We start from the raw sequence: 246,346 nt of genomic DNA, 5'->3' as shown, positions 1-246,346 counted from the left end.
ACTAGAGAGGCTCCAAGAGTCTGGACAGACTCTCTAACCCCCCACCTCAACAGCCCCGCACTGTTTTTAATATTCCACCCGCCAAGCAGCAGCAGCCACTCCCAGAAACTCAGCATTGCCCCGAGTGAGGGATCAGGGCTAGTAGGAGGAGAGGAGAGGGGTTTGGGTGTAAGAATGGGTGAGTAGGTGTTAGCAAGAATATAGAAAAACAGCAGACTGATGGTAATGTGGGAAAGGATAGGAAAGGGGAGAAAACTGGGAGCAGTAGACAGAAGAGAACAGCAGCTTTGACTCTTCCAAAAGTTTCAGCACTTTGACATTTGCAAAAGTTTGCAAAGTGTAAGTAAATGACTGTAATGTAATTTGCATGTTGACTGATAGAGGTTAGGGCAAGACACACCTGAGGCAAGGGGAAGCTGCAGAGGACAATATGATGATTGCATTGCTCAATACGAATGCATTTCTTTGAGCACTGCTCCAGTGAATTTGTCAGCAAATGAGCTGACAAAGTAGCTACAAGGGGATTTTACAGGGAAACACAATAAAGATCGCAGTTCCTGCAATTTCATCAAATGAGCACAATATCGTAAAACACAAATGCATGCCTCATGCATGAAGAGTAGAACATTTTTACATGGTCAAATTAAGCTTAGCCAAAATCAGAGTTAGAGAAACTTAAAAAAAAAACCTTAACAGAAGTTGTTTACTTGCTTTAAATAAGCTTAGCTTGTAATGTCACATGTGCAAAGGCATAGTCAGTTTGCACTTTTTGAGAAAAAAAAGATGTTTGCTTTTTAAGACACATTATGAGAATTTGTCCACAGAATATTTATGAAGCTTGACATTTTGATCTTCTGTCTGAAATACCTCTGTGCAATGGCAAACATTTTAGCCTCCGAGAAATTATTTGAATTCTCACCAAGGACGCTGTAGAGTTCAATAGAGTGACTCAGGTGGAATAAATGTAAAGTTCAGATGTATAAGGTCTTTTGAAGAGTTCTTCTTAAAAACTAAATTCTCTATTACTTCTGCATCAAAACCTGTTATCCTTTCAAACTATGGTGTTTTTTCTACAGTAAGTTTGGCATGTAGGCCCAATCCAAACACACCGAGGTAGGACCGTTTGTTTAAGATAGTGGAAAGTCTGTTGGTGTTTGTAGTCTGTCATTCCTCTTTCATTTCTGTCTCAAACTGCGCTTTTGTTTTTTAGAGGATTGCTATGAAAACAACTGAAAGAAACGGTAAAATAACAGCCACTGGAGAATTACATACTACCAGCAAGTATGCAAACTTTCTCTCATTGACAATATAGATATGAAAGTCTCCAAGCATACACACATGCACAGCTACAGACACGTACACAAACTAAAGTGGTAGACAGTCTGTCACACAAGACACACTAATCAGAGGGAAAGATCCACCAAGGAAATCATCAAGAGGATTGGCGAGATTTAAGGAAATTTAATGGATTTAGTATTGAAACTGGCAACATCTGATATTTGAATAGGTAAACAGAAATATTAGAGCTGTGTTGGATTGTTTACATTTTGAATGAAGACTGCAGTAGGTTGACATGTGAGCTCCATCATCAGAATTTGGAAGTAAAATGCTGCAAACACACACACAAACACACACACTTCTTGGTGTTTAGGCCACTGACTGTGGTCCCACCCAAACAGAGAGCAGGTATTGGGCTCATCTCCATATCAGGTTTCATTCTGGACCCCTCAGGCCAGAGGTAGATACAACTGCACTTCATAGCCTCTGGATGACACTCTTATCTGCAGCAACTAACAACTAAAAAGAAATGTGCATAATTGCACTCTGAAGGCAACATTCCCAAGTAATAGCGTACTTTACTGTAGACATATATTACCTTACTGTGTAGTAGTTCTAAATCTAGGGCAGCTCAGAAAGTTGCTCTCTTTTCATTTAAAAAGCTTTACCAAGGGTTCTAAAAATGTTGGCCGATTAAATTAATAGTCCAAGATATTTAAAAAAATATGTTTAACCGCTTTCTTGCTGAAAATATTGATACCACTTGTTAAATATGAAGCTACAGCCAGCTTTAGGTTAGCTTAGCTTAGCTTAGCAAAAAGACTTGGAACAGGGGGAAACACCTCTAAAGCTCACTTATTAACATGTTATATCTCATTTGTTTAAGTCATACAAAAACAAAAGTGTATAAACAACAACTCTTGGTTTCACAGTGAGTTATGTGTCAGACAATTTCTTTTGTGGACTATTAAAACCGTCAGAGACTACACCCTGCCATTAAGCAGTGTAGGATATAAACCACAACTTGACATTTTTACATTAAGTACAAATTAAACAATCGGTCTAAATATGAATTGGTAAGCTCTGGAGGTGCTGGTTTGGTACATGGTCAGGCTAACCTTTTCCAGTCTTTTTGCTAAGGTAAGCTAACTGGCTGCTCCCTATAGCTTCATATTTACCATATAGATATGAGCGTGGTATTGGTCGTCTCATCTTACTCTTTGCAAGTAATAAGCTTTCCCAAAATATCAAAATAACTCCAAAATGGGGTAAAACATTTCAAACAACTGGTTTATATAGAAAGGGTTATATTCAGCCATTTCATGCAATTCAAAAATCTATTAAAAAAAAGGCTATTCTTTGATCAGCGAACAATCAAACACCATATCATGAGTAAATCAAATGCTAAATGAATATCTGCCAGGTGAGCTCACACAGCCTCAGGCCATCGACGCCCTGGAGAAAAGTGGAGCCGGATATTTTGGTGAAAATCTCCTGCAGGCAGTAATACTAGATGCAGGCAGTGTGGGTTCACAGCAGATACAGTACGGCTCATATTCTCCACAAAGAGACGTGTTATTGGCCCCAACAATCTGCTCTTTATCTTCCACAGAATGGGACGCTGTTGCATCTAAAAGACAAAACGTTCCTCAGTGTTTCAATTGTTTGTATGAGTCAAATGTGGGTGCATGATTTTTTTGGGTGTGTGCCTGTAGCGTTATGTGTACATATGATCTGTTACATGTCAGCAGGCCGTGTTGGTGTGTGGATGTTCACTCGGGGGTCAAAGTCAAGTGGAAACTGTAGAAGATGAGGGCACCAGTGAGAATATTTCTCTGGGAAATGGCACTCAATCAGGCATGTGTGCAGGTTCAATCAATTATCACTCAAAAATGGAGCAGGAAACACCTCCCTAGACATCTTTTCCTTTCCCCAACGATAAACATCTCTCTTCCACCCTCTCATTACCCCTTCTCTTCGCCCCTCCTCATTCTTTTCCTCATTTACCCATCAACCTTCTCTGTCCCTCTTCCTCTATGGATGAGTGGTGATATTCCCGTGGGATAGTGGAGGAGGAGAGCTTTCCAGGGCCTGTTGCTTCATCATCTCAAATAAAGTAGGGAACATGTTCAGACCACCTCACCCTGGGTTCAGTGATGAAACCCTCAGACAGAAACTCATTTTTTGCAGACATGCCCTCCTTGTACACACACTGTCTCTTTTTGTTTATGTAATGCTGTTCTACACTTGTTCACCATCTCTCTCCTGGTACAATTACCTTCTTTCATGCTGTATGTTGTTTTTAGGTCTGTTTTTTTTATTCTGTCTTTCTCCTTACTGGGCAATCTGTTAATGCTGTTATTTGCAATCCAAACTAAATATGTGGTTGTAAATATCAACTTTCATGTACATTGCTTACATAAGTTTTATTCTACACATTTCTTCTACATCCATCCATATAAGAAAAAGAAGTTGTTAAACATCCAACTTTCCGAATAAAGTTTACATTGACTTTCGCCCAGAGAAGTCCTCCTCTTATTAGAGCGAACAAAAAACTTTCCATGTTCTCCTGTGATACTTCCCCATAATCTATTTCTCTATCTCTCCCTCCCTTTTCCTTTCTTCGTCTCGCGCCCAGTTTCAGTCTACATGTCTCAGCTCGTCTGAGTTTTAGAGGAACCACGCACTTCTTTCTCCTCAATCCTCTGGAACAATCACAGCATGCCCTGCTCAAGGGCTACAGCAGGGTGCGCCCCATTGCAGAACAGGGAACAAGGAAGATTGACGTATTCTAGTACAATGCCTGTGACCTCTGCTTAGTCCACAAGTCTGTTGCCATGGAGATAAATTGATCTGTTTCTCCTGCAATAACCTAGTTGATTTTCTCTTGTGTTTGTTCAATATAGGAATGAGTTCTAAAACCGGAAATGAGTTAATATTTTTGCAATTCAGGTTCCCTTGTATCGAAGACAAAGCTTAAGGCATCTCAGCGTCTTTTTCTACAATATTTAACATGTCTGTAAATACTCTAGTCGTTAATCTGGAAGCTTTTACTTGTCTTTAAAAACAAAACATCAGTTGTGTAATTATGGCACAATTCAAATGGGATCAAAAAATGATTTGTCTCTTGCTGTTGACTACTGTATACATTTTTCCTAAATAAGGTTCCATGAAGGGCCACCAGAAGGGGCGGGACTTTGTCTCTCTATATTCGCGCTCATGTGTCCTTTTGGTAGTTTGTTTATAGTCTAATGTTAACATTTTACTTCTGGCGATTGCATTATGCTTCAAAAATAATAAAAGGGGTGTTCATTTGTGAAAATGACCTTGCTTAACATACCATATAAGTATCAAAAACTTGTGTTTGCAACACACCTTATTTTCTTCAATAGTCCATATATTCAATGAGGGGTTGCTGCTAACTTGCAGGGTTGGCCTACAAAAATACTGCAACCCGGCAGCCTTACTGTGACTTAATAGCTATTGCTATTGCTGCTAAATATTTAAAAGAGGGATTAAGATAACAAAATATCATGGAAAGTGAAAAGTTTAGAGTTCCATTTAGTAGTTAGGGTTAGGTTAGTTAGCCTTTTACAAGTCTTTATTTGAGCCTCACATTAATCACAGTTATGTTATATGTAATCAGAAATCAAAACTCACCTCTTCAAAACTGCTTTTAATGTCTGACTAATGCTGTATGTTTTAAGTTTTAAGTTTTAGTGTGTAGCTTTTAATGCTGATTTTAAATGTCTGTAAAGCGTCTTTGAGAACTCTGAAAAGCGCTCTATAAATAAAATGTATTATTATTAAAATGTATTATGTTGTATGTTGCATTACTTTTCCTAGTTATCGTATGAAATTACAGATTTTACAGAAGAAAGTCATACGTGCCGTGTCATGGTAATAAGTCTTTTCCACAGCTATAGTCTTACTTACTGAAACTTGCTGAAAGTAATATCTTTCACAATTCCTCAACAACAGACTCTGTGATTGTATTGCTGCTTACTTCTCCTTACATATAAGACTAGTAAAAAGCATCTTATGAAGGTTAACTTAAATGTACAAGCTTAACTGGTTGGCAGAGGTCCATAAGTATGGAATGAAAGTGATAACACTATTGAGATGTACTTTTTCTGTGTCCATTATGTCTAGGGTTTTCCTTATAAACTGTATTTTAACTGTGTGGTGAATGAACTGAAACTGAACTAAACTAAGCAGTAAGGTAGTAGTGTACGCATCAAACACTGAACTAATTACTGTACTGAAAAAAGTTCATCAACAGTCTTTTTGAGTCGTATCCGGCAGACATGCACCTGCTATTGTATAACTTAAGCCTCTCCTGAGAGAGAATTCACCTGTTAGTGCAAAGGGGGGGAGGAGAGAGGGGAAGGAGGGAGAAAAGGAAAGGGCAGAATGAATAGAGGAGGCCGGGAGAGACAGTCATGCCTTTGAGACAAATGCGGCATCCGTTTTAAAAGAAAACGCAAATCAAAGCAGAGGTGTGAATGGAAGACTGGAGAAGATGTGAGGAGGTGACGAGGGGATGAGGAGGGTGGAGGAGACACAAAAAGGGGGAGGAAGGAGGGAGGGAGGGTGGGAGGGAGTTGTCGTCTCCTGCAACAAGTTTAACCTGAATCTAAAGCTAACAAGATGCCGTGATTGCAAGGCGCTGAAAATATGAAGAACCAAAGACAACAGAAAAAAAAAGAGAAAATTAAACACAGGCTTTTGTTGGCTCTGCTCTCCTCTCCCGCCTCAGGTTTCAGACAGACGACAGCTCTCTCTCTCTCTCTCTCTCTCTCTCTCTCTCTCTCTATTTCCCTCTCTCATACAGACAAACACTCACTCACAAAAAAGGAAGGAAAGGAGATGTGGCAGACGGGATAAAGTCGTGCACAGTCGCCTGTTTCTGATGTGACGCTGCAATGACAAGCAGGCAGGAAGCATGCAGGCAGCATCTGTCCAGTCAATCTTCATGAGCAGTCCGACAAACTCAAACACACACACAGACCTGCACATCTTCACTCCACGTCATAGCACTTCTCATGCATTTCTACAGTACTCACTCATTAGTAAACAGACAAAGACGGTTGCAGAAACTCCCGGTGGAATGGTGGAGGAGGTATTTAGACAATCACAATTACGGAGTGAAAAAACAGCATTCAAAATCTTCCTAAAGGGAGATTAAAGTGGAAGTATACATATGCAGTTCTTACTATTACTGATGCATAAATGTACAAGCAGCATTTTAATTTGAATCTCTACTAAGAATGCACACATACCAGAAAAATAGCCTAAAACAAAAAAGTGTAATTGCACACTAAACTGTGGCACATGAGGTAGAGCGCTTGACCCGCAACCACAAGGTTCGAACCCCTCTACAGGCAACATGACGAGGTGTCTTTGAGCGAGACACCTAACCCCAAAATTGCTCCCCGGGCGCTTCATCACAGCCCACTGCTCCTCCGGGATGGGTTAAATGCAGAGAACAGAATTTCCCCATTGTGGGACTAATAAAGGCTTAATTATTATAGACTTAATAATGTACACTCAGTGAGCGTAATAGAATTAAACTGTTTTCTGAAAATATTACTAGAAATTGTACAGCCAAGAACCGTTGAGGGAATAAAAGAACTCTGACCCACATCTTTTACTCACCCACGCACACACACAAAGTAATTCCCTGCGCCACTCTGAGATGTGTAACGTATACAGTGCATCAGGGTCAACAGTTCAGCCAAAGTGTTATCTTACTCTTCTCATAACTGGGGGTGAGAAAGGGAAAAGGCTGCAAACCATGAGCTCTGCTGAATGTGGGTTCTCACAACAAATCTATGGCAGTGTTTTAAAGCTCGGGATCCAGGGTTTGGGTCAATTGCATGAAAAGTCACACTGTGATCTAATTGTTTTCAGCTGCAAATCTGTGTGTGTGAGTGTCATCATGGTTAAATGTGTGTCTGTGGATGATCTCTAGTTACTATTAAATCTTTAATAATTTTTATATTTGTGTTCATTATGTGTTGCGAATCAAAACACAGAAGGCTAAAATGTCAGTTTAAATGTGACTCATATGTCACTGAACGGCCATCAGAAACCAAGCAGAATTGCGTTGTCATAATGCATCATGAAGAATTAAGACAAAGTCTTGACAAATATATTTTTGTCAGCTCTCTGGAATTCTTACTTTGTCAGAAACAATAAATACATAATCACTTAACTTGAAATTCCTTTGTACAACTTATAATCGTATTTCATTTTATTTCCTAAAGATGGTGTATATGCAAAAATGATATTCTGTCATTCAATTGTATTTATCCAGCCCCAAATCAAAAATACAAAGTTGCTCTTGAGGGCTTTAAAGAGGGATAAGGACAACTACACACCACAATAGACAGAAATAACAAATGTTATTACGGAAAAATGAAATTACATTACAATAGGTGAAAGTTTGCAAAAATATATAAAAAATGTATGGAATCAGAAAAAAGCTCGAGAAACTTCCAGGTGCTTCAATGGAAATAATACATTTTAAAATGGTGATAAATTCACTATGGGGGATTAATCACCTTCTTCTATTACGTCTGAAATAAAACATTATAATCTAAAAATTTACTTAAAGGAGGAAAAAATGCGTGTGTATTTATTCAATTATGACATTTACTTTTCATTATACAATCCCATTTTCTTGTTTCATTTTGGATTATGGCTTTGTATTATATGACATCTGAAAGCCACATAATATAAATAGCTGTATAAAGCGACACAAACTAAAGGAACATATATGATCAAATTTGTATCCATATTATTCATGAATTCCACTCCATCAGACATGCTGTTTAATGAAATCAAGGCAGAATTGTTATTCAGACCATTTGTGACCTTTTAAGCAGCAGTCCCTAATAACAGGCATTAGCATATTGTAATTCTCGTCACATTATAGCCAGGTATGACACAGAGAACAAAAGACGACTGAGCTGGGATGCAGAGGGACACTGGGAGGTAAAATGGACACAGTTTTGTTGTTTAGATTATTATTTTAATAGTCAGGTTTTTGGGGGCAGGCTTTCGTCATGAAGAGTTTGGGCTGATTCAGTTAGCTAAAATGGATTTTATACAAAACTGGGAAAATATTTTTCTCATGAAAAGGGCAGAGGAAAAAAAATGTTACTGGGTAAATTAAAGTGTGCACTGGTTTTAAAGCAGACATAAGAAACTGTGTTTAAGATGCTCCTAATCAAGGAATTAATGTGTCACTAAAAAATGTAAATTTGCTTCCAAGCTTTCAACGCCAATTGAGATTCCAGATACTCATCAAAGCAAACAGGAATAATGTGATATCCGTGTTATTACTCTGAATAAAAACAGATTCTGAGCTTGTTTTTTGCCATTCATGTGTCTTCATCCTGTCTGGCTGATGGGCAAATGCACACACAATGTCATCGAAACCAGAGTCCTGGAGGGATGCCCAAAAATCACAATAGTAAGTTGACTTGTTAATGCAATAAGCATTACACCCACAGTCACAAGCTTTGCTCAATTATTGTCAAATATTTAATCCAGCCTTTATTTATAATCTTGTCATTGTCACCATGGAGTCATTGCTAGAAATGTTCCCGACAGGCCTGGACCTGCAGAGCATTTAGGAAAAGCCTGCTCTTCCACCCTCACTTTATAACGTGTTAACATTCCTTCACGTTGGAGTTTCAACTCACGGAGAAATGACTTCCTGTTGCATGGTGCCATAGAGTAATGAATACATCCCCTTCATTCCCTGTTCCTATCTAACGTACGAGCATTCCTCAGTCATTACAAATGGATGCTGGTCTGTTTGGTTTTTAAAACAGGCCTGGCAGTTATTAAATACACACTGCCATGGCTGTCACTAACGTTCGTGCATTCCTCTGGAGATGGCGGACGGCACCCACGCATAAAAAAGTAACTGCATGGTAGAAGAGACAGAAACCAAAGATATTTTGTTGATAGCAAACAGAAAGTAGTTATAAAATATATCATCTCTTACAGTAGGTTGTCAAGAATAACGTTCCTTTTTGTGGGTCGACAAAAGGTGTTGAAGGTGAGAAATGTAAATTATGGGACGCATTTGCTGGGAAAACTCCTTGACTGTTGTAAATTACAGTATACAAAAGCACTTCAGCTTGGCGCCAGAGGTGTAAAAGCTCAAGAAATTTAAAAGATGTCAATGGAAACTTCTTTGAAACTTGAAGTGAAAAGCCTGTGACTCATTTTTCTCCCTGACCTTCACCTTGCAACAGGTACAGAGGGAAGGTGGGTTGTATTGGAACTAAAACAGTAAGTCAATTAAATGAATGTTTCAAGAGAGCTAAAATTTGGATAGTTGATGAATTGCTGACATCATTCTTGTAAGGCAGAATAAATGGCAGAAAATGAGTAGTTGCAGTTTATGAAATATTTATATAATGTCTTCTTCCCTAATAATTTATGTTAGTAAATAGAAATAATCACGGGCTCTGGGAAACTGTGTTGGACGTTTTCTGAGACTTTGTAAACTAAATCATTATTTCAATATAAGATAATAATAGGTGGATTAATTGATAATGAAAAAAATGAAATAATAGCTGATTTATCACTAAGCTGATTTAAAAAGAAGGAAAGCTACTGTTCTGAAAGACAGTAATTTATATTATAATAACACGATTGGGATTTGGACTGTTGGTCAGACAAGACAAGTGTTTGTGTGGCAGGGGTGGGAAGAAAAAGGACAACAGCCTGGAAGAGGTGGGTTGCAGAATGTTTCCTATCATGTAGTCACTGCATCACGTTTTCTCCACTAGAAGCGCCACCTAGAAGTGCACAAACTCATGTTTTCTTGCACATTGGGCCACCGTAGAGGAAACACCCTTTATTCCACTTCCACTTTTTCATCCAGGCATCCATCCACACATCAGCCTGTTAATCCATTCATTCATCCTCAGGGCCTTTCAAAGCCCTCTCACAGGGACACACACAGGTGGCAGTGAACAGGTCTGTCCACTATGCAGGGTGACCTGATGCCCTGAGGAGGGGACACACCTTTACTTGCCAAGACTTCTGACCCAGCAGGAACTTAAGACCGTAATAAAACTCCTGCAACATATAATTAAATATTTAACAAGATTCAACTGTTTGTATCAGATGTATGATACATAATTGTGTAGTAGAAACAGTGTGAGTGTATGATGATTAATCAAAATAAACTCTTTGTGGAGCATTTGCATATTTAATTACATAAAAGCACATTAGATGTCATTTCATGATGATATTTGTCTCTGAATTGTATCAGAAGAAAACATGGGAGAGGCTTTCTTATTGGCTTTTCTTGATTCTAATTGTAATGCAAGGCATTGAATTGTTGCATTGTATAATGTTGAATCTACCATAAACAAGTCTAATTGATAATAAACAATACATTTATACTGAAAATTACAGGATATAAGTATGCGGATGATGCTTTACGTGTGTGTGTGTGTGTGTGTGTGTGTGTGTGTGTGTGTGTGTGTGTGTGTGTGTGTGCGTGTGTGCGTGTGTGTGTGTGTGTGTGTGTGTGTACAGTGCGTTTGGCCTGACTGCAGGCTGAACATGTTGCATCAGTTCACCGGGAAATGTGTTTTTCTTTTTTCAACTTTTTTATTTCCTATGTTATTTTCCTCATCTTCTAGTTTCATTTTCTTTAATATATATTGATATCCTTACAGATTTACCTATCCCATCATTGCATTTGTCTATTTTGAATTGAACTATCCCTGCTATCACATCATTGTAAGTAAAAGCTCGTGATTAAACTGAACTGCTTAATTACAATTTATCTGATAAAGCTCAATCAACTAAATGTAATTAAACTGTGAAAAAGTTCAAACAAAAATCCAAGAAACAAAATATATTTTTTTAAACAACCATTCTGATACATAAATGTAAAATCAATTTCTCAAGTTCTGTGTTAACTGCAAAGCAAACTAAAGATGTAAATGTAAAGCCTTACGCGAGGTGTTAATGCTATCATTTATTTGTTAAATGGTGTATTCATCTTGAATAGCATTCGTACTTCATATGAGGTAATGCAGTGGAAAACAGCATAAAGCTGCATACCTCCACACACCTGTAAACACTTCGAGGTAGACACGCCTGTCCACTATCTGCCTGCCAAAACAAAAGACTGTGAGCTATAATCAATGTCTGAGTGGTAAATATCTATGGCCCACAAAGCCAAGTCTCATTCCAACAAGTAGTAAAGGTGATTAAACGAGCTCAGCAGGAAAGAGAGGACTTGATGTTTAAATGACACACTGGCTTCCTCTGCATCCAAGAATTGACTTTTACTGTTGGTTTATAACACATTTATTATTATACTTATTAAGGGCCAAAATATATTTCTGATCAGACATCCAACCCTCTCCTGTCGTCTGGGACAGGTCTGCTTACTGTCCACAGAGACAAAACTAAACACGGAGAAGCAGCATTCAGTTTGTATGCGACACATACCTGGCACAAAGTTTAGATCTGCTACAGCTCTCAGTTCTTTTAAAATCAGAGCTTGAGATTCTTTCTGTTTGCCACTGCAGTTATGAAATACATTTTTAATTTTTAATTTATTTAATTTTGCACTGCACAGTTGCTGCATCGTCGTCTGTTATAATCTATTTTAAAATCTTTTAATTATATCTTGACAAAAAAATCCTATTTATGTTTGTTTTTATATTGCAATGTGTTTCTTGTGTATTTTAGTTTGAATGGCTTTTATGTCTTATGGAAAGCACTTTCTTTTGCCTTGTTGTTGAAAAAAACAAAGTAAAAAAACAAAGTAAATAAACAAAGTAAATAAACTTAATCTACAGAAGTATTCTTCTATATAATTAAAACAAGCTACATAATGCATTTATGAATTTCAGATCTGTATACCGTGTATTGTACAAGCGAAACCTAAAATGTACAATAGGACAGCCAAAAAAACCTCTCATATTAAGCATTCAGGTTTTCACAGATCATTGCAGGCAAAATGTGAAATTTAATTGCCAATCAAACATCAAATGTCAGCAGAGAATTTGGAAGTCTTCGCTTTGATTTGAGAACAATGGAACAAACTGATGGAACCCTCCCAGCTCTGGTCTTTTACTCCCTCTAGTGGTTAGCAAAAGAAATGTGTGGAGCAAATGTTTCAGAGTTTGTGTCATCAAAACAAGTCAAGTTCATGTTATCAAGTTATCACAAATACACATGTCATATTAATTCTAAATCTTTAGTTTAAATTCAATTTAGCCAATCAGAAAAGCAGTGACACATGAAGAACTTAAAACACTGCTCACTGGCTTTACCTCAGCTACTGCCATATTACTTTCCAATATCGCATGTGGAAGCAATGACTCATCAGGTACACACATGATTGGTGATATAATCTTTAACAATATGAAGAAGGAAATATGTACCCATATTAGCTAACGCCCTTCATTGACCTGCCTATGTTTTTCCACAGCTCCTGTTATAGAAACACTGTTGCTGACGTACTGTTTTTGTTAATGTGCTGTGTCCCTTCATGCTGCAATGACACAAAGAGAAGGAAACAAAATACATCAGTTGTTTATCAGGATTATAATATGATGCTATGATGAGAGTTATTATTGAGTCATGACTCATTAGTCATCATTTTAAGTGAAGGAAGTTTTAGAGATAAATGTGAAGAATAATCAAAAGTGTCATATTCAGGAACATTTAGTCTGGTTGTAATGGATATAACATACTTTTAATAATAATAATAATAATAATAATAATAATAATAATAATAATAATAATAATAATAATAATAATAATAATAATTTGATGATAATTAAGTTTGGATATGACCTACAGTACCAGTCAAAAGTCTGGTACTGTAAAATATAAAACCAGAATATGTTTTATATTTTAGATTCTTCAAAGTAGTTGAATGAGAAGGTGTGTCCAGACTTTTAACTGGTACTGTAAAAATATATAAAGAAAAACCACTGAATAAATAAATATATATATATTTATATATATATATATAAATAAATATATATATATAAATATATATATAAATATATATACATACAGTACCAGTCAAAAGTTTGGACACACCTTCTCATTCAACTACTTTGAAGAATCTAAAATATAAAACATATTCTGGTTTTTTGAGCATTTGTTTGTTTACCACATAATTCCATATGTGTTCCTTCATAGTTTAGATGTCTTCAATATTAATATACAATGTAGAAAAAAATATAAAAAATAAATTAAAAAAAACCATTGAATGAGAAGGTGTGTCCAAACTTTTGACTGGTACTGTATGTGTCTAGCAAATATCACCAGGGCAGTGCTTTAGATAATTGACTGTCATTGTAGTCCTAATTAAATTGATCAATATCTTCCTCCTCAGCTGGCACTGCAGACTAAATGCTCTACTAGTAAAAACTACTAGGAAAGTCTTAGGAGGTCAATTCTTCCCCTTTCGTCCTATCAAAACAGCAACATCAGCCATAATGTAATAATAACAATATGGGTCACTCTCCATCGTGACGTCATTCGTGCGTCACCATCGTGCGTCAAAAGCGTAGCCTTTGATAGGTGGAATGAAATGCGGAAGTGAGACCGCTCCTCGTCCACAAAGATGGCGTCCTCCTCATCGTAACGCCAGATAAACAGTGAAATATGAGGGATAGAAACATAATATCACAGCGACCGGATGAAACATCTGGTATTTGAACCCCTGGTAATAAATAAATCATAAAGATGATGGACTTCAGCAGCAACGGAGACTCCTACACGGTGAGACACGACACACGGTGCTTTACTTGTTAAGCGTCTGTTAATACTTGGGACTTTTGAAACATTTGTATGGACGTAACATGTATCTGAATGACGTGTCTTTGTACATATGAAACGTCCATAATGTTGAGAATACAATGTAACGTTATTACTTGTAGTTAGATGCCGGAATATTAGTTTACTGCACTTATTATATTCGTATTAGTCTGTTGCAATTATTGTTTTCGTAGTAATTTGCCTCTGCACTATACTTTTGCTCTGGTTTATGCTTTAAGATGCTTGTTTAAGAAAGGAGATGCACTTATGACTTCTGGTGACTAGTAGTTCTCTTGAATACCTATGTTGAATACACTTCCTGTAAGTCTCTTTGGATAAAAGTCTCTCTGGATAAATGACTGTAATGTAATGTAATGTAATGTAATGAATATATCATCATCTGTGTCTTTCTTCTTTAGGATAATCTCATTGGAACATTGCTTGCTATTTTTGGGAACGTGCTTGTCAGCATCTCCTTAAGTATTCAGGTACTGACCTCTGACCTCCACAGTTTTAACTTCCTTAAATGTGCTTATTCTTGAGCCTGCTATGTCATCCAAGCCCCCTGATATCAACAATGTTAAGTTATAAAAAAAGTTAAAAATAGTTGTTTTTTTTCTCTGTCTGTAAATATAATATTTCAGTTATTGTTGTTTTTTCTACTGTTTTTTTTTTTTATTGCTTATTTATAATACTTGTTTTATTTTATTTTTATTTTTCATTTTTTATTTTTTATTTTTAGCTTGTCTTCTTCTACTATGTCTCTTGTGTGCACTTTACTCTACGCTGTTGTAAGTCTGCAAATTTCCCTGCTGCGGGACTAATAAAGGATTATCTTATCTTATCTTATCTTATCTTATCTTATCTTATTACATCTCCTGTATGGAATAGTTCAGTTTCTAATGTCAGGGCTCTGTGTCGACATAGCATAGCAGCCAGTGTTGTAAAAAATAACCAAATTTAATGAAATCTTAAGTAAAGACGTAAAAATGAAACACCAAAGTATGGTTTACATTTTGTACTACCTTGTCGTTTCCAAGTGACTTCATCATTTAAAGTGTTGATTGTAAAAATAATTATTTCTGTCACCACGTTAAAATAACCCTTTAGAGCTAGTCTGTTATACAGTGTTATCAGCCTTCAAAAGAAACTTAAAAGACTAAAATAATGTACAGTTATCACTGTCTTTAATTTACTTCATTCTGTCTTGACATAACATTTACAATATCTCTACTGCTAAATAGTTTTGTTTGGTGTAAGCATACTTTACATGTTGCTTTGTTTTCAGTTTAGTAGACTGTGGTAACTCAAGTGTATTTACCACATGCAGAAATACAGCCATGTGAAGTTAGCCGGAACCAAAGACCTGCGTGCCTTCTACCGCACCAAAACCTGGTGGTGTGGTTTTGTACTGATATGTCTCGGGGAGGGAGCCAACTTTGTTTCCTATGCCTTCGCCCCCATCGCCATCATCGCAACCCTAAACGCCGTGTCCGCCCTTAGTGAGTATTTGTTCCCTAATATTTTGGAAGTAGATGTTAATAGATAAATAATGTCATCGAAATAGCCAGGGAAATGGATTCCCTCAAATGTATACATACAACTAATTTAAAGAGAAATTTGTATTTGTATAACGTCTTGCTTTACTTTTTGTTTTCAGCGAGCTCAATTTTGGGTCTTATTTTTCTGCGTGAGAAATTGAAGCCAAAGGACTTTGCAAGTAAGTTCAGACAACGTGTGAGACACTCTTATGCAATTATCATGGAATTTGTGCAGTTGTATGCAAATTTTAAATTCCTGCAGTACTTGAAAAAGTCATAGTGCCTACTCAGCTGCTACAGTACAATGTGTGAAACGTCAAAACGTTTGTTTGTGTACAGGCCATATTTTGTTGAAAATGCAATTTTGTAAGACCAAAAGAAATATTGTAAAAAAAAAAAACTCTTTGTTGAGTTTCACTGTGATGTCTAATGGTCTATTTTATTATATCATGTTATACCAAATGTCCTAACACATTTCCTACTTCACTAGAACTGAATGCATGTCATTTTTTATTCTCTATATTTTTTCAGAGCGCTATGGGCTGTCCTTCCTGGGCTCTATTCTTACCATCAGTGGGACATTCCTCTTTGTAGCATTTGGACCAAACGCTCATGAAAAACTCCAAGCAGAGAACATTGTGACACACCTTGTTGGATGGCCTGTTCTCTTGTATCTGGTAAGATATTTTCATTCATTGACATAGTTCAGAAACACAGGGCTCAATACACAGTTGGCTCAATTCGTCTCTGCTTTCAAATTGACGTATACAAATGATTCAGGTGTAGCACCCAGATGTGAATGCTTAGACATATTGAATAAAGTCAATTTGTATATGCTGGAAAAAAAAGTCTAATTGCAAAACTCCCTTACACAGTTACAGTATTGTTAGAACAGTTCTTTTACACCTGTGGTGTTAAAAAATGCAAATGTACACACCTATTGCACCCACAATGTATGTTCTGCCAATATAACACCTTCTAAAAGCCACACACAGCCCTCCAGTACACATCTGCTGACTCATGCTCTATCATAAATCCTAAGTCAAAAACAGTGGTCATCTTTGAGGCTGTAGTTTGTAGTGTTGTTCAGTCAGTGTTGGTGAAGGTCTATTTGTGACAGCTGTTTCTCTTATCAAGGTAATCTCTCCTGCGTTTGACATATTTGTTTCTTCACCTCGCATATTTGCAGCTCTGAATTGACATACAAGGAATTCTGGCAATGAACAAATGCACTTGCCCAAGTAGGCATGGGATGATCATGCATGGCCAAAATAAAATTGCAATTCGCAATATTAATCTGATAATCATAAAAATATGCCTAAAACTAAATCATAAAATTGAGCTAAACAGCATTTTCAAGTCCCTCATGTGAGGATATTCACATTCAGTTATCCCAATAATGGAAATTCCCCAACATCAATTTATTTGATGTGTGTTTTTTATCGTGATCTGCAATAAAGTCCTATATCATTCCATCCCTATGCACAAGTGAGTCATATGTAATGGAATACCATTTACCAGTATGTGTCATTTTTAATTGAGGTCTGATGTAGAATAATACTTCCATAACATTTAAAGCCATCTTACAGAGGTATGACCAGGATCGAGGATCACTCTCTGAGTTGCTGCTGGATCAGTTACAAACATTGCGTCATTATTTACCTTTGCTAAGTCTCTATAACCATAAATAAACACAGCTGGCCTAAAACTTGACAACTGCGTAAGCGAAGAGAACCAGTGGTTACAAATAGATCAAAGTCAACACTGCCTGAGGGACACTTGATTAGACTTTAAACAGTTTGAACACAGCACATTTCTCAGCATCCTCGACCTGTTTCGTTTTTCATCACAAATATTTGTCTCTGGCTGTAATCTGCCAACGACTGCACTGCTTCCTGTTTTGTTTATTTATATTCATTTTGGTGTTTATTATTTCTATCATCCTTATTGACAGCTCCTGGAGATCATCACGTTCTGCCTGCTTCTTTACTTCTACAAACAGCACAATGCTAACTACCTCGTTATTATTCTGATGCTGGTCGCGCTACTGAGTGAGTGTCCGGCATTAAAGACCGTCAATTTCATACAATCTATAAATTCACGCTATTACCATACTTTATTGTACATGAACACGTTTTTAATGTTCAAAATGCACCTAAGCTTCTCTTGTTTGTTGTGTAATTAACAGTTTTTTTTTTTCTTTCTTTGGTGTACAGGCTCGGTCACAGTCATCACAGTGAAGGCGGTGTCAGGCATGTTGGTTCTCACCATCGAGGGCAACATGCAGCTTGACTACCCGATCTTTAGTGTCATGTGTGTGTGCATGGTGGCTTCAGTGGTCTTCCAGGCCAGGTAAGTGACAGGAACATGAAGTATTTACTGATAAGTGTGCTTAGCATGGTGGCTGCAGTTGGCTGTAGTGGTCAAAAGGTTTGCTACATTAAAGGAATACTTCATCCACAAAATGACCATTTGTATATCAATTAATCACCCTGTGTTGAATTCTTGTCGGAAACATTGTCTGTTTACAAACTTTCACAACTTATGCAGTAGTCTCATTCATCCAGTCATATCCTCAGTACTTACCAAAAACATGCATCTTCTCGAAAACCTTAATATTTAAAACACTTCTGCCTAAACAGACTCACGCTTTCACAGGCATGCTACTGGAATGTGAGAGTCCAAAGTGTTATATAGTTAGGTTTTAGCAAAAAAGTACTGAGTATACAACCGGATAAATAAGACTTGGATTATACTACTAGAGTTGTGTGAGTGTGCATACGGATGCTTTGATGTAGTTTTGCTGTGGTTAAATGTGGCCCCCATTTAATGAGATTCATCAAGACTTTTTTCGTCTTTTTGATTTTCTGTTCAGAGCGAAGGCATGCGAAAAAACGTGTTATTCAAAAATTCAAGGGATCACATTTAATGAGTAATTGATATACAAATGATCATTTTGTGGGTGTACCTTTTAAAAAAAATTTAACAATGGCTTGGTTTTCTTTCAAGTTCTTATTCTTTATAGGTGAACAAAGTCAAAGTGTTTCAATATGGTTTTTTTAAACGGTCGCTGCTTACTATTTTTTGTGCGTCATTTCCTTTTTTAGATTTCTCTCCCAGGCGTGTAAGCTGTACGACTCATCTCTGATTGCCGGCGTCAACTACATCCTCTCCACTGTCTTTGCCGTGTTAGCTGGTGAGTTATGCGATTTTTAGCTGCTGATTTTCAGTTTTAACAAGAAGTTTTCAGTCGAGCCTGTTTTGACCGATGTATGCAAATCACTGCCTGGCACGATAGAAACAGAGCAGTGACCCGAAGCTTTATATGCAGAGTTGAAAACCTCTGATATGCTCCACCTACACATCTTTAAGAGTCATTAAAGCTTTCTTCTGTTCTGGTTTCCAGGTGCTGTGTTTTACATAGAGTTTAGGAATGAAGACATTCTTCACATCTGCATGTTTTTGTTGGGGTGAGTGATTCTCCATTTTTGGCCGTTTTGACAAAGACATTTTTACTTGTCACAGCAGGAAAGCACACGTGTTAATAATAAAATCGATAATTGCTAAATTGTATTCAGCCAAGCCTGTTTCAGGGTCCTGATGTTGTGCATGACTCACTATCACACATCAACATGGCTTACTGGGACACGTGAATAGCACAGAGCCATAATTTATGTTATTGGTAACACCTGTGCTTTTCCTGGTAAAGTAAAAAATGTCTGCTGTGGGAAAGGCCTGTGACTTTATTTGTAAATGCTAAAGCCATACAAAAATATACCTAAAAAAACAGACATTTGATGGGAATAGCCTATGTGTGGATTTACTGTGCATTGAAATATTGACAAATATTTTGTGTTTTGTACAGATCTGCATTCTGTTTCCTTGGGGTCTTTCTCATCACCAAAAACAGGAAAAAGACCAAGACCTTTGAGCCCTATGTCACTATGGATATGGTTAATGGTTTGTATAACCTAAAATTTCACATAAATACTGATTATTGAATCTCTTTAGATTTATTTTCTTTTTAACACATCTTGTGTAAAACAACAAAAAAGTGTGGCTGCAGCAGAGAAGACTCAGCATCTCTGTAACAATGACAGTTTACCCAAATTCATCTGTTAAGTTGTTCCTACCTATTCTTTCCATCATCAGGTGTCCCGACTATTCATGACAAGGGCCTTTTTGTCCAGCCAGACACCAATGGTTCTTTCTCCTATGGGGCTCTGGTCAACAACGATGGAGCAGCTCCTGCGACTCTACCAGTCCACCTGGAACAACCACCGGTCGGCTCGATATCCACGGATCCATCTCGCAGCCCCCCTAACCTTAAAGAAGATTAAAGTATTTTTATTGGGGTTTTTTCTCCTCCTTTCAACTATAAACAATATTCAAGGACCTAGAAAGACCAAGATGGGTTCAGTTCTTTTCACAATTACACAACTTCCAGCTCAGAAGCGGGAGTCTACTGGGTGTCCGTACACTCCTCTCCACCTGCTTTCCTTTCTGAAATCTCTAAACCAAAACGTGACCTTGAGAAGCGTTCCATTATTTAAGAAGATGTCAGCTGTAATCATTCCAAAATTGAACGGAAGTAACCTGAAGCTCCTGGATGTTGTGGTGGATTCACAATGATTTAACAGCAGAGATGGCGCTGTGCCTTGGAGCTTCCGCTACTTCTCACTTCCATGACTGTAAAGCAATTTCTTGCTCAATAATAAGTACATAAAGGGATCTGTTCTTCCATTGGGGATTATGAAGATACTCCTCAAATCTCCTCAAAGATCTATAATGTTGCTCCAGACTTGCCAATGAACATTGTGACTTTAAATATCTGCCTCTAACTCTCTCTTATATGAGCGGTTTTCACTCCACAATGTTGCCTCTTGTTCTTGGAATTGCATTGTGTTACTATTTTTCCTGTTGTGACAAAAAGTGGATCTTTTCATTTATTGTATTGTATTTATTAATTTCCCACACTCTTAGTGTGCCTTGAAAAGTAGCTTTACACTGGAGACATTACTGTAAGGTGGTACGTAATCCAGGTAGGTGAGTGAAGCGTCACTGTAGCAGTCATAAAAAGGCATAAAAATGTAAAACCTTTGAAAAGAAAGGTGATAACACAGAAGGGAATTGAATCATGCTAAATGTGCACTGTTGAGTATAAAAAGGTAAATCTACTGCAAAAAAACATATCTCTACTTTTAGTTTTTGGCTAAATAGTTTGTTTGTCCCTTTTTAATTTGATACCATTTGCCATTCCTGATGAAAAACATCCATGGTACAATGTTTTGAGTATTTGTTTCATGATTAGATTTGATTAAATACTCCTTAATTAATGAATGGATGCACAGATTGGATACACTCCACAGCTACGTGTGCGGCAGTTCATTTCTACAGTGTTAATAAAGCAGAGGGCTTTTTCTCAGTATTTAGTACAGTTATTTAAAAAAATCACCTGTGTTGTGTGTGTTTGGCCTCATCATAATAACATCACTGTGTAAACCAACTGGAGATTATCTTGTTATGAAAACTGCCATCTAATGAAACCTGAACTGATGCTGTAAGAGTCAAACCTGTTCCATTGTAAATAACATGCAATTCATTTTGTGTCATATCTGGTGTATTTGTCGGTCACAATTTGCAGAGGGTTTGCGGCACATCTGGCGTTAAGATTTCTGGTCAAACTTTGTTCCCCTTAACTGTTAATAAAACTTACATTACACTGGCTCTTCTGTCCTAACTGCTTTGGTTGAAAAGAACAAACAATAAATGTCCTAGCAAAGTGCTCTGGTACTGCTTTATGTTGAGCTGACACACTGCAGGATCAGAGTAAACCACGAACTGCATTATGGGAAATTAGGATCATTCTATAAGAAGGAAAACCTCTTGCTCTTTGGGAGATGTGGGTGAGAAAATCCAGTATGAATGTTGATGCCCGTCTGCTTTTCCACACCCTGTTTCCTCATGTTGCTTTAAATTGAAGTACTGAACAAAAAACAAAAAAAAGCTACTAAAATTCCATTTTAAATAGTTTCCAATTGTGTGTACCTTATTTTGTTTGTGTGCAACAGGTGGATCTGAGAACAGAACTGTCATCTAAATTCCTGTAGAGATGAGACCACCTCAACACGTAGCACTTATTATATTCGTATTAGTCTGTTGCAATTATTGTTTTCGTAGTAATTTGCCTCTGCACTATACTTTTGCTCTGGTTTATGCTTTAAGATGCTTGTTTAAGAAAGGAGATGCACTTATGACTTCTGGTGACTAGTAGTTCTTGAATACCTATGTTGAATACACTTCCTGTAAGTCGCTTTGGATAAAAGCGTCTGCTAAATGACTGTAATGTAATGTAATGTAATGTAATATATCATCATATGTGTCTTTCTTCTTTAGGATAATCTCATTGGAACATTGCTTGCTATTTTTGGGAACGTGCTTGTCAGCATCTTAAGTATTCAGGTACTGACCTCTGACCTCTGACCTCCACAATTTAAACTTCCTTAAATGTGCTTATTCTTGAGCCTGCTATGTCATCCAAGCCCCCTGATATCAACAATGTTAAGTTATAAAAAAAGTTAAAAATAGTTTTTTTTTTTCTCTGTCTGTAAATATAAGTCGCTTTGGATAAAAGCGTCTGCTAAATGACTGTTATGTAATATAATATAATGTAATGTAATGAAGAGACATTGAGCCACAGACTCCCTGCTGTGGCTCCCAGGCAGTCTTTATCAAATTAAAACCTTTAGTTTGGAGCGTCATCCCCCTTCCTGCAGCCTGATTGGTCGCTGCGATCCTCCGCTGGTATTTGATTGGTCTCACCTGTGCGTGCTGACGTCACACTGCGTCCACTGATCCGGTAATAACAAACACAGCGTCGCGTCTGTCTGTGTGACAAAGTCACCTGAGTATCCTTTTGTTTGGTTCCACCTGCAATGGGTCTGCTCGGCCGCCTTCACTGACACAGGTGGGGTGAGTAATACAGAAACACATGTTTGCCTCTTTAATTGAGCTTAAAACACATCACGTCCACATTCAGAACTGTGGACGTGATGCTGTTGATGTCATTACCTTTTTTTTTTTTTTTTGCACGTCATTCTACAGAGATTGAATGAAAATATGAAACAGGTTGTTGTCTATAATCAATATGCATATCATATCATGTCGTATTTCCCCCTGATTTATTGGAGATGTTCAGGTTAATTTGCAGATGGTCTTGTGTTTAAAATATTAAAGAAACCTTCATTCATGTTAAATGTTCCACTAGATGGCACTCTATTGACAGAACAGTGTTTGAAGTCTCACCTTAGGGGTCAGGCTGTTCTTCACCATAACCCTTTTCTTTTTTATAATCAGTGTTATCCCACGTGTTGCTGATCTATAAAGCAATGGCAATTAGTTGACAGAAATCAACACAACAAGTTATTTTTCAAGCAAATATGAAAACGTCACTGCTTCCAGCCTTTAAATTGTTAATTTGAACTACTTTTCTTAGCCTTTTGTGATCGTGAACGGAATATCTTTTTCATTTTTGGCTGTTGGTTTGACAAAACCAGCAATTCAAATACACCACCATAGATTTCGGGAAATAGAGATTGACATTTTTCATCATTTTTTTAATACATATAGTTTAAATGGACTAAATATCCATTCCATCCATCCATTTTCCGTAACCTGCTTATCCAGTTAAGGGTCGCAGGGGTGCTGGAGCCGATCTCAGCTGTCAATGGGTGAAGGCAGGGTTCACCTGGACAGGTCTCCAGCCTGTCACAGGGCTGACATATAGAGACAGACAACCATTCACACTCACATCCACACCTACGGGCAATTTAGAGTCTTCAATGCACCTAAGCTGCATGTCTTTGGACTGTGGGAGGAAGCCGGAGAACCCGGAGAGAACCCATGCTGACACGGGGAGAACATGCAAACTCCACACAGAAGGTTGTCCAGCCCGGGAAATGAACCCGGGCCCCTCTTGCTGTGAGGCGACAGTGCTAACCACTACACCACCGTGCAGCCCTGGACTAAATATTTAGCAAATTAAATATGAAAATAATCATCAGATGAAAACAATCATTTCTTGCAGCCCTAATTAGAATACAGTACCTTACGGCATCGTTGAAAGATGGTTCTCTAAACAATTTGGATTTGGAGAAAGAGGTAGATTTTTAGTCACCAGTGATTGCCCAAGTATACTTTCATCAGGAATACTGACCTACGAGTAGATGTCAACATGAAACTTCACCCTTTTTCCTCTCTGTTTTCTATTTATTTATTTTCGTTTCCCCCTTTATCTTTTGTCCTGTTGAACTTTATCTCTTCTCGCCATCTTCCACTGCCACTCCTTCCTTCATCTCCGTTCTCTTTCCTCTCTGTTTTTCTCTTTTATCCATCCCACAACCACAGTGTGGTATCGTCACTGCCATTTAAGTGCAACCCTTTAATCTTCACACACCAGTGACTCACTACCTTGTTCTCTGTGAGCAACATCCAGCCGGTATATTCACCTTATCTCCTGACTTCCACTCTCTTGACCTTCCCTCTCCCCAGTTCCCAGCCTCTGTGGTCCCCACCTGCCCGTCAGCTGACTTCCCAAAAGCCTTTAACATGCTGCGAGAGGGCTCCAAGGCGTGGAGCAACGGCTCAGAGGCCTACAGCAGCGACCCCGAGGAGGATGAGGAGGAGGAAGAGGACATGGTGTTTGGAGAGACTGATCAGGACGGCATGGCGGAGGAGATGATGGATCTAAGCGACCTCCCCACGGCGCTCTTTGCATGCAGCGTCCATGATGCAGTGTTCGAGGAGGACGCACACAGGGTGAGATGGAGCAGACACACACACACACACACACACAAATCTGGTGGGGTTAATGCGTCAATCTGTGTATGTTTGAGTCATCATGCTGAATGTGTCAGCGTGTTGAAGATTCAAAGACAAGCATCCACAGCTTTCACTCCTGTCACTTTATCAAGTGGCGCTGCTGATTGCTCAAACGCAAAGGCATACACACACACACACACACACACACACACACACACACACACACAACACACACACACACACACACACAAACACACAAACACACAGATATATACACACCTGATGCTGGTATTTATTAGCCATTAAACATGAATGTAGGTCAGCGGATTACAGTATGAATCATGAGCCATACTCCGCCTTAATCTATCATTTTGATCATGCCGTGTTTTATTCCCGCCCACTTACACTTATAGATGTGGCAACGGGCCTCATTCAAAAGCCCACATGCAGTACAGACATGTTAGGTTTGTACCTTTACACACACTTGCTGTATATATTCTGTTAAGGCCTCTCTGGAGTCTTATGAGTCCTGCTTTCACAGCTTTATCTGACTCCTCGGAGCAGGAACACTTGAGATCACTGGATCCTGTTTTCTGGAGGAGGATACAGAGCAAATGCTTTTAATGTTCTGCCCCTCTAATCCAATTATGCTGTCCTACCATCCCTCCATCCATCCAGCTGGCATGCCTGCCTCTCTTTAAGTCTCCCAGTGTTTCGTTCTCTGTCAAGTCTATCCATCCATTTCACCTGTAGAAGCTGTCTTTTTCCCCAACATTGTTCTCTCCTCTTTCTGATCACTTGTTAACTTTCTTTTCCTTCCCTTAATTCTTTTAATATCGCCCTCCAGTCTCTCTCCTGAGCGTTCTTTATTTATCCCCTCTGTGTATATGAAGGCAAAGCGGAGAGGCTAAATCTGGCGCATAAACAAAATCCCTTTAAATGGATCACTCCTTGCTTTGTGAGTTGGCTGTTTGTACACCCAGTGCTCCTAGCGGTGGAGTCTGCCTCCTCCCCTCCCGTTTTCGTTTTGCCTCCTCGCTTCATTACGATTCACACGCAGGTCCTTTTAAGTGGAAATGCCACCCACGCACCCTTCAGTCAGAGCATGTCAATAGATTGTTCTCCATATGGTTCAATTAAATGAGCCGCACTAAAAATAGAACTTTTGACATTTATTTAAACTTTCAAAATCAGGACAGGAAGGGATGAGGAATTTAATTGAAAACAGGCTGCTTGTGATATTTTCAAAGCACAAACAGTTACTGTATGGGGTTGTTTTTGGCTAGTAGCAGTGCTGTTTGTTTCTGCACACATACACAACTTATTCTAAAAATGCTAAATGTCTACATTTGCCTAACTGCTAAAAACTTGACATCTTTAACCCCAGTGTCTGCATCCTCAGTATAGAGCAGGGACATGGCAACCTACATTTTTTTTTTGTCTTTGGGCTCTTGGCTCCCTCCCAACAATGACATTACCTTCTGTTTCTGTCCTCAAAGGCCTGCATGCAGGAGGATGGGCTGTTTCTGTAATCTCACTGTGCTCTTTTAGAGAGGGAGGGAGAGAGAGGGGAGAGAAATATGTGCCCCCATATCTATAAGAAGCTCTTAGCAGGCTGTAAAAGCCTTTCCTTTCTTCTGCATTAGTGAAAAGACCCAGTGGCACACTTTTTCTTTTATCTGCAGTATTTTGTTCCCCTGACAAGCTTTTATGTTCAATGTAGAGACACCTTAAAACGTTTTTACTGTTTCTTTAGGAAGTTCAGCTCTGGTCCGGTCAGATCAGATCACCTCTCCACTGTAATCATTGGGGTTATTATTAATTTACTCATTAAAATGAATCCTCATGATTAAAACAGGGCTGCTCAACCACATTTAATGTTTTGAATGACTCTCACAGGGCTTTGATCATCGGCCTCTCAATTGAGATATCAAATAGAAAGGCTATTATTTTTAATTGCCCTTGTGTCATTATTACAGACAAATGCAACATGTAATTTAAGGCGACTGGCACACTTTTATTCATTTTATTCATTCATTTATGCTAAAACCCTCTTAACTGTCTAAAACACCTCAGACAAAGATGGAAATAAGTCCAGGACTGCATGACTCTATTCTATTAACAAGTCTGATATGTGTTGTATTTTAGTGATTATTAGAAAGATGTCATCAACTCAACCAACCGAAAAGAAAAACCTACCCAAATCAAATTGCACTGAACCTGTTCTGGGTCATTTCAGATTTGACTTAGATTATGCTGAGTCACTTATACCTCCCATTATGTTCCTCAGACTGGTTCTCATTGTGGCCCGAGGGATGATCGCCTACATTCGGCGTATGAATACAATTAACAGCATTGAATAGAGTGAGCGCAGCTGCAGCCGGTGTGGCTTCTAATTCTGACACGATTCATTATCTGTAGCCCACACAGAAAAACAAGTGTGTTCGAGGAGTGAGGGAGTTGGAGACAGAGGTGTGCATGCGCAAAGTAACGAGGCAAAGTGGTTTCTGTGCTTGTCAAAGGGAAAGGTCAGAGAAGCCATTAGAAGTCGTTCCTCATAGTACCCGGTGTATACCAGGCCTAATCAGCACAGAGCAAAGCTTTCATCGCTGCTGCTGCTGCTGCTGTCAGACCGTGCTCTCCTCAATCCATAACCAGTGCAATCAAGCAAGCAGCAGCTGCAACCTTAATACAGCACCGAGCAAAATGATTTTATCTTCTTTTTAGATTGCGGCACTGTATTGTTAAAGTATGAAAGCTTAAAGCTGAACTAATTTACAACGTGTAATGTGAAAGGGGGTAACTCACAGTGACAAACTGTGCAGCTCCTCTCAGCTCTGCAGAGCATTTCACTGTATTCTACTTCATTATTTTGGTTTTACAAATTGTGACTTTTCTGTTTTGGTTCACTATCAAAACACCCTCATCAACCTCATTTACAGACGCAGCAGGCAGCTGTCTGGAGCTGAAAAGCTCATATACTGTAAACCCACTGCACACAACCTGCTCAGCACTAAACGGCTGATTGACAAGTTAGTGACTGGCTGGTGAAGACAGTGGAGCATTTAGCAGCTGAATAATATGGATATTGGATTTGCATATGTGATAATAGGTGATCAGAAACATGAGTCCAACTTAGTTCTACCCACGAAAGTAAAGTGACAATATGTGCTTTCTTACCCAATAAAATTAAATTAAGTTGACATACTAACAGCATTGAAACTGACAATTAAACAATACGGCTGAGAGCTGGGTGAAAATTGTCAATACTAGTGCCTATACCAAAAATAATCATTTGTCTGATACCTTATTTGGCAAATGTTGGTATTCTTTAATGTACTCACCTTGTTAGGTCATTAGCTGTATATGCTCTTTTTATTATAGCTGTTTTGTGGGGTTTTTTTGTGATTCACTGCTAACAAACCTAGCCATTATAATAGCTGTCTGGGGCTAATGTGTTGCTAATACGTCAGTCGTAGTAACTGTTAATGTACTGTTGGACTTACTGTAATGTTTTTTACTCTTTTTACTTTTACTCTTGTGGACTGTGTATCTTTACAAGATGAGTAACTATGTTGTACCTCATATGTGGACCTAATGTCGATCTTTCACTGATGACGTACTGTAGATAATACGCAGTACACTCTTTCAGTTTCAACTAGGGACTAGTTCTTGTTGGGAAATAGTTCCAATTAAATCAATGTTTTCCAGGGTTTATCCAGAGTAGCGAGGATATTGTTTCTTAAAAAGAAAAAAATGCATATCGTTTTTCAGAGCTTAAAGCACCACAAATTAAATTCCATTCACCTCCATTTAATTGGTGCGTTGGCAGAAAACTCATGGACTTATATTATAACTCGTGGACGTATATTATATTAAAGCACATTAAACCAAAACTACTGCAGTATCTATTAGACCACTTGTCCAGCACATTTACTGCAGAAGCCCTACGAATAGTTTCCAAACTGTTCCTTTTAGCAATGCATTAGCATTGTAGCAGCAATAGAGTGCTGTAAGTATGTGAGGAGTGAGCTACTAAGGTGGACACTTCAGTCTAACGTGTTTGATAGCGTGACTCGTATATAGAGCAGAGTGGAGCTATGAAACACATCAGGGACTAAAGATAGCGTGATGGAGGATGTGAAAAGTGAGATGTGTGTTTCTGTTTTTATGTGCACGCACAACGGATTGTACACACAGCGTGCATGCATGCGCGTGGTAGTGATATGTTTGCATGTGTCAGACTATGGTCTATTTTTGGGTGTCGGCCCTTGGGGGGGGTGAACGTGAGGCAGCGGGTGCTTGGCAGGCTGAAGGTCAGACATGATGCAGTGCAGAGTGAGTGAGTGCCGCTGGCCGCCGCTCCCCGCTGCGGCCTGGATTTCATTCTGGTACGCTGACGGGGGATGTCTCGCCGACCCGGTGCGCTTGTTTTGCCTTTACTTGTCAAACCGAAGAAAAGCAAAAAGCAATTTAAGTCAAGCAGACAAAACCATGGGAAGCGGTTTGGTTGAATTGAGCTGTTGTGGCACTCAGGGTGGCAAAGTATTTCTGCACATTTGACAAGATGACAGTGTTTTCTTTGACAATCACAGTTTTCCATTTTTCTGTGTTAAACTACGAGGCTTCTTGCATTTTGATGAGAATCTCACGTTGAAGTCAGCTACTAGGTTTTCCAGATAAATGTGAGCCAAGCCAATACTGTGACGTGATTGTGTGACAAAATATCTGTAAAGTTAATAAATGTGTTTACATAAACAAACATGACCATCTACTGCACAGGTTGAACGCATCAAGGGTCTTTGTGCCTGTACAGAAGGGCTGTAAGTTAAACAGGAAAGTGAAAAGTATGTAAGGTAAATGATAACGGCCCTGCTCACCTATGATGAACCCTCACAGGGGAGTTTAATTATTTTGGATGATTATTTCTGTTCTGGTCTCTTCTCAGGACTGTATGGGTTTGTACAGAGTGTGCCTGATCGACATCACGCTCATTTTCCTGTTTTATCTGTTAGGATGGAACAAATTACACCTTAATAATCAGCTGTGCTCTAGACTCAGTCAGACCAGGTTGCCACTTCATTTCAGTTCGGTATGCAAAACAGTCTGTCACTCTTGCATTGACAGCACAGAGCCATCATTAACGTTATTAGTAACACCTGTGCTTTCCTTGCTATGACAAGTCCACCCATTCATTATGCCCTACGTAACAGACACTTAGTTGTTACTCTGTGGTGAGCTGCAATGGAGATTTTGGACACACAACAGTCCTTTTAGCATCAGTAGTATGTGGAGCATTGCATTGTGGTAATGTTTGCATGGACCCTTTTTAGTGAGTATCTTTTTAAAGTTAACCGTTAGGGATTTCAGGTCTATAAGCCCTTTTTTGCAGCAGCTGTTTTGCTAAATGCCATACCCGGGTAAATAAAGGTGTTATGAATAACATTAATTACAGCCCTGATGCACTGAGGCGGGTCGGGGCTGTGGTATTGTGCATTTTGGCTCACTGGTTGTGACACACTCAGTAGAACAGGACCATAATTACCATTATCAGTTACATCTGTGTTTACCCTGCTATGAACTGACAAAAAGGCTGCTGTGACAAGAGGCCTATTCTCTTTATGCCACGGAGTCCGGTTCCCACTAAACTTCATAATTCACCTTCAACAAGGGCGGAGGTCTAATCAGCCAAAACTCCTGTGTGGCTGTGTCTTTTATTACGGTTCACGTAATGTAGTTTAAACTGCGATTAGGAGCAGCAGAGTGAGAAAAACTGTCCATGCAAACCTTCAACTGATAATTCCAAATGGATATTTCCCTTCTGGTATAAAAAGAACGACAGACATGTCAACAAACTAAGTAATTAATAAAACCATTAGATACCATAATAGGGTCTGCTAATTGAAATGGAATGATATACTATTTGTTTGGATCTGTTCTTCTCTATCATATACAGTAGCTGATGTCAGATTCAAAAGAAAGGGAAAGGTGATAAGTTGATCAGCCAATTAAAGATATTTCCAACAATTATTAACCCGTTCATTAAGCTTAAGTAGAGTTTGAGTTTGCCCAAATGTTAAGATCATTAACTATCTTTATGAATTGGACAAAAAAATGTACCTTGAAGTCTCTCGGAATTTGTGATTTCTTTCTTGTAGCTATTTTCTGACATTTATCACCGTCGCTTTCACCTCTTTCTCTAATAGCTCTTTAGTTCTTCTTTAACTTTTTTCAAAAGGAATGTACAGCTTTCCCACAGGACCGACTTTTTATTTCTCTCAAGCTTTCTAAGTTGCTCTTTCGCATTTCCTATAAAGAGGCTGTTCTCTGGGTTTTTTAAATACATTTTTTAATATTTGTGCTTGGGAAAACATAAAGTAATATTTTTAAGAAATCTCTTTGACACAGTGTAATTTAATTACCACGTAATTTAAATAGCAGCATCTATTTAAAGAGCCTTCTATCCTCTTCATGATAATATAGTTCTATACTATGATACTCGTACAGTACCACTCCCACACCTTCAGCTTCAGAGCTTGATGGAAATAGATTTTTCCTCTTTGATGTGTGATTACGATTGGTTTTGTGTATGGTTGCTTTGATAAAAGAGACGACTCATCTTACCCCGCCCTCTCCTACTACACAGGGGCTGATTATGAAACTATAAGATTTAGCATGCTCCGTAAGCTGCTGTGTTTTCTGTTCTTAGTCTTGCTCCTGTGAGTCTATTTAAACCAAGATTATTTTCTGGTTCAATCAGTCTAAAAAAAGAAATGTTCTGTGGGCGCTTTCAAGAATAGCAGCTCACACAACAACAGAACATGATCTCTTATTTGACTGAAGTATAAATGGACACCCATGAATCGAGGCGAAACTGCAATCAGTCCATGAAATAGAAAATGTTCTGCAGATAAGTGTGTACAAATGAAGGAGCTGAAATAAACCCACAGACACAAGAAGTGTGGCTGATCTGACTGTGAGGATTTAAGAGACCCAGTTCATGTTTGATCAGCCTGTCTGTAAAAATATGTTTTTAAAAGATATGTTTTTAAAACAAAATGTAAAAACAATTTTCTTAACAGAGTCTCTCGGACTGTGTTGTATGTCTTAAAGTGGTTATTTACAAATGACCTCATTGTATAGTACTACTGTAGCTCCAGTTTGCCTTGAATCCTCCTTTTTTCTGTTTTCTTTTACCTTCCTGTTTACTTACAGAGCTTCGTTGATATTTAAATGAGTCTGTAGAGCCGGTTCCCCTGTGAGGCCGCTTCTTGGAGTTATTTATTAGGAGAGAAAGGTAGGCAGACCGGCATCCAAATCAATTTCTGCCGGTTGTCATTCACAGAAAAGGACTATTGACAGCCTGTTGTTGATTGTTTTTCTCTCGGCACTTGTTTTTCACAGTTGTTACTTTACTGGAAAAAGGGAATACAATCGTGTATGCGACTCTCGTCAAATCGATTTGGTTTTCTTTGGTTCTTGTTTGTTCGTACTTTTCTTTAGATCTTTCATTTGTTCATGTTTCCCAGGAGTGCTTTTTCTCCCTGTCATTTAGGTTTGTCTTTGTGTGTATCTCACTTTCTTTTCCTATCACTGTCTCGGCCACGTTGCTTATTGATGACCTATACCCAAGTTATTGACGTCTGGGGGCCTGTGTGTCAACCTGTCCCTGTGATTTGTACATTTTGAGCATCTGTTGCTGTGGTGGCAGGTGTGTTGTCTGAAAAAAGATATGGCAGCTTTAGCACAACTCTTTTTTTTTTTTTTTTCATACAGTTTGCTTATTAATCATCCTTTAAAGTTGGCATCCTTACACTAATTGTTCTCATCAATTTTTAAAATTAGTAAAATAATGGAGAACTCTCACACCCTGTCTATCGTTTCTGTTTCCCTCTTTGTTTGCCAACATCAGGAAATAGCACCCACTTCTTCTCAAAGCACAGTGTTGTGTCTGGAGCCCTGAGACCACCTCGGGTCCTTCCCCGCCACTTCTTTTTTCCCCCTTTCTGTTGTGTCTGGTACTCGGTAGCGATGGCCTGCAAGCAGTCTGCAGAGTCTGCACAACCAATCCAAATTTGACCTGATTTCAAAGCAAAGCAATCAGTTGTACCATCGGCACGTGTCGCTCTGTGCTTCCTCGTCCATCCCCCTCCTCTCCCTCTGTCCGGCACACACAGCTATATGGCAGCTCATCTCTCCAGCTCCTAAGCTGCTGGACTGGGTTAAAACATTGAACATCTGCTGGTGTCCCACCAGATGTGGGCTGTGAACCAGAAACATACCATGCTGTCATCTCCCATGTTGGGTCAGTGTTTGTGATGCTGTTTGTAAAAGCACTCCGTACATAAAGCAGCTTTTGTTATTTTGACCATTTACTAATTTACGTATTGATGTTGTTGGAAGTTATTCTCACATATGGCTCCAGGGCGCGACCAACAATCTGTCAACTGCAACTAAATATTATAGTTGTCCCAGCACCAAAACACAACGGCAAGTGCCTCTGGTGCATCCTAAAATGCTGGATTGCATATCGGTGAGTACTCGAGTCTATGCACTAATCCGATATCACGTTATCTTATCATTTATCAGCTCGCTCTCTGTACACCGGAACAACAACATGTGTCTCTCGCTAGCCAATCCATACATCCTGCGCAATTGGTACTGCACATGTGCAAACTATTACTACACACCTGTGGTTAAACACTCTTGTGAACAACAAATTTGTGTTGAAATGAACAGGAGGAGGACTAGTGTACGTTAATTATTAGCAGCCGATGGGCATCACACTCCTGCTTGGCTAAATGACGGAGCTAACGGTTAACGCAATGAAGTTGCATGGAGTAACTTTATGATGCGTTCAGGCTCAATTCAGTTAAAATGCTTATTGGGCGAAGATAAATTATAACCTTATCATGATGTATTCATATGTAATCGTTTTGGCGAGATCTTGTTTGAGGGAGTTGTTTTCACTGCAAGGGAGTTATGACCTGTTTCACTGTTTTTGTTTTTAATATACTGGTATCTGATTAGTTCTCAGTATCGGCCGATCGCAAGGTCCGGAAGAAAATGGTATCAGAACATCTCGTCTACTAAACATTTCCATCGGTCGCAAAGGTGTGCCTGACATTTAGCAGCTGTTTTTCTGTGTGTATTGTTATTTATTTTGCCACGACTGCATTCTGCAAAGATCTCTGTCTCCGATTGGCTCAGACCCTGATGTTCTCCTTCGCTGAATGCAGATGGGTAAAAAAAGGAATTTTTATAATCTTACCCAGTTTTTTTACTCGATCTACATCAGAACCTTAGAAAAAAACAGTAATTAAAAATAAAGAGAACTTTTGAATAATTTATGTCAAGAAAAGTCTCCGGCCTAGACTCCCCTGTCCCCGCTAAAATGCCTACATAAGCAAAAAAGATTGCTGGCTTATAAACACCTGTATGGTGCATTATCCTCCTACAATACAGTGAGTTTTCTTATAGATCAGTGCATTCCTATTCCAAAATAGTTGTATGAGATTATTGTCATAAACCTTATTAAAACGACTTTAAACACTAAACAGAATTTAGTTGAAACCCTTAAAAATCAAGTACAAAAGTTCAATATGCTTTTATTCTCATGGCAACTAGTATTTCTCTATTATCCTAAATATACATTAATTCACATTTAAGATTGGGGGGGGGGGACATTAGATATTATTTTCTAAGACATAGATACTCTGCTAATCTACTTTATGAGGACTCTGAGGGTGTAGTTTGATCAGAATGACTGACATTGGACAGACACCATAAGCAATTAACCAACAGCTGTCATCAGATTTTGATTAAACTGCTGCTAAATCCTGATTGGTGCTTAGAGGTCCATGACATCACCTTTTTCCACCTGAGCCCTGCCCACTTTAACCCAGTGAAAACAGCACAAATAACTTCAATCTTGTGATAATGTAGTTCTATTTTTTCATGTAGGAATATTGGACAATATCTGTACAGTTGCATGTACACATTTCCCATGACAACATGCTCATTTTTGTTAATTAGGAGAAACGAGGTCCAGTCAGAGTTGCCTCTGGGAGTTGTCTGTCGCTGTTGATTAAAGCTTGATTGCCAGAAGTCGTGTAAAGCTTATCTGTCAACATTTTGTTTTTCATCCAAATCACTAAACGCTGCAACAGCCACATTCTCATCCTGTCAGCTCGTCTGCAAAACTCAAACCTCCAGATGAAAAACGTTTCGGGCTTTGAAGGAGTGTTGATCGCGGCTACTTTTGCTCATCATTTACATTTTATGGTTGGTGTCTGCTCCTCAGGTATTCATGCTGTCCTTTGCACCTGACATATTATCTCTCTCTCTCTCTCTCTCTCCATCTCTCTCTCTCTCTTTCTATTTTCACTCACACTCTCACTGCCTTTATTATCTCTGTGCCATCCTGCCTCCTTCTGCGTCTCTGTTCTCCCCCGCTCTTTCTCACCTTACACCCTGTAGATCTGTCTCTCTGCCCTGTAGACACTCTCTTATCCTCCCATCCCTCTGTCTCCCCCTGGCTCCCTGCGCCTGTACTTGGCTGCTTGCTTTATAAATAGCTTGGCCTAGATTACAGCAGCTGCATTGGCGCTGGCACCGCCGGTTTGGTTTGGCTGGGCCAAGAGAGCTAGCCTGGTGAAACAAGAGGTTGGCAATGAAGGGATGGAGTGTTTGTGTGTTAGTGTGTTAGTGTGTGTGTGTGAGTGTATGTGTGTGTGTTAGCGTGTGTTAGTGTGTGTGTGAAGATCATATTGATGGTGCAGCCAGAGCCTAGGTGCATGCCTGAAGTCGTCATTCCTTCCATTCTTCTGCTGTTACATCACACACACACACATATACAGCCCATATTGCTTGTGTGTCTGTGGGAACAGTTGTCATTCTTGTAGTGAATAAAATGTGTGTGTGTTGGGTTTGATTTCACAGATGATTAAGCACAAATACACTTCATATTTAAATGCATTCTTTTTATTTGTCCATGTGTTTATGTGTTGGATTGTGTTCGGTTGTGCATTAACATGCATTTTGGTGTTATGTGCGTGCCTGAATCAGCCCACCGTGATGATCCACTGCCCTGATTTCCTCCCTCCTGCTCCTCTGCAGAGCTCTACTTCAGAATACAAATTCTGCTCGTCAGTGAGTCTGAGACACAGTGTCTCACCCTTTGAGCATCTCTGCTGTCTCTGCCTCCTTCTCTTCTCTTCTCTTATAAAGTGCCTCATGCACATTAGAGACTCTGCAATATCTCGATTTTTGTGTGCCTTATCTGTGATTTCAGGCTGCATGTACAGTACATTGATTTATTTTTACATGGGCATGCAGAAACAGAGGCTAAATGAAAAAGACAAAAATCTGATTTCTATTTCCTTAATATTACAATCTCCTTTGTTTTTTTATTTGCATGATACAACAAGCTTTAAAACCATAAGAATAGGCAAGGTAGCTGCAATTATTAGCTGAAACATCTGGATTATCCTTAAAGGAACAGTTTGACATTTTGGGTGAGTCACTTATTCGTCCTCTTGTCGAGAGTTAGATAACAAGGTGTACAGTAAGCTTCTATTCTATACTATATACGGATGAGAGAGTGGTATCAATCTTCTCATCTAACTTTCAACAAAGAGACATATAAAGTGTAGCATTACACATTGTTAGTGTGTACATTTTATTCCAGGCAAAGATATTAACCATTTGAATCAGTGACTTATTGCTATTACATTAAAACACCTACTGATTCTGTCATTAACAAGTCTGACAAGGTGGCCGCATTTAAAAGGTTCTCATCATTCGCACATGTTAAAAAATGAGCAGTTGCTCTTCTCACTTACAAATCCTTATTTGAAACAGAAAAAGAATGTCTTGTATTTTCCGACGTGGAGTCTTGTTCGGGGCATGCTGACTGTGAGATCTAACGGAGGGAATTGTGAATGAGGAGGAGTAGGAGAGCTGCAGAATGAAGCCAGAGAGGAAGAAAAAATGCTTCATTATCCACAGTGATCCATCCTACTTATCAATAGTGACAAAAGGGATCAGAGAAGAGCTTTGATAATCAAAAACATTTAAGTATACATCCAATAAACTGTACTGCATGTCTGTGGCAATTGCTATAAACAGCAGCTCCCAACCTTCTTAATTTTAGACGTCAGCCCAACTGTCATGCTCATTAATTGATTTTAAATTGGATGTCATTTAAAGGTGCTTTATACAAGATTGGGAGCATTTCTATTGCCTCTCACCCGCTCTCAAAATGGCGACGGCTTAGGCTGCAGCTTACGGTGCTAACAACACTAACCTTGCAAACTACGGCAATGTGGTAAAAGGACTCGCATTTATTTAGTGCCTTTCTAGTCTTCTGACCACTCAAGCACTTAACACGACATGTCAATATTCACCCATTCACACGCACATTCATACACTGATGGCAGAGGCTGCCCTGCATGTTACCAACCTTCCCATCAGGATCAAATATAAATGCTCATTCACACAAATGCGTGTGTGGGGTTACGTATCTTACCAAGGACATTTAGACATTTTCTTCCAGACTTACGATTAATGGAAGACCCGCTCTACCTCTGAGGAGGGTGCGTGCTAGCTTCCTGTATATCAGCTGTAATACAAACGCAGTGCACAGCGGGGACAATATTTCTCTTCAAATTATTCAATTGTCAATGTTTAGGTCGATTGTTTCTATTCGTACTACAAGCACTTGGAGTAGCAGAAGATCATTTATTCTTTCATTTTAGTGACTGTTACTATCTCAAACATTTGTTCATAATATTTAGCAATTTCAGCCATTTATCCATATGCATTTATACATTACTTTTCTAACAATTTAACATTTATCCACAGTTTGTTTTTGCTATTTCAGTCATCTATACCCATTAACATTAAGCATCCATTTTTCCATTACCTTTGGCCTACTCGTATGACTTCTCTGCTCGCTTGTTAAATACTTTTCATGCATCTTCAATCACAGCAGGGGGTGTTCAGGTGTTACAACTGACTCAGGCAGATGTGCAAACTGTGCAGACAGCCTCTTGTAGCTAGCTTGATATTGTGACAGTGAATGTATTAAAAAAGACCACTATCACACTCATTTGTAAACAAAATAAATGGACATATCTTTTTTTATTAAACTGTGTTCTTTTTTTTAATTAGCTGAGCATCTCCACAATCTTTCCACATATCCCATGGCAACCGCAGTTCCCCTGGTTACAAGTACTCCTGAATCACTGCAGCAGTAACACTTGAGTGGAATAGGCTGGAGTACATCAGGCTGGGCTTGATTAAACTAGTCCAGACTAAATGTGAGGTTAAGAACAGGCAGGATGGCTTTGAGTGAAGCACCTGCTCAGTTTTTTCGTCAGCAAGACAGTGAATCTCTGCTACCTTCTGTTGACCCAAGTCTTTGTAAATAGAGGCAACTGAAAAGAGAATTTTCCAACAGGCCATAAATAAATGATCACAGCATTTGGCGAGCTAAGGCTACGTTAGATTCCAGAAAACGGAGTGGATTTAAAAGAAAAGGCGGCACAGACGCTCTGCTGTATCACTCCTCAGCTTGTGATTTATGAGCGCTGGGGGTGATGTTGAAATAACATTTAAACCTGCCAAGTAACATCTTCTCTATTACCTGCTCTTAATATTGTTACTTGAAAGTATAAAACAGATTCACTCACAGCTCATGAAGCAGCTGACGATGCAGTTCAGGCTCAGGCCTACATGTTACAGTGTCTGATATCTGGCATTTATTGGCGTTAACAGGCAGAATTTTCCAGACTGGGTGACTGACTAATGCTGTCTGGTGAAAGAATGTCACAGTCATCCTCACATATCTCACTCATGTTCTCCGTATGCAGAGCGTGGACAATGCCTGACACACAGGGACATAAATAGCCCTCACCGCCGAGAGCCTTAATATTAATGGCTTATGGGGGACTTAGCTGTCTCGGCCGGCGGGGCAATTATTCTTATGAAATGAAGGAGCAGAGAGAGATGGTCTGAGTGATGGAAAAAAGACATGCTTTATTATGCAATGGCATAATGTCTGTGGGAATGTTTTAAATGATTGGTCTTCAGCTGAAGTGGAAACTCCCACTGTATCATCATATTTAAGAGAAAAAGGAGCTGTAGCAGCGGTGGTACAGCCGGATTCATCGGCTGCTTTATTGTGACTGATAAAGAGCCGTGGTACAGTTAATCTCCAAATGAACTAGTCAGCACTAAAAGTACAGTACAGCTCACTAAGACGTTCTTTTTGAGTTTTCATATTTGAGTCTTTCCAGGCTCCACAAGGCATCTGAACTTGAGACTCTGATGTCCAAAATAGATCTCTGTGCATGTTTTTGTTAACAGCATGTAGGGAGACAACAGCTTTGGCACTGAACTCATCAGTGACCTCCATTTAACAATGTTGTCCGTCTGTTATTCTTAGGCCAATGAAGCCACATGCCATGTCAACTGAAGGCAGCAGTTACTCAAGAGCATGCCGCTGACAGACGTGGTTATGTAATAGTGCCTTGACAGGGGGAAAAAAGGGATACTAAAAAATACTAAGTAGTATTTTACAGTATACGTAGTAAAACAGCTTTTCAAATGTAGTCCTGATCTGATACAATTGTTCTTTGATCACAAGGATTTTACCATTAAACTATGGCTGTGAATCGTGCTTGCTGCTTGTAATGTTGATGATAATCAGATGATTGACACAATAACAAGACCGTCACAAGGCACATGTCCTTAAGTTGTGAGCTTATCGCGTTTAATCAAAGAGTGATTTTACCCTAACAGTGTTTCATTTGACTGATTTTCTTAAAAAAATGTTTTGACTGAAACAGATTAATCTTCAGTGTTTCCAGTTAGAGAAAGGATGGAAAAAATAACACAACTTATTCGATAAATTGAATAATCAAACAAATGAATCACCAACTATTTTGTTACCCAACAAATAGTTTGAGTTATTCATCAATACAGATACCAAACATTTTCAGCTTCTCAAACGTGAACGTCCTTTATAACGTTTGTTCTATAAACTGGGTATCTTTGCTGTTTTGGACTGTTCGGATGGCATGAAATGTGTTTGTGTCACCTTGGACTCTTTGTGATGTGGCTTTTTCCCTGTTGTCTGATATTTCATTGTCTGAAATATTAACGGAATAATAATAAAAAAAATATTGGCAGATTAATTGATAACAAGATACATTTTTAGTTTAGCGGCCCTACCGATTTATGACCTTGCAATGTTCATTTTTTTTGATGTGACTGGGTTGGATTTATCATGCTACTGTACTACGTGCTGCATTAGGTTGAACTATTGTTAAGTTGCCTCCATACATCCCTTACAGAGCCTTAAAAAGGCCCGAGTTGTTGCAGGGTTTTTACATAAGACTTGAATGACTGTATATTATATACATATGTTCCTGGTATTATGTCCACCCCCTGTGGTGATGTGTTCTTTGTACTGCAGCCTATGCACATAAGAGCATCATTGAAAGGCATGGACGGTAACTAACAGGGTGCCACTGGTGATGATATAACTTGATGTACAGTTTGTACCCGTTTCATTTTGTTTCTGTGACCCTTTATATATAATAATAATAATCAATCCTTTATTAGTCCCACAATGGGGAAATTATTTCTCTGCATTTAACCCATCCCGGAGGAGCAGTGGGCTGCAATGAAGCGCCCGGGGAGCAACTTGGGGTTAGGTGTCTTGCTCAAGGACACCTCGGCATGTTGCCGGTAGAGGGGTTTGAACCACCAACCTTGTGGTTACGGGACAAGCGCTCTACCCTCTGATTGGAGAACTACCTTGCTCTCCACTACGCCCCATATATGGGGCGGCTGTGGCGTAGTGGAGAGCAAGGTAGTTCTCCAATCAGAGGGTCGGTGGTTCGATACCCGGCTTCGGCAGTCGATGTGTCCTTGGGCAAGACACTTAACCCCAAGTTGCTCCTGAAAGCTTGCCATTGGTGTGGACTGGATGATGCATGAATGTTAGTTAGATGGTAGCCTGTCATCAGTGTGTGAATGGGTGAATGATATGTAATATACTACTGACTGTAAGTCGCTTTGGATGCACATAAAGCGTCTGCTAAATGACTGTAATGTAATATATATATATTTTTATTTTTTTTTTTTTTAATTATTATTATTATTTTTTATTTTTTTTATTCTATTCCTCCAGCATCTCGGTGAACATTTAAAAAAAAAAAAAAAAAAAAAAAAAAACACAAGAAAAAGCGGAATAAACCGGACCGTGAATTCTGCAGTGCCCCCTGTTCGGTTCGTCAAACGCTGTAGTGGCGTAAAAACACGACGGACGTGGGGATGGTGATGACGTCAATGTGGAGCCAGGGTGGGAGGGAGGGAGGAGAGAGAGAGACAGAGAGAGAGAGAGAGAGAGAGAGAGAGAGAGAGAGAGAGACTGTGCGGCTGCTGCAGCATCACTCAGCAGAGCGTCAGTGCAGTGAGGAGTCCAGCAGCAACTCTCTCAGCTGAACAACAGAACAGTCTGGACTTAACCTCAAGTTCCTGGAGTACAGAGCCTTATAGGTAGACGCTTCTATTTCGAGAGAAGGAGGAGATTCTTTTTCATTTTTTTTTTTTTTTTTACTCCGTTCCGGTTTTATCCCCCCCCCCCCCTTCCCTCCCTCCCTAACCACGAAAAGGGGAATGCCATCGATAAATATGAAACTGGAGATGGTGACCATCATCGCCTGCGAAGTAGACATCGAGGTGTTTACCTCAGACAAAATGCAGGTACGGTTTTCACCTTGCCACTCAATTCAGTTTATTTTGTATAGCCCAGAATCACAAATTACAAATTTGCCTCAGAGGAGCTTTACAATCTGTACACATGCGACATCCTCTGTCCTTATAACCCTCACATTCACAGGAAAAACTCCCCTAAAAACCCCTTTAACAGGGAGAAAAAAGGAAGAAACCTCTGGGAGAACGACAGAGGAGGGATCCTTCTCCCAGGATGGACAGAATGCAATAGATGTCATGTGTACAGAATGAGCAGCATAACAGAGATACAACACATTCAATGTATATGACATAAATGATTCATATAATAAGACTACTTATAATAACAGCAGCAATTATTACAGTAGAATTATAGCCGTGAAAATAGGGATAGTAATGTGATTAATAATAATAATGGAAGTAGCAGTGGGTGTCGCGACTACGGTCCAGGTACCGCAACGATTCATGGAAACCTGCGAAGCGATAAAGCAAAAAAGGGCTTCAGCCGCTCGGTCGTCACGGTTGTGCCGCTGTGCGCTGTGCGGTTTGCCCTCTTAAGTGCATGCATGTCTGGGTGACGTGGGGATGCAGCCCCGTCTCTCAGACGAGGGTTTTTTTTTATCAATGGGAGCCGCCACGTCTCGCGTCGCGGGCACGAGCACAGTTGATTGACGCTTGAATGAATTGATGAAAGTGGGTAGACATGGCAAGAATGGGACGCACATACACACACAGACAACAACAACAACAACAAAAAGATCCTTAATGCACCAATTGTTGTATCATAGGGGAGGCTGTGGCACATGAGGTAGAGCGCTTGTCCCGTAACCACAAGGTTGGTGGTTCGAACACCTCTACAGTCAACATGCCGAGGTGTCCTTGAGCAAGACACCTAACCCCAAGTTGGGGTTCATTAGGCTTCATTGCAGCCCACTGCTCCTCCGGGATGGGTCAAATGCAGAGAAATAATTTCCCCATTGTGGGACTAATAAAGGATTGATTATTATTATTATTATTATTATTATTATCATTGTGTATGTTTTGGAGCAATGGGGGTGTTGGGAGGTAAGTTGAATGGGAGGGTGCGATGGGTTGAATTGTCCATTCGAGGCACATGCAGGGGAAGAAATGAGGCCGTTTTAGACGCAGTGGTGGACAGACCCCCTTCTCACCCTCTTTATCTCGGCTCGCTCCTTATCCCAGCAGCATTGCAGGTGCACAAGGTTTGATTGGATGCCGAAAACAGTGATCCAATGAAAAATGTCAGAGGTGTACACAAACACGTGAATCATCACGTCGATGCTTGCATAATGTAGTATGAATAATCCAACCATGATCGTCTGAATGGATGTGATTGGTGCCAACAGGAATACTAATGAAATGTAGGATCTTTACATCTGGCTTGGTGAGTAAAAATAGACTTAGCTGGAAGTACATTAAGGATGCTGTAAACTCAGTGCTGACTTGAACAATACATATTTTATTGACTTGTCCTAAGGGCAGGTACAGGTATTGGATACGCGGCCTGTCAGTCACAGAGCAGGAAAGCAGTTTCACTTAAATGTGTTCAAAGTGAGCCTGGGGGACCCCACCTCTGGCACCGACACCTGCCAGTTTTGGGTCTTAAAAAGGCCACACAGATGATCTGCCAGAGCTCGGCTCACCCGCTAAACCTTTTATATTCCATGTCAGAATATATTCCCTCACCTGCTGATCGCTTGTCTGATTTGACTCATCGCCGTAGAGACGGAGGGAGACGCAGGAAGGGAGGAAGAATGAAACCGAGCTACAGTGCAGCTCAGGAATACAAACACTGTGATTGTGGCTGAATTCAGCTATTTTCTGCATCCAAAAGCAGCAGTTGCAGGTTTTGAACACACAGTCACCCCACCCTCATCCCCACAGCACCGTTGTCAGCCAAATTTCATCACTTTTTTTGCAACTCCATGCGCATGATTACTAACCTTACGCCAGCCGCCTAGAGTGATATGCATGGTTATGGGAAATGTCTTGGCATGAATGGCACGTAAAAACGGCATGCGATTGTTATTTGATGTCACTGAGAAATATCCTGCATTTATGGACATAACAAACAGGCCTCTGACTCACCCCCTGTGATCTGCGTTCCCCAAGCGAGGCCAAGCAGCTGCTACTCCCAAATCTCATTACACTTTCTAACCACTGCAGACCAGTCAAGGTGAAAGACACCAATGTGTCACACTGCAGTTGTCCTGTAATTATAGCATAGCGGTCATAATCTTTAAGATTTCCCAGGGACTCTGGATGAAAGATAAATAGCTGTCTGTGAAACCTCAGAGGTGTTGATTGTGCAGGATTTCTTCTGTATTCATACTTCTGATCATGGCTGTGAATGCGTCTTCTTTTACAACACTTGTGCTATAATGTTGCAAAGGGGGGAAGTTGGATCACACAGGCTTAATCATTTATTCATGATTTATTTATTTTAGTGAAACCTGGTTTTGCGCTCTGAGATCAGACATCTTCCCCAGACAGGCTTGACACAGCCGCGGGCAGGGCAGTCTGATCACGGCGCAGTCTTCACTAAAGCTTCCTGTCAAGCCTCTCTTATCAGCCCACCTCTGCCAGACTCGACCCAAAGAAAACGGGGTCTTTGCACAATTAAAAGAGCAGACAGAGGGCTGACTTTCGAATGGCACAAAGAACACCACTAATCCCGGTTTCTGGCACACGGGGAGTGATGGAGAGCGCCGGGGGAGAGGGCAGATTAAAGCAGGACACGTGGGGAGAGGCCTCTGATTGAGCTCACCTCCCTGTCAGCCTGCTCTTGTTTTTATTATCATTCAACAAGCCATGAGCCAGTCTGAGGCCCCTGTTTATTGTTAATACCTCCAAATCTGAAGATGAGGAAACGGTAATCTCAAGGCTCCTGTTGTCTTGCAAATCACTTAAGATGAACTAATATGTGGATCGCTGCTATATATATATATAGACCCTTCACGGAACGATAAGGCAGTGGCAGAGGGGCTTGAATGGGCGACATGAAGAAAATAGGTGAATGGAGGGATTTTAATCAGAGGGGATGCTGTGCGACTGGCTGTGGCGTTTTGGAGCCATTGTTTTGACACGGTTGAAATGGCTTGAAATGGCTTGCCTTGGCTCCATGCCAGCTGGTTACATCATTAATGAGCCAAACACAGAGGCTGTGGACAGAGCAGGTTGTTGTTGCAATAATGGCAGAGCTGGTGGTACAGTAGGCTTTCATACCGACGTGCTTTGTATTTATTTTGGAGGAAACAAAAGGACTATTGTCGCTGTGAGGTTCAGTAGAGGCTAGAGCTGTGGGCAGACGCTGTAGTAAGTGCATGTTCGTCACACGGCACTATTGTTACCTGGAAAATGTAGCGGCATCAGCAGATGATAGCACAGGACACACGGTGAAGGTCATAGCACTTTGGCAGGCAGTGAGTGTATTACAGAGCACAGAGTGTGACGCAAGCCTTTACAGTTACCTTGCATGCTCAATTTGATGCCGGCGTCTTATTTATTTATTTACTTCGCTTGTCATTGTGATGGTCGCCCATTTATTAGCTCTTTTATACACGCATGAATAATTAATCAGCCTGTCAACCTGCTCTTTCTCTTGATAAGTGCCTCTCTGGCTGCAGTCTGTCACTGAATTAAATGTGTTTTTAATTGGGAGGCATTGGGAGAAAGCAGGATTTTGACATTATAACCCATTCACACACACTATAATAGAGAAACATGTCACAACACTAGAGAATGGCTGCATTGCAAGCCACACAGGACAGCTGTTTTCAACTGAAGCCTGCTCTCCCACACACAGACGACTGTATAACACTGACACAGTCACACACTCAGCAGTCACACACTCCAACCACAACAGTGAGTCAGCGGACTCACAGACCTAGAGACAAACACCTCTGTCAGCAAACACACACAACTCGTCGCTGAGGACGCCTGGAGAAGTTTCCATCCAGCTGGGTCACTTTCCATTCATCCTCCTGTCCTCCGTCTGTATGTCTGTCTGTCTGTCCCTCGTATCATATGTCTGTTCTCAGGCTTTACCGTCTCAGAAGTTATGATTGTAATGAGGAAGGAGGAGACATTTAATGACTAATCTGCTATTTGCAGATGTAGACATTTTGCTGACGTCCGTGTGATGTTTTTTTGTTTTTTTCCACTGTCTTTTTTTTTTTATGTACACCCTTACATAACGTACTGTCACTCTCTCGAATTTGTGACGGTTATTTTGAGCATCAAAGCAACAAAGGAAGGGAGAAAATATTGTGTCATTGTGTCGTTTAATCTGATTTGTTCTAGCTCATCAGATGTGACATATTTCACACCAATGTTTGGCTTTGGAAAGGGCAAAGGTTAAATGAATAATTTTATTGATCTGCAGATTACTTTGTCGATTTATCATTTGGCTTGTAAAAATGTGAAATATGCCTTTCAACTGCTGTTTTTCTTTTTCTTTCTGCCCATCAGTCTAAAACCGGAAGATATTCAGTTAACTATAAAATAAAACGAAGAAAAGCAGAAAATCCTCACAATTGAGAAGATTATATTAGATTATATTTTTCATTTTTGTTTGAAAAATCCCTTCAAGATTAATTAGTTAACAAAATATTTGTTGATTCTTTTGCTGCAGATTGATTAAAATGTTTGTTTTCTAGAGCAGACATTCGTGACATTGTTGACATTATAATTAAATTAAAGTATCATCCTAGGCAAGTCCTTGACAGATTTATTACCTGTCTCAATGAACTGACTTGATCTGCTATTGGTGGCCATTTATTAAGTAACCCATTCCCTCTGGAGTGTTGTATTATTTAGAGAAAGGACAACAACAGTCCTCTCACTCCCTGCTCATCAAACATAAATCAGGCCTGAATTTTAATATGATCCAGGGCCGGCATTTCAAAACATTGTTGTGATGCACTCTGACCAGTTGTAGAGGTGAAGGCAAAAGGCAGAGGAGCAGAGGCAGGACAGACGGGATGGATGTAGACGCTGACGGTATCGTGTTCTGTGCCGGTAGGAAACCAGATCGGCATCTTGGCAAGGTTGAGCGATCCCGGCCCGGAGCAGTGGGCTCAGGTGTGCCGGCTCCCCCAGTCTGGGCACTAGGCAGGTGGAGATGGGCAGCTCACATTGGCCTGAAACCTTAGAGAAGTGCCGGGGCTCAAGTGTCAGCTAAAGGTTAGCGCTGTGTCCGTTAGGGTGACGTAGAACAAAGAACAGTCTCCTGCAAGGGGTATCTGGTTACCATGTGTCCAAGACGACACGACTATGAAGTGATAAGATTAGAACCAAAAGAAAAAGGACTCTCGATGGAATGTATGGTTCAACAATTTACTCGGCAAGGAAAATAGATGTGGAAACACCATCACACAATGATTGGCCTCGTTATTGAAATGACGTGTCGAACATTGTTTTCCTGTCAGAATTTCCAATACAATTTCCATTCCAACACAAACAGCCCTGGAAAGACAGGGTAGTTTTAGTGCTTAAAATAGCAATGCCAAACCAATTACCTCAGAAGAGTACAATAAGGCTTAAGACTGTTGAGTTTACAGCACACTGCAAGCTAAAGACAAACTTTATTATGTTCTCGAAAGCGGTGTTTGCTTTTTTAACAACACATAGAAGTGCTGAAACAATTAGTCAGATAGTCATTCCACAGAGAATTAATCAACTACAATTTTGGCTATTGATCAACCATATATTTAATAGTTCAGCGAGCAGAGATGACTAATAACATGATTATTTCAGATTTTTCTCAGTTTTAATAATAGTAAAAAAAAAACATGAGATCTTTAGCTAGATTCAACCTATTGTCAGTGGTGGAAGAAGTATTCAGATATCTTACTTATCAAAAGAAGCAATGCCAGTGTAGAAAAGAAAAGTCCAGTTTCAGAAAAATATATCATGAGTTTATTATTTATGCGTTGTACATATCATCTTAATGTTGCAGCTGGTAAAGGTAGGACTAATGTGGACATGTATTGCTGTGTAATTTAATATATAATAATACATCATTTATTTGTTAGTTATATTTTTTAATAGTTGTAGTCTTAAAAGTAATTTAAAAAAGCTTTGAAATATATGCAGTGCCATAAAAAGTACAATACTTGTATAACATTACAGAAAATGGAAATACTCGAGATTGTACTTCACTTTCCTTGACTGCCGATATATTATATATAATCCAATCATCCATATACTGAAATACAACATGCATTACACTTCACCAGCTGTGCAGCCATGCTCCTAGCTTTGCTCCAGTAATGCTTGCCTATTACCAGGGCTTGGTGTTGTGATGCACCGCCAACAGATGGATAAAGAGGGTAAAATGGTACAGAGCAGTAGGGTAAGACAGTGGTGAGTAGAGAGAAAGAGCTCATCTGTCCTTGCAGTGGTGGCCTAAGGTAAGAGCTGAAGCATCTTTTCGCCAACTTATATAATGTTGTGTAACTCTTTGGAATTACTGTCGCCTCTCAATTGTGTGACTCAACGTGGGCGACTGTGTGGACATACTTGCATGTTAAGAGTGTGTGAAAATGTGTCTGCACGTGTTTGTTTAACTGAGGCCTAAGTGCTGCTGACGAGGAAAAGCTCCTGCCTCAATTGAAACCATAACTACCAGATTGGTGGTAATAGGATTAATGTGTCTCCTCATGCTGTAAACTGATTTCAGTCTCCCCGCCGTGGACACACTGTCCCCGAGGGAGCCGCAGTCTAGCGCCGCTGCGTCGACCCTTTGTCGATACTGCTCCCCGCTTGAGCTATTGATCCCGCTTTAGTAACACTTGCCCCATTCACATGCCTCCCCGGCTCTTATGCAGCCCTCACAATTCACTCAAAGGTATTAATCATAAGTTGTTTTTGTTGTTTTGTAATACTGAGGATTTGCTAGTATGCTAATACTAATAGCGGCTTTGACAGAAGCCGTGTTTGTCTGTGTGTGTGTGTGTGTGTGTCACCACACACACACACACACACACACACACACACACACACACACACACACACACACACACACACACACACACACACAACATCCGAGTTTATCCGTTGATACACATTACCTCATCCAAAAGAGTCAGCAAGTTAACTGTAGGTAACAGTGTTTCCTCACTGGCCACAAATTACCAAGTATGGACAACAACAGTGCTGTAACATCACTGAGAATATGTAGGCTATGCATGGAAAAAGCATATTAATATTACAGATTAAGAAGGGTAAATAATCCAAACTATTTTAATAACTCTGGAGGTCTTCTGAAGCAATAAAATGTCAGGCACTTTAAATATACGTAAGCAGATTTTAAGTAAACTTCAAAATAGTAGTCAGTTAGTAGTCACTTGGTTTTCTGGTTTTAACACCATACCAATGTATTACTTTTTCAGCTGTGCAGCAATCCAAACACACTTCCAACTAGAAAGGTGCACTCAGTGGCGTGACAGTCATACAATCTTGCCCCAATTTGTTTTTAATTTACCAAGATGTCTGCCCGTGTTGCAGCGGCTGAGTTTCAGCGAGGTACAGCATTGTCTCTACTGGTAGTTCAATTAGCCATTAGCTAAACACACACTGTAGAAAACAAAAGTGAATTCCAGAGCAGCAGACGAGAAGTACGCAGCAATGTATGTATAGTTCTGTTAGCTGTTAGCAACACACACTGTCCATTACGTTATGTGTCAGCCAAACACACCGCAAATGTTATCTCAGCTGTGTTATCACTAGCGGCCCCTACTGGCCAGGGCCGGTTAATAGTAGTGAATGAGGAGTCAGCAGGAAGTCAATGGCAGTGTAAAACATGCAATAAAAGGTGTTTTGAGAAAGTGTGGGTGACCGCAACCACAAGAGGTCCCTGAGCATGCAGCCATTACTAGGGACCCAAAGTATTATGAAGTTAGCTGCAGCAGAATCTGAGTTTAGCCGTGGACAGACACAGAGGTGCACTCTCAATCACTCACGGGCGCGCGCACGCACGCACACACACACACAGACGCGTGCACACAGGCAACCGATCACATAATTCTCCTGACAGAGATAATAAAGGTTTAAGGAACGGCCCTTTAAAGCTTTTACAGAAAGAAATTGTGAAACTGTGTTAACAGTATATGACTGCAAATGTAATGATAGTGAAAAAAAGAATGGCTGGCAAATTAGTTACGTTGTCCCTCATGCTAGGAAGAATAAAAGTATCATATCTGAGAGGAAGAACAACACAGTAATCCATAGGAGTTAAATACATAACAGTAAACCTTAACATTTACTGTACAGTTGTTAGCTTACAAGCTAGCAGCTGTGTTTGTGTTTAGCTCGAAACTCTCTGTTTTTCTCTTTTAATTCCCTCCAGTCTGCCCCTGGATATTTTCAACAAGTACAAGTAGTGAAATACATAACCATTAATCCAACAGTAATAACCTGTCACTTAGAATGTTTGTATTGGAAAAAAACATTAGCCTAAGACATGAACCATAATGGCTAACTTAGTTGGCACTAAACTGATTGCAGGAAAACAAAATTAACAAAGGATAACTTGCTATGATTAAAAAGTGTACCATAGATAATGCTTTGTGAAATGGTATTTTGGAAGTTGATAATAGGTGCCAGCCAATATTTGCTTGGTCACAGATCTGACGAAAGGATGAATGTAGCAATGTACGTTAAACTGCTACAGAACTGTACAAGAGGTAGTTGCTAGGCTATGTCTATGAGAAAAACAAGGCGGATTATGAGCATTAAAGCATGTAAACATGTTGTAACTGTAACTTGAGCATAATAGGGCCTATTTAACTGAAACACACACTGATCCACTCAGTAACAGGTTCATTGAGATGTTATCCTGTGTTGTAGTATAGGGCTGAGTGTAATGGAAACAATCTACATATTTTGAATATTTGTTTTATTTTCGACGTTGTTCGTTGTAATTTTTGGCAGCCAAAAGGTCTGCTGTGTTTTAAACACAATACGTTTTCATGTCACAAGTGATAGTTGTAACTGCATACAGACATAATCTCAATGGAAAGTTGGCTCTGTTTTAGAGAACAGTAATGGAAAATTAAGGAATGCGATAAGCAAAAATGTGCTGGAACAGACATGCATGCAGGTATGAGGTTTATGATCCAGCTGGGTCTGTTATCTCAACAATCTGCCTCTCTTTGTTCAACCTCATTAGACTGGATCCAGTTTGGCCCTTTAGGGAGGACTGTAATTAAAAACGATGGTCCACATACTTAAAAAATGAATTTTCTTAATTTTTCCAACGTAATCTATTTTTAGTATAACACTGTCCTTGACTCACCCCGAGGCTCCGTGGCCTAGTTTGCTAGTTTTCACCTAAATCCCGTTCAAGCACGAGGGTCTGGATTAGACTGTGCTAAAGCCACGCACGTGTCGCAGAGAATGATGAGTGATTCGCCCAAGTTCGCCCCAAAAAAACACGGAATAACCCTTTTTTACGTCGCTTTTAGGCTCAATTAATCTTTTCATTTCGATCCAAAATGCCAAATGGTGTAATTCAATATAGAATTGGTCTAGCTTGTGGATTACAGTCGTGTAATTTAAATACTGTACTATCTTAAATGAGAAATTGTGACTCGGCCAGTGTGGCTGCAGATTCGCACAAAAAGGATGCTTGTAGATACTGAATTAGGGCTGCAACCAATGGTTATTTTCATTTCTTATTAATATCCTTATTATTCTCTTTGAAATAGAGATAATGGTTAATCATTTAGTCTATGAAATCCCGGAAAACGGTTAAAAATGTCCATCACGTTTTACCAGAACCAATGCTAACATCTTTAAACTGCTTGTTTTGTCCAAACAACAGTCCAAAACCCCAAACTATTCAGTTTACTATCATAGAGACTAAGAAAACAAATTTTTCAAGTTTATAAATTATTCATCTTTTGGTTCATTGTCAATCTGTTTTTGTTCTCCACATTTAGCTGTCCAATGCCAGTCCAACAATACAAAAGCTTTAATTTGAAATTAAAATCGGGCTGATTCTTTTGTTGCCTTTTTGCGTATGTTTAGTGTATTTTCAGTCACATGGCTGATCAAAGGAATGATGGGATATGTCGGTGTGTTTCAGATGATGTCTCACCACTGACAGAGAACAAACTGAATATGTGAGCCTTACTTAGCTGCCTAAACTGCACAATCAGTTGACAAAAGACAACAATGAAAGTCGACAGCATGCTGGAAAGTCACAGTTTGAACACAATTCACTGAGAATACAGTCAGAATCTGGTATTTGTGTGGACGTTTTCGGTCTTCAGTGCGTGTTTATCCTTCATTGTGTTTACCGTGCAGACAGAACAGGATGGACCTGAAGCTCTGCTAATTGTAAGCGATCCCTACACAGTGAAGAAATGTAATCCTTCCTTTACATAAGATGGGAAAACACTTAAGTCACAGTCATCTGTCACAGGGTTACACCAAACGCCGCCACTTGACTGATTCATTACCTTGAAGAGGTGTGAAGTAGATAAACTGTAAATACATTTAAATTCCTCAGCTTTATCTTATCTCCTGTACCCTGTTTGCCTCTGCACCGCTCTGTCAATCACTGCTGTTTATCGTTCTGCTTCCTGACTTTGCCCCTGATGAAACCCTGTTGACAACGTTCGATAAACCTGCGCATCATCCCTAAGCTGACTGATCTTTTGTTTGGTTGATTGTATGTCAGGACCACTTGCTGGTTCTGCGTTTGCTGCCTCCCTGTGCCCCTGAACGTGGGTTTTGCCCGCAGTCATGTCCTGTTGCCACCATCATAACAGCCTTTCCATTACCGTCAGGAACATAACTGCCTCATTACCCAAAAGGCAATCAGCTGAAGGATGAACCCTGCAGCCACTTCGGCCGTGGCTGCAGGGTTCATCCTTCAGTTCATCCTTCAGTTCACCAGTAAGCTTTACACCACTCCACATTGGATTGTTACTGTGCTTGATTGCTTTCTGTCTATTTTGGGACTTTTTTTGTGTGCCGTGTTCTCCCACCTATCAATATTTTTTATCCCCCTTCAAGACATGAGGCAACAGTTACCTGAGGGAATGTTCAACTTCTATTTAACAGTATAGTCATGGCTCTTACTACATAATACACATGATCATTTAGAAATACAATTTGCAGTTCAAGCACTGTAGTAAACTCTTTATTTTGTGGTACATTGGCAGCAGCTCATTTTATATTTTCTCCCAAGAGGATTTTGTTTACTGTAAACTGTGTTGATAGTTATACTCTGGCAGCAGGAAACAGCTTTTTAGTTGTCCCTTATGGAGAAATAAAATAAAGGAAAAAAAATGATGATGAAAATCTGTAGAAATTTTAAACTCGGAGCCTTAAGAATATTTCTCTTCTGGTGCAACATGAAATGTCATTTTCTTAGCTTTTATTATCTTTAAGGGGGCCTCTTTGTCTAAATAAATGTTTTAGCTCTGCGCCCCATTTAAAAATGGTTGCACAAATTTGTATTAATTGAGTTCTACGTGATAATGGCATTCTTATAAATGGGACGCAAGAATAGAGATTGATCTGATAAGTGAAATGTGTGAAAATGAACGTGAGAGGAAAAGCAGATTCATGTTACAGGTGACTATTTGCATGTTGCAAATTTGTTAAAACGGTCCCCCTGGGTTTCTCAGTTGTGCAGCAGCATGCCCGATACAAAGAGACAATCCAGGACAGGAGAGGAAGAGATTTTTTCCTGTTGAATTCACCATGAATGTTATGTAAAGGTGATATGAAGATGCAATAACGACAGCACTTGCCTTTTCAATCAAGCCAAATAGTGGTCTATTTGAGAGCTGTGACTTCACACCTACTCATCTCCACCGTTTCCAACATAAACACATCAGATTTTTCTTGTTGGATAAACAAACTCGTGAGTAAAACATAGACTTTAATGGGAGATGGAACCATGAGGGTGATGTTAGGTTTAAAAATGAGTTTTGCCGGTTACTGTATGTGAGATTAATATTCTTGTCCAGCTGCTTCAATAGATGTTGTTATTGGCCTTGTTGAGAATAAACAAGAACATTCTGTTCCTTTCTCCTCTCAGTCACTGCAAATACAGTAGTAGCAGGTGCTGGATCATGCTGTGTATTTGTGTGTGTGTGTGTCTGTGTTTGTGCGGTTAAAACCGGTCTATCTCTGCTGACAGGCGGACAGTCGTCCTTCAGTTGTGCTTAGATCCTAATGGTGCTAACTGTGACATTACTTTACCATGCAGACATGCCCTGTGTGTGTGTGTGTGTGTGTGTGTGTGTGTGTGTGTGTGTGTGTGTGTGTGTGTGTGTGTGTGTGTGTGTGTGTGTGTGTGTGTGTGTGTGTGTGTGTGTGTGTGTGTGTGTGTGTGTGTGTGTGTGTGTGTGTAAAATACAGCAATACCAGCTAACTAATTGTGGAAAACACAGCTAAGAGTCCTGAACACATTGTGCACATTGCAAACGTGCACACACAGAACAAAGGCAGTGGGTTACCGAGGGAACATTGCTATGGCAGATGAGCAGGCCACTTTTGAGGCCGCTGTAACCCAACACCCCTCTCCTCTTCCTCGTTCCCCCTCCTCTTCCTCCTCGCATTCCCTCAGGATGTCCGCTCATAGAGGCCACATAAATTAGTTATGAGCACGCTCACTTATTACACTCCAAACGGCCGTAGATGTATCAGCATCAGTGGTTAAAAACAGACAGTACGTGCTATTATGGAACTTGATCTCAGAGATTTCACACATCTCTCCTCATGCCAAAACATAAATTTAGGTTAAGGAAATACCTGCTGTGTGTGTGTGTGTGTGTTGTGTGTGTATGACCAAGACCACCTTATTGGGTGTCACACATGGAGTTTGATGACATGTGAGTCATAGTAGCTGGCTAAGGCTCATGGAAAATTCACAGTTTGAACAAGGGCTTAAGTGGGCTCTGCAGAAGGGGCCAAACAAGTGCCTTGTTGTCATTCTCAAGCTAATTGCAATTAAGCCTGAATCAGAGGAATTTGAATGCAAACAATAGCTGGTTGAATGCTTTCAAATCTAAGTAGGCGGTAGATTCTAGATGGATACATTTGCTGATTATTTACCCCAGTTCCTTACATCTTCACTAATTAATATTTTTATACTAGCAGTGGCAGGTGTCTCAACTCTATGGACCTTTTTATAGCATTTTTAGCGAATTGTTTTGGTGTTACAGCCCACAATTTTACTGATTTGGTTCCCATTAACAGTTCTCATCAGCATCCTTTCAGAAGTAAAAGTTAAAAAAAAATCCCGATAAATTGTCTTTTGCATCTAGCCTTTGAACACAGGGAGGCTTACATTTTTGTACATGTTTCTTTGTACTAAAGATATGCTTCTGTGAAGTTGTATTTTGAATCCATAGAATTAGGCAAATCATAAGAGACTGATTTAAACAGTAATCTGGTTTTGCAGAGGGTGACCCTTTAACCTCTTTAATACAAGATTCTGACACATTACTTCTTCTGTTTCAACACAATTTAAAGGGAAGAAGATTTGGTTAATGAGCAAACTTAACACTTGGCCGTCCCTGTGTTGTTGTGAGTCACACTCTCTCGGGATGCAGCATTCTAATTGCTAAGTTGGTCGGTAATTCTCCTCAAAACACATAAAAGGTAGTCACACATTCCTGACTTGACCTCTTTTTCTATGCTTCTCTAGAATGCACCTTTTATGGCGAACTAGAAACCTGACTAAAAATGGTATTAGGGAGCCTGGAGGTGAAGTCAGCTCTGAAGTTTATCCAGCCAACCCGAGGCGTTTAGCAAAGGGAAAACCAGATGCACTTACATGGGGAGAAGAAGTGGAAATAAAACAAGAAGGGAAGCAGGGAAGATTATGAGTAAATTAATCTGCTTATTGTTGAAATGCTAATAATTTTTCCACAGTGTACACCACACTGCAGCATAACTGTGTTTCACAGCTTGCACTGTCATTTACAACTCTGCATGTGTCAGACACGGTGGTGATGTGATTTCAGAGATGCAGAAGACTTCCTGTACTTGGGAGTGTATTCTCATAAAAACCATTGCTATGAAGTACTAGTTTAATAGACATCCATCAAGGACTGTAAAGTAGTGGTACTATAATGATTCATTGTTCATCGTATTACAACTAATGTCATGAGCTTCAAAAAGTTATTCAGTAGTTTCCTGATCACTAAAGACAAATAGTGTTACATCTGTTTGGGATTTATTTCTTAGCAGTAGTAAAACACATATATTTGTATGTGTTAAAAGGTGATGTATGTCATTAGGAGATGCACAGAATGATAATATACAGCTACATTCTTACATTGCATCTCCATTTTAATTTTATTTTTTTACATTTAGTGCTCACTTTACTTTCCAGTCCCGAAGTTACGTATCGTAATATAGTGTTAAACGATTAGTCGATTAATCAATTCATCGTTAAAATCGAAGCAAATATTTGATGGTTACAGCTTCTCAGGTAAAAGTAAAACTGAATATTTTATTACGAAAAACAGCAACTCTGTTTTACGGACCAATTGATTGACCAAACTAGAAAAAGGGACAAAACACTTAATCGTGAAAATAAAGTCCTATAGCAGTGCACAGGTTATGTCCAGGATTGTTGTGATGGATATAGGAATTAAATGATGTCATGACTGTGCATTCAATGCCACTAATTGTTAAAACCAGATGTACAGTATATGTGCAAGATTTTTTTTTTATGGATTCATCCAAAGGACACACAGTGTGTGCTGAGTTCCCAGGTACCTGGTGTCAGCCATCACTAAGCTGTCACTAATGTGCTGAGGCAGATCTCACAGCCGACATGCCGCCTGTGTGTTCCTCCAGCTAACGTGCACCCTTTCCATCCTGGTGAGAGGTGCTGTGTCAGCCGAACACAGGCGTGATGTGGGAATATTTCAGCCGTGTGTTTCCCACTGAAAATCTATTGAGACAAGCACTGGCACGCATTAACGCAATCATGGACTGATTTGATAAAGGGCCAACATGATGACCTATTGATGATGATGCTACTGACTGCACACGTGTGGCTCTCAGGACATCAGGCACATGAACAGATCAAAGGGATTCGGAAAAGGCAAAGGTATTTTGTCTTTGCACAAACTTTCAGTGCAAAGTGGTGGTGAAGAAACTGGTCAGTCCATCTAGCGTTTTGATTTTTTGAAAGAAGACTTTGCTTCATGGTCCCGTTTCCACCTGTGCTGAGATGGTCAGCTAGGAGACAAAGAACAGCGCTACTGCTGATTACTCAGAATCCAGCTCTCCCAGCGGCCTTTTTCCTTTTCCTTTCGCCCTCCTTCTGAGCTGCTTGATTGAGTTCACAGCCGAGGGGGCCACTTTGGTGCCCATGGAGAGGACCGAGTAATAAAACATAGGAGATGTGGGAATATATCATGTGGGTATAGTTAAAGACAAATGTGATGCATGAGGAGGAAGGGGGGAGTGATCAGAGATAGGAATGAGTTACATAAAGAGACAGGGAGAGTGAGGACAAACGGACGGAATCAGAGAGGATTGCAGGCAAAATGACGGGAAGTTGGGAATCTAATTTCACCATTAACTCAATATCACGTCTAATGCTCAGACAGAAGTGTCAATTAATAACTTAAACCCCAAAATTTGGGACCCTTTACCAGGAGGGGAACAACTCCTCTGGGTTGCTAGCACTGAAATAATTTGACAGTTAATCGATGAGGAGATCAACAGAAAATGTATCAACTAATTGTTTATGAAGCAAAAATAAATAGGAAAAAAAGATTTGCTGCTTCTCGCTCCTCGAATGTGGGGATATGTTACTTTTCTCTGTTCTGTATTTTATATTTCTGAAGAAATATAAATGTTTTTATGAGGAAATGTTTTAATTTAAGAAAGAAGAGAATTCATACTTTTACATACTGCATTTACTTATGTCTACTTGCTATTGATACACTGTGTTTTATCAGGATTAATGAACAGTTAATGTTTTTCTGCTTTTGCAGGAGAGGTTTGAGGCATTGTTTAGGATCTACGATGAACAGACGACTTTCCAGATGTTTAAAAGCTTTCGGAGAGTCCGGATCAACTTCAGCACCCCAGAGGCCGCTGCCCGCGCTCGCATCGAGCTGCACGAGTCCGAGTTCAACGGCAAGAAGCTCAAACTCTACTTCGCCCAAGTGAGTGTCAGTAAAGGGGTCTGGGAAAGGGCAGGAAGGGGTCCTGGGACAAGTACCGTCTAAGATAGATCAGTGCTTATTTACATGGGAAGTTATGCTATAAGTGCATCATTCACACACACAAATTCTCACAAACAAATACACACACACAAAACTCAGAAAAAGGAGTATAACTCTGGCTCTCCTATCCAGTCCTTTCACTTCATCTTTTTTATTCTCCTCTCTGGCCACACCTGACTGCTTCTTCAACTCTCCTGTCAAAGCTCATCAGTCACATGATTGAACACATGAACGCATAAACTCCTGATTTTCCTTCCATCGTAGCTGTGTGTTTGTGTGTGTCTGTGTGTTGCCTTTGGGGGAGAGAGGGAAAGAAAAACAAGGTGAAGTGTGTTTCTAGTACAAACACAAAATTCGAAGAGCATATATCTTCATTCCTGTAATGAAATTGTTAAACATATTGGCTTATAGCTACAAAAATAGACTAGATTTGGTTGAAAAACAAACGGTTTTGGCATCTAACCGGTTACAAACAACCATTTGAATGTCTTTATTTGGTTGTGTAGAAAGACCAGACAACCCATTGAAATGCTGCACCAAAGCTATGTTAAAACGACTGGTAATATCTGAGAAGAACTCATTTTAAAACACATTTAAGCCCAGATGCCTGGATGTCATTTGGCCTGCAAATCTTCAAATTCCTCCAGCCTCGGAAACCATGAGTCAACTTATAATTGTTGCCTGTTTTATCACAAATACATCACCCGTCACGAACCCTGCTGCGCCTCTCAGTACTTTGATGAAAGAGGATTAAGGATTTTAGCGCTCAGACAGATTCCAAATGTAGGTATTGTAATTATGGCAATCGGTTGCTATCAAAATGCCAAAACCCTGTCATGGGAAGGAGGCTGCAATTTAAGACTAAAAGACTGAAGCTGTGACGGCAAAACTAATGTGCTTCTATTCCTCTTTGGTATCAAGATTACATAATCAGTAAAAATACAAGAACTTTAAGAACTGTCTCAAATTGGCCCTTCTTTGTGGAGAATTGTGATTCAAAATTTAAATCAATTTGTCTACTGTCACTTTCCCCAGGCAGTATGGCATGAAGTTAGTCTGCAGCTATGTCCACTATCTAGTGTACTGAAGTAGTGAACCATGCGATAAGTGTATACATAGAGAACAATACATGAAATATTCTTTCCATAGGAACTCAACAGCTTCACCCACTTTCAAATAACTTTGGTCTCCTCTATATCCTCCTTCATCAGTTGTCATCTTCTCTCCAATAGGTCCAGAATGGCGACGAGGACATTGACAAGTCGTACCTGGCCCCTCCACAGCCCGTCAAACAGTTTCTGATCTCGCCGCCTGCCTCGCCACCTGTGGGCTGGAGCGCCAGTGAGGACGCCACGCCCGTCATCAACTACGACCTGCTGTGTGCAGTAGCCAAGCTAGGACCTGGTTAGTAATCTGTTAATTGTGTTCAACAAGCTCGTGCAGTATGCTCTTACACAAAATTAAAATACACAGACATGCACACAAACAATTCGGAGGAGGTGTCTAATCATTCTGATTTGAGTCACCCTGATACAAACAGGAAATATAATCATGCTCCTCAGCAGGGTGATATAGAAAGGTTATTTGTCTAGTAGGCAATTTGGGAAAAAAAGAAGTGGTTTGAACATTGTTGAATCATCACAGTTTTATTCTTGACTTTTCATGCAGGCATCTCAGTACATTCTGCAAAGCAGCATTAGGGTCTAATTTACCAGATCACGGATACATTTGTGTGATAGGCTGCCATAATGTGCCCATATAATGTCATTATGAATTGAGTGTAATTTAAAAATTGATCTTTCTATGTGAAACGGCTGTCAGCGTAGAATTTCCTGCTGCAGTGTTACAGTGCACACGGTCTCGGTCAGGCAGCAACATGAAGAATAAATAAATAAATAAGCTTGTAGCCCATAAATTACATCCACAGTGCTGGCCACCATCCGTCATTGTCAAGGGTGCTTAACCTTCACTTGCTGCTTTCTGACATCTCCAAGGAAATATGCATCAGTACCAATATTTGTGTGTGTTTGCTAATGGATTAGCATGGTGTCTTCTTTTTAGACTTTCCAAAGTCAAAAAAACACAAGCATAAGTCTAAGGAATTTTATGAATCTGCACAAACGCAAGCTAAAATCGTTAGCATGTTTAGTTCGCTCGCTTAATACTCAGTGTTTCAGCCAAACATCACTTCCATGGCCTGGATGCTTCAGAGTTTAGGGTTTCTGTCCCGCTTTGAATTTCATTTGGGGAGGTTTATACTCAAGCAACTCCAGCCAATGTTATTTGAGATAACGTTGCAATTGCTAAACACATCCTCATTCTAAAACAACATCTCTGGTTATGTTAAATCTGAAAACATACAAGTTGAAAATACAAAGTACTATATTATGTTAGTTAAGCTCCCAGATGGTAAGAACCAAAAAAACAGTTTAATGTTAAATGTTCCCTTACTTCTACAGGGATCATCTTTTTGCCTGAGACCTGGTGGCTTTAGCTTCACTCTTTAAGCATATTATGTACAGTATGTAACCATCACATGCCTGTTTAAAAAACGTTTTCTGAGGCTTGGTTTTGAAATGAGTCAGCTAGAGACAGCTTTTTTAGCAAACCCATAGATGAGCATTAGCACAGCTCAGCACAGTTACATTCGGTAGGTTTCGAGATTTTCCGCAGCAGCCTCGTTCCCCACTCAGCTTCTGCTCTCAGAAAATAACGACGCCTCTGTCTGCCTTGTCGACAAGATTTTAGATTGCAGAAACCTTTATTAAATTTCACCTTACACGCATGAAAAAGGTGTGTTACATTACCTCAATGTCGGCCCATGTTTGTGTATGTGGGCTCATGATGATGAAACGGAAAACAAAACTTCAAAAATATTTGTATTCATTTACAACCAAAAAGTATTGTACAATGTATATGCAAAACAGTATGTTTCAAACACACTGATTTAAATAAAGGAATGGAAATTTGGTTACAAATGTGGGTACAGAAAGTATAAGAACAAATATGGCAATAACAATGGATATGTGAGAAAAATAGAACTATTTAAAAATAAATAATAATAAAGGTATGTCAGAGGGGCCTTCAAATTATTTTAAAGAAATTCTTATCAGATCCACAACCAACATAGCGGATTTTCTCAATCTTCGGGCAAGACGTTCTATCTCCAGCCTTTGAGGATGTGTGGGTGGGGCAGCTTCCTTCCTTCTCAGGAAAACTGCATATCTAGCAGAAAAACATTACTTCTAAATCTGTATTCAGTTAAAAACAGTTATCTTTTTTATTATCATCAACTAAAACGTGATTAAACTTCCCTCATAATAATAAACACACACACACACACACACACTGTCCAGCCAAGAGTATCACTTTTGACACGTTCTGCCGTTACCATAGCAACACGAGGAATCAGGAAATGTCTTTGTTCTTTGCCTCACATCCTGGCATTTAAATCAGATTAGCGCTGAGCTGCAGCACAGCGCGCTGACTCCCTCTGTCAACTCCCCGCGGTAACAGCAGGACTCCATTCACTGTCCGTCTCCCTGTCTGGCACCACATCGAAAGAGCTGCTAGACCAATTTCCTCCTGTCTGCCAGCTGTCTGATCTCATCTCCATGGCAACTGTGATACAATCTAGCAAGTGTATGTTTTCAATCGGAGTCTGCTGAGTTTGGCATCTGGACAAATGGCCGGCTATTCCAGGGAAAGTCTCTTTGTGTTTCTCTAGGAGCCATGTGCTGACATGATCTTTAATGCCATGGACACAGACAAACATATATGAATAGTAACAAAAAATAAATAATAAACTACACAAGCATATTATTTCAACCTGAGCTGCTCAAGCTTGCCTCTTTTCAGTCCGTGTGATGGAGGAAATATTCACAAATTTACTTCAGTAAAGCTATGTATACTAATTTACAAGTAAAAGTCCCGCATACACATTAAACTAAATAAAGTGACCATTCTGAACAGTATTATCAACAAAATGTGCCCGGGTATCAAAAGTAAAAGGCACATTTTATTCAGAATCTCAGATGATTATTATAATTGATGCCTGGATTTTAATGTTCTATCTCTAAATACTGTATTATACTGATTATCAAAAAGTACAATAATTCCCTTGCAATATTACAATATTCAAAGCATTTATTTGGTACTATTTTAAGCAGTGCTTTTATACATATTCGGTTCTCTTGTGAGCACTTCACCAAAATAAGAGGACTCAAAATAAACTACAATGACTCGTTTTTGGACAATAGTGGAGCTCTCTGGAACAGAGGAATAAATTAAATCAGGATTTGGCTCTTTAGCTTTAGTAGGATAACTTCATTGTTGGTTTCTGTCTTTCAGTGGGATCTGTTGACAATGAGATACGTCTTAAGTACAGTGCTAAAATAAATGTACTGACTGAGAGAGTATTTAATGTAGAATTTTCTTTTGTGCTCTCCCTCCCACCCATCGCCTCCCTCTCTTCCAGGTGAAAAGTATGAGCTCCACGCGGGGACAGAGTCCACCCCCAGCGTGGTCGTCCACGTGTGCGAGAGTGAGACGGAGGAGGACGAGGCGGCGCGGCCGAAGCAGCAGATCGTCCAGACCAGACGTCCGGAGGAACCCCCCAAAGTCCTCAACTAGAGAGGCCTCCCCCTCATCACCGGCGCGGCGTCCGACCGCACCTTAAACCCGCAACACACCTGCCCTCTCTCTCTCTCGTCTCTGCACTCACAGAGAGCGTCGATGCCCCTCATTTCAGTTCAACTACAAGCAAAAACAAACCAACAAACATTGCTCGAAGACGGTGTTTGTGGGGAGCGTGGCGATGGAATGAGGCGGCTTGAAGGGGATGGATGAGAATCACACACACACTCATCACATTCTGCGGACAGCGTGGGGAGCGGCGGGCACGCTTGCCTCCACCCCACCGACCCCCCCCTTGTTTTCAGCAAAAGGGGTGGAAATACCTGTCCCAACGCAGGCACCTGTCACTTATCACACACACACTCAGCTCTCATTGCTAGTCCTGCCCAGTAGCTTGCTAGTTAGTTAGCTTGTTAGCTTGTACCTCTCCCTTTGTCTCACAGTCGTGTGTACAATAATCTTTGGTTAAACAAAGACATTTATAATTCTTCTTTTTTTTTTTATTACAATAAATTGTGTTTTCAGATTACATACATATACATGTATGTATACATATACTTTTTCATCCATTTTCATATCAGCTGGTTTGTCGCTTCAGCTTGTATCAAGATTGAGTGTGTGATGTTCCTGCTCTTGTCTGCATGTATATATTGTATTACTAAAAAATACGTACAGAAACACAAATACTAACAAGATATATCAAGAAAAAGGAACTTATTAAACATCACACACAGCACGAAGCGTCATATGTGACTAACAAAGTTGTGGTGACTGTTTGAGTTGTTTTTTTTGCTCGTTTTGGCTTTCTGTCTTTTTTTTTTATTTGGAGAGGTGTTGTTTTTCGCTGAACTACTAGATGTGTATTCTTACAATGTATTTGATACCCCAACACTTTTTGCATGCTTAATTACTTCTGTAGATGATGAGCTGAGGTGTTTTTTTAATTGTTGTTTGTGATGACAGGGAAACAGTGTGACGCTTTTTGACGCAAGTGCATATCCCCGCGAAGATGTGACGTCTTAGGGGGAAAAAGAGCGAAATGTTTTTTGTAAGATTGACAGTTCAGTCTTCAACTTGATGGCAAATTTGCTTTTGTCGCTGTTGTTGAGACCTGATGAATCAGAGACAGTTCATCCCCCTCATTTTCTTCAAGGGGTTTGGGATGTGGATTTTTTTTTTCTGATTCTGCGTGTTGTTATTCACATCTCTATTGTTTTGGTTATGTTGTTTGATCATCTTTCTATGTGTCAGGCTTTCTTCTGAAACCTACTACTGCTTGTTTTGCACTGAGTATCTTTTGATAGCTCCAAGCAGTTGCGGATGCTCTTGTCCGCCTCCTGCTGCGCACCAGAATACTGCGCAGCTTCTCGCTGTAAATCGCTGGGCAGTAGTCTGCGGAAGTAGTCCTATTAGATTTTGTAGTTTATCTAAAAGTATTTTGCTGAGAAAAGGGAAAATTAGGTAGCCTCATGAGATATCAACCAAAGCATTCACTCAACCCATATTGTCATGACAACATTAAATGATTTTTCTCACTCCGAGACACTGATGTATTGTTTGAGTGAGCAGAAAGAAATCAGATTTTCCCAACTTTTTATTGCATTATTTTTATTTTATATTAGCAGATATTCTTTTTTGCAGAATCTAGAAAACTTGGAAAGTTGAACAAATCTTCATTAAAAATCATAAACCTTAAATATTTTTCCTTTTTCTTTTGGATTATTCTCCTCACAGTCCCGTATCATATCACTGCTTCATCTCCTCCTTTATTTGTAAAATAGTTCAGCGCTTTAGAAGCAACATGAACAAATGTTCCTAACAGGGCTTTTGGGTGTCAGTGGTGAGTCTAAACCTTATTTGTCATTGGCAGCATGAATTCAAAATCTACGTTTTTGCTATATAACAATATTGGTAAGCAAAAGTCCGTCTGCATGTGAGCACTTTATTGTGTTTTGTTTGTTTCCTTCACATAAAATGGTCCTTCTTGAGACAAAGTAGGAAGCACATTGCATTTCCTCTGTTTCTGTATTGTGTTTTTTCTTCTTCTTTTATCTCAAGCTGAACACCTGGTTAGCCTTTTCACCAGCATATTGCAGTGAGTGAAACACTCCACTTCCTTTTTGCTAGTGTGAACCTTTGAGAATTTCAGGCCTTTTTGGGATCTATGGGAGTGTACCACTGTTAAGGTGTAGACATGTAGTACAGTTATAGGTTTTAAATGAGGCAGGAGGACACTGCAGAGTAAAATCAATGTCTTTATGTTTGTGTTTGTATGCAAGAAACATTCATCTTATCTGCTGAGAAAGTTAAACAGTTTTTCTTTAAATGTTGGCAGAGTGCAGTTTTATTGGCACCACATTAAAGCTGTCGCCGTTATCTAAGCAGACCGAAGATTGATGGAACTACTGAGGTGCGTTACGATAAAGAGGAAGCAGCGGAGCAGAAGGAAGACACTCGTGAAGATTTTTTTTTACTCTCTGTGGTCATGGTGTTTAAAACCGGGTGCACTTTGGTCACAGTTGAAATGAAAATGTATATTTATGTACATATGCCAAGTGTTTTTGTTTTTTGTTTGTTGCTGAGGCCAGTCCCAGTGTGCAGTTGTTACAGCTTCTCTTGGCAATGTTGTAATGGGGGAAAAAAATACAGAAATATGTAACAATATGTCCTGAAGATGCTCGATCAAAAATCAACTGTCATTGTGTTGTGCTCAACATGGACTCTGTTTGAATGTTTCTTTTATTTCTGGGGAATGTCTACTAAAAAGGTCAATAATACCGTTTGTCACTGTTGTACCGTTTCTGTTGAAATATGAATATTGTGTCTTGTATTGTAGGAATCCAGAAAACAAAGTAGCAAAACAAGCAATAATTTACAGTTCTATAATACCGGTATGTGTATTTTCATGTTCTGTACTTATTTCTCAGAGATGGTCTCTGTCTCTTACAGTATCCGCTTCTATTTGTGTAGTATATTGGCCATTTGTTTCACATAGAGAAATACATAAAGACTTATTCTTAAAAGCCACGTTTAGTGTTGTTTGTTTAAGGGGGTTCCTTTACTTGAGGGGCTTCACACTTGGGATGAAAATATAGGAACAGAAACAGAATCGCATGCAAAATTTCTAATGCTATAAAATGTAGCATATGTTAGATTCATTACACATCATCTTCAGATTGCATGAGATATTTTCATCTGCAAATAACTAGTTTTCGAAGCCTAGTTTTTGCCTTTCGTATATGATCACTACATTCAAGTCAGATCAAAATGTAGTTTTTTTTCTGAGAGGTAAATTCATGAAAATCTTTTAAAGAAAATCTGAAGGTTGTGTAACATTCCATACAACGGTTTTGTTGAAGGTATTTCCAGAATCTTTTTGTTCATCTGGATCATACAATTCAGCTGAATGTCTGCTGCATTTAAAAAAATATTTTAACCTTGTTTAGCAAGTTTAGCAAAAAAACTGATGCTTAGCTCTGACTCAGATGTTTTGATAAATAATATGTTAAAGACACAAAGTTCATCAGGTCAGTCATGTAAATATCAAATTATATAATTACCCTTATAACCATCCATTCACACAGATAAATGCAATATTGTTTTAATAGTTATCATCCCCTCATCCCTCTTTAATTCTGCCCATCTTTAAAACTTTCTGTGATTCTAGACTCTGGTGCCACCCAGCACTTTATCACCGGTGTGACATGTATTGAATCCTACTGTATAATGCTGAAATGGCACAACAGTGTTACTTTCACTTGCACTTTGCACCTCATATTTTCCTCAGGGGCCTAACTACATTTAATAATCTGTTTGGTCATAGCCTTGTATCAATACTAAAGACACAGCAAGGTTGAGTTAATAATTATTTCAGTGAGCAACACTGGACTTGAAATGTATAAGATGAAACACGAGGTGTGGCAACATAGCCATGACGTCGCAGTTCAGCAGTCTATTGAATCTCACCAGTGCAGTTTCCTCGTGTCAGCCATGAAGACAGATGACTGAGCATGAATCCAGTAACAATAGGTTTCTCTCATCAATATCCCTCTGACTGACTGCAGTACATTATTATGTGAGGCAAGAAAAACAACAAAGACAAAAGGTTGCACAGTAACAGCCATGATTTGACAAAAACAAAAGAAGTTTTGCAACAACAGGTCAGACAAAAAGAAATCCATCTACGTGAGGAAAGTATTTGACTCCTAAGCTTACTATTTTAGGAAGAAGATGTGTGCTTCCGGAGCTGGACTCTACAAAACACTACATATTTGACTTTAATAACCAGGTGCAGAGTTGCAAAGGTTGTAAAGGTTATCTCTCTCACTGCTGACTTAATTAAGGGTCTTAAGGTAAAAACAGTGGACGGCTGTCGGTATTTCACAGGTAGAGAGGACTGAGCAACAGCTGTGAGATGAGGCACACTGTGTCGCCCTGTATCTTCCTCTCCGTGACACAAAAAGCCGTCTCTTCCCGATGCTGGGAGTATTCCTCTTCACAATGACTCTTTATATTGAATGTGAGGATGCGTGTGCACCTAACGGGAACAGATCAGGTTAACGTGTCCCCGTGGGTGTTAATGGGGCCAGTAACTCCAAATTCCTTTAAAGGTACTCTCCAGGATTACACTGCACTTAGGTCTCAGTTGCTGAAGCAGGAATCTTAAACAATGCATTAGTCATGAGTTGACAAGATTGTATACAATGGATTTGTAGTAAAGTGCACATAGTGACGTTAACAGATACTGTGTAATGGGTTTATTCTGACTGAATTCAAACATTTACTTCTGCTTTTAAATCAAAGTCTCCTAATGCAATAACCTGATAAGTATAGTGATTGTAAACACTTTTATCTGTGAGAGTGAGAAAATATTGGCTGGTCCTTTAAAAGCTGCTTTTTTGTATTGTCAGGAAAAGTGCAGATAAAATAAGTTTTCTTATCTTTTTGATTATAGAATATAAAATGTTCAGTGGATTACAATGGCAATGTAATGTTTGTGGTTTCAAGGAAAATAAATATATATATATATATATCTTTTTAGCTGTGCTAGAGCAGCGTGGCTGGAGGGATAGTAATGACACAAATATCTAAACCAATAAATGGATTGCCATTAAAATTTGGAAAGTTTTACACATTCTTGGTCCTCACAAGATGAATTGTTATTCCTTCACTGAAATGCTTAACTAAGATTGATTAATCACAGTAAAGATTACACCTGCTTAGAATCAGCATGTTAGCATGAAAGGGACGTGGTTAGCATGCTAACATTAGCATTGAGCCGCTGTACCGCACGCTGCAGTAAATTACAAGTCGGACTTCGCATAAGCATGAAAGAAACACCAATCAACTAAATATAAATGTGTTACAGAGTTTTCACAGCATGTTTTTCAAAACAGGAAAACTCAATAAAACACTACACAAAGTAAAGGAAAATATTTGAAAAAGGTAATTCACTTTTACATCATAACCTTTGAATCTTCTGAGATGAGATCTTCATTCAGACCAGTGATACTGTCCACGGTGGGGAAACTGTCAAAGCATTGGCCTGCATACATACAGGGCCATATCATCTTAATCTTATTAATACTTACCATCCCAAAGAAAGAATAAATTGATGGCACAGCAGATTTTCATAAAATAAATTAGCAAATTAGATGAAAAAAACAGCCAACAAACTACATAAATAAGCCATGTTCTTGTACGATGTAGATAGCACAAATTGATTCCTAACAAACTATAATTCTAAATAAGTAATAAACAAATGATGATGCAGCTATATTTCCACCTTCAGTAAAATCAAACCAGTTTTGCACACAGGATGTTTACACCATTTGTACTTGACAGCGAAACACAAGTATATGGGGACACCCAACACAGTACGCAGGCCTTCATTTGAAGCTGAACAATGCATGTCTGCCCCAAATGAAGTCTAGTTACACTTTCAAACAAAGGCACAGCCCTGACTGGGTTCATAGACGTGGGCACCACCTAGCCCCTGGAGGCTACAGCAGGTGAGAGCCTGATGACTTGTTAGCACTGTTTTGGTAGAGACTACCCTGATGGGTGTGTTACAGGAGTTTTTTATTCCAGACAGATAGTAGGACAGGTCAGGAAGACCACTGCCAGTAAAAACATTCTTCTTGTTCAGTGGACAACTTTCACACAAATGTTGCTAAAGTGTTAATGGAGCTCATTGTCCTATGAGAAAAGAACAGGAAATGCTGCATTACACTGTATATACTGTACAAACATACCAGTACCCATAGACAAGTATTGTGATTCAGTTTATATTAAACTACAACATAGAACATATTTGTGCATCGATGAATGGTTTTGTGATACCTTTGAAGCCACATACTTGTCACACACTCACAAAAAAACATGCACACACATGCAGTCTTATTATTCTCCAAAGAAATAATTATTGGATCAAAGAGATACAAAAAGACACATGCATTCAGTATATGCATGCACAGTTGCACATGCTCTAAAGCAGTGTTTCTCAACCTTGTTTCAGTGATGTTCCCCCTGTGAAATACTTTCTTAGCCAAGTACCCCCTAACCAGCACAAAGCATTTATGGTTGAAAAAAAGATGTAACACACAGCGCTCTGCCATCAGTGTCTGATTTATTAAACTGTCAACACTGACGATTGCATTGTTGCATTGAATTCAGTTCATGAACTTACACTTATATTTTAATGAATATTTATTAAATAACAATTTTTAAAGGATTTTTGAATGGATGCTAATTTTAAATATATTTTTTAAAAATCTCACGTACCCCCTGGAGTGCCTTCACGTACCCCCATTTGAGAACCACTGCTCTAAAGTAAAGGATAAACATGGATATGCACGGATTTTTTGAATATATGATTTACTTTTCTTCTTCCTTTACAGAACGCACAGTGCCTCTGCAGTTCATGTGAGATGCAGCAGCTGTGATTTAGAGAGGCAGTGGTCATGGTGAGAGCCAAGCGGAGCAGAAAACTCTGGAGAGGAGCCTCTCTCTTTTTGATCAGTGGCCGCGGCCCGCCTAAGGGCCAGGCGGAAGGACCTGAAAAACCAGCTGCCTGAGATTATTACACTCAGCAAGGAGCAGCACAGGAGCAACAAGTGAGCCAGCGTGGAGCCGCCTCCTCCTCCTCTCCACTCTCTCCTCCTCTTCACATAAACACTGATTGAAACGGGAACCACACACACACACACACACACACACACACACACACACACACACACACACACACACACACACACACACACACACACACACACACACACACACACACACACACACACAGGTATCTTTGCTTGCTCTCAAACTCTTTTGTCCTTTGTTTGTGTCCGTCCCGCCTGTTTGTACCTGTGGGATTGTCACTTTAGCAGCACCTGGGACTTATTTCCTCTCTCGTGTGGCTCACACACTCTCCAACTCCCTTGTGCCTCCCTCCCCATAACTGCTGTGACCCGTCAGCCTTCCACCGTTGGACTATGCCCCCATCAGTCAGCTGAGGGAGGGGGCTCTACGCTGCTCAGGCTCCCACCTGGAGAAGGCTTGGGCTGAAATCAAAGAGGAGACGGTTAGGTAAGCATTCCGTCTTCCTGGCAGATTTTGTTATTCTCTAAACTTCATTTCTTGTGGTTGAGAGTCATTTTTCAGTGAATTTGTCAGTCTTTTCTGTGTGTGGGTGTGTGCAATATGTGTGAGAACATGGGTTCCCCCAGACACCGTAGCGAGAGAGCAGGTGAGTCTCAGGTGAAAGGGAATAGCTCACATTCCAGAGCGCTCTCAGATTTAGAAATCTGACTTGTACTGTTGAGCAAGTGGAACAACCCAGATTTACTTCTCGAGCGGGGAATATTAAATTCCAGTTCCCAGCACTATATGCCTGTGTATCTGGTATTGATAAGGGTCTGTTTGATGGAACAGCTCTACTTAACATATCAGTTGCTGCTACGTTGTACGAAAAATAGAACAGCTCTTTGTATAGGACAGCTGTTTGTTTAGGGCTGCCACGCTAAGTCAGAGCTCAGTGTTAGTTTTCTGTAACGTAAGGGGCTTGATGATGATATATTTATCATTTGTGGACTTGTAGCTTTTTATAAACATCTATCTAAAGTTATTTGACCAGAGGAGTTGCCTGTGTAGTTCTAAGAATAGAAAGCATACCTGTTGTTCTAGTATGTTTTATTCTAAGCTCATTAAATCGGTCATTCCTGTAACGATTAATGACTGTGATTGCATACCAGCTGCACCTAACGAGCTTGAGTTTAAATAAAGCTTAAGTTATAGTTTGGATGACTTTGAAATGTCCCTGGGATGGTGGACAGTTTATACGGTATAGTATATGTATACGTTTTTATTTTTAGCATGTATTCATCGGCAGTTCTACAGTTGTGTGTTTTTGTTTGACAAGTTGATATTGGGAGATAAGAGTTTGAGAAAAAAGACAAATTTAACCCTTTTAAAGAGCTTAAAAAGTCTAAAGAACATAAAAGTAAATCAGTACGCAAAATACAATCAACAGGCTATTCTCTTCTTTCATCCATGATCCACAATATGATATTCAATCATTTCAATCATGGAATAATAAATATATGAATGCAGTTATTTTGAGACTGTAACTAGATCACCACTAGAAGTAGATATGAACAGATTTTCACATGAAAAGGAAAATGATCTGCTGTTTGTCTCTCCAGATAGTTTGTTCTTTTGTTATGATTTTCAACCTTCACCTCTTACTTGTTTAACAATATTTAACAGTTACTCAACACACTGAACAGACATTTCAGACAATTTTCATTATCAAATACTGATTGTAAAATGGAGGACACTTAGATGTCAATGCTACATTGATAAAACGTGATACAATGAGAAGGGCAGCTCAAAAGAAAACCCGGCTCCACTACATAACTGTATCCTGACTAACATGATCTTAGTATTAGTCATTTAATTGGGTGTTTAGGGTATTAGTCCTATTATTGGATTAAACCACCCGTGGGAAATCAGAATATCCTGACTGGGATATCAAAGCCTAGACTATTTGAACAGGTTTCTGTCGTGGTAATATCCATATTAAGGAGATAAATCTGAATTCATTAGGTCTATAAAGGCCTTGCATGCTTTCAAAATCCGTATTCCCTCTTCAGTTCAAAGTGTTTTCATGACACAATGGAAACACTAGCTGTCAGTGGCTGATTCACATAGATGCCCCTGACTGACCACCAGAGTAAATACACCCCAAAAAACATTTTCAAAGTGGTACACAGACCAACTGAACGGCATTCAGCCTGTATAACTTCTCATTCGTATCTGACTCTTTGAGCTGGACTCACACAGTGATGTGAATGTGACTACAGAGATGCTCACAAGTCATTTTTTGCAAGTCCAAGTCCAAGTCTGAAGTCTTCTATTGTTGTAATGATCGTTCATCTGCTGCATGTCATCCGGACAGTATTTTTATGTAATTTGAAGCATGTACTTTATCATCACTCCTTTAGCTATTAGCGTACAGTATCAGCATTGGTTAGCTGTTTTGTGAATTATCACTTTAAACATGATATTGCAATGCAATATGAATAAACACACGATGAAAACGTTCCTTTAAGAGAAATAACTGTATTTTGCCCTTAAAAATGTATACAGACTAAAGTTAGGGTAACAGGAAAAAATATTTCTGACATTATAAGGTAGTGGTTGTACTGTAACCAATTACAGTTACAGTACAACCGTATTGTATAATTACACCGGGACACCAACTAAAGACAGTTTATAATCTACTGTAATTAAAACCTTTAGAGTCTCAGACCTAGAGATGCTTAATTTGTGCAGGTAAAAGTCAAAGTTCCCAACTCTGCCACTACGTTACTGTCTTTAAAATGATAAACTGAATTAATAGCCACAAATCCCGGTGAACACCTTCCACCTCATCACAGCCATCAGCCTGTTTCAAACTCAGCCAGTTTAGACAATGACTGGATCAATCAAAGCCTTTTAGAAAAAGAAGTGTTGACAAGAATATGTCTTGTTTTTGCCATCGCACCACAGCGCTTTTATTTTTGTTGCTGTTCTATAAATATCCATTTGTCATGCGTCTCGTAACAACGCGTACAATGCATTGTAACGTGAAGCTTTTGTGCAAACCTGCTGTACCTTCGATGAGAAGGTAGCTTCCTTCTTCAATCCTAACCCTGTTGTGTGGGTCTTGATATTAATATTTCTATCTAGTTCATTCTTAAAATCATACTTTTTGATAGTTGCATTCATTAGTCACTTTTCCATCACGATGTGTAGATCTTTATCTTTATTGCTGCCTGTACTTTCACTATTACACGTCGAGTTCAATGACTTAACAATGCTTCAGCTGTGATTTCTAGCTTGTCACAACTCACTCTTAAACCATGAGATATTACCTCTTTACAACACACGTATTTTAATTACTTGATTTATAAATCTCTGACGTCTCTTCATCATTTATTACAATATGCCTGATATTGTAATAAATGATGAAGAGACGTCAGAGATTGTATGCTGTGCCAGAGACCTGTGACTGAGGTTGCAAATCCCTCAGTGATGGATTGAGGTCGATAAAAGTCACAGTTAAATCCCTCTTCAGTGTGACATCTGGAAAAACAATTTGTATGTGAAATTTACATCTGACGTGACGAAGACAACCTCTCTGCGGTGACTTCAGACTGTATCCTGCTTGCTGAACTAATAGCTCCACCTGTGTCGAATTATCCTGCTTCTCATTGACTCCTCAAATATTGATTCTAACCGTCATTTGATGAAGGCCATTCTTTGATCGTGTTTTTTGAATATGTGTGCAGGAGCCTGCGTTAAACACAATGTGTGGAAGAACATGTGCAGAAGGGGAATAAGTGGAGCCGGTCAAATGCTTTGTCTGGTTTTCCTCATATAAAAAAGAGGAAACTAAATAGTTCCCGTTCTGCATTGACAGTCTGCTCTGTGAAAAAGCAATAAATGTTGTGTTTACTGAGGGTGGAAGAAAGGATATTGAATCTGCCATGTTAGCGAATAGCTGCAATTTGTGGAACAACAAACAAAACTGTTATTACAGCAATGAGAAGACATGGGAAGGTTATACTGACGTCAAAGTGATCTGATTCGTTGTAGTTATAAATTCCTTTGCCTTAAACCATAAAACGTACCTTTCAAGTCTGCTTATTGATGATATCTTTGATTTCATGGTTAGCTGAAGCAGGCCAGTGATCAGCAATGTTACATCACAGGAAGAAGATCCTTCGGTCATATCTGTATTATTATTTTTTTTAAAGTTGAAATATTCTTGTCATTTTAACGATTTTGTTCTCACATTGGGACCTACAGTATTTCCTGCCATTGTCCTTTACTGGCACTCTTATTTAAATTTCCCTTCTGTTATTGTGACAAAACGGATGTATGATTGTCGTTTATGCCATTTCCAGTTTGTTGATTACTAAATTGACCGGTTCCAATTATGCTGTTTGGTTAGCACATTAGCTATGTACCAGCTGATGTGACTCTGGGCTTTGTGGTTAAAGGAATAGTTCTACATTTTAGGAATTATGCTTGTTCACTTTCTGGTGGAAAGATAGATGAGAAGATTGAGAAGATAAATTTGAAACTACAGCCATATGTCGGGTTTCTTACATTAAGCTTAGCTTAGCATGAATGCTGGAAGAAAGGGGAAGCAGCTGTACATGTGGGTCAGTGCATCAAAAGCGTTTTCCTTCAGCTGGTTGTTCAAATTTTCATTTCAGATTTGAGTGAATTAGCAATCCAACTAAATGGAAAAAGCAACATCGATCGGCAGCCACTCTTTCTCTAGTCATCTCCCACATAGTTTTCATCTAATGTTAATGTGGAATAAAAACATTTCCATGTTATAAAGAAAAAGATAGATGGACACTTCGCCTCACCTGCAACCTGAAAGGGGTTGAATGCAGCGGAAAACAATTTGTGTGTTAAGCGTACTTAGCCAATGACGTGAGCGAGTCTCTTTTACCAGCATGCTTAAAAGGAACATTAATTAGATGATGTTCATGCGTAACACTGCTCAGGGCAATTGTGGTGTTTGCTATTTAGACAGCGGGAAGCAAAAGTTGTTTGTTTTCCAGGAGGTTCAGGTTGAACTCAAGAAGTCAGGAGCAGACTGTAGGATTGTGAGCAGTACAAAGCTTAGTTTTGGAGTATGAGTTGTGTTAACTGTAGGTGTTTCTTCAGCTGAGGACTCTCCCAATCCCCACTTATCTCCTCCACACCAAACCACCGTCTGTCGACACACCCTGAGCTGAGGTAGTTGACGCACCCATCCACTACTGACGAAACGCCAGCTATAATGACATAAAAACATGTACCTCAAACTCAATATCTAATTAGCTTGATGGATCAACAAACTAAAACACCCTTTAAAGGCTAGTTTTCAGCTGGCTTAAGGTGATGTGTTCCTTATAGGACAGCTTGTTCTGGCATCCTTTTATATGGTTAGGAGATTTCCGATTCGTAACAATTTCTAATATGTTCATACTGTATATAACTTTTTCTTATACAAAGACAACTGTCAATCAGTCAGCAAATTAACTGCACCTCGCTTTTCTGTAGCAAAAGAAACTATCTGTAAAACTTAACATTTTCTTAGTATACATTATCAAAAAACATTATTGTCCACCATAATTACAATATTGTTCAAGGGTCAAGGTTGTATGTTTTGTCATTGCACGACACATGGTTGCACAGCAAAATGCAGTTGTAGCCACTTTATGCTACACAGAAATACAGTGAAACACAATACAAATTGTAACAGGGGAAACGCCCCAACTTAATAAAAAGACAGGAAGTAAAACCAGACAGAAGTACTTTCCTGTAGTGCATTCTTTTTATATTTGCATCAGAAGGATTGTAAACGGCAACAAAAAAAACAGGTGAGGTGAATTCTCTGATCAGATAATATGGCCAGCATCCTAAAGGGTTACTTTGTTATTTTTCAAACTGGATTCTATTACCCCATGTGTTTGTGTCAGAGTGACTAATGGGGATAATAATTATTGAAATTGGTCCAGTATTGAGGGAGAATGCTGCAGATGGCAAACCGGCTTTACTGTTATTGCTTGGAGCAACTCCTCACCCTCTATGTACGTCCACTAAAAGTGCTTGTTTTTTACACTGACAGGCTCAGAATGTTAGTATAAGAGTCTGATAACATTATGGAAAGGAACAGAGAAATAACACCCTTTTCTTTACCTTTAGCTTGAGCCGGTCTGTTTGTTATTCTGTTATATATTGTTAAAAATCTTGTATTGCATTCCCCATGGTCTAAATCTGATAAACATGTCTGTCATGACAAAATCTTTCAGATAACACAACATCAATGTCCTGTGGCACTCCTTTGTCCAACTCTCACTCACTTTTTTCCCATTGTCATCTGGCAACAAGTCAAACGAGGCAAACAGAGAGCGAAAGGTAAGAAAGGGTCCTGATGTTGTCAGAGACTTATATTAACATTCTGAGCCTGTCAGTGGCAAATACAAGCACTTTTAGTGGAAGCACATTGACGGTTAGCGGTTGCTGTGGGCGATTATACTCGAGACCATTTAGAATATATGACATGTTTGAGTTTGCCTCCCCTCATCCTGCACTCTGTGTTCAGATAGGGGATAACAGCCATGTAAATATAGGCACAAATATATACACGCCAAGGAATGCCATACTCTTTGTACGTTGCAAAGCTGTCTAAGGGAAATTTGTGATTTTAGATGGCTCCACCATATTACCAAAGCAGTGGTATTAACAACTTTTCACTGCATATGATCAGTCCGCCACTTATCAGGAACTGTCACCTCTTCAAACAGAAAACATGATTTATGTGTTTACTAATCTCTACGCCTAATAGTGTGTCAATACTGGCAGATTTGGTTGAGCAATGTTTGCCGTTGAGCAGGAAGCTGGTTAAGATGTACAATACACACAAGTATCGGGTAATAGCTTCAAGTGACATTTTGATTCGTGACTCGTCAAAGCTCAATAAGAAAGAGTCAAAATCCCAGTGTGTGGAATATTTTCAACAAATCTGTCCTCTTTGTCAGCAATGTGTTGTGATCTTTGTCCCTGATGAGTGTCACATGTACAGGGTTATAAATGGTCCTTTCACAATGCTTCCAGAATGTGCACAGCTTGGAGGTGAAATGTAAACGTTTCTGCTCCATTAATGGTTAAGGCAATGTACACAAGCTGCCACTGTGTTTGTCCATACATTATCATGCAGAGACACAGAAGACAGACATACAAGACACTAATCACATAAGTACATTTTGATTGTAATACATGTTTTTATCATTTAAGGTTGAACCTTAATTAAAAACATATACCAAAACTTGTAAAAATGTAACTTTCTTGCAGAGAGTTAGATGACAAGAGTGATACCTCTCTTATATCTGCTCTGTAAAGCAGCTGGTTAGCTTAGCTGAGCTACAATAATGAGAACAAAGGGAAACAGCTAGCTTGGCTCTAAATCTTCCTATCAGGAATTCAGAAGCTCATTAATTACATAACAAGTTATATGTTGTTTGTTTAATCTGCAAAGAGCTTTAACAGTTTGTCAGGAACAGTTGCCAGGCAACCAGCAGAGACTCCAGGAAGTTATTGCTTCCAGCCAAAAAGTACAACTTATGTTGTTTTTTTTGTTTGGATTCAACATTCGAGATATAACATGTTATATGTTATATAACATGCCAGGCTAGCTGTTTCCCCCTGCTTCCAGTCTTTATGCTAAGCTAAGCCAAACAGCTGCTAGCTTTAGCTTCATATTTGTCTTTTTGAAGTGAGAGTGGTATCGACCTTCTCATCTAACTCTCTGCGAGAAAGCTTATAAGCGTTTCTTCCCAAAATGTCCAATTATTCCCTGAACAGAGGCAGCACATGGGGCCGAAAATAATAAGGCTACTGTAAGCGCGCGTGAGAGAGGGAGGAGAAAGTATGTCAGCTTATCTGTCAGCAGCCAGGTGTTAGAAAAACCACTGAACTCTCACATTTCTGATGTCTGTCAGCAACCTCGCTTAAAGCTGGTCGCGTGCTCTCTGGCCTCTCCCTGCCACGCTACCTGCTGTAGCTCCTCCCACCGAACGTCAGTTATGCGCGTTCATGTGAATTCAGTTACATTGATAGGAAGACGAAACACGCAGGGACGCACCAACGTCGTTCTGATGTCTGTCAACAACCTCGCTTAACTGGTGGTTCATAAACTTAATCACGTTCAGTGGCATCTAACAAGCAGTGTCGCTATTGTTGCTAAGTTTTGCATATTTTCTTGTCAATTTAAACTTAATCAATGGCACAGTCAATTTAACTTAGAGAATAGAGACAGCGCTGGATGAGTGAGTGTGTGTGTGTGTGTGTGTGTGTGTGTGTGTGTGTGTGTGTGTGTGTGTGTGTGTGTGTGGAGCTGCTCTTGAGTACTACCCTGAGCCTTCCTCGTAGCACTTATTGTATTCGTATTAGTTTGTTGCAATTATTGTTTTCGTAGTAATTTGCCTCTGCACTATACTTTTGCTCTGGTTTATGCTTTAAGATGCTTGTTTAAGAAAGGAGATGCACTTATGACTTCTGGTGACTAGTAGTTCTCTTGAATACCTATGTTGAATACACTTCCTGTAAGTCGCTTTGGATAAAAGCGTCTGCTAAATGACTGTAATGTAATGTAATGTAATGCTCTTCCTTGTGCCAGGGTTTCCAGCTAATGCAATGTCGATGTCGATTGTTAAGCCTGACATTTCTCTGGCAGTTTGACAAAATAATATGGATGATTGATTTTAGGATTAGTCATTGAAGCTGTGAAATAAGAAACGAAAGTAAATTGGACAAAAAGACGACATTTTCAAAGTTTTACAAAACTTCCTGCAAATACATAAAGAAAGATGCATCACAAATCAGGTGACACATTAAAGACGATCATGTAGTCAATAGTGAGTCACGCCTCAGTGACTCAGTGGCCTCGTCATCGGTGTGACCATGAGGATGAGGAACTCCCATGATGACGCTTGTTCTGTTCTAGTGTGATGGATGTGGAAACTGAAGTAGGAGGAACCTTTCTAAAACAAAGGCTCAGTGGAAATTATAATGAACCTACATGTAATCATAATGTATTTGTTTTTCATGGAACAAAGTGTTTCCTCTTGTAAATATTTAATATGAAGTTTGCATGAATCTCTGAGCATGCAAAGGCGTATTATTATCCGGACTCAGGAGGAAGTATCAGTTACATAGACAGCTCTGACCTACAGTTGTGTAAAGGATTGTTTCCTGAACGGTATCAGGGATCCTCCTAAATGACAGAGGATCTCTGCGTGACCCATAACAATGGCAACAGAGATAGATAAGATCAAACTGACAGTGTGTTAACATCAATGAAAACACAATGAAGCTGCCCTAAAGCAACATAACATCTCTGAGAATATGCAATGTTGTTGATGTTTGATTAAATGAGTCATTACTGAGAGAACACAAGTCACATTAGTGCATCTTTATATGAGGACATGATGAGGTGATGATTATGGGTATCATTTTATATTTTCCAACAGTGTGTGAGTCTATCGTTTAATACTGTCCAACTTCCCTAACCAGTCTGCAGCATTCAGCAGTAAGTCCATCTGCTTGTCCTGAAGATGCAAATCTTAAAAAAAATGAAAGAAAGTATCAGTTACAAATAAATAGTTTCTTTTTTTTTTTTTAAAGGCTCAGTCATTTCCCAAAACAGCTGAGCACTAAAGCTTTTTGCAAACTTAACTTGAACAGATGCATTTGGTGGCGAATATTTTCAGCAATTGTTTGATGGTCAAGTCAATATTTATGGCTGCAGGATTGTGCATATGGGATTGACCCAAAATAAGAAATGCAATGAATTAAAATCCAAGAAGTGTAGCACAGCACTGCAGCCTTTTACTGTACTTGTCCTGCATGTTTGACATGGTTTTTATGGTGTGCTCTGGCTTGCAGCAGTCTGATGATGAACATCTACAACCACAGATGTTTTCATGAAGCTTTAGCAGACATGACACTGATGTTTGAACCTTCTGTGTGACCTTAATGCCAGCCGATAAAGAGCAAACACAAAGACGTACTATCACGTCTTTCCAATCAGTTTTATGTCAGGCACGTGGGGAAAGGTTTGCATAGAGTATGAGTGTGAGCTGCATTTGAAAAAACCTTTATGATAGCTGTTATCTGGCCAGCATGCGTAGTCAACTCTAATTCGTACTTTATATATATATATATATATATATATATATAATGTTCTGGTGAGGATTCTCATTCCTGTTGTTGCATAGAAACAACAGGAATGAGGATTCTCATTCCTGTTGTTTCTATGCAAAAAATATTAATTAATGCACTCCCTCTGCTATGCCCCCTGTCTACTTTTTATAAAGAACAATATATCACAATAATATTTTAATCTTCAAATCCAATATTCTCTCCTCATTCTATTCTTGTCTCCTTGCTTAAATTGTAGTATTGACTGCAGCAGAAACTGATTCAACCTTGAAAAACAATGCCCTCACATAAATTGTAGTACTGTGTAGTCATGGTTTCAGAAGACATTCAGTTGACTAAAGTGTTTTTGTGTGTGTGTGTTTGTCTCTCTGTGCAGGTTATTGCTGAAGATGCAAGCTTCAACTGTCTCGACTGTGACCAACACTACAGTAACTACAAACACAACCACAAAGAGCAAAGAGCAAATACTCATCCAGAGTAAGTATGTGTGTGTGTGTGTGTGTGTGTGTGTGTGTGTGTGTGTGTGTGTGTGTGTGTGTGTGTGTGTGTGTGTGTGTGTGTGTGTGTGTGTGTGTGTGTGTGTGTGTGTGTGTGTGTGTGTGTGCTTCTCTGTTTTATCTCCTTGTCCTCTTGACTTGGATATCGATAAAACACCTTGTGAATGAGTTGTTTGTTGTGGACACCATCAGATCTTAGAGTGTCCCCTATGCAGTGATTACAATTTAAAGAAAAAAAAGATAAGACAAGCCTCGTTAATACCAACCTATTGCGTCATGCGGCCTAATCTAGATGGTTTGTACAGGAGTGGCACCCATGTGTTTTATAGGACATATTTGCCGTGTTCTGTTTGTCTGCGAGTGATGCTGTTGCTAAGCTACAACAAACTACTTCTGGAGAATACACAGAATGAGTTGAACGGCATGAAGCAATTTTGGAAGAGACACACTGACTTGAAAACAGCCTTTCAACATGGTAATTGCTCATTCTCACTGTGTCTCAGGTTCCGGGGCAATGATCGCTGTCATCGTCATAGGAATCATCATCATTCTCGCCATTCTCCTGATAATCCTGAAGACGTACAACAGGTAGGGCGGCATTCTTGTTTGACAGGACAATTCCTGCATAGTGAATGTAATGAGCAGTGAAGCAACCAATGCTACTTTTTATCCACTTCAAGGAGGACAAGGCATTTGCTACTGTTTATAATCAACAGGCTAATAAAACAATTATGAATATCAACATATTACTATAGTTATCAAAGGACACATTCAACCTGTGTCAGTTCCTTCTCCATAATGTTCCCCTTTCTTAGATTGTAATTTCTATGATTTGGCCTTAGTAGGTAAAACTATCCAGTATTACAAAATGTTTACAATATTTCTCTCTAAAGTAGAAGTATACAGTAGTATAAAATGGAAATACTAATTACAGTATTTGAGTAAAGTGACTTTCAACATTCCACCGCTGCCAACATGAGGGATAGCACCTCCAACGGGTCATACCATAAACCTGAGGCGTCACAAAATAACGATTGAGAGCTAAAGGAAAGAATTTAAAACATGTGTCTTCTATACGTCATGTCAATTTTATTCATAACGTTGAATCACATATTTGCCTAAAGAGGCTTTACAATATGTGAAGCATATGACACTCGGTCCTTTAACCCTTGCTTCAGATAATTATAAAACTCCCCCCAACAAAAACTTTAACGGGGAAGGAGTGGAAGAAACTTCAGGAGGAGCAACTGAGGAGGGGTTCCTTTCCCTGGACATACAAACGTGATAACCAATATAATAAAATGACTGTATAGACAATCCAAATGATAAAAATGATACAAAGAATGCAAACAAAATGGGATTCATTTTGTCTTACTTTTCTATTTTTACTCTTTCAGTCATCTTAAAGACATTCAAATTAAACATTTAAGAAGAAAACACAACTGCTCACAACTGATTGACATGACAAACTTGAAATGAGGAATCTACTCACATGTAGACATTAATTTTAAGGGGACAAATGCCATAAAGGTTGGGAGTAATGAAGTTTGGGTTCTTTTATTCAGTTTTGACAAATGTATACCCATAGCTTTCTTTCTTATTTGTCTTCTTATTGTCATTTTATAGGACCACTGTGTCTGGCCCTACTAGCAAAATTTGATTAGACGTTATGAGGGAATATCTGCCATATTTCTATGTTACTGCTGAGTACACCTTACGGAGAAACAGTTACTGAACATCACATGCCACTTTGCTAAATGATAGTTTACTACATAGTATGTAAGTAAAGTAACATCATGGTTTTTGTTTGTTGCCAGGCGGACACATGTCTCCAGAGTCCTGGGAGCCAGAAGTGGCTCCAAACCTCGTCCGAAGATGTCACAATCCACAATTAACAGCAACATCCCGCTGAGCGCCGTGGGAGTGAACTCTGTGTCTGGCAGCATCTTCAGTTCAAACCCAGGCTCAGAGAATGGCTCGCAGCTGCCCAGAGAGGAGCTGAACAGCGCGGAGGGAAACCACATAGAGCAGTTAAGCACCATCAGTGAATCCACTGCGATCACCATAAATGATCCTCTATCGATTGGAAACACATAGCAACAAGACTGTGGTTTAGTCTCACAACAGGCACTGCGTGATCATATTCATCCCTGACCATAAATACTGTGTTCTGACTGAATCCTGTGGCAACTCAATCTGGGACGTTAGTGTTATCACTGTCAATCTCCACCAACTGAGCCTCTGCTGGTCACTACAATGATACCAAGATGTACTTTTGGTGTGCAAACATAGACATCATGAACAAAATGGTACCTTAAACAGACATGATGGATTGCATGAAGGATGTTGCATGATGGGAAACTGAGACTTTCTTGAGAAGAATAGCTTTTTGGCTACAGTCAGTGTTCAGAGTATAGATGCCAGAAGTTTCTCACTGCTTGTACTCTTTGCAGATCACTACTAATACAATGAAGAAAATGTGCATTGAAGACTGTAATGGCTTGACTGCATTGCTCTCAAGTGTGTATATTTCTGTATTAAAGATGACCACATATGTTCATGAGTAAATGTAGGATTAGTTTAAACTTCAAAGAAGACAAAGACAGCATGAAAGACACTATCTCAGTTTGTAATACCAGGATTTTTAAGAAAGAATGTGTTGATATTGCATACAACATTCCTTACTAAATCTGCTTCACTTTTTTATATTGTCTTTGTCTTCTGTTCACAGATTCTCTCTGATTAGTTTTCGTTAAAGAAATCTATAAAATGTGTCTTTTACCTTGTATGACAAAGAGACCATAGAGATATTTTGAGACGTCTGGGTGTCAGCCTAACATGGTGATGTAAATCCTTTTTAGTTTGACGCCAAAGGATTTTGCACTTTATTTTTATTGCTCTCTGTATTTGTATTGTTTGTGGTTCTTAAAATGAAAAGAGATTAAAAAATAAAATATAATGTTTTTAATTGTGGCTGACCTGTGTGTTAAATTGAAATGCCATTTGATCAGAGGATAAAATGAGAAAAATCGAAACCTCAAAGAATGAAAAGTTGTCATTGCGCCCTCTGCTGGTACCTTTTGGTACCATAACATTGAAAAAACTAAAGCGGCATTCAAGATGACAAGAAATGTTGCACAATGTTCCGGTAACGAATGAGTCATCACATCAAATTGTCCTATGCTTTATTTTATCAATTTTCAATTCTGAGACAACTTTATTAATAGATGGTTGCAGCTCAGGTCAGTTAGTGAATAAATAAAAAGGTTTATTCATTAATCTGGATATAAGCAATTATTACCCAAAACGGAGTTGATGAGCAGTCTTGAATGCGTCTTGACAGTCGATGTTTACTTCGCGATGGTGACTGTAGGTGAGTGGAAAACAAGACGATTTATCCTCTTATATATAATATTAGCTCACTATGTTTGTATGTTTGAGACCGAATATATACCCTCTCCTAAGTACCCGTCCCGTTTGTGCTTGAGTAACAGGACTTAGCCCAACATAGCTAACATGCTAGATGCTAATGCTAAGGAAGTAGCAGCTAGCGTTAGCCTCATGACAGCCATGTGTCTTGCAGTGGAGCTGCTGAGTCTGCTGCTGGTGTCGGTGCTGTGGGGCTGCACCAACCCCTTCCTGAAGAGAGGCACGGAGGGGATGGAGAGAGTCCAACACGACAACAGAGTCTCACAGCTCCTGGCTGAGGTCAAGTTTCTTTTCCTGAACCTCAAGGTAAATCCTAGTATGTGTATTTATTGTCTGTGTAGTTGTATAGTATGTGTATTTGTGTATTTATATAGTATGTGTATTTATTGTCTGTGTAGTTGTATAGTATGTGTATTTATTGTCTGTGTAGTTGTATAGTATGTGTATTTATTGTCTGTGTAGTTGTATAGTATTTATTGTCTGTGTAGTTGTATAGTATGTGTATTTATTGTCTGTGTAGTTGTATAGTATGTGTATTTATTGTCTGTGTAGTTGTATAGTATGTGTATTTATTGTCTGTGTAGTTGTATAGTATGTGTATTTATTGTCTGTGTGTAGTTGAGCTGCTGCATACACTTAATTTCCCCATGGGGATCAATAAAGGAATATAATCTTTGTTTTGCCAGTGTGCATGTTTGAAATTGAGTTTAATTGAGCTTCTTTCTCCACAGTACCTGGTCCCCTTTCTCCTGAACCAGAGTGGCTCTTTGGTCTACTATTATACACTGTCCACCACAGGTGAGACACACACACACACACACACACACACACACACACACACACACACACACACACACACACACATTACATTACAGTCATTACAGTATTTAGCAGACGCTTTTATCCAAAGCGACTTACAGTCAGTAGTATATTACATATCATTCACCCATTCACACACTGATGACAGGCTACCATCAAGGTGCCACCATCAGACTCTAACTAACATTCATCATCCAGTCCACACCGATGGCAAGCCTTCAGGAGCAACTTGGGGTTAAGTGTCTTGCCCAAGGACACATCGACTGCTGAAGCCGGGTATCGAACCACCGACCCTCTGATTGGAGAACTACCTTGCTCTCCACACACACACACACACACACACACACACACACACACACACACGCACACACACACACACACACACACACAAATATCTGATGGTGCCTTTATAGGGGGAGAATGGCATTTTCACATCTGATATTTAAACATGTTGTATGATGAAGAGCACAGGTGTGGCTAATGTCATTTACTGAGTAGTTACATTACATTACATTACATTACAGTCATTTAGCAGACGCTTTTATCCAAAGCGACTTACAGGAAGTGTATTCAACATAGGTATTCAAGAGAACTGCTAGTCACCAGAAGTCATAAGTGCATCTCCTTTCTTAAACAAGCATCTAAGAGCATAAACCAGAGCAAAAGTATAGTGCAGAAACAAACTAATATGAATACAATAAGTGCAACAAACTAATATGAATACAATAAGTGCAACAAACTAATACGAATACAATAAGTGTAGTTCCATTAAGTGTGCAAGTAAATCCTCCCAGTGAGCTAGCATGCACAATACCAGCCTAAATGCAATGCAGGTGTCATAAATTTAATTAATTACACCTGTGTTTTTCCTGCTATGACAAGACAAAAGGCTGTGTCAAAGCTCTTTGACTCATATGCTCAGGTGTGTTCCCTGCTTGCCTACCCTGGAGTGGCACACATGTTATTCATAGTTTTAAACAGGCAAAGCTTTTCAACTCTTACTGAGATAAACTAACAAACATTTTTATAAACTAGTACTAAAATATTACCTCTTAGTTCTGCATACTTCCTAAAATATATCATCATTAATCATCATTGCGGGAGAAAGACAGAGTTACATTCTGCAGGCACACCTTATTGATGTGCATTAGGCCTTTTTAGTTAGTGATAACAACAACAATGGCTCAGTTCTTTGTGAGTGTCCTGCTAAGCCATGACTGGGACAATTATTCAGCTTGTACATAACTGAAAGTGCATTCATTTCATTATATACACCTGTACTTTTCCTGCTATGACATGCCTAAAAGTCTCCTGTGAAAAAAAGCCTGTGGAAGAAGAGAACTGTTTTTACCACACACGTAAATGTCATCTAATTAAAACTCTACTAGGGAGATTAGTTTACATGCCATGAAAGATCAAATATTTCAGTGTAACTGACATAGGACTAATCTGCTGATTATGACTCTTCTGATCTTTAAAATGTCAGAAAAACTGTTAAAAATCACAATTCCCTCGAGCCAAAGTTGATGTTTTTAAATAGCTTTTTCTTAGTCCAACCAACTGCATAATCCCCAACAATTATAAATGTCCGATATTGTGAGATAAGGAAAAGCAAATCTTCACATACAAGGATCTGACACACGCAAATATTTTCAATTTTTGCTTGAAAAAGAACTAAAGGATTAATTGATTATCAAAATAGTAGATAAAAAATAGTAGACACATGGGTCTAATTGGTTCTAATAGCTCTGAAACATATTGGAAACTCTTTGGGTCATTTTCCATTTTGTACAGAGATTTGCATCATATTTGTGTTGTAGTTCATGGGGGGGGTTGCATATTAGTTTTAGTAGCAGATTATTATATCCAGTTTTTGCCACTTCTCTTGTGCAGAGTTATCGCTCGCCGTTCCGGTGGCCAACTCTCTCACCTTCCTTTGCACGCTGTTCACTGGCAAGTTACTGGGTGAAGAGTTCGGAGGCAAACGTAAGTGACTCATTTTCATACACTAGCTTGCTTTTCAGCACCAGGGCAGTCACACAGAAAGTGATACTGATACCCACAAGGACAAATCTGGGATGCCACAAGCTTTACAGTCAAACATTTGGCTTCCAGAACACGTTCAGAGATATAACTTAAGCAAGACTGAAGTCATTTTAGCTCAACATTAGTTGACGGGAATGCCAAGACACGATTGAGCAGTTAATTCCCCTCCTGTGCCCTTCTCCTCTCCTTGAAAAATACTGTACTGGTTGTGTTCTGATTTTTAAGATGTGCTTTTTTTTTTTTTTTTTTTTTTTTTTTTTTTTTTACTTTCATTATCCTTTATGTCCTACCCCCACACTCCTCACTCTCTGCAGAGGCTGTCGCAGGAATGTTCCTCACCATGGCTGGCATCACTCTGTGTGTTATAAGCTCCATTGATGGCACAGAGAAGCAGAATATGACCCAGGCTGCACACTGATGGAGATGATTATTAAAACAAATTCTCCTATACCTTTTAAGTGATTCCTCAGCCAGGGAGGAAAGATGGCCAAAGCAGAGTCGGATCAGGACTAGAGGGGGTCATTTAGATTCAGACAGTGACTCCTTAGAGTAACGGCTCTGGTTTAAATTAAGTCAGTGTGAAAGTCAAAAGACCTGTCCAGAAACCCTTACAGCAAGTTAAAGGGAAAGTGGGTTCATGTAGGGTTCACTTAAAGGCCAGACTGGATTTATGGTGTCTGCATACAAGTTGGTGGTTGTTAAATTTTACGTATAAGTTCTCAGCTGCACCACCATGTAACTGGCATCTGCATAAATGCTTTAGAGATCACATACAAATAAGGCTGGGGTTTGAAATGGACCAGTTAGATCTGACCTCTTGGTTTAACGTAGACATTTTAGTGCGGCGGCCTGCTTTCCACTGTGCTGTGTGTGTGTTTGGGGAAGAGCAGGACACAGGAGAGGACAAATTGCTGTTAAACTCGAAGATAAATCTGTTTTTCATTCACTGTACTAGATGTTCCCTGCTGCCTTGTATGTAATGTATTACTGTGATAGATATGTCACTGTTATTTTGCTCTTTGTGAAGGAAGATTAACAAGGATGTAGTTCTTTATACAGTAGTACCGTGTTGTGTTCTCTGTAAATGTGTCCGAACCAGTTGCACAGATTTCAGGAATAACGGAAATGCACATAGTAATATATATTTTTATTGTATAGTATTGAATAGACACAAAACACTGTACATAAAACGTTGTTATTGTTGTATCTATTCAGCTTGTGACGTGGCTGATGTTTTGTTAATAAATTGTTGGCAAAACACGATGATCTCCATCACTGATTTCTGCAGATCAGAAATACATTTAGGCTTAAAATATACCAAAAACATTGTTTCTTATGTACATATTGTATATTTAATTTTCTGCATCATTGAACATATACTCAATATCTGCATCAGAATGATCCCTGTCCTTTGGAAGCGTTTAATGTCAGAGAAATGTACAGTCCTGACTGACTGCATTGAACTAAAACTTATGATAGTGTGTCCATCTTTCGTAGTTTTTGTTCTGGTGTTGTCTGAGCCTCTACTTTCTCTAAAAGAAAACATCATAAATTAATTATGGTGCTTGTTTCATCACCAAAGTCAAAGTACTACCAATTTAATCAAACATTCATTTAGCTGCATTGGTCATCTGCTGTTATGAAGAGTTGACCTGTTTGACAAATCTTCTGTGCTCGTTAGTCACCAGTCCTCCTGACGAAGGTTCTGTAGGTTCTCCTGTTGAAGCAAATTATTAAAACCGTGTAAAAGAAAAAGCAATCAAGCACACACGTGTTCATTGAGCCTGACTACGGCGATGCCAATAGGCTGTGAGGAAAGTAAACTTGCCTTTTCTTCCGTGTTCTGTGGCTGAGACACTGATGATGAAGGCCTTGACTTTGAAGACGTCTTCTTCAGCTCAGGTTCCTTTTGAAATGAGACACACATTGAATTCTGACTAGTTTGTGTGTGCATGTACTTCTGAATGGAAGCGGATAGAAGTGTGTGTATTTGTACCAGTATTTCAGCAGCAGACTCCTCAGTCGTTGCAGAATTTTCTGTCTGTTTCACACCATCTTGTTCAGATGACGGAGCCTGTTACAGGAAAAAAGCCTATCATATTCTGAACCCATTTATTCAGAAAAAAACAAAACCTTTTTATGTTAAGATACATGTTACCACCCACTCACATGTATACTCTACCTGTTTTCCATTTAGTTTGTGTGGGTGTTCGCTCCCATCGTGCTGCTCATTCTCTATACTTTGTGCATGTCTCTTGAGAGAAACAAATCAGGATTTAAGTGGGGTTTTTTCCCACATGCAGAATACATTATCATATATGTCATGTGTGTCACATTTTAACTGTCGACTGCATTGGCGTTCATTTTGCAAGGGCACCATAATGCATGGATACATCAATTCATCATAATGGATCCATGTCTTTCCAATTTATACCCTCAATTTATTTCCACTTAGTATAAAAATTGGCCAACATTGTACTTTGAGAGTTAAGAAGCTAACAAAATCACATTAAATAGATAGATTTACCTGCTGTGTGTTTCGGTTGTTTAGTTCCTCATCCTCCACTATTTCTGCAGCTCTCTTTGGACAAAAAAAGGAGAGACAGGTTTAGAGAAACCTCTGCTTTGAGCATATTTTCAGCAATTAATGCATCCTCCTTCAGTGACATTGTGGCATTCTATTCTAGTGTCGTACTTTGTGATTATAAGGCTGAAATGACGAATGCGTAAAGCAAACCTGGTCAACAGGAAGCTCTGTAGCTGTGTTTTCATCCTCGTGCACCTCCTCGGCCCCTCGTACCTCCTCTCTTCTCCTCCGTGCTGCTCTTTTAAACACACTGGGCTGAACTGGAATGAACAGGATATCAAAAAATCTGCTGCTGATAAAATGATGATGATGATGATATAAAATTAGAAGTATAAAGATGGGTGTTCTAACCAGATCCATTGCTGGGTGGTGGTCTTGGCGGTCCTCTGTAGTGGCGGATCTTGACCGGCCTGGCGAAGAACTCAGAGGTCTCATCTGCTCCCTCTCTCCTGCTCCTCTGCTTGGCGGCTGCTGGAGGCGCAGCTTCATCACCTGTCGACTTCACCCTCCGACCATCTGACTGAAATTCATGGGATGCAACTGAATACATATAATATCATTTAAAAAACACAAGATACCCTCTGCATCCTTGTCTCACTGGTGTGTTGAATGTGTTAGGCAGAATACAACAAACAAATAAACAGTCTTTATATATATATATATATATATATATATATAGCTCTTGTGGTGTGAATACATGTCAGAGGGGGGGGGGGTTTCTTACCTCTGGGGAGTCGAGGAGGGCTGAGTCACTGTACTGGTCTTCTGGACCGCTCCTTGCTTTCCTGTTCTAAGAGAGACACACAAGACATAAACAAGACAGCTGTCACTCACACCTGACCAATGCTGCAAATGAACTGTATACTGCGGAGCAGCAATGCTAAGACTATTTTAAGACGTGAAGGTGAGTAAATTATATTATTAACTAAAGGTACCTCATTTCTCCTTAACAGCCTTCTCTTTCCTGGGTTATATCTACAAAAACAAAGAAAACCACTTTCATGTGAAAATATAACATTTTGTTCATGTTCCATTTTGTCTGACAACTGTTTTAGAGTGCAGAGCAGCCAGCAACGCAGCACTTAAACACACATCTTTACTCACACTCACAAAGAGTCTTGGGAAACAATACCTCTCTGTGGCTTTTGTAACCAACAGCTCCACATATGGAAGTTTCTTGAACCTCTCGGTTCCCACGGCAACATAGCAGTGGCCAGTCTCCAGCTCCATAGCTGAGGACACAGTTGCTCCTTCCAAAGAGCACAACCTGGTAAAGCACAGGGGTCAATGAAGATATTTTTCTGGACGTCTCCTCCTCTATTTGTATTCCAGAGAGTGTGCTTGTGTATGTGATTATCTGTCAGTGTCACTGACCTGCGCACAGCTCCGGTTCGTAAGCTGACCTTTTCTGTGACCAGACTCAGGATCTTCTCCAGGTCGTGCTGCATGCTCCGAGGAATAATGAACCGGAACGGTGGACACAGGAGATCTCCATTACGGAAAACGCTGAACAGAAAAGGATAGTTGTTTAAAGTCTGTAATAACACATGTCTATATGTACACTGAGTACACAGTTTCTCCTGTCTATAGTGGCCTTGACAAGATACTATACTAATCGTATTCCAATGTAGGAGAACAAAATCTACAATCCTTGTTAAGAGGAGAAATGCAGTGTACTTAAGAATGGTATCTATCTTCCAGAGTTACAGTCTGTCTATTGCAACATTTTCCTGGACAAATAAAAACTTTGAACTGATGTTGTGGCACTAAATTAAAAGTCAGAGTTATTTCCAAAGTTATTACCATTTATCCTGAGGGGAACATGAGAAAAAGGATTCTTTCTACGAGGGCTCATCCAGTTAAGATAATTCAGTCTGGACCAAAAAGGTGTACAGTCTGTCCGACTGACCAACTGATATTGCATCCAGTCGGGCAGCTAGCATGGTTATAAAGGGGAAATTGTACTAAAAACACAGTAATTAATTGTGTGTGAATTCATAGTTTGTCCAACTCACTGTAAAATGCAAGGTAGAGGTACAAACTTCCTCCATTTAGCTGAAACATTTGGCCTCTGGGTTACTTTGGCCTGCAGAAGACATTCAGAAAATCACATGCATGGTACTGAAAAACATTATAATGTTGTCATTTTCTTAGATAAATTTGAAAACAAGATTTACATCATTCATGTGCTGCACATCAATTACACTGCACATCCATCACAGAAAAATCAGTCATCCTAAGTTTGTAATGACTGACTAACTATTCTACTCATGTTGGCAGCCAAGGAGACAAACGTCACTCCAACACGTCTTCAATGGCACATTCACAGTCTGATCTGAAGGCTCCTGTCAAAGCCCATGTCGTCCCATATCAATGACATCAGACGCCAATATCAGTGTCTGCCTCTGATATCGCAGCTGGAATAAATCAATGAGCTCAGAACAAACCAGACATTGATAATCGTCCCTTATTATTTTTACTTTGAAGTGGCGGCTATTTAATGCATTTACAGTGTGGCCGAGCGGAGAAATGAGGCGTTGGGCGGTGAATATGGGCATTGGGCCTGTCCAGACAAGCACATAGCTCTGATAACAATGCGTGCAAGCATTACTCTTTGTTTCACCAGCGGGATCAAACACAACTCATTCACAGACACACTTCCTGCATGGCTCCACAGCAACCACAACACAGGCATGTAAGCCTTGAAAACCAAAGAACCAAAATGGCAGACACCCAAGCCACACACAATTACTTTCCCTCCTTTTATGTTTTTCAGAAAAGTAAGACTTATTTCTTAAGACTGAGGGCACACTCTGCATTTAAACAACCAAGCTGTCACCCCTGTCAGCTGGTCAGAATACACAGCTAGCACTCGTCAGCATGAGTGTATGTGTGTGAACTTGTGTGAAATATATTTTGTGTGAATGTTAAGAGAGCATCTGCCTGCACGATACTAACATCATCATTATCGTAAACAAGCAAAAGAGAAAATAATTTTCTCGGTGGAAATGATCATAACCTCTAACACTCAGTGAATTCCAGTGAATTCCTGATCTATGACGATATCCAGCTGTAATTACGGAATCTAATGTCACATGATACCCTTAAAAGGGCGCCCCGCAAGGCCTGAGTGACTCGTCAATGGACATCGCAATCATTATCCCATTGTGTCCTGTAATTTACATGACAACCAGCGACATCAATGAGAAGGTTAGCACAAAGGGTGGTCCTGATCTAACTAGTGCTAACGTAACAATGTGCGGTGACATTTATAGGCAAATGAGAGCTTGTCTAGATAATAAAAAAAGTCCTGTACACATTTTCATATTTGATTTAGCAGAAGTTCACATAGATGAAGCTGATATGCGTACAGTTCAGCCTGTTTCGACTGGGGTTATTCAGTGATGGACTGTGCTGTTGGCCTTAAAAGCAAGCCACATTACAAAATAAAAGCCTACCTGGGTTTCCTCACGGGCAGCAGTCTGCTTTTTCGTTCTGCCGTTCAAGTAACTAAACATGAAAACAACAGGTACAATAAAAAATATTTGTATACTTTAATACTTTTTTCCAAACACCAAAAAGTATTAATTCTAAATTAATTTAACTTCATCTTAAAGATAAAAACTGTACATTAAAATGATTTCTAATATCAGCACAGTAAGTAGTTATTGTACTCACTCCAGTTTCTTGAACCTTTCAAAGCCAGCAGCAACATACTTGGCTCCTGTCTGGAGGTCCTGGAGGTCTGTGACCCTGTGGCCCTGTCTGGGGGTGTACAGAGTCCTGACGGCAAGCGGAGCCCCGATGCTCTGGGTCACTTCAGTCAGAAAGGCCTCCATGGTGGCCACCTGTCTCTGGTTGACCACGAACCTCCGTCCACTGTAGAAGGGGTCTCCATTCTTATACACCACCACGCTCTTCACTGGAGGCAGGGGAGTCGTGGCTGCGGTGCTGGCAGCCATCTATGAGCCAGCTGTGACTGTCACAGACACATTAAAAGAAAATGCTGTCTTTCAGTCAACATACCTCAACATTTTCTACACATAAATATAAGTTCACTCACTAAGCCTGGAGTGGCATTTACCGACCATCTTCATACACCAGATACATTCACATTAACATACCACATTCTTCAGGTCACACATTAATAGAATATTCAGTGACTCACAAACCTGATGGACGGTGAAGCCAGGAAATTGTAGAATGAAGGCAAAAGTAAAAAATCAGTCCACTGTGTTGTTGTGGTCTGTCTGGACTCCGGCTCACCATGTTCTGCTCTATCAATCCCCCACACACACAACACACACACACACACACACACACACACATTCAAACACTACTCTACTGACGGCGGTGAGTATTTCCTGGTTGCTATGGTAGCGTGGCCAGCAATGACTGGCTTTGTGGGCCAAACCATCGGCAGCTACCACAACAAAAGAGACGGACAGAGGAGGAGAGAATGGGTGGGTCACTGTGTTGTAAGCTGAATCAATAAGATAACCTCTTCACCCAGTTGTCTGTATTTCCCCCAAAAATTATTGCAAAATATATCATGCTTATTAGCATTTCCCAGCAAGTAATAAAACCATTACTCAAATATCTCTAAAGCGACTTCTTAAGAACATTGAAATAAGACAAAAAGTTTTTCAAAATTGCAATTTTAGAAGGAAACTATTTTTTACTAATTCTATTGTTTTTGTCTTTGAAGCCTTCGTCTGTGGCTGCTCTTTAAAGACAATAATAACAAAAGACAACAGCAGCTTCATAGGAAAATGTCGTGTTAATATTTGTAGGATGATCCTCTCATGTGATGAGAGAGAGCTCATTCATTGTGATCCAAATGGGAAATTTGAGCTTCTTTGAGTCACACCATTACTTGTTTATAGCCAAGGATCTCTCCCTGAATGAGGTGTCCTCCTACACAACACTAACTACCTCTCACGCTCTTAATTTATGTTTTGACCCAGTATCAGCAAAGCCACTGCTGTGGCAACAACAGCAGAAAGAAGCCTTTTTTTTGAAAAATGTAATTTATTCATTCTTTAAATGAGAAAATAATATATACAATGTACAGTTTTTGTCAAACACATGATAAATACCACTGAAAGCAATTTATTTACAGCGTCTTTGTTTATGTATAAAAAGTTCAGTTGACGGACAGCAATCAGGCCTTCAGTCCCACGTTATCAAGTCCAGTTCACATTACTTCTGATGTCAGGATACGCTCAGCCTGTCCTTCAGTGACAAGTACTGTAGAGGAGAAGACAGAAGGGTAAAACATTCATTAAAAGTTTTATGCATGAGTAAATCCTGCTTTCTCTGAGGTCAGCTGCGGTTTACATTAAGTGTTATTTGTGCACATGAATGGCACCTTTACACCCCCTGGAGCTGCAGGGTGCTACGTTGAAATTCATGAGGACATTAATTTTATTGAAAGGGAAGTGTGCAAAGGGTGCAGGTAGCTGAAAATGCTAAGAAACAGCAATACAGCTGTATGAACTTAATAAAAAAAGTCAGATTGTAGAAGAATAAAAGGGCGGGATCAGCTTCAGTATATCTGTGCTGCTTAACCACCTTCAGGACATGTTGGTTGTGTTCAATAAGTAGCTACTGATGCTGCAAATACACAATGCTCATTATTCAGGCACAGATACTTTCAATGTAGGTTGTTTCTCTGATGCTTTTTGAATCGACTGTACTGACTTCTTTTTTTGGTCATCCGATAAATTCTGTCTTGCATCAGAGGCCAATTTTCTTACAGCAGGAGACTGCCACTGATTAATAAATGCAGGGAACCAACCACTTCCTCCGTCTTACCTTTTTCCTGCTGTCAATGGCCTGTTGTAGCCAGACCAGCTCCATGGTCAGGGTGTTTCTATGGAGACGCAGGGCCTCTGGGGTACAGGGCACCTTTTGAGCCAAGCAGAACTGCTGGGGAGCTGAAAGAAGGATGGCAAATTCAAAATGACTGATAATCTACTCTACAGGAGGAAAATCTGTTTGAAAGCACATAAGTACAACATGTGTTTTAAACAAAAGTCCAATTTGCCTTAATCCTGTTGTCACTGATTTATTTTCTTTTTACTTTTCTTATTGGTTAGTCTCTAGACCAATAAGACAAATGTGGTGAGATTAATAAACTTGTATGCAATGATACTGCTCCCCTTTAAAGTTAATTTAAATGTTTTGAAGCAGATCACTGTTTTAAATCAGTAAAACTAATAATTATGCCAACCCACTGGCAGTTTATTATCTATTTTAAGCAAACCAGAGCCTATGTGTTCCATCATCAACTAAATGTTTTTGTTTTTTTAATGGATATTGTTTTCAATGTTTACATAACAAGAATAGTGCTTAAATAATTAACTGATTCATCATCATATAATTTCATGTCTTTGATCAAAATTAGATTTTTAACAAATTTATGAAGGAAAAATGCCTAAAAATGTGCCGTTTCCAGTATCATCTAATTGCAAATTAAATATTCCCCCCAAAAAACAAAACTGTAACAATAAACTGTTGGAAAGCATCTTATTGAGTGCTTGGGAATTGTGATTGCCATTTTTCTCACAGTTTCTGAAATGTCATCGGATTAAGGATTGGGAAACTAATTGTTAGTTGAAGCCCCACATAAGACGCACCTTGTACCTCTGTTATAAATGAATAAAGATAAATAGAGAGTTAGCAATCTTATTTCAATAACAACAATGATATGGAAACCACTACTGTTGTGTGCACAGCTCTCACCTTTGTGAGAGTGACCATAGGTCACGTCCAGCTCCAAACTGCTCCAGGCGGTGGTGGAGTCTCCATCGTTCTCCACCTCTCTGCTTTCTTTCTGTGACACTCCAGCAGCTGTAACGTTGCTGTTGTGGATACAACGCTTAGAAAGGGAGGCCGGTCCTTTGGTTTGTGAATCATCTCTCTCTGCTTCTATCTTCTCCGGGAGGACACGATGATCTCCTCTCTCCACTGATGATGCTGATGATGCTGATGGTGCTGCTGATGATGATGATGCTGATGCTGCTGATGCTGATGCTGATGCTGCTGATGATGCTGATGGTGTTGATGCTGATGCTGCTGATGGTGCTGATGGTGCTGCTGATGGTGCTGATGATGATGATGATGCTGATGGTGCTGATGGTGTTGCTGATGATGATGATGATGGTGGGTTCAGGGGTCTGGCACAGACATGTCGTGGTGCATTTGAAGGTTTGCTGTCAGAGCTGCTGGGTGGTAGAAATGGGCCGTCCTGCAGATGCATGAACACAAGCATTAAGAGACAACGAGAGGCTGCTGTACTCTCGCGAGAGTTTAAGTGAAAGCTACCTACAGTGTCTGTGAAGTGGGGGATGGGGATGACCGTCTCCTTCCACTCCACGTGGGTTAAGCCTCCATCAATCTCCTTCACGATGTCCTCAAAGTCGTCTCGCACACGACGGACCTCGTTTCTCACCAAGTAGGCTCGAGAATATGCCTAGAGAAGAGAAGAGAGGAGAGTTAAAGTACCGGTACCGACCTAGCTGCCGTTATAGAACCGGTACCGACCTAGCTACCGTTATAGAACCGGTCTAACTACAATACATTTGGTCACTAGATAAGTTATTTACCTGAAAACACGCCAGTTTTGTCTCCCATCCCCCTCTGTCCATTGCTATGGTAACGTCACAGCGCTGCTCTCGGAGCGCGGGAAATGAACTCAAACTTTAGATTCTGTTCCGGTGTCACCCACCAAAATAAAAGCCTCCTTGTTAGATAAGATAAGATAAGATAATCCTTTATTAGTCCCGCAGCGGGGAAATTTGCAGACTTACAACAGCGCAGAGTTAAAGTGCACTCAAGAGACATAGTAGAAGAAGACAAGCTAAAAATAAAAAAATAAAAATAAAATAAAACAAGTATTATAAATAAGCAATAAAAAAAAAAACAGTAGAAAAAACAACAATAACTGAAATATTATATTTACAGACAGAGAAAAAAACAACTATTTTAACTATTTTTGACTTTTTTAACTATTATTGCACAGTGTAGTGTGTAATGTATTGCACAGGTTTTTATTGTCATGTTATTATTGTCATGTGGTCTGCTTGTCTATTTAGCTCCAAGTTGACACATTTCTATCAGAACAACACATATATTGTTTTTACTATTAAAATCGTATTTGAATGAAAGACATTTTTCTGTATTAAAACCGTTGTTATGTATGTGGTGTTTTATTTTGGTGATCCCTGAGCGGAAGTGACGCTGTGTTTTGTATACAGCTGTTCCGGTCTCAAAGTTTTCCGCCACAGCTGATGATAATAATGAGTAGTGGTCCAAATCAGAGGACGCTGTTCCAGACGTGGGGGGGGACCGCCTCTCAGGACAAAGTTCAACCGAAAAAAGACGTCAAGAGGGCCGCAGGACGACGCAGAGCGACCCCCAGTGTCACTGCACAGGGGGGTAAGGTCTCAGCACACCTTCCCAGAACCCTCTGTGGCCTCAGAGAGGTCAGAGGTCAACCTGCACATCAGTGAACCAACAGAGGACAGAGGAGCCCAAACCTCTGATAGGTCAGAGGTCAACCTGCACATCAGTGAACCAACAGAGGACAGAGGAGCCCAAACCTCTGATAGGTCAGAGGTCAACCTGCACATCAGTGAACCAACAGAGGACAGAGGAGCCCACACCTCTGTATGAAGATGAAGATGATGATCTGATGGTGGTTGCTGTTTATGAGGCCGAGAAGAGCCTCCAACGTGACAATGCAGACTGTTTTCAGTGTGACAACCTTGTAGGAACAGATACCACTGCTCTTTCTCCCACTCCGTCAGCTGGGCGAACCTACCCAGACTTCCCTGGGTTTGACAGCTCCTCAGCTAAGGTATGGATTTACCCCACCAACTATCCCATCAGGGAGTACCAGGTGAAGACATCAGAGGCTGCTCTCTTTCAGAACACACTGGTGTGTCTGCCCACTGGTATGGGAAAGACCTTTATAGCCGCTGTGGTTATGTACAACTTCTACCGCTGGTATCCATCGGGGAAGATTGTCTTCATGGCTCCCACCAAACCTCTTGTTGCACAACAGATCGAGGCCTGTTATAAAGTGATGGGGATCCCACAGGCACACATGGCTGAGCTGACAGGTAACAATCATGGGACAAAAACTAATGACACCCATCTTTTGTTTTCTCTTTTAACAAGAGTCGCTCTCCTTATCTGCAGGCGCCACAGCAGCAAAGCATAGACAGGAGGTGTGGAGGACCAAGCGTGTCTTCTTCCTCACCCCTCAGGTCATGGTTAACGATCTGTCCAGAGACACCTGTCCTGCCCACCAGGTCAAGTGTGTGGTGATCGATGAAGCCCACAAGGCGCTGGGCAACCATGCCTACTGTCAGGTAAATAAACCCGTAACTAATGATTACAGCTTGGCATTCCTTACAGTTACATGTCACTGCTGACTATATTTTCAGGTTATATTTCACTTGCCAAGTATGGTTCTGCTTCTGAACCTGCAATAAAGTGACTTTAAAGTAATAGTACACCCAAAAGATTCTCTCACTAAGTAACACTCGCTCTTGAAACATAGCTGTAGAGAATGGAGGCTGTTTTGACGGCAGTTTGAAAACTTTTTTGACTTTTTATTTGTTTATTTCCCCGTGGGAGTGAGTCATTTGACATAATAGCATACCAAGGAAGCTTGCCCTTTATGATATCTTGTTGTACTACATGACCATTGTGGGCACAGATGCTCATGGACATTTTTATATGATATTTGCTTCAATGTAATTAAGTATCTTTATTTGTCAAGAATTTCATTCACTAGCTAAATTGAAAATTCATATCTGGTTATTCTTTCTAACAGTTACTCAATTGATTTTACAGATCATTACATCTACAGTGATCAGTGGTTAAGTAAAAGTAGAAATACCAGAGTGCTGAAATACTCTGTTACAAGTAAAAGTCATGCATTTAAAAATCTTATGTAAGAAAAAAGTATGAAAAGTAAAAGTACTAATTATGCTGAAAGGCATATCATTTGGTGCATTCATGTTTTCATCACTTTAATGTTGCAGTTGATAAAGCTTGCGCTCATTTATTTACTTTATATACTGCTAGGTAGTTTTATTTATATTAAAACATACTTTTTATTTTGTATTAATCTGAATATGCAAAGTAACCAAAGCTGTCAATGAAGTAATGGTTCATTAAAAAATACAATTATTGCTTCCAAGTCTAGTGGAGTAGAAGTATGAAGTTGCATTAAATGGAGGACTCAAGTAAAGTACAAGTAACACAAACTGTATTTAAGTACAGTACTTGAGTAAATGTATTTTACAAGTTACTTTCCACCATTGATGGTTACAGAGGATTTTAACTTATCCCTAACTTCTATTTCCTAGCAGGGGTCTCTTTATGTTTGCATTATTACACTTTTATTTACTAAACTGTTTGGACTATGGCGATAAAGTTCTAACAACGCTATGTACTTGTCCATCTCCCCGTTACTCAGGTGATCAGACAGCTCTGCAGCCAGACTTTGCAATTCCGCATCCTGGCCCTTAGTGCAACTCCAGGAGGCGATACAAAGGTAAGAACAGTAAACGGGATCTGTGTCTATAAAGTGTCTCTCTGGCTTGTAATGTGACTTTATAATGCAAACCCTCCATTTAACTGTTGTACTATAAATGTGATTTAACCTTCACCTCTCCCATTTCATCCCTGCAGTCTGTGCAGTCGGTGATCTCTAATTTGCTCGTCTCCCACATCGAGCTGCGTTCAGAAGAGAGCCCAGACATCCAGGCCCATTCCCACCAGCGCAGTGTGGACAAAATTGTGGTTCCTCTGGGAGAGACCCTCTCTGCTCACCAGGCGCGCTACCTGCAGGTAGGCACAAGCAACTTAGAATCATATTTAGCAAAAGTGTTCCCTGTCTTTTAAAGCTTATAATGCAACAAGAATGTATTTCTTTCTTGTTGATACCAAAACTACTTAACTACTGAGTCAATTCACTTCCCGTGATGTGTTCACATATCGGTAATAAAAACACCAACACATCAGTGAACAAACGCAAGCAAACTAAGACAAAACTTAGTTTATATTTTCCCATTGGTCCTGTTTGTTTTGGTTTTATTATGTAGAGAATGTGACATTTGTTTTTTGTGCTTGGCTGCCACCTTGTGGTCACAGTTTGTTTGCATCTCAGCTGTAATCCTTATTTAAGCATCACATGCCTTTCTTCTGGCCGTGTACTGGGTCAGTTAATATTAAATGGATTGATTTGTCCTGAAAGCAACATCCTTTTCACACTCGGTGGTCAGGCTTAAGTGCTAGACCCTACTGGCTCTATCTCCTTGTCACGGGTTGGTCCACTGTCCGTGTGTACTGTACTGTAAATGTGCAGCTACACTTCATCTGAGAGTTTAGACCTGTTAAACATTAGCTCCCTTGGGTCTTCTTCTTGTCTTTTCCTCCTCCCTCCTTTCTGATTCTTTTTCTATTGTTTGTAATAATAACAATATAGCTTTTCTTGCTTGTTCTTTAATTGCTTTTACTTTTCACCTTCTCATTATATTTCCCCCTGACCGGATGCCGTCTGCAACCTGCTCATTAACCTCCATTTCAGTCTGCACTCCCGTAATTTGACCGGACAGTACACAAAATAGAGATGGCTCTGCACTCGTGTGTAAAACGAGCATCACTGCGGTCATTCAGGCAGAATTTAATGAATGTTGAGCAAATCAGAAAAATGAACCAGTCATGCAGACAGGTTTTCGGGGCCCAGTTGTGTGCTTTTCCCTAGAAGGTCGGCCCAATTTTATCACAGACGTTAGAGAGAGACCAGTATTTGCCCTTTTCACCTCTAGTACCCTTCTGTTTTCTCGGCACTGTGATTTTGATTAAGCGTGGATTGAGGTTTTATAGAAATCGCGTGTCAGTGAATATCTAGGCCACTGTGTCCAAGCCAGTGCCAAGATATCTGTCATTGCACTCTAATGGACGTTGATGGTACAATTTAAGCGCTTAAGTTTTTGTGGCATTCTACATAAATCAGAAGTAATAACTATTTACTTAAACAAATGTGCTGAAAGTTTATGATAAGCAATCTCTACTTCAAGGAAAGGAAATGTCATGTTTAACCACAGAAGCTCAGTTTTCATCTTTAATAGAATATTATCTGAAACCTTTGCCTCAGCTGAAAACTAAAAACTGTAACTGTCATTTAGTTGTATCTCTGTCAGATACTATATACAGAGTAATGTATTGTGCAAGAGGCTGCACTCTGATACACCATATTGTGTGTGAGCCTCTCGGGAGAACTCATGTTACTATGCTTAAGTAACTGAGCACCAGTTGCTCTTGGGAAATGGCTTATAATATATGTTTATGAACAAAGTAGGGTGTGACCTCTTTTGTTTTGTACATTTAATCCCATAAAAAGGAAGGAATACCCTTAAGCGATATTCTGTAGTACACAGTACTTGTCGGTTGGTATGTATGTATCAGTAAGCGGAAATGTTTTTTTTTTTAATCATATAAAATGGCTCAGTATTTGCTAAAGTAATAATAAATAGTTTACTACCTTTTTATATCCCAAATATAAAAACTGTGGGGATTTATTTCACTTGAAGATTTTAACTTCATCTCTTTCCTGATTTTAAGATTCTGTTTACCAAAGGCTACTCAAGAGGTAAAAGAGAAACAATCAGTTTTTGTTAAGAGGTTTATGATGAGCTCCTCTGTACCATTTGGCTTACTATCTATATATTCAGAATACTCCCAGAATCATGTGTACTGTTTAAAAGAGCCCAATAAAACTCAGCATCACTGTACATTTCAAAAGACGGGAGACGAGCACGTTTTTATTGAACAAAGAAAAACACAGTAGCTCTTGCTGTTGCACTTGAATTTTCACAGAACAGCACACATTTGCAAAAAACACTAAAACAATAAGCAAAAAGAAAGGAAAAACTCACACCTGATGTTCCCATATAACCAAAGGGAAAATCACGGCTTTGCAAGTGTTTACTTTATACTACAGTTGTCAGAGAGTATCATATCAACTATACAATCATTTAATGCAAAATAAATTCTTTGGATTTGGATGTCTTGATGTCAACCAAACTGCCTGACTTTATCACTGGGCAACCATTCCAACCCAATACTAACTGTATTAACAATTTCTTTGTTTTACAATTTTGTGTGGATTAAATAAAATTAAACCAACTTTCTCACACTTTTAATATTACACCCATTTAATAGGCCTCAATAACCGAACGCCTGGGCATTTCATAGGATGCCCCTGTCCTGTTAAATCACACAGTGATAAATCACACAGTGATGATTTGGCTCACTTCCAGATCCATCTCACTGGCACCCAAGTAGTTAATGTAAATTTCCAAAGCATAAACATTCCTATATTAAGGTGAATTCTAGGTGTAGCTGGTTTAATGTGTATCATTCTGTTTTTGTTGAATTGTATTAAGTGTGTTTTAATTCAAAATATAGTGAAGATAAACATATACCTTTTTATTCTGACTTTATAAACTCTCCTTAGATTTCTGATGGAACATTAAAAAAAGTTTGAACTAAAACAGAATTTAGCTGATATTTAACAAAAATACTTCATCAAAGTAAAGATATTCTCTGCGCTCTATATCTTTTCTCAGTTGCATTGTCTCTACTCAGCAGCAATGGTGTTTGCAATTCAACCGTGAATTAATAAAGGCCAATTCATATTTTACGCGATGTCTGTGGACTACGCAAACTGTACGCATAGCAAGCGCGCCAGCTTGCTCCAGTTTTGTTCCAAAATCCAGTTCAGTTGGTGCACCTCTACCGTGTTTTCCAAGAAAATGAAGAAAATAACAAAGTGATCCTTGTTTTTGACGAGATGATTTTAGAGGAGATCTGCTGTTGACATTTATTTTTATTTACATTTAAATAAATACAAAGACAGCCATATGAAGTTAACTACTTGCAAACTATGTTATGGTGCATTAACCGCTATCAACTGGAAAGGAGTGTTGATGTGGAAAATGCAGGTGCCAGACCGAGCGCGGATCCTCAATTGCAGTACCGCAGCTGTCCATGGACAGTATGTCTGAGGCTTAAACACTGACACAGAGTAGCAAGTAGAAACAGCCTGAGGAAGAGATACATAAGTAACTGTTCCTATGTGTGAATAGATTTGCAATGAGGAATGCATTAACTTTTTCCTAAGAGAAAAGGATACATAAAAGTACTCTTTGATTGTCATTTAGCTGTAATAGTGAGTTTTTCAGAGTTTGCTTAGTAGAAGTGTGTCACTTGTGTTTTCCCTCTCTTCCGTGCAGCTGTACATTCATTCACAAACACACATGAACATGTTATGTTCATGTGTGTTTCTTTTCTAAATTGGTGTCACCTGTTATGTTGTCTATTGGTTTGTGTTGCTTGTTGCAGATCCCCTTCCCAAACCCAGCATAATTACGGCTGAACGAACCCTTAAATGAGGTTAGGTTAGTGGCCCAGCAACTGTAATAACTGGCTTGTTGATTGGTGGTCATCTGGTAAATATTGCACTTACTGATGAATCATCTAACTGGTTATGCAGTGTGACTGGCACCACATTGGAACCTACAGTGAATCATTTAGTCCAGAGATAAAGAAACAGCGGATCAACAGCGAGTTGAAATCACCACAGCAAGCTGGAGAAAGAAAGAGAAACTCTTCTGTTGTGCATCGACCTTCACCCAACACGACAAGACATAGTAGCTGTGCAACAAACAGAAAGGGAGCACGATAAGGCGGCTGCATTTTTCTGACAGCAAGCGAAGTGTTAAAACTATTTCAACTTTTAACTAGAGGGCACTGTGTTAAGGAAAGGTTCATTTTAGTCATCTCACTGTAAGAGCAGGAGTTAAATGCCATCTTTCACCATAAAGGCACAACGAGTAGGATTTTGTTGAAAAACAAGACTCGTAGAAAAGTAGTCCCTCTAAATCATAATGTATGACCCTCTAGAAGTATGTGTCTGTATCTGCAGAGACCCAGCCATATGCCTGTATTTAATGTTTTGGATGTATACGGGAGGTTTCTGGGCAATGGCGGACATGGCGAAGAAACCAACCCTCCCACTCAAATATAGCAAGGTGAAATGCCAAGAGGAGAAAACAAATCTGGGGTCTGCTTTCACCCACTGGTGAACTGAGGATTAGGGGCCAACTTTAAGTGTTGTGTTCACAAACTGAAACCGCTGAATCCTACTCATTGTGTCTTTAACATCTGGGTTTTGTCCATGAGAGTATGGCAGGGGTTTGGTTCAGTTCTTTTGGGTGAAATGAGGATCTATCGAAATGACCAAGAATACACTTAGGGTGGAGTAAGTGCTGAGTTTATTTCAGACCCCAACCTGTTCTGGAGTGTGCTGGGGCTGGTGGTCTTTTCAGGTAGCGTGGTGGTGAATAAGGATTGGGTCGCACCTGAGGCTGTGGCTGAGCAGCGGCAGTGTTATGGGAGTCTTTATGAGGCTCAAGGGTCACAGATAAGATGATGCTCAATCTTCTCTCTCCCCCCCACCCCACCCCCCCCCACCGCCCCTTCAGGGTCGCTCTAGGAACCAGATCTCATTCTGACGGTTGATGTGAGCGGGGTTGGTGTAGCCGGCCACAATGAACGAGTCATTGACACCATTCACACCAGAGGAGTCTAGATGTTCGGCCATGGCATTGATCTGATTAACGATGGTGACTTCATTGGTGGGACCAGTAAAGGGCCTGAAAGAAGGAGGAAGTGGTGTATGAGTCGATTTAGGAATAGTAAAAGTGTAATTCTTTATTTAATTCTCTACTGACCGTGTGTATACAGTAGTGGCGGGCCAGATCTCTATGGCGATCTCATTGTCATGAGGTTGTGGGGGCTGGGCCTGATGCTCAGCGGGGAGGAAATACGCCACGGTGACGTCATTGGAGATCACAGAATGGTTTTCATTCGTGCGCACCACTGTGACGATGGGCAGCGTCATGCCCAGGTAGTAATCTAGAGATGTAAAGGAAAGGAAAAGGCAGTACTCATTATTGCCTGTCAGGCTGACCTGAAACAATACTGGCTGTGAGTTTTTAAAGTTCAAGACCTGATTTGAAATGGTCGCTTGCTGGTGTACTTACCCAAGGAGTTCTGCTGGCAGATGTATCTCATTAGCTTCATGAAACCATAGCAGATGCTCTGTTCGTAAGTTTCCTCCCGCATTGTTACACAGGCCCAGTGGCCCTTCTTGTATTGACGTTTCTCCCACAGCACCTCCCCACACTGAAAAAGCACAGATGAGCAAAGACTAGTGAAGACTTGCGTTAGAACTGTAGGTACTGGTGATGACTGTGTTGAATGAATCAAGTTTTCTTATGAAACTGTGTCCAGTAACAGTTGCTATTATAGCTGGATAATGGAATTGAGAATGCCAGCAAATACTCGGAAAGCTAATTAACGTCTAAAAAATGTGTGAAAATACATTTGTGTGTGAGTCCCCGCCCCTCCCACATATTAACAAAGCTCCATTTGGACATTTGCATTAATACATATATTTTTTTTTTTTCAAGGGGAGTTGGTGTTAAGTAATTATTACTGATGAATTTCTGATTTATGTCCTGTTGAATCATCTACATCAGTATGGGTTAGGGTCAGACCGTTAGTAAATATTCTGTTGTCTGTCACTTGGGTGTTTAATATTCAGGAAAAGACGTTCGGTTATAGCAGAGCTTCCAATCTCTGAACTTTTCTAATTATTGAATATATACATAGATGAATCAGTGATGTAAATAATACTTAGTTTAGTACATAAAGAATATGTTTATTTGATGGTTTAGCTCAGACCCTGTCTAAAGTGTGTAACCTACTGTTTGAAGTATGCTTCCTGTCAACATGCTGTCCTTTTACAAGGCACTGAGACCTGCTCCAAGAATAGGGTGCCATGACTGTCCTTTGTTTAACCACAGTCTCCAGCCAAGTTTTAATGAACTAATTAACTTAAGTTAAACCAATTAGCCCTCTTTATTTATACAGCCCCCTAAGGAGTTTAAATGGCTTGTATTGTATTGGATGACACGACTATCTTGTCAAAAATAAATATCTGACCCATAATCACACAGAAGAGCTAAACAATTGGATGGCTTTCCCCCTTTTTATATAAAAAAAAATGCAAGAAAGGTGTATGTATAAACTGGTACATTATTTATTTGAAGGTCAGATAGATACCTTCTCTTTGCGTGCGAGGAGAGTGAAAGGGATGAGTTCTCTGTTTCCGCGTCCTTGGTTGTTGCTGGTCAGCTGTTGGATGGGCTCTGCCATTTCTGTCAACAGACAAACAACACGTTATCAGTTTAAATTGGTACAGAAGTAAAGTATTGTTAACATTGGGTTAAACCATTTTGAATTCACACTTAAAACGTACACACATAACATATACTTCCACATTTAGTATCTGAATACAAACACATTTTTTCATTTTAATGATGATTCTTTCTTATTTTAAATTGCCAAGTCACTCAAAGTTAAACCAATTCAATCAAATTTTGTCAATCAGTATCATGAGGGACAACTGGGTCAGAGGGATCCGTGGTATTTAGGTGATCAATCCTTTGACAAATGTGTGTGTGTGTGAGTGAGTGTAGACTTCTCAGCAGTAGGAAACCCATTCAGCAGAATGTCATTAAATCAAGGTTACACTGTAAATCACAGATTGGGACGGCTGTCACAGCAAGGATAACGACCACACAGGTTTGAGGTAGTAAAACATTCTCCAAATGTTAATTTTAATGATTATTTTATTTTGTTTTGTCTTATTGCACCTTTCTCATGTTGCTCCTATGCGCAATGTACATTTTTTAAAAACCCTTTTAAATCATTTTTACCATTGTTTATTTGCCATTTCTACCTTGTAAGGCACTAAGTGACCGTTGTTTCCCAATCACATCACATCTTGACTTGCAGTCTCCCATTTAATCTGTATTAAGCATCCTCCCTTCCAGTAATCTACTGGCAGGCAGTGTTGGTAGTCTATGTGAGATAAAGGCAGCCAGATGGGCAGATGACTGTGCCAGGATGTCGCAGAGAGTAATGTTTATTGGAGCTGATGGAGAGAACACTGAGTAAAGCTGCCCAAGGCCAGATATATAGACTGGTATTAACAAAGATGGACTACAGCAGCAGCCCATGCTTTTGAAAAATTCTCCTAAACTTGAATGAGATTTAACAGCATTTTATTTTTCAATGTAGTTTATGAAACTTCTATCCAACAACTGGAATTTAAACTTGCTAGAGGTTATTTTATTAAGCATAAATTGTAGATGTAATTTAGCCACACATGCTTAACTGAATGTAGTGTGGACCATTTTGCATAATACTATGAGTGGACCATAGTAACAACTCATCTACTAAGTTGTCATTGCGTTGAACATTAATAGCCTCAACACATCACACTCTGTTATGATGATGCCCATGTTGTCAGATTTAATAATGACATTATGTTCCATTGTTGAACCGTCAAATGCAAGTCACTCAAAGTGAACCCAATTCAATCAAATTTTGTCAATCAATATCATGAGGGACAACTGGGTCAGAGGGATCTGTGGTATTTAGGGGATCAATCCTTTGACAAATGTGTTTGTTTGTCCGTGTGTGTGAAACCCAGCTGTACGAAACCCATTCAGCAGAATGTCATGAAATCAAGGTTACACCGTAAATCACAGATTAGGAGGGCTGTCTCAGCAAGGATAACGACCACGCAGGTTTGAGGCAGTACAATATTCCCAGCCAGAGAGACGAGGAGGGGAGGAAAACACTTCACAGCTTAAACCGCTGCATGGTTATCCACAAAGACAGGCACTTAACGCACGCACGGCCAAGCAAACTCATCACCAGTTTCTATGGCAGCACCTCTAAAGCCGCTCAGTGTTGACGCAGAACAGTGAACACGCATTTGTTCTTTTACCTGAGCTTTCTAGTAGTATTGAGATATTCTGTTGTTAATACGAACAACTACACTCCCCATGGGGTTCCGACTCTCAGACGATAACACTCCAAAGTAGCACAACTTTCCAAACAGGGTTTTCTTTTCTTTTTATTAAATTAGCATATGCATAATATACTAAATGTATGTGTTATTACTTTGTGCCAATGTCAGAAACGTACACAGGAAGTGTTCAAATGTTATCAGCAGTAGCAGACATGGATTTAGCACAGAATTTGAACAGAATACTCTCATATGTCTAATCTTTGTAGGTGGACATCAATAAATTGCATAAATACTGTACATAGTAAAAACAATGGCGTCATATCAATTAGTATGGGTAGGGTCTAGGTCGCTATAGTAAGTGTTGAGAGTGCAGTCTATTTGTGGCTTTTCATGTGTTAAAGTAACATAATACAGTGTAATGTACAATAGTTAAACAGGTGTGCGGAAGTCGGCAATTGTGTACAACATTTCAAATTTGTCATGACCGATTTCTGGTTTCTCATTAGATCAGTTGATGCAGTTTGTGTGTATTTTCTGAATGTCATCATAAAAATGTACCAGCCTAAGCAGTAAAAGTTTAAGGTGTGGACTGGCCTTTATTATCAACAAGTTTTTTCAGTGAAAATGCATATTGTTGGGGGCAGACCTCAGAAACATGCTCCTACTTGTTTTCATCTGTTGCAAGCACACTTGCAAAAAAGAAAAATGTCAGCATTGTCTCAACCGATATGTATGGTTGAAAGATCATCATGCAATTGAGTAAGGTCTGTGTTATTTGGAAGAAGAACACTGCTGTGTTATTTGTTTTAGTTTCTTAGGTGTGCTAAGACATTTGTTTTTTTTACTAACTTTTTATTTGGTGATCACTTATGAGAAATGAGAAATGAGAAACAGTGCTATGGCCATTTGAGAGCGCTCTTGGGTAAGAAACCTATCTTTTATCCACATCAGTTGAGGATTCCTGCTCCTCTGACCTCCTTTTACTTTGCAGTGAGCCATTGTGAGTATCCATTTAGAATAATGCTGTTTTTGTTTCCAACAAAGAACTTGACTGAGAAGGCATGAAAATCATACAGTCTGTAAAGGGCTTTTGTAAATGGTATTGTACTTGTATAGCACTTTTCTAGTCTTCCCACCACTCAAAGCGCTTTAACACTACGTGTCATCATTGTACAGTACTAATAATAGGTTGTAGAGTAAAAACAGTCAGGGTTCAATGTTTTTTGTTTCTGAAAGTGGGTCAGAAATCTGCTTGCTCAAAGTCCATTTTTATTTGCCCCATACAAATTGTTGTTTATTCGTTAGAGCTCATCAAATACCAACAAAGACTAAAGTTAATTGTTGTGTCTTACCCGCCTCAAACTTGCGGCAAACTGCTCAATAGACTTATTGTTGAATCCTGCAGTCAGAGTTTTCTGATCATAGATTTCTGTTCACGGCCACCTACACCAATAAGATGCACGTTGCTATGGATACCATTTAAACAATTATAGGTGTGGCCTTTTTGACTGTAAAAACAGCTAGTTAGTAGCAACAGTGGCATTATAGTGTCATATGTAGCATTAGCTTATGTTAGCCAATCAAATAACTCCAAACTGATCAGAGCTCTAACATCAACCCTGTCCGTTTTACATCATTCCAATTAGAGCAGAGGAGTTCACTATGGCCTTGACCTGTGTCCTTAGCAAATGTATAGTAATCCAGGATTTAAGCAGACACAACCTCAATGCCACTACAGGCAAGGTAGCTAATCCTTCCTGAGTCAGAAGCCCCACTAAGTGATTTCAGTCTTCAGTTAGTGCTGTAATCTGAGGACAGCGGGAGGAGAGTGTGCCAGGTGTTACTGGATGTTAAATGGGCACCCAAAAATCTCCTTCACAAAATGTGATTATTTTCTTATTTTTTTTCTTTAAATATTCATATTTTCTTGTTTATTATTTGCCTTTCAATCATTTAACAATTATTTTAACAATAAGTTGAGGGGTAAATAATCATGTTGGTTGAACTGCTTATGTATGATTGGCATATTAAACTGGTGATGATGGTCACACATAGAAAGTGCTTCATTTTAAGAAATGATTAACCAGTTAATAAATATTTACCATACACAAGTTGAACTAAAAGAAAGCTTTGATGTTCCCGTTCTTAATGTTTTGTGCCCTAAAAGGTGAAGGAAAGGAAAGTATGTTTTTAAAAAGCATTTTATTGCTGTTAAGCAGGAATTAAACTGTTAAAGTAAAGCTAATCTCCATGGGTCCATTTTTTTTGGTCTGTGTAATCAAGGTCTTTGATAAGCAGATTTGAAAAAGCTGCTGTTGTAGTGAGCACAACGTCTGGACTTATTACGTATTGAAAGTGTTACTCCTGTGTTCAGGTACTCATGAAGCATATTGGTCGACAATTTTCCGGAGAAAAATGTTAGATTGGTAATATGCTTTTTAGAAGAGCCCATGGAAAAATCAGTGACTCAAATCAATTACGTTTCCCCCTTTTATGTGATCTTGCTATAAAACAATAAGAGTTTTAACTGTCAAGTGAATTCTTTCAAAAGCTATGTTACCACTTTTTAAAAATAAATACAATGACTGCAAATGGCAAATTATACCAATTCAGACCATCTATGTTTGCTATTTTTGAGGGACAGCTCAAATGCATGCTCAAGCCAATTAAATAAAAAAAAATTGAATCTTTTATGAGGCTGTCTTCGACCAAAGACATTCTCTGTTAACTAATACTTAGAAAAAAGAACAACTAATCGACTTCTGAGATCTGAGTCGACTAAGGCCGAAACGACCGATTTGTCGACTATTGGTCTAAGAGGGGGAAGCCCTATTCCCTTAGCCAGACACTGGGTTGGTCTGTTGGAGGCCATTTTTTCGGTTTAGGGGATGCAAAGCAGGTAAACCTTGAGCGCACCAACCATACTTGCAAATAGATCATGAATATATGGACCCACACACAACAACTCTGCCACATATCAAGTCAAGGAATAAGACCGCTCTGCCTGTCTAAAACCGGGGTCTGCGTTAATGCAACATAACGTTGTTTTCCAGAAGTTTAACGCCAGTTGGCCGTCTATGTATTCCATTAAAGACAAACTTTTAAAGAGCTAAATGTGGACAAGCAGACAGTTTGAATTGGTCTTAATTTGGCAACCGTTAACCTAAAGTTACAAATCCAGTCAATCAAAAATAAAAACTGAATCCCCGTTCTGCCTGTGAATCTGCAGCTGTCGGCTGAATGTAGCACAAGCGTACAAAACATTACGATTCCACCAGTTATTGCAAATAGAGACCTTCATTTTGAATCAGCTTTGCCTTACAAATTCTAAGTCAGTCTAATGAGCGATGGAGTTAAAATACAGTTGAGCATACATTTAATTGAATTGCTTTTTTACGCCCACCGTAACCGCATTGAGTTACTATTCTATAAGGCTATATTGTCAGATTGGAATCCGCTTTATGTTGAATTCACATGGGATCAGGCAGATGGTAGATGGCAAAATGGATATCATTTTAGTGGGTGAAAGCAGAACATAAAAAATTAGGTGAGGCTGGCAGAGAATTAACAGTAGATGGCATTGCCGTCTAAAGATTAAAATATTTTCACCTTTTGCCGTCCTCTGCAACATAATTTATAACAAGATGTTACGTAGCTCCCTCACACAGGGAGAGATTTATTTGTGGTTTGCAATGCAATATGAAGATAAACTTGCATTTTATATCTATATGCATTCCTAGAATCACATAAAATGGTATGGAATTTTTTTTAATTTAATATATTTTATTCCATCAATTTAGCGACATACTATAATGCATGTTTCATTTTGCACCCTGCAATTTTGTTTCTGACTGTAAGTATGTTTGTCCTGTGCCGTCCAGAAGGTGTTGTCTGTCTGCCGTTGACCTGATTCCATTTGAATGCAGCATTAATGGTCAAGTGTGTGTACACGTACAAGGAACATGATTCTGGTTTTCCTCTGCTTTCAATGCACATATACATAAATAGATGTACAGCTAAAAACAAGGTCAACAAAGGTGGACAAGGTAAATATAAACATTTAACTACTACAAGGTAAATATAAACATTTAACTACTACTACTATATATATATATATATATATATATATAGATACATAAAAACAATAACACAAGGTCAATCAGATCAAAGGTCCAAAAATCAAACATCTGGTTTCTTAAACATGAATAAAAGTGTAAGCGCCCAGTGTATATCACAGGCTATTTTATTTATTTGATTATCCTCTGCATTTTCAAGCTAAACAAAGCAGCGCTTCGTTGGATGCAGCTTCAAACAGTGCATTTCTAAAACCATTCACTTCAGGAGAGGCGCTATCCCTGCAAAAATGGCATGTTTTTTTTTTTTTTTTTACCATCAATTACAGATAAGGTATTTTCTTTCTATTTTACAATTTCTTTTTTTATCGAGCTTGTAACTTGCTAGACACAACAAATTATATTATTACTATATTATATTATTTTTTGGGGTGAGTTTTTCCTTATCTAAATCAAGGGTCCAAGGGCAGAGGATGCCGTCCGTTGTACAGATTGTAAAACCCTCTGGCAAATTTGTGATTTGTGATATTAGGCCATACAAGTAAAATTGAATTGAATATTCCTACAGTAATATCGCTGTCTTATTTATCTAAAATTGTACCAATAGAATATTCAAACCCACAAGAAGAACGGGTATTTTTTTATTATATGACTCGTAATCTCATCTGAGCGAAAAGCTGTGCCTTGCCTGTTTACCTGACTCAAAAAATGCTAGCTCAATTACAATGCTTATTCCTAACACCTCACTGTACTAGTAATCCCTTAAGTGTGACGGAGGACTTTCCCAATTGTTTTGACTAAGAAGATCTCCAAATATCCACGCAAATCACAACAGCTACAAACGTATTTGCTCTGTTTTGCAGTTAAGTTATGGAACTATTTCTATTAAAAAAAAAAACCACAATGTGTTTTCTGACTTTGCAGACTTCAAGCCACAAAAATAAAAGTGATATTTAAGTATTTCTCATTTTCTGAGACCCATCATAAGTTCTAGAGGTTGAGGAAACACAACCTGTTGTTGTTGTTATTGCTGTAGTTTGGCCATTTCAAATTACAACACCTCTCCATGCAAGAAGTTTAAGAAACGTATTTGTCTGTGTTGTGCCTTGCATGATGCATTCATTTTTTTTTTAATAACCATAAAAACTTATAGTAGAAACACAATGTTTGCCTGAAGGACAGGGGATGTAAAGCCCTGGGTGGAACTGGTTTATCTATAGTTCATCACTGGAAACTAGGTCAATGCACATGCTGGTATGCTGGAAGTAGAGCAAACACAGGTTCTGTTTAGCTGCTGTTGTTTTCACTTGTCTTTACACCTCATTTAAGATAAGATAAGATAAGATAATCCTTTATTAGTCCCGCAGCGGGGAAATTTGCAGGCTTACAGCAGCATAGAGTTAAAGTGCACACAAGAGACATAGTAAAGAAAGACAAGATAAAAATAAAAATGAAAATAAAAAAATAAAAATAAAAAGACAAGTATTATAAATAAGCAATAAAAACAGTAGAAAAACACAATAACTGAAATATAATATTTACAGACAGACATTTAAGTTCAGATCTCAAAGAAGACAAAGAGGCTTAAACAGGTTGGACTTTAATCTAGCATTGGGTATTACCTAGTGTGCATTTTCTCCAGATAACTCCAGAGTTTGTGTGTATTATTATTACTATTATTATTATTATTATTATTATATACCTTCAGAAACCTCCACTTGGTGTCCCCTGGCCACGTCCTGCCAGTAGTGCAGCAGCTGGTCGTCCTCCATGGGTTTCCCCTCCTCGTCCAGGTTGTTGTCGTCTGAGAGCTGATCTTCAGAGAAAGACTCCAGGTCCTCCAGGGTGATCATCCCGGTCTGCTCGGGCCCTTCACCCCGACCTCCACCTCCACCACTCATTTGACAGCCACCCTGATCCATACCTGCAGACACTAACACCCCACAACGTTTCACCACCGGCTCGGTGATAGAAAGGCACTGGACTCGTTGCTTTCACTTTCTGGTCAACAAACCAGGCACTGTGAAGCTCTCTGCGATACATGTAGCCATTTCTCCATGTCCTCAGTGTTGTATTTATCTTAAACGGGACGTGTTCTCCGAGCACGCTGCTGTTATTCGGTAAATAACATGAAGGAGGAGGAGGAGGAGGAGGACTCCCTCTCTCGCTTGCGCGGAGCAGAGTGGCTTCACCCGCCGAGACTGGAGGAGAATGTTTACAGGAGAGGAGGGGGACACGTGACGCTGCGGGCTCCTGTCTCCTCCTCTTCCTCCTCCTCCTGTCTCCTCCTCTCCTCCTCCTCCTCCTCCTCCTGTCTCCTCCTCTTCCTCCTCCTCCTCCTCCTCCTCTTCCTGTCTCCTCCTCCTCCTCCTCCTCCTCCTCCCTCCTCCTCCTCCTCCTCCTCCCCTCCTCCTCCTCCTCCTCCTCCTCCTCCTCCTCCTCCTCCTCCTCCTCCTCCTCCTCTCTCCTCCTCCCTCCTCCTCCTCCTCTCCTCCTCCTCCTCCTCCCTGTCTCCTCCCTCCTCCTCCTCCCTCCTCCCTCTCCTCCCTCCTCCTGTCTCCTCCTCCTCCTCCTCCTCCTCCTCCTGTCTCCTCCTCCTCCTCCTCTCCTCCTCCTCCTCCCTCCTCCTCCTCCTCCTCCTGCCCTCCTCCCTCCCTCCTGTCTCCCTCCCTCCTCCTCCTCCTCCTCCTCCTCCTCCTCCTCCTCCTCCTCCTCCTCCTCCTCCTCCTCCTCCTCCTCTCCTCCTCCTCCTCCTCCTCCTCCTCCTCCTCCTCCTCCTGTCCTCCTCCTGTCTCCTCCTCCTCCTCCTCCTCCTCCCTCCTCCTCCTCCTGTCCTCCCTCTCCCCTCCTCCTCCTCCTCCTCCTCCTCCTCCTCCTCTCCTCCTCCTCCTCCTCCTCCTCCTCCTCCTCCTCCTGTCCTCCTCCCTCCTCCTCCTGCCTCCTCCTCCTCCTCCTCCTCCTCCTCCTCCTCCTCCTCCTCCTCCTCCTCCTTATCTCCTCCTCCTCCTCCTCCTCCTCCTCCTCCTCTCCTCCTGTCTCCTCCTCCTCCTCCTCCTCCTCCTCCTCCTCCTCCTCCTCCTCCTCCCTCCTCCTCCTCCTCCTCCTGCCTCCTCCTCCATAATAAAGAGCCGAGACCCACCCACCCGTGTAACAGACATTTCACCCAATACTATTCCCAGAAAGAGCCAAGATGGCAATAATAACAAAAGCATTGGTCTTGAACAGAAGCATTTGAGCAGAAGTCTCTAAGTGCATGTTGTGGTTGTTATGGATGGATGGATGGATATATATATATATATATATATATATATATATATATTCCTTTATTGATCCCCATGTGGGACATTCGGGTGTTGCAGCAGCGCAAGTACAGAGTAAACAGATTAAGATAATACATTAAATATATTATACAATAAAATAAAAAAAAATAAAATAGAACTATAAGACAGCACCCAATACTATTCACAGAAAGAGCCAAGATGGCAATAATAACAAAAGCATTGGTCTTGAACTGAAGCATTTGAGCAGAAGTCTCTAAGTGCATGTTGTTATGGATGGATGGATAGGATAGATAGATAGATAGATAGATAGATAGATAGATAGATAGATAGATAGATAGATAGATAGATAGATATATTCCTTTATTGATCCCCATGGGGAACATTCGGGTGTTGCAGCAGCTCAAGTACAGAGTAAACAGATTAAGATAATAAATAAAAGATATTATACAATAAAATAAAATAGAACTATAAGACAGCACCCAATACTAATCCCAGTTACATGAGAGCATCGATGTCTATTTATTGTGTGCTGTAGCCCATAGCTGCAACTCTTAACAATTGTTTTCATTATCAGTTCATCTTTCGGTTATTCTCTTGATTTATTCATTAAACATTTGCAGTGTAAAAATAGTGGAATATGTCCATCAGAAGTCCCCTGAAGCACAAGGTAGCGACTTCAAAAAGATATTCAATAATCATTAGATATGGATAAAAGCGGAAATTCTTATATACGAGAAACTGGATTGGTATTATTATTATTTTCTTACGAATGAATAAAATCATCAATTATTTATCAAAATAGTTTTCTGTTCATTAACTTATTTAACAACTGACTAATTGTGACAGTACTAGAAGTTGTAATTCTTGTCTACTTGTATTGTAATAAATGGTGCACTCTTTTTGGCCTCAGTCCCAGTGACGAAGTTTTACATATAGCTTATTTAAATGTAACCTAACACCCTGTGATGTGACACCTGATTGCACGAACACGTGTTTACTTGCATCCCGACCCTTTAAGAAATTGATGAATGTCTTAACAACAGGACACCCAGTGTTAGAGGGCAGCAGGGAGCGAGTGTTAGAGCATGTGTGCATGTTCATGTGTCTGCGTGACAGCCATGACCGCCTCCGTAAATGTAATAGGAGAGAGAATTCAGACTAATGGCAACAGTATGTATTTATAGTATTTAAATACACAGTTAGCTATGTGGACACAAAGACCTGAAAAAAAAGGGATGATAATGGATTTTAAATAACTGCTTTGGTAGCCTACATATTTTTTTTTATGTTTCATTATTTTAATAATGTGTCTTTTATTGTAGCAGATGGTAAACAGAAATGTAGACCACCCTTGTTAGGATAATAAACAAACTTGAACTTGTGTACTAGCGGACAGACTAAGCAGGATTTCCTCTGATCTGTGCCACTGCAACAGCCAGCCACCATGTTGCACCCTTCAGCCTGCACGTAGAGAGGACATCCTCTTGTTTAAGTCCACACATGCAAACACACGCACACACGCACACACGCACTGATACACACACACTACAGCGCTCTACTTATAGGCCCCCCTGCATGACTGTAGACCTCCACCTACACCATTTACCTTCAACACACACACACACACACACACACACACACACACACACACACACACACACACACACACACACACACACACACACACACAGACCCATGCACATACCAATAAGTCCCTCCCATTGTTGACATGCAGTGGTGAGAATTCATCTTAGTGTGGGTTTTGATATTAATAACTGCCTACAGACTGGCTTTTTCAGTGATTTACCACGTCACTTAGCTCCATGCTCCTCAACCAATCAACTGTTGGCCCCTTCTGAGCATGCTCAGTGAGGCTACAATAGACGATGTTGTCATTTGGCACACATCCTCTGCTCTCTTCTCTACTCTACTCTTCTCTTCTCTTCTCTTCTTCTCTTCTTTCTCTTCTCTCCTTTCCTCTCTCTCCTTTCCTCTCCTGTCCTCTCTCCTCTCTCCTGTCTTCTCCTCTCTTGTTGTCTTCACTTCCCTCCTCTTTTTAATAATCTAACTGGCAAACATATTTACTGAGAACAATCCAAATGTAGCATTCACTTCACATTTGTTTTACTCATTTTATGTGATCATTACACTTAATTCACTTATTCCAGACCATAACCTACCTTATCTTTAAGGTGGTACATTGTATAATTTAAAAAGGAATTTATAATCATTATTTTAATTGTGATACACTGCTATTGTTACATTGTTCCGAAAGAAAATGGAAGCCCCTCTCTCTGGTATTGTTCATGGTAGTATTTTTTCTTTTTCCTTTAACTTCTTTCACCTCCTCCTTCCTCCTGCCATTGCCTGATTACCTTTGCTTTATTTCAGGGATGAATAGTCGTCCTGGTTGGTTCATTAAATCAATACCATTTTTTTCACATCTCTATATTTATCTGGAATTTTACCCAAGAAATCTGACCTTTTCTAATACTAATTACAGTACAATGCCAGGTATGTTAGGTGGATAAAAGAAGGTAAAAAAAAAAAATGTCAATCATCCTTGTTTTACCATTACATATAAGACTTGAGAAGTAGAGGTTAATTGTTGCATTTTTAGTATAATAATCTCATTCCTCCTTTCTCCACTTCCTTAAGGTTTTCTCATTGAATTTGTACTATCTTCATGAATTATTTGTTAACATTTTCTATGCAGCCATAGCGAAAAGTATCAGACCGGTGTAAATCAGAGTGCAAGAAACAAGCAAAAACACCAGTTATGAAATTGTAGTTGAGCAATTTTTCTTTGTGCCCTTTCTGTCATTTCACTCCTCATTCCACTCAGACAAAAACAGCAACCTCAGTAATCTGGTGTTGAGTAATCTCATAATCTGGACCTGACCGCTGCGTACGCATTGCCTCATTGAGCTCAACCTGTCAATTAACTAGAGAGAGAGAGACATTTTGCCTTGTGAACAGCTTGTGGTCTTGTGTCACAGTGCTGTCTGCTTCTCTCTGACACGCACACGTATTCTGTTTAGTATACAGGGTAAAGAAGACTTCATGTTACCACGTTTTTATTGGTTAAAAATTGGTTGTGACTGTAATTATTAAACTGTAAACCCGAAAAAAACACTGTAGAGACAACTTTGTTCATCTTGGATCCCTACAACGGGCCAAAGATGTAAAGTTAGCCTGAGTGTGGTGCCAGAGAAAAGGTCATGATGTTATCTGAATTAAATTGGTTAATTCTCTTGCTCTTTGACCTGGTCCTACTTTCATCAGTCTTAGCTGTACATTGTCTGCATGCTAACATATAAGGATAATACCAACTGTTAAATGTTAACGTGCTCACATCAAACGTGAAACATTAAGCATGCTCGCTTGTTAGCATCCATACAGTGATTGTAGCCTGTTTACATCTGGATATTAATATGCAATGTTAAGCGTGTTAACGTGAGGGGTGAATAAGATCAGGTTGCCTTGCATGAGCGATTTAATGGTTGTCTCTGTGATAAACATATTTAGGGATGAGCTCCAGTCCTCCTTAACTCACTATTCTGCAGGAACAAACTTTATCTGGCAGCGAAACTTGATAAATAGAAGCACGTTTTAAAGCATTGACACAGTTTCAGCTGTAACACATCTTAAGACATCGCTTTGGTCTTCGTAACTTATTATGGGCATTTGTCATTATTTTACAAGATTTCTTGAAATCAGACCTGCATTGTGCAATTAAACCTCCTCCTTCATTTCATCCCCATCAGTGGTCCGTTTATTTCTACAGCAGTTATCATAATTCCAACTATGATTGAATCATCTTGTAAAAGAAAAATAGCCTCACCTATGAAGAAATATACGTACACTTAGGGATTTAAATACAAATAATTGAAATAATCCCCTTTTCAGTCCCACATATAGAAACCCTTATGTAACCTTTAAATGACTAAACTCTTAACATATCCCTCGCTCCACAGTCTTAAGCAACCACCTGTTTAGTGATCTGTTATCAAGTCGGAGCCGTATCATATGTGATGAAGCACAATCCTGACCAGATGGGCCGGCCTCCTCTCACTCTCATGAAAGAATGTTTAGGTCTAGGTGATATAGCTGTTGATGTTTTCTGAAAGGTCAGTGGAATTAAGGGTTGTAATTTAACCCTTTGCTTTTTGTTCATATAAGCTCTATAATGCACATTCGCATTTCGCCTCAAAGAAGCAGGCTGGCGTTGAGCAGATAATGGACAAGTGGATGTCTCAGTTTCCACTTTAAGAGGAAATAGGTTCTCTATTCTGCTCATTCAATTGTTACTGTATTACTTGTTGTTCCAGTGTGACTGTCCAGGTGTAAATATATAATATATAATATATTGAAAGGGAAAACACACTACTTTTACCTCTGTTGGTTCATGGGAAGATTGAATAGTGGCTGTTAGAGTTTTTACTTATATTATCCATTGCGTTTTGTCTATATCTTTGATTTGTTCATATTTAAAAATGTTCTTTCTTATGTTATGTAGCAGTGAAGAGTTTGTTTTTTCTTATTTTGTAGACCGTGATGCTTGATTTAAAATGAATGTGAAAAATGTGAGATTTGTGTTAATCTAGGCTGACTAATATTGTTTGGCCTACTTTGCACATCTAATCATCACTGTTTACAAATAAATCCAACTTAATTGCTTATCATCTGATTCAAAATCCATTTTTTTTAACCAATTTATTCAAAAGAGCCGCCCTTGTCTTCTTTTAGAGCCTTTTTTCCTGCTCAGTTTCTAGAGCAGAAGTTCCATGCAGCTGAAATTGAAATTGTAATAACCCGGCCTCCCATTATCTGCCTATGTGAGGATGAATAGATATTGTTAAAATGTCCATCTGACAAACTGCTTCCATCTCTACTCCCATTATCAGGCAATTATGGCAGGAGAAGGAACAAATCCAACATATTTCATTGTTATTATTTGTCTCTTGTTGAAGTAGTACCTCGTTTTCCTCTGTGCAAGTCTGTTTACCAATAGAGGTGTGTGTGTGTGTGTGTGTGTGTGTGTGTGTGTGTGTGTGTGTGTGTGTGTGTGTGTGTGTGTGTGTGTGTGTGTGTGTGTGTGTGTGTGTGTGTGTGTGTGTGTGTGTGTGTGTGTGTGTGTGTGTGTGTGTGTGTGTGTGAGTCTTATGCATTATCGATGACCTACGTATCTGTGTGTTACTCATCCTGCTAGGTGCTGGAGAAATTCATGTCTCGTCTGGTCCAGAACCGGGTCATGGCACACAAAGACCTGCGGACTCTCAGCAAATACCAGATCATCCTCGCCAGGGATCAGTTCCGCAAGAACCCACCACCATGCATCAAGGCAAGGACTCCGCTCTATGAATCCTGGGGTGCTATTGTGAAATATACTGTGTACATTTCACGATACACAGCCTTGCATAATTACTGGCAAACTGTTAAAATGTAGTCAAAGAAAAATAATGTTTTCTTGAATGTCAAATCCCTTGATATAACAATCGGTGTGTATTCGTAACCTTAGAATGAACGGAGTGGGTACTCTTAATGGAGCCAGCTGTCATGCTTCTACTGTAGCCCAGAAGGGACAAACACTGGCTTTAGATAGGGCCATTAAGGTTTCACGCTTTTTCGCCCGCTGCCGAAGTTATCCTACACCCTTTGGACACAGGAGAAGTAGGAAAAAAGCGGAAAAGTCTCATGTAAAATATGATTAAATTATATGATTAGATGTTAACTAAGACCAAAAATTTAGAAAATTAAAATGAGCTAATGAAAGATAATAACTGTGGGGGAGTGAAATAAATCATGTCTGCATTTATTTGTCAACTGTTTGGTGCAACAGAAAAGCACAAAGCTATTCTTTTTTTTCTTTTTTTACACTCTTTTTATCATTTCAATTATTTAACTAACAATATTGTTAATGAAGCAAGCTAATTATTATTAGTTTTATTAATTGTATTAATTGTTACTTGTACTAGTTTTGGGACTCCATAAAGATGCGCCAGAGGCTAAACAAACTGTTTAATCACACAGTAAGGTCAAGACGGTTTATAAATATGACCAATCTCGATTATTGGATTTTTACTCTACTCTATTAAAGCTTTTAGACCATTGTCTGGTAGTTTGATAAAAAAGTATGGAATTTTCTGTCCAGTTTGAGAGATATTCCAGATAAGCAACAAAATGTATTTATTACATTCAATTTAAATACCATTTTAGAATTAAGCAAAATACAGTGCTAACATTATTTACATTTTATTTGCAAATGAAAATCATGCATTATTGTAATTTGAGATACAATAGAAGCAGGATATAATATGGTATTTTTCTTTCAAAACCTTTTTAAATCAAATTTTTAAAAATAAATGTAGGGACTGACACGCTGTCCTGCTTTCTAGAGTCCGCAGCGGGGAATGCTGGAGGGGGACTTTGCCCTTTGCATCAGCCTGTACCATGGCTACGAGCTGCTGATGCAGATGGGGATGAGATCGCTCTTTTTTTACATCCAGGGAATCATGGACGGATCCAGAGGTTGGTCACATTACTTCCAGGCTTTCAGTGTATTTTTTATTTTTTGCACTTTACCCACAGACACAACATCCTTTCTCACCCCAGATTGATCAGTGCCGCTGGGTGTTTTTACCCTTGATAATGTGTAATGTCTGTGAATGATGTTTGATATGAGCACTCACCATGCCCTGTTTCATTCAGAGATGTCCAGGGCCAGAAATGAGCTGCAGAGGACTCCCGTCTTTTTGGAACTTTACCATGAGATGCAAGCGATGTTTGTGAAGCCATCTGCTGGTACCTGACTACTCATTCATACCATACCAATCAAATTTATTAACCGTTCTTATTTAGTTCAATGAGACATTTTTGATGAGATGTTCTTGATTATGTTTGTGAAGCTATCAAGGTGCTTTAAGATATAGCAAGAAATATCCACACCATGTATTTGACTTACATCTTGAATGATTAATACTTCTAGGTCCAGATGAACCATTCATTTACAGCCACCCCAAACTGGAGAAACTGGAGGAGGTGGTGCTGCAGCACTTCAGACGGTGGGCTGAGAGCTCAGCAGACAATAATGGTAAAGAATTGGATATACTTATTATAGCAGTACTGTGCTCTGACTCTGATACATGCAGTGATTGTTTTGGGTTCAATCTTAATACAGCAAAGAGAAAGACACTGGCACTCTGTTAAAGCTGTTTAACCTTGTTGCTATGCTTACCTTAAGGATTTAACATTGGAGTTGTATCTGATGATGTTAATAGCAAATTAATAGTTCAAACAATGTTACATCATTTGTTGCAGCATAATTCAACCTAACTTAAACCTACACTTAGCAGCACATGCAAATGATGAGAGGATGTTTAGCCTTAACATACAACATTTGGAGAGGATCAAAGAACAAAGTTTTGCTGCATCTGAATGCAACAGGCGTAATAAATCGGCTCACAGTTACTATAGGTAGTCATTTTTAATCGTCCGGTTTCTCTTCTGTCTCATTAAGGTCCAGGTACTAAGGAAGTAAGCACGCGTGTGATGATCTTTTCATCATTCCGTGAGAGCGTACAGGAGATCGCAGCCATGCTGAACCAACATGCCCCGTTGATAAGGGTCATGACCTTTATGGGCCAAGCCTCAGCAGGGAAGGGAGTCAAAGGCTTCACACAAAAGGAACAACTGGAGGTAGACTGACTTTTTTTTTAACGAGTGCAGATTTAGACTAACTTGCGGCATGCATATATATATATATATATATATATATATATATATATATATATATATATAATTAAGAAATACAAATGTATTATTGTGGTGACGTTCTCAAGAACAACTTATTAGAAGTCTACATCAAGTTAAAAAATTGTCTGTCAACTATGCAACTATATTTTCCAATGAACAGTTCTCTTTTCAAGTTGAATGGTCTCATTCGTGGTAAAAACAAATCATATACATAAAAATAGACCAGATACGTAATATGTCATTTAAGTTGTAACCAACACAAATTTACATTTACTGTATATACTGATGGGTATACACATGAGTTTAGGATAACAACATGAGAAGGAAAGATTCAATTGCGTTCACTATTTTGTTCACTTGTGTTGTAGGTGGTGTTCGGGTTCCGTCAGGGAGGATTCAACACACTGGTGTCGACCTGTGTCGGGGAGGAGGGGCTGGATATCGGGGAGGTGGACCTCATTGTTTGCTTCGATGCACAGAAGAATCCCACCCGCCTGGTGCAGCGAATGGGGCGTACTGGACGTAAGCGGCAGGGACGAATTGTTGTCATCCTGGCTGAGGGGCGCGAGGAGAGGGTGAGTGTTTGAGTGAAATCTATAAAAGCAAGACGAAATGAGCCGTGGACCCGTTTATTAAACGTTAAATGTTCTACCAAATGCACATAAACACACACATTTCCACAAACACCCTATACCTAACTTTTAACCTTTTGTTTTCCTCAGACATACAACCAGAGCCAGAGCAACAAGCGCAGCATAGACAAGTCCATTATCGGCAACAAAAGCGGTTTCCACATGTACCCCAACAGTCCCCGAATGCTGCCCGAGGGGGTGAACCCCAATATGCATAAGATGCACATCACCTGTGGCCAGTTTGACCATCGGGAGAGCAGCAGGCGGTCTGTCAGGGGTCGACGGTCCCACTGTGAGGGACGGGCCTCACTCATCCACCCTCAAAACCTGAGTGAGTGATAAAAAAAAGGCAGATTTTGCTCATACAAAATGGAGATGGAGAAGAAAATTTCCTTGATTGGAGATACAGGACATTTCTGACTTTGTCTGTGCCTAATTTGTAGTTCGACAGGGCAGTGCAACGTCTGATGGGTTTCTGAGCAGCACTGAATATTCCCACTGGGCGTCCACCATGAGGCTGGAGGAAGATGAAGCTCATCCAACCCTGAAACAATCCCGTTTCATGTCCCTGCCCAGTGATCTTCCACCTCAGGTTTCTTTCTTTCTTTTGTCTGTGTTTGTTTCTGTCTTTCTTGTGCAGGTTTAAAAAGTACCAGACGACAGAAGATAATCTAAATGAAGATAAAGTTGTTTTAGGTGGTTTGAGGCTAGCATACCTCTCCAGGCCATGAAACCCACATACAGTGTTTTTATCAAGACCCTTTAAAAATGACAAAAAATCCATTAAAAATAAATGATTACATAAAACAAACAATTTTGACACTATGACAAAAAACGACACCACGTTTGCAGTGTAGACTCTAACATACAAAACTGTACCGTCTTGTAGTAAAAGTGACTAAATTAAGATATTTTGAAGATTTTTATATTGTTTGGAGCCATTCATTTTACTGCATCTTATTCTGAGTTGGCTCCTGTTTTTGAAAGTGCAACACTTAGTTTGCTGTGATTTTAGGTTTGCTAAATCCTAACCTAAGGCTGAAGTATGTGCAATAACCTTGCTATATTTTCCTGTGTGTCTTCTGTTAAAAACTTGCATATATTGCTAATATTTTACTTACCTTTATGATGTCATTTCATGTCCTATAGGAGGAAGTTTCCAAAAGTGGCCCACCGTCCAGAGACCTATCTCTGTGGGAATGGAGACACTGGCAGCACAAAGCGCTTCCCACCCATGTTGTTGATCATTCCCTCCGCTGCCACCACTTCATTAAGGTGATGGAGCTCATAGACGGCATGAGGGAGGAAAATGAGGTGAGAAGAGGAACAACAACAAGTTAATGTATGATAATATTGCTGTGTATTAATTCTGTGAGCACCAATATGTAATACAACTAATGTAGTCCTACTCTGTGGTAAGAAGCATAATAACTGAGCTTCGTTTTTTAGTGTCTCAACAGCTCAAAAAGTTAGTCAGATAAGCATCTAACCACTGATTCAAAGTATATGCAAATTGAGCAAACATCTTGTAAAAAATTTGCAAACATTCTGCATATATTCATTAAAAAAATACAGTAGTCTGTGTTTTTGAAAAGGAGAAGAAACTTTATGAACTCACCAGGCTGAAAGGAGTCAGCTGAGTTCATGAGAACAGATTGTGGTTTGTGTTGCGTGACTACATTCATCGTTTTGAGCTGGAAGGCAAATTCCTGGCATGATAAACAGACTCCGTAGTTAAAAATAAATATGTATCTATAATTCAACTGGCTGTTCTTGAGCTGCACCTCTTCCTTTCTTCTTTCTTTCTAAATAGGTTTAAGACATAAACTAAATGTGTAGCACTGGAAATGTGAATGTGAATTTTGATCACGATTTACTTTACTGATGAATGCCAACATATTTTTTTATAGTCAGGTGAACTAGTTTTTCTCTGTAATAAAGCCGCTACAAGAATTTTACCGTCTGCTGACCTTATAGCAGCTTGGCTCGTGTTCTTAGCTAAGGGTTGAAAGCAATCTTTTCTGGTAGTTTGAATGGATCAGTTATATCAGCAAGGACATCAGATCTAGTAGAAGGAGTCACACAACAGTTGTTATTATGTTGAATCTTCATAATGTCAACAGGAAATATGTTTTACAGACTCAAAAAGCATGCTGTTGTGCTTTTATAAGCAGTACCTGTTTTTTAATTAAGCCACCATTATGCTCTTCCTGACTTTGTTTACATTTAGCCTATCCCTTCCCAGTATGCCTTATATCACTTTATTTCAGGCCTCCTTGTCTCACCATCTGCTGTTTTTCAGAATTGTACCATCGATAACACCTCAGAGTTTGTCCAAATCCATGAAATTAGGTCAGAGATTATGGTAAAACTGAATATTGGCTGAACTAACAATTGGGTTCTTATTACCATTATTCGGGTTCACCAAACTAGGGAAGGAGAGAATTAGCCCACCTGTAAAAACAAACCTGGATCACAGGACGAGATGGCAGCCAATGTCTTGCATGCCTTAATGGATGAAACAATTTATTTTAACAATATTTTACCCTTAACCTTAAACCTGAACCCTATTATTATTAATATTATTAATATTATTATTATTATTATTATTAAGGATTGAGAACAGGACCCGTTATATAACTGAAGCATATTAGTTTACATGCTAGCGTCACTATAGCATTTTAAATTAACTACTAAATGAACATCAACTGTGAGCTTTTATAATATTTCCTATGATTATTAACACTCAATACCATGATATCAGTATACTGTTACAACCCTACACTACAGCTATGTGTACACACTGTTTAATAAGTAGGTCTGTATATGCAATTTGGCCAGGTGTGTTTTTATATAAGAGTTATCCTATAATTTACATGTTAAAAGAATACAGATCAAGACATAAAATGATTAACCAATAATACATTTTAGTGGATTAGTAACATTTAACCAGAAGTGTAAACAGGCCAAATGTTTACATAATCAGCTAAGAAAATCACTGGTGTGAACTTTCGCACTTAACACAGCTTAGTCTGCTCCTTGTGGTTTAACTGCAACAAGGAAACACGATTGACAACATTTACATTGTGTTCAGTTCAGTTGAACGCCTCGCCTGTTCAAGTATTCAGCACACTTTGAAAACTGTGTTAATTACGGTTTATGCCGGCCTAACCCAGTTTTTGCCTCCAGGCTTGTTTGTCTAAAAATTAAAGAAGGAAGGTAGTACATGGTGTGAAGAAATAATTGTTCTGTTCTGTTCTGTTCGTTTCTCTTTTATTTGATTGTCACAGTAAACAATGCATTGACTCCAGTGGTGGAGTTATTGGAAATTTAATAACAATATATAATGGCTTTATAATGGCTTACTGTCACCATGTGAGTTCTTGTGGGAGATGAACATTTCAAAAGCTGTCTAAACATAAGTGTGATTGCAAACACTGATGAGGCAGTACCCTTCATACTGGCTCCAGGTCTCAAAGTAGAAACCTGCTGATCAAGGAGAGTCTGTTGATTGTTCCACAGCTTTGGCCAAGTCGGAAATATTTATTATCGATTAGATGGATTGCTATAAAATTTTGGACGGACAAATTTTGGACAGAAATTCGAGGACCCCAGAGGATGATTGTTATTTATAATTGTGTGTGTGTATGTGTCTGCTTGTATGAATATAATACATAAATAAATAATACTATGCCTGAGAATATAGTAACTAAAACTAGCAATTATACAATGTAAAAAATACTCTGTTACATGTAAAAGTCTTGCAGTCAAAATCTGTGTTTTATTAATTAATCTCTAACATTAATTACTTTATTTACTGTCTGGTAGTTTATTATTTTATAAACTAATCATCAAGTTTTTATCTGAAATCTTGATACGAAAATTACAGATTAACTACAGCTGTCAAATAAATGCAGTCTAGGAAAAAGTACAATATTTGCATTTGAAATGTAGTAAAACTATAAAATAGCAATAAACATAGTAAAGCACAATTACTTAAGTACAGTACTCGAGACAGTGTACTTAGTCACTTACCTCCACTTCCACCAAATTTCATCATAGTAAATGTTTAAAAATATATAATCTGATCATCACCACGTTATGCATAAATAATAATTGTGTCTGTATTTCTTTTAATTCAATTGAGTTCTGCAGTATAAGCCAAAATCTTGAAAAAAAAAAACACCTTTTCAATTAAATTGAAGTGAATGCTGTTTCCAATGTCTGAGATGCAATGTAACCGAAAACAAAACCTCTGAAAGATGTTATAAGTTTATAATTCATTTAACATTTCCAGAAATTCTATCCCTGCAGAGTCTTGTTGTTTTCCTTTCATTTGGCAGTATTTTTTCAACATAAGATAAAATAAGATAATCCTTTATTAGTCACGCAGCGGGGACATTTACAGGATTACAGCAGCACAGATATAGTGCAAACAAGGTACATAGTAGAACATGGTTACAACATTAATTCTCCTTTTAGTGATAATGAATTTAGAAGATTCAAGAGCTTGTACTCTATTGTACTGTATTGTTAGTATTTCTTTTTTTCGGATCATGAATGGTATAGAAGTCCTATACAGTAGTAGTCCATACTTTTTGCAAAAAGCAGCCTCTCCTCCAGCTACACTCATCTGTACTCTGTAAGGAACATCAGCCACGGCTCACTTGCTTGGCCTGAATCTTGAAGAGAGGCCCTCAGAGCCTTCACTTCTAGAAAAATAAGAAAGAGAACAAAAAAATAAACTTATTTATTTCTTATAAATCTTGCCCACATATGTCCTCCTCCGTTAATAGCCTTTCACTCTAAAAGCCATTACTCTAATTTGAGGCCATTTTCTGTCTGGTTGAGTTCAAAACCATGCTGTGTTTTTCTCTGCGCTGCCTCTTTCTCCATATGAGGAGGAGACATGAGGCAGGCCGGCCTCTTCTCCTGTGATTATGCAATGCTTCTCTGAACTGTTACATAAAGCCAGGAAGCTGGAAGTAGGTTGGGCAGAGATGACCTACATCTGAGGCGTACTGGGCTGAGGAGGGAAAAGTGGGAGAAAAAAAAAAGGGATGCAAAAAATAGATAAAATAAGACAAACAGTTTAAAGAGAATTAAAGTGACGCTAAATTATAAACTAGACTTCACATTTACGAATGGATTATTCACATATTGCTGATTATTAGCATATATGGTTGATATTTAATGTAAAATAATTTACGTTTGATTGTGCTTAGACTGTTTAAAGTGTAAGACACTTCCAGGACCTGAAAACGTACCATGGCTTTAGGTACATGAGAGCTTTTTATGCAAAGTTTGATATACCATTTTGCATTAATGCGACAAAGACAGAAATTTGGGGATTATTATGATACTTTTTTGAGAAAAAATAATCGCATTGCAATGTTTTTTTTGTGAAATCATATGTGTTATGTCCCATATTTTATTCTCGCTTGTTGTCTGAACATCTCGGCATTGTTGCTCGTCTAGTATCACCTGCTGACGTCAGAGGTAGCTTTTATAAAAGCTGTGAACTCTTCGTCTGCCTTCAGATCATCCTTTCATCTGAGAATTATTCAGATGATTCTTGGGTTGTCATATAACCAGAAACATCATAGCAACGGATGCCAAGGTCCCTCAAATCAATAGTTTGCAGAATTTGCAATAGAGGGTCATTTGAATTGGCGCAGTTTGTGTTGTCAGTGGATCTGCATCTACCAATTATAGGACAAAGAAGCTCCAGGATTTCTTATTCTGAGCCATAGCAAATTTGGAAAAAAGTCAGGCAGACCGATTAATAGGGTTGATGCATAATTTGTGCATGTTCATGGGCATCACATTTGTACGATCCTTGTAGTGCAATGAGATGATAGGCAACAAAGAGGGGGTTTCCACTCGGCCTGAAACAGAACTTACCATTGGATCCTCTCTCTCTGGCCTTGTCCGAAAGTTGTTTCTGTCTGCGACTCTCTCGATCTACAGATCTGCGCGTTAATTAATTGTGTGTCAAGGGTAAAAGTTAATCCTGTGTGAATCCAGTCATTATTTTACCGAAAGGGTGTCAAAACTCACTATAAATGAGATATTAAAATTAATCTGCAATGGGGGATGACGATAATTCATTCCCTCCAGTGTCCAGTGCGACTAAATCCTTGAATACCTAAAAGCCTCTGTTCCATTTTTCATCAGGATTGTGATGTTTTTAAGGACGTCCTGTGGCCTCGCCCTTTTTTGCAAAGTGGACAGCTTGTAGAAAAACTGTGTCTGTGGGATACAGGAGTCTTTAGGATTTGTAAAAGATGGATTAGTTTAAAAAATATATTGTGATTTATTCATCAGATTTAGGGCAATACTTTCACAACATTTTACACTAGTAACTGCAGAACAGTTACATAAATGAGAGCATGTTATAAAAATAAAACTTTCTGTAGACACCTGCTGTTCATTTGTGGCAGCTCGTAAAAGAAGTTCTGTGGTGATGCTCTTGTTGAAATACCCAATTTATCAATTCAACAGTAACTATAAATAACACCCAAGATAAAGAAATATCACAAACCTCTTTTTAGAGCACGCTCTCTTGCATACAGATTAGCCGCTGGGAGAAACCTTTCGTTCGATTACTCAAATCTCACCTCTCCTAATCCAGTTTGATGACCTGTGGACTGATTGACTGAAGGGAGTTGTAACATTGTAATTACCAAATATTTCAGTCGCTAATTAAGAGCAGTTGGCCAGGTTACCATTCACACAGGTGAAAAAAGAACATGTGTTACCCATAACATTAACGATGTCTCTGTTGTCGTGACAGTGAGCCAGCATGCACAATACCAGAACCCTCAAAACTGAAGCAGGTAAATAGAATTCAGCCACCAATCACTTTTATTATTTACGCCTGTTTTCTAACGGCCTGATGTCTTCTAAGAAAAGGTCTATTGTTACATTTATATGAATGATTTATTAACTCAGCTTTCAAAAAGGTAAATAATAACTATTAGAAAACAATACATTTGTGATTACAAATGTGAACCAAAGCAGTCCCGCCATTAAAATTCGGAATGCACAACTGTAAACTTCTATCTCTCCGAAACTGATCTTCAGTTGTTATATTACATTAACTAGTTATTGACAACCTCAAAGTTATTTATATTTTCTGATACTGATGTAATTAGTAAATGGATTGAAGATAATAGTAAAAAAAAGATTAAACATGCCTGTATATTAGAATTATGATCAGTTAAGTCTCCTCGTTAATGGCAGTAAGTTGCAACAAAATCAATATAATATGTTTTTCTCAAAAATGTACAAAATATAAACATAATAAAATCTAATCTATACTAATGAAATACATATCCTGAATCAGACATAATTTGTCTCCTGTTTTATAATTTACAGATTCTGTTTCATCCACACCTAAATTTGAATTGAACATGCCCCTTCTTGTCTCCACACTTATATACACATATATATATATATATATATATATAAATATATATATATAAATTACATGGCTGCATTACGATGGAGTCAGAAAACCGGTTTGAGGAGCAGTTGAGTTACAAGTAGCGTGATAACAATTTCCAGTAGCATATATGTTTGTTTTCCCTAATATACGAGTAGTTTTTTTCCCATTGTGGTGTAAAATGAAATTGATGCCCTTAACATTGCTAACACAGCCCTGTCAGCTTCTGTTGATTTTTATTCAACAGGAAAACACCGTTGGCAACATTTGTATCGATGGTGTTGAAGTGGTAATTACAGCTCTCACTCGAGTGTGCATGCGAGTGTAAGGGTTGCTTGTCTAAATGCAGGAGGGAGGTAGTAACACATGGTGTATATAATGTTCATGTGTTGTTCATTATTCTTTTATTTGCTTTTCACAGTAAATATTGTAATTACGTTAGTGGGTTTTTGCCAATCTAAATGATCTTCAGCCTGTATAATGGCTTCCTCCCACTGTCTTTCTTGTTGAAGATGAACATTTCAAAAACTGTCTTTACATAAATGTGTTTGCTAACACTGCTGACGAGGCACCACCCTTCATACTGGCACCAGGTCTCAAGTAGAAACCTGCTGATCAAAGAGAGTCTGTTGGTTGTTCCATCACTTTGATCCAATATATCTATGAGCTGGATTGTTGGGAAATTTTGTAAAGACATGTGTGGTCTCCAGTGGATTAATCCTACTGACTTTAGTGATCTTTGAAAATGTAGTGGTTTTTCTTTTGTCTACTGAGTATAGAGATTTGAATAATCAAAAGTGGATGATATTTGTGCTTTCCTTATTTTAACCAGGTCAGCAGCAAACAGGAATGGTTTGATTTTACAGATACTTCTATCTTGGAGTAAATCCAGTTGGTGTTGAAAGCAGGTCTAAGAGAAGTAAACAACAGTTTGACACTGAGTTGAATGGGTGGTACAGTTGGCAGGTGACACCATGTAAAACTTCTACACTTAGTGGCCTGTTGGTGTAAAAGACACAGCAGAGTCTTACGAAATCTATCTGGATCAAAAGGCAAGTCTCTCTCTGTCAGAGGGTCTGTTATGCACAATTTCCCATTTGTGGGAAAGCTTAATTTAGGTATATTGTCTTCTTTATAGGCAAAACCAGTTTTTTGCTCTCCATACACCCTCCTTTTCTCCCTCTCAATCTACATAAGGGAACATTTTCTTTCTTATGTGTTCACTGAGCATCTTTATCCCGCTGGTCACAGGTTCGATTGCACCCCGTCGGCCCAAGCAGGATACCACTTTAGATGAATCACTTCCAGGTCATATGGCGCTGATTTAAGATACAACAAGAAAGAAATGGAAGAGATGTGAAGAAGTCTTAATTTTGGGCAGATTATTCTTTTAAAATGATCATCCTGGGGAACAATGTCTAATTTCAACAATGTGTTCCCATGTTTGTCAGCAAATCAAATAAATGGCAGACGTTACGTCAGACTTTTGCATGTGCTCCATGTGTTGCTGCAATGTGCCAACTCTTCATAAGACACTTCCTGATTAGATTACTGTATGAGCATGAGCTGTTTGATTGGTGAACAGGCTTGTGTCACATGTGTCGTAAAAAGCGTTAGCAGGTCCAGAGTCTGATTACAGCTGGCTGACCTTGGTTCTCCTGCTGAGCGATATCTCTTATACAATTCTTGTGTGTGTGTTTGTGTTCAGGGGGAGTGTCGTTATGAACAGGAGCTTCTTCCTTACCTCCACAAAGCGGACGCTGTTGGCCACGTGAAGAAAGGTCAAAAGAAGCAGAAGGGCACAAAGAACTGCACTAAAACTACCAAAAACACAGCCAAACCGCCTCACTCTACGTTGTCTGATCTGGGATACTTCGATGACGAAGGAGATTGGGAAAATACACGAGCAAAGACCATAGTTTCCACATTCAATGTCACAAAACAGCGACTTTCTGTTGAACATGATACTGAGGTGCCCTATGATGACGTCAGAGATCGACCAGGACCTGAGGCAATTTGTCCTCCTCTCTCAAGCAATGACTGTCCAGAAGCTGATATGGATGACGACTGTGACGTTATTAACGAGGAGGTCATGAAGTTAGAGCCCGCAGTTGGTGAGGCTGTAAATAATTTCAAGACTTCACAATTGATTTCAAAGATTGATGAAGATGAAGATGTTGAGCTTCAGGCCATGTTTTACCTTCCTAAATGGGATTCAGCACCTTCTCCCTCCTTTGCTAAACTCCTGGGAAGAGATCAGAGTCTAAAAGTCATCCTGGCCAACGTGGCAGAGCTCCTGTCCCGATCTCCACCGCCACCGACTGAAGATTTAGAGGACGACATGGCTGCTCCATCACTTCCTCCGTCTCCGCAGCGTCCTCATCAGCCTTTCCAGGTCAACTTTGCCCTGGATGTGGACGACGACGACGACGATGAAGTAATTATGATTGACGCTGACGATACCCACCTGAGGGCGGAGTCAGTCGCGCCTCCAGTTGATAAAGAGGACAGTAAACTGTATCATGATTGGCCTCATCAGGAGATGATGAGTGTCAGCAGGAGCAGCGTGGCGACAAAAAGTCCGACCTGGGATGAAGTTTTTGGGGAAGAAGAAATGAATGATGATCAGGATGTAAGGGATAACAACATGGAGACAGATGATGAGATATACAACAAGGGAGGGGTTGGTGAGGAGGCTGGGAAGAACAAGGACATAAATATTAAGAATGATGGCATGACAGAGGAAAATAAGAGTTGGGATGATGTGAGGAACGAGGAAATACCAGACTTAACACATGGTGGTGGTGGTGTGAAAGATGGCTGGGACTTGAAGTGCAGAGCTCCGATGGACGAGAGCATGGATCTGTTTGGGGATGACGAGGCCTTCCTGCAGATGACCATCCCAGACATCTCCACTCCTGGCGACACGCCCCGCACATCGCCCACTACCGGAGACATTGCTAATAGCACCAAAAAGATGCCTAACGCTTTACACACATTTACCCCAACAAACCCACGTAGCGCTACGCACGCACCTGAAAGCGTACGTAGAGTAAACACTGCGCACACAGATGCTCTAGCACACACAAAGCACATCACTCACAGTCCGCATGCACAGGTGATAACTCAGGAGGACGCAAATACCCAGAGCCACACGGAGACAAAACACACAGCAGCGACAATTAAATCTGTACCAGACAATTCAATGACAGACAAGGTAATCACAGCTCAATGTAAATCGCAGTCATTTGACAGCTCCCATGACTACTACTCTGTCAACTTTGACCTCGGCTATTCACTGGAGGACTCTGACGAAGCGGAAGAAGAGGCCGTTCCTGCCCCATGTATAGCAACGTCTCCTAAAAAGCTGGCTGACTCTGCAGCCTCTTTGCCAGCCGTCTCAAACTCGTCCACTCCTTATAGCAGCTTCAAAAGACAGAGAATGCCTCTACAGTCCAGTGAATCCAAGATATCTACACCAGAAATGCTTTCGGAGCATAGGAAGAGAGAAACGTCGTCTCTTCTAGCTTCACCTTTCGGGACTACAGGTGGTGCACTCCCATCTCCAATCACATCAGCAGGTGTTAGGCGGATGCTTATGCCTGGCTTCAGCGGGCATCGCACCCCGTCTTTGGTCCCCGGCTTGAAACAGAGACGACTGGAGGAGAACTCCACTCCTCATCCAGGTTTGTTTACCTTTCAAAAAATATGATTCCTTAAATTAAAAGATCTTTACACTGGTTTAATTTGTTTTGCCCTGTCTTTCTGAATGTTTCTGTCTGATTCACCTTCTTTCTTAGTGGAGTGCAACAGTGACAGTGAGGATGAAGTCGTGTTTCATAAAAGAAGACATCAGAACAAGGTCAAACCCTTTTCGTCCCCGGACGTGGTGAGTGAGGCCCTGTCGATATTAGAGCTGCAACTAATGTTTATTTCTATTATGTTATTAATATGACCATTGGTTTCGGGATTTATCATTTGGTCTAAAGGACATTGTGAAAACTGCTTATCATCAGAGCCCATGGTGATGTTTTCAAATGTGTCCTGACAAACAGTCCAAATATATTCTGTTTACTATCGCAGAAGAAAATATTCACATTGAAGACGAGCTCAAAAGGGCTGCCAGTTGGTTTTCCAATTGTTGCACCTCTAATTGATACACATTCTCTTTTTTTCTTTTCATAAGATTAATGAGATAAGATACAAAAAGAGGGTCCCTTAAATTTTAATATTTCTGTATATATAATACAAATACCAAGAAAATAAAAGCGTCAACCTCTGTTGCCGTCCAAAAACAACGACTAATACAGGAGATATCTGATTCAGACGACTCAGGCTGGCTCTGACCATCACCTCCAAGGTACCTGCAGTTGTCAAGGCAACGAGCCTGAAAGCACTGAAGAAGCATTTGTAGCTCTTGAAATGTCTCAACATATCTTGATACAATTATATAAGAATCACATATATTGCGCTATTTACAGGTAATGTGTATGTATGTGAAATGTAACATGTTTTTGTCTCTGCTAGTCAAAGATCTCCAGTGACGTGGACTCCCCGTCCCCGGTGGTTGTGAAGAGGAAACGTGCAGCTGCACTTAATACTGTAAGATTTACTTCACTAGCAGTAAATAAAGGTTCAACCTGTTCAGCACAGCCAATTTGATTTAAATACTTTCACTTCATGCATTACTTACAATAATTTCCCTAATGGTTTAAAAGATCTGCAGCTTCTTAAAGCGTTTAACAATGTACAGTATTGACTAATGTGTTCGCCTCCTTGGTCTCCAGTCTGATGAAATGGAGGGTGAAGCTGTTTCTGATGACGATTTCCAGAATGAGTCTGTGTTCACACGCAGAACCACAGCACACGGAGCTGAGAGGAAAAGCGTCCAACAAGTCAAAGCCAAGGTTTGTGTAATGCAGATGGCTTTGCAGAACGCTGTGATCTTAATCTGAATATCATTTATGTATCATGTTTTCTTGTCACTGAATGCAATGAATGGTCCCTGTGTTGATACAAATGCAGCTCTAGTGGTTTGTTTTTTTCTGGTTGCTGAAAAAATTTGAATTTCTGTTACCTTTTGTCATAACTACAGAGTTACTAGTGCAGAAACTTGAATGTGCTGTATATAACTTTTAGAGTGCTGATGTATTTTTTGTAAATCTAAGAACCGTTCTCTTACATCTGATCTGTATCCCTGAAATAAATGATTTATTTTGGGCCACTTGGGGGCAGCAGAAAACAAGTTACAAAACACAACATTGCTATATTATCACTTTTAAAGTTGATATGGCAAACTTGAAAAGCAGATCCAGCATTTACAGAGCACCATATTGTTCGTTTAGAGTTGAGTTAGTTGCCACCTGATGAATGTAAGTCCAATATTCACTCTGCTTTAGCTCTGTATTTGGTCTCCACAAACTCCTGAGAGAAATATCTGGTTCTTTAGCTGTTTAAAGGTCTGCTATGAAAAACAGATAACACAACCATAACATATTTCAGACCTGTTTTGGCTCAAAAATGACACCTTCCTTATTCCTTAAAAATGTCATGTCTATAAATATAACCCACAGACACATGTAGGATCTGTCAGACTTGACATTATCCATTGTTTCTTTTCCTCAGCGCCCCGCATGTCGAAAAGGGCACCAGTTCCTGGATGCCGAAGCAGAGCTGTCAGAGGACGGGGCGGATGTGTCGTCTGATGAAGAGGACGGAGAAGAACACGATCACTCTCTTGAAGGCTTTGTGGTCAACAACACACACTTCTCACAGGGACTGAATGGTACAACACCATGTTTATTCCAAGAAATGAGATTTTTATTGTACCCTCGGTGGATTATATTTCAAATGTAATTCATTGAAGTGAGTTTAAGTAGACTGAACAAGTCGTGCCGTAACATTTACACTTTGTTTGTTCCCCTCCACGGCAGACTCAGAGATGCAAGCTGTTTACCTGAAGTCAGTGAAAAGTCCTGCAGTCCAGGGAAAGTTCAAAATGTCCTACAAAAATCATCACAACATGGACATATTTTCTCAGGTATACTGTATATTATATCTTGGCTTTTCTTTGCTCGATGAAAATGAAAATGTCTCTTACAAAGAAAACAAAAATACAAAGAAGTTAAGTTAACTTCTAGTCTAATTATTGACTCTAGGTGCCGGAGATGGATGAAACGTATTCAGAGGACAGCTTTGTGGTGGGAAGCGAGGTGGAGGAGGCGGAGAGCAACCAGGATGACGCTGAAGACATTGAACTTATGCCCGAGGACTCGTATGTGGAGGGGCGGAGGCAGTATGCCACCAGACGTCGTGTATTCATCCACAAAGCAAGAGCTGGAGCTCCACCAGAGCAGAAGGCTGGGGTGAAAACCAAGCGTGTCCGTGTTTTACACGTTGATGATTCTAGTGAGGAGGAGACAGAGGAAGCTGGTAAGAAGAGAAGGCTTACAACTGAAGCGGATGTTGCTGTCCCTCTGTGGCCAAAGGCAGTACAGCCAGAGCCCAGCGGGCTACAGCAGCCGCAGCAGAAACCCTCCTCCTCCTCCTCCTCGTCTTCAACCACAGCATCCAAGGTCTCATTACTGAGCAAGGTGAAGAGGTGCTCGGAAAGTGAGGACCAGCAGAAGGAAAGGTAACGACGATCTCATCAGGTAGCACATAAACATTAATAAACGACTAGAGCATAATTTGATTTATCTTACAGGTGTCGTCAAAGGTTAGAAAATCAGCATTGTCTCTCTGATGAGCTGGACTTTATAGAGACAGAGCTGCTGTTATCCTCAAAGAAACAACCCCAGGTACGAGCAAAGAGGGTACATTATACACACTGTGTGTTGTTAAACCAGACACATGGTCACTAAAACAAACATAGAGGTCAGTAAAACTTTAAATTGACCACATTGAGGCTTTCTTCCAGGTCCAGGACCCCGCTGCCACCTCCTCAGTCCCACAGACGTCCACTGCACAGGCGTCATCAGCCACTGCTTCATCCGCACCCGTTTGCATTCTGGTGGACAGTCGCTGCATCGGTAACGGGGTGGAGCTGATGACCAGCCTCCGTCAGCGCCACTCAGCCACCGTCCACGTCTGCTCGCTGGACGGCAGCTACTTCATTGTCAGCAACCGCATGGCGGTGGAGAGGCACAGCCAATCGGACTTGGCCGCGATGCAGAACCGCAAGCGTTTGGCGGAAAGAGTGCAGAGCTTGCAGGGATTGTTTGAGCGCGTTTGTCTGATAGTGGAGAAGGACCGAACCAAGCCAGGTCAGTCTGACCGCTGATTTGATTAAATATGGTTATTGTACAGAGTATTTAGATTACAGGAAGTTTTGGTAGTTTGCACAACAATTTGATTCTATTCTTTTATAATTGTCACTGTCACAGGCGAGGTGTCACGTCCGTTTCAGCGATCACGTTGCTATGACAGCACTTTGACAGCACTGGTGCGTACCGGGATGCGCTTGCTTTGGAGCGATGGCGCCGAACAAAGCGCCGGCTTGCTTGCAGACCTGGCACGGCTGGAGCAGCGTAAAGGTCAGGGCATCGCTGTGCCTCTGGAGGTCAAAGGGCAGCACAGGCAGCAGGCTCTGCAGCTCTTCCTGAGCCTGCCCTCAGTCAGCTACATCCATGCACTCAGCATGAGCCACAACTTCAGGTCAATTGCCCAACTCATCAACAGGTAAAGGAAGTGTGTGTGTGCGATATTTTGTGGCAAAAGAACAGACAAGAATAGAAACCTTCTTCACCCTCGTTTACAGTATAAAGTCTCCTCCCGTCTTCTTTTGTTCCTCCCACAGCTCCATTGAAGCCATTGAAAAGGGAGGCTGTATGAGTCGATCCAGAGCCGAGGAGATCTACCGCTTCCTGCGCTACTCCTGCGACTCTTTCTTCATGAACACATCAAAAGCAGGAAAAACCAGCTAGCAGCGCAAAGGAGAAACACTGTAGCGAAACCACAATCTAAAATCTATTCCACTCCTACTTTATTTGTCCACTACTTTGTCTTTCTTGGCTTCCCCTGCCCTTCTTTTTGTTGTACTTCTTTGTTTTCAGTCTCACCAGGGACCAGAGGATGACAGGTACTATAATACGTGCAGTAACTGATCTAGCTGAAGTTAGTATCTCAATGAGAGAAGTGCTTCAGGATAATAATTCAACCTTCTTGCACAACAAGTTGAAGGGAAACACTGTACAACTTAATTTGTTTGTTGTATAATACCGTGTTTTTCTTGATCTAAGGCATATGATTTGTATTTTTTAAATAATTTGGGTGAAAAGTGTTTCCCTTTAAACTCATGTGCAGACAAAATGATGGTGTTGAGGCAATACTGTGTTAAGAACTCAATCAATATTTGATTTATACTTGAATAACTTATTATTTTTGTCAAATAATGGATATATTTGTTTACAATGCATACTGTAAAAGAAGGAAATGTATCAAATTTCTTGAATAAACTGCTATTTTTTATACATTACTGTCAAAGTATTTGTGTAGAGTAAGCAGATTCTGTGGTACCCATGACTAACCACTAGAGGTCAGTCTTTCACTTTAACAGAACATGTATATCTGGATTTCTCTTGGGTCACATACTGGACTCACTTAATACTTCTATCCATTCTCATAACAGATTGTTGTGGCAATAGTTAAGCTGCAACAAGGACTGTGTCTTTCAGAAAACAATGTGATTTTTATTTCACCATTCTCTCAAAGTACTACATAGCGTTCATGCTGCTTTGGTGCAAGATATTGTATACAAACAAGCACAGAACATTAAGGCAACAACAGTTAAATCAGCCCTTTTACAAAGATGTAACAATCATGCATAATCCACCAGTACAGTCAGACAATTCTAGACAAAATAGAGAGCTAAAATCTTGAAACAAAAAAATAGTGATTAAAGAAAATCTAAAGCCCATTGTGATTCCACACCTTTAAACGTATAAAGGATATGAAATCAGAAACCACCAAATTCACAGTATGTACAACATTATGTCATTGGACAATCCCAAAGCTGTTTCAGACCAGTCAAACATCTCTCACTCTTTAATAAGATAAATAATAACAGCAGCAGTGAAGGACTGCAGACATGAAAATGAGTGGAAGGAAAGTAATAGCTCCAGCAATTTTGATACTTCTGTCACCTGCAAGTAGGTTTACGAATGCATTTGGTTGTGCATGACCACAGTCTGCACTTTTATTGTTTTAGTTTACATTCCAAAGCTGGAAAATGTAAAGCGTGTGTGAACTCGGACAGCTGTTAACTGAGTAAAGAACGGAGGTCAACCTGCTCTAGGTCACAGTGTGTGTCCTCGCCTCCTATAATGAGTACCCTGGTTAATGGTGAGAGGGAAGCAGAGGTGTCCCAACTAAATCTGGTTTGCCCAAAGATTACTGACAAGCATTAAGGGTCTGGAAGTAGAGACAACAGAATGATTAGCAAAATAGGTTGGTTCTCACTTTGGTGATGAACATTTGAACTTCAAATGCGAATGTTACAAAAATGTCTTTGGCAGAATAGCAAGCTTTTGACAACAAGAGACTCTTTCTTTGTGGTCTGATGGTCAAATATCTGAAATGTTACAATGTTGGCACAGGCGAATAAATGTTGATGACAGAAGTAATAAAAAAAAAAAGTACTTGCAAACAGCAGCTACAAAATGCTAAATCTGCAGCTGAAAGCGTAAAAATTGCCGGACCCATTACTTCCTCTAAGTGGTGCAGGCTAGTGTGAACAGAACTGTTCTGACAATGCCACACCTCCACCTCCAGGAGGACGTGGTGCCTCACGTGTGCAAACAAGAGGCACAAGATTTAAAATACATTTTCAATTTTCAAAAACCCACTTTAACCAGCAATCAGCCATCTTTGCTCGTCACTGTAACAGAATCTTGCACTAGTTGAAAAAAAAAAAAAAAAAAAAAAATCTATTGCAAAGTGAAAAATCGGATGGCCAAAAACTGTTTCTAACCGTACATGTGCTCAGCATACCATAAGGTGCTTTCGTTGGACACTACCATGTCCACAACAAAAAGATCGAAAACGGCATAATGGCTTAGGACAATGATATAATTACAGTCATATAATTACATATTTAAAATTGTATTATAACACATGATGTATCTGAACCATATTTGTCATACTGCAGTGGGCCAAAACTGAGCCTATAATATTTCCACCAATTAAAACTTTAACAACATCCAGACCTTGACTCAAATTCTTATGAATTTTCAAAGGAAAGTTAAACTTAATACAAAATTATAACCTCATCATTAATATCTAAGCATTACTTTTTCTTTCTAGCCATTATGAAAAGAAGCTGAAATGCGGTGTTCACACTATATGGAGGTAAATAGTGAGGGGTTGACTCATCCATGACACCATGGAGACATCATCATTTATTGGTTAACTGCTTAAAATTATTGAATTGAACCTTTAAGTCACATTCGTTTTACTGATTGAGGTATGCAAAATGTAACAGTAAAAAATGCTTTCATGTTCACAAACCTGCTAAACTTTGTAGACTATTGTTGGTAATCAGTAACTATCAATGAATACCTTACAAGTTTAGGCATGTCTGATAGTGGAGAACCGTTGTTAATACACTCTTATGACCTGAACACAGCATTAAAGACAAAGTGTTACTTTCACTCCATAATTTTAAGGACATCTGTAACAGTCAATGCACAATGACTATTGTAACCGTTTCCTAAATTACTTAAAACTCATAAAATGTGTACAAAAACCAAGGACTATTAACCATACCAATATTTACAAGTGCAGCCTTTATCTTAAAATATATATTATTTAAATAATACACAGGGTCACTTGGTTGAAGCTCCATGGGCTTACCTCAGATCAGTTCACCGTTCTCATAATTGACACCAGTTAACAGATCATAGACCTGGATTAAGCTGCAACTTCCATCTAGATAAATGCCTTATAGATTTGCTGATGGCTGTAGTGATGCTCTCTGCAGCACAGTGGCTCACATGCTGGTTGGCTCCGTCTGTGGCTGCAGAGGCTGCAGCTGGACTGACTGCGGCTCCGAGTCCTGAATGCTACACTCTTCTCCCTCACGCATGTACAACAAAAACATAGTCACAGTGGCAAATGTGGTAGCATTCACTGGAAATGCACGGAGCAGAGTGGACGTGAGCCCACGCGTGAACACCCTCCACCCCTCTTTCTTCAGGCTCTGTCTGACACAGTCCATGATGCCGCTGTACTGGTGGACGCCGCCCACCCCGTCCGCCTGAAGGCGCGACTTGATCACATCCACGGGATAGGTGGAGATCCAGGAAGCGATGCCCGACATTCCACCAGCAAACAACAGCTTGGGGATCATGTAAGGAGTCTCCGGCTCACAGCCGAGGTAACGTGTCCACATGTCATAAGCGAGAAAGTACACACCGAACCCAGGCGTCTCTCGCAGCAGGGTGGTCACCATGCCGCGATTGATACCCCGAATCCCCTCCTTGTTGTAGATTCTCACCAGACAGTCCAGGGAGTTCTTATACAGCTTCCTCTTGGACTTCTTCTCTCCGGTCCCTTGCATCTGCATGCGTGTCTTCGCCAGCTCCATTGGGCAGCAGATGACACACTGGATGGTTCCTGCAGAGGCTCCAGCCAGGAACTGGTTGAGAGGTGTGTCTTGGCCAAGCTTGCGCATGGCATTGCCCTGGACACCAAAAACTATGGCATTGATGAAGGTCAGGCCCATCATTGGAGAGCCGATGCCTTTGTACAGACCGAGCATCTACAGACACAGAGAGAGTACTGGAGCCAATGAGGGACGCATCAGAATCACTACAGAGCACAGCAGGTATGAACATTTTATGATCATTTCTGCACACAATTCAAAAATATTTAAGCTTGTAATTTTTATAATGTATTGTAACAAACCAAATTAATACATTTTTGTGGCCAGTCAAGTCAAAGAGAAAGGAGCAGTGACAGCCGGTCTCGGGGACAAGCTAGTCCTTAAAAAACCTAATTCATTCTGTCCTCCTCTGCACTTTATTTGAGGGGAGTCTTTTTTTTTTTTTTTTTCTCGACAGCCAGCTTCAGCAGCTAGGTTCACACATACAACTGTGTGATACATGGCAAAATAAAGAAAGTTGACAGGTCATGGACAATATAAACAAATCATCAGATTAATTTTGTTTTGTAAATGAATGTCCACATACATGAAAGTGAGGCAACAAATTGCTGAGAACTAGTTAAAATGTGCATATTGTACTGTGGTAGAAATACGATCCAATGCCTCCATGTGAAAACAGCCACGAGAAACTCAGAGACCAAGCATACACCGCTCTGCTTTAAATGGCGTGATGTGCAAAGCTTTATTTAGCCCATGCAGGAATTAGGCCCTCACTGACCCGGGTTAACAGAAGGTGCCCCCCTCTCAGCCCTCACACCCCATGTTAGGAACATGCTGGCCCATAGGGAAAGACACAGAATATTGAACAGCTGACAGGTTTAAATGCAGCCTAAAAAAGTAAATATATAAACTAGTAAAACGTTAAGACATTTACAACAAACTCACCGACTCCTGGCGTATGATTGACTGGAAGCAGTGATATGTCCCGCGGTACAAAGGTTTGTCCACATTTTGAACTTGAAGCCTCACCTGTGGATGACCACCTTCATGTTAGAGTCATATGGTAGAGTAAAAAGGCCAACAACAGGGCCACAACAACTACAAACTACATACTGTAACACAGATTTAAAAGGGAAACAAGCAGGCAGAGCTTTGAAATGGTTCTTTGAGGGTAAAAAATATGTTAAAGGGTGCAACATAAGAGGGAAAATAATTAACTGAGAATGAGGTTGTATGAACAACTAAATATCTTCTGTGCTTTATATTTCTATAGATCAAGACAAGACATTGGGTGAGAGAAAAAAAAAGACCTTGACCATACTTACTAGGTCATATTTCCATCGAGAGGTTGTTTATTTCTCTCTCTCATCTACAACACAGTGACACTGTTGCTGTTAAGACAGCCTCCCCAAGACACCAGCTCAGGGAGAAATGACATTGAAAGCAAGGAATAAAAGAGCTACAACCAAAACATTGACCATCTACTTATGCCTCCCAGGGGGATGCTGCAATTTCAATTAATTCAGTGCTATACGTATTAAGCCTTCCTTGTCCTGCCTTTTCAAACAAATAATTACTTATGACAAAACTGTATTTAATTTAAAAGTTAGTTTTACAAAAATCCTAAAATGGGATGTCAGAAAACTACACCAATGTTTATGTTCCCATTAAATTGACTTTAACAGGTAGCTTCAAGCCAAAAAGGAGTACTGCATAGACAAGTATACTAACTAAAGTGATTACAATACTTCACGTGACTGTGCGGTTCATTTAAAACAATGACCGTATAGGATAAGAGAGCTATTCAGCAAAATGACTGAAGAAAATGTCCCCAAATAACCTGATGAATGTCAATTTTATCTTGATCTAAAAGGAAATGAGTGTATGTTCTTGTTCTGAACTTCGATGTTACCTGAAGTTCACAACAATGCTTTATAGTATACATAGAACTTGGTTGAGAGATGAAACACAATCTGCATGAGATAAAACACAAGTATGTCAATAATAATAATAATAATAATAATAATAATAATAATAATAATAATAGCCCTACAGTCATCGAGATCCCATCGATATTGCTCTCAAATCTCAGTCCTATTGTAGGATGACTGTGTAACTTCAGATTACCTGGGTTCAAACTCACAGTGGTCTGACTTACAACACTTTAACAGCAAAGTACTGGATCATGCCATTGCCTAACATGAGCAAATAGTGCAGAAGATGGAACAGACACCCACCTTCACAGTGTCAAATGGATGTCCAACCAAAACACCAGCTGCACCTGGGGGAAAAAAGGGAACATTTCTAAAATCATATTGGAAAACATGAATTCGGAAACAAATTATCAGAAAATGTTCTTGTAATCTTGTGGCTCATCTCTCAACTACAAACAGTCACTCCCCGAGACTGAACAGAGCAATCTGCTAGTCACTGCGTCGTACCTGTGTCGAAAGCTTGACGGTGCCCTGGCCTTGACTTGACTGAGCAAAAAAATCTGTTATACAACAGTAACTTCTTATCATGTCGTATCAGGACATATTAACCAAAAGGTATCCAATCATCAGAGGCATCTAATACTCAAAAGTAACACACTTCAAATGTGACACCATGAATGATATTTAGTAATGCTGATACAAAAGGCTTTTTATAAACTTAATGATATATTACTATGGTGTGGCACTACCGCATGGATGTGTGAACACAAGAGTGTATCGCAATTATAATGTACTTCTTTTGTTGTGCACATTACATTGTTACAAATTATGCATAGACCTGTTAAAGTACTACCCTGAGCCTTCCTCGTAGCACTTACTGTATTCGTATCAGTTCACTGCACTTATTGAATTCGTATTAGTTTACTGCACTTATCCTATTCGTAGTAGTTTGTAGCACTTATTGTATTCGTATTAGTCTGTTGCACTTATTGTTTTCGTAGTAATTTGCCTCTGCACTATACTTTTGCTCTGGTTTATGCTTTAAGATGCTTGTTTAAGAAAGGAGATGCACTTATGACTTCTGGTGACTAGTAGTTCTCTTGAATACCTATGTTGAATACACTTCCTGTAAGTCGCTTTGGATAAAAGCGTCTGCTAAATGACTGTAATGTAATGTAATGTAATGTGTGACCAGCTTGCATTGGGACATCAATACAGGACAGGACATGTATGAATCAGTGAATGAATAACAAAATAGTCCATAGTAGTGTGGGCGGAAATCAAATTAGGTTTAGGTGAATATATCTCTATTATTAGCTGCACAGATATGACTTTATTTCAGGTCCTAGTATTTCTACATAAATTACTAAGATAAACTTTTACATCTGGACTTTCTGGACAAAACCTTTATCTTTATAGACTATCTGGGGAAGCTTGAGAAGCCTTGGGGAAAAGACAAAACAGCTGACAAGCTTCCCAAGGCTTAATGGTGAGAATGTACTGGGAACACTGGCTGAGAGCTACCTCGATTATTCAAAACCGGAAGCCAACCACCAACCACCACCACCACCATCTATTGGGTTGGTATCTGATGATGTCATATCCTTAATATGCTTACCTGGAGGCCTGCACACCTCACTCACTATCTATGTGAGGAATGTCAACACACCCATCACCGCTCCCTGCATGTGAGTGATCAGTCAGGAATGTCATTTAACGACTTATGAAGAGAAAAAAACCCCCATACATCAATTTTAGATAAAGAAACCTGTTGCATTTTGATTCTAAACTGTACATATATTGTCTCTCGGACGTGGCAGGTGTGCTGCAGCCGGATCAGCCCACAAACGCCGGCTAATGCTAATGCTAACGTTAGCTTCAGCTTGCTAGCATTAGCATTAGGCTCCTCACTCACCTCCTATACAGCCAGCAGCAAAGTCCAGGGCCATTCCCTCACACACGTACAGGTGAACCGTGTCAGGCCGACTCGGTAACGTACAGGTGTAATACACGAGGTGTGCAAGCGGACACGTTGTTATCAATGTCGGAACTACGTTATTTACAAGCGCACTCCTGGTGTGTAGCAGAGCCGGGCAGCGCGGAGGGATACTGCGGCGGTTAGGTTTGCTTTTGACGAAGCCCCGGTTTATAAAGATGCGTCTGACTCCGCACACGCTCACTACTGTAAATGCTCCTGCTGCCAACACTTTCTATTCTTGTACAGGCGGAAGGAGGAGCAGGCGGAGGTTCAGAGTAGATAAAAAAGAAGAAACGTGGTGCTTTTTCTTTTTTTCTTTTAAAGGAGGTCCAATCAGACTACTTGGAAGAAGACAACTCCCCTCGGGGGTATAGTCCGCCCCCTGCTCCTATTGGCTGCTCTAAATCAACAGTGTTATCTTGGTGGTCGTCATCAGCCAACTGGGACACTTAGACAGAGTGAATGGGGAACAACTTCTATCTATCTAACAACTATCTATCTTTATTTTGTGTATTTATTGTCTGTGTCTGTGTAGTTTGTAGCACTTATTATATTCGTATTAGTCTGTTGCATTTATTGTTTTCGTAGTATGTGTATTTATTGTCTCTGTACTATACTTTTATTGTCTGTGTTTATGTTTAAGATGTCTTGTTTAAGAAATTGTCTGAGATGTATAGTATGACTTCTGTGTAGTGACTAGTAGTTCTCTTGAATACCTATGTTGAACACACTTCCTGTAAGTTGCTTTGGATAAAAGCATCTGCTAAATGACTGTAATGTAATGTGGAATTATGTGGCAAACAAACAAATGCTCAACAAACCAGAATATGTTTTATATTTTAGATTCTTCAAAGTAGTTGAATGAGAAGGTAAAAGCGTGTCAAATGACTTTTGACTGGTACTGTAAATGTATATATATTTTTATATTTTATTTTCATTATTGATATATTTTGACTATATATATTTATTTATATTATATATATATATATATACAGTACCAGTCAAAAGTTTGGACACACCTTCTCATTCAATGTTTTTTCTTTAATTTAATTTTTTTCTACATTGTAGATTAATATTGAAGACATCCAAACTATGAAGGAACACATATGGAATTATGTGGTAAACAAACAAATGCTCAACAAACCAGAATATGTTTTATATTTTAGATTCTTCAAAGTAGTTGACTGAGAAGGTGTGTCCAGACTTTTGACTGGTACTGTACATTAACTCAAGTACTGTTTTACTTGAGTATTTCTATGTCACGCTAATTATCTAGTCCACTACATTTTGGAAGCCAAATGGGCGTTTTTACTCCACTACTTCTTTTTCAGAATATTAATATAAACTATTTAATCAACTCATAAATTGATGTTGATTAAATATTGATAAATGATGTAATATATGGATTAAGATACCCAGCAGTATATTATATATAAGTAGAAATTTGACCCCACCTTTACCAGTTGCAACATTAGTGCCAACACACAATGCATCACTAATTAGAATCACTTTAAAAATTATTTGGTATTCAGAAATGGGCCATTCTGCATAATGAGTACTATTCCTTTTGTCGCTTTAAGTATAAATTGATGCTGATACCTTGTGCTTGTACTGAAGTAAGATTTGAAATGCACTACTGAGTATTTGACTCGTGTTTTTTGCTCTGTGGTGTTGCTACTATTTCTTAAGCAAAAGATCTGACTACTTCTTTACATTACTGAGCGTAGGGACTGCCCGGGAAAGTGGTGACTTATAAGATAAGATAATCCTTTATTAGTCCCGCAGCGGGGAAATTTGCAGGCTTACAGCAGCATAGAGTAAAGTCATTAAGTTATCTCCATAGTCATTTGATTGCATAGTCTGTATTATAGTACTGGTTGTAAAGCATTCTCTCTTTTTCGCCATAAAATCTATGTGGACACTAAATATTAATTTATCTAATCACAGATGGATTACCGGTTAAGCAAAGTGGGCAATCCCAGCACTCCGGGGACGGTTAAAGCTCCAGTCCCATATGTCAACAAAATTTGTTCAGGAATATTCAGGCATGATCCCCCAGCATCTCTATAAACTAAGACATGAGGAATCCTGATGCCTGGCCTGCCAAGTATCACATATTCCTATCAGGCCTAACTGTAGGAGTTGCACAGGTTTTTTTTTTAATTAGTATTTATTGAGCTTTGTCTGCATACTATAACGCTTTAACTGTTTCTATTTGTTTTGAAGCATGTGTCTAAAAGAGGACCTAGAACAATGTTGAAGTGCATTGTTGTGCTGACTTGTTAGTGTGTAAATTGTCAGTCCATGTCAATTACTTCAATACCTTCATTTCTTTTTGTCAGGTTGTACTGCTGTCCACAGATGACGTGGTCAAAAAGTTTCTGCAGTGTGAGGGGGTTGCAGCAGAAGCCCCAAAACCAAAGTACCGCGGACCCATCCACTGTCTGTTTACCAGTTCTGGGGCTCTAAACGGAAGCCCACACTCTGGCTCTGAGAGATGGACCACTTTTTGCCACCTTCTAACTATTTATTCTTATCACATGCAAACAGCTCTTGGCCCTGGGACAGACCAACCCAGGTAAACCAAACACAATTTACCTGTAAGTTATATGAAAAAATATATGCTTATACAAATTGAATTACAGCTTGCACATCGGAAGCCAAATGTTATGTCTTTGGCCCAGAATGAATGTTTTTATAGTGTCATTTGAAACATATTTAAATGTGTCCACTTCATGCAGATTGTAAAGATGTGCTTCTGGCAGGTCAGTTAGGTAATTTGTCACACTCATTACACACCCATGGACCTGTTCAAAGCTCGTCTCCAGATGGACTGGTTTGTGGAGTGCAAACCAAGTTATTTTCTGTATCGCAAACAATATCATCTGAGGGGCCCGGTGTCTTCTCAAAGGGCCCGACTCTTCGCCTATCCAATCAACACGTCTTCTCCATGTACGAAACAGTGATGTGCTTTCTTAAACACTTAACTTACCTATAGTTATTGTGCTGTATATATTAATCATTCATTATGCAAATGATTTAAGTGATAGTCAATTATAATTATTTATTCATTAATTCTCTTTTTGCAGAGAACACTTGGGATAAATGTCGTTTTAAAAGTGGCTTGTTCATCATGTTTATATACAACCATGTTGAGGATTACTGCCACACTTTAAAACTTGTATAACTAAGAATAATTATTTTTGATTATGATTTTGATTATTATTATTGTATTATCAGTTTTATTTGCAACATCTCGCAGTCACCTCCATGTTACTGATGTATACAGTTGGCTGACACAGTTTGTCTTGTGCTCTAAGACACTCGGCCGCAATTTCAACATTTCAGGAACAACTGTATATTGTTTTCTCTTAAATTACGGCTATATTCAAATCCTGTAACTGATGGACTTAAATGGCATACAGCCATCATCATTGATGTATTTACTGTGACATTTTAAAATGTCTGCTGTGAAATGAAAAAGACTGTGTGACCCTAAAAACATGTTTTCCAAAGGACATGTTTTTGGTTGTTCAAGTACAGTTTATTTTTTTTAGTCTGTGCATATCTTCTTCACGTGGACCATGCTTAGAGAAATAGTTACCTTGAGTCAACTTTTGCTGATAGGAAATACATTTTACACAGATAGACTCCTTATTGATGTGCTCAAACATAAACGTCTCATAATATATCTCCTATTATCATACTGCGCCTATCTCTTACAACACAGCTGCTTTTGTTTATAACAACGTGACAGTTAATGTCCAGAGGCTATTTTTCCACAAGTAAAATAAGACTTCTTGAGTAACGTTTTTGAAGGTGGATGTGTTGCTGTGTTTTGAGCAGCTTTTGCAACGTTGTACATTTGTATTCTTTAATTGTCATTCATACTGAACGGTTTTCAGGTTGAGGAGTAGGGCTCATGTGACATTACAGCAGCAACAATTCATGAGAATAGATGTGTACATTTGGTGCAGAGAAAAGCTAACACGTAGCATGATAATTAACATGAAGGCGAGGGTAATGCAATGCTTAGGTTGACACAGAGTAACACACCATTGCTCCAGTAATTTACATTTTTCTCCAGTCCTGATGCAAACTGTGTGAGAAAATGTCTGTCTTCCCATTTCAAGTTACAATAACCTTAAAAAAAAAAGATGGATAATGATTTGCTCTTGCACAGAGATTAGTGACCTGATGAACCTTGACATCTCAGTTGCTCAGGCAGGCTAAAAGTTAAAATTTAAAGGCCTGGGTGTCATGAACTGCTTGACTGTCTCATCTGTGACTTGTTTGCGTTGCTCCTGATGCTGCACAATCATTGGCTGCAGAGTCTCAATCAAAAGCTTCTTCAGTTCTCCCGTTAGGAGAGCTCCACTGATGTAATCCTGTAGAGGAAAGTTTACCAGAATGGGAGTTGATGGGAGGAGTGTGCGGGAAGTAAGTTGAAGAGTTCAAGGGAGGATGCAGAAAGCAGAATGAGTGTCAAAGTCGTAGAGAGAATAAGGAAAAATAAACAGAGAAAAGAGTGTGATTAGCAATAGGAATAAAGTTTGGAAGGTTTCATTTGTTTTCTCTGTCCTTTGCATCTTTACCTGTCTGATCTTCTCCAGCTGTTCATCATCCTCCAGGAAGAAGGTCAGGTACATGAAGGCAACGTCTACATCTGGGTTTCCACCATACTTCCTGTGCTCTTCCACTGTATCTTTTCCTCCCGAAAATGCATGTTTGTTGACCTGTGAGTAACGATTACACTGGTCAGTAAGCAATTATAAGCAATATCAATTTGAATCAGCAATAACTAGTAATAGCAGCACCTTGTTTTTGATCTGCTTGGGTGTGTCAGTGAGGAAGATAGAAGAGTTGGCGTCACTGGCGCTCATCTTGGTCTGCGCTCCCTGCAGGGCTGGAAAGAAGGTTGAGTGCAGCAGGGCTGGTTTGGTGTAGCCGATCCTTGGAGCTACATCACGGGTCATCCTGAAGTAGGGGTCCTGGATGAGAGAGAGATTAAATACAGACACATGTCATTGTGAAATATGACACTATTATGTTGTCATCTATTACTGTAATGCTGTCCTGACCTGGTCTATGGCACAGGGGATGAGACATTGTACATCCTTTCTGCCTTTAAAGATCTGTGGGAAAGAGTTGCTGAACGATGGGGCTGCCTGGATGGCTGGGAAGCTGATCTTTCCTGGATGGAAAGAAAATAATAAACACAATAAAGAACAACAATGTATTCACACAATTACACTTCAGGGTAATAATGCAACAAAACCACAAACACAGGATTACATTTAGAAATCAAAGCTGCTGGCTTGACTACAAAAGCAATCAAAGAGTGATGTGTCATTTTTATCATTGAGTATAAAAATAACAACAGTAAACTGATGACTAAGATGACACTGTCTTAGTCATCAGTTATTTAAGTTTCCTTACCGATGCAGTCACTGTCTGTAAAGCCAAAGATGCCTTTGACCTGGTTGAATGTCACATGCTTCTGGACCTTCACCACATTTCTGTAGAATTCAGGTGATGAACTGCAGAAGGTAAAATGTCATTAACACATGAAAAAAACAAAACTCTGACTAAATTAAGAAATATATGAGGTTATGTGAACAAATAATAAATAGGGCAGGGCCTCTATATATCCTTGGAAGCCTCAGCATAAGGTCTGCCGGATAGGAATATATATTTTACCCCATGTAGTCGAGGTCAGAGAAGATGAAGGTTTTGTTCACATCAAAGCCACAGGCAATGATGTCCTTGGCATTTTCCGCAGCGAAGCGATGACACTCTTCTAGCGTTAGATCCTTCCACAGGTACTTCTCATCATCAGTCAACTGGATCACCAGGGGAATGTCAAATACATCCTGCAACCATCTGCAACAAGGAAGTAAGTTTTGATTCCAGCTTGATACTCTATTTGAGATGGTGCCTTGCTGATTTAACACTTAAATCATACATGTTCCTTTGATCTATCTTCGGTAAGAATACATTATAGAGGGAGAACTCACTTGGTGAAGATGAAGGGGATAAGGTGACCGACGTGCATGGCCTCTGAGGACGGACCTCTGCCAGTGTAAAGGTAGAAGGACTTGTGCTTCTCATACGCATCCAGTACCTGATGCATATCTCTGCCAGCAACAGAGATAAGAGGAAAGTGATATATTGGCATCTCATTCCCCCATTAACTCTCACCAACATCTGTTTTACTTAAACAAATTGGAATTAGAATGAAAGGTCACAGAGGTTCAGAGTGGATGTTTCAATGTTGACGCCACACAATAACGTGTGAAATTTCCATACACAAGAAGTAAGGAGTGAGGAAAACATGACGAGATGACACTGATGACATATTTTCAGTGCCTAGAATGCTGACCTGTGTGAGAAGAAAATTCCTCTACGTAGAAAGCGATGAGGCTTCTTTCCCGAGACTTTTTCTATTCTGTCCACCAACTCCTTGTCAATTTTACTGCTGCCAAACCTCACTAAGGAAAGACAGGAAACAATGTGAATCGGTGAAACAATGTCGAATTGTGTTGCTGCTGTATAGCATAAACACATAGGATATATATCACTGACATAAATGTTTATCAGAGTTAAAAACTTACTAAAACGTACGTAATATTAGTTAATATTTATTTGCTATAGAAATTCAGCTCTTTGCATGAAGGCCGCACTCGAAGCTCATTTAAAACTTACCTATGAGTTTGTCGTAATCGACTCCCTTGGCGTTGCTGGTGGAAACGTTCCATGGGTCAACTGTGTCTTCATCATTAGCGCCATCTGCTGCTGGCCCGTTGTCAGGGGCAACAGAGTTTTCTGAGGGCGGACAGCCTGCTTTGTAATCCTGACCTGTCAACTGTTTGTAGTCTACTTTCAACTTTAGCAGCAACTGGACAGCAGCATCTATTTCAGCCTGAGGAACCCAAACACTGTGGTCAGATAACATACACAGATGAAGCAGCCAAATCACAAAAGAATCAAGTGGCAGTGTAAAAGCTATTCTCATCACCCAAAATACAAAGCTATGCAAATAGTTTTTGGTATCAGCTCTCGGTTTCTAAGACTTTTGTATCCCCTATTAACAATGTAGGTGAATAGAATATCAGTTGTAGTGCTTACAATGCAAAAAAAAGGATATTTAAACAATTAAATAGTCATTAGTAAAGAAAATGTCCAGGTTACTGTAGAAAATACAATTATCCAGAGTAAATGGACACATAATACATTTTGCTATTGACAAATTCTCAATAGGTTAAAGCAAATGTAGACTAGGAATGGCTAATGCAGTAAAATAACATGAAATAAAGGTACATCATACTGATACAAAAAGCCTATCAAAATGGCATTTACCAACATTAGATTAACCAACTCTTTTATAACAAACCCACAGGGTTAATCAGTGTTTTTACATGGTGGTTCACAAGCACCTACTTTCTCTGCTTTAGCTGTTTTCAATGACCTGACTTCTTCTCCTTGTGCGGTCAGTTTCTCGTAGAGCTCCATTGGACTCTCAGCTCCTTCCCCGTCTGTCATCTTCTTCACACCGGCCAGGCAACTTCATAGTAATAAAGAAGTTAAAATAAATGAACGTTAATCACCAAATATATAACATAACTGAAAGTTGAATGTTCTGTATGTAATCTATCTTCAGTACTGCATCTCCTTCCACATACGTCTTGCCATATGTGACACATACCACCGCTAACGCTAACTTAGTCAGGTATTAAACCTTTAGATTTACGTTAAGCTGCCGTATATCATCAGTGATAAAACCACTAAAACCACACTAAATAACTAAATAACAAACTAATAGATGTAATGTATAATAAACTGAACGACTAGCCGGCAAACCTTTTATTCTTCACACAGTTGACAGCTCACTCATACAACTTGCATCAGCCTGAGTGAGGTAGTGTTTGGATCAAATCCTTCCGAAGCGAATACGCTTCTTCAAAGGTTCCGCTATTAATTAATGACCGCAAAGGTGCCATTAATTAATCTCTGTTGAATGTATCAAATGCGCAGTTGGTTTATTTATTTTTTCATTTTAATTTCATAGGAAACCCAGGAGTTAAACGTATAGTTAATATATTAAATACGGTGTATGTCGGAGGACAATACAGTGTAGGACAGCCACTTGGGTTCCTACCGGCGGCTTTCAAAATAAAAGCTTTCACGCGTAAGCATGGTTTGACATGAGTGGACGATTCGGAACAATACTTTTATTGTGAAACGCTGCATAATCTCTAATGATTTCTCGGGGTTTTGGACCAAATGTTTGAGTGTTTTAACCACGGAAACGCTCAGAAGTCAGTTATTTGATTGTTTGGTTACGTTGGAGGTACGACAGGTGAAGTCAGAGTCACTTCGTTGCGTTGGCTTTACGTTACATTTGATGTTTAGTCGGAAATGCAAAGCACTTTGTTAGCTATTGTTGCTACATTGGTGGCAATTAAGACACATTTCCTAACGTTAGATGTATTTGTTGGACTCAAACATTGGGATTTAGCGTTTGCTTTGACAGCGTATTGTCTGTAAGTCTGCTTATGTTTATAAGACATCTAATGTTAACACAATATGAAGGTACTTTGAGCTGTGTGAAGGTAGTTGAGCTTGTTTACATAGCTGTGTTTGCGTCATGATGACTGATGGGAGGATTTAACAGGACAATTTACCATCCACGTTAATGCTAAAAGTCCTAACGTTACCTGAGCTACTGTATGATTGAAATTCTGGATATCCTGACAATGATCTTCCTGTCTTTCCCCTTCAAAATAAAATGTCCACTTGGCTGCTGCATGGAGGGGTCTGGGTGCTTTTAATTGCACCCAAATAATAACAATAAATTCCCAACAAAACACTTGTAAATGTAACTTCTGCTGTCAATACAAGCCACCACTAGATGTCACCCTTAGGCCTCTAATGGATGAATTCATAACTCACCTGTTTATCATTTTCAAACAGGGTGTCATCACGTGAAGATGTCTTCATTAGTGGCTTACGAAGATTCAGAATCAGAGGATGATTGTCTCGGTCAAACGGAGGCGGTAACACCAGCTTCTATCCAAACTGGATCTTGTGGACCAAACCAGGAAGTCAGGGTGTGTAACTCCTCTGAGATAATACCAAGCCCTCACAGCTTTACACCTGACCCCGACAGGTCAGTGTTGGACTCTCATGGACACGTCTTAGAAAGAAGCAGGTCTTTACTACACCCACATTCACAACCAGTGAGCTGTTTTGACCGGCAAAGCAAATATTGTCGTGGCGGGAAAGCACAAGAAAAGCATTTAAGAGATACTGCAGCTCCTCTGGGTTTACCTGAGACTCAGGGGAAGATCTCACCATTCCAGACTCTTCCTCCCACGCCACAAGGTTTCGGTGATGGGTTGAACCCAGCAAAAAGAAATCACACTGTCCGCTCTGGTGTCAGACCGTACATCCCAAAGAGACAGAGACTTGCCACTTCAGTAGAGACAGTGGACCCAAACTACCCAGCCGAGCAAGTCCCAGGGAATCTGACCAGGGAAAGCCAGATTCTTTCAGATGTGTCGGCGAGAATAAAGCCGTATCTTGCTCACAAGCCCGGCTCTTCAGGGATACCGAGGAAGCTTCTGATGACCCTAGGAGGCCATCAGGGTCCAGTCAACACAGTGCAATGGTGTCCTGTGCCTCATCTCAGTCATCTGCTGCTGTCTGCCTCCATGGACAAGACCTTCAAGGTAATGAGCTACAATAACACTCTCACCGACCTCAGAAATTATGCACATTGAGACTTAGCCTTGGAACCTATGAAATCAACAATAGGAGATTAATGGCGTAGGTAGTGAAATAATGTACGCTTTCTCAATTCTTATTTGTCAAAACTGAAATTCAAGATTTCCATATCATTCTGATGTATTTGCTATGTGATAATATTTTGCCTCCTTTCCCAAGTTGAATGCTCCAATTTCCTGGTGATCTGGAACAATTTGTTTTATTTATAACACAGAAAGCCATCTATCAGTATAGTTTCAGGCAGGTGCCAAGTGCATCCGGGAGGTCTCAGGGGATAATCAATTACCTGACATTCAGTATTATTGGCACAGAGAGTCACAAGCAGTGAGACAATATCTGCCCTGCTGTCTCCATTTATAAATGTTCCACAAACCACTTCAGTTGAATGTATGTCAGAACCCATGGGGCTTCCTATCTCTCTCTTTCTCAGACTCTCTTTCTGATTCCCCCCCTCCTTTTCTGTATTTCACACCAGGAAAACAATCCTTCGTTTCTGCACTGTAAAGGTCAAGTCATGCAGGTATCTGCCAGTGGCTAAATATTTATATCCCGGTACAAAAACCACGTACCCCCCAAATATCCTAAGAGGTTTCTGAATATTTAATTATTTGAATATGCATGGGATCATTTGCGTAACCATACAAGTGCAGCAGTATGACAGCCACCTCTTCTGGCACCTGAAAAGGGCGGCCTGGAGCAGATGGTGGAGACGAGGAGAGAAGGTGAGGAGAAGACTTAGTTGTTAGTATGCAAGGATTTATTTTCTCCTCTATCTCAGAGTCCCTAACCAGCTGTTTTCTGTGACATCAATACATAGATGAACAAGTGAAATACTCATACTTATCTGTGCACATGTATTGTGAGCCATTTTGATCAATCTGAGTGTATTTTCAACAGTAATTTTTTTATTGTAATTCTTTGTTCTGCCATCTTCAGTCCACACAGTAAGTTAAGCCTAACCATTGGCACTGTATGCATGATCTGGAATCAGACAGGATTATGAGGTGATGAGGAAGGAAGATTTTATTCTCATGATCATGATGTAATCTGTATGATTCATGAAGTTAAAAACATACAGGAATGAATTAACTTCAGAAGATGGCATATATCAATTTAAAAAAAAAAAACTAGGAGTTATAGTTAATTTAAATAAAATAATACATGCTTTAAAGTAAACTGTCTTTTTCCATAGTCATACCCAAGCTTTGCAATTTCAAGACTGTTTATCGAACCCCAGTATGCAGAAATATTTAAATTAACCATTTTAAGACTGTGAAAATAACACATTTATACTAAATGCAAAAATCTGCATACGTTTTTGCCCAAAACTGCATGTGATAAACAATAAGTAGGTAAATCTCTTAAGGGAGACATTGTAAGTACCCATAGAAACCATTTTATTCACATGTCTCGACGTGAGGGGTCGAGGTTTAAACTCTATTGTTTGGTAAGTACTATAAAACACCTGGTATGTGCTGTTATGGATAATTATATGAATTTGGCGTTCTGTTTTTGTTCTGCTTGTCATATGTTGTTACTTGCTTAACATACTGCAAAGCGCTTATGTCTTCTGCACTCTTGCACTTTGACTACAGCTATTCTTTTTTATTCTTTTGCTGACGACAGAGGGAGGACACATGCTAGGAAGTCTTAACACTTTCCTTCTTTCTATTTCTTTACCAACACCCTTAAGGCTTCCGCCTTCTCTTCCTCCATCCTGTTTCTCAGTTCCTCAGGGTCAGAGTCAGACTATCATTATTCCAGCCCGTTTGCAGCCGTTGTCACCATGGATACGGCAGGTGTAACGCTGCAGTTTCAAGTTGATAACACGAATACCAATTTAGTTTTAATTACTGAGAGTTATTTAGGAAGCAGATTATCCCAATGAGTCCTTTGTGAGGAACAACTCTGTGTGTCAGTTAAGTGGCCGGTGAAATTAAATGGGATGCAAATAAACAAGCACTCATTTTCACTAATGCCCAGGTTTCACAATGTACAGGATTATTCCAATTGTGAATGCACTGAATGGTGCCGTTATGGCGAGTATCATTGGAGACCGGGTTTAACCCTTATCCTACCAAATAGTAAAAAGCACTTATCTATTTTGATAAGTGCTTTTTAATATTTAAATACTAATGAATATACGGTCAACAGGCACCTTTCTAGAATAGATAGATATATTGTTTGCAATAGTATGACACACTATCAGGGGGTTAGGATCCCTCTGTCGATTATTTGGAAGGAGACGACACAGATGCATCAGACACAGATTTCCTCATGTGCTCTGTCCGTTTACGTTTTACACAATATGGAAATGAACTGTAACTTTCCTTAAATATTATCATACATTTTTTGTTCATATGACATGTTTTAGAAGAGTTATTGCTATGATGGTTATTTCTTACAGTAGTACCTTACGACCCCACTCGGTAGTCCCTGTATGTTAAATATTGTGGTAAAATGAGGGTAAAACAACATGACACGTCTGATATGTTAGAAGTCTGTTTAGTTGAATATTTTGAAGCTCTTGTGACTGTAGATGAGATCATGTTGTTCTCTTTTTGTTACCTTGAGATGGCAGTGTTTCCCTAAGTCTCAGCTCATACGGACAAGTGACATATATGTGCTGTTGAGCAATAAATCTAACTATTCTTAATAGATGCTTCACTTCAATATTTTAGCTTTTTGCAATTAAAAGTGAGATTCTTTTTACCTCTCTGTCACTTTATTCTCACCCTGAAGGCATCTCTAGCATTCTGTTTGTTAAAGTACTGCCTGCTGGATTGATATGTCAGCATGTCAGCCCTATGCTGTATGGATAAATCAGCTTTAATAATGAAACAGGCAGAGGCAGAGAGGGATGTGCAGTGCCCCATAGATCTTCAAAGTTCCTCCGTGGCCCGGGCAGGGGAAGCAAAAAAGACTTCATCATTAGTGTAATGTACCTGAGTAGGCACCCGGCCAGACCACAGACTGGATTTCAGGCTAAGCTTTAAGGAGAAGCTTTTGTCTACACGTCTGACAGAAAATCCTACATTGTTTCATCAGTAAATCAGATGAGAAGCACGTTACGATATTGACCAACCTGTTTGCCAAGATTTATTTGAAGCTCAGTGCAAAAATCTGACAACAATGACTAAAGACGTTGGAAAAATCAACACTAACCTAATCTGGCAGATTGACGCCTCATTCATAAATCACTGTCTGCTTTATAGGCCTCTTTATGCATTTTATTTGCACCATGATATAACATGTCATACCAGCAAGGTGTTCAATAGTGTAGTCAGGGCAGTTGCAGCTAACAGAAGGTAGCTGGGTGTTTTTCTCTCCTGCTCTCTCTATAATCAGAGAAACCTGAAACAATCCAAAGCCATTAAAGCCATTACTCCTCACAGGGAACTGATTTACAAGCACATCAAATGTAATTTGATTGATTAATTAATTAGAAAGGTTCTCTTTGCTTTTAAATCCAGCAAATAAGCCTGATTTGTATACTTATTATGCCAATTTATCCAGTGGCACTTGGATGAGTGATTTAATCTTGTTTCGTTACAATAGAAATTATCGGATAAAGGCTTACATTAAATCTTTCTCAGCTTTGAAAAAGAGACAATCACCAATTCTCATTTAAACAGGAAAGGTTTTCAGTGTTGGAGGACACATTGAATGCATCATCTGAAAAGGGAGAGCAGTGGCCGCCAAACCGAGCCTTGACTATTTGATTGTCAGTAAACTGCCTTGAAATCTCGTCCAAAGCATGCAGATCCTCTCCTCTAGGTCTGAAGGAAAGCACAATGTGTCGGTGCCCTGTGATGTCTTCTCTCTGTCATACTGCATGTTATTTCATCTGGTCTTGTTTGCAGTGTTAAGGGTGAAGCATACATTTAAAGCATACAAAGACGGAGCACAAACTACGGATATGATTTTTCATTCTGGATTTTAAAGCTTCCTCTCAATTCAAATTGACACATTCTGTGTATTTCATGCAGTTGAGCTACAAAAGCTTTCTTCCCGAATGGTTTGAGTTTGTGTACAGTCAGTAATAAGGGCTTTGTTGCTGTAGTCTAGGTGCCTTTGGGACTTTGGCTTGATGCAATATGCCCATCTCTGGCAGGTGTGGGATGGAGCAGAGAGTGGGCGATGCCTGAGGGTCTACACCTGCCATTCGGGAGCTGTGCGTGATGCCTGTTGGACCCCCTGCGGGCGGCATCTTCTCTCTGGCTCCTTTGACAACATGGCTGTGATCACAGACGTAGAGACAGGTGAGAATCAACACTTCCTTCTGTAGGTCTGATGAAAACCATGTCACATAAAAAAAACACTTTGAAGTCATACAATATTGGATACAATTTTGTGTCAACAGACCAGGTACACTGAACTAGAATGACTGTGGTACCTGTTCTATGTTTCTAAATATTAATTAAGTAAATACATTTTTTTTTCTCCAAGTGTAATAACAAAACAAATGACAAAACATTTTATTTCTTGCAAATTTTGTTTTTTTATTTCAAATTTAAAGCTAGTGTAGTCATTTCTGTGTAGAGTGACTTTGAATTGCCTTTGGGTCCAAAAACTGTTATAAACCCATTGTATAAATTGCAAAGCAGCTTCTCTCTCTAGTCATGAGGCATTTCAGCACCCTTTGTAGTATCCGCTATTCCTTGTTACCTATAATATCCTGAAAACCTGCAATGGTGCTATATTCTCATTTAGGGAGGGGGTCGATCCTCTAAATTAAGTTCTATGGAGGCAACACGTTTGGTTCAATGGACATGGTCCCTAAAATGGGCCAACTCTCCCTCTTTCTTTCTCTCTCTCTCTCTCTCTCTCTCTCTCTCTCTCTCTCTCTCTGTATCTCACATATATAACACGCAGACATACATATTTCATGCTTACAAATAAAAAAAAAAAATGTATTTCTGAAAATGATTGACATTTTATTTTGTCTATCTATAATTGAATCCACTCATAAATTGGCTCATTGTGCCTGTCAGCCCTTTTGTGTGATCATGTGAACCATTGAAGGTGACATTTACAACCGATCAATAATTTGGAAATGCTCTGCTTTCTGGCTAAGATTAAAATCCTGGCAGAAAGGACGAGAACCAATCATACAAACAATCTACAACAGGGAGGCTGCTTGTTCAGCACTTCACTCGTTTCCTTTAACCGAAGCAATTCATGAATTCCTACACAGCTGAAATTAAAAAATGTTGGTAAGAATTCATAGAAAAACTGAAGAGTCACAGAGAATGATCTAAACATTTTTGTCCTTTCTGTCCCTTCATCAACATTTAGTATGTTGCTGTGTTCATATATGTAGAAGAATACCTTAAAAAGGCTCAACAGAATGAGTCATCATACAACAGACATTGTTTTGAAGCATCTACATCTCTAGGGTCAACACATTGCTGTGGTGACTTGCTGCTGTTTGCACTTCCCCTCTCAGCACGTCTGTCAATACTGCCAATAAAGCCTACGGATAATAGCTTGGCCAGCCCATTAAACACACAGGCAGCTCCAGGAAGGGGATCAATAATGGATACATATCCCCAGGAGCTGCCAACATGACCTTACACCGGAAACATCACAAACCACAACCAAAAACAGATAAATAGACCAGTATTTTGGTCTTCTACTTTGGTAGCCACCATTGCCTTCCTCAGCACTGTAGGATGTCCTAGTGGGATCAAACTAACAGCTTTGAAGTCATGTCAGACAAAGAGCCCTTACACATCAATCCTGCACCAACTTATCTGTGTGTTAATTTATTTATTTACTAATTTGTGTAAGGCTTGAATAAACCATATTATTCTGAGGACTTAGCAAAGCAATAAGCATTCTTATGGCATCACAAGATGAAATAAATGTTATTTTGTTGCATATAAATATGGGAGTTAGAAATTCCTTCCCTTCTGCACAACCTCGGCACTGACAGTTTAAAACCAATCATATTCAAGCTGCATAATTTGCCTTGAAATAATAATTTAAATACAGTCACAGACACAGACACAACTATGAGGTTTTCATCCCATCTTTCCAGAGGATTAGACATGTGACACACTCACAACAGGGCTAAACCAAGGTGCTGGCATCATTATGACGGCGATATTTGAAAAATGAATGAAGCTCCCAACATTCATGCAGCTTATGTGTTAACACTCGATCTACCAAGAGTGATGGGACACTGAGGGAGCTGAGTGTATGCCACATCACACTGTGATCAGGATGATTGTGATCTTTACACTCTTCACAGTAATGCAAAGCCAACAAGGAAGGCAGCTGCGCCTATTCTGCTCAATCACGCTCTATTTTGAGATGTCTGCAGGCTCTTTAATTATCAGTGAGAGTCTTAAAGGACACCTGACCCCCGTATTATACCACAGCATACCTAACCAAATCCTGCACCAATTGGTATGCTTAAAGAGAAATGGAATTATAAAGGAGCCTATGCATTCAGAATTATGTGTCGACCCATTTTCTTTGGTGAACTTTGCAGTTGTTCCTGTGTCCAATTTAATTTGTAGAGTCTTATATCCACTCTCAGGGGGCCACAGGCAGGCTGTCACAGCTGAAAAGCTAAAGTAGACGGAGAGGAGGTTATAAAGAAGGGGAGCAGGTTTAAAGCCATTATGCAAAAAGAGAAAGGGAGACGAGAGGACGACAGGAGAGAGAAGGAAATCAAAAGAGGCAGAATAAGAGAGCAGGAGTGTGAGAGTGGAATAAATAAATTTAATCTGGAGGGCATTAGTGTGAAGTAGCAGGTGTTGTCCTGGGCTTTCACTGTGGCACGGTTCGAGTGTCAATTCGTGTATGTGTATGCAGAACTTGAGTCTTCTGTCCAGATCCCTTCAGGCACTGGCAGAAAAGAGATCGTCCTTGCTTTCCACAAAACGATATTACACAGAGATAGTGCCAGTACAAGAGTGGGTTTGTGAGTTGCCCTTCCACCTCCTGTTGGCTTTGCAGAGTGAATGTAGCTTAAGGCTGCAACAATAGTTGAGCTTTAAGATGGAGTTTCAAAATTATTGTGTGCATTATTTGGGAATGAGTTACAAGCTACATGTGCCAGAAGGGCAGAGGCAAAATAATAAGTCACATTTGGGGGTTTGACACTGGGGGTCATACCACTGAAAATAGCTTATTCAAAAACACAAGTGCTCATTCTTTTTAAAAACAAAATTCACTTCCTGTTGCACACAAACAAAGAACAGCATTTTGTACAAGATTTTTATCTTGCACACCCTTGACTTCTAGCTCAATATCTTGACATGGGAGAGGATTTGGCTGCAGTTTCTTCAGGTGCATCATTTGTAAAAAAAAAAAAAAAAAAAAAAAAAAAAAGCCACATCATTTTAATAGTAATTGCTCCAATATTAAGTCCTTTTAACTTGCAGGAACTAAACAAAGATAAACAAAAAAAGAAATTGTAATGTCCCTAACAGTGGATCTCAGCCATTTTCTGTATAAGATTTGATATCTTTAACAGGGAAACATTCTTTTGGTATTTTTGTCAATCGAATAATATTGGCAACATGTCTGGTTTTTATTTGTATTTTCTTCACTAATTGTAATTCTACATTGTTGATACCTCCTTCACACATTCAGATTGATAATCACTACAATATGGCTGTATAAACACAGCTACCTAAAGCACTGGACCCCAGAATACAATGCGTGCAGCAACAGCACACACAGACGCATTAACTCCAAATGCCACCAGCAAGCGTATGTTCATTCTGACCTACTTTGAAAGCTTCTTGTAAAAGTGATAACCTGCTAGGTTGACACCGGCTTTACTTCATTTTTATTCTATAGTGGCTGACACGTTTATAACCCATCTTAGTGCACATGTAATACGTTTTATAAAAACATCCAACATAAGGCAGGATGTGTTTCAACTGTCCCCTCCAGAACAAATGCTTTATTCCCTTATAGTGAATGTCGACATTATTTAGGATAATTTGCAGCACTTCTGTCATCAATAACCCTATATGGGAAACAAGTGAATCTGTTGCCCACTTGTGCTTTAACAAAAATCCAAGTATGCAAACGTTGCACCCTCCTCTTATGCTGTGTTGTCAATGTGAGGGTGCTTATTGAACGCTTGATTATTGAAACGGATTCAAGCCTTGATGATTAAGGTAAATGTGCTACTACAATGCATAAGCGCCTCCTATATGTAGCTGGAGGTTAGTCTGTGTTTGTCAGTGTTTCAAACTAGTTACAAGTTTGGACATGACTTGTCAAAACCGAATAATGTGTTTCTAACCTTTGCCTGTGTTGCAGCGACGGCACCCTGTGTTGATGGATCCGATAATGAGGCAGAATATCCATTTCATCCCAGCTTCCCTCTGCTCTAAGAAACTCGTCCCCCCCCCCAATGTCTTCTGCACTGTAGTCATCCAGTGGGTGTGTCAGCTCTTCAGCTTGATCACAGTTCTTTCAGGACTACAAAGTAAACGATAGTGAGTGGAGGGACAGATCTCTGCAGACTTCCCTTATCTTCCCTCTCAAGCTCTCGCTAATTAATCTTGCTTAACTAAACATGACAAGGCCCCTATTTATTATGAGAATCATTGTCTTGCCAAACTTGAGTTTCAAACTCTCGGTGACAGATCTCCGTATCGCTATGGGTAAGCCAATTAAGCAGGAAGTGTGAGTCCGACCGAAATTGCCTGTTAAAACTTCGGATCAATGCAATTGAATTTGGGAGCATGCTAGTACGCCATTAAGTGAAAGGAGCTCCATTTTTGCTGCGGTTTATGAGCTGTGACTCATGCCCCCTCTAAAAGGACCTGGTAGGAGAATACTGGAACAAGTGCGTAATGAAGTGCATTTTGTTGTGGGCTTGGACTGTTTCGATGGGTTTTTGTTGTTTGTTCAATGAATTAATGAGGAGCTATTGAACCCTGAGGTGTTCCACTTTGCATAGCCTTTGACAGAGCTGCTGGCTCCCAGTCTGGTTCGGCTCTTCATGTAGCTTTCTTCATTGTTTTCCCTGGAAACTAATTTTTGGTCGCACCCTGACACACTTAATTGTATTTAAGCCCCTCTGTGTTTTTGTTTTTTGTTTTTATGGATGACATTTTTAAATTCCTTTTTTTAGATCAAGCCGCCTCAAGCCCAAACAGTGTTTCATGTTCTAGTTTCTCATCTCTACGTTTCTCTGTAAATTTAGATTATCTTTTTGTCTTGAGCGATGTTTAAATCAAGTAGCTTTTTGATTCTTATAATGTGCTGCTGAAATATCCAAGACACGCTCCTGCCAACGTGCTGCAACCCGCACACACACAAGCTGTGCAATCTTTCCAATTTTTTGAAGCATCATTAGAAAGAGTAAGAGACATTAAGTTTTGTTGTTGAATTGTTCTGGGGCATCCAATGCTAAAAATAGTTTCATTGTATCATAAGAAACTATCAATGGTCTATGTGAAGCTCTTTTTAGTGACAGAAAGACATCTGATCAAAAACTGATTGATGTATCCTTTGAACAAGCTCGTGCCCTGCTTCTGAACAGGAATGATCATAGGACGCTTCTCATCCGTTTACTTTAACGTCATCCTTTCACAAATTTCAGAAAGCACACTGAGATGGTAATACTATCTTTGGCAGCCACTTACAGCAAGATTTACTTTATCTTTTATCATTGAGCTTGTTTTTGAGTAATTTTGTTTTAAAGCAAAGTCGACGGCACAATTTAATTACACACAATGTTGACTGCAGAGGAATCTAATGGCCGTTTGCAAGGAGGATTGGATCCTCACAGTGCGCTCAATTAATAAACCAAAGAAAAGTTTCAGCAGGGTTTGCAGTAGTGGAATTGTAGTTGAAATGTATTATGTGTTTACTTTAGTCCTGACAGCTGAGAAAGACAAGTGTAATTGAGCTTTTTCATTTAGCACAAACTGCAACAGTTTGTCTTAATTCATTAGTTTAATAGACCGAAAACATTTAATTCCTTTTTGAATGTATAGAAGAACACACACAGAGTCTACTTGCTTCTTTTTCTTTCAAATCACATGATTTTTAACACATCAAAGAAGCTTAGCAACACTTATAAAGACATGTATGTAGAGTGTATTGGTTCCTTCAGATGTGTGCAGCAGCTCGGGCAGAGATTAAACAACAATAAAGTTATTGCTTTCGGCCGCCACGGCAACTCAGGGAAATGTCGGAACCCGGAGAGGACAGAAACCAGCCAGAGGTCAGAGATGAGCTGGAAATGAGTACCTTGGAGATGAGTAGGCAACATGGAGCAAACACTGCATGCTCTCACATATACACACCAGCAGGATGTTGAACTTAAAAGCATCTATGTTTCTTTCAAAGGTGGATCGTGTGGAAAGAAGTGCTTTTTGCACCACATGAAAGGCTTCATGTTCTTACTGCAAATGTCAAAATATCAACATTGTATTGTTTCATGGATCAACATATTATGAAAGAAGTATCTTTCACTGTCCACCACTCTAACTCTGAAGAAAAATACTATATATTTACATTAGAAAAGGTAAATATTCTGTCTTTGGAAACATTTCTGGGCTTAACTTTGTACAATATAAGGAGAATGTGTTGTTGCTTTAAGTAATATGAAACACGTGGTTGGTTAAATTATCAAGGTAATTTTTCCATCACAATATGGTTACTACTATGGTTAGTTAGTTTTTGTCATTCCAACCTTTGCTTATGATGACAGCACCATGCTTCAGAGAAACCTGCTTTAAATATATTGTTTTGTTCTACTAACAGTGAAATCCCAAAAGAGAATCAGTCAACTATCATATTTGACAAAGGAAATCATCAAATCCTCCCACAAATATTTGCAATTTATCCTTGAAAAATTACTAAAAGGATTATCAATAAGTTGCAGATACATTTTTGAATCAACTGTCTAATCAATTAATCGACTAATCGTAGCAGCTTTTCTTGTTAAATCCTTCATACTTGATACAAATATATTTTGCCTCCTTGTTTTTGGAGGTTATTTGAAAATCTTAATAAAATATTGATATGAAAGCAGTATCTTTAAGCTATATCAGGAATAAAAGTATCTTAATATATGAGTGCAAGATATTGTTAATTGCTCTTATCATAAGAATATTAGCTTTTAGCACAAAATACAGTATATTTACAGATCATCATACTTCAGTTTATTAGTGTTTAATCCCAGAGTTCACTACTGACAAGATGATTGATCTTCTTTTCTCTCCCTCTCATTTCTTCTGGTCTGTAGGTCAGCAGGTGGTGAAATTGGACAACCAGTTCAAAGTGATGTGTGTGGCCCCGCATCCCAGCAACCCAGAGATATTCCTGTGCGGTGGTCACAGTTCAGCGGTCAAGGCCTGGGACTCCCGCAGCTGCAAGGTCAAACTTATTAACTTCCCCTACAGTAGATTTATCTTTTTTTTTTTATCATCATCGTCTTTTTCTCCTTATAGATCTAAGGCAGGTAGACTGTGAACACACGCTCCTCATCTACAGCTCCAAACACAGCGGCACACTCAGAGTACAAACAAGTAGTCTTCATTCTGCCGCCCACCCATGCTTTATTTCACTAAAAGGATAACACTGCATAGAATTGCATAGAAGCAACACCGCAACTTATCTGGCTAATTGTATAAAGCAAATTTTAATTTCATTTGGGACTCTTTGACTTTGGGGATAAATTGCTCCTGTGAAGCTGCAACATAGTATTGCTATTACGCTTATTGGATTGTTTAATATGATAATCCTATTCACCTTCTTAGAAACTGAGTGCTCTCATGGAATTTGTTCCCCACAGCTAACTGAATATTTTTCCCTGAAGGTTTTTTTTTTTTAGATTTAATTCAACAGGGATTCTTTCCACCAGTAGGTGTCAATGTGAGTTACAGAGTGAGTGTAAACCAGTCCTCAGCAAATAGATTGCCAAAGCTGTAGCAGCCTGGCTTCCTGTCAGCCTCAGTCTTTGGGCTGTGTTCTTCTTGCTTTGGGGTGAAATTACCCCACTAGATAAAAGGGCCCACAGGCACAACATTAAACTATTAGTCTGAAGTCTTTCCAAATGGGCTCATGAGGTCTACTATGTTATGTTAAAACTCATTGATATGACCAAGAGTTTAGAGTTTGGTTCAAGTTTCAAAGCAGAAAGAAAGTCTCAGGTAGGGGTCGAAGGTTAAATTGTCCCATGTTGATTGTAGCTGCAAGCTGTTCGCTCTGTAGCTCAAAAATGAAACCTAACCCAATAAAAAAAATAAGATAGATGTGGCCATCACACAGCAGTAAAACCGGTAAGTGTGTCTCCAAATTGATAGAGAGGCTGTGTACAATATATGAACGAAGCACAACAGCAGTAACTTCTATTAAATGTTTTCCACTGCAGATAGACATTAAGGTTTCTACAGTAAGTTTTATATTACGATGCTGTTATGACACTGCTTTATCCTGACAGCAGGCTTCACTTACTGTGTTTGTTATACTGCAACAGTGCAGAATTAGCAGATGCTCCCCGATCAACTGTCACTAATACTCTGTTATGACTTAACAAAGGATAAGTTGACTGAATATTTAAAGGCAAAGACCACTGAAACCCTGTACTGTGTTTGACTTCTTGTTAGCAGTTTCCCTCCTTCCTGTTAATTGCTGCTTTGAGTTGAGTGTCATGAACATTGTGTAGTCAAACTAGTAGGAAACTGTGCAATAAAATCATCATGGATGGCAGCAATTCTAAATTAAATTGTATCAAATGTACTAAATGTGGTATAAATAACTACTTGTGATTCTTCACACAGTAACACTTCCCACTGTGTCGTAGATTGAAAAAGATTTCTCCATGTCTTTACTACCTAGGATGGACAATATAACTGGAACAGTGTACCTTACAGGTCATACGACACAAACGGAGGCCTCAGAAATTTTTAAAGGGCTTAATGTTAATTCATGTGTTTCCAGGTGGTGAAAGTGTACAAAGCAGGCATCCAGCAGACCCTGGACATCCTGTTTCTGAGAGATGGTGTTGACTTCATAACAAGCTCCGACTGCGTGAGCAGAGACTCTGCCGACCGCACACTCATCGCCTGGGACTACCAGACCACAGCCAAGGTCTCTAACCAGATCTACCAGGTAAAGAAATGTGTGTAAATGAGAAAAAAATACCCCCCGAATAAGTCCTATTTTGACAGTTATTATATTTCTAAAGGAGGTGTGCGCTCTAATGAGTAACCTTTCTGCTGTGTGGGTCATTGACTCACTGTTTCAGCAGTTGAATTAATGATTTATTGAACACTACAGGAAGTCTCCAGAGTCGTGTAAATTCTTCATACTACTCTTTAATACCTAGGATGGACAATATAACTGGAACAGTGTACCTTACAGGTCATACGACACAAACGGAGGCCTCAGAAACGACCATAGTAGACAAATTGTATGATATGATGAAGCATTTCTAATTAACAGAATCTGAACATAACGCTCCAAATAATGGTCTAGTTGACATGCAGCTGACTTTATATTTAATTTATTTCCCCTTATTTTTCCCTCAACTAATTTGGCAACCAGGAGCGATTCACGTGCCCCAGCCTGGCTCTCCACCCACTGGAGGAGTCCTTTGTTGCCCAGACTAACGGGGACTACATGGCCGTGTTCTCCTCCCAGCAGCCCTATAGAATGAACAAGAGGCGGCGATACGAAGGACACAAGGTCAGTAACGACTGTGGCCTCGGGATGGTGGGGTTGGGTGGGTCGGGCCTGATCGATACAGAATGTACACGCACGCAAACAACTTCAGCAACACATAAAACTGTGCAAAGGCAGTAGAATAAACCTATACACACACATGTAGCTGACATGTTCTGCAGATCCATAGCTCGTTTCCTCCGCATCACTCTCCCACAAAGCAAACGCAATAAGTACAAAACAGTATTTCCACTGAGGAAGGCAAACGGAGCAGAATATTGCTGGCAAATATTACTGAAAGCATGTTGAGCTGCTACAGCGGTGTGTGGTTTGTTGATTCTAGAAATATCTAGAGATAGACTGGAGAGAACGTGGTATCTCATATTCTGGGTCCTGTTTTTTTTTCCGTTGGCGGCCCTGAGGTACAAAACACAACAACATTTTAAATCAACAAAAAACAGAAAATCTTACATTCCATTGGCACAAAGACATTTAATTTCTGAACCTTTTTCCTGTTTTCTAACTACATTAAATAAAATACTTCTAACAGAGTACATGTGTTAGCAACCAGTGTATTTCACAACCTCTTTACTGATCAAAATACCTTAAAATAAAGGATAGGTTCTGCTTTTTTCAAAGTCTAATTTAACACGATCCTGAAGAGATCCTTCCAAATTAATTTCTATAGGTTAAGATAAAAGGGACAAAATATGAGGCCTAAGCATTAGAGTTAGAGAAACAAATTGGTTATCTTCTTAAGTCACAATACAGTCTTTTTCTGTGACATTCTCTACTTTACATATGTACAGTGAACACCACACATGGGCATGTAAGTGTTATAAAATAATATCGATTAATATAGATTTACAGATCTATGTCAGTGTCATTTTAAGTCGTCCTAGAAGTGGAATTTGCAGCTGCTTGTATTATAACACTACTGTTGATCTTTAACCACAGTAAAGGAGATTGCATTTATTTCTATACAAAGAAGCGCAACAGTGCAGCAGACGTCTGAGGATTACATTTTTTCAATTTGACCTTGTCTATTTTATTTTATTGATTTTATTTATTGATTTGTGATATAGTATACTTCCTAGAAATTCAATTGAGAAACAGTTTTAAAGATTTAAATAACCATACTCTAATACAATCAGAGATGTTAAAAAAGAAACACATGCATGCTATTCATACATTGAGACTGCCCAAGTCCGTTATCAACCGGATCACAATCCAGTTATTATGCAGACATTAAATTTGCTCTTTGTGAAAATTGACACATACTGTATATTCTCGTTCTAGGTTGAGGGCTACTCGGTGCAGTGTGAGTTTTCTCTGGATGGAACCATCCTGGCCTCAGGAAGCTCCACCGGCTCCGCTCACTTCTACGATTACCACAATGCTCGTATTTTGCACACTCTCCGCGCACACAGCCAGCCGTGCCTGTGTGTCTCTCAGCATCCCGTCCTGCCTGCGACGGCTGCCACCTGCGACTGGGCCGGTGAGATCAAGGTCTGGCACTAAGGACTGTGAATGAACAAGTGAACATGGGCTGAAAAAAAACAAGTGACGGTTATAGTGAACTGAAACCTTGTGTGCACATCTATCTTCAAGACTTTATCACCCAAAAGCTCTTGGCGTAAGATGATAAGAACTTGGCAAAAAAACTATTTTTGTTGTAAATGTTATTGTGAGCATGTTCTTGTTATTTGTTCCATTGTTTTAACTTCCTGACATCAGGGAAAGATAAAGTGCGTGAGATAAATGGAAGTATGATTACAATTCAAAGAGTGAACTATTGTGACGTTTTAGGTGGTAAGAAAGCAGACTAAGTGCACACATACACACACACACACACACACACACACACACACACACAATAACTTAAATTAGTTTTATAATCAGCTTTCATTCTAAAATCAGCGAGGGACTTTAATATCATGTTCTTGAAGTTTTTGTCAAAACCCAAAAAAAAATCTCTTAAGGCATCTTCTAATCAGCAGTGTTTTTCATTCCACATTCTGTATACACATCACTTTCCTCTGTGCTGTTTTTGTTCTCTCTGCGCCGATAATACTATATAATAATACCAATTTTATTTTCACACTGACGACTTAAAGAATCACAGAGAGACAACCACAAAACTAAAGAAAATACGCAGATATCTGTCAAAACATTGCAAGATGCTTCCAAAATCCTGCCAGTCTACAACAGAGCAGCAAAGTGCAGACAGAAGCTTATGATCTTTATTCAGTATCTAGCAGAACAGTCCTTAAAATATACTCTTTGCTGTTTGGCACTGAGGGAAATTCTTATTGCTCAGTACTTTTTCTAGCCCCTGCGGTTGTTTATACTGTAGGTATTAATAGTTCAACTAACATTGTTATTGTCTTAAAGGACCACTAAGCAATTTGTGAAGCCAAATGCTAATTTGCATGTGCTTAATGGCGAAAGTGACTGCTGTTTGTAGTGATTCTTATGTTTTTGGGATGGTTAACACTTTTAATGTGGAAGATTATTAACATTAAAACATATAAGAGAGGCTAAAAAAAAAAAAAGCATCAAAAGACCAAAGCTTAAAGCCCAGGACCAGCAAAGGCAGAAAACCAGGGTGAACATCGGAGGGCCTTTTCAGGACAGACATCTTTGAAGATGGTGTTGAAGCTTTGATGTTCGACGGGTAAGTAACCAAACTTTTAACCTGACCACATAAATCTTCACTGTAACTGTTAAAGTGATAGTTTGTCTGTTTGGTCTATTAACGGCCTCATTGGGTGTTTAATACAGTTGGGAAAAATCTTTGATCTAGGAATTGAGGACTTCCGAAATGGATCCTGAAATCCCCATCAGGCGAACAATAAATGCTTATCTTATCTTCGACCTAAGCATCTGTAAGTCTGGATAATTTCCGAAAACAATCCTTTCCTTTTCATCAGATTAAAAGGAAAAAAAAGACCTTGAAATCAGAAAAATCTACAGAATCTTTCCTAAAAGGATTAACACATGTTGAGCAATAGCAAAAGACAGTTGTGACATACCAAACAAAAACCCAACTGTAAACCAAACGAAACACCTCCACAGCTAAGGTGTGCTATTTGGAAAACGATTACAATTTAGGTGGAAAAGGACGTCATTCTGAAGACCATTTTCATGGAAGTTTTGACAGTTTAACATAAAGCTTAATTGCGTCTTCTCAAAGCTAAATAACAAATATATAATGAATACACAGAGGAGTGTCTACGATCAGTTGTGTGAGTCAATTGGAATCGTAAATCAAGACATAATAAATAATATCCCTGGAAGCCAATGACGTATTTCCCAACACTCATCTTTATTAAGTAAATAAACATACATCAAAAATATATAACCATGCATTAGACAGACAAACATTTTGACATTTAGACGGCTGGCCTGTTGTTCCTGAAACAGGGCTGGAGGTAGAACAGGACAGAACCGCTTCAGCCTCTTCATTCAGGGTCAAAACATTCAATAAATATAACAACAACTAAAACTGGATAAAAAATAGTCATAGTGTAATAACGACTGTGTATGTAGTTTCTATATCTCTTTTTATATATTATGTCCACAACAAAAATAACCATATATCCTCTCAATCCCTCTGTAAATTTGTTTAATTCCAATTTTTTTCAATCCATTATTTAGATTCCTATACATTGTCTGAATGTATAATGTATAGTTGGAGACTTTTTTTGTGGTGCACTTTAACCTTCATAACATGCCAGGTCAAACAGAAGAGATGCAGTTCTTAAATCATTAAAAAAACAGCCTTAAGCCAATTCCCAGATCTGCAGGAATGGGAGAGGTAGAGACACGGTCTTCCAGAAAAATCAATGTGCGACTGCTCAAGGGGAAAAGCTGAGTTCTGACTATTTAGCTTATCCCTTTCACCATTCCTCCCAGATCTATAGAGCTACGCAGGCAGGAGGAAATCCTTCCAAGTACTATCATGCCAAAGGGTACACAGATGTTGAAGCATTGTAGTTTTTTCCCCATCTTTACTAGTAACTGTAGCAGATGGTAGCATGATTGTGGGACAGCAGGAAAACCTCTCTGCAATTCTTTCTTTAAAATAAGGTTTATTACCATCGTTTAAATTCTCCAACAGGACAGCATGTCTTTGCCACCTTCTATGCACCTTGCCTATTTTCACAGTGTTCTCTATAAAATAGTCTAATTCAGCATGCTGGTTTAAAAACAAAACACTGACTGTACACTTTTGTCTTTAATCAGTTGGTTCTTAGTACCATCTCAGTAAACTTTTTGTGCACTCATTGCAGAATGTTCTGATTAATCTCCCCTAAAAACAAGCTGATCCATCACTCACTTGTTTTGGTTTGTGCAACTAGTGCCAACAGTGTTCAAGAGTTTGTGTCAGTGTGGAAATTCGGCTGCGTGGGCCAGATTATCAGACAGGGATTAAGCTTCATTCATCTCTCTCACTAAAAACAAATTTCATTGGAGATATCCACTGAAAAATATCCCCAGTCTAAGAACAAACTTAATCCTTTTCCAAGAAACTGGACTTGTGTGTGTGTTATGTCTAACAGGAAGAACATACGCTGTGACAGTAGAGTATACGTACAGTAACAATACATCAGATAATACAGTTTGTACACAGTTGATGTAATGGAGACCGTTTTGTTTTTAAGGCAATTTCACAAGTGTCCTGGTATGAGGGTAACTACTGTGCAGCCTCATTTGGATACAAAAATAAGAAAAATTCCAGCAAAAAAACTTGCAGTTCTACTATGTGTATATTTCTTTTGTTTTTGTTCACCTGGCAACATAATGCAATTTTATTAATTCATATTTATATATAGGGATTTTAAGTTTCCAATAAACAAGTGAGAAAACTAGCATCAGGAAGGAACTTTCGCCATCTAAATTGAGTATATTGCTATAAATATTACATAGCTTTTACATAAAATATTATCTCTTCTCAAGCCAATTTGGTAGTGGAAATAAAACATCCTTTTTAGTTAGTGGCAATTACAGAAAATGGCGCTATGATAAATAATTTAGCTGGAAATGGGTTTTTCCATATTATTTCTGCTTTATACCGCATGCATATTGTTTAAGACAAAATAGTGAATGAACAAATCTTTTTAACAGCTTGCAGTCAGCAGGGTCCACTAAACATAATCCAATAAAATGTTTGATTAAGTCACCTCAATGCACACATTCTAGTCCATTATCTATACTGTGTATATTAGAGCAGAATAAACGGTCTTTTGCTGGTTTTACTAACAGTACTTAACACAAAAAAAGAGCAAATTGCACAGTACGTTCATGTAGCTCGGTCTGTATTGTAGTTCTTAATCATCATTGTTGTTAAAACAAAAACATACTGAAGAGCTGGTCTCAGGTAGCTACACTGTATCGTGACACACAATAGAAAAAGTGTTGCAGACTGCATGAAACGTGCCTTGGCTAAAAGATACATAAAACAACAACATCTTAATACCCCGTCACACCAAGTATGTGTTTGGTGCAGGGCTCTTTTGACACATCCAGTACAGAACAGTACAGTAAGTTCATCATCATCATCATGCATAAAATGAAATGCTCTCTCTCTCTCTCTCTCTCTGCTCAGTTCAGCAGTGTACCGTACAGCTGTGCCTTGGTCAAACTGTCCTTCCTCGTCAATCCCGTGCTGCCAAATTTTTGGTATCTTGGGGAGGTCTTCTTTGGGAGTGCGGGGCCCACGCTGAGAGCGGAGCTGGAGCTCGGGCGAGGCCGAACGCTCGGCCTGGGGCTGGGGTAGTGTTGAAGACTTGAGGCTTCGAGGGAGCTTTGGTGTAAAGACTCAGCCGAGCTGTCTGCACTTAGATTTACGTAGTCCTTCTTGGCACCGCTGGCTGCCGTCGCTCCTCCACCCGTCTCCTTCTCTTTAGAGCTCCCTGTGAGGAACAGACTGCAATCAGAGTCCTGACTGTCCTCCTTGGCTCTATACAGCACGGACGTTTTCTCCTGCTTCCGATGCTCCAGAGGTTTCTGACTGCGGCTGGGCGACGGGGGACCCACAGCGAAACACTGGTCCAGCACACGGCTGTGGAAGACGTCGTCTCCTTCTTGGAAGCTGCTGTAGAGTGACCCCTTGACCTTACTGGAAGGGCCCACGGCAAAGTGGTGCTCGGAGAAACTGTACGGAGACACGCGCCCTGTGATGTCACGGTAGGAAGATGAGAACGTGTTGATGTCTTCCACACTGAGCTGTCTCCAGCGGCTATTCAGGTCGTCCTCAGGGACCTGGATGTCACCTCGGCTGTCCGGAGCTCCTCCACGAGCCGGGCCCAAACCGATCGTGGACCCCATGCTGCGAGAGGAGGCCAGGCGGGGGGTGCTGGAATGGTATGGTTCACTGAAGCATGAAGCCGTCCTTGTGTACGCTGGTGAGCTGCCCTTCTGCGGGCTCCTGGGGGTCACCATATGCTGGATGCTGAGGGACTTTGGGAAGCTTGGACTATCTTTATCATAAGAGGACATGCTTTTGCGCTCATAGTCCCCACTGCCACCATCTCGCCAGTCCATATAGAGACCCTGGTGGGAAGAGGATAAGGTGCTGCTGGCAGTGCGCCCACAACCACCACCAACTCCTCCCTTCTCATCCGATGCAAGGCTGAAGCTAGAGTAGGAACTAGAGGCAGGAAGGCTACCAGTGCCAAAGTCATCCTGATGGTGGAAGGCGGATGGAGGCTCACGGTTGGAAAAACTTCCAGATTGGTAGGCCTCTTCATCTGGGTTGCTGTCTGTGGAGTTCTGGGCGTGTAGCTGGAGCAACCCGGTGCCGTGGAGGTCGACGCTCTGCCTGCGCTCTGTATCTTGCCATCGTTCAGGACAGTAGAGGGCCGTATCGCTGCAGTACAGGTCAGCTGTTTTGTACGAAATGCGACGGTTCAGGTGATCGGTGCTTCCTGTTGACGTAAGAAAGTCTCCATCCTGTGGCTGCGGGCTGGGTGAGCGTGTCACAGGGCAACTGCTTCCAGGTTCAGGCTTTGCCAGGACCTTGGCAATTATGGATGTGGGCACAGCGTCAGAGTAATTGGAGTGGCACATTGCTATGGTGGCTCCGCTACCCCGATTATGTTTCTCCATGTGGGAACTGATGCGTTCCTGGAAATCCAGCGGCAGCTACAACAGACACACAAGGAGACAAAAGAAGATCCATGAAGCTGGGAAATAAATACAAAAACATATACAGATATTTTTTGACAGCTGCGGAGTCAGTCTTTAAATTTGGCCCCCTAAAAAAAATGCTTTTCCTTATTTATTTATAGATTCAACTTGAATCTCTTCCTTAAACATGCTTTCTGCATCTGCACAGGAGGTATTTTTAGAGCCATTCCCTCAAGGATTTTAATCCATAGTTCTGGTTTAGAAAGTAATTCATTCTCACGAAGCTCACACAGTCCAGACCAGTTTGTGTATCTCAGAGGAATTGTACTACTTGGCCCCTCTAATGAACTTGTCAGCAAATTGCTGAACACAGGCTTTCCGATTCCCAAAACAAAATCTCTTTTGTTTTTCAACATTTTTTTTTCCTGTTGCTTCCTTACTTTGTCATTCTATATTAAAAAAAATTGTAGTAGGGAAATTAATAAAAATATGTTTTTTGGAGAAAATTTTCATCCGTTTCTCTCTTTCTCTCTCCTCCTCTCTTGTCTCACTCTCGCACACACAGACAGACAAATCATCTGTTTGATTGGCTAATGTTTGAGGAAAGTGTTCCTGTCAATTACGGACTGGTTTCTTTGTGCCCATTAAAACTGGTCAGGATCAGTAGGAACTGTTCCTATCCACACTGAGTTCTCTCTTTTCTCATCCCTTTCTTTATCCTTTCATCTTTCTCCTCTTGCACCAATGCCTTCTCGACCAAGAGGCCCTCCTTACTTCTTTTTCTCTCTCTTTTTCTTTCTTCTGTCTACCATCAAACACATATCATTTCCACAGGGAACGGCTTAGATTCAAATTAAACTAGTGCTCCAGGTCTCCAGCTGGGAATAGAAAAAAAAAGATAAAATACTGACTTGGCTTTGGTAAGAAATAGAAACTCGCCTCGGCATAAAATAACCTGCATCTTTTAAGTCTGAGCTATTTTTAGCAGCCGCTGCCTCTCCCAAAGGGAATGGAGATGGAAAGTAGGTGAGGCTGTGGAGGGGGGAGCACAGAATGAAATACAGTGTGTGCTCAAAGTGAGCTAGCTCAGCATTAGCTGCTATCTGAGGCAAATCTTAATTAACAATCACACAGTGTTAATCCACGTGACCGCATACACGTCTGCAGGTCTTGTTCCATTTACGGAAATAAGTAGTTTAATAGTGATGGAACTGGCACTTATTATTTTAGTCATTTTAGCTATTCACAGTCACTCTGTAAAGGCTATTTCTTTAAAATACTCTTCTAATGGAAGAGGTTTTACATTTCCATGTTTTATAACCAAATTATTTCATTGAAATTGAGACCATGTAAAACACACTCTTTTTCAATGGACCGTTTGCTGAGCCGTTGCCCCCTTAATTACCGCTATAGTCCGTTAAATGTTTTCAAATGGCATATATGCAGTGTACAATAATGACAATGGCAGATTAAGAACTCAAGTTTGCAGTGAAAAAAAACTAATTTCTATCCTTCATTTGTGGATTTTGTCAATTAAAAGACAACAGTCACTAGCAAATGTTATGAGGGGTAGCTATCTGGCACAAGCTAATGCTATTGCCAAAACTACAAGAGCAAAATGAAAACTGTCTGCAGCTGACTTTTAATTTAGTCAGGTGACTTATTTTACAACCAAACGCCTGTAAAAGGGTTTCTTGCTACTTCTTCTTTCTTGTCCACTCACTGTGTTAATTTAAGTAGAATCAGAATTATAAGAAAAATTGGAAAACATAATCTTTTAAGAGTTTTTTGAAGTTGAATTGTCCCATTTCTTACATAAAATTATAAATGATAACCAGTGAATATTTAATGATCTAAATAGTCAATGTATTAGTACAGAGTACTTCAGTAAATTATCAGCCCTGTTGACAACTATAACTCTTATTCTTTTGTGCATCAGGTGTCATCTCAGGCAAAGCTTTCATTCATTTATTCATTATGCAAAGCCGGGATGCAGACAGATGTCACTTCAGACAGCAGACCTTCATCAGTCCAAGTGAAGAGGCCATGAGCCCTGTGCCTCCGTCTTATTGTGAAAACCACTCACCAAGGTTTAAAGGTACACTCACACAACATGGGGAACCTCCTCCATTACAGGAATAATGCAAAGAGAATAGTACACTCATTATATACATCTAAACTCTATATCAGTTCATTGATGGATGATGTAGTTTTATCCACCGAGCTCAGGGCTGTATCCAGATTGCTAAAACCCCTGAATTCTCATAATTAATATGGAGGATTTGACCTCAGTGTCCTTAATGCTAGCTACAGCCCTAATCAAGCTGATTATTCTGATTGTTTTCAGCCTTCTGCCGTTGTGGAGGAAGTAAAACACTAATCATTTCATCTAGTCTTATTTGGCAAATCAAGTTAATTAAATCAAGTCATTTGTTTTAATGGTTAAACTTACTTTTAAGGCCCAAGGTCTGCAAACATTTTTATGGTAGCACAGAATTGACTCATTGATGCAGTTGTAGGAGCTCACCTCAGACATCTTGTGTGCTCGGTAGTGAGACTTGGAGCACTGCAGCAGCTGGGCTGCCAGGTTGCAGTCTTTTCTGTACAGGTCCTGTAAGAGGCAGAAAGATTATCCTCTGTCACTGAATTCACCTTGGCAGCCAGGATGATTTACATAAGCTTTTGACCAAGGGGGATTGTTTTTTCACTTTACAATACAGCCTTCTTATTGTGGTTAAATTATTTTGTAATTATGGGAGACTTTTGGAGGAAATTATTTCAGGATACAGTCACGTATTGTTACCGTGATACTAGAGCAACAACAAATCAAAAAATATATAATAATTTATAAATGATGCCTGACATGACTAGGTTTTTTCAATAATAAGAAATGTATAGTATAGAATACAACATATAGCACACAATGTATTCGTATTCCATTGGAAAATTGGGTTAAGTAGTCTACTGGATTAGGCAATTAATTTATTTAGTGAACCGTCAAATAAAACGAACACATTCCTCAATTGAAGCTGGTAGAGTTTATCAGTTAGCTCGTATTTTTCACCGTGGCAATATTATTTCACTAGGTTTAACATCAGGGGATAAAGGATCTTAATAAAACCTCTAACCTTTTCCATGTGTAATATATCTGCCCAGTACAGTCTTTGCTAATATTATTATGCATTAACTTATCTGCACATTCCAGCCTGAGGAAGCTATGCAGCAATCATTTTTCCTCTATCCCTGTACTCTCTTTCTTTAACGGATGATTTTTAGATTTTATTTTTTTTTTAGAGCAAAGTGAGGGTGATCCATTGGCACAGCAGTTGCTTACTTAACTTTTCTGCGTTTCTGTATGCATGTGTTTGTGTGGATGGTTAGCTGGTTTAGTTCACCTTCTTTTCCTCTCCCTACTCTGTTAAATCCATCCTCTTATAAAGGTCAGTTCTTGCTGCACTGTAGCCTCCTTGTGCCTCAATCCCACCACAGCCCTGACAGTGCTTTCCATAACATCAGAGCCATCTCATGACAGTTTCAGCTCCCTTACCAGTTAACACTGACTGCTTTTCAAATCACTATTTCTTTTCTCTTTGTCGCCAGGGGACATTTGGGCTCCCTGTAGTTTCTGTGGACATGTCAAATAAATCCTTTGGACCTTGGGGATGTCTTATTAAACATGATTCATGTGTTATGTTTCTGCTGGCATGAATGTCAGCAATCAGCTTCTGTCAGGCCAGTTTTTGTGAGGTCTTAAAATTAGGTCTTAACAGAATGTATATGTTTCAGATGACGATGTGAATACAGTATTGAAAGTTTCTTATGTAACAAGTACGGACGAATTATGGTACCTTCCCTAAAACAAGGGAGCTAGACCCAAACTGAAAGAGATAGAAAACTATTACAAATGGCAAGTTTGCAGATGTTTTGCATGTCTTTGTAGTTGTTTTCTGTTGTAGTCATATTGTCTCTTTGTAGGAGTTTTTGCATGTTCTTTATGCCTTTTTGCATCTTCATGTGGTCGCTTTGTGTTTTGTGCCTCTTTGTGATCGTTTTGTGTCTATTCGTAGTAATCTTGCCTCTCTTTATGGTCGTTTTGCGTCTTTTTGTGGATGCTTTGCGTCTTTGTGGTCATTTATCTTCTCTTTGTTGTCAATTTTCTTTTATTTGTGGTCGTTTTAGATCTCTTTATGGTCTTTTTTTTAAAGGTTATCACATGTTATAAGTAATAAATTCAAAGCTTGCTCTCTGGAGGAAAGGCCTGTCTTGCTGCTGGCACTGATGGGACACATTTTCCTCCCACTCTAAATGAACCTTGACTCCAATCAGCCTGGCTCGATCTCGGGGGATTGTCATAATACTCTACAGCTCAGAAGTGCTAAAAACTGCCACATAGACCAACCTGGAGCCCTCAGTTGAAAAACCCCAAGTAAAAATCACTTCACAGAAAGTGAGGCACCAGATTGCCACATGCCCCTGAGCTGAGATCCCCGCAGCCCCGGCCGGCTCCAAATTCTAGCAGCCCTGAGGATGCCCATTGATTTCAGTATCATCACTATAAAACACCCAGTGGCTTAGAGTTAATTCCTCTATCTGCTGTGGCTCCTTGAAGCACAAATATCCAGGATGTTGCAAAAATATAGTGGATACAAGACTTTTGGCAATATTGTGAGTTCTCAGAGAAGGCTGGAAATGTGACAAGAGAAAGTTTCCATCAGTTATTTGAAGAGTTGTCATAGTTGAAGAGGCGCTAAGAATGCTGAATTACTGACCAGGCAAGGACAGCAACGGTCCCAGGGCCCCAAATCTCTGTGGTCCTTAATATCTCAGTCTACTGCTTAATTTGTGGGCTTGAAGGTGAAATATGATTTGGGCATGTCTTCAACTGATTTATCATCACACCAAAATACATGTTGTACAAGTGATTACAATGCTGAAAGAGATGTCAGTTGGAGCTAATATTACATGATTCAGCTCTTGGTACTCACGTTGTCCTCTCTGAGTTTATTGATTGTGATCTTTGCATCCATGAGGTGGTTGTTGAGGAGGATGATTTCCCGGCTGAGGGCTCTCTTTTCCTCTTCATGGTGCTGGGACTGCAGTTTAAGAGAGAGAATCCACAAGGGAGGAGAGAAATTTAAAAAAACTAAGCAACATAAAAAAACTAAAAACAAGGGATGTTAGAGGTTGACCGAATAGATGATGAGAGGGAGACAGGAAGTAAAAGATTAGAGCAAAGAGTTGAGATAACGAGGAAAGATGAGGGAGCCAAAGTTGGAGGAGCAACTGAAGAAAAACACGATGATAGAAGAGCGGAAGAGAAATGAGAGGAAGAGAGCCGTAAATCACTATCAGTCTGAACACGGAGCCAGCAGCAGGTCTTAATTAAAAGAAGATTACACTTGCCAGCGCTCATATCATATCAATTACTCTGGGAGATAGAAAAATAGAGGGGGAGAGAAAAAGGAGAGGGAAAAATAAAGAGGGAGAGAGTGATAAAGACAAATGAAACACTCGCTCCATTTTCAGTGATTTCTGTCGAAGAAATGCAAAACCACTGTGCTGGAGCGACATTTAAGCCCCAGTAACAGCGGAGTCTAATGACAGCGATGTCATCTGGTTGGCTAGTCTGTTTTTCTGTCTGCCCTCTTTCATTTTGACAACAGTCTGTCACATTTCCCTGCATTTGGCACAGACATTCATGGTGCCCTGAGGATTATTCCTAATGATGCTGGTGGCCCAGAACTCTAATCTAGCTTCATCAGCCTAAAAGTCCTATTTATACACATGAAACTAATGAGACAGATTGATGAAATTTTCTTTCTCATAGAGGATGAACCATTTCCATTTTCTACACACTATGAGTGTTCCTCTAGCATCAACCTCAGTCTTTTGCAAGCACAATATCTTAACAGACTCTCAAGAAATTTACTGAGCACATGCATGTTCCCAAGAGGATAAACCCCTTTGATTTCAACTACACAGGGTTTACCGACAAAAGCTGTGATTTAAGATTAGATGTTTTTCTCAGTTTGTTAATTGTTCTGTCCCACATCCTGCAGTGGGTTCTATTGGCTGAAAAAATATTTTTCTTTCTTATTCTCACTCTGACACACACACACACACACACACACACACACACACACACACACACACACACACACACACACACACACACACACACACACACACACACACACACACACACACACACACACACTAATAATTGTGAAAACTGCCACACAGCTGACAAATGATACAGCTCTGAGCACTCGCTTGGCCTCCTACCCTTCTCTCTTCTAATCTATCAATGGTGGTGATTGTTTTGAAATACTAGGGTGCAGAGCCAATCTAATAGGTGGCAATTAATGTCAGTTTAAGCAATAGGCCAGCATTGATATTTAAATTCTGTTAGGATCTCATTTATCAGCTGTCGGGACATGCAGCAGCTTGGCTCTCTTTCTCCAGCTCATTACTCTGGATTTCTATTCATATTTTCTGATGCTAGTTGTGCAGATGACCACATTAGGGCACTTTAAAGTTCAGATATGTAGTTGCCCCCTGTTCCGTCTTTGTCCTTATTAAATTGGTATGGCTAATTTGTTAGCAAATAGTTGCCTATCTACCATTGTTGATGATAGAGATATTGATTAATGCCATTTTAAAATAACATGCAGTTGTTTAATGTTGTTATTTCTGATAGGGAACCATGGTCAAAACACCAAAAAAACAATTCCCTTTTTGGAAGTCGTCTATGTATTTTGCCATGGTTTTGCAGACAAAAAGGTTTGTGAGGGGATGAGTTGTTAATGTAAAAATATTGAATATCTCAGCTTTAATATTAGTAAAAGGCAAAAGACTGTCCCCTTCTGTTTATTAATCCCCAAAAAATATCTCTAGAATTTTTATTTATTTCAACCTTGGAGTGATTTATAGTGTACTGCCAGCGAAATTGACCCTAGTTTTGCAAAAACAGTGTTGTACATTTTCAAAAAGATTTTGCCGATTTGAATCCTGAAGGAATCTTCCTTCATCACTGCTGCTGACTTTGAACACTTTCATTTATCCAGTAATCTCTTGGATCTTCTTACATACTGATGCTCCACTTATACATGATTAGAGACATAATAGGAAACAGAGGTTTCACCTATAGATAAAAATGAAACGTACGTTAATAGCCTTAATATGATGAACATGATCTTGTACTGTACTTTGGAGAGAGAGAGGAAATGTAATTTTAATAACAGCGTCATGACCTGCGGAAGAATCACAGCTGTGCACACTGATTTTTGCTATCTCCTCTAGTCACACTGTGTTGGATACACAGGCTGTCACCAAGACGTTCTTATCAGTTGGTGCCACACATATAAGAAAATGAATATACAAATTTTGACTATACTGAAGATTGACCCAGTGGAGGAAGAGGGATGTTGTTTCCCACCACACAGTAGTTCGGAGACTCACTGCCTATCTATTTTTTGTCTTTTGACCATAAATATATTTAAGTTTCTCCTAATAACTCACCAACAAGATGACATTTCAAAACACATTTGAATCCTGACTCAGCTAACAAATGGGCCAATTCTCTCCTCTATCATGCAGATATGTAAAGGAATAAAACAATAATAACAAAACAAAACTTTAAAGGGGACAATTATTGATAAAAATGATTTGTTGAATTGAGAGCACAGTGTATAAAAGAGTGAAAAAAATGTCCGTTTTTCTTAGACATCCCCAATTTGATTTAAGTATTCTGCTTGAGATTCAGCCTTTCCACTGGACAACACATGAAGCCTCAATCCCATGAGATGCAATTAGTGAAGACAGTGGTTTATGGAGTAGAGCAGAAAACTCCATTCCAGTTAAATAAAATCTTAATTTAGATTTATGTACTTTAAACAAAACACATTTTCTAACCAGAGGATTACCACCAAAGATAACCTTCCTGAACAAAAAAGATTTTAAATATTGTGAGAAAAAATGTGAAGAAACCTAGAGACAGTCGGTCAAAACCTCAGTGGTCGCCCTGGAGGCAGGAGAGAAAGTCTCTGGAAGACTAGAGTAAAAAAAAAAATATGCTTTGGGTTGTTTTATCTCTAAATTTGATTTTTTTTTTTAGCAACTCAATAGACATTTCTCATGTGCAAAATATTCCCTGCTAACGATAAAACTGAAAAATAATGGTGAGCTCATCCATCTCTATCCTCAATAAATTTAATGTCAAACATATTGATCTCTAAGAATACATCTTTTGTAAATGTATGGGAAAAGTTTACACAATGTTTTAGTTTTATCTCTGCTGCTCCAGAAAGAATCAAGAGTAAATTATTATGTGCGTCACATCTGTTTTGTTTCACTATGGTGATACTCTCCCATGTGCAATTCGCACTTTTCATTGAAGAGTTATGATTAACGACTGTAGCGTTAAAGGCACTAATTAGTGCAATGCAGGCATCATTGAAGATCAGAGAGCAAAACATTAATACACGGACACAATAGGCTTGCATTTTCTTCATTCAGCACCAAGGCTATGATTCATCCAACACCTTTCATACTGGTAAACATAGATGTCCAAGCCATTATTTGCTATTTGGCCATTCTTCTGTGGGATCCAATCAAAATGAAAACTAAACGATACGCTGCCTCAGGTTTCTATGACGACTCCCTGTTCACCAACCTCACACGTATATTCTCATACTTCTCTATTCATTCTTCTTCTATTCTATTCATCGTACTAGTATATATTCCATGTTTCCCTGTTTTATATTTAGATGTCAGTGGCACAAACAATTACTGGTCTGATGTTTTCATGGGTGATAAACTTTGCAGCTAAAATGCATCGAACCTGATTCAAATATTATTGATCATCTTAATGTTCTTTCATAGAGGCTCGGCCAAGAAAGAACCGATTAGGGGCCCCAGATATTAGACTGAGCCTCTGTGTTTCATAAATAAACACGTAAATAATTCTGGCGATAAATTAATACATCTGGATAGAAATGTACTGCATACCGATACAAAGGTAAACCATTCAACCACTTTGGGAGATGCTTTGAATAGCAATTAACAATCAATTTTCCTGATTGATTATTCCATTACTCAAGCTCTCAGTTGAGATACTATTTATTTAGTATACAAATGCCCATCAGAGATCCTGTTTTCTTGTTCCTGGAACAATTTCTAATTCAGTGGAACATGTTATACCCCTGGGGGCATTTTAATCAGCTTTAATCTCAATGTTTTAAAATATGTTTTGGGTTAACTGAGTCATTATTATTTAGTTTTCATATAAGTTATTGTTTTTCAATACGTTGTTACATTTTTTTATTTTTTTATTTAGTTAAACTTTTTAATTTATTCAGATGTCCCATGAAAGAGAGATCTCAATCTGAATGACTGACTTTTTATAAAAAGTTACACGATTTACTGCAAAACTTTAAGTCCCCCTATTTACGATTTATAAGAGGTATATAAAAATGTAATAAATGGTATCGTAATCGACGCAGATTAAGTGTTTATTGATGTATTTGCCTATGCATATATGCATACGTAATAGCTATTTGTTAATTGTGTTTTGTATTATTAATCAAAATTGCAAAGCAATGCAAATTTTCAAATAAATGTAGCAGATTAAATAGTACAATATTTCCCCTTGAAATGTAATGAAAAGTATTACAGGACAAGTACCTCAAAATGTCACTTAAGTAAAGTACTTGACTAAATATACTTTGTTACTTTCCACCACTGGCAATGAGTTTTAATTATTTTAATGCTTACTTCTTGATGTTTTCGTTTCCTTCCGTTTCCTGCTTTAAGAGGGATATCTAAGATTATCGATAACTTTGATTGACTACATTAGAATATGAACAATATTTCCTGAATGTTTATAAATGATTCACGGCAGGACTGTGTTTAGCGTTGACATTCCCTGATGAGGTGGACATTACCCTTATTGGGAGGACAGTCATTGAGTGAGACTTTGATTACCTGGCAGTTCCAGGACCAGCACCACGGACAGCTCTTGAAATCACTACAGTACAACATCTTGTAACAGAATTATGTAAACAGTAAGATAAAATACTATACTTAAATAACCCATATCATACAGAATAGCCTATTACATAACTAGAAGTATGAGAAGTAGTTTATTGCAGTCTGAATCATTAAAATTGCATCTATTTTAATGCAGTCTGAATGGTATATTTTGTGCAACACAGACACAAAGACTACCTGACTAACAGTTGTATGCAAATATGTCCTTCCTGCTTGCCCCAGCACTACTTCAGAAGAGGCTCAAAGATTAATTTGAACCCGAAACAGTCTCACAAGCGCCAAGCTATAACCAATCAATCACTGATATTGCCAGAGTCATATTTCAGCAAAGTTTTTTTTGGTATCATTTCATCTTTACAAACAGCTTCATCTGCAGCACTGTTTATCTACAGATCAAAACGTAGACAGTAACTCCAATGTCATCACAATGTGCATCTGTCAGTTCTTTCAGGTGCTAATCTCTTGCTTTGCTCGTTTTGAGATAGTTTTATTCTCCACTGTTTTTCAGTTGACCTTGTCAGTTCAGCCTTTCAGAACTTTTAATTACATGTCTGATTTGATTTGAGCTGCTTTGGTCACCGCCCGCCTTCCTGGACTGTCTTCTACAAAGGAACATCTTTCACCCTTGAAATGCCATTGCATGACATGACATCAAAAGAAATGGCAATCCCAATGAGCCCTGCCTAAAAAATTAAAAATAAATCACATACTGTCTCCTGCCATGAAGACCAAATTGCTACACCAAGGCTCTCTGCTATACAGACAATCCCTTTGAATGCCAACAGTTTTCAAAAGAATTCTCAAACGACCAGAATACGATGAACTGTGTGTACTTTATGAGAGGAATGATCTATTTTAAGCTTTCAGTGTATTGATGATATGACAAAGCAAGGACGGATTACATTGAATAATGCACTGCAAATACTGCAGGACAGATGCTTTTCTGAATGGCTGTCTTCTGAACATACACTACTGTATTTCATGACTGGATTGATTTATTACAATGTTCACGGCTCAGTGATCTACCACCATGCATGAGTAGACAGAGAAATTCATCTAAATCAAAATATAGCTATTCCCAATAGCATATGCTCACTTTTAAGGGTCAGTTCACTCCAATTACAAATGACTCATAGTGGTATCTTGTAGTAATAAAGTCTCAAGTGAATTATCTATGGGACACATATCTGAGTCACCTTTTTTCCCATTAGTATCTATGGATTGTGAACAATGCATGGTATATACATTCTACACATCGAAACATCATTCTAAAATATTTAACAATATTTGTTTTCTGTTAATTACGTTTAAAAGGTTGAGGCTTAAATTCGAGGATTAGACGATCAGGTATTATTCACAGCATCAGATTTTTTTAAGGTTGCAAAGCAACCAGCAGAGACAGATAAAGTGTTGTTCATCAGGAAATAATTACCACTCCCAAACCGCTTCCCCCTGCTTCCAGGCTTCATTCTAAGCTAAGCTAGTTATCTCCTGATTGATGAATGAACACCTTTGCCGTTTTTAATAGAAATGGACGGTAAAGTAGAATGCACTATGAAAATCAGCTGATGCCTTTTATACCAGCTTGCCATCAATATTTTAGCAACTCGCTGCTGGTTCACAAACACAGCAGATCTCTTACATTAGTGTGTATGCTGGGCAGACAAGCCCTATGGATCAAACTTCTGATGAGATCACAATCCATTTTAATCAAGATACTGTAAATCATAAGGACAAACCCTCACTGTTAAGCCGACTCATATTCTGCTCTGATACTGGCTGATAAATACTAAAGCAGAGGCTGTGGGGGGAGAACATTCAGGGAACCTGCCTGATGTGCTGCTGCTGAGGTGAACAGATCAGCAGTTAGCTATAATAGTTTTCTAACAGCGGCTGCATGGCAGGTTAGACCAATTACTTTGGACATTGATTGCGCTCCCTATCTTTGATCATGTAATTGCTTTTAGAAAGATGAGAGAAGTTCTGCTGCTAAACAGTTCAAATAGATTATAGTAGTAGTTGTCTTTCTTAGACCAGAGAGAGAGAGAGAGAGAGCTAAGAGGGTAAATCATGTCATCACTCTTACATTATCTGGTTGAATAAGATTTAACTTTATCATTATGTTATTTATTATGATAACAATATTTGTGGATCTGAAGCTTGTGTACTTATCTATAATTTGTCTCTGTTGGCTTTTAATTCCAGTCAGTCACTTTTCTATGTATATTTTCACATTCAATAGAGGCTGAGGCTCCTCATCATTGTTCCAAACACTCATTGAGTAAAATCATTGATTTATGTTTGAGTATGAGGGTGCAGATTACATTACATTACATCATAGTGTCTCAAAGAGCGTCCTGCTATCTGTCAGGTTATGAATTAAGTGCAAAAGATACTGGTTGGATGGTGTCGCAGGAAATACGTTCTGACATCATCAATGCCAGTGCTGTTAGGTAAAGCTAATGAGATGGAAAACATATATTTTTTTATATATGAACTTGTCAAAAAGTCATAAAAAAATCATTGTACAGTATGCCGAAAAAAGTTACAAAAAGTCATAGTATAGTATGTCAAAAAAAGTCAGAAAAAATAGAAAAATATAGTATGTCTATGAAATTGAATAAATGTTATTATATTATGTCTAAAATAGTCAAATGATAGTGTGTCATAAAACTAATAAAGTCCTAGAGTGACATGTTGAAAAAAGTCATCAAAGAGTCATGTCATAGTATGAAATCTTGAAAAATATCACGAAAAAAAAGTCCTACCATAGTATGTAAAAAAAGTTATGGTACAGTAAGAAGAAAAAGTCATTGTATAGCATGTCGAAATAAGTCATAAGAAGTCTAAGGATAGAATATTGGAAAAAAATCATAGAATTTAATGTGTCTAAACAGTTAGAGTATTAAATATTGAAAATAATATTATATAGTATGTCAAAATGTAATACATTTTTTATAGTATTTAACATATTATTATTATTATTATTATATTTTATTATTAATGAGAATAGTCAGAAAAAGCTCATGAAAAAGTAGAGTTAGTTTGTCAAAAAAGTCACAGTGTAGCATGCTTTGAAAATTTCACAACAATGTCATAGTAGTGAATGCAATTTAAAGGTCATAAAAATGTCATATTATAGTATGCCATAAAAAAGATTTGTGTTGTAATAAAAATATATTCAGATAGGGGAAGCTGAGGTTTATTGACTTGACTTTTATTCATGTGACTGAAGTGAAGATTGACCAGAACTAAAAGTTTTTAGACATCTTTGTTTGTTAGAACAATGTCAAAAATAAATCATAGTTTAGCATGTTGGAAAAACTTCAATAAGGCATAATTTAATATTTTGAAAAAAATTCTGAGTATAGTATGTTGAAAAAAGTCATGAAAAAAGTCATACTATTGTATGTCGAAAAAAGTCATGAAAAAAGTCATACTATTGCATGTCGAAAAAAGTCATGAAAAAAGTCATACTATTGCATGTCGAAAAAAGTCATGAAAAAAGTCATACTATTGTATGTCGAAAAAAGTCATGAAAAAAGTCATACTATTGCATGTCGAAATAAATCATGAAAGAAGTCATACTATTGCATGTCGAATAAAATCATGAAAGAAGTCATACTATTGCATGTCGAAAAAAGTCATACTATTGCATGTCGAAAAATTCATGAAAAAAGTCATACTATTGTATGTCGAAAAAATTCATGAAAAAAGTCATACTATTGCATGTCGAAAAAAGTCATACTATTGTATGTCGAAAAAAGTCATACTATTGCATGTCGAAAAAAGTCATGAAAAAAGTCATACTATAGCATGTCGAAAAAAGTCATACTATTGTATGTCGAAAAAATGTCGAAAAAAGTCATACTATTGCATGTCGAAAAAAGTCATAAAAAAGTTACTAGCATGTCGAAAAAGTCATGAAAAAAGTCATACTATTGCATGTTAAAAAATCATGAAAAAAGTCATACTATTGCATGTCGAAAAAACTTCATGAAAAAAGTCATACTATTGTATGTCAAAAATTCATGAAAAAAGTCATACTATTGTATGTCGAAAAAACCTTCATGAAAAAAGTCATACTATTGCATGTCGAAAAAAGTCATGAAAAAGTCATACTATTGCATGTCGAAAAAAGTCATGAAAAAAGTCATACTATTGCATGTCGAAAAAATCATGAAAGAAGTCATACTATTGCATATGTCATGAAAAATACTATCATGAAAAAAGTCATAATTGTATGAAAAAAATCATACTATTGCATGTCGAAAAAATTCATGAAAAAAGTCATACTATTGCATGTCGAAAAAAGTCATACTATTGCATGTCGTCATACTATTGCATGTCGAAAAAAATCATACTATTGCATGTCAAAAAATTCATGAAAAAAGTCATACTATTGCATGTCGAAAAAAAATCATGAAAAAAGTCATACTATTGCATGTCGAAAAAAATCATGAAAAAAGTCATACTATTGCATGTCGAAAAAAGTCATACTATTGCATGTCGAAAAAAGTCATGAAAAAAGTCATACTATTGCATGTCGAAAAAAGTCATACTATTGCATGTCGAAAAAAGTCATACTATTGCATGTCAAAAAGTCATGAAAAAAGTCATACTATTGTATGTCGAAAAAATCATGAAAAAGTCATACTATTGCATGTCGAAAAAGTCATGAAAAAAGTCTATTGCATGTCGAAAAAGTCATGAAAAAAGTCATACTATTGATGTCGAAAAAAAGTCATACTATTGTATGTCGAAAAATTCATGAAAAAAGTCATACTATTGTATGTCGTAAAAATTCATGAAAAAAGTCATACTATTGCATGTCGAAAAAAGTCATACTATTGCATGTCGAATAAAGTCATGAAAAAAGTCATACTATTGCATGTCGAAAAAAGTCATACTATTGCATGTCGAAAAAGTCATGAAAAAAGTCATACTATTGCATGTCGAAAAAAGTCATGAAAAAAGTCATACTATTGCATGTCGAAAAAAGTCATGAAAAAAGTCATACTATTGCATGTCGAAAAAAGTCATGAAAAAAGTCATACTATTGCATGTCGAAAAAATTCATGAAAAAAGTCATACTATTGTATGTCGAAAAATTCATGAAAAAAGTCATACTATTGCATGTCGAAAAAAAAAAGTCATACTATTGTATGTCGAAAAAATTCACGAAAAAAGTCATACTATTGTATGTCGAAAAAAGTCATACTATTGTATGTCGAAAAAAGTCATACTATTGCATGTCGAAAAAAGTCATGAAAAAAGTCATACTATTGCATGTCGAAAAAAGTCATACTATTGCATGTCGAAAAAAGTCATACTATTGTATGTCGAAAAAATCATGAAAAAAGTCATACTATTGCATGTCGAAAAAAGTCATGAAAAAAGTCATACTATTGCATGTCGAAAAAAGTCATGAAAAAAGTCATACTATTGCATGTCGAAAAAAGTCATGAAAGAAGTCATACTATTGCATGTCGAAAAAATCATGAAAGAAGTCATACTATTGCATGTCGAAAAAATACTATTGCATGTCGAAAAAAGTCATACTATTGCATGTCGAAAAAAGTCATTCTATTGCATGTCGAAAAAAGTCATGAAAAAAGTCATACTATTGCATGTCGAAAAAAGTCATACTATTGCATGTCGAAAAAAGTCATGAAAAAAGTCATACTATTGCATGTCGAAAAAAGTCATTGCATGAAAAAAGTCATACTATTGCATGTCGAAAAAAGTCATGGAAAAGTCATACTATTGCATGTCGAAAAATTCATGAAAAAAGTCATACTATTGCATGTCGAAAAAAGTCATACTATTGCATGTCGAAAAAAGTCATGAAAAAAGTCATACTATTGCATGTCAAAAAGTCAAAAAGTCATGAAAAAAGTCATACTATTGCATGTCGAAAAAATTCATGAAAAAAGTCATACTATTGCATGTCGAAAAAAGTCATGAAAAAAGTCATACTATTGTATGTCGAAATAATTCATGAAAAAAGTCATACTATTGTATGTCGTAAAAATTCATGAAAAAAGTCATACTATTGCATGTCGAAAAAAGTCATACTATTGCATGTCGAAAAAAGTCATACTATTGTATGTCGAAAAAAGTCATAATTGTATGTCGAAAAAGTCATACTATTGCATGTCGAAAAAAGTCATGAAAAAAGTCATACTATTGCATGTCGAAAAAAGTCATAAAAAAGTCATATTGCATGTCGAAAAAAGTCATACTATTGTATGTCGAAAAATTCATGAAAAAAAAGTCATACTATTGCATGTCGAAAAAAGTCATGAAAAAAGTCATACTATTGCATGTCGAAAAAAATCATGAAAAAAGTCATACTATTGCATGTCGAAAAAATTCATGAAAGAAGTCATACTATTGCATGTCGAAATAATTCATGAAAAAAGTCATACTATTGTATGTCGAAAAAAGTCATGAAAAAAGTCATACTATTGCATGTCGAAAAAGTCATACTATTGCATGTCGAAAAAAGTCATACTATTGCATGTCGAAAAAAGTCATGAAAAAAGTCATACTATTGTATGTCGAAAAATTCATGAAAAAAGTCATACTATTGTATGTCGAAAAAAGTCATAAAAAAGTCATACTATTGCATGTCGAAAAAATTCATGAAAAAAGTCATACTATTGTATGTCGAAAAAAGTCATAGAAAAAGTCATACTATTGCATGTCGAAAAAAGTCATAAAAAAGTCATACTATTGCATGTCGAAAAAGTCATGAAAAAAGTCATACTATTGCATGTCGAAAAAAGTCATGAAAAAAGTCATACTATTGTATGTCGAAAAAAGTCATGAAAAAAGTCATACTATTGCATGTCGATGTCGAAAAATTCATGAAAAAAGTCATACTATTGCATGTCGAAAAAAGTCATAAAAAAGTCATACTATTGCATGTCGAAAAAAGTCATACTATTGCATGTCGAAAAAGTCATGAAAAAAGTCATACTATTGCATACTATTGCATGTCATACTATTGCATGTCGAAAAAAGTCATGAAAAAAGTCATACTATTGCATGTCGAAAAAAGTCATACTATTGCATGTCGAAAAAAGTCATGAAAAAAAAAAGTCATACTATTGTATGTCGAAAAAATTCATGAAAAAAGTCATACTATTGCATGTCGAAAAAAGTCATGAAAAAAGTCATACTATTGCATGTCGAAAAAAGTCATGAAAAAGTCATACTATTGCATGTCGAAAAATTCATGAAAAAAGTCATACTATTGCATGTCGAAAAAAGTCATACTATTGCATGTCGAAAAAAGTCATATACTATTGTATGTCGAAAAAGTCATACTATTGTATGTCGAAAAAAGTCATACTATTGCATGTCGAAAAAAGTCATGAAAAAAGTCATACTATTGCATGTCGAAAAAAGTCATACTATTGCATGTCGAAAAAAGTCATACTATTGTATGTCGAAAAAAGTCATGAAAAAGTCATACTATTGCATGTCGAAAAAAGTCATGAAAAAAGTCATACTATTGCATGTCGAAAAAAGTCATGAAAGAAGTCATACTATTGCATGTCGAAAAAAGTCATGAAAAAAGTCATACTATTGTATGTCGAAAAAAGTCATGAAAAAAGTCATACTATTGCATGTCGAAAAAAGTCATACTATTGCATGTCGAAAACAGTCATACTATTGCATGTCGAAATAAATCATGAAAAAAGTCATACTATTGTATGTCGAAAATGAAAAAAGTCATACTATTGCATGTCGAAAAAAAAAGTCATAAAAAAGTCATACTATTGCATGTCGAAAAAAAGTCATACTATTGCATGTCGAAAAAGTCATGAAAAAAGTCATACTATTGCATGTCGAAAAAAGTCATACTATTGCATGTCGAAAAAATTCATGAAAAAAGTCATACTATTGCATGTCGAAAAAAGTCATGAAAAAAGTCATACTATTGCATGTCGAAAAAAGTCATGAAAAAAGTCATACTATTGTATGTCGAAATAATTCATGAAAAAAGTCATACTATTGTATGTCGAAAAAGTCATACTATTGCATGTCGAAAAAAGTCATTGAAAAAGTCATACTATTGCATGTCGAAAAAAGTCAAGAAAAAAGTCTTACTATTGCATGTCATACTATTGCATGTCGAAAAAGTCATACTATTGCATGTCGAAAAAAGTCATGAAAAAAGTCATACTATTGCATGTCGAAAAAAGTCATACTATTGCATGTCGAAAAAAGTCATACTATTGCATGTCGAAAAAAATCATGAAAAAAGTCATACTATTGTATGTCGAAATAATTCATGAAAAAAGTCATACTATTGTATGTCGAAAAAAGTCATGAAAAAAGTCATACTATTGCATGTCGAAAAAAGTCATTCTATTGCATGTCGAAAAAAGTCATGAAAAAAGTCATACTATTGTATGTCGAAAAATTCATGAAAAAGTCATACTATTGCATGTCGAATAAAATCATGAAAAAAGTCATACTATTGTATGTCGAAAAAAGTCATTAAAAAAGTCATACTATTGCATGTCGAAAAAAGTCATTCTATTGCATGTCGAAAAAAAGTCAAATTGCATGAAAAAAGTCATACTATTGCATGTCGAAAAAAAAGTCATACTATTGCATGTCGAAAAAAGTCATAAAAAAAGTCATACTATTGCATGTCGAAAAAAGTCATGAAAAAAGTCATACTATTGCATGTCGAAAAAAGTCATGAAAAAAGTCATACTATTGCATGTCGAAAAAAGTCATGAAAAAAGTCATACTATTGTATGTCGAAAAAATTCATGAAAAAAGTCATACTATTGTATGTCGAAAAAATTCATGAAAAAAGTCATACTATTGCATGTCGAAAAAAGTCATACTATTGCATGTATTGAAAAAAGTCATAATTGTCATGTCGAAAAAAAAAGTCATACTATTGTATGTCGAAGTCATACTATTGCATGTCGAAAAAAGTCATGAAAAAAGTCATACTATTGCATGTCGAAAAAAGTCATACTATTGCATGTCGAAAAAAAAGTCATACTATTGTATGTCGAAAAAATTCATGAAAAAAGTCATACTATTGCATGTCGAAAAAAGTCATGAAAAAAGTCATACTATTGCATGTCGAAAAAAGTCATGAAAAAAGTCATACTATTGCATGTCGAAAAAAATCATGAAAGAAGTCATACTATTGTATGTCGAAAAAATTCATGAAAAAAGTCATACTATTGTATGTCGAAAAAATCATGAAAAAAGTCATACTATTGCATGTCGAAAAAAGTCATACTATTGCATGTCGAAAAAAGTCATACTATTGCATGTCGAAAAAAGTCATGAAAAAAGTCATACTATTGTATGTCGAAATAAATCATGAAAAAAGTCATACTATTGCATGTCGAAAAAATGAAAAAAGTCATACTATTGCATGTCGAAAAAAGTCATAAAAAAGTCATACTATTGCATGTCGAAAAAAGTCATACTATTGCATGTCGAAAAAATTCATGAAAGAAGTCATACTATTGCATGTCGAAAAAAGTCATGAAAGAAGTCATACTATTGCATGTCGAAAAAAGTCATACTATTGCATGTCGAAAAAAGTCATGAAAAAAGTCATACTATTGCATGTCGAAAAAAGTCATACTATTGTATGTCGAAAAAAGTCATACTATTGCATGTCGAAAAAAGTCATGAAAAAAGTCATACTATTGCATGTCGAAAAAAGTCATACTATTGCATGTCGAAAAAAGTCATACTATTGCATGTCGAAAAAAGTCATGAAAAAAGTCATACTATTGCATGTCGAAAAAAGTCATGAAAAAAGTCATACTATTGCATGTCGAAATAAATCATGAAAAAAGTCATACTATTGCATGTCGAAAAAATTCATGAAAAAAGTCATACTATTGCATGTCGAATAAAGTCATGAAAAAGTCATACTATTGCATGTCGAAAAAAGTCATACTATTGCATGTCGAAAAAAGTCATGAAAAAAGTCATACTATTGCATGTCGAAAAAAGTCATGAAAAAGTCATACTATTGCATGTCGAAAAAATTCATGAAAAAAGTCATAATAATTAAGCCTTTATTAGTCCCACAATTGGGAAATTACAATTCTCTGCATTTAACCCATCCCGGAAGAGCAGTGGGCTGCTATGAAAAAAGTCATGAAAAGTCAACTTTGGGGTTAGATGTCTTGCTCAAACATCTCAGCACGTTGACTTTAGAGGGGTTCGAACCTCCAACCTTGTGTTTGCAGGACAAGCGCTCTACCTCGTGTGCCACAGCATGTTGAAAAAAGTCATGAAAAAAGTCATACTATTGCATGTCGAAAAAGTCATACTATTGTATGTCGAAAAAAAAAAAATCATACTATTGCATGTCGAAAAAAGTTCATGAAAAAATCATACTATTGCATGTCGAAAAAAAAAGTCATACTATTGCATGTCGAAAAAAGTCATGAAAAAAGTCATACTATTGCATGTCGAAAAAGTCATACTATTGCATGTCGAAAAAAAAAGTCATACTATTGCATGTCGAAAAAAGTCATGAAAAAAGTCATACTATTGTATGTCGAAAAAATTCATGAAAAAAGTCATACTATTGCATGTCGAAAAAATTCATACTATTGTATGTCGAAAAATTCATGAAAAAAGTCATACTATTGCATGTCGAAAAAAGTCATGAAAAAAGTCATACTATTGCATGTCGAAAAAAGTCATACTATTGCATGTCGAAAAAAGTCATTAAAAAAGTCATACTATTGCATGTCGAAAAAAGTCATACTATTGCATGTCGAAAAAAGTCATGAAAAAAGTCATACTATTGTATGTCGAAAAAATTCATGAAAAAAGTCATACTATTGTATGTCGAAAAAATTCATGAAAAAAGTCATACTATTGCATGTCGAAAAAAGTCATACTATTGCATGTCGAAAAAAGTCATGAAAAAAGTCATACTATTGCATGTCGAAAAAATTCATGAAAAAAGTCATAATAATTAAGCCTTTATTAGTCCCACAATTGGGAAATTACAATTCTCTGCATTTAACCCATCCCGGAAGAGCAGTGGGCTGCTATGAAGCACACGGGGAGCAACTTTGGGGTTAGATGTCTTGCTCAAGGACATCTCAGCACGTTGACTTTAGAGGGGTTCGAACCTCCAACCTTGTGTTTGCAGGACAAGCGCTCTACCTCGTGTGCCACAGCATGTCGAAAAAAGTCATGAAAAAAGTCATACTATTGCATGTCGAAAAAAGTCATGAAAAAAGTCATACTATTGTATGTCGAAAAAAGTCATACTATTGCATGTCGAAAAAGTCATGAAAAAAGTCATACTATTGCATGTCGAAAAATTCATGAAAAAAGTCATACTATTGCATGTCGAAAAAAGTCATACTATTGTATGTCGAAAAAAATTCATCATACTATTGCATGTCGAAAAAAGTCATGAAAAAAGTCATACTATTGCATGTCGAAAAAAGTCATACTATTGCATGTCGAAAAAAGTCATACTATTGCATGTCGAAAAAAGTCATACTATTGCATGTCGAAAAAAGTCATGAAAGAAGTCATACTATTGCATGTCGAAAAAAAAGAAGTCATCATGAAAGAAGTCATACTATTGCATGTCGAAAAAAAAGTCATACTATTGCATGTCGAAAAAAAGTCATGAAAAAAGTCATACTATTGTATGTCGAAAAAAGTCATACTATTGAAAAAAGTCATACTATTGTATGTCGAAAAATTGCATGTCATGAAAAAATACTATTGTCATACTATTGCATGTCGAAAAAAGTCATGAAAAAAGTCATACTATTGCATGTCGAAAAAGTCATGAAAAAAGTCATACTATTGCATGTCGAAAAAAGTCATACTATTGCATGTCGAAAAAAATCATGAAAAAAGTCATACTATTGCATGTCGAAAAAAGTCATGAAAAAGTCATACTATTGCATGTCGAAAAAAGTCATGAAAAAAGTCATAATAATTAAGCCTTTATTAGTCCCACAATTGGGAAATTACAATTCTCTGCATTTAACCCATCCCGGAAGAGCAGTGGGCTGCTATGAAGCACACGGGGAGCAACTTTGGGGTTAGATGTCTTGCTCAAGGACATCTCAGCACGTTGACTTTAGAAAAAGTCAACTCCAACCTTGTGTTTGCAGGACAAGCGCTCTACCTCGTGTGCACAGCATGTTGAAAAAAGTCATGAAAAAAGTCATACTATTGCATGTCGAAAAAAGTCATACTATTGTATGTCAAAAAATTGCATGAAAAAAGTCATACTATTGAAAAAAGTCATACTATTGCATGTCGAAAAAGTCATGAAAAAAGTCATACTATTGCATGTCGAAAAAAGTCATACTATTGCATGTCGAAAAAAGTCATACTATTGCATGTCGAAAAAAGTCATGAAAAAAGTCATACTATTGCATGTCGAAAAAGTCATGAAAAAAGTCATACTACTGCATGTCGAAAAAAAAAGTCATACTATTGCATGTCGAAAAAATACTATTGCATGTCATGAAAAAAGTCATACTATTGCATGTCGAAAAAAGTCATGAAAAAAGTCATACTATTGCATGTCGAAAAAAGTCATGAAAAAAGTCATACTATTGCATGTCGAAAAAAGTCATACTATTGCATGTCGAAAAAAGTCATTAAAAAAGTCATACTATTGCATGTCGAAAAAAGTCATACTATTGCATGTCGAAAAAGTCATACTATTGTATGTCGAAATAATTCATGAAAAAAGTCATACTATTGTATGTCGTAAAAATTCATGAAAAAAGTCATACTATTGCATGTCGAAAAAAGTCATGAAAAAAGTCATACTATTGCATGTCGAAAAAGTCATACTATTGCATGTCGAAAAAAGTCATGAAAAAGTCATACTATTGCATGTCGAAAAAAAGTCATCATGAAAAAAGTCATAAAAAAGTCATTATTAGTCCCATTGGGAAATTACAATTCATGCAAAAACCCATCCCGGAAGAGCAGTGGGCTGCTATGAAAAAAGTCAACTTTGGGGTTAGATGTCTTGCTCAAGGACATCTCAGCACGTTGACTTTAGAGGGGTTCGAACCTCCAACCTTGTGTTTGCAGGACAAGCGCTCATACAGCATGTCGAAAAAAGTCATGAAAAAAGTCATACTATTGCATGTCGAAAAAAGTCATTAAAAAAGTCATACTATTGTATGTCGAAATAATTCATGAAAAAAGTCATACTATTGCATGTCGAAAATGAAAAAAGTCATACTATTGCATGTCGAAAAAAGTCATACTATTGCATGTCGAAAAAGTCATACTATTGCATGTCGAAAAAAGTCATGAAAAAAGTCATACTATTGCATGTCATGAAAAAAGTCATACTATTGCATGTCGAAAAAAGTCATACTAAAAGTCATGTCGAAAAAAGTCATGAAAAAAGTCATACTATTGCATGTCGAAAAAAGAAAAAAGTCATACTATTGTATGTCGAAAAAAGTCAAACTATTGCATGTCGAAAAAAGTCATGAAAAAAGTCATACTATTGCATGTAGAAAAATTCATAAAAACAGTAATAGTATTGTATGTCGAAAAAAGTCATACTATTGTATGTCGAAAAAACTATTGCATGTCGAAAAAAAAGTCATACTATTGCATGTCGAAAAAAGTCATGAAAAAGTCATACTATTGCATGTCGAAAAAATTCATGAAAAAAGTCATAATATTAAGCCTTTATTAGTCCCACAATTGGGAAATTACAATTCTCTGCATTTAACCCATCCCGGAAGAAGTGGGCTGCTATGAAACAAGTCAACTATTGTTAGATGTCTTGAAAAGGACATCTCATTGACTTTAAAGGGGTTCAACCTCCAACCTTGTGTTTGCAGGACAAAAGCGCTCTACCTCGTGTGCCACAGCATGTCGAAAAAAGTCATGAAAAAAGTCATACTATTGTATGTCGAAAAAATTCATGAAAAAAGTCATACTATTGTATGTCGAAAAAATTCACGAAAAAAGTCATACTATTACATGTCGAAAAAGTCATTCTATTGCATGTCGAAAAAAGTCATACTATTGCATGTCGAAAAAAGTCATTCTATTGCATGTCGAAAAAAAAAGTCATACTATCATGAAAAAAGTCATACTATTGCATGTCGAAAAAGTCATACTATTGCATGTCGAAAAAGTCATGAAAAAAGTCATACTATTGCATGTCGAAAAAAGTCATGAAAAAAGTCATACTATGTATGTCGAAAAAAGTCATACTATTGTATGTCGAAAAAAGTCATGAAAAAAGTCATACTATTGTATGTCGAAAAATTCATGAAAAAAGTCATAGTATAGCATGTCGAAAAAATTCATACTATTGTATGTCGAAAAAAAAAAGTCATACTATTGCATGTCGAAAAAAATCATACTATTGCATGTCGAAAAAAGTCATGAAAAAAGTCATACTATTGTATGTCGAAAAAAGTCATACTATTGCATGAAAAAAGTCATACTATTGCATGTCGAAAAAAGTCATGAAAAAAGTCATACTATTGTATGTCGAAAAAATTCATGAAAAAGTCATACTATTGCATGTCAAAAAAAGTCATACTATTGCATGTCGAAAAAATTCATGAAAAAAGTCATACTATTGCATGTCGAAAAAAGTCATTGAAAAAGTCATACTATTGCATGTCGAAAAAAGTCATACTATTGCATGTCGAATAAAGTCATGAAAAAGTCATAGTATCCGTGTCGAAAAAAGTCATGAAGAAAGTCATACTATTGTATGTCGAAAAAAGTCATGAAAAAAGTCATACTATTGTATGTCGAAAAAGTCATGAAAAAAGTCATACTATTGTATGTCGAAAAAAGTCATGAAAAAAGTCATACTATTGCATGTCGAAAAAAAAAAAGTCATTCTATTGCATGTCGAAAAAAGTCATACTATTGCATGTCGAAAAAGTCATGAAAAAAGTCATACTATTGTATGTCGAAAAAAGTCATGAAAAAAGTCATACTATTGTATGTCGAAAAAATTCATGAATAAAGTCACAATAATTAAGCCTTTATTAGTCCCACAATTGGGAAATTACAATTCTCTGCATTTAACCCATCCCGGAAGAAAGTGGGCTGCTATGAAAAAAGGGGAGCAACTTTGGGGTTAGATGTCTTGCTCAAACATCTCATACGTTGACTTTAGAGGGGTTCGAACCTCCAACCTTGTGTTTGCAGGACAAGCGCTCACATCGTGTTGCATGTTGAAAAAAGTCATGAAAAAAGTCATACTATTGCATGTCGAAAAAATGAAAAAAGTCATGAAAAAAGTAATACTATTGTATGTCATGAAAAAAGTCATACTATTGCATGTCGAAAAAAGTCGTACTATTGTATGTCGAAAAAAGTCATGAAAAAAGTCATACTATTGCATGTCGAAAAAATTCATGAAAAAAGTCATACTATTGTATGTCGAAAAATTCATGAAAAAAGTCATAATAATTAAGCCTTTATTAGTCCCACAATTGGGAAATTACAATTCTCTGCATTTAACCCATCCCGAATAGCAGTGGGCTGCTATGAAGCACACGGGGAGCAACTTTGGCGTTAGATGTCTTGCTCAAGGACATCTCAGCACATTGTCTTTAGATGGGTTCGAAAACCTTGTGTTTGCAACAAGTCATACTACATCGTCGAAAAGCATGTCGAAAAAAGTCATACTATTGCATGTCGAAAAAAGTCATACTATTGCATGTCGAAAAAAGTCATGAAAAAAGTCATACTATTGCATGTCGAAAAAAGTCATAAAAAAGTCATGCATGTCGAAAAAAGTCATGAAAAAAGTCATACTATTGTATGTCGAAATAAATCATGAAAAAAGTCATACTATTGCATGTCGAAAAAATTCATGAAAAAGTCATACTATTGCATGTCGAAAAAAGTCATGAAAAAAGTCATACTATTGCATGTCGAAAAAAGTCATGAAAAAAGTCATACTATTGCTCATACTTGCATGTCGAAAAAAGTCATACTATTGCATGTCGAAAAAGTCATGAAAAAAGTCATACTATTGCATGTCGAAAAAAGTCATGAAAAAAGTCATACTATTGCATGTCGAAAAAAGTCATACTATTGCATGTCGAAAAAAGTCATACTATTGCATGTCGAAAAAGTCATGAAAAAAGTCATACTATTGCATGTCGAAAAAAGTCATACTATTGCATGTCGAAAAAAGTCATGAAAAAAGTCATACTATTGCATGTCGAAAAAAGTCATGAAAAAAGTCATACTATTGCATGTCGAAAAAAGTCATGAAAGAAGTCATACTATTGCATGTCGAAAAAATTCATGAAAAAAGTCATACTATTGCATGTCGAAAAAAGTCATGAAAAAAGTCATACTATTGCATGTCGAAAAAATTCATGAAAGAAGTCATACTATTGCATGTCGAAAAAATTCATGAAAAAAGTCATACTATTGCATGTCGAAAAAAGTCATGAAAAAAGTCATACTATTGCATGTCGAAAAATTCATGAAAAAAGTCATACTATTGCATGTCGAAAAAAGTCATACTATTGCATGTCGAAAAAAGTCATGAAAAAAGTCATACTATTGTATGTCGAAAAAAGTCATGAAAAAAGTCATACTATTGTATGTCGAAAAAAGTCATGAAAAAAGTCATACTATTGTATGTCGAAAAAATTCATGAAAAAGTCATACTATTGCATGTCGAAAAAGTCATGAAAAAAGTCATACTATTGCATGTCGAAAAAGTCATACTATTGCATGTCGAAAAAAGTCATACTATTGCATGTCGAAAAAAGTCATGAAAAAAGTCATACTATTGCATGTCGAAAAAAGTCATACTATTGCATGTCGAAAAAAGTCATACTATTGCATGTCGAAAAAAGTCATGAAAAAAGTCATACTATTGCATGTCGAAAAAAGTCATACTATTGCATGTCGAAAAAAGTCATGAAAAAAGTCATACTATTGCATGTCGAAAAAAGTCATGAAAAAAGTCATACTATTGCATGTCGAAAAAAGTCATGAAAAAAGTCATACTATTGTATGTCGAAAAAATTCATGAAAAAAGTCATACTATTGCATGTCGAAAAAGTCATGAAAAAAGTCATACTATTGCATGTCGAAATAAATCATGAAAAAAGTCATACTATTGTATGTCGAAAAAAGTCCTGAAAAAAGTAATTCTATTGCATGTCGAAAAAAGTCATACTATTGCATGTCGAAAAAGTCATGAAAAAAGTCATACTATTGTATGTCGAAAAAATTCATGAAAAAAGTCATACTATTGTATGTCGAAAAAAGTCATGAAAAAAGTCATACTATTGCATGTCGAAAAAATGTCATTCTATTGCATGTCGAAAAAGTCATACTATTGCATGTCGAAAAATGTCATACTATTGCATGTCGAAAAAAGTCATGAAAAAAGTCATACTATTGCATGTCGAAAAAAGTCATACTATTGCATGTCGAAAAAAGTCATGAAAAAAGTCATACTATTGCATGTCGAAAAAAGTCATGAAAAAAGTCATACTATTGTATGTCGAAAAAGTCATACTATAGCATTTCGAAAAAAGTCATGAAAAAAGTCATACTATTGTATGTCGAAAAAATTCATGAAAAAAGTCATACTATTGTATGTCGAAAAAAGTCATACTATTGTATGTCGAAAAAAGTCATACTATTGTATGTCGAAAAAGTCATACTATTGCATGTCGAAAAAGTCATGAAAAAAGTCATACTATTGCATGTCGAAAAAAGTCATACTATTGCATGTCGAAAAAGTCATACTATTGCATGTCGAAAAAATGAAAAAAGTCATACTATTGTATGTCGAAAAAAGTCATGAAAAAAGTCATACTATTGCATGTCGAAAAAAAGTCATACTATTGCATGTCGAAAAAAGTCATGAAAAAAGTCATACTATTGCATGTCGAAAAAAGTCATTGAAAAAGTCATACTATTGCATGTCGAAAAAAGTCATGAAAAAAGTCATACTATGTCGAAAAAAAGTCATGAAAAAAGTCATACTATTGCATGTCGATGTCATGAAAAAAGTCATACTATTGCATGTCGAAAAAAGTCATAAAAAGTCATACTATTGTATGTCGAAAAAGTCATGAAAAAAGTCATACTATTGCATGTCGAAAAAAGTCATGAAAAAAGTCATACTATTGTATGTCGAAAAAAGTCATAAAAAAAGTCATACTATTGCATGTCAAAAAAAGTCATTCTATTGCATGTCGAAAAAAGTCATACTATTGCATGTCGAAAAAGTCATGAAAAAAGTCATACTATTGCATGTCGAATAAAATCATGAAAAAAGTCATACTATTGTATGTCGAAAAAAGTCATTAAAAAAGTCATACTATTGCATGTCGAAAAAATTCATGAAAAAAAAAGTCATAATAATTAAGCCTTTATTAGTCCCACAATTGGGAAATTACAATTCTCTGCATTTAACCCATCCCGGAAGAGCAGTGGGCTGCTATGAATGTCACAAAGCAACTCATTGCTCAAGGACATCTCAGCACGTTGACTTTAGAGGGGTTCGAACCTCCAACCTTGTGTTTGCAGGACAAGCGCTCTACATCGTGTGCCACAGCATGTCGAAAAAAGTCATGAAAAAAGTCATACTATTGCATGTCGAAAAAAGTCATGAAAAAAGTCATACTATTGCATGTCGAAAAATGAAAAAAGTCATACTATTGCATGTCGAAAAAAAAAAGTCATACTATTGCATGTTGAAAAAAGTCATACTATTGCATGTTGAAAAAAGTCATGAAAAAAGTCATACTATTGCATGTCGAAAAAATTCATGAAAAAAGTCATACTATTGTATGTCGAAAAAAGTCATACTATTGCATGTCGAAAAAAGTCATACTATTGCATGTCGAAAAAAGTCATGAAAAAAGTCATACTATTGTATGTCGAAAAAATTCATGAAAAAGTCATACTATTGCATGTCGAAAAAAGTCATGAAAAAAGTCATAATAATTAAGCCTTTATTAGTCCCACAATTGGGAAATTACTATTGCATGTCATTTAACCCATCCCAAAGAACTAGCAGTGGGCTCTATGAAGCACACGGAGCAACTTTGGTCGAAAGATGTCTTGCTCAAACATCTCAGCACGTTGTCTTTATTCGAACTCCAACCTTGTGTTTGCATGGACAAGCACTCTACATCGTCATACTAGCATGTTGAAAAAGTCATGAAAAAGTCATACTATTGCATGTCGAAAAAGTCATACTATTGCATGTCGAAAAAAGTCATGAAAAAAGTCATACTATTGTATGTCGAAAAAATTCATGAAAAAGTCATACTATTGCATGTCGAAAAAAGTCATGAAAAAAGTCATACTATTGCATGTCGAAAAAAGTCATGAAAAAAGTCATACTATTGCATGTCGAAAAAAGTCATACTATTGCATGTCGAAAAAAGTCATGAAAAAAGTCATACTATTGCATGTCGAAAAAAGTCATGAAAAAAGTCATACTATTGTATGTCGAAAAATTCATGAAAAAAGTCATACTATTGCATGTCGAAAAAATTCATGAAAGAAGTCATACTATTGCATGTCGAAAAAGTCATACTATTGCATGTCGAAAAAAGTCATGAAAAAAGTCATACTATTGCATGTCGAAAAAAGTCATGAAAAAAGTCATACTATTGCATGTCGAAAAAAGTCATACTATTGTATGTCGAAAAAAGTCATACTATTGCATGTCGAAAAAAGTCATGAAAAAAGTCATACTATTGCATGTCGAAAAAAGTCATGAAAAAAGTCATACTATTGCATGTCGAAAAAAGTCATACTATTGCATGTCGAAAAAAGTCATACTATTGCATGTCGAAAAAGTCATGAAAAAAGTCATACTATTGCATGTCGAAAAAAAGTCATGAAAAAAGTCATACTATTGCATGTCGAAAAAATACTCATGAAAAAAGTCATACTATTGCATGTCGAAAAAAATCATGAAAAAAGTCATACTATTGCATGTCGAAAAAAGTCATGAAAAAAGTCATACTATTGTATGTTGAAAAAATTCATGAAAAAAGTCATACTATTGCATGTCGAAAAAAGTCATGAAAAAAGTCATACTATTGCATGTCGAAAAAATCATGAAAAAGTCATACTATTGTATGTCGAAAAATTCATGAAAAAAAGTCATACTATTGCATGTCGAAAAAAGTCATACTATTGCATGTCGAAAAAAGTCATGAAAAAAGTCATACTATTGCATGTCGAAAGAAGTCATGAAAAAAGTCATACTATTGTATGTCGAAATAATTCATGAAAAAGTCATACTATTGCATGTCGAAAAAGTCATGAAAAAAGTCATACTATTGCATGTCGAAAAAAGTCATTCTATTGCATGTCGAAAAAGTCATGAAAAAGTCATACTATTGCATGTCAAAAAAAGTCATGAAAAAAGTCATACTATTGCATGTCGAAATAAATCATGAAAGAAGTCATACTATTGCATGTCGAAAAAAGTCATACTATTGCATGTCGAAAAAAGTCATGAAAAAAGTCATACTATTGCATGTCATAAAAAAGTCATACTATTGCATGTCGAAAAAAGTCATGAAAAAAGTCATACTATTGTATGTCGAAAAAAGTCATGAAAAAAGTCATACTATTGCATGTCGAAAAAATTCATGAAAAAAGTCATAATAATTAAGCCTTTATTAGTCCCACAATTGGGAAATTCCAATTCTCTGCATTTAACCCATCCCGGAAGAGCAGTGGGCTGCTATGAAGCACAAAAAAGTCATACTATTGGGATTAGATGTCTTGCTCAAAGACATACTCAGCACGTTGACTTTAGAGGGGTTCGAACCTCCAACCTTGTGTTTGCAGGACAAGCGCTCATACATCATGTGCCACAGCATGTCGAAAAAGTCATGAAAAAAGTCATACTATTGCATGTCGAAAAAAGTCATGAAAAAAGTCATACTATTGCATGTCGAAAAAAGTCATACTATTGCATGTCGAAAAAAGTCATACTATTGCATGTTGAAAAAAGTCATGAAAGAAGTCATACTATTGCATGTCGAAAAAAGTCATGAAAAAAGTCTACTATTGCATGTCGAAAAAATCATGAAAAAAGTCATACTATTGTATGTCGAAATAAATCATGAAAAAAGTCATACTATTGCATGTCGAAAAAAGTCATACTATTGCATGTCGAAATAAATCATGAAAAAAGTCATACTATTGTATGTCGAAAAAAGTCATATTGAAAGAAAAAAGTCATACTATTGCATGTCGAAAAAAGTCATGAAAAAAGTCATACTATTGCATGTCGAAAAAAGTCATTCTATTGCATGTCGAAAAAAGTCATGAAAAAAGTCATACTATTGCATGTCGAAAAAAGTCATGAAAAAAGTCATACTATTGCATGTCGAAAAAAGTCATGAAAAAAGTCATACTATTGCATGTCGAAAAAAGTCATGAAAAAAGTCATACTATTGCATGTCGAAAAAGTCATGAAAAAAGTCATACTATTGTATGTCGAAAAAAGTCATGAAAAAAGTCATACTATTGCATGTCGAAAAAAGTCATGAAAAAAGTCATACTATTGTATGTCGAAAAAAGTCATGAAAAAAGTCATACTATTGCATGTCCAAAAAAGTCATACTATTGCATGTCGAAAAAAGTCATACTATTGCATGTCGAAAAAAGTCATGAAAGAAGTCATACTATTGTATGTCGAAAAAATCATGAAAAAGTCATACTATTGCATGTCGAAAAAAGTCATGAAAAAAGTCATACTATTGCATGTCGAAAAAAGTCATTCTATTGCATGTCGAAAAAAGTCATGAAAAAAGTCATACTATTGCATGTCGAAAAAAGTCATGAAAAAAGTCATACTATTGCATGTCGAAAAAAGTCATACTATTGTATGTTGAAAAAGTCATACTATTGCATGTCGAAAAAAGTCATGAAAGAAGTCATACTATTGCATGTCGAAAAATACTATTCATGAAAAAAGTCATACTATTGCATGTCGAAAAAATCATGAAAAAAGTCATAATAATTAAGCCTTTATTAGTCCCACAATTGGGAAATTACAATTCTCTGCATTTAACCCATCCCGGAAGAGCAGTGGGCTGCTATGAAGCACACGGGGAGCAACTTTGGGATTAGATGTCTTGCTCAAGGACATCTCAGCAAAGTTGACTTTAGAGGGGTTCGAACCTCCAACCTTGTGTTTGCAGGACAAGCGCTCTACATCGTGTGCCACAGCATGTCGAAAAAAGTCATGAAAAAAGTCATACTATTGCATGTTGAAAAAAGTCATGAAAAAAGTCATACTATTGCATGTCGAAAAAAGTCATACTATTGCATGTCGAAAAAAAAAGTCATGCTATTGCATGTTGAAAAAAAAAGTCATACTATTGCATGTTGAAAAAAGTCATGAAAGAAGTCATACTATTGCATGTCGAAAAAAGTCATAAAAAAAGTCATACTATTGCATGTCGAAAAATTCATGAAAAAAGTCATACTATTGCATGTCGAAAAAAGTCATACTATTGCATGTCGAATAAAGTCATGAAAAAAGTCATACTATTGTATGTCGAAAAAAATCATGAAAGAAGTCATACTATTGCATGTCGAAAAAAGTCATGAAAAAAGTCATACTATTGCATGTCGAAAAAATTCTATTGTCATTCTATTGCATGTCGAAAAAGTCATGAAAAAAGTCATACTATTGCATGTCGAAAAAAGTCATGAAAAAAGTCATACTATTGCATGTCGAAAAAAGTCATGAAAAAAGTCATACTATTGCATGTCGAAAAAAGTCATGAAAAAAGTCATACTATTGCATGTCGAAAAAAGTCATGAAAAAAGTCATACTATTGCATGTCGAAAAAGTCATGAAAAAAGTCATACTATTGCATGTCGAAAAAAGTCATGAAAAAAGTCATACTATTGTATGTCGAAAAAAGTCATGAAAAAAGTCATACTATTGCATGTCGAAAAATGAAAAAGTCATACTATTGCATGTCCAAAAAAATACTATTCATGTTGAAAAAAGTCATACTATTGCATGTCGAAAAAAGTCATGAAAAAGTCATACTATTGCATGTCGAATAAAATCATGAAAGAAGTCATACTATTGCATGTCGAAAAAAGTCATGAAAAAAGTCATACTATTGCATGTCGAAAAAGTCATACTATTGTATGTTGAAAAAAGTCATGAAAAAAGTCATACTATTGCATGTCGAAAAAAGTCATGAAAAAAGTCATACTATTGCATGTCGAAAAAAGTCATACTATTGCATGTCGAAAAAAGTCATACTATTGCATGTTGAAAAAAGTCATGAAAAAAGTCATACTATTGCATGTCGAAAAAAGTCATGAAAAAAGTCATACTATTGTATGTCGAAAAAAAAAGTTCATGAATAAAGTCATACTATTGTATGTCGAAAAAATTCATGAAAAAAGTCATAATAATTAAGCCTTTATTAGTCCCACAATTGGGAAAATACAATTCTCTGCATTTAACCCATCCCGGAAGAGCAGTGGGCTGCTATGAAAAAAACTGGGAGCAACTTTGGGGTTAGATGTCTTGCTCAAGGACATCTCAGCACGTTGACTTTAGAGGGGTTCGAACCTCCAACCTTGTGTTTGCAGGACAAGCGCTCTACATCGTGTGCCACAGCATGTTGAAAAAAGTCATGAAAAAAAAAAGTCATACTATTGCATGTCGAAAAAAGTCATACTATTGCATGTCGAAAAAAGTCATACTATTGCATGTCGAAAAAAGTCATGAAAAAAGTCATACTATTGCATGTCGAAAAAATCATGAAAGAAGTCATACTATTGTATGTCGAAATAATTCATGAAAAAAGTCATACTATTGTATGTCGAAAAAAGTCATACTATTGCATGTCGAAAAAAAGTCATACTATTGCATGTCGAAAAAAGTCATAAAAAAAGTCATACTATTGTATGTCGAAAAAAGTCATGAAAGAAGTCATACTATTGCATGTCGAAAAAAAAAAAGTCATACTATTGTATGTCGAAAAAAATGAAAAAAGTCATACTATTGCATGTCGAAAAAAGTCATACTATTGCATGTCGAAAAAGTCATGAAAAAAGTCATACTATTGCATGTCGAAAAAATGTCATACTATTGCATGTCGAAAAAAGTCATGAAAAAAGTCATACTATTGTATGTCGAAAAAATCATGAAAAAAGTCATACTATTGCATGTCGAAAAAAGTCATACTATTGCATGTCGAAAAAGTCATGTCGAAAAAGTCATGAAAAAGTCATACTATTGCATGTCGAAAAAAGTCATACTATTGCATGTCGAAAAATTCATGAAAAAAGTCATACTATTGCATGTCGAAAAATTCATGAAAAAAGTCATACTATTGCATGTCGAAAAAAGTCATGAAAAAAGTCATACTATTGTATGTCGAAAAAATTCATGAAAAAAGTCATACTATTGCATGTCGAAAAAATTCATGAAAAAAGTCATACTATTGCATGTCGAAAAAAGTCATACTATTGCATGTCGAAAAAATGAAAAAAGTCATGAAAAAAAGTCATACTATTGCATGTCGAAAAAAGTCATGAAACAAGTCATACTATTGCATGTTGAAAAATTCATGAAAAAAGTCATACTATTGCATGTCGAAAAAAGTCATGAAAAAAGTCATACTATTGTATGTCGAAAAAAGTCATGAAAAAGTCATACTATTGCATGTCGAAAAAAATCATGAAAGAAGTCATACTATTGTATGTCGAAAAAATTCATGAAAAAAGTCATACTATTGTATGTCGAAAAAATTCATACTATTGCATGTCGAAAAAAGTCATGAAAAAAGTCATACTATTGCATGTCGAAAAAATTCATGAAAAAAGTCATACTATTGCATGTCGAAAAAAGTCATACTATTGCATGTCGAAAAAAGTCATACTATTGCATGTCGAAAAAAGTCATACTATTGCATGTCGAAAAAAGTCATGAAAAAAGTCATACTATTGCATGTCGAAAAAAATACTATTGCATGTCAAAAAAAAGTCATGAAAAAAGTCATACTATTGTATGTCGAAAAAAGTCATGAAAAAAGTCATACTATTGTATGTCGAAAAAAGTCATGAAAAAAGTCATACTATTGTATGTCGAAAAAAATAATTCATGAAAAAAGTCATACTATTGTATGTCGAAAAAAGTCATGAAAAAAGTCATAATAATTAAGCCTTTATTAGTCCCACAATTGGGAAATTACAATTCTCTGCATTTAACCCATCCCGGAAGAGCAGTGGGCTGCTATGAAGCACACGGGGAGCAACTTTGGGGTTAGATGTCTTGCTCAAGGACATCTCAGCACGTTGACTTTAGAGGGGTTCGAACCTCCAACCTTGTGTTTGCAGGACAAGCGCTCTACATCGTGTGCCACAGCATGTCGAAAAAAGTCATGAAAAAAGTCATACTATTATTGCATGTTGAAAAAAGTCATGAAAAAAGTCATACTATTGCATGTCGAAAAAAGTCATGAAAAAAGTCATACTATTGCATGTCGAAAAAATCATGAAAAAGTCATACTATTGTATGTCGAAAAAAGTCATGAAAAAAGTCATACTATTGCATGTCGAAAAAAGTCATGAAAAAAGTCATACTATTGTATGTCGAAAAAAGTCATGAAAAAAGTCATACTATTGTATGTCGAAAAATTCATGAAAAAAGTCATACTATTGTATGTCGAAAAAAGTCATGAAAAAAGTCATACTATTGCATGTCGAAAAAAGTCATACTATTGCATGTCGAAAAAGTCATGATTGCATGTCGAAAAAAGTCATAGTATAGCATGTCGAAAAAAGTCATGGAAAAGTCATACTATTGCATGTCGAAAAATTCATGAAAAAAGTCATACTATTGCATGTCGAAAAATTCATGAAAAAAGTCATACTATTGCATGTCGAAAAAAAAAAAAGTCATGAAAAAAGTCATGAAAAAAGTCATACTATTGCATGTCGAAAAAAGTCATGAAAAAAGTCATACTATTGTATGTCGAAAAAAGTCATGAAAAAAGTCATACTATTGTATGTCGAAAAAAGTCATACTATTGCATGTCGAAAAAAAGTCATGAAAAAGTCATACTATTGTATGTCGAAAAAAGTCATGAAAAAAGTCATACTATTGCATGTCGAAAAAAGTCATACTATTGCATGTCGAAAAAAGTCATACTATTGCATGTTGAAAAAAGTCATGAAAAAAGTCATACTATTGTATGTCGAAAAAAGTCATGAAAAAAGTCATACTATTGCATGTCGAAAAAAGTCATGAAAAAAGTCATACTATTGCATGTCGAAAAAAGTCATTCTATTGCATGTCGAAAAAAGTCATGAAAAAAGTCATACTATTATTGCATGTTGAAAAAAGTCATGAAAAAAGTCATACTATTGCATGTCGAAAAAAGTCATACTATTGCATGTTGAAAAAAGTCATACTATTGCATGTCGAAAAAAGTCATGAAAAAAGTCATACTATTGCATGTCGAAAAAAGTCATGAAAAAAGTCATACTATTGCATGTCGAAAAAATTCATGAAAAAAGTCATAATAATTAAGCCTTTATTAGTCCCACAATTGGGAAATTACAATTCTCTGCATTTAACCCATCCCGGAAGAGCAGTGGGCTGCTATGAAAAAAACCTGGGAGCAACTTTGGGGTTAGATGTCTTGCTCAAGGACATCTCAGCACGTTGACTTTAGAGGGGTTCGAACCTCCAACCTTGTGTTTGCAGGACAAGCGCTCTAAAAAAGTCATACTATTGCATGTCGAAAAAAGTCATGAAAAAAGTCATACTATTGCATGTTGAAAAAAGTCATGAAAAAAGTCATACTATTGCATGTCGAAAAAAGTCATACATACTTGCATGTCGAAAAAAGTCATGCATACTATTGTATGTTGAAAAAAGTCATACTATTGTATGTCGAAAAAAGTCATGAAAAAAGTCATACTATTGCATGTCGAAAAAAGTCATGAAAAAAGTCATACTATTGTATATCGAAAAAATTCATGAAAAAAGTCATACTATTGCATGTCGAAAAAAGTCATACTATTGCATGTCGAAAAAAGTCATGAAAAAAGTCATACTATTGTATGTTGAAAAAAGTCATGAAAAAGTCATACTATTGCATGTCGAAAAAAGTCATGAAAAAAGTCATACTATTGCATGTCGAAAAAAAAAAGTCATACTATTGCATGTCGAAAAAAGTCATGAAAAAAGTCATACTATTGCATGTCGAAAAAAGTCATAAAAAAAGTCATACTATTGCATGTCGAAAAATTCATGAAAAAAGTCATACTATTGCATGTCGAAAAAAGTCATGAAAAAAGTCATACTATTGCATGTCGAAAAAAGTCATGAAAAAAGTCATACTATTGTATGTCGAAAAAGTCATGAAAAAAGTCATACTATTGCATGTCGAAAAAAGTCATGAAAAAAGTCATACTATTGTATGTTGAAAAAATTCATGAAAAAAGTCATACTATTGCATGTCGAAAAAAGTTATACTATTGCATGTCGAAAAAGTCAAAAAAGTCATACTATTGCATGTCGAAAAAAGTCATACTATTGCATGTCGAAAAAAGTCATGAAAAAAGTCATACTATTGTATGTCGAAAAAATCATGAAAAAAGTCATACTATTGCATGTCGAAAAAAGTCATGAAAAAAGTCATACTATTGCATGTCGAAAAAAGTCATGAAAAAAGTCATACTATTGCATGTCGAAAAAGTCATAAAAAGTCTATTGCATGTCGAAAAAAGTCATGAAAAAAGTCATACTATTGCATGTCGAAAAAGTCAAAAAAAGTCATACTATTGCATGTCGAAAAAAGTCATGAAAAAAGTCATACTGTTGCATGTCGAAAAAGTCATACTATTGTATGTTGAAAAAAAGTCATACTATTGCATGTCGAAAAAAGTCAAGAAAAAAGTCATACTATTGCATGTCGAAAAAAGTCATGAAAAAAGTCATACTATTGCATGTCGAAAAAAGTCATGAAAAAAGTCATACTATTGCATGTCGAAAAAATTCATGAAAAAAGTCATAATAATTAAGCCTTTATTAGTCCCACAATTGGGAAATTACAATTCTCTGCATTTAACCCATCCCGGAAGAGCAGTGGGCTGCTATGAAGCACACGGGGAGCAACTTTGGGGTTAGATGTCTTGCTCAAGGACATCTCAGCACGTTGACTTTAGAGGGGTTCGAACCTCCAACCTTGTGTTTGCAGGACAAGCGCTCTACCTCGTGTGCCACAGCATGTTGAAAAAAGTCATGAAAAAAGTCATACTATTGCATGTCATGAAAAAAGTCATACTGTTGCATGTCGAAAAAGTCATACTATTGTATGTTGAAAAAAGTCAAGAAAAAAGTCATACTATTGCATGTCGAAAAAAGTCATGAAACAAGTCATACTATTGCATGTCGAAATAAATCATGAAAAAAGTCATACTATTGGATGTCGAAAAAAGTCATACTATTGCATGTCGAAAAAAGTCATGAAAAAAGTCATACTATTGCATGTCGAAAAAAGTCATGAAAAAAGTCATACTATTGCATGTCGAAAAAATCATGAAAGAAGTCATACTATTGTATGTTGAAAAAAGTCATGAAAAAAGTCATACTATTGCATGTCGAAAAAAATCATGAAAAAAGTCATACTATTGCATGTCGAAAAAAGTCATGTCATACTATTGCATGTCGAAAAAAAAAAGTCATACTATTGCATGTCGAAAAAGTCATAAAAAAGTCATACTATTGCATGTCGAAAAAGTCATAAAAAAGTCATATATTGCATGTCGAAAAAAGTCATGAAAGAAGTCATACTATTGTATGTCGAAAAAAGTCATGAAAGAAGTCATACTATTGCATGTCGAAAAAAGTCATACTATTGCATGTCGAAAAAGTCATGAAAAAAGTCATACTATGCATGTCGAAAAAGTCATACTATTGCATGTCGAATAAAGTCATGAAAAAAGTCATACTATTGCATGTCGAAAAAAGTCATGAAAAAAGTCATACTATTGCATGTCGAAAAAAGTCATAAAAAAAGTCATACTATTGCATGTCGAAAAAGTCATGAATAAAGTCATACTATTGCATGTCGAAAAAAGTCATGAAAAAAGTCATACTATTGCATGTCGAAAAAAGTCATACTATTGCATGTCGAAAAAAGTCATGAAAAAATCATGAAAAAAGTCATACTACTATTGTTGAAAAAAGTCATGAAAAAAGTCATACTATTGCATGTCGAAAAAAGTCATGAAAAAAGTCATACTATTGCATGTCGAAAAAATCATGAAAAAAGTCATACTATTGTATGTCGAAAAAAGTCATGAAAAAAGTCATACTATTGCATGTCGAAAAAATCATGAAAAAGTCATACTATTGCATGTCGAAAAAATCATGAAAAAAGTCATACTATTGCATGTCGAAAAAATCATGTCATACTATTGCATGTCGAAAAAAGTCATGAAAGAAGTCATACTATTGCATGTCGAAAAAAGTCATGAAAAAAGTCATACTATTGCATGTCGAAAAAAGTCATACTATTGCATGTCGAAAAATGAAACAAGTCATACTATTGCATGTCGAATAAAATCATGAAAGAAGTCATACTATTGCATGTCGAAAAAAGTCATTAAAAAAGTCATACTATTGCATGTCGAAAAAAATCATGAAAAAAGTCATACTATTGCATGTCGAAAAAAGTCATACTATTGCATGTCGAAAAAAGTCATGAAAAAAGTCATACTATTGCATGTCGAAAAAGTCATGAAAAAAAAACATGAAAGTCATAGTATAGCATGTCGAAAAAAGTCATGGAAAAGTCATACTATTGCATGTCGAAAAATTCATGAAAAAAGTCATACTATTGTATGTCGAAAAAATTCATGAATAAAGTCACAATAATTAAGCCTTTATTAGTCCCACAATTGGGAAATTACAATTCTCTGCATTTAACCCATCCCGGAAGAGCAGTGGGCTGCTATGAAGCACACGGGGAGCAACTTTGGGGTTAGATGTCTTGCTCAAGGACATCTCAGCACGTTGACTTTAGAGGGGTTCGAACCTCCAACCTTGTGTTTGCAGGACAAGCGCTCTACATCGTGTGCCACAGCATGTCGAAAAAAGTCATGAAAAAAGTCATACTATTGCATGTCGAATAAAATCATGAAAAAAGTCATACTATTGCATGTCGAAAAAAGTCATGGAAAAGTCATACTATTGCATGTCGAAAAATTCATGAAAAAAGTCATACTATTGCATGTCGAAAAAATTCATGAAAAAAGTCATACTATTGCATGTGAAAAAAGTCATGAAAAAAGTCATACTATTGCATGTCGAAAAAAGTCATGAAAAAAAGTCATACTATTGCATGTCGAAAAAAGTCATACTATTGCATGTCGAAAAAAGTCATACTATTGCATGTCGAAAAAAGTCATGAAAAAAGTCATACTATTGCATGTCGAAAAAAGTCATTCTATTGCATGTCGAAAAATTGCATGTCATACTATTGCATGTCGAAAAAAAAAAAAAGTCATACTATTGCATGTCGAAAAAAGTCATGAAAAAAGTCATACTATTGCATGTCGAAAAAAGTCATGAAAAAAGTCATACTATTGCATGTCGAAAAAAGTCATGGAAAAGTCATACTATTGCATGTCGAAAAAAAGTCATACTATTGCATGTCGAATAAAATCATGAAAAAAGTCATACTATTGCATGTCGAAAAAAGTCATGAAAAAAGTCATACTATTGCATGTCGAAAAAGTCATGAAAAAGTCATACTATTGCATGTCATGAAAAAAGTCATACTATTGCATGTCGAAAAAAGTCATGAAAAAAGTCATACTATTGCATGTCGAAAAAAGTCATGAAAAAAGTCATAATAATTAAGCCTTTATTAGTCCCACAATTGGGAAATTACAATTCTCTGCATTTAACCCATCCCGGAAGAGCAGTGGGCTGCTATGAAGCACACGGGGAGCAACTTTGGGGTTAGATGTCTTGCTCAAGGACATCTCAGCACGTTGACTTTAGAGGGGTTCGAACCTCCAACCTTGTGTTTGCAGGACAAGCGCTCTACCTCGTGTGCCACAGCATGTTGAAAAAAGTCATGAAAAAAGTCATACTATTATTGCATGTTGAAAAAAGTCATGAAAAAAAAAATACTATTGCATGTCGAAAAAAGTCATGAAAAAAGTCATTATTGCATGTCGAAAAAAGTCATGAAAAAAGTCATACTATTGTATGTCGAAAAAAATCATGTCATACTATTGCATGTTGAAAAAAATCATGAAAAAGTCATACTATTGCATGTCGAAAAAATCATAAAAAAAATACTATTGAAAAAGTCATGAAAAAAGTCATACTATTGCATGTCGAAATAAATCATGAAAGAAGTCATACTATTGCATGTCGAAAAAAGTCATACTATTGTATGTTGAAAAAATTCATGAAAAAAGTCATACTATTGCATGTCGAAAAAAGTCATACTATGCATGTCGAAAAAAGTCATACTATTGCATGTCGAAAAAATCATGAAAAAAGTCATACTATTGCATGTCGAAAAAAAAAGTCATGAAAAAAAGTCATACTATTGCATGTTGAAAAAATTCATGAAAAAAGTCATAATAATTAAGCCTTTATTAGTCCCACAATTGGGAAATTACAATTCTCTGCATTTAACCCATCCCGGAAGAGCAGTGGGCTGCTATGAAGCACACGGGGAGCAACTTTGGGGTTAGATGTCTTGCTCAAGGACATCTCGACACGTTGACTTTAGAGGGGTTCGAACCTCCAATCTTGTGTTTGCAGGACAAGCGCTCTACCTCGTGTGCCACAGCATGTTGAAAAAAGTCATGAAAAAAAGTCATACTATTGCATGTCGAAAAAAGTCATGAAAAAAGTCATACTATTAATTGGGCTAAAAATTCATGAAAAAAGTCATACTATTGCATGTCGAAAAAGTCATGAAAAAAGAAATATTATAGTATATCGAAAAAAGTCATCCCGGAGGAGCATTGGGCTGTCTAAGAAAAACCCGGGGAGCAAGTTTGGGGTTAGGTGTCTTGCTCAAGGACACCTCGGGCATGTTGACGTAGAGATTCGAACCACCAACGTTGTGGTTAAGGACAAGCGCTCTACCTCGTGTGCCACAGCTGTATGGTATAGCTAGTCGAAAAAACATGAAAGAAGTCATACTATTGCATGTCGAAAAAATCATAAAAAAAGTCATGAAAAAAATCATGTCATGAAAAAAGTCATACTATTGCATGCATGTCATACTAAAAAAAATTCATGTCATAATAATTAAGCCTTTATTAGTCCCACAATTGGGAAATTACAATTCTCTGCATTTAACCCATCCCGGAAGAGCAGTGGGCTGCTATGAAGCACACGGGGAGCAACTTTGGGGTTAGATGTCTTGCTCAAGGACATTTCGACACGTTGACTTCAGAGGGGTTCGAACCTCCAACCTTGTGTTGCAGGACAAGCGCTCTACATCGTGTGCCACAGCATGTTGAAAAAGTCATGAAAAAAGTCATACTATTGCATGTCGAAAAAGTCATGAAAAAAGTCATACTATTGCATGTCGAATAAAGTCATGAAAAAAGTCATACTATTGTATGTTGAAAAAAATCATGAAAAAAGTCATACTATTGCATGTCGAAATAAATCATGAAAGAAGTCATACTATTGCATGTCGAAATAAATCATGAAAAAAGTCATACTATTGCATGTCGAAAAAAGTCATACTATTGCATGTCGAATAAAGTCATGAAAAAAGTCATACTATTGCATGTCGAAAAAAGTCATACTATTGCATGTCGAAAAAAGTCATGAAAGAAGTCATACTATTGCATGTCGAAAAAAGTCAACTATTGTATGTTGAAAAAATTCACGAAAAAAGTCATACTATTGCATGTCGAATAAAGTCATGAAAAAAGTCATACTATTGCATGTCGAATAAAGTCATGAAAAAAGTCAAGAGAAAAGGGTTCAACCTTGCAACCTGTGGTTGCATGGACAAAAGCATACTATTGTATGTGCCACAGCTGTATGATGTTGAAAAATTCACGAAAAAAGTCATACTATTGCATAGCTGGTCAAGAAAGTCATGAAAGAAGTCATACTATTGCATGTCGAAAAAGTCATGAAAAAAGTCATAGCATAGCATGTCAAAGGAAAGTCATAAAAAATCATAGTATTGGTTTCTGTAAAAAGTCATAGTATAGTTTTGTTGAAAAAAAGTCATCGTAAAGCATGCTGAAAAAAGTCTTAGTATAGTATGCCAAGAAAAGGTATAGTATGGGATGTGAAAAAAACATCATGAAGTCTGTGTAAAAAATAAGTCATAGTTTAGTATCTTAATAAAGGTCATAGTGTAGCATGTCAAAAAAAGTCATAAAAGTTAAGTTAAATATTTTGGAAAAAAGTCATAGTAAAGCATGTCAAATAATGTCATAGTATAGCATGTCAAATGAAAGTCATAAAAAGTCATAGTATACTATGTCTAAAAATTCATAGCATAGCTGTCGAAGAAAGACATAGTATAGCATGTTATAAAAAGTCATAGTATAGTTTGTCGGTACTGTCGATTTGTAATTGTCAGGTGCAAGAAAACATGAACCTTAAATGTTTTCTTGCACCTGACTATTATAAAACAAGGTATTATTTTGGTTGAGTAAGTTTTACAGATTTTTGGATAAAACTGATATGATAGTTTTAGACAATGTAAGGTTACAACTGCAAACACCTCAGGATTAGTCTCTTACCGTCCTGTGCATCTTGTCCTCCAAATCCTGGTTGATCCTCTGAAGAGCTGCATAGCTACTCTGAATCCTAAAAGAACAGAGAAGAATCATTATGGCCTGATTTGAATACATACCAAAGCAAATGAAAATGTCAGAGTATGTTACTGTTCATACAGCTAAATTAGCACCAGTAATCTCAATTTAATTTTAGACAGAGAAATAAATAAATGAATACATCAGGGTAGTGACAGAGAATATGGGGCGGCTTTTGCAGGATGTACTATCTCAGGTTTGGAGATCACTGAGGATAAAAATCTACTGAGCCAAAGTTTATGTTTAAGTGCCACAGCAGGAGATACTATGAAATATTCATATTTTATGATAGGAAGTCAGTAAACATACATAAGCAGACCCTTAGCACTGACTCTTAGTCTTCAGCTTAAGACTAACGTTATTTTTCTCTTGTATTTCTCCTATTAAATATCTCGTCACTATTGCTGTTTGGTAGACCTCCAGTCCATTAGTGAGCTTAATGGAACAGGACCTCTCCTCTCTATTTGTTAACTTGTTCCTGGTGTTTTTTATCATGTCAGCTCTCAGTTCAGTAGCGCATTTTCAAATTAGCTAGCAAGCCTAAGAGAGTGTTGATAAACCAGCATTTATGGCTCCATTAACCAGACAGATATGGAGAGTGGGCAGGGGAGACAAGAAGCACAGACACATAATAAAACAAAGACCTGAAAGAGATTTGAGCTGGCACAGAGGGAGCGTAAATGAGAATGAAGGAGTGGCACCAAAAGAAAATGGTTCACTGATTGATGGAGAATAAACAAAAGCAGCCATTATGAGCAACAGCTTGAGTGCTGTTACTCATTCAAAAGGAGCGTAAGTCCTGAGTTTGTTATGCACCAGTCTCTGTCTTCAACAAGCTCTGCCTATCATTCAGATGGTTAAAATTAGGACAAGAGGGTTGGGATTAGGTTGTGCCAATCATAAAGAAAAAAGATAGAATTTGTGCACAGCCTAAGACGATCACACTCAGGTTATGACAGACCCCTCGTCCGCCAGGTGGCCCTACGTCTGCTTTACAAGCTTCAGGGTTGAGTTTAAAGGTGCAAGATACAACATTGGGAGCATTTTCATTTCCTTTTAACAGCTGTCAACAGCTTTAGCACCATTTTAGCTAACAGTGTAAACCACGGTGAAATGGCTGACAGAACTTCTCTGCTCAAGTAGAAGTTACTCCACTATATCTTTACATAGATAATAGTTGTTTGCTGCTATATTAATGTTCTGATGGTTAAATACTGCTCCTTTGAAGTTAATTTAAACAGCACATTGTACATGCATGAAGATGCTAATTAACTATCCAAACAGAAGACCACAGAAAGAAGGTGAATTGCTTCCAAGACCTTGAGGAGACAGAAATAGCCAATTAGTTAATAAAGTACAAAGGTTGCAAACATATTGGCTTACAAGATCAGCAATACTGGACAATACTCCAAAACACTGGATAACAGATGGATCGATTACATTTTTTTTTAATTCTTCCTGTTGACAATATCTGCACATGGCAAATACAATATAGTTAAAGTTAGGGGGAGAATAAAATCATGGTTACAGTTAATAAAAATGCCGAAGTTCGTTTCAGTTCTGGTCTCATGCACAATAGTCAGATGCCCTCTAAGGTGCACAATACTTCCTGAACTGAATGTCAGCATTAGGTGGAGGTGTGCACTCGCTGCGATTGAGCTAGGTAACACTGTCATGGCCTTTAATGACATGTTACAGCATGTGAAAACCCTCTACATCTATGAACTTATTTCCTTGTGGACACAACCCGACTTTGCTGGTGTTCTTCCGTGTGGGTAAGTTACAGTTCTGCATTAGAGCAAAAGTAAAACTGCTCACAGAGGCATGCCCACATGTGCTCACACACCTGCGTAGTTTCTCTGTAAATTTCTCCAGTTCCTCCTGGGCCCGGCGCAGCTCTGTCTCGAGGTACTGCCGAGTGGAATCAAACTCTGTCTCCACCATCTCTAGTTTGTGGGTGGTGTACGACAGGCGCTTACGGAGATCCTCCTTGTGGTCGTGGAAAGAGCTGAACATGCAGCAGAGAGAAAAAACAGGAGTACACAGTCACAAAACTGAAACACAGACAGAGAGAAAAGCCATAAAGTAAGAAGTAAAGAGTGTATGTGTTTTTTGTGTGAGGGAGGTATTGGGATGAAATGTAGTTTGAGTGTAACTCAGTTTGCAGTGAGAGAGGTCCCAGGCAGGGGGAAAGAAGTAGGTCCAATGGGGAGGAGGAGATGGATGGAGAAGGAATACTAATCATTTCCTATTCACAGGGAGGGAGCAAAGCTCGGAAAGGAGCTCCCATAGGTGTTCTGGTGAATTCTATTACACAACATCCTATTAAACCTCTGAAAGAATAGGAAAATATTTTTTGACCCCAGACACAGACCATGGGTGATTCATAGAAGAGAAAATATAGAATGGACCATAGTATTGTGTGCAAGTGAGCTTTAAAGAGGATGAAAGGGACAGAAAGAGCATTAGAGAAAGGGAGTGAGGGGCCACAATAGCACTGATTCAACACCACCACCCTCATCAACAGCAACAACACACCAGTCAGGGAGCAATATTTTGGGGATGAAAACACAGACTGAGACTGACTGAGGGAATGGATGGGGATAATGGAAGCCTAGTGATGGGGAGCAGGGTCTGTGGGAGCTCTGGGGGATCTAGCATTTTGCCAGACTGATGGATACTTGGCTCACAGAGAAGTTTGATGGTTCAGCTCTGCCAACCAGCAGGCACAATGAGTGCACCTCCAAGTCCACCTCGGCCCAGAGCCTCAATTACGAAGCCGGCAATAAAGGAGGAGAAAATGGTGTCCACATATAGACTTATAGACTGTGTTGTGTCAATACGAGGGAGGCACTACCTTTAATATCTGGGTTGGTTGAAGATCTCCACTAATCAAGTCTTCATCAAGCGTTAAGAAGTCTGAATTTAAGTAGCTAAGCAAAAATAATCACATTAACGTGGACCCTGACATTGGAATAATAAATAATGATCTAGTTGTGTTCAAAAACAGCACAAATATGCACCAAATTTAAGGGAATAAATAATTTTGTTGTGAAAGTGCAGTGGCACAGTGACAGTGTAGTGACTGTTACCAATATCATCATGTTTTTACATTTGTCCTCAAATCTCTCTTGAAAAGAAAGCTGTATAACTGTATTTCCCAAAATGTTTAATTGTTCCTTTATAAATGTTATAAAGACAGTCAGATGGATGAGTCATTGAAGAGTTTGTATATCCAAAATGCTGAGGTTTGCGGCTTCAGCCCACTATGCTTGCCTGACGCAAGGGACACAAAATCTTTACAACTTCTCCGCTGTCTAACAACTGCAAGTGATTTTGTAAAATCACATGGCAAAGAGCCAGAGTGCTATTATAAGTAGCTAAAATGTGAAAATTGCCCTAGGCTCTTAACACTATGTAAGGCCAGTTTAATTAAGTCTGAGTGACATTGATTCTTTTTTTAGGGTGTTCCTACATTTTATTTCTGTTCAGATTTGTGTGTAGGACTTTTGTTTGTTAAGTGCAGTAGAGCGTCAACTTAGATGTAGATGTCATCTGATACAAGACAAGAGATATGATGATGAATGATGGGAATGAATAGATGCAACATTATGCTTTTAATGGCTTTTTAATGGTCATGACCTCCTGATGAGAACCCAATTCTATTAGTCAAAATGAATGGATGAGGCTGATGTTTAGAGTTTAAAACACTCCCCAGACTGACTCATCTTACCTTCTTTTCTGATGTTTGCAACCATTTCTCTGTGTTTTGAGGGCAGTTTTGCCAATGTATATCTTTTTCATATTTTTCTCTCTGCCTCGGCTCTCATGTGTGTATAGTTGCCTCTGCTGCTGCTGGTCTGCTGGATGTTGAAGCCAAGTTTGAACTCTAACCACAAACCAACAGTGAAAGCTCTAAGTCTTGCCTGGGGAGGCAGATAGGGGTTGGCTATCTGTGATGACCCTGGCAAGAGAGCAGAGAAAAACAGCTTTGAAGTCCCACAGATTTAGCAGCACATTCAGTTCTGTTGACTCCAGACAAAAACAGAGATTTTTGGGTAGATTCAGAAAATGAGCCAGTTTGGTAGGACGAAGCACAGCTGGGGGCTCAATTAGATAAGTTCAGCAAACAAACATAAATAGCATGCAATACTTTGAACTATTGCGCTGTAGAACTCTTGACTCTGTTCTTCCTATTGACAGATAAATGCACAAATATTTTCTCCCTATGATTCTGCAATCCATCCTCGTATGTGCACACACTTTTTTTTTTTATATGAACAACACTAGTTACACTGTTAAAGAAAACTACAACACTGATTGTAGAATGATATAATATTAAAATATTTCTATCACTTGAGCCTTCTTTTCATCATTTACTTCTCTCTCTCGTTGGGAACAATTAAATGCAGCAACCACAAACTGCAGGACCCTATGGAATAGTGAGTTATTGACCAGCTGACCACAGAGGTTATTCCTCTATAAATCAGGGTTATGATGAATGTGTATGTGTTTCCATTTCCTTCCTTCATAATCGCTCTAGGGCTAGGGCTTGAACTCAGGGGTCCTGCACCATAAGAACTTAACTACCTGCCAATAGCAAGGCTTGGTGCCAGAATGATGAAAATGTCATTATGCAGGTGCATTTTTAGGGTCTTGTTGATATCAATGCCTATAAGCTATTAACGTGATGTCACAAATCAGAAAATGTCAAATATTTGCACCTGAAAATGTAAGATCTTAAGAGAAAAACATTTGCTACAGCCCTCTCCTGAGCATGGCCTGCCAAGCTTTAGATTTCACCACATGCAAATTTCCCCGCTGCGGGACTAATAAAGGATTATCTTATCTTATCTTATCTTACATGTTGAAGCAGCTAGTAGCGAGCTGTAGTTAGAGCAATACGAGTTTGGAAGGTGGTGTGTCTCTTTTAGCCTTTCCAAAATCAAAAACACATGTGAAAAATCTACAGGAATGGGTTAAACACTGTGCTTATCTGCTATCACGTGAGCTGCAAAAAATAAGCATCGAGCTAACTAGTTAACTGCAGTAACCTAATCTTGCATTACTTCCAAGGAGCAGTTCAATGGCTAACTACATTTCTTGGGGTTAGGTTACATTAAAGGTCCATTCACAAATAGCACAACCCCTGTGTAGTATTTCCTCACTGTGTGGAAGCAGGTCCTGGATGATATCAGAGATCTGGCTAACAGGAGTGGCTCTGAGGTGTTCTTTATTGGATTTGGGCAAGTTTTCACCCTAGCAACAGCAGCCAAACCCGTTAAGTTTGCCAAACACTCACCCCCTTTTCTATGGTAATGTTTAAAGTAAAATGTATCGTATTAAAATACAAACAATAAAATAAATGAAACCTGTCTAGTGTTACATTAAACACAAAATATATATATGATCTTACTTTTTTCCTAATCATATTCATATCACTAACTAGCACTCCAATCCAATACACCAACATACTTTATTTTTATTTTTATGTCTTATGGGTCATTAACTAGTGAGGAGGCTATTTTAGATGAATATGCATGTTAATTAACTATTTTCAAGCTTCTGGTAGCATTAGTTTTCTGAATGTAGCTTGCTACTCCTAATAAAACCTGAAAGACAGTCGTCTTTTCAGCCATCCACATCCAATTTTGAGTATTTCTTAAGGGTGGGGGCGATGCTTGGTGAACTGTCAATTTACCACCACAAATATATAACACAACTGAGCCACAAACATTTCCAAAAGTGCATATATTTGCCATTTAAACAGCATTATGTCTTGTCCTTAAAAGCTAAGTAAGCATAAATGCATAAATAGAGACCAGCAGCATAACTTATCAGTCCCTGCAGAGTGGCAGGGTGGCAGTTCAACAACAAACTGGAACAAATGTTTTGTCGCCTGCTGCAATTTCCAGTGGCACCCCTACTTATTATTTTTAATCTCCCTTCAACACTGGCTCAGGAAACAATGGACGTTTCAATGTCAATATGGTGGCAGTAGCCATTTTATTATCTACAAGTCACAGAGGGAAAGTGAAAGAAGTGTGGTTCTATAGAGCCCATCCTCACATGTACAGACATTACCACACACCTTCCTGCGATGCATACACACTGTGCCCTCACTGTATCTTAACACCTCCCCAAGGGGATAAACAGCAGATCTCAAGGACCCAGGTGTTGTTGGCAAGGTAAACATTTACTACATGAAGTAACAAATGTAAATCCTCAGAGAAACTCGTGACAGGCTTACTGCTGTTTCTACACTACCAGAGAAACTCAAAATAGCAACAGATATGTAAATCAAGCACACTTTCCTCTCTACAGTGTTCCCTCATAATTGTAATAGTGTGGTGTATACACGAGTAAACCTTATTTCCCAATGTGTTACACCTTGTTTCAATAATCAGACAATGCACACTACAGGGAGTACAACAAATGTTTGTTGTACTGCTGCAGACTATAACCTACTTCAGGCATTTTCCACCTCCCACTCTGCCTGTATACTTCCTCTCGTTCATGGTACCAATGTCAAGGGACTCCAGTTTAATTTAGAAAAAAAACTTAATGTGGAACCTGCTAAAGGTCACAACCAGCAAGCATCCATCTTGGATCTATAATGCGTAGCCCCTAATGGTGCCCGCAGGTTGATTTACTAGAAGTGAGCTACGGGAGGTGGGTGAAGTAGCCACTGCCTACCAAATATACTATTCACAATCAGCAAATGAGGACGTTAAACTTTAATGGCCTCTGTGCCATCCCTCCTGAAGTCTGCTCTTAAGTGAGCAGCTCACAGAGACACAATCACCGTATCAACTGTAAACTATAAGCCTTCATTTTCCAGCTTAAAGCAGTGTTTCCCAGCCTTTCTTTTTTCTGGGGATCCATTTTTTTTTTTTTAAATGGCAAACCATCCTGACCCACTTCATAATAGGCCTTTTACATAAATGAAAGTTCCTGACCATTGTCACTCCCATTCGCATCGTCTGATATTATCTTGAAAAGGTAAACCCAGCCTTTCGAAGATATTAGATAAATCACAACCTTATTTATGCATGTGTTATTTGAAAGAAATACACGTTACATACTTTATAAATCAGACCAAATGCATGTAGGCGTAGTTAACATTGTTTTTTCTCATTCTTTTAATATCTTCTCACCAGTTAAACAAACAGAACGTATGCTAGCCTTTCATATTTGATTTAATGTTATAAATAGACTACAGTAGATCAGAATCAGAAAGTTAGCTACACTGCAAACTGGAAACAGGAGGAAACAGCTAGCTTTGCTGTGTTGAAAGGTAACAAAATCTGTCTTCCACTACATTTAAAGTTTACAGATTAACACCCAATATCTAGTTTGTTTTATCAGTAAAAAACAAAGTGTAACAATGATAACCCATGGACACCCTGGGTTGTTACTGAGTCTGGCCAAGATAAATGTAGTTTGGCACCCCCATAAAAACACATCTTGCCATTTTAACACGTAGTTTACCCTAAAACTATGCATTAAGGTTTGGTAATGCACAAACACTGCTACTTAAGGAGAAGGATAGTGAGTTATCAAGGTGGAAAGTGACCAACAAACTAGGGAGTATCAAAGGAAATGCCTCACCACCTTATTTGCAGGGAAAACAGAAAGTGAACACACCCATAATGTTGGTTATATTGCCTCATTCGAAAGGACGCCTAAAGTAAGTCTGGTAAAGTTGAACCAGGACATCTGTGTAGTAAGCTGTGATGAGTAATAATTTTACCATTTGCCTTCTGTTCTCTTCCAAAGAAGTTTGGCTAACCTGGGCAATTGTGCAATTTTCTGACTGGCTAAGCTTCTTGCCTCACTTGTCTTATTTTAGCAATGCCATTGCCTTCCTAGACCTGAGCAATAACTTAATGTGAAGTTATGCAGTAGGAAAAAAATGTAAAGATAAGACCAGAGTTGCAGCAAACCAGAATTATTTCTAAAATGTCTCTCAAATGCTGTGTAATTCAAAAGGAGGACGAAAGCAGCCTCAAAGCCAAATTAGACAAAAACAAAAGCAGAAGTGGTGATAATTAGCAACATTATTTAACTATTATTTTCCTTGGTGTGGTCTACCAGGATGGTTGAGGCTTTACTTGAGTTGTGTATTTCTTCTGATGCAAGACTCCAGAAATACAACAGTCTCTTGTGCATTCTCCACTACCAGCGGCCAGAAAAACAGCTCTGCGGATTAAGTCACCAGAGCAATGATGATGACTAGTCAACACAGTTTGCTGCCTGAAGAGCTTCTACTGAGGAGCGCTGTTTATCCCTCCTCTAGTTTCTATCTACATATCAAAAGAGCCTCAACCTTTTAGTGTGTAGAAGGAAGAAGTTGGCCTTGAAACTAATACAACTTTTAAAGCTCTCCTATAACTTCTATTAATTAATAAATGCCAGAAGTATTATTTTTTTATTTGCAGTTATATCAAATCATCTATCATTGATAACATTTGCATTGATCAACTGTAGTTGTTTTGAGGGTTTAAATCAGGAACTAGATGTACAGTAACAGACAGAAGTATCGGACTTGACCATGATGTCAAACACAGTTCAGAACCACGCAGCAAATATGTTTAAATTTACAGTCGGGCTTAATCCATAATCCTGTTTTCCAACACAAAAAGCTCCCGGGGATAAATTAATTGATACCGCATTGTTTCCCTTGCTGCGCCGTGACTCATCAAACTCCCTCAAGCTCCTTCATGTATCCTTGTCCTTTTTAATAGCACGTCAGTCATAACAATAAAGTTTTATTTGTGTAGAGTGGAAGAGGTGTGTGCGTTTATGTAACAGGCTTCAGAGGAAACAGCAAGCGTTCAATCAATCTTGACAATCTTTCGGCATATTTCACACTATTTCTGATCAGATCAAATCCAGCCAGGGAGCCACAGCAGGAGTCACCACAGGTGAGCTTTTTTTGCAGTTCAGAGCTGGGTAGCCTCTGTTTGACTAATTCAGAAAGTGGAAGCCTCACATCGTAGACTTTGTCCACCATCTATCCAGTATCTAACAGAAGGATTCATGTTCAACGCAATGTTCAGATGAGCTCCTGACAATTGTTTAAAGACAGACTTTGAAAAAATGTTAATCTATCCTTTAAGATTTTAAGACTGGTATGAGTTTATTGAGACCTCTTATTAGCTTATCTATGTCAGTCCCCAACAAGTGAGTTAATGCCATTTTCACCTCAGTGTCATTAAGCTAAGTGTCATAAAAGCCATTTCGCCTCGATGGAAAAGCTTCACGTGGCAGTAGACTAAATGATAAAGAAGCTTTAGTAAATTGCAACCCCATCTGTAACTTACTGCTGCCAAACCATATTTATTACTGTGTGCTACTGTCAGCTCACAGCTCCTCAGAGTCTAATTTAAAGCTACTTTATTATGCTGCAAAGTGCAATGTATCTTTGCATTGACTGGATCGCCATCTGTCACAGCACAACATGAGAAACTGGATATGACTGGTTTATGGTGACGCAGGCTTAACAACAGGTTTAACTGTCGACTTTAGATATTATTTTGGTAGCAATTATAAATACTGCATTTACTTCTGGTGATTTAACATGTGTAAGACAATTTACTAGTTAAGGCACATTAGATAATGTATTGTGGCTCTGGAGGGAGTTTTGGTTGTTGAATTGTTTCAAAAGCAAGGACGGTCTAAAGTTGCATTATGGAAAGTCTGGGATCCAGTGTCTTTGGAACTTGACACAAACTATAAACTAAAAGTCATGTTTTTAATCTGCCTCTTGCAAGTTACCTGACTTTATGGATGTGTAATACTAAATTGCTGGAGTACTCTATAAAATAATCTATTCTTTCTAACATAGAAATAGTTTTCTGAATGTTTTTTTAAAGCTCCTTATTAATCAAAGGGTTCTTGTAAAAGCTATTTTCAGCTTTCTGTCTCTATAAGATAACTTTTCTGACCTGACAAAGGTTCAGACAAAATAAATCGATCAAATTCATGTAATGTTGTTGTCTGAAGATTTGATCCCTGGTCGGGTTTGGGTTTTAAGTTATTAAGAGATTTCTCTATTGTCTCTTTCAATTTGTTGATCATATTTCTTTATGCATTTCACCTTTTGCAAGTATATATAAAATGTCCAACGATGGAGGGAGACCCTCATTAATGGATGAAATAAAGATAAAATATAGCTTCAGATTGCGGGTTGTGTTTTCCTGTGAAGAGTCACCAAACATACAGTGATCATTAGACTGAAGCCTTGGGCTTAACACTAACTTCTTCTTTTTTCAGTCCTGTTGCAACAATGTCAGTGTATGAAATAAAATCAACCAAAATGTTTGTCTAGAAAGACAGCATGTCCCAGAAAAATAGGTTTGAATCAGAACTCCCCTTCTATTCAACAAGCTTTTTAAGAAACATGAATAATGTAGACAATAAAGAGCTGAACTATTAGTTGTCTTGAGTTTTCACTTTTATCTACATATGACTCTGTGTTCTAAAAAGATTTCTCTTGACATTGTGCAAGTTTCTTTTTGAGTAAAGGATGAAGAGAATTTTTCCTTCAATGTGGTCTGAAGATTGACAAAGTACTAGACTTCTGATTCATCAGGTCAAATGAAGTTCAAGTCACCTTTTACTTTAAAGATGTTTCCCTCTTCCTCAAGAAAAACAACTCCAGCTGTCCTAATTCTCATTTTACCCCAGGGCACAATTGTGAGATCGGCTTAAATTCCACCTCCTTCTGTCTTTTTAACAATAGCTGCCCTTGCAGTAAAAACGATAGCAGTTATTACAAAAGGGGACATTAATTATTTAAACTTGCTTAAGACTTCATGTTTCATTTTGCTGTACCTGTATGTATTAACAAAAAGGGTTCGGCTCTTTTTCTAATAGTGTTTCCCGACTGAAAAATCAGGGCGCCAGATCTACACACAGCCGAAGGCCATCAGTTCATTGCTCGCTTCACCCCTCCATAACCTTTCAAACAAGCAACAATAGTGAGACACGGAAAGAGAGAGAGAGAGAACGAGATGTACCAAAACGATGATCTATAAATTGTGTGTGTTAAATCCACAACCTGAGTTAAGATTTCTCTATTGTTAAATTTCTGTCAAAGTGAAAGAGTTCAATCCTCACTGGGGTTGCCACGACAACACAGTCGTGACATACCGGTGCTCCCCGGCTAGGGAGAATGAGATGCAACACTACGGAGACAGAGAAGTATTTTAAAGTTATAAACTGTAAGGTAACTGCCGCTTGGTGCATGTTGTATTTAGTACCTTCTATCTTTTTTCTTTATGCTTGATTTTACACATGGTAAATCTTTCCTGGTTTATAATAAAATACCTGTCAAACTAATAGCATCCCCATTAGCTTGAGTTTTACTTCAGTTGTACTCTCCAATGTCTCTGTTTGAGGTCAATAAAAAGCATCTTATCTTATTTTTAGTTGCCCAATAGCTTTATTTAAAAGGTGTAGTAATAGTGTGGGCAGTAACACACATTGACATATAGTCACCTTCTACGATAACAAGACGAACAGTTGCCTATCTACAGAGACATAGAGTAACATTCATTTGGAGGCGTGTTTCTCCTTGTCCAATATTGGCTCTCCTTCTAGCTCTGCTTTTGGTCTCTATCAGTTATTGAAAGAAGATGTGTCTCTTTAGCTGTTATATGCTCCACTGTAGTGAGACTTAACCAAAACAGTACATTTTCAGGCTGGAAAGAATAAACATATGATCGATTGTTCATATAAAAATGTTGGATTATAGTTGCTTTAAGTAGATGCAGTCTTTGTTGACATTGCTATTGTCCACATTTCAGTGTCTGCAAAATAGCAAATCAACATACCATACTCTTATCTATCTGCAAATGAAACTCTCATGAAACTTTTTACTATATTAAAACATAACGGAGGAACTACTTAACATAACGTCAGACTTCAGTTTATAGGACCTTGCCACCTCACAACATACAGTAGTTCAGCTCAGCACTGCAGAGCATAAATAGGTACAAAGGGGCATGACGACCAAATTTTGCCTTTGAAGAAAGGATCCTGCGTTTTTCACCTTGGAGGCTTTTTTTCTCTTTATCATCACAGCCCAGGCTGGACATCTCGAAAATCCACCATGCATTACACTGCAGGAGGCTGCCAGGGGTTGGTGAGCTCTGAGAGCATGTGGGCTGAACATACAGCAGCATGCACAGCACTCCAGGGTGCAATGAAGTATTTACTGAGGTGTAATGGGTGCAATAGGGGCACAGTTTGTTCAACATGTAGCTCGTAAAAGTGCAATGTGTGTCTGTTTGTTTGACGAGAGGCTTTGTTGTCTGGTGAAATGGTATCTTTTATTTGCAGCCCGACACGCACAACAGAGGCCGGAGAACAAATCATTGTTGATGTAATAGGAGCAGTATCTGAACCATGACCCTGAACAAGAGGGATCAGGACTAAAGCTAATGCATTAATGAGCAGCAAGAACAAAGAAAGAATAATTAATCAGAGCTAAAATAGCCTGTGTGGAGACATTGAGATTAAGTTTAAACCCCTGTGTTGAAGAGCTCTATCCTCTGTGTGTTATATGTGATGATAAAAAACACAGATCTTACCCTTCTGACATGCAGTACATAGACTTTGTGTTTACTGTATGGCCGCCCTTGAGGCTTATGTTGCTCCGCTGACCCTGTCCTGTTGGTTTTGACAGAGCCTTATAAATGCTCTGTGGCAGACAGGCGTATCTCCAATAGTCCAGGGAGCGAGGAGGGTGGTGGGGCAGGAAGTCAAAGAGAGACGAGGTCTTAAGACTTGAACATGTGACTGAATCAGAGAATACACATACACATGCACACTCGGAGACAAAGCCAACCCCTTGGGTACCCTCCAAGGCAGATCCCTAATCAACCACTTCCAGATGCTACAGTAGTCCACCCTTCTAAATTACCCCCGCATAAATCTCTGATCTCATCGTCTCAGAAATAATTAGACAGAAGAATGAGAGAGCGGGGAGGTGGTAAACCGCCCCAGGCTAACCTAAAGGGAGCTTTCGTATAGTATCTGCTTTTTCGATGCTACGTGCGTAGATTAGGGGAAATACGAAAGAGATGAACAAATAAAAAAGCCTCTTTAGGTATATTCCTCAAAGTCTGAGGCTCAGTGGGCAAATTAGATCATGGGTAGATACAGCTGATGAAGGTAAGTGGAAACATTTGTAGAGACCTAATTAGAAGTCACAGCAAGTCAAGTGGAACCAAAACTTTTTTTCTCCATGCTTTATAATGAGCTGTCTGTTTTTAATCTTTTAATCATTTTACTCTCCACAGTTTATCCAAAGATAAACTCAGCAGCTATAGTATGTACTTCTATACGTACACAAATAAACTTCCACTAACCTTGGACTCTTTGACACTTTGAAAAACTTTCAGAGATGTGACTTTTTCAGTAAGCAGTTATCTTTCGACTCAGGAGGCAGAGTATCAATTTTAAGAGCATAATGCACTCCTTTGGGCATCACCGATTTCAGCTTTCAATTTTACTTTGACATTGACATTCATTTTACATTTTTGCTGAAAGTTCAAGGTACTTTTTCATTGTCTGACTTGAACAAGATAACAGAACAGCATTTTACCTTATTAGGAGAATAAGATAAGATAATCCTTTATTAGACCCGCAGCGGGGAAATTTGCAATATTTGAATTTGAATATTTACCGTCTAAATATATATATAAAGAAAATATGACTTACCATAAAGTTTGAATTACCTACATGAAAAGGGTACAATCAAATATATTGTAAATTACTTTTATGAGGCTATTATTCTCTTTATGTGCTTTTCTTTATCTCTGTGTTCTTCATATTGTTTATTCTGCATGTGAGGACAGTAAATTCAGGCTGCTTTGTAAATGCGCGATAATCTCAATTTGGTTGGCATCAATCTAATTCAGTTTACAAGTAAAGAACAATAACAGCCATTGGTGATAAGTTGTGGCGTATTATCTATGACAAGAATGATTTCGGAAAACTAAGGAGGAGCAGTGCATGGTGTGCTGTTGCATGGGTTTGGTGGAGCTGATGATTTGTTTGGACAGCCTTCAAGATTTGCTCATCCTAATTTTGGATCCCTAGAATGACCAACTATTTATGTGGAGTTTGGTTGTGAAACCTGTCTCTGTTATGAATTATGCTTAAAAATGTATTTGTAAACTAGCATTGCCTCTTATGCCGTGCACAGTACTGCAGCAAAGCTTAAGATACTTTCATTTTACTAGCATTGCTGAAGTAATGATACATTAATTACATTCTATCATACTGCTAAAAAAAAAGTGCCGAAAGGGTTAGCACTCATTGTTCACTTTTCTTTTTGTTTTATTTTTACACCAGATTAATTAAAGCCTTTCCTATTGCACAGGAAGTTTGAAACTCACTTCAAAGATCCAAGGCGCCCCTATGGACAGCACCTTATTTGAGGTGCTGTTTGCTTTAATTATGTAACAGGAAGCAGGGATCATCACCGCAAATCAATGTTTCCTCACTTGCTGGGTGTGAAAGCAATTAACTTCTAGATGTTATGATGAAGTTATGCTGACATGCAGATTATAAAGACACCTAAAGGCTACATATGGAGGAAGACTTCATGATACACTCAATGAAATATTGTGGAATCAAACTTATGAAGTAAAATACAACACTATCGATTTAGCCTTCTCCTTCTCTTAATCTATACAAGGTGAGGAGTTTGGTTTAATGAGAACAACTTTCTCTCTCATGACGCGCTTGTTCAGCCACAATTGTCGCTCTGTGGTATCATCATGCCCAGTGAATGAATATGAGAGTTAATTGAGGGCTGTGAAAACATTTGCCACCTCATTATTTCTCACGCCAATACAATCCAAATGGCAGTTGAATGGACTGAGCAAAACAAAAACAAAAATGCAGATTTACTTCAGCCACACCAAACAGTCTTCAGTAGTCTTACTTCTTCTGCTGCATAGATGACACTGACAAAAAGCTTCAAATACTCGAACACACTGCAGAACATGTATTCATATTCTCCAAACATACTGCACTGTTGAATGCACAGCAGTGTACCCAACCCTTCTGTGAAAGCACTCAGACTATGCAACACATGGACAGAATGTCACAGCTACTTCCAACAACCATTATTTTTTCACAAGTGTAACAAATCAACTACACACACTTATCTTAGAGCAGGTAATAAAACCAGGCATGCACTTCTCCTCTTTCTCACCTTACCGTTTATATGCTTTTCGCCTCATTTTCTGCAGATAAGATCACAATATTCATGTGCCTGTGCATCCCCTCAGAGCGGCATGCATTTAGAAAAAGCCTCCTCTAATTCTGACTGGAGACAGGCTGGTAGGCAGAGAGGCAGAGAGGGAGAGAGAGTGAGTGAGAGAGAAAGTGAGAGAGCGAGCTGAGCATTGAATGGAGCAGAAGGAGGTGTATGGGAAGAGGAGGGGTTATTGGAGTGATGGAGAGAACAAGAAGAAGGAGAGAGAGGTGGTGTGGCGGTGGTGTCACTGCCGGTAGGAGAGGAGGTAAAAGTGAAAGTAGCTAACCTCGTGTCATGCTGCATCTCTCCATCAGATTCCTGTTAGGGAGAGAAGAATAGAAGGCAAATGATTAGATTTATTTATCAAGCAGATTTATCTGGCGCCGCTGCTGCCACTACATGCAGTGGAGCACCTCTTATCTAGTGTTTAACGAGCTCTCAGAGCGGATACGTCTCAGCAAATAAATATATCTATTATTTCTCACTCTCCCACATACACATATATCAGTACTGAGAGCATTAAGTGACAGAGGGAGGAGGGAGAGAGACGGACCAAGAAATGACAGATTAACAGTGCAAAAGAAAAATGCTGTGTGCTGCAGAAATGAAAGGAAAGTGCCTGAGGGGTTAGAAGTAGACTTACATACAGTGAGAAAAACCCAAAACATGAATCATAGAAAATGGAAAGGAGGAAAAAGAAGGAAGGCAAACAAATCTGTATAACTGTATGTATGCAAGTCAATTTAAAAAGAATAAGTTACCATTTTTGGGGGAAAAAAACACTTGTGAGTAAGACGACATTCGATACCACTCTCATGTTTTTTACTTTAAATATGAAGCTAGCACCAACAGCCTGTTAGCTTAGCATAGCATAAACAATGGAAACAGCTAAACGGCCTGGCCTTGCCGAAAGATAACAAAAATTAAGTCTACGGGCTTTTCTTAACCTCACCAATTAATGAAAACACATATATCCCCAAATGTGTACACCAAAAGCTTCCTTTAAGATATACAACATGTAAAATGTCATAAAAGATAGAGGTGACACTTAACTCTATGAGTTATGCTCCATCATGTCTTCATAAATGTGTCCTCGTCTAGAGATTATTGTGAGAACAGCTCCTTGTTTGCACACATTTGTTTGTTACACATGAATTATTCATGACATGGATTTCACATTTACCATTTACATTTTCACTTCGGCTTAATTCTTTGGTGCAGAACCAATTACTCAACGCATCCCCTGGACCAGAGTTGACGTGGCAGCAAATATGTGCAGCCAAAGTCCAGAAAAAAGAAAAGTATTTTACATATACAGATATTTTACATATTTACTGCTATACGACAGTGCTAAAATGCTCCCCAATGTATGTTCACTCTCTAGAGCTCAGGAGGTCAGATAGTTATAGAAGTTTGTGTGTGTTGTTAATGCTGCAGTAGATTAGTTTGTGTGCAGGTGTGTCAGGTATGTGTGCCAAGTTGCATGCTGTTCCAGTCAGCCTCAGGATTTATAGTTGAGGATTCAGTGAGGTCTTATTATTGTTACAGGTACGTAGCTTCAACATATGTGTTGTGAGAGTGCAGTGTGTGTTTGAGAGCACGTGTATGCTGTGCTTCACAAGGTTGTGTGGGTGTTACAAACAGCGAGAGTGATACAGCAGGATGACTCATACAGCTATTGAATGAGACAACGCTCAGTAATCCCCTCTGTCCATCCCTCCATCCCAGCATCCCTCTGTGCGGGGAGGGCAAGCCTAGAGAGAGGGAGGAGGAGGAGGAGGAGTGGATCGACATTCCTGGAAGGCATCACTGAATGATAATCTGCAACTGCAGCTATGGACGTAGATTCATTCAGGAAAATGTCTTAATGATTATGGTTATTTTACATCAGTAACAGTTGTGAGCACTGTAATAAAACATGGTCATATTCCAGATGTGATCAGCTGACAGACACACAGAAATGCTAATTTTGATCTCAAGGGTGTGTTAGTACACTGTGACATCACTGATGGGTTAGGGTTACATGTGCAACACCCCCCATTCTGGGGGTACACCTATAGGTTAACAATACAATATTCAGAGCAATAATATAGCAACAAAGCGTAGGACAGAATGAAGTTGCTTTCCCTTTCTATGTGTGTTGTAATTTGTTTTTCTGTGGTTCGTTTACAAAGCCGGGCCGTCTGCACAAGCATGTTAGCGCATGCTGGTTCCTGTGTGTGTCCCTCTATCTAGCTAATGGCCCACATTCTGCACTGCACTCATAAAGCGGTAACTGCTAGACACAGTGTCCTGACACATGGCATTGTCGCCGAAAACATAACGCCAATCCTCTAGTTCCCTCCCAGGTTAGGTCTGTCAGCACTGTTGCCATTGTTTGCATTGTTAGCACTGTTAGAAGCTTGCACTGCAACGTATCCTCATACAGTGGGTTGTATGATATCTTACGACAAGTTACTACATATACATATACACATAACTTTGACATATTATCAGCTTTTATGTTGATAAGGCGAACCCGTTAGCAAATTGTTGCTTATTACAGTTATCCAGTAGAAGCTTATACTGTTTACAACAGCCTTAAGGATTATACACTTAAGATAAACTTCCCAATATGTATGACAATTTAACTTTAGTATAAGTTATAAAATGAATAAGAATTGTGCACTGCAATTTCATCATACTACAGTCTGTGTATACTTTACTTCATCGTATGCAGTATATTACAGGGGGAACATTTTTTTATACCTTTCTTGCACAAGCACAATGAGCGCAGACAACCCACTCCTTTTTTCCCCTCTTTGCCTGTCCAAGTCACTAACTGTGTGAAAAGCTGAAATACAGCAGTTTTCTCTCATGATACCAAATGTATTCCTTTCAATGCGTATACACCCACTCAACTGCTGAACGGTTGCTAGGGAGCTGCCATTTAGTGAAATAATTCTAACCAGGAAGCTATGTCCCAAACATCCACCTGCTTCCACCCTGTTGGACATTGGTCTAGGTCCACCGATTTAGCAACAGATTAATAGTACAACAGTGCAGCAGGGTTTGAGAGGCCATAGTACCGAGTGTCGTTTCTAAGCCTGAGGCTCAAAAGCACACAAAAAGATGGAGGAGAGTGTTTAAATTATTAATGTATTAGCTACATTCACACAGGCAGCCAAGCAGGACAGTGAAATTTGTTTGAAACCTAAGCCATCTTCTCTCCTTTACTCTGGGCTCTGAGTGAATAAGCAGTAAATAAGAGTGGATGTATTTTTAATATTGCATGCCAAAGGGACCAATACTTTTCCTTTGCTATCTTTTTTGTCGGATGTTTGGAGAGCAGAGAGATGCTAATGCATTTAAATGAGAAGTAATATAGACCTTTACCGTAGCACTCCTTTGAGAACATCCTGGTTATGAAATTGTACATCCAGTGGGGAAAGATTCCTTCCAACTGTAGGTCATGCTTTCCTTTTCAATTAATATTTGAAAAGAACGATTGCGGGATATGTTCTGTTCGCATAAACCCGATCCTGTGCATGTACAGCATAAAATAATTCACACTGCCCATTCATGTTACTTTAATGAATAATTATGTTTGCAGAATTTGTTCTGTATGGTAAGTGTGATGTGTCAGACGCAATTAAGCAAAACACCAAACATAAACGATTCACGTCTAATAAGTCTGAACGAGTCAAATTCTCCTAACAAGGAGGAATTTGATGCAATACACTGTCAAAGCCTTGCATAAAGATTGAGTGAAATCATCAGAGGCTTGTTTAATCGTATTCATTTGGCTCCTCATTTCAGGTTATCTAAGTCTACTCGAGACTGCATGATGATGAAACACTAGTATATGTAACTTTCCATATATATATAGATATATATCTATATATATATAGATAGATATGTGTATATCGTATTTCTTTAAATTATTACAGTTATTCTGAAAGAAAAGTATTGTTGTAACTGCAGTCATCATCTTGACCATGTGTGTTGAAGGTAAAACAGAAGTTAAAATGACCAAATGTTGATTTAGTCCAACTTCTAATCATGATTAGAAGTTAGCTATACCTTACACTAAGTGAATACTAATCACTTTCAAATGTATTTTACCTTGAACTGTAAAAGCCTGACAGTATGGGCAACTATTTTTGGCTTTGAAAGCATTTGTGTTTACAGTATGGAAGTTAAACTTCCCAATAAGTACACCTCTAGAAATGATGATATATTATTGGGTAACCCAACCTTGGTGCTGGTTCACACGGACAAAGAAGCATGTTTCAGACGTTCTGTTCTTGGTCACAAACTTCCTCTATCTGGCTAAAAGCAGCGGTTTGCAGCTTAAGGTATGTCAATAAGAGATGGTAGCAGATGCTAGTTTACACCTTTCCATTGCCAACAGAGGGAGAAGACTTTAGGGAGCAAAAACAGATAGATTAGTCCAACACAACCAACTATTCACAGGACCTATGTTCTACCAAAGATAAAGAAATTGTTGACAGGGCTTTGTGCAAACTATTACCATCAAATGCCAGTGTCCAGTGCCAATTTTTATTTCGTGGTGTAGAAAATAAAAGTGTCGAAGTCAGGCTGGTGCATAGGCATGTAGACCAATTGTCATGAAAAGACCAGAATTTGTGCCCTATCACAGACCTTTAACCATGATCTTCCCCAGCCTTAACCTTAATTGTTCAAGTCACCATATGCAGATATTATTGAAAAAAGAACAGATTGTATTACAGGGTTTTTCCATTTTTCAACATTCTTGTCTGGTGATAGTTGTGTATGATACAGTGCCACCAGGACACTGTTTTGGGAGGGGAATGTCCCCTTTTAAATGTAATTTTCCATTGCTATGAGCACCTCAAATAAATTTAAATAAAAAATGCTGAATCGGTTCTTTAAATGTGGTGGTACTCACAGTGATATTAACAGGTCTGGGCAGTGAAGTAGATCTGTACGACATTCTGGGAAAGCCCTCTGGCCAGCTGAAGACAGGGCAGGGTTTACTCCGTCCGCTGGAAGTTATTTGAGGAGGAGGCGGCTCATAGCTGGTAAACACCAGTTTCTTCTCTTTCTCCCTCCCTCTTTCCATCCCTCTGTCTTTCTCCCAGCAAGGCCTCTCTGTACCTCGGTCCTTTTCCTTCCCTTTCTCTATTCCTCTGTCTCTCTCCCAGGAGCTCTCTTTTCTCTTCTCCCTTTCCTTCCCTCTTTCCATCCCCGAGCCCCCATTCATCTCCCATGGAATCCTGTTTTCCCTCTCGGTCCCTCTCTCCATAACCTTCTCTGGTGCTTTTCCTTTCCTCTCTTTCCCCAGGGCGCCATTAGCTACCAGTTCATCAAGTCGCCTGACACTGTCAATGTCTGTCTCCAGATAAAGTCTCCCGGTTGAGGGCTGCGCCTGGATCTTTGTAAATAGCTCCAGGTCGTGCTCTGGGTACAAGTGACTTTCCCCTTTCACATTCCTCAGCACATCCCCGGGCTCCAAGATCTTACAGATGGGTAGTGTCTTGCTCCACTGTTGGATGGAGCTGGTAATGTCCTTAGAATCATACTCCCTGATGGTCTGGAGGATTAAGCTGGTTGGGCTGTACCACGAGTTTGTTGCTGATGTAAACAATGGTGGTGGTGGTGGGTTTGTTGGTGTTGAATGTAGTGTGGCTGTTAGTGATGGGTGAGATGGGAAGGATGGGAAGGATGGGGTTGATGGCGGCGGTGGTGGAGGAGATGGGTAGCGATGTCGAAGGGTGGACTGTTGCTGAGAAGGGTCACCGTTAGATTTCAACACTCTACATGTCACCTCATTCAGAAATTGCGAGAACTTGCGCCTGTCCTTGGTCATCTCTTCCTGTTGATTGGATGGCGCTGAGGCAGCATTCTTGCTCAGGCTGGCAGTCGACGCATTTTGGGTCCCCACGCCTTTCCTTAGGTCTGTGGAAGTTCTCTCGGGAGCACGATCTCCTGTACTTTCAGTTTCAGCAGCAGAATGTGAGAAGATAAGATTTTGGTAAATAATTTCAGGCTCAGACATGGTAATAGCAGATTCATGGTCACTGGCGTAAGACTTTTCCCCTGATGTCTCATCACTATCTTGCTTAACAGGAGCTCGTAGCAGGCAGGTGGCCCCTGAGCTCCAGCTGTTTGTGTCCCAACTGCCATCATCATCACTGGAGCTGCCGTTGCCACTATTTAGGCTGGGGCTGGGACTTGAGTTGTCCAGGCTTCCAAGCGACCTCCTCTTCAAGCGAGAGATTGATCCCCTCAGGCTGGATAAAGAGCCCCTGAAGCTGGAGAGAGATCCTTGGAGACGTGGCAATGATCCTTGGAGGCAGGGAGCAGACCCCTGGAGGCTAGAAAGGGAACCTTGTGGGCTTGAACTGATTGAACTGTGTAAACTGGAAACAGAACGCTTTAGTATCAAAGGAGAGGATTGGCGGCGTAGCGGTGGATCTTCTTCATGGTCACTGTACGGTCCAGAGAAGACGGGGCAAGACGCGATGGAAGAGCAGGAGCCACGGTCCTGCCGAGTTCCTGCTGTTCTGGCTCTTGGTTGGCGCCGGAGAGTAGCCATATCCATTGCTTTCTTAGCCCTTCTTCGCACAGTCTTTGGTGATCCTCTCTGTACAGACTCAAGCCTGAGACCATCGTTTGAAATGGACACACACAAGTGAACCATGTCAGGCTATGAACAACAGATTTCCAATGGTTGTCTGTCCTCTGGCTTTGCCCAATTTCAATTGTCTGCCCTAGTTGTCCAGGCCACCAACAGGGCACCCAAGCTGTTGCAGTGTGACACACTTTCACTGCCCAAGCTCAGTACACAATGAGATCCCAAAGAGGTTAGAGTCTGATAGTGATTTGGATGTAAACCAACCTACTTTCATCACCATTCATAAACTGACGCTGTCAATTCTATTTTTTCCTTTTTGAAATAACATTATGGATCAGCAGCTGCATCACCAATGCTTTGTTTATAGGCCTCATCTGTAATGAATTTGTGTATCGACAAGGATGGTGTTGGAAAGCAGCTGGATATCCAGGTCAGAGATATTGACCACAGTTACCACGTGATATCTGCTTTGTGGGCAGCAGGCAAGCAAAGTGGCCCCAGATTAATTGATTATACATGGTATTTATAGTGGTTGGTTGTGGAGTTTATTATGCTGCAGTGCAGAGATGAACTTACAGGAGTATGTTAATTAACTTTAACTCGTCCCTCAAGACACACTTCATATTATTAATTTGTCACTCCCACAATCTATTTCATCTCAAGACAGAACATCTCCATGGAGGTGGTTTGGTGCGGAGGAAGCATCTGTTGCCTCTTGCTCGGATGAAAAGGAGCCTCCTAGCAGATGTTACCTTGTCCAGACACCTGGCCATTAAAGATGCAACTCCTATCACAAACATCAGCTCTCTAGCTGAAATAATAATACAGATTGGTAGTGCTGTCTTACAATTTTCTCCCATAGACATTCCATTTCCTTCAAGTCTTGCACACCTATGTAGTTTGAGATACTCTTATATCAATTAAATAGTTAATTTCTTGAATTAATTTTTATCTTGTAAAAAGGGCATGACAGCATCATTTGATATATCTTGTGCTGAGTCTTACAAACTAATAAGATAATTTAGGTACAGGATATACTGAAAAGAGACGTGAGATAAGAAAATAAGAAAACCAAAGCCATTATGGAGACAGAACAGACAGATTCCCCAATGCGACCAAATGGACGTTTTGTCAGTGGGACATCGATGACATCCTAAGCAGTGCTCCAGTCTTGTGTAACCACAGCAGCTAATTGCATTGTTGCCGCAAAAGTGAAACCTTGCATCTATTAAAAGACTCTAAATGGAAATACCACTATTATAATACAACCTATTAAATAGATGCTAAAGGATGATATTGAATATTTAAATTTTTAACACCAGTGAATGTAATACATAATTTAGTTACTTGTATTTATTTGTTGGAATAGCTAAAACTTGTTCAGCTATAAACTCTTATTTATTCAGACTTTATGTTGACCGATTTAGACTGAATGGCAGTTTTGTTACCAATCCATTTGTTTCCTTGTTGTTAGATGTTTTCTGTGAGGAAAGAGGATTTGTTTTTTTACTGTCATATCTGGCTGTACTAAATTGCATTCAATACTATTTTTGAATGTTTATCTTACAATAGCATTCTCTGATTACGTTTATAACTTAGCATCCTGGCTGTACAAAAAGACATCTGTAAGAACATTGGTTTATTATTTGTCCTCCTTTCCATGTCTTTGTTTCAAGGTACAATTGTACAATTTCCCACATGTGCAGGACTGATTACTACACAAAGGACGGTACTCAACCAAAACAGGAAGAGGACTGCCTCACTGTGATTGAACACTGTGAAGCTACTCTCCATGGCTAGATTGTGCAACCACGGAAAAAAAAAAACACCTCTCCAACAGCTGTACCCTCTTTATAAAAATCTAAAAAGGAGTGTTTGAAGGAGGAGTGATGATGGAGAGACCGAGCTCAGGGAAGACCAAAGTAGACCTTGGGTGGAAACTGGAAAGATGAGGTGCGGCAACCTTATGCACATTTTGACAGAGATCATGCCATCAGAACCTCTGACGAAGAGATGCTTTATGTTTTGTATGTCATCTGAAATATATGGCAATACAACCAGATGTCAGTCAAAAAATCCAATCGTTCTCCCACAGAAAACAGTGTGAAAAATGGAAGTACAACAATTAATATTCAACCTGAATAGAAGTTTATAGCTGAATACATTTATAGGAGTGAAAATGTAACTATCCTTTTTTAAACCTTAAGCATGCATTTAATGGATTAGATTTCAACACTGATCTTCCCATTAAGAGTCTATTAATGGAGGCAAGGATTGACCTTTGCACCAACAATGCAATTAGCTGCTGTGGTCACACAAGATTGAAGCACCGCTTAGGATGCTAATGATGCCCCGCTGCCAAAACGTACATGTGGTCACATTATAGATATAAAGAGTCAGGAAAGCCACAGATTGAGGGGATCTGTCTGTTCTGTTCATAATTCTCACTTTATGTCTCTGCAGATGATATGCTGAGACATTAGTGGCTGCGCTTCATTTAAAGCCCTTACTACAACCTTTACCATAATAAATCTCATCGTTTCACACTCTACCTTGAAGGGTGTTAAGATGTTGAAATATAGTATATAACATATCCTTTTCCTACTTCACAACTGAGTGGTATAGAATTAGTTTGCTAAATAGATACCATAGGTAGATAAGTCAGAATCTGTAACTGTGACCGTGATGCTGTTCAACACTATCTCTAAGGGGCTCTACTTGTCTCTAAGTAATCAAATTTAAAACTCTAGCTGTAGCAGCTTTAATTACATTTTGTTTATTAGCCAGGAGGTAGTCATCCATCACCAATATGCAAAGCAGCTCCTCTGTGATTCATCTTGTCCTTACTAATCTTCAAACCTTACAGAAACTTAAACTTCTGCAGCAGGTTGTAGCTGAGGCAGCATTATATTGCCTGATTATGAACACAAATTAAAATTTTAGAGCAAAAGTTTAGTTATAGACCAGATGATCCTAATTTTTTTTTTTTATACTTTTCGTTGAGTTTTAACAAGGAACAGTACAACACACAGAACAGTGCAAAATAACCCCAAACCCAGACAGCCATACAGCACATTCGACAAAAACACAGCGATATAATTTATAAGATTAAATAATAATAATTTTAAAAAGAAAGAAATGGAATTTACACCCCATGGTTTGTGTGCCTCCACCAACCAGTCAAGTTGTAGTTTAAATCCATGTCTGTCCAAAATGTCATAATTTTATCACATTAGACGTGTCAATTATTTTTGAGTTTAGGCCCAGAAACGTGTTTTCGTTAGCTCATCTTTTCATTTTAAGACAGCCTGTAATCTTTCTTGTGGAAGGGTGTTAACAATATCTCTGTACTAGGAAGTAACACTTGGCGGGAAGGCTTTGATCCAATTTAGCAGGAAGCATTTTCGAGCAATTAAAACAAGCTCAAGAAGTTTGAAGGGTGATGCAGAGGGATGTAATTCCCTGGAGGGGTAGGCCAAAGAGGGAAACACCAGGGTCTTTTTAATTTGTATTTTAAATATTAATAATTACCTTG

The 246,346-nt window shown here is 38.4% G+C and overlaps 12 protein-coding genes across 19 annotated transcripts; 6 read left to right on the top strand and 6 right to left on the bottom strand.

The window, feature by feature from the left end:
- Positions 1-13,895: 13,895 nt before the first annotated feature.
- Positions 13,896-21,368, top strand: nipal3 (NIPA like domain containing 3). The gene is made up of 11 exons (XM_054614071.1): positions 13,896-14,070; positions 14,526-14,594; positions 15,437-15,608; positions 15,767-15,826; positions 16,179-16,324; positions 17,602-17,698; positions 17,864-17,999; positions 18,755-18,843; positions 19,054-19,117; positions 19,513-19,607; positions 19,800-21,368. Exons 1-11 carry the CDS (start codon positions 14,035-14,037, stop codon positions 19,985-19,987), a joined length of 1,152 nt encoding a protein of 383 aa, XP_054470046.1. The 5' UTR covers positions 13,896-14,034; the 3' UTR covers positions 19,988-21,368.
- Positions 21,369-22,519: 1,151 nt separating this feature from the next.
- rcan3 (regulator of calcineurin 3) lies at positions 22,520-65,096 on the top strand. Of its 3 annotated transcripts, none has more exons than XM_054613936.1 (5): positions 22,520-22,614; positions 24,198-24,464; positions 57,236-57,409; positions 58,702-58,873; positions 61,947-65,096. In XM_054613936.1, the coding sequence occupies exons 2-5, from the start codon at positions 24,255-24,257 to the stop codon at positions 62,099-62,101; spliced, it is 711 nt and encodes a 236-aa protein (XP_054469911.1). In that variant the 5' UTR covers positions 22,520-22,614; positions 24,198-24,254; the 3' UTR covers positions 62,102-65,096. The 3 variants fall into 3 exon arrangements, with proteins under 3 accessions (XP_054469911.1, XP_054469910.1, XP_054469912.1); XM_054613935.1 differs by having other exon boundaries at positions 22,520-22,619; XM_054613937.1 differs by lacking the exons at positions 22,520-22,614; positions 24,198-24,464 and adding an exon at positions 41,157-41,243.
- A 2,930-nt stretch (positions 65,097-68,026) lies between these two features.
- Positions 68,027-82,791, top strand: ncmap (non-compact myelin associated protein). Its single transcript, XM_054613283.1, has 5 exons — positions 68,027-68,115; positions 69,578-69,688; positions 79,746-79,846; positions 80,370-80,454; positions 81,684-82,791. Exons 1-5 carry the CDS (start codon positions 68,027-68,029, stop codon positions 81,961-81,963), a joined length of 666 nt encoding a protein of 221 aa, XP_054469258.1. The 3' UTR covers positions 81,964-82,791.
- A 269-nt stretch (positions 82,792-83,060) lies between these two features.
- tmem234 (transmembrane protein 234) lies at positions 83,061-87,555 on the top strand. The gene is made up of 5 exons (XM_054614211.1): positions 83,061-83,239; positions 83,450-83,601; positions 84,027-84,093; positions 86,008-86,100; positions 86,475-87,555. Exons 1-5 carry the CDS (start codon positions 83,182-83,184, stop codon positions 86,576-86,578), a joined length of 474 nt encoding a protein of 157 aa, XP_054470186.1. The 5' UTR covers positions 83,061-83,181; the 3' UTR covers positions 86,579-87,555.
- A 286-nt stretch (positions 87,556-87,841) lies between these two features.
- Positions 87,842-92,709, bottom strand: dcdc2b (doublecortin domain containing 2B). Its single transcript, XM_054613282.1, has 14 exons — positions 92,426-92,709; positions 92,206-92,257; positions 90,763-90,833; positions 90,122-90,253; positions 89,880-90,014; positions 89,683-89,722; positions 89,472-89,537; positions 89,099-89,267; positions 88,898-89,007; positions 88,688-88,741; positions 88,343-88,414; positions 88,157-88,234; positions 87,989-88,066; positions 87,842-87,877 (listed from the first exon to the last, which is right to left on the bottom strand). Exons 1-14 carry the CDS (start codon positions 92,707-92,709, stop codon positions 87,842-87,844), a joined length of 1,377 nt encoding a protein of 458 aa, XP_054469257.1.
- A 1,109-nt stretch (positions 92,710-93,818) lies between these two features.
- iqcc (IQ motif containing C) lies at positions 93,819-96,440 on the bottom strand. The gene is made up of 5 exons (XM_054614590.1): positions 96,358-96,440; positions 96,081-96,224; positions 95,495-95,999; positions 94,565-94,686; positions 93,819-93,997 (listed from the first exon to the last, which is right to left on the bottom strand). Exons 1-5 carry the CDS (start codon positions 96,397-96,399, stop codon positions 93,962-93,964), a joined length of 849 nt encoding a protein of 282 aa, XP_054470565.1. The 5' UTR covers positions 96,400-96,440; the 3' UTR covers positions 93,819-93,961.
- Positions 96,441-96,991: 551 nt separating this feature from the next.
- Positions 96,992-140,543, top strand: fancm (FA complementation group M). The gene is given in 25 exon segments (XM_054614653.1): positions 96,992-97,203; positions 97,206-97,875; positions 97,955-98,127; positions 99,243-99,320; positions 99,458-99,616; positions 120,287-120,418; positions 121,473-121,605; positions 121,786-121,878; positions 122,063-122,167; positions 122,594-122,772; positions 123,198-123,404; positions 123,552-123,792; positions 123,905-124,053; positions 124,611-124,775; positions 132,617-134,594; positions 134,709-134,797; positions 135,436-135,510; positions 135,696-135,815; positions 136,534-136,693; positions 136,842-136,948; positions 137,067-137,542; positions 137,615-137,708; positions 137,828-138,173; positions 138,294-138,588; positions 138,707-140,543. Coding segments are annotated over 25 exon segments (6,513 nt in total). The 5' UTR covers positions 96,992-97,041; the 3' UTR covers positions 138,834-140,543.
- soul3 (heme-binding protein soul3) lies at positions 104,313-113,966 on the bottom strand. The gene is made up of 5 exons (XM_054614657.1): positions 113,496-113,966; positions 105,962-106,056; positions 104,878-105,019; positions 104,566-104,749; positions 104,313-104,487 (listed from the first exon to the last, which is right to left on the bottom strand). Exons 1-5 carry the CDS (start codon positions 113,713-113,715, stop codon positions 104,313-104,315), a joined length of 816 nt encoding a protein of 271 aa, XP_054470632.1. The 5' UTR covers positions 113,716-113,966.
- Positions 139,597-146,755, bottom strand: LOC129104007 (mitochondrial basic amino acids transporter). Of its 3 annotated transcripts, XM_054614654.1 has the most exons (4): positions 146,360-146,755; positions 144,748-144,791; positions 143,456-143,539; positions 139,602-142,666 (listed from the first exon to the last, which is right to left on the bottom strand). In XM_054614654.1, exons 1-4 carry the CDS (start codon positions 146,391-146,393, stop codon positions 141,896-141,898), a joined length of 933 nt encoding a protein of 310 aa, XP_054470629.1. In that variant the 5' UTR covers positions 146,394-146,755; the 3' UTR covers positions 139,602-141,895. The 3 variants fall into 3 exon arrangements, with proteins under 3 accessions (XP_054470631.1, XP_054470630.1, XP_054470629.1); XM_054614656.1 differs by lacking the exons at positions 144,748-144,791; positions 146,360-146,755 and adding an exon at positions 143,836-144,449 and having other exon boundaries at positions 139,597-142,686; XM_054614655.1 differs by lacking the exons at positions 144,748-144,791; positions 146,360-146,755 and adding an exon at positions 143,836-144,447 and having other exon boundaries at positions 139,599-142,666.
- A 2,981-nt stretch (positions 146,756-149,736) lies between these two features.
- LOC129103532 (tryptophan--tRNA ligase, cytoplasmic) lies at positions 149,737-154,357 on the bottom strand. The gene is made up of 11 exons (XM_054614045.1): positions 154,283-154,357; positions 153,863-153,986; positions 153,128-153,344; positions 152,805-152,913; positions 152,440-152,559; positions 152,123-152,305; positions 151,862-151,962; positions 151,504-151,616; positions 151,240-151,413; positions 151,018-151,158; positions 149,737-150,810 (listed from the first exon to the last, which is right to left on the bottom strand). The coding sequence occupies exons 2-11, from the start codon at positions 153,962-153,964 to the stop codon at positions 150,652-150,654; spliced, it is 1,419 nt and encodes a 472-aa protein (XP_054470020.1). The 5' UTR covers positions 153,965-153,986; positions 154,283-154,357; the 3' UTR covers positions 149,737-150,651.
- A 324-nt stretch (positions 154,358-154,681) lies between these two features.
- Positions 154,682-171,697, top strand: wdr25 (WD repeat domain 25). Of its 4 annotated transcripts, none has more exons than XM_054614195.1 (7): positions 154,682-154,740; positions 155,396-156,153; positions 160,323-160,470; positions 167,442-167,572; positions 169,139-169,309; positions 169,745-169,885; positions 171,161-171,697. In XM_054614195.1, exons 2-7 carry the CDS (start codon positions 155,413-155,415, stop codon positions 171,380-171,382), a joined length of 1,554 nt encoding a protein of 517 aa, XP_054470170.1. In that variant the 5' UTR covers positions 154,682-154,740; positions 155,396-155,412; the 3' UTR covers positions 171,383-171,697. The 4 variants fall into 4 exon arrangements, with proteins under 4 accessions (XP_054470170.1, XP_054470167.1, XP_054470166.1 ...); XM_054614192.1 differs by having other exon boundaries at positions 154,687-154,772; XM_054614191.1 differs by having other exon boundaries at positions 154,687-154,781.
- A 3,771-nt stretch (positions 171,698-175,468) lies between these two features.
- LOC129103854 (brain-enriched guanylate kinase-associated protein) lies at positions 175,469-224,746 on the bottom strand. Its single transcript, XM_054614473.1, has 6 exons — positions 224,664-224,746; positions 222,777-222,938; positions 220,859-220,925; positions 181,981-182,088; positions 179,523-179,606; positions 175,469-177,010 (listed from the first exon to the last, which is right to left on the bottom strand). The coding sequence occupies exons 1-6, from the start codon at positions 224,732-224,734 to the stop codon at positions 175,469-175,471; spliced, it is 2,034 nt and encodes a 677-aa protein (XP_054470448.1). The 5' UTR covers positions 224,735-224,746.
- Positions 224,747-246,346: the final 21,600 nt, after the last annotated feature.

The sequence above is a fragment of the Anoplopoma fimbria genome, chromosome 15 (assembly GCF_027596085.1).
Source record: "Anoplopoma fimbria isolate UVic2021 breed Golden Eagle Sablefish chromosome 15, Afim_UVic_2022, whole genome shotgun sequence".
Classification (NCBI taxonomy): Eukaryota; Metazoa; Chordata; class Actinopteri; order Perciformes; family Anoplopomatidae; genus Anoplopoma; species Anoplopoma fimbria.
Note: the sequence above shows the minus strand (reverse complement) of the source record. Positions and strands in the feature narration are given on the sequence as shown.

Excerpts from the sequence above, each read along its gene's own strand:
- nipal3 (XM_054614071.1), top strand. The coding sequence starts at position 14,035 with ATGATGGACTTCAGCAGCAACGGAGACTCCTACACG. Across the intron at positions 17,699-17,863 it reads GATGCTGGTCGCGCTACTGA|GCTCGGTCACAGTCATCACA; the intron begins GTGAGTGTCCGG and ends TTTGGTGTACAG. Across the intron at positions 19,118-19,512 it reads ATCTGCATGTTTTTGTTGGG|ATCTGCATTCTGTTTCCTTG; the intron begins GTGAGTGATTCT and ends TGTTTTGTACAG.
- rcan3 (XM_054613936.1), top strand. The coding sequence starts at position 24,255 with ATGCTGCGAGAGGGCTCCAAGGCGTGGAGCAACGGCTCAGAGGCCTAC. Across the intron at positions 24,465-57,235 it reads TCGAGGAGGACGCACACAGG|GAGAGGTTTGAGGCATTGTT; the intron begins GTGAGATGGAGC and ends CTGCTTTTGCAG. Across the intron at positions 58,874-61,946 it reads AGTAGCCAAGCTAGGACCTG|GTGAAAAGTATGAGCTCCAC; the intron begins GTTAGTAATCTG and ends CCTCTCTTCCAG.
- ncmap (XM_054613283.1), top strand. The coding sequence starts at position 68,027 with ATGAAGTCTAGTTACACTTTCAAACAAAGGCACAGCCCTGACTGGGTT. Across the intron at positions 68,116-69,577 it reads GCCCCTGGAGGCTACAGCAG|CCTTCCACCGTTGGACTATG; the intron begins GTGAGAGCCTGA and ends GTGACCCGTCAG. Across the intron at positions 69,689-79,745 it reads ATCAAAGAGGAGACGGTTAG|GTTATTGCTGAAGATGCAAG; the intron begins GTAAGCATTCCG and ends CTCTCTGTGCAG.
- tmem234 (XM_054614211.1), top strand. The coding sequence starts at position 83,182 with ATGAGCAGTCTTGAATGCGTCTTGACAGTCGATGTTTACTTCGCGATG. Across the intron at positions 83,602-84,026 it reads TTCTTTTCCTGAACCTCAAG|TACCTGGTCCCCTTTCTCCT; the intron begins GTAAATCCTAGT and ends CTTTCTCCACAG. Across the intron at positions 84,094-86,007 it reads TTATACACTGTCCACCACAG|AGTTATCGCTCGCCGTTCCG; the intron begins GTGAGACACACA and ends TCTCTTGTGCAG.
- dcdc2b (XM_054613282.1), bottom strand. The coding sequence starts at position 92,709 with ATGGCTGCCAGCACCGCAGCCACGACTCCCCTGCCTCCAGTGAAGAGC. Across the intron at positions 92,258-92,425 it reads GAAAGGTTCAAGAAACTGGA|TTACTTGAACGGCAGAACGA; the intron begins GTGAGTACAATA and ends TTTCATGTTTAG. Across the intron at positions 90,015-90,121 it reads CGAACCGGAGCTGTGCGCAG|GTTGTGCTCTTTGGAAGGAG; the intron begins GTCAGTGACACT and ends GTGCTTTACCAG.
- iqcc (XM_054614590.1), bottom strand. The coding sequence starts at position 96,399 with ATGGACAGAGGGGGATGGGAGACAAAACTGGCGTGTTTTCAG. Across the intron at positions 96,225-96,357 it reads CAAAACTGGCGTGTTTTCAG|GCATATTCTCGAGCCTACTT; the intron begins GTAAATAACTTA and ends TCTCTTCTCTAG. Across the intron at positions 93,998-94,564 it reads CCATTGACAGCAGGAAAAAG|TACTTGTCACTGAAGGACAG; the intron begins GTAAGACGGAGG and ends TCTCCTCTACAG.
- soul3 (XM_054614657.1), bottom strand. The coding sequence starts at position 113,715 with ATGGATCAGGGTGGCTGTCAAATGAGTGGTGGAGGTGGAGGTCGGGGT. Across the intron at positions 106,057-113,495 it reads CCAAGTGGAGGTTTCTGAAG|AAATGGCAGAGCCCATCCAA; the intron begins GTATATAATAAT and ends GTCTGTTGACAG. Across the intron at positions 104,750-104,877 it reads CTGCCAGCAGAACTCCTTGG|ATTACTACCTGGGCATGACG; the intron begins GTAAGTACACCA and ends TTACATCTCTAG.
- LOC129104007 (XM_054614654.1), bottom strand. The coding sequence starts at position 146,393 with ATGGCCCTGGACTTTGCTGCTGGCTGTATAGGAG. Across the intron at positions 144,792-146,359 it reads TGCTGCTGGCTGTATAGGAG|GTGCAGCTGGTGTTTTGGTT; the intron begins GTGAGTGAGGAG and ends TTTTTCCCCCAG. Across the intron at positions 142,667-143,455 it reads CAATCATACGCCAGGAGTCG|ATGCTCGGTCTGTACAAAGG; the intron begins GTGAGTTTGTTG and ends CTGTGTCTGTAG.
- LOC129103532 (XM_054614045.1), bottom strand. The coding sequence starts at position 153,964 with ATGACAGACGGGGAAGGAGCTGAGAGTCCAATGGAGCTCTACGAGAAA. Across the intron at positions 151,963-152,122 it reads TCTGACCTCGACTACATGGG|TTCATCACCTGAATTCTACA; the intron begins GTAAAATATATA and ends TACCTTCTGCAG. Across the intron at positions 151,414-151,503 it reads TCCCCTGTGCCATAGACCAG|GACCCCTACTTCAGGATGAC; the intron begins GTCAGGACAGCA and ends TCTCTCATCCAG.
- wdr25 (XM_054614195.1), top strand. The coding sequence starts at position 155,413 with ATGTCTTCATTAGTGGCTTACGAAGATTCAGAATCAGAGGATGATTGT. Across the intron at positions 156,154-160,322 it reads CCATGGACAAGACCTTCAAG|GTGTGGGATGGAGCAGAGAG; the intron begins GTAATGAGCTAC and ends CATCTCTGGCAG. Across the intron at positions 160,471-167,441 it reads GATCACAGACGTAGAGACAG|GTCAGCAGGTGGTGAAATTG; the intron begins GTGAGAATCAAC and ends TCTGGTCTGTAG.
- LOC129103854 (XM_054614473.1), bottom strand. The coding sequence starts at position 224,734 with ATGAAAAAGATATACATTGGCAAAACTGCCCTCAAAACACAGAGAAAT. Across the intron at positions 220,926-222,776 it reads TTTACAGAGAAACTACGCAG|GATTCAGAGTAGCTATGCAG; the intron begins GTGTGTGAGCAC and ends CTGTTCTTTTAG. Across the intron at positions 179,607-181,980 it reads ATAAACTCAGAGAGGACAAC|GACCTGTACAGAAAAGACTG; the intron begins GTGAGTACCAAG and ends TGCCTCTTACAG.